The following is a 251350-nucleotide window of genomic DNA, read 5'->3' on the forward strand; positions in this document are numbered from 1 at the left end:
CCTCCAGGGTGTGAAGCTCAGCTGCCACGTCCCTTCCACCTTGAAGCTGAGCACTGGAACAAACCCAGCCCCACTCATCATGAATGCAAGATGCGTGGAGAATCCACTCCTTCGGACTCCTGGGTGTGCACATCTCTGACGACGTCTCTTGGTCTGCCAACACCAGGTCTGTGGCCCAGCAGCAACTCCACTTCCTGATGTTCCTCAGGGTGACTAACCTGGAACAGAAGTTGCCGATTTCCTTCTACAAAGACACAGTTGAAAGCATTCTGGCATACAGCATCACTGTATGGTATGCTGGGAGCACGGCAGCGGACAGGAATAACATACAGAGACTAATCAACACAGCCCAAAAGATCACAGGTTGCTCTCTGCCCAGTCTAGAAGACATTGTTGGCTTGCAATACTGGAGTAGAGGAATTAATATTTTAAAATTACAAGATAAATTAACTCTCAATAATATATTGAAAACAGTGTGTGTTGTGTGTGTGTATGGAATTTGACTTCAAACCTTTATCCAAAACGTAAACTATAAACACAAAGAGTAACGAATTAATGCACGACTAAATAATTTAATCTGGAACAAATTACATACTTGTGGCATTTGGTGGGTAACAAATCACTATTTGCAATGAAAAAACTCTTTACCCAAGAACCCTATAAAATCAGCCTATCCTGTTGGAACTCTGATATTCATCCTAGCAGCATGAGTTCCCAGTCAATCTATAGCAGGAAATTCAATCACCTCGGATACGAAAGCGAATATTTTCCGTAAACAATCTTAAACAATCACTTGTATTGTGTCCAATTTGTCACCACCGAGTGTGTGCGGAAAGCAAACCTGACCATTGTCTATTCCGGCACTAAGTAAAACTGACTGAAGCGATCCCACAAGACATAAACCGCTAAATCGACATCGGCGGGAGGAAATTGAAGTGAGACAAAGTAGAAATTCCGCAATAGAAATTCACTCCCCCGCCTTTGATTTGCTCTTGGAAGTTTTGGGTCGGGAGTCCTCTGCTTGGGCGAGTTCTGGGGAACCCGGATGATCAAAAGGAGGGGTGGGAGCATTGTCCGCATCTGGGTCGGCGTCCACTGATGCCGTGGGGCCTTGTGAGGAAGACAGATACAGAAGAGTCATATACAGGTATGGTTCAGGTGTTAAAAAAGGTGAAAGGCTTTGGAGAAAATGTGTTCCGTAGACTGTGAAACCCAACAATATGATCTGCAAGAGGCACCGCACACACAGGCACACACACACATACAAATTGAGAATTTTGCACGAAACTAAAATAATGGATTAAGTCTGGATATGTTTGTCGGTCTGTCTGAATTTAGGCTTCAGTCGGTTGCATGAAAGCAGGCTAAATTTAGCTAAGCTCAGTTACTTAGAACAGCCTGCTCCAGACCAACCCAATATCCAGGCTAAGATTATCCCCAGAGATACATCTAGCACTACTACTGTCAATCATGTGAAGAATTAATGGGCATTATAGCATATCATGTACTTTCTCAATATGTTGTTTTATTGAAGTTATCCGGCATTAAAAATGTACATATACTGACATTTCATTGAACTATTTGACTGCATAAATGCAACAGTCATTTTATAGTCATTCATGTAGTAAATCTATTGCTGTCGGGCCATGTGTTTTATTGCTATGCCTATGGGTGTTTATTCTGTTGAATATGATTATTATCCCTGTTTCTAAGATTCCAAAAAGTGGTCAAAAACTTGCAAAGTTGAATAAATCTTACGTGTCTGAGACAGGTATTTGCTTTTTTAATAGTCTGACGGCCCCTCACTCGTGAACAAGACCCTTTCATGTGTATTATGTAAGAAAAATATTTGACAAAAGACTATATTTGGGGGGTGCGCCTTTGAGTGCAGAAAGAAAATACGTTACTTGTTGGTTGTGTGACGTTCTTGTTGTAGCTGGCAGCAGACGACATGGCCTGACCCAAGGCTTGATTGGTACCAAGAGGAGCACCGGGGCTTGGCGTGGTGCTTCCTGAGCTCACTTTGGACTTGGAGCTCTTGGGTGGCTTGGTCCAAATGATGCTCTCAGTCACTTGCAGGCCTGACCCCAACTTCTGAGCCACTTCCACAAGCTGCAGCAAGGAGGCGAAGCCTTCAAGATGATGTCAATGCTTTGAGGGTGGTTATCGCTGCATCAGTGATTTGCTTACCTCGAGGTCAAAGTCAAAGCTGCCGCTGCCATCTCTCAGCAAGTTGACTTTTCTCTCCATTTCCTGGTACTGATTTAGCGCTCCCGACTTGTCAGCATGATTGTAGAGGAAGATTGCAAAGTTCAGGTTGACCAGAGGGTTAGAACTGCAAAAAAAAAAAGTCAAAAGTGATTGTATCAGATGCCAGTTGACATCTCCTTAGACTCTTTATTTTTTACTATTATTCTTCAGTTGTTCGTTATCCTGATTGCAAAAACACCTCAGACTTTGCGCTACGGTTAGTGCTGGTTTACTGCTTCATGGATTTTTACGGTGTATTATGTTCTGCATTCTAATTGGATAAACAGAAGAGGCTTTCTTTCGCCAACAAAGTTGGACCTCTCCACACGGTGAACCTCCTCAGTACCACATGCAGGTCTTTGGCGGTCCCTAGTGGATGCCTGCTGCTTTTTTAAAAATGTTTCATTTCTGTGGGTCACACCCAGAAAATAAATGCAGTTTTCCCTAAAGCCCTCATGATGCCGGCAAAGTATCATGTAAAGTGGATCGAGTCCTTCATTTATAAGGTTGAGCAATAAAACAGCAGAATTATATTTCAAAATTAGAATTTGATGTACAGAAGTTATTTGCAAAAAAACTTTATTAAGTACAGTCATTTTATTTGTTAAACAAATACTTGAGCCTGTAATTTGGATTTTTTTCTTGAGTATTAAATAAATCAATCAATTTTTAAATAATGGTTTCCACTTCACTGGTTTTGGAAAGCAACGCTCAGCGAAAAACGAGGGACTACTTTACTCGACAAATTCAAAGTCAGCAAAAGTAAATCACTGAAAGAGTGCATATTGACCAATAATAAGCACCTTCAGGAGAAAAAATGCGCCTCAGAGGGCGCCACCTCTTGATAGGTGGCGAGCCGGCTCCCGTTGTTCACTTCAGAGAACCTGTTCTTAGAGCTGCCATGTTCAAGAACGACATCATTACTTACTGGTCCAGCTTGACAGCTTGCTCGTATGCTCTGGTGGCGTTCTCCGCATCATCCAAGTTGGTCAAAGCCACTGTCATCAAATGTAAACACTTCATCAAGCAAACCTAGAAAAAAGTGAGCTGGTGCAGAAAATGTTTCCTTAGTCATGGGTGTCAGTACCTGCCAGAAGCATGTAGAGCTCGCCAAGTGGCGGGCTCAGGTTGATGGCAGCGCTGAGGAAGTGGAAAGCAGAAGCATACTGCTGCATGGTCAGGTGCACCAGACCCAGGTTGTACAAGACTTTCCAGTCAAAAGGAGACAAGTAGTGAGCTCGCTTCAGGCAACTGATGGCCTGCCAAAAGGAAAGATGGGGGAAAAAAGAGACGTCAGAGGAAACCAAATAACCCCAATAAATAGTACATACGAAATAAACTGCTCACAATATTAAATCCAAGACTACAAATATATATGTTGTATTTTGTGCGCCTTATATACCGCAAAATATGATGGATAAGATTGGAAATGTATACAGTAAAATAAAGGTCTGCATCACTACAATAATTCATATGGTATACTACCATATACAGTATGTGCAATAGTTGATCAATTGATATATATATATATATACACATCATCAGTGACCAAAATCACAAAACATAGGATTCAAACCGGGGTCATGGTGGTAAGACCGGTAACATTTTTCCACTGGATCACAACTGGTACAGATGACATACAAAAAGGCAGCAGAGTTTGTCTCATTATCACACTATTTGCACGGTGCCTGAATCACTTATTTGCTTAGTGCATTTTGTTCTGCATTATGATAGGCAGTGTCTGAAACTTGTGACAAAAAGTTAACGGACACCAGGGCAGACAACTCTGAAAGGATGCCCGCCCAGCCATAAAGATGCCTGCCCCATTTTTCACAACTTGAAACACAATAAGACGACTAATCGCAAAAAAAAAAAAAAAAAGATTGTTGCAAAGTATTAAGGGATTGATAATCAGAATATATAACAGAACAATACTTTAAAATAAAAATGATTATATATCTACTTATCACATTCATTGCCTGTTTCTGACATCGCTGTTCTCCATCTGCCATCAGTATGTACCTGTATTGACTCATCTTCATTCATGCAATGTTTGCGTTGCGTCGTCTGCTACAAGCCACGTGAACTCCTCTTTCCACGATGCTTTTAATATACGTTTACGTTTTGTAGCATCATAAATTTTGTTAGCTTCTTTTGAATCTTTCTTCTGGAGCTGAGGTTTTGGCTTGATTCCTAACCACTTATCTATTTTTCTTGTGTTCTCTGTGCGTCAACTTTGGAAAATGATATGCAAACGCGCGACCTGATAACGCTCGGGAAAGTCCGGAAGCACAAAGTTATTCGATGCAGGCTTCTGATCGGCTGCAGAGTATTCAAATTGCGAAACAAACAGAAATTCCAAAATTTCCAAACCGAAAGAAGATTTCGAAATCGGAATAAAGCAAAGGTTTGATTTGAAAAAAACATCTGCTTTTTTTTTTCCTTGAAAAAGTTGTCGGCCACCCGGGCGGAGATGTTTTGTTGTACGGCCAATGTCAAAGATGCAGACGTTATTTAAGACACTGTTATAGGTTTAACAGTCTCTCCACTTATTCAACTAGTGGAGAGCATCCTGACCAACTGCATCACTGTTTGGTACGGCAGTATCCCAGCCATGGACTGACGCCTGCAGAGAGTGGTTAAGAACGTTCAGAGGATCGCCAGGATTCCACTGCCCTCTCTGCAGCGCATATACCACCGCAGAGTTCACAGGAGGGCTGCTTCTATCATTAAGGACCCCATCCAACCACAACACGGACTGTTTACACTCCTACCCTCAGGACAGGGGTACAGGAATGTGAAATGCGGGATAATCCTTCTAAAGAATTTATTTTACCCCTCTGCTATCCGACTCTCAAACGGCTGGTGATCGAAAAATGCACCACAGACACTTTATTACACTACAGACACTTTAAATTATACCATACTTGGACTATTCTTCTATTCTACAGTCAGTTTTTATCTTATTGCCTTCACTCATCTTGAGTTAAGCTTGTATTTTTATCTTTTTAATATTCGTAATATTCTTTTATATATACATGTGTAGAGTTACTTAGTTTTATTGCGCTGGCAACTGTGCGGACAGCAAAGTAAGAACAGGGAATTGTGATTCTTTACTGTGCATATGTCAATAACCACTTTGTATCTTGAATCTAATGTTTCAACAAAATAGCTCTTTTACGTACGTATATATTTTAAACTGCAATGTAATTGACACAAAGTGGAGAAACAAAATACACTATGTGTTTCTGGCACTGTGAGTAAAAATAGAGTTAATGAGGTGGGCAGGTAGGCAGCACGGCGGCGCTGTGGTTAGCGCGTGTGCGGCACAGTTCTCAGGTCATGAGATCGAACCTCCTGTGTGGAGTTTGCATTTTCTCCTCGTGCTTGCGTGGTTTTTCCTCCGGGCACTCCGGTTTCCTCCCACATTTCGAAAACATGCATGTCAGGTTAATTGGCCGGTCCAAATTGTCCTTAGGTGTGAATGAGCGAGTGAAATCTCTGTCCCTATGTGGACTGCGACTGGCTGGCAACCAGTTCAGGGTGTCCCCTGCCCACTGCCCGAAGATGACTGGGATGGGCTCCAGCACCCCTGCGACCAGTGTTCCCTCTAAGCTGCGCGCGTGCGCAATTGCGCACTGCTCGCACATTCTCAGCGCACAAGAAAATCTAGCCAGCGCACAAAAATGAGGGCTCAAAATTACTTATTAAGAAGCGACTTAAGTCAAAGTTACAGTGCATGAAGGTAAAAATACACGGGTTCCCCTGACGTTGTGTCCTAAATGCGATTTTTTGAAGTCGAACGAAGTTGAGTAAAGTTAGTATAGTATGTCGAGAACCGGCTTCTTCGGCTCGGCTCACTAAAAGGAACCGGCTCTTTTGGGTCCTAAACGGCACTTCAGGTTGTTTTTGCTTCTTTAATCCCAACATGACCAAATATTAAGTAAAATTATGCACAAAATGACTTAAAGGAAGGGGGGAATAAAACAAAAAAGAAAGAAATAACAAAATGAAAAAGTAGTGAAAAGCTGAGAAAAAAAAGAAACAAAAGGAAGAGAAAAAAGAAGGAAAAATTTAGAAAAAAGCCAGAAAAAAAGAAAAGAAAGAAATGTACGAAAAAAGTAAATAGAGAACAAAAAGAAAAAAGTAACTGCTCGGAAAAATAAACACAATGATATTTTTTTAAAAGGAATTTAAAAAAAAAGTAGAAAAAAAAAACACAGAAAAAAGAAGAAAAAGTTTGTTGCATTGAAATAATTTCCAGTTATATCAAGTGAATCTTGTCGCCAACATTGTACTTCCACTAAAAAGTGTGATTAAGTACAGTTCTGTATCTTACAACTGACTAAATAAGCCCCCGAAAATGTTAATATTATGCGACAAGATATATCAGGAAATAAAAAGAAATGGATATCTTGTGAAAGAATTGTAAGAACAAACGACGTTTGGAGGCCGTACAACCTTTGCAATAGTACATGAGTAAATTCATTCAAAAGAGAAAAATATATTTGCATTGCCGGAAACTCAGCAAAATGTAACTTGATGTCAAGTTTTGGACATGTTTGATAATGAATTATCTTGCCACACTTGGGATTATGGTGGCTCACTGTTGTTTCAAGCTTTGCTCACCGACTTTGTGTGAACGCTCAGACCCGTGGAAAATTACAGGGAACATTGCCCGCGACCCTACTGAGGATAAGCGGTGCAAATAATGGATGGATGGAGGTGGTCAAGTATTAAGTGTTGGTGCTCCCACCGCCGCGACACGGGTTTGAATCCCGTTTCATGCAATGTTTTGCAAATATGATTGACTGATCAATTATTGAACTAATATACAAAAGTGCCAGAATTTTGAATTTGGCTTTTGGTCTTCACAAAGAAAAAAGATCAAGTAGGGTGGCATTCTGTGATTTCCACCTTGGATTGTCTTATCTTAAAAGGAATCAAAGACAGCATGACACATAAACATATTGAATAAGACATAGCGAGCATAAAATCCCTGATCTATGTGTGACGCATTACATTGATTAAAAATGACCACAGATTGAAATGGACGGATAAGAATAGCCTGATTATTTACAGTTGATTTCTCTCTGAAAAAGCTTCTCGTCCCACTTTTCACAGACCACAACATTATGCAAATAAACCCTTTGTTGTGGTTTACGAGGCGAAGAGTGTCATCCAGGTAAAACACGACTTACAGCAACGTATTTCTTTTTGCCGAAGAAGCACATGCCAATGTTGTTCCAGAGTGGCGGACTTTCAGGCACAGCGCAGGCGGCAACCCGATACTTGTTCATGGCCACATCAAAGTCCCCGTGGGTCTGCATCATACTTCCCGCCGCCAGGATGGCCTGCGAACCGAAGCCGTCATTAGCGAGCGATTAGAGGAAGATTTTTTAAAAAGGATGAACGATGGAGGGCATCAGCTGACAAGCGATGACCTTTTTTCCTTTTGTTTCGGGATGATTCCATGGGATGCCTTCGCGGAGGCTGATGAAAGCGAAGGAAAACAAAGATGATCTTGCGAAAAGCATGCCTTCTCTGTCGGGCTCCGGTGAAACCGGAGAGAGGCATTCCGCAAACCAAGGTTGGGGAGTAACGGAATACATGTAATGGTGTGATTAGGAGAAAAAAATCGGAATTGCGGAGATTATACAGGGAGTGCAGAATTATTAGGCAAATGAGTATTTTGACCACATCATCCTCTTTATGCATGTTGTCTTACTCCAAGCTGTATAGGCTCGAAAGCCTACTACCAATTAAGCATATCAGGTGATGTGCATCTCTGTAATGAGAAGGGGTGTGGTCTAATGACATCAACACCTTATATCAGGTGTGCATAATTATTAGGCAACTTCCTTTCCTTTGGCAAAATGGGTCAGAAGAGGGACTTGACAGGCTCTGAAAAGTCAAAAATAGTGAGATATCTTGCAGAGGGATGCAGCACTCTTAAAATTGCCAAGCTTCTGAAGCGTGATCATCGAACAATCAAGCGTTACATTCAAAATAGTCAACAGGGTCGCAAGAAGCGTGTAGAAAAACCAAGGCGCAAAATAACTGCCCGTGAACTGAGAAAAGTCAAGCGTACAGCTGCCAAGATGCCACTTGCCACCAGTTTTGCCATATTTCAGAGCTGCAACATCACTGGAGTGCCCAAAAGCACAAGGTGTGCAATACTCAGAGACATGGCCAAGGTAAGAAAGGCTGAAAAACGACCACCACTGAACAAGACACACAAGCTGAAACGTCAAGACTGGGCCAAGAAAAATCTCAAGACGGATTTTTCTAAGGTTTTATGGACTGATGAAATGAGAGTGAGTCTTGATGGGCCAGATGGATGGGCCCGTGGCTAGATCGGTTAAGGGCAGAGAGCTCCAGTCCGCCTCAGACGCCAGCAAGGTGGAGGTGGGGTACTGGTATGGGCTGGTATCATCAAAGATGAGCTTGTGGGGCCTTTTCGGGTTGAGGATGGACTCAAGCTCAACTCCCAGTCCTACTGCCAGTTTCTGGAAGACACCTTCTTCAAGCAGTGGTACAGGAAGAAGTCCGCATCCTTCAAGAAAAACATGATTTTCATGCAGGACAACGCTCCATCACACGCATCCAAGTACTCCACAGCGTGGCTGGCAAGAAAGGGTCTAAAAGAAGAAAAACTAATGACATGGCCTCCTTGTTCACCTGATCTGAACCCCATAGAGAACCTGTGGTCCCTCATCAAATGTGAGATTTACAAGGAGGGAAAACAGTACACCTCTCTGAACAGTGTCTGGGAGGCTGTGGTTGCTGCTGCACGCAATGTTGATCGTGAACAGATAAAAGCACTGACAGAATTCATGGATGGCAGGCTTTTGAGTGTCCTTGCAAAGAAAGGTGGCTATATTGGTCACTGATTTGTTTTTGTTTTGTTTTTGAATGTCAGAAATGTATATTTGTGAATGTTGAGCTGTTATATTGGTTTCCCTGATGAAAATAAATAATTGAAATGAGTATACATTTGTTTTTTGTTAAGTTGCCTAATAATTATGCACAGTAATAGTCACCTGCACACACAGATATCCTCCTAAAATAGCTAAAACTAAAAAAGCCCCACTCCAACTTCCAAAATATTCAGCTTTGATATTAATGAGACTTTTGGGTTCATTAAGAACATGGTTGTTGTTCAATGATAAAATTAATCCTCAAAAATACAACTTGCCTAATAATTCTGCACTCCCTGTAGTTCATGCGTTTGTTACCTCCCGTCTCAATCACTGTAATGTACTACTCTACGGGTTTCCCGAAGTCCAAAATCAAGAGTCTTCAGCTGTTACAAAATGCTGCAGCGAGGCTTTTAACTAAGAAAAGACAGTTTGATCACATGACCCAGATTTTTGCTAACCTGCATTGGCTCCCGGTTAGCTTAAGATGTGATTTTAAGGTTATGTTGGTATACAAAATCATGCATGGACTTGCTCCTTCGTATCTTTCAGATTTAATTTCCCTCTATGTTCTGGTCCGAAGCCTTCGCTCTGAAAATGCTGGTCTACTAGTGATCCCAAGAGCCAAGAAGAGAACCGCAGGTTCAAGTTTGTTCTCCATTCGGGCACCGGTGTTGTGGTATGCCCTTCTCCCTTAAATTCGATCTGCAACCTCAGTGGAACCGATTAAATCTAGGCTAAAAACACGCTTCTATTCTATAACATATGAATAACCTATATTTCCTGTTGACAATATCTGTGTACTATTTGTTACTGCAACATCCATTGCAGCCTGGCTATCCTGGAAGGATTACATTATCTGTGGTCCCTTCGCAATGTTTTTTCATTTTCCTCATGTTAAGGTTTTTGAGTTTTTCCTTGCCCTCATGTCGGTTATAGATCAGGGGATGGTGTAATAATAGTCGATGGTTTGCAATAATCTGTGGTCTGTGCAGCCCTTTGAGACTCCTTGTGATTAAGAGCTATACAAATAAACATGATTTGACTCAACTATTCTGTTACGGTGACCAAAAAAATTCATCAAAGGACAGGTATATATAGTTATAAAAGGATTACTTTGCGGGATTAAAGTTTTAGTAAAAAGTATATTTACATATGAATAATGCACCAGTAGACAGATTGTGTCTATCAGAATTTCAGAGAGAGATGAGGTTGTAAATTTGGCCAACTTACACACTGTTTTACATGAAAAAGCACTTTATTTTTTGTCCGTATTTTATTTCTCCTTCAATGTAGCACTCAATTTTTGGAATTGGATCGAGCTTGCAGTCTCGTGAGGCTGCTTTCGCGACTTTGGGCATGGCTAGTAGACGGATGGCCAGGTATGGTAGGTTTGCAGATGGATGATGCTCTCTCCATTTTGATATTATCGCTTGCACAGTGCACTGCTTCCTGCTTAAAACTTTTATATAACTTGCCGGGCATGCCTGGTGTATTCTTTGGCCTTCATAATGCTAGTTTGTGCTTCCACAAATCTCAGAGCAGGACCATCTAAACTGAGACTTAATGACACATAGGTGCACTTTGTTTGTTATTGTTAGTCATTTAGGTCGACATTGGATCTTTCAGAAGTCTTTAAGGAGTCAGTTGGCTGAGCTTAAATGTGGCAATATGATAAAAATATCTTGGTGGGTGGGCAATACTTTGCTAGTCCTTGCAGTTTACTGTAATCAAAACTGCTCTATAACAACTTTGATGCTAAGAAAACCAATTAGCCGGAACCAAACAATACTAAAAAAAACAAAATACATTTTGGAACAATACGCACACATGGAATAAACTAGAGTGCCATAACGGCAAGACAATGAAGTGTAGTATTTCAAGTTGTATGTACCTTGTAATTATTTGGGTCCAAAGTGAGGGCATTTCCAAGGTGCTCAAAAGCCTTTTGGTATTTACCAAGCTGGAAAATAAGATAACCACAAAAATTGTATTGGTATTAAAATATGGGAGCCCGTTTGAGAAGTATATCATGCTTGCTCTCACATTTAATAAAATACTCTCACACGAGCATAACTATACTCTCATACATACACAGTCATTCCTATCCACAACAACTACTCTACTCTCACACGTACTTCTTAACTCTCATACACACAACTATACTCTCGCACACATACTACTATACACTCATTTTTAAATGTTATACCTTGGTACTTTTGATAACCATGGTGATGTACACTGATCTGTGTCTTTATCACAGCTCAACGTCAAACTGGAGTTGCTTCCAGTATAATAGTATGTGACAGAGTATGGTAGTACGTATGTGATAGCCTAGTAGGGGTATATGAGAGTATAATAATATGTGTGAGAGAGTATAGTAGTGTGTAAGAGAGCATAAAGGTATAATTAAAAGTAAAAGTATAGTAGTGTGTGCATGAGAGTATAGTGGTATGTGTGAGAGATTATAGTAGTGTGTAAGAGAGCATAAAGTTATATGTAAAAGTATAGTAGTGTTTGTATGAGAGTATAGTAATATGTGTGAAAGAGTATAGTAGTGTGTAAGAGAGCATAAAGTTATATGTAAAAGTAAAAGTATAGTAGTGTTTGTATGAGAGTATAGTAATATGTGTGAGAGAGTATAGTAGTGTGTAAGAGAGCATAAAAGTATATGTGAGAGTATAGTAGTGTGTGCATGAGAGTATAGTGGTATGTGTCAGAGAGTATAATAGTGTGTGTATAAGAGTATAGTAGTATGTGTGAGAACGTATCCTAATGTGTGAATATAATAGTAGTATGTGTGAGAGAGTATAGTAGTGAGTATGAGAGTAAAGTAGTAAGAATGAGAGAGTATAATTCGTGCATGAGTATGACTGTTTCTGTATGGGGCTACATTTGTGCATTTATGATAGTATGATGCTATTCGTGAGAGAAAGTATGATTTCCTTTTCAAACGGCCTCTCGTATTAAAATACAATGTGTTCCCATTGGAGATATGTTACGGATGAAATGGTTTGACCTACTGATAGAAATAGCAGACCAAGAGTTGTCAGTAGCTCAGTATTCTCTGGCGAGAATCTAAAAGAAAAAGCCCAAAGAAAAACAAAAGAAAATTAGGTTTCACCAACTCCTGTAATTTTTTTTTTTAAACACACGACTTTCTTTTTAGCAAGCTTAGTTAATATTCGGGGATCGGGCTGATTATCTAATCCGGAACCTTTCACTGGGATAATGACATGGTAACGTGGGGGACAATCGTTCTGGTGAGTCTCCTTTAAGACACAACAGTGTTGGAGTCTTGATTAAATAATTTACAGCCACCGGGGGGGCAAACGAAATGAGCACCATGATACAGATATAGTTACCTTATTTACAACCGAGGCTGATGTTTAAATATTCAAATTCAATCCAGAAGCAAGCAAACCCAATCAATAACGAAGTGAAAACGACCCCTGGGGTGAAAATGTCACGGTGGAAACTTGATGACACAAAAAATACAAGAAAACATTTACATTAATCCCTTGCTGTATTGTTTTCGCTACTTGCGGATTTTCATCATGTCATGTATTCTGCATTTTGATTCGCTAAACAGTCGCCCGCTCCTTTTCTGCTTGTTTCTGCCTGTGCGTCAATGACGTTGCGGTCTGAGTTGTACACAGACATAAAACAGATTGACGAACCTACATTTTGCATGCGCAAATAATTTGAAGTATGTGCAAATCTTTTTTCATGTCAAAGAAGCAAAAGGCAGAGGAAGATGGTTTCTATCGCCGCCAAATTTGGACTTCGACACGCTGTATTTGCTCTGGGGCCACATGTAGGTCTTTGCTGCTCCCTAGTGGCTGCCTGCCGCTTTTTCAAAAATGTTTGATAATGGAAAAATATATGGTCTCTGTAAAAGGGAAACAATACAGGTAGGAGAGGTAAGATCTAAAGCCCGAACCGAAATTCGAGTCGGCCAAAACAACCTCTCCTCGCAAATAAAATGTGAAAAATCAGGTTTGCTTCGGGCTCGGTCCGTTTAAATCAAGTTAATTAGTCGGGCTCAGGCTGTTCAGGCTTTAATACCTGTAGGCCCGGGTCGGGCTGGATTCTTTAGGCCGAATCTTACCTCTAGTTTAACCTTATAAGTTTTACACTCACAATATGTTAACCCATTTTGTAACAATGACAATAAAGGTATATTCTATTCTATTCTATTCTATATAAGGCTTTTAATTTTTTGTAACAACAGACATGTTTTTTGGGCCAATATGTCTTAACATTTTGGGTTGCGGGCAGCACGGCGGCGCAGTGGTTAGCGCGTGTGCGGCACAGTGCTGAGGTCATGAAATCGAACCTCCTGTGTGGAGTTTGCATGTTGTCCCCGTGCTTGCATGGGTTTCCTCCGGACACTCCCACATTCCAAAAACGTGCATGTTAGGTTAATCAGCCGGTCAAAATTGTCCCTGAGTGTGAATGAGCGAGTGAGTTGGTGTCCCCTGCCCCCTGCCCAAGGATGGCTGGGATGGGCCCCACCATCCCCGTGACCCTACTGAGGATAAGCGGTGCAGATAATGGATGGATGGATTTTGGGTTGCTGACCAGAAACTAAATGCAGTTTTCCATAACGCCCCCAAAAGTATCATGTGAGGTAAAGTATCGTGTCCTCTATCAATACAGTTGTGCAATAAAGCGAAGATATTCATCTCATCTGATTACCTGCACTGCTTCTCATCAGTAGGGTCGCAGGGGTGCTGGAGCCCATCCCACCTATCTTTGAGCAGTGGGCAGGGGACACCCTGAACTGGTTGCCAGCCAATCGCAGGGGACACAGAGACAGACAACTCACTCACTCAGTCACACCTAGGGACTGGAGAGATTATTTTTCAAATAATTTGAGCGTTTTGTAAAACAGAACATCCAAACAGTTTCGTACTTTTATTTATTTAACAAACACTGAGCCTGTAGGTTTGGTTTGTTCTTTGGTTTCAATGTATTATGGAGTATTCGATAAACAGACAAATACATGAATTAAGGTTTCTTCTTCGCAGGAGATTTTGGGAACGCAACCCCCGCGAAAAATGAGAGATTACTGCAAAAGAAACCAAACTCCTTCTTGAAAAGAGAGTAATTGTCATGATTACTGATGTGAATCACCTGTGCCCGCTCCTTTGGCGCCAACTGCCTCGGACTCTGATTGGCTCCCTGCCCCTATTTAAACCCACTCCTGTCTTTTGCCTTTTGTCAGTCCGTCTGCGAACCTCAGTTTACTCTAAGCAAGCCTTTTTCGACCCTGACTCCCACCAGTTTTTTTCCCCCGTCTGTTCCCCGACTTCGACACGTTTTTTGATCCTGACCACGTCTACTCTCCTCTCCTGGCTTTTGACTAGTTTCCGACCCCGACCACGTTTTTGCTCTCCTGTCCTGGCTATTGACGCGTTTTTTCCGTTCCCGACACCGCCATCGCTTGCCACGGAAGTCCGACTTCCGCGTTTAGAGCGACCTGCTTCCCGCACCCAGCGATCACCGGATCGTGGGTGCAACCCTTTCCTTTTTTCCAATAAAACTGAGGGAAACGTAACGCAAGTCGGTCCTGTCTCCGTTCTGGTCTTGACAGTAATCAAAATCTTTAAAGTCTTTATTACATGTCTACCCTGGAGAGCCATGTCTAATCTTGCTGCATACAATGTTTGATATAAAGACAATTCGATTCTTGGAAAAACACCTAATTCAAAGTCTTTTTTTTCTTGACAACTTACTCCACTGCCCTTTTGTACACATCGATGCCTTTGTCAGTTTCCCCGGCCAGCAAGTGAACCTTCCCGAGCATCATGAAAGTCGTGTCATGCTTGTTTAACTGTAAAGCCGCATTGAGTTCTTCCTCGGCCTGACACACAAAAAAAAAAAGAGTTTCAAGTTAGGGATATTTCAAAAAAAGCTTGGTCCAGTCAGAATACTCACATGTTTGAAGTCTTTGATGAAGAAATAGCAGACTCCAAGATTGTGACTGATCTCCTGAAGGAAGGAAGCATTACATATTCACAAGAAAGTTCAAATATGTGGGCCTTATATCCACGGTTTCTGATGTGCAGTCATCTTTCACAACGACTAAGCTCGATTTCCCTAAAGTTTGGCAAGCAGTGTAAAATGTTGGGCCCCGTAGCACAAAGCACATCACATGAAGTGAAATGATGCATATATTTGTGACAGTGCAGCTACTTGAGTGGCACAACTGTTTGCAAGCCTGGATGGAATTAGTATTTTTCGCTTTATTTAAATCAATATTGTTTTTTAGATGAATGAAGTTTTTCTTTTACAACTAGGAGACACTAAAGTTAAGTCGAGTCAAGTCATGTTTATTTGTAAAGCCATTAATCACAAGGAGTCTCGAAGGGCTGCACAGACCAGATTATTGCAAACTACAGACTATTATGTCACCATCCCCTGATCTAAAACCTACATGGGGGCAATGAAAAACTCAAAACCTCAACATGAGGTAAATGAAGAAACCTTGAGAAGAGACCGCACATGAGGTAATCCGCCTTCCAGGATAACCAGGCTACAACAATTGTTGCAATAACAAATAGTACAGATATTGTCAACATGAAATATAGGTCATTCATAAACTATAGAATAGAAGTTTGTTTTAAGCCTAGATTTAAACAGTTCCACTGAGGTTGCAAATCGAATCTCAGTGGGAAAAGCATTCCACAGCACTGAGGCCCGAATGGAGAACGCTCTCGAACCTGCGGATTTCTTCTTGGCTCTTGGGATCACTAGTAGACAATGCATTATGTCCCTTTAGGCTTTCAGACTCACAAGGTGGCAGTTACTAGTATTAGCTGATTTAAAATAATTAATAAGTTGATCTTCCTTTCATTCGACATGAAGCAAGCCCCATTGGAAATATTCTTGCCCACTGGAAATATTCTTTTTTTTTAATTTTTTTTATTTCTTAATATTTGTTTGTACTGTTCTTAGCTGGTGTCTTACTGCTGAAACAAAAGAAATTTCCCCATTGTGGGACAAATAAAGGATTATCTCATCTAATCTTATTTTATAAATACCACTTTAGAATTTAAAAGGTATTTCTTTAAAAAATAATATATACATTTTTGTGTTGTTAGGGAAGATAATTTTAGTTTATAGTTTAATTAAAAGAAAATAATGTATAACATGAGCAAGATTTTATGCTAAAGTGTAAACCTTTTATTGTTTTATTTGTGCAGTGTAAGTTACAGCAACAAAGTTATTGGCTTCAAAACATAACATAACATAACATAAACACAAATATCAAAGTCAAGGCCGGCGGGCTGGAAGTGGCCCGTATTTGGTTTTTCAACATCCCCTGAGAAGATCTTGATTCACTATTGTATTATGCACCAAGAACTGTTGTGTATTTCTTTTTACTCAACGCTACTTATCCTTGAAGAAAGTTTTTGGTTAATAGATTTCTGCCCTTAACTGAATTTCAATCCAATTATATCTAAACAAATATATCAATCGGTGAATTATATTAAATTGCCTTTTTTTTCTTTGAAGGAAATCTAGACCACCTTTGCTAAAATAGGAACTAAAGGCAACTTAGAGCGCCTGGATAACACTGGCTTCATTAATTTAGTTTTCATGTTATGGGGATTTTTTTTTCTCCAAAATAAATGTATCTTTTGTGCCTGTGCGCAGAAAAAAAGGTAAAGAAGACCCACCACACATGACAGAAAAGTGGTCTCCCAGCCCCCGCTCTCGGCAATATGCAATTGAGGATTATGGATCACCGCTGCACAAGTGCAGTTCACTTTTTGGTGGACAGCAGAATAGCCGTCAGGCCCAACAAATTTATCTTCTGACTTGTTTTTTACTTACCCAGTCTTTTTCATTGAGCCTTGCAGCTTCGCGGTAAAACTCAATGGCAGCTTTGTGCTTTCCCAGTAAAAACCTACAAGAAGACAGTCACAATGCATATGAGAAATGTACTGTCTTAACATGCTCAGCAGTGATTCTATTCGGCCTACAGCACGAACAGTAGCAGTCACGCTTGGTCGTCTAATCCTTCCTTCAAGTATTAGTAATACGGAGAGTATTAGCCCAATTCCTCATGATGTCGGGCCAGGCTCAAGCTAACTCACAGCGATCTGGCTACTTGCTTCAGATTGTCAGTACTGCTGGGATTAAGGATGGCGCAGCTCTGAAACAGCTCCAGGGATTGTTGGATCTTGCCCTCCAGGCGCAAGATTAGTGCTGTGGCAAGACAAAAATGTTAAAGAAATAACCATATAAGCTCGAAACGCACATTTCAAAAAGCAGTTAGTAAAACAGCCGCAGTTGAAAAAAAGGATAATTATTCGCAAAGAACACTCCGTAATTAAAATCAGTGCTGTTATCCCGTGATCAAAATAGTAACTGTGATGATATTTCGTGTTGATGGTACTGGATCACTGTCTGCTTTTTACTTTTAAAAGGGTACACCTTTTTTCATGGCCAAGTCCATGGCCAAAAATATATCTGAGATTTAGGCTGCGTGCCATTCTTCTCACTCTTCCTCTGTATTTGTCCTAGTCACTCGGTTTTGCACGTTCACGTGAAAATGGGATGTGTCCTTACATTTTAAACTTGTGTATGCATCAGACATATTTACAGAGAGGCATTAGCTCAGGAGATAGAGCGCTCGTCTTGGGAACAAGAAGTCGCAGGTTCGATTCCTTGGGCAAGACACTAATCCCTAATGCCCCCGATAGCAGGTAGTTGCCTTGCATGGCTGGCGCTACTATCGGTTAGTTAGTGTGTAAAAGGGAAAAATGTGAAGCACATTGTAAAGCACTTTGGGAGGTCTTCATTGACTTGAAAAGCGCTATATAAATGCAGACCATTTACATTTACATTCATGATATTTAGTTATTGCGTAAATTGTGGATATATTTCTGTATCTAAACAATAAAAGTGCACATTTATAGGGACAAATGAATTGGAATGTAATATATTTGTACTTTTTATTTAAAGTTTTTTTAATAAATGAGGGGTTTTTAACACTAGGAGGTGCCAAATAGGATACACCCTCCCTTTAAAGTGTTTTAATTTTCCCGTTGGAAAAGCACATGAACAATAACAAGACAAATACTTAAAAAGTTAAAAATTATCGAAAATATATGCCAGATTATATGCAAGGTTTTTCAGTGGAAACTCAGTCGTCATCTTCGAACAAAATTAGTTAAGATATTTATGAATTAGTATTTTTACTACTACCAGGTCTTGAGCCACAGCTGCCACAACTAATGATTTCAACAATTAAGGAGAACAACTTTATATTGTTAAATTGTATCTTGACATTACAATCATAAAACAAGAATGTATTTTATATTTTGAAAATGTCTTTTTAATGGTTGTGGGCCTGAAAGTCTTTTCATTAAAAGCAGTGCTTTGGGTCAAAAACAGGAATAGAAAAACTGAACTATAGAACAGTAAGTGGTCTTTTGTAAGCACATCTGAAAAACCTTGTCCAGATTTCCATGCTCACCTTGCACATATATGGCATATTCACACATCCCCTTTGTCTCCTGCAACTGCTCCTTAATGATGACCTGTATAGACAAGATGGAGGGGTGGACGTTAGGCCTTCAGCTTTGACTAGCACCGTGGTATGATTTAATGCTATAACACAGGGGTCGAGAACCTTTTTAACTCAAAGAGCCATAAAAGCAAAATATATTAATTTTATTTTGGGAAAGAGCCACACCATATATTATGAGACAAATTTACTAAATTGCTAAACCCGCGCCCCAGACAAAAGCTTAGTCTTCAGCACATTTATTTTTGATGATTTGATAAAAATTATGAAAAGAGAATAATGCCAGAGCCCGTGTCCCAAAATCAACAAACATACCACTTTAAACTTGTCTCTTTCTTGCAATTACTCAAGATCGGTTAAACTCATTTTGACCCTCTTTTTTTTCATACATATTGGTTTCAAAACCAGATGCAAGCAGTTATTTTGTAAAACGTCACAACATTCTGCAAACAGGGAGCCTGATGTGCTTACCTTTGGCGCAGACGGCGTAGGGCGAGAGATGGGAGAGAGTGCTTGCACTTTTTGCGTGGCTCCACCCATTCCTCCCACTCACCCAATCAAATAACTTTAAGGTTTCTTTCCGGTGTTTTGGCGTATTTACAGTTTGTTCTGTGGATTCATCATAAGGTATCTGAACACTGAACACAGATTATATAGTGAGCTTTTATATAAAGGATTCTTTAGCGTTGTACAGCCAAAATGAGTTTTTTTTTGGTGTGACACCTTGACTGTAAATTGTAGTGAAAAACGTGCCCTATATTTTCTGCGAAGTACTGCTTAGGAATTCAGCTTTGGTTTGGCTTTGCGTGTATCTGAACAGGAATAACAGCTCAAGTTTTGAACGAGATGGAGAAAATTTACATGCAATCAAATTTGTCTCTGAGCCACAGGTACTCATAGAAAGAGCCATAGGTTCCCGACCTCTGCTATAACATATACCATAAAATTTGGACAATAAGCCATGACCTTTTTCCCAACCTTCAACAATGAAGCTTATGCAACGATGCACACAATTAATGCATTTTTTCTAACGGCCAGCAGGGGCGCCCGAGCACTAAAGGTAAGAGTGAAACACGTGGAATACATGTGTCGAGGATGACGCAAGTTAAATGTCACTTTGTCCTATTTATCTGTCTGCATTATTGTGTGTTTTGGAGTCAGTATTTTACACGGATGGATTCTATGGATTGTCCTTGATGTAACAAAAACATTTTCGCAGACATTCAAAGAAGTTGAAGACGGCCCAGGGGAGTTACTGGTGAGTTATCCTGGCTATAGTCTTTGTTTCAGACTGATCGTGATGTTTCTCTGATGAGTATACATTTTTAAATGGTCATCATATCTTCAAGCTTTTCCAATGATATGTAAGCATGATGTATTTTAGCGACTGGTGACATCATACAGACACGTATTTGTTTAGCAAACGTTAAGAGGTTTAAGTACCTCATATTATTAACCTGTTTTTGTGTACCGGCTTTCTTTGTAAAAATCTCATGTTTTAATGTGGGCACATGCGGCTTTTAGTCCGGTGTGGCTTATGTATGTGCAAAAAATTTTTTTCCTTTAAAAATGTACTGGGTGCGGCTTATGATCAGGTGCGCCCTATATTCCGAATTTTACGGTAAATATGTTTTCAGAAGCATTGTCTCTGAGAGCAAAACGTAAACATATTTTTTTCTTGTTATATTTTAAGAAACTAAAATGAAAGGTTTAGCGCTGCTCATTAGTTAGTATCATGCCTCGGGGAATTATTTTAGTATGATAAAACACCATTAGATGGCAAGAGTGGATTTGATCAGATCTTTGTCCACACGTCAAGGAAGCCTGTATCCGGCAAATAAGTGTATGTAGGCTGCCTCATAAGAATAGTAGGCATACTAAAGCATGTGGCGAGAGTCACGAGATATGAACTAATATTAATAAGCAGTAAACTCTTCAACAGGGCTTTTAAAAAAGATGAAGTCTCTTCGTCATCGTCTGGCACATCCGAGGGAACACGGTCGCCCGTGGGTAATCGTGTGAAAGTTCTTGCAAAGGTCATGCATCAGTTCAGGGTTCTTGCAATAAAATGTTATTTTGCAAGCAAAGTGTCCTTGTATTTATGGAAAACATTAAGATGTTGGAGGTATATAAATATACATTAAAAAGCACCAACGTGAAAGTTCTGCTTGAAATACATCCTTTCACAAAAAGCTGTCTTTCTCAGAAATCTTCTTAGAAATGAGTATTTTCAAAAAAATAGCAATGTTCAACTATTGTTTCCTAAACAATGGTAGAGGGTAGAAACATATCTTTTTTGAATGATGAGGGTTTAAACTTTGTTTTGATGTATAGCTACAGGATATTTATTTTCTGTAAACCTTCAAAAATGAGTCAAAATGACAAAAATTAGCTGACACCAGCTCTCCCAATTTGAGTGTGTTAGGTTTGTACACCAGCTTAAGCGGCATTTTAACTTGATGGTTGATCATTTTGCTACTCCTGCACCAATTTAGCAAGCAAAAAGACAATTTACCTTGCAGGTTTCATAATCTTTGTGTATGTAGTGCTGGTGGATGAGCCAGTTTCTCCTCTCAACGATTGGAAGCTCGGGAGCTGAAAGTGCAGAGAAATAAAGGGAACTGTATTCTTCATTGCAATGAATTAGCCTTTTCCATTCACATCATGTCTTTGAGGAAGGCAAAGTGATTCATTTAAAAAATCCCTTATTTCTCAGTCATTACTCCATCTCTGAGCCAAAGTCTCGCAGCCTGTTGCCAGTGGCGGCTTGTAAGCATCTCTGTACCTCTTAGAAAAGAGAGGCTTCCCTAAATTGAGCCCATTTTCAACGCATATTGTCCTAATTTGTCTGATGAATAAATTATCTGAAAGCAGACGTTCTCGATGCATACCAAAGTGCAATCGACACGCAAGTCACAGTGATAATGCTGCAAGGCTTTCAATCTTTTTAACATTTCAGCAGGTAAGGCTAGGCTGCTTGTTGCCTGGGCAACAATGTCTCTCACGAGTCATGTGCTGGCAATTGAACATTGAAAGACGTTAGAAAGTAGGAGCTGGAAAATTAGGACTGAGACCACGATGATCCAATCTTTTTTACCAGGAATGATTAATCTTGAAAGTATTCATGTTTAAAATTGTGTCAATTATAAGTGGGAATCAACTCAAAGGATTTCTTTACGATATTATGCTTTGAAAATGTATAATTTAGTAGACACTCAAAATAAGGAGATAGGACTTAGAACTTGCAAGGAGAACAGGGGAGAATCCGAACCTCATATAAGAAATTCCAACCTGTTCTAAAAACCTTTCCCTGAGCCTTTTCCTTTTCTTTTAATTCACCTAGGTCACAAAAGCAGATCCGCCCTAAAGGGTATGGCCCTAAAGGGTATGGATATCAACGAACAGCAACATAATTGGCCTATAGTAACAATGACATAAACAGTGCATAATAGTCAAAACAACGAACAACAGTGAGGTATTACAGTAATCCCTTGCTTATTGAGGTTTCGCTACTTTGTAGATTTTCATCATGCATTTTGTTCTGCATTCTGATTGGCTAAACAGAAGACGTTTTTAGCTGCAACAAAGTTGGACCTCTAGACCCACTAAAGTTGCTCTGAGCCATATATGGTAATTGGCCGCTCCCTAGTGCTTTTTCAAAAATGTTTGATAATGGAAAAATATATGGTTTCTGTAGGACAGAAGCGGAATGTAAATGGAAAACTGCATTTACCTTCCGGTTAGGTCCATGCTATGGTGGCAAAGTATCAAGTAAAGTGGATAATTTCCTTAATCCATACAGTTGTGCAATAAAACAGCAAGGTTATTTTTTAAATTAAAATTTGACAGCAAAAAATGTTTTTTGTAAAAAAACAAAAATGTGTTAGGGTCAGGCATACCTCCTACCAGGGCCCCAACTGGTGTTTTGAAATGAACAATACTTGTAAACAATAGAGTTAATATTTTTTAAGCAAATCTCTCATCAAATAGCTTTTGGGGAAAAATGAGTAATGAGTAATAGCCTGCATTTTCAGTTGCAGACATTCTTGCCGTTACAATTTACCACTGGGAAAGGCTACCTTCATTTTTTGCATAGGCCATAGCACTTGTCCTCTTGCGAGCGACACATAGCTTCATAGGACAATGCCGTACAAACTGATGCCAGCTGCCGTTAATCACAAGGGAAGAAGAAATGCACTTGCAAAGTGAGGCCACCAGAGAGCAGTGTCGGCCTTATTTTGAAGCAGGCTTGTTGAGAATCATGGTGACAGTTTCAAGCGTTTACAAGCGCTTCACACAAAATTCAAGCCATTTTGAATCCTTAAAAACACAACATATATTTCAAGCCTTTTCAAGGATTTCAAGCATCCGTGCGTACCCACAGATAACTTCGGGTTGCGGCAGTGCGGCTGTGCCTTAAATAGCAGGCAAGATATGATTGATGGTTTGCTACGCCGAAGGCAACTTTAATTTCATCTTCACTCGACAACCAATCTTAAAATCGCCGCCCCAGAGATAAATAAAAACAGCTAGACTAAGCGTCTTAATTAATATTCTAAAAAGACAATATAAATCAAAATAAAGTGTTTACAATAGCAGGGACCCATATAACATATTACAGTTGGGAGAACTTTGAGTTCCCAGCGGCTTTAACAAAAAATGGGAAATGAATTGTTGAGCTTTAAATCTGTCAATGACATTTAGAAATATCTTGAATAAACTGCCTTTGTAAGAATAGTGTGAATTACACCAAAGCCCTCTTTAGCTTTTTTGCTGTCAGCTATTCAAGCAGTGAGCCTTTGATTTGAAGCCGGCCACTTCCAAGTTGCTCTCAGAAATCCTCTCCGAGGCTGAATGGGCTTCAAACGCACTCACTGGGTCAAGATGGGGAATGGTCCTATTTGGAGTGACCTAATCCGCTTTCTTCCTGCTGAGACAGCAATCGTATGTGCTCAGCTGCTGCCCCCGAGCTCCTTGCTGTTTGCTAACTGATATCTGAGGAGCGAACCATGGAACAGAAATCGCTTGTTTTTCGCGGGGGTTGCGTTCCAAAACAGTCCCGCTATAGTAAAAACCCGCAGAGTAGTAACATTTATATGTACAGTGGAACCTCGGTCTTCGAAAGCGTCTCAGTTCGAACAAATCGGAGTCTGACCAAAAATTTCGAGAAATTCTTGCAAATCGGAGTTCGAACGCCGGTAATGCGTGAGTGCGTAAGCTAGGGTGCGTTGCTGAGCGGCGTACGGGTGTTTTAGCCCCTTATATGCCTCCGAAGAAAGTCAGTGCAAGCAGCAAAGTTGCTACAGGTGAAAAAAGAAAAGTAGTGCGTACAACTATTGCATTTAAGAAAGAAATAATTGCAAAATATGAAGGTGTGCGAGTGTCTGATCTTGTCAGGGAATACAGCATGGCTAAATCTACGATCAGTACAATACTAAAGAATAAGGAGGCGGTGAAATCTAGTGATGTGGCTATGGGAGTGAGTGCTATAAGCAAGAACGGCGGTCCACCTGCGCCTTCTGCTGACCACCACAAAGGAAAGAAATCCTATCCATAATTCTTTTCTTTATCCTTTTTTTTGTACACGTTCATGTTAGCGTAATCTTTCGTACGGAAGATTACGATAACGCGAACGTACGATTAGCCTGGGTTAGCTTTATGTGGGTGTTGGAACGGAGCCCAACTTTCAAGGTGTTGGAACGGAGCCCCCTTTCCAATGAACTGCTCACCACTTGTTGTGGAGACCCGGGTGCTAAATGACTTGTAAACGACCTGTTTTTTTTATTTTTACACGTTCATGTTAGCGTAATCTTTCGTACGGAAGATTACGATAACGCGGACGTACTATTAGCCTGGGTTAGCTTTAAGTTTACGTTAAACATTCAGTAAACATTCAGGGTGTTGGAACGGGGCCCAACATTGAGGGTGTTGGAACTGAGCCCCCTTTCCAATGAACCGCTCACCACTTGTTGTGGAGACCCGAGTGCTAAATAACTTGTAAACGACCTGATTTTTTTATTTTTACACGTTCATGTTAGCGTAATCTTTCGTACGGAAGATTACGATAACGCGGACGTACGATTAGCCTGGGTTAGCTTTATGTTTACATTAAACATTCAAGGTGTTGGAACGGATTAAAACGATTTACGTTATTTTTAATGGGAAAAATGATTTCGGTGATCGAACAAATCGGTTTTCGAACAGGGTTCTGTAACGGATTATGGTCGAGAACCGAGGTTCCACTGTATATTAGAAATCAGCAATGATCCCTATAAGCTGCGCGCTTGCGCAATTGTGCACTGCCCGGACCTGCACACAAGAAAATCTAACTAGCGCATAAAAATCAGGGCTTGAAATTGCACAATTCATTCACTAGCAAATTCGTCCAGAATTACAGTACATGCCTGCGGTGTGTTTTAAACACAATGTCTGTATCAGTACGAGATTGAGTAAACAAAAGTAGGTGTGCATGTGAACAGGAGCTCAAGCGGCAGGAGAGAGAGGGAGGGGGACTAAAGGGGAGGGTTGGGGCAATGGAGGAAATCGTCACCACGGTTGAACTGCACCTTGTATATAACTTTCAGTAAGTCTATATCTTTTCACAAAGTGTTAAACAAGTTTCTTTTCCGCTTGACCTTGCTTATGTTGTGTAGTCCGACGTCACAGGGGTCCGACGGGTTACATTTACATAATATTTTCTTTTTCTTGGGTTGTAGGTTGTAGTCATATTATTTGTATAGCCCTTAATCACGAGGAGTCTCAAAGGGCTGCACAGACCACAGATAATTGCAAACCGCAGACTAGTATTACACCATCCCCTGATCTAAACCTACATGAGGGCAAGGAAAAACTCAAAAACCTCAACATGAGGAAAATGAAGAAACCTTGAGAAGGGACCACACATGAGGTAATCCCCCTTCCAGGATGGCCAGGCTGCAATGTATAGACCCTTTCATTTGTTTATCAACATTGTGACATATCCTTAGCCCGGAGGTAAAAGAGTACTTGCACTGGTTAGAAGATAGTGGAAAAGAACACTGTCGTAGCTGCTAGTAGTCGCCATATAGTGTGTTTGTGTTCCAAAATCGGAGTAAATCGTTAGTGATTGTCAATTAAAGTTTTACAGGATCCCAGGGGACACTCCTGATTGACGAAAAGAAGAGAGTTGTGCAATAAACTGAAAACATTGGAGAGAGGCGCTCTTCAAAAATGCTCGGGTTTACAAAGCAAATCAAGCCAAAACCTCAGCCCCAGAAGAAGGTTTCAAAAGAAGCTAAATTTATGACGCTATAAAACGTAAACGTACAATAAAAACATCGTGGAAAGAGGAGTTCACGTGGCTTGTAGCAGACGACGCAACGCAAACATTGCATGAATGAAGATAAGTAAATACAGGTACAGTGGAACCTTGGTTTTCGAATGCCTCTCAGTTCGAACAAATCGGTTCTCGACCAAAAATTTCGAGAAATTCTTGCTTCGCTTTTCGTTCAAAAAATCGGAGTTCGAACGCCGGTACACTAGGGTGCGATGCTGAGCGGCGTACGGGTGTAGATTGCCCCCACCCCTCGTGAAGAACTGTTATGACGTGCACGTGCACTTCTTTTCGCTTTCGCTTTAAATATCGGTGAACCGAGTGTTTTAGCCCCTAATTATGCCTCCGAAGAAGGTCGGTGCAGGCAGCAAAGTTGCTACAGGTGAAAAAATAAGGGTAGTGCGTACAACTATTGCATTTAAGAAAGAAATAATAGCAAAATATGAAGAAGGTGTGCGAGTTTCCGATCTTGCTATACATACAGCATGGCTTCTGCTGAGCACCACAAAGGTAAGAAATCCTATTCATAATTCTTTTCTTTATCCTTTAACCGCTCACCACTTTTTGTGGAGACCCGGGTGCTAAATGACGTGTAAACGACCTGATTTTTTTAGTTGTACACGTTCATGTTAGCGTAATCTTCCATACGAAAGATTACGCTAACGCGAACGTACGATTAGCCTGGGTTAGCTTCATGTTTACGTTCATGGTAAACATTCAGGGTGTTGGAACGGATTAAAACGATTTTACATTACTTTTAATGGGAAAAACGATTTTCGGTGATCGAACAAATCGGTTTTCGAACAGGGTTCTGGAACGGATTATGGTCGAGAACCGATGTTCCACTGTACATACTGATGGCAGATGGAAAACAACAATGTCATATCCATGCAATGAATGTTGTAAGTAGATTTAAAATAAACTTAATCTTAAAGTGTTGTTCTGTTATATATTCTGATCATCAATCCTTAATACTTTGCAACAATGGATTTTTTCGCGATTAGTCATCTTATTGTGTTTCAAGTTGTGAAAAATGGGGCAGGCAACTTTATGGTCCGGTAACTTTTTGTTATGATTTTCAGACACTGCTTTACCACAAAACCCTGCAATTCACCGAGCACCCTGTGTTGATTAGCATTTGTTTGCGCTCTTTTGACTTTCTTCAGAGTCTATTTTTTTTGGTGAATTTATTTTCAAAATAGCGAGCTGCTTAAACACGCGCCCGCCCCTGCTTTTTGACTGACAGCATACACCAGCCTATCCACGGTCACGCCCACCCCACACAGACACACCCCTCAACCTCAAGATAGCATTTGCTGTGTGTTATCTTCTGCGGAACATATCCCACACTGAAAATCCGCAAAAGGTAAACCGGAATACAGCGTGGGATTATTGCATACATATTTCACATGATTTCCTTCAAGCCTTGTTTGAATAACAATCATAAAAGTTGCCAGGAAAGAGGGCACAGCATGGCGCCTCCTAAAAATAGTTTTGTTGGAAAACTTCAACCCACACATGGTGGCGTTCGACTTGACTAATAGGGAGGAAGAGCAGGCGAGACACATGCTGAGATCAAAAGACACCCTGGGAAAGAAAATGTTGGAAAAGTGAAAAAAGTTTCACCCTGGAAAAATGTTAGCATATGCCATTTTTTGTATTTAAGTCTTCATTTATAATTAAGTAATCTTCGGCTCAAATATAATTACATAGCCATAATTTAAATTGTACGTCATTGGTTACGCCTTATACGCAGCTAGTTGAGCTATAAAATAAAGCAGGGGTGGGCAAACTGACAATATAAATAATAGTACGTAAAGTACTACTAATAAAAAAATGATTTATTTCAGTGCCAACTTTGTCCCCAATGTCACTTTGTGTACGTAACGCAAAATAGAACAGAAATACTACAAAATTATGACAAAACTAAATATCAAATTTAGTGCGTAAAAACATGGACCTAACAAATTATTTTAATTCCATTCAGAAAAATACTATAGAAATACCACAACAATAATATTACAGTAATACTGTAATACAAAAATACTACGAAAGAAATGCTATAAAAATACTATCAAGGAAATACAAAAAAATACCACAGAAATACTACAAATATACTAGAATGGGAATACTTCAAAACTACTTCAAAAAAATAAAGTACTACAAAAATACCACTACATTGCTACAATACAAAAACACTACTACAGAAAAATCCCAACAGAAATACAACAACAACATTATTACAGTAATATTACAAAAAATACTAAGAAACACTGCAAAAATATCACTAAGGAAATATTACAAAAATACTAGAGAAATACTACAAAATAATAGAAAGGAAATACTTCAAAAACATTTTTAAAGAAATACTACAAAAGTACTACTACTGTAATACTACAAAAATATTACAGCTGTACTACAAACATTTTACTATGGAAATACTACAAAAATATCACTAAGGAAATACTACAAAAATACAAGAGAAATACTACAAAATACTAGAATGGAAATATTTCAAAAACATTTTTAAAAAGAAATACTACAAAAGTACTACTACGGTAATACTAAAAAAATACTACATCTGTACCGCAAACATTCTACTATGGAAATACTACAAAAAATACGACACGATTACTAAAAACAAATCAGACTATAATAATACAACTAAAGTAAGACTACAAAACTAAATATTGATTTCAGTGCTTAAAACATGGACTTATTATATTATTTTGCAATCATTGTGAGTTTCAGAACTAATTTGATGAAACTAATCTGTTTCAAATCAAATATGAACAAATACCGTATCACATGTACATTCCTGCATGTATATTTATTCATAAATTTAAGAAAATGTATAAATTCTCTAAAATCGGCCTGTTGGCTAAATTTTTTAAACGAATGCACCCTCTAAATAGCTGCACACCCCTGCAATAAAGTATTTCAACCCTCCTGACTTAATAAACTAACTGATATTTTCACTCCATCTGCGTTTTGGAGATCAGTACGACTTTTTTTTTAATTAATTGCGGATTAGAAACTTTCCCGTGGTCTCTAAGGACATCGAAAAGTGTGGTCTTGCTAAGATTAATGAGTATTTTTTTACACAAAGGGAAAAAAAATAAAAGCTTTAGTGGAAAAGTATGTAAAGGGTGACCCCTGCTGGAGAGTTTCAAATCGCACAAAAAAAAGAATAATGTAAACAGAAATGTGAATTTAAAATCATTAATTTTGACGTGTGCATCATGTGGAGTGAATTTACCTTTAGGTGCTCGACGTTTTTTCACTTCTGGCACCACTACGGGCTGAAAAAGAGAAATGATTCAGAATTAAATACAATACTGTATTCAAGTCAAGTCATGTTTATTTGTGACGCCCTTAATCAAAAAGAGTCTCAAAGGGCTGCACAGACCACAGATAATTGCAAACCACAGACTACTGTTACACCACCCCCTGATCTAAAACCTACATGAGGGCAAGGAAAAACTCAAAAACCTCAACTTGAGGAAAATGAAGAAACCTTGACACGGGACTGCACAGGAGGTTATTCCCCCTTCCAGGAGGACGAGGTTGTTGCAATAGCAAATAATACACAGATATTGTCAAAATAAAATATAAGTCATTGATAAGCCATAGAATAGTAGTGTGTTTTAAGCTTAGATTTAAACATTTCCACTGAGGTTGCGAATCGAATCTCAGCATTCCACAGCACCGGGGCCCGAATGGAGAATGCTCTCGAACCTGCGGATCTCTTCTTGGCTCTTGGGATGACTAGTAGACTCAACATTGTTCTTTCAAACGCCCTTTTTTTTTTTGTTTCATTCACAATATTAAGATCAAGAGGAGTATAAATATATTTCTTGAAAAGAGTAACGATAATATTTTACTGATCTTCTAGAAAGACAACCATGATTTATTGATCCAAACGTATTTTACATTTTTTTTTTTTTAAGTATTATTATTTTAATTGAAAGACGTGTCCATAAGTAATCACAAAAACATTTACATTGTGAAAAGTTGCTGTTGGGAGATATCCTTTCAATATTAGAACAATGCCAATAATGTTCCAGAAATTAGCATAGAGGGTTTTAACAATATATATGATTCAATAAAAGGTGTATTAGAATAGAATAGAATATACCTTTATTGTCATTGTTACAAAATGGGTTAACATATTGTGACAACGAAATTATTACCACTTACAGTGAAGAAAATAAGTATTTGAAAACCCTGCTATTTTGCTATTTCTCCCACCTAGAAATCATGGAGGCATCTGAAATTTTCATCAAAGGTGCATATCCACAGTGAGAGAGATAAACTAAAAAGAAAAATACAGAAATCACAATGCATCCTTTTTAACAATTTATTCGTGTGATACAGCTGCAAATAAGTATTTGAACACTTGAGAAAATGAATGTTAATATTTGGTACAGTAGCCTTTTTTGCTATTATAGTTGTCAATTGTTCCCTGTAGTCCAAATAAAGTCACTTTTAAGTCCAGGCAAAAAAAAATAAATAGAAACCTGAATGTATACAAATATTTAAAACCGAAAAAAAGTTAAAGGAACCTATCCATCTAGTTTGGATGTGTACTAAAGTAAACATATACAGTATCGTCACTTGCTAAATTATGGGTTGAAACTATAAAACGGTTATATACTGCCTGAAAGAGGACCGTTTTACAGTACAGCCTTATTTTGAAAAACATTGAAACAATGTAACCCACCAAGAGGTACTGGAGCAACTGACGCTCTCAAGAAGATTAAATGAAAAAAAAATAGAGGCAAAAACATTTTACCTATGAAAGGTTATCAAATCAAATTTATTTGTAAAGTAATTTTCAGGCAAAAAATGCCACTCAAAGTGCTGTACAAAAACATAGCACACAATAAGACTGTAAAATCCCAACTGAGTGGGCAATCTCTTTTTTTTATGTTTTCGCTCCGTCCAAATGAATTGGGAGATCTAAGCTTAGAACACACTTCTATTCTATAGCAGACCTATATTTTATGTTGACAATATCTGTGTATTGTTATTGCAACATCCATTGCAGCCTGGTCATCCTGGAAGGGGGATTACCTCATGTGCGGTCCCTTCTCGAGGTTTTTTCATTTTCCACATGTTAAGGTTTTTGAGTTTTTCCTCGCCCTCATGTAGGTTTTAGATCAGGGGATGGTGTAATAATAGTCTGTAGTTTGCAATAGTCTGTGCAGCTCTTTGAGACTCTTTGTCATTAAGGGCATCACAAATAAACATGACTTGACTTGTCTAAATCCTGATAGTTTGACCCGACTAGCTTAGGCACACAGTAAGCACGCTGCTCAAAGGGGCGTGTCCTATCTAGTGTTCTGTACATATATGAATGTGGGCGCAAACCAACATGGCGAATGTAAACAAGGTTACAAGGAAGCTAAAGCCAATACTCCATAGTTTCAGGATGAGAGTCGAGTTTATAATTGTGATAAATATAATAAAATACCGCTTGCAAGATTAGATTTGCATACTTTTGGCATCTTACGTGATAATTATTATTTTACCTGCAGGTATTGCCAAAAAGGAGAAAGAACAGTTTTGCTACAACCAACGCACACCAGGCTTTATCATTGTCCCCGAAAGTGTTCAACATAATTATACTTTCAAATTAAAAGAAATCCATGCTAAGTAATCCTTGTTTTACAAGAAATTAACATGTCATTGGAGTACGTCTTTTTTTCTGTAATTGTAACGGGATACAATTACATTTTTTGTATCCTAACCACGTAACGCCGTTACATATAGTCCGCTAGTGACAGTTTATAACTTACTTTATAGTCGTCTTTTGATATTAATAGAAACACGAGATTTTGGGGGGTCAATAAAACGGCATCGAACACCTTAAAGCGACTCTCAGTGTCAAAAAAATATTTGAACTCACACAGAGCTGTTATTTTTCATTAACAGTGGACCAGAGATTAAAACCAAGTGCTAGCAGTACCTTAATTAACTTAGCCCCAACTCGGAGGAGTTAGTGTCACATTAAAATCCGTTCGAGTTTATCACCCCGGAATAATCGTCCGTGTGTCCTAACAAACAGCACATTTCCAAGTTCTGCGGATTCTATTGACTCATACGACAACATGCTATGCGACTTGGGGACGTACCGTTGCAGTTTGCTCCTCTTCCGCCATCTTGGAGACTTAAAGCCAGCAGCTGTTGCCATGGATACCAGTGCCAAAGCGTTGAAGTGGCGCCCCCTGAAGGTTTTCAGGAATTATTAGTTTACATTCTTATTGTTATTATTTTATTGTAGTGGCGCACGATATATCAAATTAAATTTATTTGTAAATCACTTCGTAGTCAATAAATTACCACTCAAAGTCCTATATATAACATTTAGTGTACGATACGATCATAAGATCCCCTCCTTTATTCCGACCAAAAAAACAAAAGCGCAACACAATACACGGACACACACGCACACAATATTTAAAATAAAATAAAAACTAAAAAAATAATAGTACACATAAAATATGATTTAAGGCAATGCACAGACTAACCATGTGAGGAACATGACCCGAGGGAGGCACATTGATAAATATCGCGGCATATGGCCTCAAGATTTTCAGCCATTGAACGACACCCTACCAGTGGAATAAACGCAGATCAGACAGATAGGATGGCCCAAGACAATAAAGACGTTTAAAAGTCAGCAAAAGCAACCTAAAATTGATCCTGAAGTTTTGGGGAATTTTGTCAGCGAATTTGTTTTTTGAGCTGAATCTTTAATAATAAGCATTCCCATCGTTCAAGTGATATATATGATATACTTGATAATATCCCCCTTGTTTCAAAATAAACATCTCATTATCTCATCTCATTAGCTGCACCGCTTATCCTCAGTAGGGTCGCGGGTGTGCTGGAGCCCATCCCAGCAATCATCGGGCAGTGGGACGGGACACCCTGAACTGGTTGCCAGCCAATCACAGGGCACACAGGGACAGACAACTTGCTCGCTCATTCATTCACACCTAGGGACAATTTGGACAGGCCAATCCACCTGAAATGCATGTCTTTGGAATGTGGGAGAAAACCGGAGTGCCCGGAGGAAACCCACGCAAGCACGGGGAGAACATACAAACTCCGCACAGGAAGTCCGGTAGCTGGATTTGAACCCATACAGGAGGTTCCCAAGACCTTAGAACTGTGCCTGCACACACGCTAACCACTGCGCCGCCATGCTGCCCACCAAAAAAAACATGTCATAATATTTTTTCTTGTTACTTTATTTTACTTATGTCAAGTCAAAAATTTGTCAGCCTGGAGAGGGATGGGCACCAATTGGCTGTACTTGCCTAAGACACACCACAGTCTGCAGCGCCCCATCTCCACCAATGTACATAGTGTTGATGGTCCACCGCTGTCCCACCTTAAGACACTGGATGGAATTTCCTCGAAGCCATTCACAAGTCGTCTTCCGTGGCCTCGCCAAACTCCTTCAAATTTGAAATTCAACAAAAAATCTTGACTCAAGACCTGGATTTCACACCTGTCAATGTAAGCCAATTGCCCCCCTTATTGTTTATAGCATTCCTTCATAAAGCAATTGTAAACCGCACCAACACAATGTGGCACCTATTTACTCAGAAGCAAGGCAGACTGTGTAAAATAAAAGCTACGGCAATTTGAGAAGACCAATATATTTTATTCAAAAGACGACCCACACTCAAATTCTTTCAGCATCTTAATCCGCAGTAAATTCGGTGTTGCTAATTTTATGTAGTAGGGTTTAAAAAAAATCCCATACAAATATTGTTATTCAGCGTACAGGGTCACTAAACTATGGCCCGTGGGCCGTAATAGGCTCGCCAATAGATTCAGTCAGGCCCGCGAGGCAATAATAATAATAATAATAATAATTTCCTTGTATTGTCATTCTGTGTAACAATGTACACAGAACGAAATGTCGATTGCACCTGACCCGTTGTAGCGAGCCGATGCAGCCGCAGCCAATGCCGAATACCGTAAAAAAAGGAGCCTATTCCAGTGAAAAAAAAAAAATAACCCGACGTTTTAGTAAACGGGGAAAAAAAGGATTCTTTTATGTTATCCAATTTCCTCTTGTATCCCCTAAGTATCGAATCGAAAATTAATGGCATTAAAAAAAAAAAAGTTAAATGCTTAGGCTATTTTGTCTTCTCCAGTCTGACCCCTGTGCAAGTTATTTCAAACCAATGCGGCCCGCAACTCCAAAAGTTTGGAAACCCCTGGCGTACACAATTTGAAATGATCAAAAAACGTGTAAAATACAGGGAATATGTACAAGTTGACAAGTATGGTAGTCTAGTCTACGCTTGCTCAACGATCGCATACCATTTCTGTTTTTAATGATTTTAACATTCTGGAGATGGATTGTGTTTCGCAAGTAAAATTACAGTGCGTGAAAAAAAATCTATCGCTTTTTAAAATTGAAAGACTGGCATGTAAGAAGCAAGTGACAGATTCCTCAAGCGAAGTTAAAGTGCTGTCCAGAACGTGAAATTTTAATCTTCAGTGCAGCCTGTCAAGCTACTTGTGTGGCACCTGCAAGTACGGTACTTGTTTTTTAGACGTACTCAAACTCTTTTTAATCTTTGGGGGGATTTGGCTTGCTGTGTGGACTGTATTTTAAACTGTCCTCTTCTTACTTTCACTATTTTCAGAAAGCTGCAGGTACGAGCATGAAATCTATACACCTCTTTTCCTTAAGTGATGATTCCCGAACAACTCTGATTAAAAGACAAAAGCAAATAGGGGATGGGAGAAACACATTTATAAAGGCTCTTTGAACTCAGTTGAGAATTGTTAACACATGCTTAAACGAAAATTTTACTTGCAACCTTTTAATGACACATCAAAAGACCCATATCTCCTTTAAATTACAAATATCCATCTGGTAACCAGCTCATGTACATAACAATTACTCCTAAAATGTACTTGAATAAAGATTGCCACAACCACGTTAACATGAAAGAGGGATTTATTAAATCATCTGTCCCATCAGTAGCCCTAAAATCAAATACAAAATAAGTTTAATGTTTTACTTATATGTACAACATACTTTTAAGAACATACATTTTCTTGGACTGAAAAAGAATGAAAAACCACAACTGATTTTCACAAAGTATTCAAACAGGTAGATTACACCGGTTGACGCACAAAATCTCTTTGCATTGACAGGACCTTGAGATGATTGAGGTCACCTCAAAACATATTCAGCAGCCCTTACTGCTAAATTCATGCTCTCAGTTTTCTACCCAAAACGTAAAATGTTTTGCATATCCTTCATGTTTCTCGACTTCTACCTACAAAAAAAAAAAGAGAGAAAACTGAAACGTAGTTAGAGCATCACCTCCTAATTAAAGCTTATACATTTGAAAAGCTAACTTCAAACCGGAAATTAAATAGAAGAATGTCAGGTCCAAGTACTGACTTAACTATTCAATCCAAGCTAACTGACAGTCTGGAGTGACCCAACGTCAATTGAGTCCCAATTAAAGCCTCAATATCTGAAAAGTCGACTTCAAAACACAAGATTAAATAGAATGTCAGGTCCAAGAACTGACTTAACTATTCAATCCAAGCGAACTGACAGTTTGGAGTGACCCAACGTCGATTGAGTTCCCCAATTAAAGTCTCAATATCTGAAAAGTCGACTTCAAAACACAAGATTAAATAGAAGAATGTCAGGTCAAACAACTGACTCAACTATTCAATGCAAGAAAACAGACAGTCTGGAGTGACTCAATGTTGATTGAGATTCCCGAAGGTGCCATTCATAATTCAATTTAAAAAAATCTAAAATTCTAGGAAATTAAATAGAAGCATGTAAAGTCAAACAACTGACTTAACTATTCAATGCAAGCAAAATAAGTCTGAAGTGACCCAATGTTGATTGAGTTTAACCGAGATGCCAACAATAATTAAATTACAAAATAGTCTAGTAGATAAACAGTGTTCCTTTGCTCGTGACGTTAAGTTCTTGCTTATGGTCTATATCTCCCAGCAACACCAAATAGATAAAACACATATGTCCTTCAGAGCTGCCAAGAACCATCCTTTGCAATTATTTTAAAAAGGTGTAAAAAAGTTGCTTAAGCCCCAACATAACATGAGCTTGTGAAAAGTAACTTTCCTCCCTTCATTTCAACCAGAAACTCCTTTACACCCTAGCCTACAAAATTAATCACATACACAAGAAAAGATGCAAAAGCAGGCCACAGGAATATGTCACCTTCACCTAGATACAAAGTATTATTGACTCACATTCACACGTCATGTTCAGTGACCGCTGACATGAACAGAAATTAAAGTTTTACACCATACCTTTTTCATCACTACTCTCCCAAAACATCTTCCTTCATCATATATCAAAATATTAATAATAAACATGACATACTGCTTTCCTTGACTGATCTTACAAAAGTGACTCAAAATAGCACTTTGACACTAATGTATCTCACATCCGAGTGCTATTTTTGAGCGGCTGGTGATGTCATCCCCTTAAAGCATCCAATTCAGCCTCATGTTGCAGTCTACAGAGATAATGCACTTGGCAGGAAGTGCCCTTCAAAAGTTGAGAAGTCAAGACATGGCAGCATGAAAGTAAAGGGTAGGGTTATACAGTTTAGTTGACGCTAAATGCTCCCTGAGCAGCAGTCGTAGCAGCAGACTGGAACGTTCTGTTTGTCAGGACGCCGCTGGAGAACTCCTGTTGAGCTTTGCTGAAGCTGGCTCCTGTGCGTCTGTATTTGGAGTGCACCTTGAGGGAACAAAATTCCATTTTAAAAGCAGTTTCACGGTGAATGACTGATATAGACAGTAGGATACTAGCACTCGCTCCAAACAAACAATAATAAACACACTTTGGGTAGATTTAAGTGATCTATTCAACCAGAAATGTCAAAGTCAAGGCCTGTAGGCCGGATTTGGCCCATGAGAACATTTTCTATAGCCCCCGAGATGATCTTGATTCATTAGGTATACAGTAATCCTTCACTTTATCGTGGTTTACTTTTTCGCTGTGGTATCTGTGCATTGTGTTCCGCAGCAGTCGGCACACATCAAATGCCATCATGGGATAGGTTGAGGAGGGCTTTGCGTTAGTGTGTTGGTGGGCGTGGCGGTTTGTGTGGACAACTGTGATAGGCTGGCGTATGCCGTCAGTCAAACAGCGGGGCGGGCACACAAGTCAATGTGTTCATCAAAACAAATTGAGAAAAACGGCGACAGCTAGCATTTTAACTGCTCGTTGCATTGAAAAGAAAGTCATAAATGAAATCAAACTCCGAGGAGAGTCAGAAGAGTGCAAATAAATGCTTAGCATCAGCTGGTGCCCTGTGGATAGTAGTTATTAAGTTCGGGAAGAGACTGAGGCAGCGTTGGGAGAGAAAGCAGTAGCGAGGCTGCAGGTTGTTCGGAATGCAACCTGCGGAAAACAAGGGATTACTATCGTTAGGTATTCTTTTTCCCCCAGAGTATGTTCTCCTTGAGAGGCTGTAATTGCCCAAGACACACCACAGCAAATGGTGCCCCTACAACCCTAGTGGTTAGGGGGTCCAACCAAGAAACAGACCTACCATTTTCTACTTAAAGAAAGTTTTGTTTATAGTTAACTATTCTTACACTTTAATGCAGTTAAATGAGAGTTTCCTTAAAAAAATATTTCAATTGAGTGAAAACTGCCATTCTTCTTCTTTGAAACTAATGCGCACACTGACTTGTTAAAACAATGACTTATTTCATGTAATTTTCATGTTACAAGGAATTGTATCCAAAATAAATGTATATTTTGTGCTTGTTGAAAATCAAAGACGGAACCGTAAAAAAATATTGCTTTATGTATTATATTTGAATACGGAAGATTGAATTAAGTTTACTCTACTGTACGGGTAATTTTGAAAACTTGACATCTGATTAGCCTGGCACTCGGTCTACTTGACTTTGACATCTCTGTACCAATTAATCTTCTGAAAAGTTGAAAAAAAAAAATAGAAATACCATTTTTAGCAGCATGACTGCCATAACAGCGTTGACTGTGAAGAAGCCGGCCACCACCATCATTACTACAGCCACGGCCAAGTTAGAGTTGATCATGCTGATGGACGAAATCCAGCCACTGTCAACAATTCACTGATGTAAATACATTTATAATACAAACAAGAAAGACTATTCACAATGGGAATAATAGATATACTACGAGTGAGCTAGACCTTCACCAGTGATTACGATTGGAAAAGGGTCTTATTCAGGAGTCTCCAGAGGAAATGCAAAGAGAGCCACACACTTACAAAGTAGAGAAGCCCTGAAAGAAGATGGCTGTAATCTGTTAAAGAGATGCAGAAGAAAAGCTGGAGTAGAGGCCACCGTACCACAAACACACACAAGAAAACAAGACTACATTAATGTTGCGAATGCCCGCAGCCGCATGACGCACGACAGCTCATCTCACACGTCTACAACTAACCTGTTCCCCCACCTGGGGATACCGACACTCTGGATGATGTACACGGCCACTTGAAAGAAAAAGACAAAGAAGAAGAAAAAAAAGCTGAAGGAACTGTCAGACCTAGAGAGGGAGACACAAACACACACAAGGAAGGAATTCAGACATCAATGGTTCCAACTGTGATACCTTAGGTTAGTGTTTCCTCACCCTGTTGGAGCTACGGAAACCCCACCGGTTTCATAAGCATATTTATCGAACTCTAATGTAATACATTATATGTTTTTCTTTTCTCAAATTCAAGACCAATGTTCCCTCCAAGCTGCGTGAATGTGCAAAGGTGTTGCATCTCTACGCACGAGAAAATCTCTGCACGACATACTTTTTTCTTTTAACCCCTTACCGTTCCTGTTTTTAATTCTCCTAAAATCCCAATCCAAGACGCACCCAGAGTGAATTGAATGCTTTTCTTGAACCATTTAGTGGATATAGAGAATATGGTCTCTTTGAAGACTCTCAAGTTTTGTTTCAAACTGAAAAACTCAATGCAAGTATTAGAACACACAGAAAAAGAAAGTTTTTATTCTCCCCTGAACTTCTGATTGCAACTAAATGCCCGCAAATGAGCGTAGCATGGGCATATAGCTAGAAAACAGGTGAGACTTGAAGCCTGACCTGTTAGCTTGTCAAATTTGGTCACAATCTGAAAAATTAAACATTGTATATTACAAATGTTTCCAATGATAGGTCTAAGGGTTTCCAAAAGTGGCAATTTGGAGATTACTAGCACTAAAAACTGTGCAACTGTATTTGATGTTGGCCATTTTTTTTTTTTTTTACATTTTGAGTTGTACATTTTTGACCCCTCTTTTCAGAAGTCAATCAATGATTGTGCACACTTGCTCATAATAATGATGCTTAAAAATGGATCACAAATTGCTTTGTGTATGTTAAATTTCAGCACTGATTTGAATACAATGGGGGCATCTTCGCATCGATTTATTCAGAATTTCATTGGCTAACTAATGTGTCAATCGTCATTTAATTTGGTCACTATTGGCTAAAGTTATTTGGAGGTAAAGGCGGTGGGTCCTTTTTTAGCCATACAGGCCCCATATAAGCTAATGCTGGTTGTATACCGCAAAACAAAGCCTGCAATTGGCTGAAAAATATGTCAACTGAAATATCACAGGCTAACGGACTCTAAAAAATCCACTAGTCTGTTCATTTGTAAACGGGAATTAAGGGGCCAAAGAGACACCTAGCAACATAGAACGTCCATAGTTTACAAGGTTGGATTCACTAGACTCTCGCGATGGTTGCGTACCATCATTGAATATTATGATGGCAAGAAATGTGATTAGTGAGTTACCCATGCAACGGATAATCTGGAGCTACATTTTGTAGGAAACTGCTACATTCATTTATATTTTAATCATCAAGGGAACCTGGATCAATTCTGTGTTGCTAGCTTGCAGCAAGCCGGTCGCTTTCACCTATTGCACTGAGAGGAAGGAGAAGGCCTCCGATGTCTTTGTATTTTTTTCCATTCATTCACAATTCGGTGTTTTAGTTTTATTCGTAGATATAGGTTCGTATTTTGAAGCAGTCTTATAAATTGTCTGTAAATTATATTTAATAAATAATTTCAACCTTGCAGGATTTAATTATGATGGGACTTTTTTTGAAACGTACCTCTGCAAAAAACTAAGGATTATTGTAAAATAGTTTGGGGAGTAATGGGGTTGCCTGATGTTTTAAAAAAAGAAACAAAAACAAAAAATCAAAAAAAGAAACAAGGTAATTCTATTTACATCAACCCCAAAATGCTGGTGGCGGAATCATTTGGCACATCCCTGAACCACGCACCTGAATGCTCTGTATACGGGTCGGTACCAGCACACAAAGGAGACAGGGGTGAAGAGGAGGAACCAGAGGATGGACAGACCAAAGTCCACGCCGTACAGAGAGTCAACCGTGAAGTAAGCCAGGCAGGCTAGCACGTTGAGGAACAGCGTGACACTGTGAACTGCAGACAGACACACAGACCCACAATACGAGTGAAATGCACATAGACACAATTTTTGCAGATTAGTTTTTTTCAGGATCCCCAATTTATCAGCCAATTTTTTTAATAACAATGTTAAGAACATAAAAGGGCAGAATATTTGTTTTGTTTCATCCTCCACTCCAAATGTGAGTCCTTCAACGGGTTGAAAGTAGCTTATCGAAAACAGAACATTTTAAGCTAATTGTTAGCGCTACACAAGCGATGAGGTACATACAAAATATTTTCTGAAGATTGGTAAATCTGCTCTTCAAAGTTCAAGAAATTTAAAATAGGTGATTCAATTGCTTTTGACTGGTCACAAGCAACTGACCAATTATACTAGACGATTAATAGATTTTGCAATAATTTTCTTAAAATATTGTCGGATAGATTATTTTCCACATAAAATCTGCAAAAATGTGAATCACCATACTTCGTAGATAGGGTGTCCAAAATTGGGACATAGGATTTTCATATAGTATCTTAAAAGACCAGCGTAGGCTAAATTGCACGTTTAATGGTCATCATCTATCTACTATCTACCCTGGTCATATCCCTCGAGAGGGGTGACTGACAGCAAGACAAACACATACAAAAAATAAAATAAAAAAAGGGAAATAATAGCAAAAGAAAAAAAACAAAACAAAACATTTTTTGGCCATGGCCAACCAGAATGCCCAAACACCCAAACAAGTTAGGCACCTCGGCACCCAAGTTGGTCATGCTTTCGTCCCTCCAGATGAAACGGGACACAAGCAAGTGGCCATGTCACACACAACACACTCTTCTGTTCAACAGCAGGGCCCGACAGCTTTCGCTGGTTTATCCCTGCTGCATCATACAGGTGCCCTGCCCATCCCTTAGAACGCGTCCAAACATCCCACTATCCTTTCACAACACCTCTTCACTTATTCCTATCACCAACAAGAGCTCTAGCTTCCACTAGATTTAGACCTCTTTTCCTATTGGTCATCATAGTCCTTAGAAATATAATATCTGATTAATATTGAGAATTATTAAATATTCGCCATAACTAATAGATTTTCCACATAATTTGGTGACAATCTCAGGCAATGTCTCCTTTTGTATTGATCTACAACTAAAGGAAGCCAATTAAAACCACCTGAACACATAGAGGGGGAACATTTGCATAGGCCATAGTTTTCCAGAAAACTGAAGCAAGTGAAAAAGAATTACTCTCAATCATTGAAACATATATTTGTGTAGCTTGACTTCATGGCAAGAAACCGGCTTAAATATGTCTTCCCATTTATCAGCACTTACAATTAAACTGTATTCAATCAAAAAGTTCTGCAAGTGATCCAGCCAAAACTTGAAATAAAGGTTTTTACGGGTCAACTAAAAACACCAAATTTACTTATCAGTTATAAACACATTGACAGAATGCTATGACGAGAATTTCACTTGGGCTTTATTAAATGTACCAGTGAAAGGTGATTTTACTTTCCATGAAAGTCAACATAAATGACTCAAAAATAATTTAAGGGCAGCGAATGAGCAATGTAAAACTGATGGACATAAACAAGAGATTAAAGATACGTACACATCCACAGGTAGTACATTTGTTTGCAAATCCGCTGGTATTGTTCTGGGATGTCCGTCTCAAAGTCTTGGTAAAAGCATGGTTTGACGGGAAAAAACTTGGGCAAGGGTGGCCAGTTGTTCTCTGTGGTTGCTGGAAAAAAAAATCGAAGTCATGTTGCCTCAAAAATTAGAGGAAAAATACCATATATATTTAAAAGACTTCATTGACTTGCCCCCCGGGTTCTGGGTTGTCCTGTTCTGCAGCTCCCGCTCTTTCCTGTCCAACTCTGCCGCTTTCTTCTCCAGCTCTTCTTGCTGCTTGGCCAGATTAGCTTGACCTGCAGCTGCTGCAGAAGAAGCCTGTTGGGCAACATTGTTTGATTATAGAAAGTTTGGTATAAAACCAAAAAGAGCCGATACTATTTCCGAGTAGTGATGGCAAAATGAAACCCCATAAAGCAGTCAAGCCCTGCAGGGAAATACTTATCATTGGTGTCACCAATGTTCCCTCTGAGCTGCGTGTCGTGCAAAAGACCAAATAAGCCCCCAAAAATGTTAGTATTATGCGACAAAAGATACCAGGAAAAAAAATGGAAATCTTGTGAAAGAATAGTTGTGAAAACAAATGACGTTTGTAGGCCGGACAACCTTTGCAATATTACTTTAGTCAATTAATTCAAAAGTGAAGTTTTTTTGCATTGCCGGAAAATCAGCAAAATGTAACTTGATGTCAAGTTTTGGACATGTTAGATAATGGATTAGTTGCCACCCTTGGGATTGCTGTTGCACACTGTTGTTTCAAGCGTTGCTCAGCGACTTTGTGTGAACGCTCAGACCCGTGGAAAATTACAGGGAACATTAGGTGTCACACTGATATTTAGTGACTAGTAGCATTATAATGTTAATAGATGGGTACTACGATGATTAGTGTATAAAATATGTGACTATTGTTATTATTATAATTATTGATATCTGACCTATGCAATACATATATCCGTGAGTTTTTGTTATATTTAGACACAAAAGAGGAGCTATCTGTGAAATGTAATTAATAAGAAAGATGAAGGAGTAGGGAAAATAAGCGTCTGCTTCTTACTAACCCTTTTCGAACATGTTATGTTAACATTATTTTTGTTGTTGAGTCATTGTTTTTGTCCCGTTTATATTTTTTAATGTTCGAAATTAAGTTTTCATTCATATATATTTATTTATTTATTTATTTGTTTCAGGACCGTTTTAACACTAATAGTTATGTAACTTTATTTATGTTTGTGTGTCTGCAACAAGTAAAAATGTGAAATAACCTAAAACTAAGTGCCTATTCAATTCTATTTAAACAATATTTTGTCCAAAGTGTTTGGACTCAAGCGTTTGCTTTCTTTTTTTGCTGAGAATTTCACCTACTTTTGAAAAAACACTTCACTCATTTGGGACTGATAAAGCAGGGGTGCATAGATATGAGATGGCAAGTCAGTATTAAATTGGAAGCATATGTGTATTTTATTCCAACAGTGAAGGAGAATTAATAACATTTCTTTGCAGCTTTTATTTTGAACGACACAACTACTGTATCAGACATATGGTACACCCAAATCAAATATTTTCCTAAAGCACTTTTCAGGAAAGAAATTGCCACTCAAATTGCTTTATAAAAACATTCAGCATACAGCAACACGGTAAGCCGCCGAAGTTCCAAATACTTCCAATTATTAAAATGAGCGTCACGCATTCGCTAATTACAACAATCGCCATCTGCTTGTTAAAGAGAATCACTACTGTTTTGGTTCCCACTGTCATCCGGTGACGTCACAGCTCTAGGGGATGTGAGGTCAAACTGTCTACTTTGAAAAGTAATTTCTCGAGATCCATTACGCGTGGAATGCTTTGGAGCAGATCTGCATGAATGTGGGAATAAAGACTAAACGTTTTGTACTGAATTGGAGAATAAAAAAAGACCTTTTGTAATCTCTTTTAGCTCACATATGATCCTTTTAAGGACTACGCTTGAATGAGTTCTATTTTTCATAGTTGGGACTATTTATATCAAAAAGGTTCCCGATCCACGAAACAATTGTCTCACTTGTGAACTTTGCTCCACCGAGGCTTGCAGAATCGCGGGCTGAGATGAAACAGCTGAGATGGGGATGGTCGTTTCGCTGCGTTCTGTCTGTGGAAAATCATGGAATAAGTCCTGAACTTCCACGGATAAGAATGAAGGATGCGATAACTGCAATGCTTGTCGAGACACGTGGCTCACCAATTCAGTTGAAGAGAATGGATTATATTCCTGAATATCATTGTAGGCTCCTCGGGTGGCTCTAGTCACAGATGCATCCTAAAAAATTTTTTTTAAAAAAAGCACGATATCTATTGATATTTGCACAAGACTTTGTAATTAATGAAGAGTGGATCAATAATCGATTTCATCATGAGTAATATTTCATGTTTAGAGTAGTTATTGCAGGTCACCTTTTCCTTAGCCATTAAGCCAAGGATGTCTTTTTTTGGTTTGAACAATTTTATTGACACTATTAATAGCAAATAAACAATGTAGGGTTTTAACAATTTTTCTCGACAATCTTATCAGCAATTAAGCATATTCACAATTTTGTTATAGCTGACACTATGACGTTTTAACATTTTTTTCCCGACATTTTTAACAGCAATTAAACACACAATTTCATTATATCATATCCCAACAATATGAGTTTTTATCGACACTTTTAACAGCAATTAAATACATTCACAATTTCATTATATCATATTCTAGCAATATGAGGTTCCAACTATTTTTATTTATATATTCTGATTATCAATCCTTAATACTTTGCAACAATGGTTTTTTTTTGCGATTAGTCTTATAGCGTTTCAAGTTGTGAAAAATGGGGTAGGCAACATTACGGCTGGGCAGGCAAGAGTTGTCTGCCCTGGTGTCCGGTAACTTTTTGTCAAGAGTTTCAGACAATGGTAATAAAATAAAGTTTTGTACTCCGTGGGTTTTGCGAGATTGGCTGTTTTTGGAACGCAACCCGTGCGAAAAACGAGGGATTACTTTACTGGTGTGTAGAGGCGCAAGAGCAGTCTCCTTGCAGGGTTGGGATTTGAAAGGCATTACGGGAAATGTAGTTTTTGTTCAAACCACTCATTTGACCCATCTATTTTTAGACACTCAGACATTTTAAGCTCTCGCTGGCCACATATAACAAAACATTTGGCCCTCGTGTCACGAGTTTGACAATATAAATTTATGTGTCAGTAATAGTAATCAACCCTGAAAAGGCAAAACATCATTTGACAGAAAATTATATTTTTCGACAATTAATTTAAAATGGTTCATTAGAGCGTTGTGTGGCCATACTATTGCCTGAAATGAGAGCAGGCACCTGTTGAGACTATAAAAGGTTCCACGAGTAAGTCATAACTTCAAACTTTAGTTTAGTAGCATTTTATCGTCAGCAGCCATTATTTATACAAAATTTAGTATTAAGAATTTACTCAAAAATGATTGTTTGTTCGGGAAGGAAATGTAGAGGCCAAACCCAGCAACCGACCAAACAGGTTTCGTTATCGTTTGAAAACTAAAAACAAACCTAATTTCATGACAAACAAGACAAATTAAAGACTTACTTGGAAGGGATTTACGTCCACGGGATCGACGAAAGGGTTATTGTCGAAGGCCGACATTGTTGTGTTGCTTCCCTTGCTTTATAAACAAAAAAATTGTCGTGGCCTGGCTGCAGCTGCTCCTGATGGCGCCGCGGCGGTGTTCCGCGCATGCGTCGTTCGACAGGTAGAAACGTCACAGCGGGGAGGATGCGTCACTTCTCGATGGGAAACAGGCTCGGTGAGTAACGGGAAACGTGCAACGGCGTTACGTAATTAGGATACTTTTTAATTGTATCCCGTTAGTTAAAGAAAATGGATTGAATCTCATTAGATTTGTTCTGTTACTATCCCTAAGAATCATCGGTGTCAATAGTGTAAAACTTCCCAGTCAGTTTGTAATAAAATGGGTGTGCAAACCCGAAATAAGATTGTTAGGAAATACAATTTGGAAAGGGGGGAAAGAAATCAGTTTGCCTTTGACGGTAGGTTTATTCCCGGACAGAATGATAAATACATGGACTTGCTCCCTCATATCTTTCAGATCTGATTTCCCCCTATGTTCTGGTCTGAAGCTTTCGATCTGAAAGCGCCGGTCTACTGGTGATCCCAAGAGCCAAGAGGTGTTCCGCAGGCTCGAGAGCGTTCTCCATCCGGGCGCCGGTGCTGTGGAATGCTCTTCCCCCTGAAATCCGATCTGCAACCTCAGTGGAAATGTTTAAATCTAAGCTTAAAACACACTTCTACTCTATAGCATATGAATAACCTATACTTTTTGTGGACAATATCTCTATTATTTGTAATAGCAACCTCCTTTGCCTGGTAATCCTGAAAGGGGGATACCACATGTGGGGTCCCTTCTCAAGGTTTCTTCATTTTCCTCATGCTGAGGTTTTTGAGTTTTTCCTCATGTTGTTTCCAGATCAGGGGATCGTGTAATAATAGTCTGAAATAATAGTCTGTGCAATAACCTGTGCAGCCCTTTGAGACTCTTTGTGATTAAGGGCTATACAAATAAAAATGACTTGACTTAAAGGTCGATGGGCGTACAAAGGCATAACAGTCATATGTAAGATAGTTTAAAACCGCAAGTTTGGAAGAATAAACGAGAAATTTGGATTACAGAAAAGACTATTTTCGTTACCTTCAGTTGAAGGACTACTTTGATAAAGAGATACAACTGGTGATTGGACATTACAATTAATGAAAGGTCCTATGGAGGGAAACTGTTTAAAGCAATTTCGGAGACAGGGTGGAAAAATTATTTGGTCTTGAGAGGGATGGGCGTCACCAGGCTGTACTTGCTCAAGACACACCACAGAAAATGGTACCCCTACAATCCTAGTGGTTAAAGGATCGATCCAACCAACCAACCAAAAATGTTCAATGGCATGTAGTGTGCATTCCATCCATCCATCCATTATCTGCACCGCTTATCCTCAAGTAGGGGGTGCCTGAGCCCATCCCAGCTGTCCTAGGGCAGTGGGCAGGGGACACCCTGAACTGGTTGCCAGCTGGTCGCAGGGCACACAGAGACCACCAATCACTCGCTCATTCACACGGACAATTTGGACCGGCCAATTAACCTGACATGCATGTTTTCGGAATGTGTGAGGAAACCGGAGTGCCTGGAGGAAACCCACGCAGACACAATGAGAACATGCAAACTCAAAACAGGTAGGCTGCGGTAGCTGGACCGTGGGGCTACGCGCTAACCACCCAGCCGCCATGGTGAGCATTCTCTATATTAAAGGGCAATGGGAAAAGAAGTTTCAAAATAACAGAAGGCAAGTGGTGGAAAATTTGTAAATTGCAGTGCACATCCACTAGTTCCAGGATTTGGAGAGAATCCAATTGGAAAAACGTGGTCAGATTCTTTAGGACCCCCAAAATAAGGAAAACATTTTAGAGATATTCAGCAACCATGCTGAAGAGCATGCAGAGAGGTCAACATCGACCACATGCATATATTTCGGCTTTGTCATAGAATACAAGACTCATTGTAACCCCATTAAAAGACAGTTGGAAATAAATTAAAATATTATTTGACTATTGTTTTTAAACATTTAATGGAAAATGCATTGTATTCAATATCTGCTATTTAACTAAATTATCTCATGAACTAAATTATGAAAGAAAAAACTCAAATAAACATCCTCCGCTGCAAGAAGATACGAACGAGAGAAGCTATGACAAGGTGTGCAAACAAGTCCACGCGGGTCACAATAGATGGAATTTATGTTCACTACACTGTACATATGGACTGTACTGTACATTACAATTGCTCCACGGCTGTTAAATAGTTAATGCAAGGCTTATATACACATCTGACATTGGTTGCAGTGTGCAAGGATTACAGAGCAGCGTACTTGGTCCCTTCAATGGTGACATCTCCCTTGCAGTGTGAAAAAGTAGCATTTTATTATAGTCTCTCGGCACATGAACGCACACATATGGATATCCCGTTGCTCAATTCTGTAAATTCTGACAGAAAAACAAAAAAATTAAAGATAAATATTTATTAACTACCCAGCATAAGCTGGTGTTCCGGCTTTGTACAATATTTATATTTGTAAAAGCTAATACAAATTTTGTGTGAGACGTAAAATTCATTAAATACAAGGGAAAATACATGTCATAATCAAGCAACCTCTTTATAGATTGATTGGTACAAACTGTAAACTCATAGAGCAGCTATTAATAATAGATGGTCAAAATAACATAAACTATACCAGAGGTTATGTCTTCTTTTTGTATGCCTTAGTGCGTAGCGGAAAGTATTGCCCCCTCCAAGAATTTTTTCTCTGATTGATACATTTCAGGCTTCAGACTGAAAGCTAAAAAACTATTCTAAAATAACAACAACATCTGAGACACAATCATGAATGGGACCAAATTGTTTCAACATTTTACAATAATAAAACAAAAAAAAAGGTGTAACAAAGACATGGGCCCCCTGTTCTCTCAGCTCAGCCAACTGTCCCCAGAAAGTCCCTGATGACTTCCGAATGGTCCAACGTTGACCTAAATGACTAAACGATGACAGAGTGTACCTGTGTATTATTAAGCCTCAGTTTCAATGCACCTGCTCCTGAAGGGCTCAGAAGTCTCTGAAAGGAGACACTTGAGATCACACCCCATTATGAAGACCAAAAGAACATTCCAAGCAGGTCCGAGAGAAAGTTGTGGAAAAGTTTAAAGTTCAAAGGGATTTAAGAAGATTTATACATCTATCGAGCACTGTGCGAACAATTGTCAGATTAGAGACAGCATAAACACACTGCAAATCTACCTGGCCGTGCCACCAAACCAGCGGTCGGAACTTTTGGACCGCGAGCAAGATATGTCTCTTTTCAGGATTACATATGGCTCGGACTTAAAATTATGGTCTTGCAAATTTCTTCTAGAGTGTTCCAAATCTGATAGGCACAAGTCACACCTAATACATGAATGGCCAACAGAGCACCAAATACTGGAAGTCTTGGTCCAGTATTAAAGACCTTACTCCCCACTACAGTTTACAATTAAGTTGATACACCAACAGACGCCATTTTGGCAGTACGTCGCTAAGGAATCCTTTATATGGAAGCTCATTAATCAATTTAGATTCACTGTTGAGACACTTTACGGTTTTGCTGAAATATGTCCTAAAATATATGGTATGTCTCCCTCTCTCCCCCTCAAAAATAATAATAATAAAAAAAAAATCATATTTTGCCAATATGGCTATTTAAACCAAAAATATTCCTGACCTCTGCTCTAAACCTTTAGCACAAAAAAGGAAATAACTAATCAGAAAAGCAACCAAGAGGCCTATGTTGCAGGCATACACAGCTGAGGTGGGACAATCCGTGCATTCTAGCAAAAAATCTGTTGGAGTCTGCAAGAGACCTGAGAATGGGACACAGGTTCCCCTTCCAAAATCTACAATGGAATGGTTAAATCCAATAGACAATTTTTTGAAAGATCTGGAAAAAATACTGAGCTCAAACAATCACCATCAGACCTTGAGCTGTTTTGTAAGAAAGAAAGAAGATAAACAAACAAAACCTATAGAAACATACCCCAAAAGACGTGTGACTGTTATCACGGAAAAAGGAGGCTGTACAAAGCATTACGGGTAAATCAAAGCGGGACGTTTTTTTTTTTTTTTTTTTTTTTGCAAAACCTACTTTTCAATTTCATATTTGTTAGCAAAAAATATATATTGTTGAATAATTCGGATCCTTTTCACAATTCTGTCTCATAAGTTTTTGATTCTTAGAAACAGGTTTGGGTAGGGTTACTTTAACTGGATTACTTTCAATTACTTTTGGATTACTCCAGTACCAAATATGCTAATAAAAGACAAAAGAAACTAAATATGAATAAAATTACTAAATTTTGTGCAGGCTTGGGGAGTCAGGGAATACATGGAACGGCAAAAATGATGTTGGCAAGCTGTTTGGATTTATTTTCATTTTCCTTCTGTCGCATTTTATGTTAGTTTTGCCAGAGATCAAAGAGATCATAGCCAGGAGAGAAAGCTTACCACGTGTTGTGAGTCATAATTTTATTCATATTTAGTTTCTTTTATTAGCATATTTGGTATTGGAGTAATCCAAAAGTAATTGAAAGTAATCATGTTAAAGTAACCCTACCCAACCCTGCTTAGAAAATATTTTATTAGTTTTTAATCTATAAGTTTGAAGCCTTAAAATGGCAATATGTCCCCCAAAAATCTGGGGGTGGGCATAGGGTATGAGCGGGGGGCAATACTTTTGCAAAACACTGTATTCTAATATTCCCTTTGCTCTGTCTTGAGAGAGTCCGCTTGGTGCCGAGCATGGAGCTGCCAAGGCACTTAAAGAGCTTGGGCGCTTGCTTTGCCCACTCAAGTGGAGCTCTTTCTGTTGATCCCGGCACTTGGGTACATTTCTTTGACAAGTTTAAAGGCTAAGTAAGGTTTTTTTCCAGGGTGCGTGCTTACCCTTATACCATGAATTCATTACTGCCGTACAACACCCGCTGTTGCTGTAAATCTGGGGGGTCCCTGCCGTGACCACCCTTGTCTCGAGTGTGCCTCTGGGCTTTGGCCCCTCGAAGTTTCTGTTTTCCTTCCTCTGGATTGTAGGTGCCGCGGCTGGTGAACTGCGGTCCATTGTCAAACACGTTCTCCAGCTCAGCTGTAGGACTGCAGTCCAAGCTGTCAAAGCGGAATGCTTGGGAAGTGCTCATGGCCTGCGATGTTCCTGAGCTCGAAGAAGAAGGCTTAGAAGTAGAGTGGAAGCGAAAGCCGCGGCTGGTGTTCGAGACGGGAGAAGTTGACGGCTGGAAGTGTGACGAAGAGGAGTAGGGTGAAGCGCTGGAGGAAGAATCGACTGAATCCAGAGAGTCGGGTTGTCGCCTAAGGGTGCGACGTCGGGGGCTCTTTCCGTCTGATCTCCGAAACCAAGGCGAAGTCAGTGAGCTTCTCTCTGTAACAGATGTTAACAATAAAGGTTAATTTAGAGCTAGTTTTTTACAACATGTTTGTCCACCTTTCTAAGGACAAATTCAAGCTCTTTTAAAGGACTTTGAACGACAATTTTGGAATTTTCCCAGTACCATAAAAAAAGGAAATCCAGTGTATTTTGCAGATCCACAAATGAGGGTTTGAACACGCATTTCAAGGCCAGATTCAATCACTTTCAAAGCCAATAGTGCAAGTTCTCTGGTTCCATTAAAAGAAGAAATCCCATCTGAATCACATAATTTGCAGAGCCACAACTATATCTGCAGATTACATATATGATAATCTTTGGTGTGCAATTATCGAGACATGATTTTTAGATCTTGAGAAATCCACAAATAAATTGTTTTTTGAGACAAATATCTCCTCAAATAGGCGTTGAGTAAAAACAACAGAAATATGTCGCTCACATTTTCAGTTGCATTAAGTTCGTTCCATTACAATTTACCACTGGGAAACGCCACCTTCTTTTTTTGCATAGCCTATGCTAAATGTCTATAACTGATAGGTAATCCTTGCGCTAAAACACATTTCATAGAGCCCTGTTTAGGAGCAGCATGCAACTGTCCTCTTGGACGTGACCAATAGGAGGCGATGACACTTCATAGGACAATGCCATACAAGCTAATGCCGGCTGCATTTTATCACAAGGAAAGAAAAATGCAATGGCAGTAGCTCAGGAGGTAGAGCGCTCGTCTTGGGATCCCAGTTCGAATCCCGGCTCCTCCGTGTTACATATCGAAGTGTCCTTGGGTAAGACACTGAACCCCTAATACCCTCAATAAGAGGTTAGCGCCTTACATGGCTGCAAGGCCGCCATTGGGGAAATGTGGAGCACATTGTAAAGCGCTTTGGGAAGTCATCGACTTGAAAAGCGCTATATAAATGCAAGGCCACCAGAGAGCAGTGATGGCGTTATTAAGTATACTTGTTGAGAAACATGGCAACAATTCAAGCATTTGCAATCACTTCACAAGGGCTGCAACTAATGATTATTTTAATAGTCGATGAATCCGATTAAAAAAAAAACATTTTTAATTTCCCATTTTTTGGACAGAAAAAAAAGCGCACAAAACAAAAGAAAATCAAACAAAACAAAATCTAAGTGTTTGTCAAATAGCTTAACAAACGGTGGGACATGCCCGGAGCACCTCCCGAGGAAGGCGTCCAGGAGGCATCTCTATCAGATGCCCGAGCCACCTCAATTGCCTCCTCTCTATGCGGAGGAGCAGTGGCTCTACACAGAGTCACTCCCGGATGACTGAGCTTCTCACCTTATCTCTAAGGGAGAGCCCAGACACCCTGCGGAGGGAACTCATCTCAGCCACTTGTATCCGGGATCGTCTTCATTCGGTCATAACCCACAGTTCATGACCATAGATGAGGGTAGGAACGTAGATCGACCGGTAGATCGAGAGCTTTGCCTTTCGGCTCAGCTCCCTCTTCACCACGACGGACCGGTACAGGGTCTGAAGGACGGCAGACGGTGCACTGACCCGTCTGTCGAGCTCCCGTTCCATCCTACCCTCACTCGTGAACAGGACCCCAAGATACTTGAACTCCTCCACTTAGGGCAAGATCTCATCCCCAACCCGGAGGGAGCATGCCACCCTTTTTCGGCTGAGTACCATGGTCTCTGACTTAGAGGTGCTGATCCTCATCGCGGCCGCTTCACACTCGGCTGCGAATCGCCCCAGCGAGAGCTGAAGATCACGGCCTGTGGAAGCCAACAGCACCACGTCATCTGCAAAAAGCAGTGACGCAATGCTGAGGCTCCCATACCGGACTCCATCCCCACCAAGGCTGCACCTAGAAATTCTGTCCATAAAAGTTATGAACAGAATCAGTGACAAAGGGCAGCCCTGGCGGAGTCCAAACCTCACCGGGAACGAATCCGACTTACTGCCGGCAATGCGGACCAGGCTCTGGCACCGGGCATACAGGGGCCGCCGTGCGATGTTTTTTTATGAACAATTTTAATAATTTCTTTCGGTTCGTTGGAACTCTACACTTGACCCAAATTTCAAGCACTTGAAAATTTCAATCCTTGAAAACAAAATCTTAAAATTTCAGCATTCTCAAGGATTTCAATTACCCGTACAAACCCTGTAAACTGTACCGCCAATTAGTAATGTTTAAAAGAAAGTAATCAGTAGAGTACATTACGGCAACTGTGGCATCACTCTACAGGAATACAGTGGCATACCAGTAAAGTCTGAGATGACTTCAGAGTCCATGTTGAGGTTTTCAGAGCTGTCAGCTGTCCCGATCGAGGCTTCAGACTCCAGAGTTTCATCATCCGACGCCCGTGGCTCCAGAGTCAGCATCTCGAAAGTCAGCTCCTCTCTAAGGAGGGAGTATTCACACACGTATGAGTCGGGCAAGCATCATTAAGTACTCGGCGATTGTGTGCAGTAAAAGCATTTACTTCTCTTTTTGCAGGTTCTCAATTTGCTCAGTCAGCACCCTCTCTTCATGCTCCATGGCTGCATGCTGATGCTGGGAGATTTCCGTCAAAGAGTCGCTTCCTTCGTCTCCCACACTCTCCTCTTTTACCGTGTCCGTCAATGACTTCAATCGCGGGCTCACAGGAGGCGAAGGCGAATGGAAGCTGAGACGCCGAAGACGACCCTTACCCTTGGAATAAATTTAATAGGATGAGAGCAGGGTTGGCGTTATGTGGGAGACTATGGCTGTGTTCCAAGGAAGTGCACCCAGCTTCTAATAAAGGGTGTTACAAAAGTATTGGGCACATGTTCACAATATTTTAAGAAAACACATCTGGTAAATTCAGAAAGCTTGTAATCTCAGTTTTTGAATGGAATGTTCAAGATCTTTAACATGAGCACCTTTGGTCACATGAGAAGGAAATTGAATGTTTTTTAGATTAAGTGTTTGAGGAGTGTGTTGGGAGTGACAAGATTGGATGGATTGAGAAATGAAATTGTGAGAGACAGAACTGGAGTAGTAGTGGAACTGAGCAAGCATGTGGATAAGAGAGTACTCTGATGGTTTGGGCACATGGAGAGGATGGATGAGGAGCGAATAATGAAGAGGATCTACAGAGCAGAAGTCAATGGAAGGAGATCAAGAGGAAGGCCGCGATTGACGTGGATGGATAGTGTTATGAGTGCACTGCAGGAAAGAGGTCTAAATATAGTGGAAGCTAGAGGTCTTGTTGGTGATAGGAATGAGTGGAGAGGTGTGAAAGGATAGTGGGATGTTTGGACGGGCAGGACACCCGTATGATGCGGCAGGGGTAAACCAGTAAAAGCTTTCGGCCCTGCTGTTGAACAGAAGAGTGTGTTGTGTCACCCATACACGAGTGACATGGCGGCTTTCTTGTGTCTTGTTCATCAAGAGGGACGAAAGCATGACCAACTTGGGTACCGAGGTGCTTAACTTGTTTGGGTGTTTTGGCATTTGGGTTGGCGATGGTTCAAACTGTTTGTGTGTGCTTTTTGCTACTTTTTCCCTTTTTTTATCTTCCTTATTTTTGTATGTGTTTGTCTTGCTGTCGGTCACCCCTCTCGAGGGATATGACTAGGGTAGATAGACAGATAGTGTCTACAAATGTAAATAATAAATACTGTAAATGTAGTGTGAGCGAGCTGCCCGGTATTATATCAGTATAATTTTTGCTTGAATGTGGAGAGACCTCAATAAAGTGCATGGGAAAAACAACCCCTCAATGGAGAGGTCTCCAGGAAAAAAAAATCAGATCCTTTTTACATACAGAAAGATAAGGACATTGCTGCAACAAAAAACCCAGTCAGTTCCTTAAGAATGGAATATACAGCACAAAAACAACACGACCAAGCACCTTTTTACCTGAAATTTAGACATTTTCAGTTGCGCGCTGTTATTTAGAGGCTTTACGGTATCGCCCTTCCTCCTCTGCTTCGTGTGTGACTACATGGCGCCAAGGAGAGGTCCTTGTTTTAACCCAGCCACAGAAACAAGGGGGCGTGATAAATGAACGAATCATGACAGCTCCTCCAGCGAGAAAATCTTGTTCTTTCCAGCTAGCGTGGACAGATGACAGGGGCTTTGTGCAAAAAAATGACCGTGCTGTTTGTACATTATGCCTTGAGAGCGTTGTACCTCACACATCAAGTGTTAGACGTCATTACAAGACAAAGCATGACCATGAATTCAAGGATGAGTCAGACATGGCGGAGACATTAAAACGCGCTGTGTCTAGGTACGGCAAACAAACACAGACACTGAAGACTTTTGTCACTGCTAAAAACGCCACCACTGAAGCAAGCTATCACATTGCTCACTGCATAGCAACGCACCGGAAAGCCATTTACTGATGGCGAATATTTGAAAAAAGTGTGTGTGTGTGTGTGTGTGTGTTTGTCTGCTTTGCTGCTGTTATTTCAAGTTTTGATATTTTCTGCAACAAGATATCATTGATGAATGGTATGGTAGCTGTCCATATCACTTGTTTTTTGATTGTAGTTTATAGTTGATGAAGAATGATTGATTCTGGTTAATTCTTGTGGTAAAAAGTTGAAGTCATGAATGGCTACAGGCCTTTCCACATGTTGTTCACATTCATTTTTTTATTTAATAGATGAACAAGAATAGTGGAAGATAAATTGGTCAGTTTTACGATTTAAATGTATATCCATGTTGTATATTTGGACTGGTGTAAAATTACAGCTCTGTTGGATATAAAAGAAATGTTGTGCGAGTCATTAATCTTGGTGTGGGACACTGACTTACAAGGAAATTTGAAAGTGGCACTCCACACCAAAAAGGTTGCTGACCCCTGGTATACAGTGTATCACTAATGACAAAGATGCATGTTGTATTAAAACCTTGCAATATTAGACTCCTATTACAAATGCAAAGTAATGGACTGTTTTTGAGGCTCTGAAAAGGACGCACAGAACACGATTAACATAAAACGCATTCACAGTTTGATCTTACCATTGATCTTCGGATGAAAGTCAGTCTGCATTTAGCCTTATTTTCAGCAAACTCCAGAGTGTTGATGTCCTTCAAGCGCACTTTGTACTTTGTCATTTGTTCACAAATGATGAGTTCCACACACCTATAGAGGAATAAAAAAGACATGTCAGTACAGTCTAGAAACATGTCATGACCAAGAAGAGTGCACAGTACAAACACTGTATTTTACTATAAGGCGCACCTGATTATAAAGCACACCTTTAGTGATATTTTTTTTTTCATATATAAAGCGCCCTGGACTATAGAATTATGGAATTAAAGCTACAATTAGGGCAAGGGCTGCACTAGAATAAAAAAAGTACCATATTTGTGCATTGAATGATCAGCCAGAATCACTGATCACAGTTGCATAACATTGAATGCATAGGAAACTGGTTCGTAGGACAGAAAAAGTTGGGCACCACAGAAATACAAAATTGTATCGCCGAATCGCAATGTCTTTACTCAGCGCGCAAGATTCGAAACTAAATGAATGGAAAGGCAATGTGGGAAGTAATTCGGTCGTTCTGAACAGAATGAAGAGAAAGGCATTGTGGGAAGTAATTCAGACATCCAAAAATATATAAATACAGGGCTGCTCATATTCAAAATGTTTGTTGGTTCCAATGCTTAGTTTGAGCTAAAAAAAGAAGGGGAAAAATCTATGCAGATTTTTAATCACTTTCTGTTTTCTAATTTCTCCAACATATCTGGTACCGTGACTAGAAACTGTGTAATAATGAGAGAAGACCCAATGTCTTTGTATTTAATCTGTATCCATAGTGGGTGAATAGGATCTCGCTCTCGACCTGCCACAATCTGGATTCAATTCCCGTTAGGGGCGGGCGATACTAAAAATTTTGGTATCATTCAGATATGTGTAAATACCAGGTAGTACAAATCAGGAACTTGTACGTTTTGCTTAGAAATGTCATGATTATTGAATAATTCAACCCTTCCCCTCCTGAGTTAGTTTATATTTTTCATACACATAGCACAACATTTTTGGGTACCAACAAAGTATTTTTTATTAAAGAACTATAATGCAAATATAGACAAAAAAAAGTATGAAAAAAAATATATATAATTATTTTTATTACTACGCAGATAATCTGCAACACTAAGAATATTACTGGAACAGCTTTTTTCCATTCTCGCAACATTGCTAAAATTCGCCCTATGCAGTCTCAGTCAGATGCGGGGATTGTAATTCATGCGTTTGTTACCTACCTTCTCGATTACTGTAATGCACTACTCTCCGGTCTCCCAAAGTCCAAAATCAAGAGCCTTCAGCTGGTAGAAAATGATGCAGCAAGCCTTTGGTCACATTACCCTGATTTTAGCTAACCTGCATTGGCTCCATGTAAGCTTAAGATGTGATTTTAAGGTTCTGTTGGTAGTATACAAAATCCAGCGTGGACTTGCTCCCTCATATCTTTCAGTTATAATTTCCCCCTATGTTCCGGTCAGGAGCCTTCGCTCTGAAATGCTGGTCTACTAGTGACCCCAAGAGCCAAGAAGAGAACCGCAGGTTCGAGAGTGTTCTCCATTCGGGCCCCGGTGCTGTGGAATATGCTTCCCCCTGAGATTACTCGCCAAATCTTATTCAATTTGACTATTTTCGGCTATTTTGACCCGGCTATTTTCGGCAGGGTACCGAATTCCGTGTCTATTTTTGGGTCAAACTCAGATTCGGTTGAGCAATGAGGCGGTTGAGGACCGGGGTACCACTGTACTTGCTTTGTATCAACAATATCGATATTCAAATTTCTGGCCAAATCGGGGTTTTGGTTGTGCCTTATAGTCCGAAAATACATTATATAAATTGCTTACGCTGTGGTCTTGCTGATGTCCTGGACACTCTGAAGCGGATCAATGGTGTCTGGACAGCGCAGAATGCAGGGAGCAAAAACTATTGCCAAGGCATTAGGTGACATGCGGTTTGTCTCTTCTTGCAACGCAATCCTGAAAGTTTAAATTCGGCATCTCAATATTACAACAGAGTCATTTTGAAATTCTCGAATCTCCTGAAATTACCTAATGAGATGAAATATGAGTCTCTCCAGTGTGTTCAGGTGAGTTCTGCTTAGCTGGTCAATAACTGAATACACTCCTCTTATCATTTCTTTTTTATCTTGCAGACCTAAGAAAGGACAAACAATTTTAACTTTTGGACACCCATAGAACGTGCAGCAGGACTTACCCATTGTGCGTATAAACTCCTCATATAACTCAAATGTCATCAGAGGGCTTGGCAGGTCTCGCAACCACTGTTTGAAAACGCTAGCAATCACATGGATGTTGTAGTCATCCAGATTCATGTTCTCCACATCTGTACAAAACACGAAAGCAGCACAGAAGGAAAATGTCAAGCGATGCTACTGCCTTCAAATCTTTGGCTTCAACATCAGTTTCTCTGGTTGTAGAAAAAAAGTACCCGTGTCAAGTCCCTGCTTCAGTTCCCTAATTTTATTGGTGGAACCTGGTTTTCGATAGATCCCTTCGGTATAAAGGCCGTGCATCTCGATGTAGTTGATAAGCTTCTCCACCACGAGGGGCACAGTTCGCTCATTGTTTGTAAGGCGCGACACCTCCACACCAAATTGTCTTGGGGAAAGCTCAAGGTCAAACTGGAGAGACAAAAATAGTGCTCAACCACTTGTAAGAAAATCAGCAGATACAACAGTAATATATTTGAAAAAACATTAAAAACTCTTGATAAAAAGGCAAGACAAGGCATAGAACCCCTAATGCCTCCAATAAGCAGGTAGGCGCCTTGCATGGCTGACTCCCTATTGGTGTGTGAGTGAATGGGTAAGTGTGAAGCACATTGTAAAGCGCTTTGGGAGGTCTCCATTGACATGAAAAGCGCTATATAAATGCAGACCTTTTACCGTTTATTTAATTTAAAAATTAGGCACAGAACGTGTAGTGTTCCTCTCCACAGCCATGCAGATATTTTGAAAAATATTCCATGCCCTGGGGGACTCGAGAAATGTATTCTCAAACTTGACGCAACTGGCTCTTTCCCCAAGAGCTGTGACGTTATAGAAGGAACAGACATGGCGTATCCTGTTAACCCACCATGTGAGGCAGCTCCGAAATAGACTGCGATTGTAGTGAACAGCGATTGTATACATCTCATTTCTGCTTGGAGAAATTAAAACTTTGCTTACCCTGTCGCTGGGGGCTTGTAACTGTTTTTTGGGAGTTTCATGATTCAACCTCCAAAAGCTGCATTAAGAAAGTTTGCCTGCCGCTGTTACAGCGTGGTTTTTTTTTGCCTTTGACTTCTTTTAGGTTTGTGATTATGGGAATTTGTTAGTGTTTTTCCCCGCGTGTGTTGCGGGTGGCTGCCTGACTCTTCCAGCTTTGGTTGCTTCCCGTTAGCTGAACGCAGTGTTGTTATAGTCTGACTAGCCAGTGTTCTTAAATTCCTACCCACCTATCAAGACGCCCTTCCAATACCTAGTGTGCATGCGCCCAAGGCTGATGGCGATTTCCCGGATATGTGCAAGTTTTCGTCATACTTATCATATGTGCTTTTCAGAGCAGTGATACATTCAGTAATTTTTTTGTTTCATCTGTGAGTGTTTTTTTTTTTTGCCATTTAGCCCTTTTTGGCTGGTAGCCTTTGGTTGTACCAATATTGCATTGACATGTGACGAGCAGGCGTTCTAACCAAAAATGACCAAAACTTCTCTTAAACTCTTGTATACTCCTTGACAGAGTAATCCGTAAACTGATATGGTGAGTGGTTTGCTCGGGAGCCAGTGTTCTTCACATGACCTCACAGCCCGGGAAGTCAAAGATCAGACAGCCTGTCTTCAGAATGCATTCTCTTGGAAAATTTTTGGAACAAACTGACGAAATACATAGATGATATGCAAAGCCATGTACTATTTTCTCACAGTTTCCATGTTTTAGAATTTGGCAGTACCTTTAAAGATGGGATTTCTCATACAGTATTAATGAATGGCTAACTGCAATAACACAATACAGTCCTGGACTAACCTTCTTGCTGCATTTGGTGGTCGTCTTTTGGCAGCACTTTCTGTGGCAGGCGTAACGGCACACTGGGTAAACAGAGCCCAAAACATCAATCCTGTTATTCTTATGATCCACAAAAAGGCAGCACCTTCTCATCGTTCAAGTCCAGTCAGACCAAACGATTAGATGCAAATGGCAGCACAGCTTTAACAGGAATGAGGCAAACATACTGAGCGAATAAAGGAGAAATTGTGAGTAGAAAATTCAGGAGTCAAAGAGCCGCAGACCTCATGAGTCTTGTTGAAGACAATCTGATTAGGACAGAAAAGGCAGTAGGGGGATGGGATGTGACTTTCCAAGGTTAGAGTCACTCAAACACTCCACATTTGTTTATCGTGCAGGGTAATGCAAGATCATGAGGAAGTCTTTATGAAGCATATTACAGTGCTATAATGGTAGCTGCATAAATTAGCTTATTGGCATGTTACCTTGGACTAGTAGTAACTATCAATTCTTATTTTAGGTTGGAAGTGTCACATAAGCTGTCAAACCAATGTTAAAAATGATGTGTTTTGACTTTACTAGTGAAATGAAAATTATTTTTTAATTTAATCGCAAACACTAATTGCTGCTAAAATAGGTTTTCAGTGACAAACGAGAACAACCCCCCCCCACAAAACACAAGACACAAAGGTCCATACAAACCTTTTTGCCTTATTTTTTGTCTTAACTACAGGTATGGGTTCAAACCCCTTTTTGATAACCAATTTTAAGCACTTTTAAGCACTTTCAAAGCCAATTTTCCAATTTCTCCAGTACCATTTAAAGAAGAAATCATGTATTTTGCAGATCCTGGATATATTTCCTATTTACATTAGGACGTTTAATATTTCCTGTGCATTTATCAAAATATCCAATGTCCATAATTGCTACGTATTCCACCCAAAATCTAAGCACATTTCCATCCTTGAAACAACATTGTTAAGGATTTCAAACACCCATACGAACCCTGTTAAATGCAAACGCGCACAACTGCTACACTATTTTCAATAACAAACCAGAAACAACACCCACAAAACACAGGAAAATGATAAAAGGACCATCACAGCATTTGTGCCTTGTTTTTTGTGCTTATATAACCTTAGGTAGTTTAAAAAGAGACACAAATTCAACTGGATGCATCAATGACTTAAAAACGCATACTCACGTTTGCAAACACAAGCGCGTTCCATCATCCAGATGAGCGATGAGCAATATTCACAGTATGTGGGGATACTATATTGTGTGGATTTGAAGATGTGACCATTATGCTCCTCCACCTAAAAATGAAAGAGAAACACACACACACTTAAGATACTTTTAACTACACTATGTCATCCATTCATTCATTTTCTGCGCTGACTATAGTTGCGGGGGGTGCTGGAGCCCATCCCAGCTATCTTCTGGCAGTGGGCAGGGGACACTCTGAACTGGTTGCCAGCCAGTTGCAGGGCACACAGAGATAGACAACTCATTCAAACCGAAGGACAATTTGGACTGGCCAATTAACATGCATGTTTTTGAACCTAAGCAGGCACGGGGAGAACATGCAAACTCCGGGCAATGAGACCACAGCAGCTGGAATTGAACCCTGGACCTCCAAACCGTGGGGCTGCGCGCTAGGCACCCAGGTCCCGTACTGCCAGACTATGTCATATGGAATAGAATCCATAAAAACAAAAGCAATTTTAAAAAAGGTATCTGTCAACTTTGGGCATGTGAAGCCCTTTGAGACTTTTTGCGATGTATGGCTATACAGATAAAGGTGAATTGATTTGCATTGTGACTCGGGCTGCAACTACCGATTAGTTTCATAATAATATAATCATAACTCTGGTTTCCTCCCACATTCAAAAAACATGCATTTCAGGTTAATTGGCCGGTTCAAATTGTCTTTAAGTGTGAATGAGCGAGTGAGTTGTCTTTCTCTGTGTGCCCTGGCTGGCAACCAGTTCAGGGTGTCCCCTGCCCACTGCCCGAAGATAGCTGGGATGGGCTCCAGCACCCCCAAGACCCCACTTATTACTAATTCTTAATAGTATTTTTTATTACTCTGTGAATAAAATGTAAAAATCACAATTAATTAATGGTGGAATGTTCATCTGGAAGTTAAATTAGAGTGAAATTCTTGTTTTAAACAAAGTAAAAGCAAGTGATCCTTCTTTAAATAAAAAACAATAAGCTAACCCAACAAACTCACTATGTCCGCATCTTTCTTTCTCCTCTTCTTGCGTTCAGGTTTCGGTTGCTGTAAAACAAAGAGACAGGTCAGAAACCTAAGTATCACTCCAAATACTCAGGTGTACGGTTCAAATGAGACCATGGCGCCATTTTCAACTACCTTAGTTTGTGTGCTCTCCAGAGGTTTGTACTCAGTCATGAACTCATCCAGAAAAACTTTAAACGTGTTCACCCAAACTTTGACAGGTGACTCTCTCCAGTCCCTCTGCTCTTGCCGCATGGTCTTTTCTAGGATTTGCTCAAAGAGAGCATACAGGTCTTTGTAACGGATGCCCTTGCCATCATCCATCTGGAAAGATGAAGACACCGTAACTATTTCTCAAGTTGCTGTGGACAAATGGTCCGTAATCCCTGTAAGACTCCTTACCGCGAGGGCCGTAGAATACGAGTTGAAGATGTTTAAACGGAATTCCTTTAATGCTTTCTTGAACACCACGTCCACCATGGTGTCTTTGCTGCCTTCTATTTCCAAGTCAGTAATCTGCAACCACATTTTAAAGGTAAAAAAACATCCAAACGTCTGACACTAGAATATCTATTTTGATACTGTAATATACTTTAAAATGTGCATCAAAATTTTTAAATCAAAGTATTAACATGTGACCCATATTAAATAGTAAATGGTCTGCATTTATATAGTTGCGTAGTTTACCCGAAACGCACAGCTTAGCGCTGAAATATGTGTGCACGGAATAGAGCTTTGTGTTTACTTTGGTGGCTAATTAAAGCTTTGGGTTTATTTTGGGCTCATTTATCAAATCAAGTGAATCTGTCAGGTTTGGGTTTATATACCAGCGATTCTGGTCGGGAGTCATTAAGGATTTGAATATATTATACTATTTCTGGTTTTAATTGCGTTTATTTAGATACATTTGTAGTCAGGGTGGGATTGTGGGTTCTCAAGTCAGACCAGTTGAGAACCACAGCTTTAATTAATGGCCATAAGACAGATCTATTTTTGTACAGTCCTCGAAATTAATTCGACTTAGAGGACCAAAATTAAAACAAGAAATGTAAAAAAGTCCATGAAGCCTGACAACTGTAGCTGAGAGACAGGCACTGAAAAAGCTGCGGTCAATCATGGACAAGTCACATCCACTACACAGCATCATCTCCAAACAGAAGAGCAACTTCAGCAACAGACTGCTGTCACAGTCTTGTTCCACAGACAGTCTGAGGAGATCATTTTTCCCTCATGCCATGAGGCTATTAAACTCCACCCGGGGGAGTAAAAGCCTACATTAAACCCCAGCCCCACATTTGCAAATTACCCTATTTTTATTACAGTTTGTATTTTATGTAGCACTTTTTAAATACTCTATATCAACACGTTATATTGGGTATTTCTGTATTCTATTTCTTTTATCTTATTATTTTATTTTTCAACACAAGGATACTGCTGGAAGTGTGAATTTTCCTGCGGGGATGAATAAAGTATCCATCTATCAGATATTTTTATATTTAGATAGTATCTAAAGGTCGTTTACAAAATCTCCGAGTGTGTAGGGGTCTTACTTTCTTCATGAGAAAATCGTTCATGGTTGTGTAGTCGTTTGTGCAGGTGAGGATCTGAAGACTGTCACTTGGCCACTGAATTGGTTCTGTGGCTACATTGCTGATCTTCACACTGCGTCTTCGCTTCACCTTAGGAGAAGGTTCCTTATTCTCTTTCAAGTCTCTCAAACCTCGATCCCAAGTTGAGTCAGGATTGTAGTGAGGCGAAAGATTTTCTTCCCCTGCTAAACAAACCACAAGTTTTGTCTGATAATTTGCAATCAAGTAGTGTGTTTAGGTTTCATTCTGTCCACACTAAACACCATCTGATTCCACTACAAAATAAAACATGAAACTGATCTCAAATACCTTCTCTTAACAAGGCCCCGGAGTCTCCATAGTCTCCGTCCTGGGTATCAGCCCCGCTAATCAGCTTCTCTCTGGAGGTCTTCTTATCATTCTGTTTGGTCTTGCCCCAGAAACGCATCTTTCCACGAACTCTGCCCGAAAAAACGGCAAAATTGTGTTTCAAATGTAAACGATTCAATTAGAGTAGTAAATTACATTTGTTATTTATATTAAAAAACGACCCAACAAACCTTCCATCCTGTGAGATTTTGCGTAAAGATTCAACTTTTCTCAGATCGCCCGATGACTGAACTTTGTGTAGATCCTTTTGTACCTCTGAGCCTGAAGCCTGTAGTAACAGTGTGTGTAAGGCAAAATCTGCCTGATTAAATAGTTCACCAGGAGATTACAGCATTAAGTTATTACAGTCTTGCATCTAGATTCTGTTTGTATAGACAATGTTAAAAACATGCTCATTTTAAAGTTTTACAAAACTGAAAAACACCTGTCAGAGAAAGAAAGTTATGTTAGTAATCCCAGGTCAAGTTTAGCAGAAGGTATGAGAAAACACATAAAATAAGTTGCCCTCTTTCCATTGCTTCACTGTTTTTAAATATAGTACTCACTTGCTGTATCGCGGTTTCGCTAATTCGGGTATTTTCATTGTGAATTTGTTTTGCATTCTGATTGGCCGAGCCCCAACCCTTTTCTGCCTTTGTTTAACTGAGCCTCAATAACTTTGCGGCCTAAATTACATACGCGCACATCTCTCAGTTTGAATTTTCACAAAAGGCAGAGAAAGATGCTTTCATTCGCCAACAAAGTGGGACTTCTTGACAAGGTTAAGGAAGGTAAAAGCGACACTGTGTAGGCGTCAGATGCAATACATTTTAGATAAGGATACAAAAAGGGTTGCAATTATCCGCAACACCATACTAGGGTTTAGTCTGCATTCGCGCTGTGGATTAATGATTTCACGAAAAAAACGTCATCAGCATGAGAGCAAAACTACTTTATGAAAACTTTGCTGGAAGCGACAGGGAAGAGGAAGAGGATGGCGGCCCATCAACAAATACGTTCACAATGTCCTAAGGGAATTTAGCACTAGAAGGCTGCCTTGAAAACTAAGCACATGGGACTTGGGACGAAGAGATGTTTCTCTGAACGGAGAGGTCACCTCTGCAAATACAGCTGACAAAGAAGCGTTCACAAACAATAAATTGAAAGCCACCATTAAGGAAGGGGGACTTTAAGGTTCTCTTATTAATATATAAATGTTTGCATGAGCTTGCACCCTCTTATCTCTCTGATTTGATTTCCCCCTAAGTTCCTGCACGGAGTCCGCGCTCGGAAAATGCCGGTCTACTTGTGATTCCGAGAGCCAAGAAGTCTGCAGGCTCGAGAGCGTTCTCCATCCGGGCCCCGGTGTTATGGAATGCCCTGCCTCCGGAGATAAGATCTGCAACCTCAATGGAAGTTTTTAAATCGAGGCTTAAGACACACTTCTATTCCAAAGCTTATGATTGATGCCCACCTCATATTCTATATTGTCCTGTCTTTTTCCGACTGCCTGCCTGCCTGATACGAAGGAGAAGGACGATTTGAGATGAGTCAGCGGACCAGCGTCTGACCTGAAGCATGTCAACGCCTGCATTTACCAGCTGGCAGAGACGGGAAGCTGCGTCGTGGTTGTCATAGACTTTCTCGACTAGTTTACAGGCTGGGGGCGTCGTTGCTGTCCTGCACTTTCCAGACATTTGCAACATCTCACCTAGTGTTTACTATTCTGTGTACAGTAATGCTAATTGTGATTCACCCTGGTCAATCCTGGAAGGGGGATTACCACATGTGAGGTCCTTTCTCAAGGTTTCTCTTTTTTCCTCACACTGAAGTTTTTGAGTTGTTCCTTGCCCGCATGCTGGTTTAAGATCAAGTAATTGTGCAATTGTGTAATTGTAATCCTGTGCAGTCCTTTGAGACATTTTTGTGATTAAGGGCTATATAAATAAATGTGACTTGACTTGACTTGACGTCAGAGAAGGATAACGCTGCAGAGCGTAGTCAGGATCCATCAGCTCAGTAATGATGCAATAAAATAAACTTGAGTTTCTATCTGTTCAATTGTGCTTTATATTTGGTTCATAATCATTCTTCACCTTCTCCCGCCCAATCCAATTACTCACAGATTAAATGTATAGTTCAACAGGACAGAAGTTATTTTATTAACAATGTTTAATAAGTAGGCTACTTTTGTTCTTTCATATTTTTGTTTTCCCAATAACGGCCACATGACGGCAGTAAAGTATCACTTGAAGCAATGTAGAGCATGACCTGGATTTACAAAGTACAGCACTGTACCGTAGAAGATGTTATTTTTTAATTTGGCACTTCCCAGGCTTCTGTTTAGCCAGTTCTCTGAAGCTGGTGAAAATTTAAGGACATATAAGTTCGTTAGAAGTTATTTGTAATGAAAATGGTTATAAAATACAGTAATTTTGCTTCACCCTGTGGGGTTTGTTCTTTTGCTTCAATGTATAATATATTTAACGTATATAGGACGACAACAAAAAAAACCTTTTTTGCCACTGAACCCACGCTAAAAACGAGGGATTACTGTATTGTCAAATATTTTTATTTCTTCCTCCCGACCGCCAAGTGCAGTGCTTGGAGCACCGCCTCTTGCGGTCGTTTGTGTCTCATTCGACCATAGTAGCATACAAAACTTTCATTTTATTGGATATCTTGATTCACCAAGTAAACACGTTTGAAAAACATATCTTTTTTTCCCAATGAGAGCTTGTTTTCTAAATACTTTGGGCATTAGGAATTGGAAAAATAAAATAAAAAAAGAACTCGTGTGGAAGCTCAGGTTAAAAAAGTCATGAGTCTCTATGCTGTGGGGTTAGAAGTAAAGAAGCAGAAGTAAAGGAAGCCAAGGCCAGGATGGCATGGATGGGGCCCGTTACCATGTCAGAGTCACTAAAACAGGAGCCTCCGAGGCCTTCCTCTGTGAAGCTCTGCTTGGAGAGGGGTGGAGGGGACTGTTGGAGGCTCTTGGCATCATAGTCATCCTCCTCCGATTCACCCTCAACAGAAAGGGCGCGGGTGAGGAAGTCTGAGCGAGTCCGGGACATTCGGGCTTTCTTTTTGTGCCCCGCTTTGCCCACCTGGAGTTCACCGAAAGTGATGGCAGCATGTTGAAATAGCAAGTGGATAGAAAGAGCCCAATGGCTGGCATAACCTTGGTCCTCTGGTTGTGATTTACCACAACACAGAAACAGGCCACCCAAAATACACTTCAGTCATTCAATCATGCATTCTCGCCAGCAATATGTGCATTCAAAATTACGTAAAAAATAAATGATGACATAAAAAAGGATGAATTACAAATATCAAGACATAAAATCGATACATAAAATTATTAATGTTTCTTACATCTCGTGCTTTGGTTCCTTTTGGTATTCTAGAAGCAAATGCAGCAACTTCTGCGGGAACAGCTTGAGATTTCCCTTTGGTCACGTTGATCCTGTCAAATCTGATGTGAAAAAGTGGAATTAAAAAAAGATGTTAAAGCAATACAAAGAAACCGCCAGCTCTCTACACAATTTTAATGAAAAATCTGAGTTTAGCTTGTATCTATAGAGTAATTACCGTGATTGCGTCTTATCAAAGTATTTTTGAAAGATCTTTTAAATCAGGTGTCGGCAACTTATGACACGAGGGGTTAACCAGTGGCACGCGAGTGCACGGCAAAATAATGATTATATTTTAAAAATGTGCATTTTTATCTGAAATTTAGACATTTTCATATTGGTCAGTTATACCATTGTTTTACAACCAGTGTGCCGGGGCACACTAGTGTGCCGTGAGACCTTGTCTAGTGTGTCGCTGGTATTTGCCCAATTTTATCTTTCAAAAAAATCAGGCCATTATTCAGTATTTTTGCACTGTACTGTCATCCATATCAGTAGGTGGCAGTAGATTTTTATATACCAATTATATGCTCTTGAGGTAGCACAGTACTTTTAATAACTTAATTTATTCAACAAACCGGTTTAAGATTGCACTGTAAAAAATAAAAACATAAAGCACATCATTCTTCTTTATTTTAAGTATTTTTTTCTTCTTTTTATATACTAATTATCTGCTTATGAGGTAGTACAGTGAAATATTTATTTTCAAACATTTTCGACGGACGGTGTGCCTCGGAACTTTTTTTTTTATAAATAAAAGTGTACCTTGGTTCAAAAAGAGTTGAAAAACACTGAGTTATACGATTAAAATGCATATCCATGTTGTATATTTGGACTGGTGTAAAATGACAGCTCTGTTGGATATTAAAAAAATGTTGTGCGGGTCATTAATCTTGGTGTGGCACACTGATTTACAAGGAAATTTGAAAGTGGCAAATGCATTGATTTTGGTCAAAATATTTTACATTTCAAGAAGATGGAATGCCATGTCACACTTTGCATGGTGAGCTTATTCAGTATTTGAGGAGTTTTGGAGTACAGTGGGACCTCGCTACTTCGCGGTTCCACGTTTGCGGGTTCAGAGCTTTGCGGGTCTAAAAAAAAATAATAATAAAATAAAATAATAATAATTTTAAAAATGTTTAAAGCATTTTTGAAGGGGCGCCGCTACTTCGCAGATTTTCACTTTTTGCAGATGGTTTTGGTCCCCATTAACCGCGATAACCGAGGGATTACTGTAATCTATATCCTTTTGGAGTTGGTCGAATTTGAAAAATCGTTTATGTCTCATTAAAAACGATTGTTCCATCATCCTGAAACAGGTAATCATTGTGTCAGAATATAAGGAGCGCACCCAATATATTATAATGACTATAAGAAATAAAACTTCACTAGGGTCATGCATATACTGAAACAAACCAACGATTAGTAATGCTGATTCTGAGATGACATGTTGACTGTAAGAGTTAAGACATTTCTGAGCAGTGAATACCACTTTACTTACTTAGCAAAAGTGACTTTATCTTTAGGAGAGAAGAAGATGCTTCCAGGCTTAGCTGTGGAGGTAACAGGGGAGGTCTGACTATGTTGCACCTTCTTGGCGTTTGCTCTCACTCTGTTTTCTCCATCTTTGGACTGCAAAGTGAGTTTCGGTGCCCAGCCCTCAGTGGCAGGCTTTTTTTCATGACATTTCTCATTGGGAGATGAAACGGGTAAGTGGGAAATAATCCCGCCTTGTGGGGAGTACACTGAAGAGTCAGATGATTCAGACTGGGATCTACTATGAGGAATTACTTCTGATGTTCTCTCAATGAGCAGCGATCTTGGTCTCGGTGGTTTGATAGAGATAGCAGGCCCACCAGAATCATGCTCACTCTGCAAACTCTGCTGTATCTTCCGCAGGGCCTCTCCTCTCTGCTTGTCGAACATGTCACTCTCGTATTGAGCGAACAACAGGCGCTGACTCTCCAACGTTTCTTTCTGTTGTCGTATCTGCTCCATCATCTCTTTCTCATTGTGTTGTTTCAGAGCACGCTGCTTCTCCTCTTTCTCCTCGTTCAGCCGCATTAGCTTTTCCAAGACGCTCGGATCAACCTGGGGGACAACAGTGAAAACTGCGTGAGACACTGGTGCCAGAAAAAAGCCTTCACATCTTTTTCTGAGTGTCCGGGATACAAACCTCAGCAGAGGGATGGGCCAGCTCACTTAGCTCTTCACTCAGGGGGGCGTCCTTCTGCATGCTAATGACTACCACCACCGGCCTACGTGTTGAGTCTTGCCGTTCTTTTAAAGGCTGATTTATGGGCATAGTCGAGGTGGCAATCTTGTGTTGCATAGGATCCATATTTGGACGACTAGTAATGCTTTTACGACCGGGGACGTAAAATGTTGGGAGGTAGTTTTCGAGTTTGGACGGATGTGTGGGGGAGATAGTTGTCTCTTTCTGTTGCTGAAATTGACTCTGAAAGTCTGAAGTGGGCAGCCTGTTGGCTTGCTCCATCTTTGAGCTAAAGGTAAAAGCCTCTTTGCTCATATCTGGCAGGGCTTCATGTGAGCCAACCGGTGAGCAGAGGTCCTCACTGTCAGTCACCTCTTCTGTTGCTTTGGGCGCATCGTCAATACTCAAGAGCTCAAAGCTGTCTTTGGAGCTCTGACTATCAGGTGTGCCCTGTGGCGAACACAGAGGAGTGTCGGAGGGCACCAGTTCCACTGACCAGCGCCTCTCCTCAGACGTAGGTGAGTTTCCACCACAAGTGGAACGGACCTTGAGAAGCTCCAGGCTGAATTCGGCTTGCTCCAACTCTCTCATCCGCCGGCTCTCCCTCTTGGCCCGGGTGGCTTTCTGGCTGAGCTCATCAGCTGCCCTGAGCTTCTCTCGCACCACCACTGAGGATGGAGTGACCAAGGGGGATGCCTCGGATTGCCATGTAGGTGAGATGGCATATTCTTCCCTAGTTCCTTCTTTATACCCCGAGTTGCGTTTCCTTGCCTGTTCTTCATAGGAGCGGTTGTCCCACGTGTTAAAGTCCAAGCCCATAATTCTCGCCTGAGGCTCATTTTCTGGTGAAAGATTAACCTGTCCATTTGGTAGTAGAGCCTTCCACTTCTTCTGTTTAGCCAGTTCTCTGAAGCTGGTGAAATGTAAGGGCATATGAAGTCATTAGACTCATTTAAAATCTATACACTTTCTTGAGAAAAAATCTCAGGGTAGGGTACTTTTTGCATTTGAAACAAAACTTTATCAACAAGGAAAACAAATGACAGAGATGATGGAATAAAAATGAAGCCAAAACATCGACAAAATACGTTTACTCTGGGGAAATAAATATACTTGTGTTATTTTGAACCAATTAGTTTTATTCAACCACTCTTTGAACTAAAATTTTATAAAAATGCAAGCCAGAAAAGAACAAAGGAAATAATTGGAGAAAATGATTGTATCCGGCACAGAATTCCGCAGTCCGACGCACCAGAAGTAGCCCATAAACTCAACCAAAGCAAACTCGCAGATGTGTGGCTTCTCATTTGTAACAAAATTTCAAAACTTCAAAAAAATGGCTTGGCGGCGGACATGCCTCGGTGGCTTTCAAGCCTGGAAATGTAGCCAGCCGTGAGTGATGACATTGTTACTCTACTTTGCGTACAAGTTTGGCATGGGAAAGTGCCAACTCCTCCACTTGCACAGACACAGCTTGGAAGAAGCTTAAAAACTGAAACAAGGTATCATTTGATTTCACATGAATCGGTGCTGTAAAGTATCAATACCAATCAGTGAACCACCACTTAAACTGAGTTTGCGGTAAGCCCTATCCCAACATTGTTGTCCAAGTATTTCAAAGTAACTTCACATAATGTATTTTTTTTTCTTTTAGCTGATCATCTGATTGCAGATGATTTGGGGCCCGTCTTCTTCATATCCCCTCCCCCTTAGGCCAAATCTTCCATAAATGTAACATCTCATTTCCACAGCTTCAAGAAAGACACCCAATTTTACCTTTCCTACCAACTCAACTCCACACTACCCCCCTTCTCTTACCTCCCGCCTTTCTGAAAGAAAATCATGGTTCCCCCGTAACAGTTTAAAATTAAACACCAATAAAAGTAAATTTATTCTTTGTGGCACCAAATCCACCAGGTCTAAAGGTGACCCCATGACTGTATCCATTGACTGCTCCCTAGTCTTTCCCTCCAATCAAAAGAGCAAGGATGACAGCCTCTTGACTTAACATACAAATGCTGCTAACCTTTCCCTTCGCTCCATTAACAGCGGTCGCCCCGCCATCACCCCAACACGACCCGTATTCTCGCCCATAACCTTGTCAACTCCGACCTAGATTAGGGTAATTCCCTTATATATAGTGTCGCTCATAAGTCCCTGCATAAACTTCAGTTGGTCCAGAACTCCGCTACCCGTATCATCACCAAAAAACCCTCTTGTCACACATAATTTCTGTACTTCAACAACTACATTGTATCCAAATCAACCAAAGAATCTTTCTGTAAACCTTTAAGGCCATCAATAATCTTCACCCCCCCTACCTTTTCGATCTACTTCACATTGCTACCCCATTTTCCTCCTCAACTTCATCTCATCGTACCCGCTGCCTGTCTCAGCTCCTTTCAGTTCCTCTGCTCCCAAACTCTGGAACACTCTGTAATCCTGCCACCCTGCCCATCTTCAAATCCAGACTCAAAAACCACCTTTTCAGCCTTGTCTGCCACAGATTGCCCCCTTGTTTTACTGTACTTTATTTCATTTTTGTATCTATTGTCTCCTTTCTTTCTGTTTTTATCGATATCACTGTGGGTATTCTGTATACAGCGACCTTGGGTGTTCTGAAAGACCCGTTGCATATTCCTATTATTAAATATTATTTTCTAAATTTTCAGCTTTGACAAACTGGAAAATCAGTGATGGTGTTCGAGCTGCAAAAATTAAATGTAGCTTACCGTGCCCTGGCAAGATGGCCTCGAATTAAAGCCTGGAGGTGCACTGCAGCTGCGTAGAGACGCAAGTAGGCTTCTCTTGCTGTATAGCAGCGCCAGGCTGTCTGGATGACCAGAGCTGCTGTGCAGCGCCGGCTCAGCCACAAGCGCCAGGCCCTCTGAAGCACCAGTGCGGCCTCTTTCCACAATATGAATCTTTGACGCTCCCGATAACCCCGCCAATGTGTCTGCAGGCACAACGCCGCACCCTCAACATCATTCTGATCCAGGTTTTCTTCACCTTCTGTGGGACGGTACAAACGCCACCATTTCTGTAGGGTCAGGGGTAGGGAAATGTTAATGTCATTTAAAATTAAATTTCATTTTCTAAACTACACTCTTGTGAATTACAGGGACCAAAATCCAGTTTTGTATGTATTTCTTAAACTCAAGAATTTGGAAAAGGATACAATGTTGTCATAGGACTTTGTCAAAGGGATTGCCCAATGTGTTGAAAAACGTAATTGAAAAGTAACAACATAGGATTGTGCCCAAATACTTAATTATCCAAATTATATGTTTAGAATTCTTAGTCTTTGATTTTGACCAAACAAAATGAGGATGAAAAGGTCGGCAAACAACATCTTTATAAATTATAATCAGCAAATCATAAATAAAAGCATATTTATTGCGTGTCACTGTAGAGTTTCATAGCCAAATTTAATCACTTTTGAAGGACTTTCAATGCCAATTTGCCATTTTCTTCAGTACCATTAAAACAAAATGAGAATCATGCATTTCACAGAGCCACATGTATATTTTCGGTTTACATATGCGATTTTTAATCTTGCTTGTGTATTTATCAAAATATATGCTTTTTAGATCTTTGAGTAAATTGTGAATATATTTGTTTTTTAGATGAATCTCTCCTTATATTAGTGTTGGGTAAAATAGAAATATGTAACTTAAATTTTCAGTTGTGGGGAGATCTCCTAATTACAATTAGCCACTGGGAAACACTACCTTAATTTTTGCATGGCCTATACTAAATGTCCATAATTGATACGTAATCTTTGCACTAATACACAATTTATAGAGCTCAGTTTAGGTGTCGAATGCACCTGTCCTCTTAGGTGCGACCCGTAGTGGGTAATGGTAATTCAAATGAAAACAACATACAAACTAATGCCAGCTGCCATTAATCATGAGGATAAAAAGAAATGCCATAGCAAATATAAGCCACCAGAGAGCAATGTCTGCGTCATTTAAGCAGACTTGTGAGAAACATGGCAAATTTCAAGCATTAACAAGCACTTCACCCAAAATATAACACATTTTTCAACCCTTGAAAAAAGGACATTAAAATTGGAGCATTTTCAAGGATTTCAAGCATTTGTGACTGCCTAGTTGTCAATGGAGGGATAAGGTAAGACTATGATTTCATATTGGTAACAGCATATCATGATTCCAAATTAAAATCTGAATAAATAGCAAGTAAAACCTTAACTATAGAGTATTCTATTGAAAACATTTAGAAATAATCACAATTCATGTAAGATACATTTCTCATAATAATAATCAGAGAAAGCATAGTATCATTTAATACCATCGGCTTCAAAATATAACGCAACAATGCCTTTTCATGCGTAGTCACTTGACTACCCAAATCACAAATTAGGCCCAAAAAAGTTTAAAAACACATTAATGCAGAAAAAAAAACGTACTTGGATGCAGATGGCCGCTGCTCTCATCCTTAAAAACTGCTTCCTCTCTAGCCAGGCTCTGAAGCTTCGCTGCAGCATGACGATTAGCCTGAGAACCTCAGCGTGGAGTTGGGCCTGCAGCTGCTGACGTTCTGCCTCCCGCAGAAACACCTTTAACATAGGTGCATCATGAGGTCAGTGAAGGGTAACACCATTTTAATAAAGGCACGATTGGAGACTCCTCCTTAGTACTGCAGACAATGGCGACTGGAGTGAAATCACTCACACACGAACATTGCATATCTATGACACATGACCACAAAAATCTCAGGTATGAATATGTAATTATATAGACAGCATCTTCAAGTCAGGGACCCTCAACCTCGTACAACCAAATTTGGCTTACTACTTCCGTTTCATAGTTTCATATACTTATATTAGGGGTGGGCAATACTTGGAATTTTGGTATCAATCCAAGTATTTACATGGTGGAATCAATCGACCCTGATCTGATTTGATACTTTTTGCTAAGAAATGTCATGATCATAGACTCAATGAACCCTTTCCTCCCTTGAGTTAGCTTGTATTTTCACTTAACACGGCATACATATTTTAGGCCCTAAAAGTGTTTCATTTTTCAAACATATTACTACGGTGCAAACTTAAAAATATACAAAAATAACTAGATATATTTCAATTAAAACTGTTTCAGAACAGAAGCCGAGAGTGTAAAATAAAAAAGCACCAGATTAACAAAAATACAAATACTGTAATAACAATGTCAAGAAGACAACTAGAGTACCGTATTTTCACGACTAAGGCGCACCTAAAAGCGATTATTTTTTTCAAAAGCTGACCAAGCCCCTTATAATACAGTGTGCCTTAAATATGGGTAAAAATTGAGTCGCAAGGTTTCGCAACACAGTTGTCAGCGAAAAAGAAAATGGAAATCAAGAAATGGTTGGCATTTCTTGAATCCTAACAGTTTAACCTTCCTAATGATATGTAGAATGACGCATTTGAGTGATTGGTGACATCGTATAGACACGTATGTGCTTCTTCGCGAGCCGTCGGAATGTTAAGGCGTTAACAAGTTTGACTGAACTATCTCACTGTTTTGTTGACGTTCCCACTGTATTGCCTTATAGTCTGGTGCGCCTTATGTATGGAAAATATATGCCTGGAAGGCAGGAGAAGTGCTAAAAGTGTGCCTGTCAATCCCAAACTAAGTCATAAACTTAGTGAGTGGCCGAGAGGGCTGGGTGAGAGAGAAAGGCTGTACTATACATATAAAGAAGCGGTGCTTTAAAGAAATGTGTAGAGGAGCCAAGTAGCGATCCCAAAACCATAGTATTGATCCTATCCAAGTACTTTCTTATTATGGAAAATATTGATATTTGGATTGATCTCTCCCCCCTAATTATATAAATCATCTTTTGATCAATTTTATGGAAGAATGTCAACTTGATGTCGCCAAAGCTAGGCACCACTACCAAAATAAAAGTATCTGTATTTGTTTCTCTCTTTTGCTTTCTTTCTCTTTTTTGGTCACTCCGAGTTTGTATATTTCCCTTATCTTTTTCTCTCACCCTTTATTTTTTTCTTTCTCGCTCACTCTTATTTGGTCTTTTTCTGACTCTCTCGCTTTCTCTTTTTCTCTCAGTATGCCTCTTCTTCTGTTCCCCCTTCTCTGTGTGGCGTTTTCTTACAATCTCCCTTTCTCTTTGTTTTTCTCTTCTCTCGTCCTCTCTCTCTCGCTCAATCTTTCTCATGTTTGTTTATGTTTTTTTGCATTTGGATAGCCCTTAATCACAAAGAGTCTCAAAGGGCTGCACAGATCAAAAACTATTGCAAACTATTACAGACTATTATGACACCATCCCCTCATCTAAAACCTACATGAGAGCAAATAATACACATATTATCAACATAAAATATAGGTTATTCATATTCTATAGAGTAGAAGTGTGTTTTAAGCTTAGATTTAAACATTTCCACTGAGGTTGCAGATCGAATCTCAGGGGGAAGAGCATTCCACAGCACCAGGGCCCGGATGGAGAACGCTCTCGAACCTGCGGATCTCTTCTTGGCTCTTGGGATCACAAGTAGACCAGCATTTTGAATATAATATTGTAACAATGACAATAAATGTACAATCTATTCTACTTTCTCATTATTTCTTCCAGTCTCTCTTTCTCTCCGTCTCTTTCGCCATGTCTAGGGGTGGGCTTTTTCATTTGGCCACCAAACAAATTATATATATATATATATATAAATATATATATATATATATATATATATATATATTACTACTAATGAAAATATTTTTGGCCTGCCAACCGTGTCCCTATTTGCGCTCTGTATGTCTACAACAAAAATACTTCAACAATAATACTAAAAAATAAAATATCCAATAAAGTGCTAAATCCATCTCATTCTTTCACTATAATCAAATAGTCTGGCCTCTTTGATAGTCCTACCATGTTTCCCCCTTGCTCAAATAAGTTTAACACTACTGTTGTAGAGCATAGCATTAAAAAAAACTAGTGTTCATGTGATTGTTCTATTTTTGGATTGAAAAAAAATAATGTTATTTTTTTCTAATTGAGTATTTTTACACCACTAGAGGGCTCTATATAATATACACTGGGGCCTTTAGAAACCCTTGAAAACAACCTTAAAATATTTTGATATACTGTTAATATTAGCATGTAAAAGCTCGCGATTGTTATGCAGAAGGTTAGGGACAAAATACCATGGTCTTGCCGACTTGATACCCATCTGGTTCCAGGTCCAGTTGATCCAACCAGTGCTGGATGGCCTCTCTGGTGGTACTGATGCGCCCTGAGAGCAGCACAGAGAAGTGATGGACAAAATCCTGTAAAGAAACGAGAAACAACCACTTTATTGCAGGCATGAAAATGGGTAGGGAAGCTATACCGTATTTATACCACATATAGCACACACCTAGTTTTTGATAAAAAATCTGAATCAAATTTAGTTTCACTTCTTCTCAGCTAAAACTGAGCATTGTAACTGACGAATCTTAAATACGTGCTTCAATGATTAAGATCATCTATGGACAACGTAACTATGAACGCAATACCAACATAAATCAAGTCGAGTCAAGTCATGTTTATTTGTAAAGCCCTTTATCACAGGGAGTCTCAAAGGCCTGCACAGACCAGAATATTGCAAACTAGAGACTATCATTACACCATCCCCTGATCTAAAACTTACACGAGGGGAAGGGAAAAACTCAAAACCTCAACATGAGGCAAATGAAGAAACTTTGAGAAGGGACCACACATGAAGTAATCCCCCTTCCAGGATGACCAGGCTGCAACAGATGTTGTGATAACAAATAATACACAGATATTATCAACGTGAAATATAGGTCATTCATAAACTGTAGAAAAGAAGTGTGTTTTAAGCCTAGGTTTAAATATTTCCACTGAGGTTGCAGACTGAATCTCAGGGGGAAGAGCATCCCACAGCACCGGGGCCTGAATGGAGAACGCTCTCGAACCTGCGGATCTCTTCTTGGCTCTTGGGATCACAAGGTGGCTGTTACTAGTATCAGCTGATTCAAAAGAATTAATAAATTGATCTTCCTTTCATTCTACATATTCTTGCCCACTGGAAATATTCTGTTTTTTTACTTTATAAATTTACTTAGTACTTGTTTGTAACAAAAGAAATGTCCCCATTGTGGGACGAATAAAGGATTAGCTCATCTTATCTCATCTTATAAATACCACTTTAGGATTTAAAAGGTATTTCTTTAAAAAATAATATTCATTTTGTGTTTTTATGTATAACATGAGCAAGATTTTTTTTGAAATCTATCGATATAATGTAATTTAAAGTCCGATTCATCATCAGATATACACAAGAGTCATTTCCCTCGTTGTACGTTTTCTGTTTATTTATATCATACACGTCAACTTTTATGTTATCCCTGTATTTTATATGTTTGTTGATTATTTAAAATGTGGGAAATCTCACGATGACCCCCTCCCCTTAACATTTTCTCCTCGGATCTACAAAATTCAAGGAGGTTAGCCTTTTTGACTTCAAAACGGGTAATACAACAACTTATACTTTAGTCCTAAAATTACTTAAAGTAAACTAGTCATCTGGCATAGTTAGTTGCTATAATACATGACAGAAACTGCGTGCATGTGATAAAGCATCACTTGAGTAAAAGCCGAGACTGAATAAAAGCTTCAAGAGAGAACAAGTAATTTTAGGTGAAAGCCTCCGTTGTTTCTTTTTTTTTTCTTGGTTTCAGAAATCCGGGTATGAAAATGCGGAAGCCCCCTCTTCAAACTGAGGCCCATTGTGTGGCTCCAATACTGCATCATGAACTGTTGGGGGTGGTTTGGGAATCTGATGCTGTGTTTATACAATTACAAGCAGGGTGAGTTTTGCAAAACGGTGAGGACAACGGACGAGCTCTGTTCGAAGGAGTCGGGCCACAGTCAAATAAGTGAAAATGATATTGTGCCGAGGATATTTGTCATTAGCCCTGACCGCAGACCTAAGTAAGTTTGGAAGAATGTCTGGCAACCGATGACAAGTGACGCTCAAGTTATCAAGGTAACCTCATCATTTAGGGTCCTTTCGTGAGTCACACTCACCTCACCCAAATGACTTAAGTTTAATATGTATGATGATTTCACGGACCACAAAATTGGTCCAATCACTGCATCACATCTAATAAAGTTCCCTATGCTTAGCTCTGATTTAACAGTCATATAATTGTTGCTGTTTATAATTGGCTTCAAATTACATCCCACTGGAATGTGTTTCGTCAATAAGTTAAGTTGACAACTTAAAACACATCTTTATACACTCAACCCGGTTGCCAAACTGACTTGTGCTTATTGCTGTATTAGCTTAGGTTGTCAGGACCAGAACGGAGACAGGACCCACTTGCGTTGCATTTCTCACAAGTTTTATTGGAAGAAAGAGAAAGGGTTGCACACCCACGACACGGAAAGTAAGTTGCTTTGCTACTCGGACTGTGCTACGAACGCGTAAGTGGATCTTCCGTGACGAGCGATGGCGGTGTCGGGGACGGAAAAGCGTGTCGGTTGCTGGGACAGGAGAGCAAAAACATGGTCTGGATCGGAAGCAAGTCGGAAGCCAGAATAGGAGAGAAGACGTAGTCGGGGACAAAAAGAGGTCGAAAGCCGGGACGGAAGAGCAGACGTTCTCAGGATCAAAAACGTGTCGAAGCCGGGGACAGACGGGAGCAAAAAAACACGAAAGGTGGGAGTCAGAGTCGAAAAAGGCTTGCCTAGTGTTAACTGAGGTTCACAGACGGACTGACAAAAGGGGACAGACAGGACTAGGTACAAATACTGATCGGGAGCCAATCAGAAGCCGCGGCAGTTGGCGCCAAAGGAGCGGGCACAGCTGAGTCACATCAGTAATCATAACATAAGTTGTCTCTTTCTCGCTGGATAAATTGATATGGTCTTATTTTCGGTCGGCCTTGATTATTCCATCCCCCCAAAAAAATAAAAAAAATAATATAAAGACAAGGTCAATCACACCCAGCTGATTTTTAAAATATATCTGTGGAACTATGATTGTTCTTACTTCTGATGTGATGGTGATAGAAATTAGAGGCAATTTGGGAGGTGTTCAATGAAAGTACGGTCGAGAATGAAATTCTACATCTACAATGTTAGTTAGTACTTTCTATTACACCCCCAAAATCTTCTGACAAGCCAGTAGACTGCAAGCACTTGAAAATGTTTACAATACATTATCCATCCATCCATTATGTGCACCACTTATACTCAGTAGGGTCGCGGGGGTGCTGGAGCCCATCCCAGCTATCTTCGGGCAGTGGGCAGGGCACACCCTGAACTGGTTGCCAGCCAATCGCAGGGCACATAGAGACAGACAACTCACTTGCTCATTCACACCTAAGGACAATTTGGATCGGCCAATTCACCTTAAATGCATGTCTTTGGAATGTGGGAGGAAACCGGAGTGCCCGGAAAAAACCCACGCAAGCACGGGGAGAACATACAAACTCCACACAGGAGGTTCGATCTCATGACCACAGAACTGTGCCGCACACGCGCTAACCACTGCTCCGCCGTGCTGCCCCTACAATACATTATCTAGAGCAGTATTTTAAACCAGTCTGCCGTGGCACACTTATGTCATGAAAGCTTAACTCGTATGCCGCAGGAAATTGTCCAATTTCATCCAATTTGTGACGAGAAATCAATAAAAATTCGCGCTAAAGGTGGAGTGCACTGTTTGAAGTGTCATTAAAAAGTTGCAAGTATTTTGTGTTAACAATGCTCAACTGAATTCGAAGAGCCCTTACGCATTATTTTCCACCGCATCCATCTGCTTTTATCTTACTTTTAGCAGGGCTGCTTAGGGCGGAGGACATTAGTTTCGATGAATGGGCCCTGCGGGAAGTGCAGAAGAGTGAGGTCATGCTCATCTCTGCAGGGTTATTTTGTTTTTATTGGTAGGTGTAGGCAGCACGGCAGCTGAGTGGTTAGCGCATCCACGGCAACGTTATGAGGTCATACGATCGGAGTGGGGAGTTTGCATGTTCTCCCCGTGCTTGCGTGGGTTTCCTCAGGGCACTCTGGTTTCCTCCCACATTCCAAACACATGCATTTTAGGTTAATAGGCCGGGTCAAATTGTCCTTAGGTGTGAATGAGCGAGTGAATTGTCTGTCTGTGTGCCCTACGACTGACTGGCAACCAGTTCAAGGTGTCCCCTGCCCGCTGCCCGAGGACAGCTGAGATGGGCTCCAGCACCCCCGTGACCCTACTGAAGCTAAGCGGTGCAGATAATGGGTGGATGGATGGTAGGTGTAGCATGAAAACGGTAAAAGTAACAAGAGGCATTCTTCAAGTAGAGTCCTAACGCCAACCTGAACTCCAAGAAATATATAAATTAAAAATTATTCAATTATTTAAGTGACTGAGAAATGCACGTACTTGCACATTATGAATGAGCTATGGCTGCAATCATGAGGTAAAGCAAGTAGATGGCGGTAGAGGGTAACAAGGTTCCAAATTACATACAGCTCTTTTAAGTGGGCCTTTGTCGAGTATCTCTGCTATTAAAACAATTTTGGTAACTCATTTTTGGTATGGGCAACCTAGGCAAGCTAGCTCCTGAGCCACTGCTGCTCCAAGTAATAGTTTCCATATAAGACAGTATGATGAGAATATATTTCCATTGTTAATTTAGGGGTTTTCTTGACAATTCAAACACTGAAAATGCAGATGTAGCCTGAAATAAACGTTATTTCCCCCCCCCCCCAGATTAAAAAAAAAAAAGCTGACCAAGACTGAAAGAAGATTTATATAGAAAATATGTTTTAGCTTACATCTGAATAGAAGATTTATTGTATACCCCAGGGGTGCTCACATATGTTCAGCATGCATGCTAGGAGAGAGTGAAAACGATTTACCCACCACAAAAATGCAATTAACTAAATATTGTCAAATGCATTGAAGATTGTAAGGTTTCTAATGACACCAAAAATGACTTCAAAAAAAACAAGATTTAAGGGTACCTCTCTCTCCATTAAAGACAGAAAAATAATTTGCATTATTTCAAAATACTTCTCAATGCACGGTGAATTAATCAATTAAGTTTAATTAAAAGTGTGAAATACAATAGTCATATAGTTAGAACTGTTTCCATTGCTAATGTTTTTGTTCACAGATGCTATTGTAATCAATAATAAGTAACACTGTACTATCCATACATGCTTAATAATTTAAATATGAGTAGTAATTCAGTTACTTTCTTTTCAATGGTAAGGAATGTTGATAAGCTTTGTCATACATTTTACGATATATATATGAAAATTTATATACTGAATTAAATTTCATTAGAACTTTTAATGATAAAGTACTCCATCCATCCATTATCTGCGCCGCTTATCCTCAGTAGCGTCGCGGGGGTGCTGGAGCCCATCCCAAACATCTTCTGGCAGTGGGCAGGGGACACCCTGAACTGGTTGCCAGCCAATCGCAGGGCACACAGACAGACAACTCACTCGCTCATTCACACCTGACATGCATGTTTTTGGAATGAGGGAGGAAACCGGAGTTCATTCAATGGAAATTCTGTGTTTTTATTTAAAGAGCTATAGTTGTTATTTTGTCATATATTCTCAGTCGGTAAGAAAATTGTCTCGAAGGTAAATATGATCTTTTGGGGAATTTATGAAAGGCATAACTACTTGGCAGATTTTCACTTTTCGTGGGGGTTTCTTGTCCCCATTGACCGCGATAACCAAGGGATTACAGCATTTCCAGATGGACAAAAGAGGATTAATCTTCAAACACCCAATTTTGACTTTGTTCTACTGACTGTTCTTTTCCTCAAATTTTGGGGGCCATGACAGCCTGGGCACTGACTCATATCCAAAACCACAACATTGCAGCAGATGAATAATTGCCAATAAGCCACCAAAATGCTGGATTGACATCAACCTATCGCATTTAAACGGCAAACGCTAATTTGTTTTTCAGCAAAATCAGCAGACAAATACTTTGAGGATTCACCACCCTTGACGTGGAAAACTGTGTGTGAAATATCCTTCAAGCTTTGGGGATTTTAAACGGGGAGATTGATGACACATCTGAGATCTGGCCAACACATGCACAGAGGCCAACACTGAGGGGAGAAAAATGTTAATATGTTACACAGATGCACGACATTTACTGACTAAACTTTATGGCCCGTTGAGGGTTTTCTACTTCTGGAATTGGGGAGACCCGAAGACTTTCTTAAGATCAGGGGTCAGCAACTATTTAGAGTTGCGGGTCGCATTGGGTTAAACCATTTGGGTGAAAAGAGGTAAAAAAAAAGGAGCAACGATTCTATAATGCACGATCTCAGATCAGACCGAGCTCCAGGAAAAGGAAAAAAATTGCCAAGGGATTTTTTTCATTCATGCAGACATCATGTTATAATTTCTTTATATTTGTATTATCGAATTGGTTTTGATGCCCTGCGACTGGCTGGCAACCAGTTCAGGGTGTCCGCTGCCCACTGCCTGAAGAAAGCTGGGATGGGCTCCAGCACCCCCGCGACCCTACTGAGGATAAGAGGTGCGGATAATGGATGGATGGATGGAAAATTGGTTTTGAAACACTCACAGTTAAAGCAAAATAATATATAAGGTCCCCTTTTTAAGCACAAAATTATGTATTTAGGTTTGTGTTTTGTAGTTGTATTTTATTTTAGTAATCATGTAGTATTTCTGCATTTGATTTGTGTGGTATTTTTGTCGTATTACTGCATTTTATTTTTGTCGTATTTCTGCAGTATTATATCTGTAGTATTATCATAGTATTCTTTTGTAAAATGTCTGTAGTATTTCCATAGTAGATTTTTTTCAGTATGTCTAGTGTTTTTGTAGTATTACTGTAGATGTATTTATGTATAATTTCTGTCGTAATATTTATTTTGTGGTATTTTTGTATTATAGTATTACTGTAGTGTTTTTGTAAGTATTTCGGTATTTTTGGAGCAGTATGTATTCATTATTTCTATTCTACTTTCATACTAGCATTTTTTAGTAGCAGTTGGATTTTCTTAGTATTTATGTTGTAATATTTATGGCTAGAGTCATAAAATTCTGACTCACAACACGTGGTAAGCTTTCTCTCCTGGCTTTGATCTCTTTGATCTCCGGCAAAACTAAGATAAAATGCGACAGAAAAAAAATGAAAATAAATCCAAACAGCTTGCCAACATCATTTTTGCCGTTCCATGTATTCTGTTACTCCCCAAGCCTGCACAAAATTTAGTCATTTTATTCATATTTAGTTTCTTTTGTCTTTTATTAGCATATTTGGTATTGGAGTATTCCAAAAGTAATTGAAAGTAATCAAGTTAAAGTAACCCTACCCATCCCTGGGCAAGGCACAGTGACATTATTTTGTTGTTGATTCATTGTTTTTGTCCTGTTTTTATTTTAATGTTCGAAATAAAGTTTTCATTCATTCACACAACAGTCTAAAAGAGGCGGTTGTACGGGCGGTTAGAATCCTTGAAATGCTGGAATTTTTTTGTGGTGCAAAGTGCTTGTAAATGCTTGAAATTGTTGCCATGTTTCACATCAAGTCTGCTTAAATATGACCCCGACACTGCTCTCTGGTGGCTTTCCTGTATCATTAAATTGCTTCTTCTCTTGTGATTAATAGCAGCTGGCATTAGTTGGCATATTTATTTGTATTAATTATTTTATTTGAATGGCAACATTTGTATCTTCATTACGATTTTTGAGAAGGGACTGCACAATACACAAAGAGGTAAGTATTAGTTTCAGGAGCGAGCAGCAGCAAGTCAACTGCAGGAGAGAGAGTGGGAAAGGTGAGAGGAGAGAGAGTGGGAAAGGTGAGATGGCACAACATTCATTTGGACAGGTAACTTAAAATTAGTTTTACCTGGTTATATCAGTATCAGAAATTATTTTCCCCCCATTTTATTAACACTCCACTTATTGAAACATGAATATTTTGTTTGTTTGTTTGTTTGTACATGATTCAATTGTTTGTTTGTTTGTACATGATTCAAATTGAATCTTTTCTTCCGGCGCCGTCACGAATGGCAGCCACTCCAGCAGCTCCCGTGTTATTTTCGATTGTTCTCGATTGTTCTCAGCTCAGGGATGCTGCTGGAAATGTGAATTTCCCTTCGGGGATGAACAAAGTATCTATCTATCTATCTATGTGGCCCATAGGCCATTGTTTGCCCACCCCTGTTGAAAATGTACTGTTTTATAAAACCTTGACGATACAAATTTCTCTATTCAGTGATGTGAACTATTGTATCCAAATACATAACTGATCACACTTCCATCCAGAGAATTGCTTTTAGTTTAAAACACAGCATGTCGTCTTGAAATAGGACTGCTACACAGCAAGACAAAAGAACAGAAAAATACTTTTTCATGTTGATTGTGTCACATTGTTCTTAAAGTTCAATGGCAGGTCACACCACTATGACGTCACACTGTTCAAATAACAAAAAAATCCAACCTTTTAGCATACCCTGCAAACCAGATTAGACCTTACTAGTGGCGGTTCAAGTGTGAGGCATAGGTCAGGTACAGAAAACAAAACAATTGGTAAATTGTATATTGGTTAAACTGACATGTCTGTTATAATACAACACAAGCAAAATGGGACGGGTGTTGCTAGGTCGGTAAGAGATTGGATTCAGCTGCTTGGAGTGGTCAGTGGTCCAGAGCTGCAGTACCCAATTTTGCCGCAAGAGGGCGGTATACAGCTCACAAAAACAAACCACACGAAAGTAGATGTTTATCAATTTTGGGGTTCTTATTGGGGATGCCTTGATGCACAACCTAGCTAGACAAGACAAGGCATGAAAAGGGTCAGGGATTAAAAAGGTGGAGGAAATATGGTGTTTATTGGTGTATAATAACGCACACCCCAAATATGTAATCAAGAATAGGTATAAAATTGTGTGCGACTTTCTCAGCTCAAACCAAGCATTGAAAGTGACAAACTTTGAATACATGCGGCCGTGATTCAATGAACTTATTGACAACTATGAACACAATATCAACAAGCTTTCAATACATTTATTTTATATCCTTCAAAGACCGAATCTTCATCAGATACACTAAAGCAACTGTGTCCCTCGTTGTGCTTTTGTTTGCGTTCATTTATATTTTTCAGACCAACTTTCTGTTTTCTCTATCATCTAACATTCACCTCTGGTACCTTGAATAAAAATAGTGAGATAATGCAATAACATCTAATGCATGTTACGCCTAAATACAGTACTCCTGCCCTTGCGGACTACACTGATTTTAATTCAAACGCACCACCTTAAAACGTCCGATTCTCTCTTGGGAAATCTCACAATACTCCCCTAACCACCTCAAAACATTTTCTCCTTGGATCTACACAATTCACGTAGGTCACCCCTTTTTTTTACTTGAAAATGATGAATTTCTGCCAGAGGTAAGAGATTTTCATGCCTACAAGACACTCATGGAGGGCTAAAGTAAAACTGTAAATTTCCAGGAAAATTGGCTGTTTCGGGGCCTATGAGTAACATACAAACACACATAAATACAGTTTGGATTAAATAGACAGGTAAACATTTTAGGAAAATATAACAAACAATGCAATCAAATGAAAAAGAAGAGTTTTAGTACTACAATTTAGAATTTAATTTCTTTTTCTCCCCCCATTTACACATACCCTGAGCGAGACACTCTTAGAAATACCAAGTGGCCCTCGAGGACAATCATTATTTTCCAGAAATTGGTCATTTTCACAAAGCCACAGTGTTGGCTGGTCCTACTTGAAACACTAATTAGAGAAGTGCACATTGAGTTCACATGTTGAAGCTGCAGTGACATTACCTTAAAGCTGTACTTGATGTTGTAGCCCGATTGCCGGATGCGCACAGTCTCCAGCATGCCCGTGTAACGCAACTGCCTCAGCACCAGGTTGTCATTAAACCGCAGGGGCAGCTGACAAGACAACATAGAAGTTAGAATAAAGGAAACATGTGGAGAATGACACAAGAGCGAACAACAGGCGGCAGCGGAGGGTGAAATAGAGAAGAACAGGAAATTATCTACAGCTCAAGAACACTTGGAGAGAAATAAGAGAAAAAGGTTTTAAGAAAGTGAAAAAAATCGAAGTGCGGTAGTACAAGTTGCTCTTGCCTTACCTTTTCAGCATTGGAACGGATGCACTTGACAAAATAAGGCTCGGACTGACTCAAGGTCTCCATTAGCTTATTGAGAGAGGCCTGCAGACACAAGACAATACATTAAACAGACTAAAAAAAGTATCAATTTGGTGGTTTCTTAGTAGAAGTTGACCAGTGGGTTTAATTGGTGGACAATCACAACTTTATCCTAGGTAACAAAATTGTCCAAAAATGGCAGACCCTTTTCCACCAAGAAGCCCAGCAACATTGAGTTCTTGGTAATAGAAATTAGTCTGCAAAATTCCACATATAACAATAACATTTTCATGTACTCTCGGTCTTGTCAAATCAGTTGTATGACATTAGAGGTAAAAAAAAGTGCACTACCCCTACAGTCCAGCAAGTGGCACTACGAACAATGACAAGTGAGGACGATGACATCGAGGAAGAGCAAGGAATAAGCCCGCCTCATGCATGTGACAGGTTTTGCCACAACGTGGGAAAACTGCAGCTTTAATTTCTGATCAAATACTTTTCAAAGAAATGACAAATCAGCCTGAAGTCAAAAGGACTTTTACATATACTCACAGCAGCGTTTGCAAATGAGGTGGATCTCTGAATAGAGACGGACAATAAAGAGACACCATGTTGCGCTAAAATAAGTTACTAAGTTTAAGATGTGATACAAAGCGAAAAATGAAACTAAGAAGCGTTCTTCAGAAACATTTTGTGTTTTTTGGGGGCTTTAAGTTGAAAAGTGTAGCAAAATAATACTTTTCTGCATTACTTCTAGTTCTACCAACTGAACATAAATAAAGACAATGGCTGAAAGTACTGTTGCATGTCCAACCATGTTAAAGGATTAACTAGGCAATGCCCTAAATTTCTAAAAGTATTGTATGATGTATAAACAACTACATCTTGTAATAGTTCAGACAGATGTTAAGTTTATGTACTTTATTTTGTCAAAGTTATTGGCACATGGTCCCCATGCATTGTATTTTACTGTTGCAGTTTTCATCATCCAGAGAAGAAGGTTAAAGCTTCAATAACACGTCCTTTTTGGTACTGGTGTTGTATCAATAAATGGTAAATTAGGATCGACCTGTCCAAGTTTTATCTTTTTTTTTTTTTTTTTTTAAATGTTCCGTTATATATTCTGATTATCAATCCTTAATACTTTGCAACAACGGGTTTCCTTGCGATTAGTCGTGTTTTTGTGTTTCAAGTTGTGAGAAATGGGGCAGGCAACTTTTTAAAATCTTTTATCTTGTAATACGCATCTCCTGTTTCAATCTATCCATCCATTCATTTACCGCACCCTTAATCTCACAAGGGTCGCGGGCGGTGCTGTAGCCCATCCAAGCTAGATTCGGGCAGTGGGCAGGGGACACCCTGAACCCTAAATGAATAACCATTCACACGCTGATTCGTACCTAGAGACAGTTTGGACCTGCCGATTGACGTGCCATTCTTTGGAATGTGGGAGGAAACCAGAGTTCCCAGTGGAAACCAACGCAGACACGGGGAAAACATGCAAACTCCGCACAGGGAGGCCGGTAGCTGGGACCTCTGAACTGTGAGGCAGACGTGTTAACCACTCATCCCCCATGCTGTTTTTTAAATCTTGCCAAAAATTATTACGTGGTATATGATCGTCCGTGTCAGCTGCAGGACGAAATCATTCTCTGCCTCCTCCATGGGAGATTAAAGCAATCAGGGCAACACAGGATGTGGGAAATGAAGTCATCCACACATAAGGGCAGCAGCTCTCATTGCAGCGCCACCAACAACCATATTGCACGCAAAGAAAACAGACCATCTGCAAATGTTAGTGCTTGCTTTCCTGCACTGTCCAATGAAAACTATTAAGTCGGGATCCCCTGAGGTTTTACGAATGCGCTTTTGACAAAACAATTCCAGTAAGGTGAACGTCAGGCTTAAAAGCCCGGAACGGTCATTGAGAAATGAATCTGCCATGCAGTAAAACGTCAAAACACGGGTGAGGGATTTGTTATATTTTATGCTGCAATGCGGTCGTGGGCACTTAGTGACACTAATATCCAATTCCACTGCTCCTTTGTGGTAAGGTCAAGTGATTTCTGTCAAGATGTAGTAAAGCCACAAAGTTGATGTGATTCATCTGAGTCTTTAGAGGGACAGTGTGTGTTATTTGACCACTAGAGTCTGCTGTATTTCGTAGTGCAAATAAAAACGATTGCTGAGAACAGTGTTTGTACACCTTTTTCACGGGCGAATTCAAGAAGTAAATGGAAGGAGACCACGAGGAAGGTCGCGGTTGACGTGGATGGATGAGCGCACTGCAGGAAAGAGGTCTAAATCTAGTGGAAGCTAGAGCTGTTGTTGGTGATAGGAATGAGTGGAGAAATGTCGTAAAAGGATAGTGGGATGTTTGGACACATTCCAAGGGATGGGCAGGGCACCCGTATGATGCGGCAGGGGTAAACCAGTGAAAGCTGTCGGGCCCTGCTGTTGAACAGAAGAGTGTGTTGCGTCACCCTGACCCGAGTGACATGGCCGCTTTCTTGTGTCCCGTTTCATCCGGAGGGACGAAAGAATGACCAACTTGGGTGCCGAAATGCATTTGGCATTTGGGTTGGCCATGGTCCAAAATTTTTTGTGTGTGTTTTTTTTTTTACTATTTTTTTCCCTTTTTATTTTCTTTGTTATTGTATGTGTTTGTCTTGCTGTCAGTCACCCCATCTTGAGGGATATGACCAAGGCAGATAGAGATAGAAACAGAGAGAGAGAGAGAGAGAGAGACAGAGAGACAGAGAGAGAGAGAGAGTGAGTGATAGACAGATAGATGTCTAGATAGATAGATACTTTATTCATCCCCGTAGGGAAATTCACTCTATGTGAAATTTATGTGAAATGAATGCACATTTTTAGACCTACAAAAAAATACACATTTCCATGATAGTTTATTCATTTTTATTTATTATTCAAATCATTTTTTTAAAAATAAATTAAGTTGTTTTATTTACCTCTATGAGGTGCTAAATAATACACACTGACCCTTTCATGTAAGCATGTGTCAAAGGCATAGCAGACAGTCACACTCTTTTTTTTAACATGCATCTCTGGAGTTTTCATATTCATTGTGAGCGGAATGAGACAGGGCAGTGTCGTAAAACTGCACTTAAATGCTGCTGTGTGAAGGTGTTTGTGCATGTGTCTGACCTGGAATTGTGCACTGATACTGGGTGGTTTCTTCTTCTTGTGGAGGTGAAGCAGTGACTTTGTAATGCGGTCATGAAGCGTCAGGTTGCTGAGGTACTTCAGAGACTTGACATTCAATAAGTGCTAAAGGGTAAAGAGTGGAAATCAATGGAAAACTCATGATCATTCATTTAGCATTTTAAAAAAGAGTTTATTTTGGTTACCTTTGGAAGAACTGGCTTTTCTTTGTAGTTTTTGTTCCTCCTGTTTGTAAGATAAAGGATAAAAAGGGAGATGTATTTATATTAATTCCCTTTTCATGCAAATTAAATCCACTTCATACACTACTTTGATTATTGGGGAAGCAAGTGAGCTCCATCCTGTTAATTTGGAGGAGAATGGGCATCATGGATTTATCATTGACCAACTGCAAAGCACGCATAGATGAACAACTTCTGACTTCAAAATCAGGGCTGCAACTAACGATTATTTCAATAATCAATGAATAATTCAATTATTTTTTCCGATTAATCAATGAATCTTTTGAATTTCCCTCACTTTATTCAAAAATTGCAGTTTTGCACAGAAAAAAAGTGCTGAAAACAATAGCTAAGAGCTGCTTTTTGTTACCATTTAAGGCAAAGGACACAAAGTTTGATATGCATTTCTAAAATAACAACTTAGTCTTGTTCCACGGACAGACTGAGGAGATCATTTCTTCCTCATTCCATGAGGCTCTTTAACTCCGCCCGGGGGAGTAAAAGCCCACATTAAACCCCACCCCCATATTTGCATATTACCCTATTTTTATTACAGTGTGTATATCTAAATACTCTATAGAAAAACGTTATATTGGATATTTTTGTATTCTATATCTTTATTTTATTATTTAATTTTTCAACACAAGGATACTGCTGGAAGTGTAAATTATAAAGTATATATCAATCTATCTATCTCTATCATTTTGTTACTCTGTTATTACCAGGTTAAGTATTCAAAGTAAGGTTAAATAGTCTCAGTCAAAAGCAAAAAAAAAAAAGAAAAAGGCATATAAAATCACAATGACCCAGCACTGGTAAGCTATTTCCAGATTGGGTGAGCGAGCACTTCAGCTGTCCTTAAGGGGCACCCACGTTCTCACAAGTACCACGTTGGAGGCCCTCATTTTATAACATAAAAAAACAAGAAGTATTTGTCAAATAGCGTAACAATAAACAAAAATACATAGAAATTTATGCTACACGCCAGCTAAAATGGAAGATACTTTTGTTTATAAAGTGCCAAAAAAGGGGTATCATCAAAGGAGACAGCAAGCGCTTTGTCAGATCCAGAGGGCCTCATGCATTTTTTTATCCTTTTCAAATGTTTATCTTTTAAATTTGTTTTCCTTGCACTGACAGAAGAAGCCCTCCAATTTCTTCACACTTATATAAACACCATAAAGGCCATCCATTCATGTATACATCAAATAAGTTCTTCGCCCGACCCAAAGTAGGTCACACAACAAAATGTGGTCTCGAGTCGCCCTCTACAAAATCAAAGTGCTACTACAAGCATCCACTTAATATCACAACGAAATTAAATGCACTCATATATGCATTGATTTAACGTCCTGAGTGACGCATAAATTGTGTGACCCAATAAATGGAAATAAAAATGGTCTGCATTTATATAGCGCTTTTCCAGTCAATGAAGACCTCCCAAAGCGCTTTACAATGTGCTTCACACTTTTCCCTTTTACACACTAACTAACCGATAGCAGCAACAGCCATGCAAGGCAACTACCTGCTATCGGGGGCATTAGGGATTCAGTGTCTTGCCCAAGGACACTTCGACATATAACACGGAGGAGCCGGGAATCGAACCTGCGACCTCTTGATCCCAAACGAGCGCTCTTCCTGTCACAATATGTTCAACCCTTTTAGTAACAATGATAATAAAGGTATATTCTATTCAATTCAATTCTATTCTACCTCCTGACCTAATGCCGCCCCAATCGATATGATTTGTTGGCAACACTTTTAAAAAGCTATCGTAATTAATTTTATCGGTTCATTGTTACAGCCCCATTCAATATTCACTCCTTATTACACTTCTCTCCTCAATATAGCTACAATGCTTAAACAAAATGAATACATTGACACAGACGGTTTAGGATTGAGAGCCCTGAACCTCAAAACTTGTGAGGCGAGTTCTAGTCTACAATCCTGGACGATAAGGCAAAAGCAGTCATAAAATAAAATGATTGAAAATAAATTCTCCAAAAAATAGGGTGCTCTCACATGAGAATGTCATGGGCTCGCTCCAAAAGTTTACTGCTGGCAGGGTTGACAAAGATACCATCGTCTTCTGTAGTGGAGCTGTTGGATGATGAGCGGCGTTGTCGACCCACACGCCTGTTCCAACCGAGGCTTGGGGAACTGCTTTGGTAAATCACACATGACAGAATCAGAATAACTAACATATTCGTTCCTCATTTGATCAGTGCCTTGGTGTATTTTTCAGGTACTTTTGTGATTTAACTTCGGAAACAAAGTTATCATGGTGATGCAGGGTCTCAGTCAGTGTCTGAAACTCATGACAAAAAGTTACCGTGCACCAGGGTAGGCAACTTTTCAGAGTTGTCTGCCCCAGCCATAAAGTTGCCTGCCCCATTTTTCACAACTTGAAACACAAGACGACTAATCGCAAGGAAACCCGTTGTTGCAAAGTATTAAGGATTGATAATCAAAATATATAACAGAACATTTTAAAATTATGTTTATTATTAATCTACTTGTGCCCTGCGACTGGCTGGTAACCAGCTCAGGGTGTCCCCTGCCCACTCCCCGAAGATAGACGGGATGGGCTCCAGCACCCCCGTGACCCTACTGCGGATAAGCGGTGCAGATAATGGATGGATGGATAAATCTACTTATAAAATTCATTGCATGTATATGACATCACTGTTTTCCATCTGCCATCCGTATGTACCTGTATTTACTCATCTTCATTCATGCAATGTTTGCGTTGCGTCGTCTGCTACAAGCCACGTGAACTCCTCTTTCCGCGATGCTTTTACTGTACGTTTACGTTTTGGAGCGTCATACATTTTGTTAGCTTCTTTTGAATATTTCTTCTGGGGCTGAGGTTTTGGCTTGATTCCTAACCACTTATCCATTTTTTCTTGTGTTCTCTGTGCGTCTACTTTGGAAAATGATAAGCAAATGCACGACCTTATAAGGCTCGGGAAAGCCCAGAAGCACGAAGTTATTTGGTGCAGGCTTCTGATTGGCTGCCGAGTATGCAAATTGCCAAGCAAACCGAAATTCTGAAATTTCCAAAACGAAAGAAGATTTCAAAATCAGGATAAAGCAAACGTTTGATTTTTAAAAAAAAATCTTGTTTTTTATTTTCTTGAAAATGTTGTCGGCCACCCGGGCGGAGATGTTTTGTAAGTTGTACGCCCGACGTAAAAGATGCACGCCCCAGGCATCCGGGCAGACGTTATTTCAGACACTGGTCTCAGTCTGAGTCATCTTCAGCCTCTTACCGTGGACATCGTTCATTGATGGTGTTGCTCCCTTGATGATCAGACAGAGGTAAACGAGGATTTTTCCTGCTCACACCTGTATATCAACAGAGATCAGTGTGTAAGAGGCACGTGGCTTCCATTCGAAATCTAAACTCAAAATCATTCGTCAAAATAACAGTACTCCAGTGTTATTGCAGTGTGTTATAGGCCTCTTTAGTGTGAGGTCATTATAGATAAAAATAAAGGTTTGTGAAGGTTAAAATGTGTTACTTTTGTTAGTGTCAAATTAGAAGGAGGGCATTTAGTCACAATGCTTTGGATTTTCTGTTTCACGTTCTTCCTCGTACAACATTGTGCTTTCGTGTGGTAATATTGATTCCTTTGTTAGCGTAAAGCAATAATTAACTTGTCATATCTAAAGGAAGTTATGCATTTTATATGGCAATAGAAATGATGGGAATATCAGGAGCTAGCTAAGAGATTGTTTTAATAAATGTCTTATGACAGTACTGTATACCGTTTTCAGTCTCATCGATTTGTAAAGTTTCACTCTCATCGGGAGCTGCAGGACAGCACAAAACAAAGGACAATTATACATTTGAGCATCATGAGAAAATACCCTTGAAAGTGGTCATCGAAACCTTACAGGTTGAGGTGCAAAGCATTGAATGTAAGAAAAACATGAGAAAGAAGAATAATACACACATACAATTACCAAATAAACTGTTATAACGGGAAATGTATTACAAGAGCTGTATCAAATATGACTTAAAAGAAGATATCCCTGATCAGTCCGACAAAAATTGTCAGAAATGTATGCTTTTGTCCGTTGTGTCTAAAACAGTGTACTGCACAATGAATCAAGTAAAAGATGTATTTAAATAACAAAATAAAAACGATAAACAATGGATATAGCTTTTATCATCTATTACAATTGTTAAATATTTTGCAGAAAGTCTGAACCAAACCCCAATTACTTAAGGCTCTGTGTCCTACTACACCAAATATACAATAGTATGATTCCAATTGAAAAACAGAGTTTCCTTTGTATGACAATGTATTTCAGAGGTTGGGAACCTATGGCTCGTGAGCCATTTATGACTCTTTTCATAAGTACAGACGCCCCCTCTACTTCCGACCATTCGACTTACGTAAAACGGTAGATACGAACATTTTTTCCGGGCTGTTGAAAAATATCCGGACATTGCTGTAAGTTAGATTTTGTATTGTGTGCACCTTTTTCCAGGTACAGGACATTACTGTAGTGCTTTTTTCCACTGCTACCGACGTGTGGTGGCGCTGTGAGAGATCACCCAGCATCCACCCCGAAGAAAAAAAATCTGGCTTCTACTTCCTAGTTTGTGTGTAAACATATAGTACTACGTGTACTGTATCTTGAGCGGGCTAAGAACGTTGACATTTTTATTAATATCTCGTGCATCCATTCAATATGGTTGGTGTTAAGTGTAAAGAAGAGTCGAGCAGTTTCTTTTGAAATGAAAGTGGAATAAGAAAGCTTGATGCGGTTGACAAAATAATAATAATAATAATAATAATAATAATAATTTCCTTGTATTGTCATTCTGTGTAACAATGTACACAGAACGAAATGTCGATTGCACCTGACCCGTTGTAGCGAGCCGATGCAGCCGCAGCCAACAGAGGGCGCCGCCGACCACTTTTTAAGTCTTAGGAATGACTCGGCCGGGGCGCGAACCACCGACCTCCCAGTCTCAAAGCGGGCGCCTTACCATCTAGGCTACTGAGCTGGAACGCTTTTTTTCGGCCACTTTATCCACAGAATAGGACCTCTTGAAGCGCATCTTCCAAAAGGAAGTTAAACTTTATTTATCTTTATAGAGCATATTATTCTATGAAATGTTTATTTTTTAGAACAAAACGGTTTTTACTGCAGTTTTTACTTCGGTTTACTGTCGAGGTGTCACACCAACAGACCCTATTTTGGTTGTACATCGCTTAAGATTTCTTTCTAAGGAGGCTTATTAAACAATGTATGTTCACTGTTGATACACTTTATGATGAAAACCCACAGAGCAAACTGTAAACACTCAAACACTCTATAGGCGAAGCTATACACATGGTGCCTGAACTGCTCCTTCCCCTCGCCCTGAGCAGCCTGCAGCGGATGTAAATACATTGGTATCCTTGTTTGCAGTATTTTGATACATTTTTACAAAATAACTTGGACCTTGTTTTGAAACCATTATTTAGGAAAAAAAACGAACGTCAAAATTAGCCTTAACTCTCTTGAGTAACTGTGGGAGGGAGACACATTTTAAGTGGTATCTTTATATTGATATGGGTCAAAGGCTCTGGCATTATCATTATTTCAAAGACGTAATAAAATAATCAAATGTTACACAATGAAAGAATTCGCTTTTGACTGGAGAGTTGGTATGGTGTTGTTTTTTCCATTTTGTCTAAAAATATATGGTGTGGCTCTCTCAAAAATTAGAAAGGGAAAATAAAATTATAATCATATTTTTGCTTTTATGGCTCTTTGGGTCAAAAAGGTTCCCAACCCCTGATGTATGACATTGTGCAGCTACAAATTTCCTACAGAATATTTGATGCGGCTCTTGTACTGGACGTTGTCATGATGTCTGCGATGCAACCCACCAGTCCTCAACCACCATCACCAGCATGAGTGATTCTGCAACATGAGAGCATTTATTTGCGCCGTGGTGGGGAGGCAATTTGCCCACGAGGACAAATGAGGTCAAACGTGGACACGGAGGTAGTTATAGTTACCCAACTGTGTCCATGTGTTTTAACAAAGCTAAGCAACATGCATCTTTTTGCTCTGCGACTCACATTTGAGAAAAATGACATGCCTGTGAACATCATGCAAAGGGAAGTTTCACATGAGAACAGACTAAATAAATATTCAGCTACAGTACGTAGTGCAAGAGGAAATACAGGGAGAGAGGGGAACGGGAGACCAACAAGCATCTAGTAAACAGAATTAGTGTCTAATACGTCTAACAACAGAAAGCCATGGTTGCAGACAATAGTCACAAAGTTTGTAAATTGTGGTCTTAAAATTTGGGTCTTGTTGTTCTGATTTTCTCAAGCTGCAGTACAAGTGCAGTTATGTTGATGTTGGTTGGCCTCATCCCTTATCCTTCCTGGTGGGCTTTGGGTGGACAGATAGTGTAGGAGGAGGTTCTTTTATATGGCAGCCTTACTGTGCTTCTCCTCTTTGCATCTCTGCAGGATCTCTAAGCTTCTCTGATGCACAGGGTGCTGCAGAAAACTAAAACTATCCACACTTTTCAAAACTGCACAGGGAGCAGCGTCATCATGCCCTTGGAGAAGCAAAACAAGATGAGAAGTAAGGAAATGGACAAACACATGGACGCACAACACGTAGAAAAGATGGAAAGACGAAAGATTAGATGGTCAAGAAAAAGATGCAGTTGTCTACAGGAAGAGGACGTTTTAATATTGGAAATCGCATCTTAGTTGAATGCTAAATTGCCATTCCACAAGACATTCTATAGAAAAAGAGCCACAACGTGCCGTTTTCAGTTTTAGTATCAACAATTTAAAAGGATACAACAAAACTGTACCCCTTTTTAAAGTTATCACTGAATTTCACATAAATATAGTATGTTTGTACGCACATGCTGGATTGCAAACGCATTGTATATACAATATATCAGGGGTGTCAAACTAAATTTGGGTCTTTGAGACTTTGTTCTGAAGCGGGACGTATGAGTTAAGAAAAAATTTAAACTCAAATTCTTTAGCATCTTTTTTCAGTAGTATGTTTTATCATCCAGCTTACATTTGTAACCTACTCCACATGTTATGATCACGGATGACAACGGATATTTTCTAAACACAACACAGTTAATAAAAAACAATGGGGGGGAAAAGGCTTTTACGCTTGACATTTATTATTTTAACAGTGGACTCAATGCAGTTTTACACCTGAACCAAACTCACCGCACCATATTAACCCAACACTGTCCTATGCCAGAGAGAGCGTTTGGTTTGCATTTGTTTAAAAAAAATCATAACATTTGATAGAAAGGACCTAGAGACTCGCTCCTTTTTTGACCTACTCAAAAATGTAAGGCGGGCTAAATTAAATGACCAAACAGGCCATATCTGGTCGGTGGGCCGTATGTTTGACATCCCTGAAGTGTATCATCTCATTAAACCCTGCTTGAATGCCAATACAAGTATTCATCGGAAGAAAAAACTTAGTCAAATAGAAATGTCAATATTTGATTGCTTGACCAGATCTTTAAGGAATTACAAGGATCAGAAAGCATTTGGCAGCAAACACAAATGGTAATAGATGTTCGTCCAACAGCACTGGAAACATCTGCCTTCAACTTTACAATTAACAACATGTTCCTATTTTATATCAAACAAAGTTTCGATGAAGAAAATCAGCAATCATTTTGACAGGAAGTTTTGAGAAAGAACAGCTGGAGTAAATACATGGCAGCCATATGACTACAAAAAAGTGCACAAACTCCAAGAAACAGCAGTTAGGAAAGCCTCATACATGTCATAATGTGACTCATGTCACTGGAAATAAACATTACATACACTTCCGTTCAAAAGTTTGGGCTTGCTTTGACATTTCCTCGTGTTCTAAGGAAAAGCGCCAATTTTTATATGAAATGAAATTATCTGCATTTATATAGCGCTTTTCAAGTCAAGACTTCCCAAAGCGCTTTACAGTGTGCTTCACATTTCCCAATAGCGGCTGTGCAGCCATGTAAGGCGCTAACCTGCTTATTGGGGGTATTAGGGGTTCTCAAAGACACTTCGACATGTAACACGGAGGAGCCGGGAATCGAACCTGCGATCTCTTGATCCCAAGACGAGCTCTCTACCTCCTGAGCCACTGCCGCCTAATACAAAAATAACATGAAACTAATCCGAAACACCCCTTAATACGTTAACATAGTAAATGACTATTTTAACTGCAAAAGTGTGGTTCTCAATGCAATATCTACATAGCTGTATCGAAGCAATAAGTACTCCAGTGTTCTAATAGTACATTGTATTGATAATTGCGTTAATAGGCTAATGGATGATTAGAAACACTATGTGCAAAGATGTAAGCACAGCTGAAAAGAGTTTAGCTGGTTAGAGAAGCTATAAAACTGACGTTTCCTTTAAGCTCGTTCAGTATCCCGAGCATCACATTTGTGGGTGTCATTAAATGTTCAGAATGGCCAGAATAGAAATGTTCGTGTGAAACTTGACAGTATTCTAGTTCTAAAAAATAAAGGCTGTTCTATACGAGAAATCGCCAATAAACTGAAGATCTCCTACAACGCTGAGTACTACTCCCATCTGAGAACAGCATAAACAGACTAGCTAGAGTAAAAAGAGAAGTATAAGGCACAACTAAGCAAGACAACAAGTACATTAGAGTCTTTAGTTTTAGAAATATATGCCATGAAGTTTTTCAATTAGCTGAGTGGCAAAAAAAAAGCAATATCTGAGCCTGGCCAACAAAGGAAGAAATTACGGTAATATGGGCAAAAGAAACGCATCCATTGGACAACTCTTGATAATTGAAAGTGTGAATTTTTCAATGAAAGCACAAAATTGTCCGGTTGACCCCAAACATTTGAACGGTAGTGTAATTACATGAACAATAAGTAGCATTTGTTGCTTTAAATAAGTATATTAAGCGTGGTGGTTTGCTTCCTAAAGATACTATCAATTGCAGACAAAAAAAACCCAATTAGAAACATAGTTCTAGAGGCATCCAAATAGTATAATAGTAGATTTTTCCCTGTATTTAAAAATGATGGTACTTTTGCTATCTGTTTGTTTTCATGCAAAACATTTGCTTCATTTTGTCTTTGAATATCCATCTGGGATAAGAATTCTGTTTGACTCACCAGCCCTCCTGGGCGTGTGCCTCTCCCCAGCTTGCCTGAAAGCTACCAAGGCCCTGAAATAAGCCCTCAATACTGCCCAGCGGAAGGTGGCTGATGGATCGATGCCGATCAGACTGCAAATGAAGGCATTCTTGCTGCTCTTCAGCAGCGCCACGATGTCTGGTCGCATATGGTCAGTGTTCTTCTCCCTGAAATCCTTTGTCAAAAAGAGAGGGGGACAAATGCTTTGTACGAATCAAGGTACGGTATCTTGTCACCAATTGTCAAATCCATGGCTTAATTGTTTTGCAGGATTTGTATTAAAGGAATACTGTTCGGAGCTCAAATAGATGAGTAAAATAGGTACCAGCAATTAATGCATATTTTGCACCACAATGAATAGTATGGTTTTGAGCTAACACTGAATGGTTAGTTTATATAACATCTTTCAAGTACAATCTCAATCGTATTGCAGAGCTCATACTAATTTTCATGGCCAAATTCAAGCACTATTGAAGGACTTTCAAAGATAATTTTCCATTTTCTCCAGTACCGTCAAAAGAGGAAATGAATAGTGCATTTTGTAGATCTACAAATGTGCGTTTGATTTACATGTGCGTTTTTTTATCTTGCGTGTTCATTTATCAAGACATATGACTTTTAGATCTTGAGTAAAACATTCGCGAACATGATAGTGGATCTGAACACTGAGCGAGTTAATATTTTCTAAACAAATTTCTCCCAATATAGGTGTTGGGTAAGCACGACCATACTATGTAGCTTGTATTTTCAGTTGCAGGAGATACAATTTACCACTGGGAGAGACTACCTTAATTTTTGCATGGCCCGTAAATAAATGTCCATGATTGATATGTAATCCTTGCTATACAGTAAGACCTCGGTTATCGCGGTTAATGGGGACCAAAACCACCCGCAATAAGTGAAAATCCGCGAAGTAGCGGCGCACCTTCAAAAAAAAAAAAAAAAATAAATAAAATAAAATCTCATCTCATCTCATTATCTGCACCGCTTATCCTTATTAGGGTCGCAAGCGAGCCCCTAACCCGCGGCGCGGGTACTTTCGGGCGCGATATTTTTTAGACCCAGTTAATGGGGAGCAAAACCACCCGCAAAAAGTGAAAATCTGCGAACTAGCGACGCCCCTTCAAAAAAAAACAAAAACAAAAAAAATCTCATCTCATCTCATTATCTGTACCGCTCATCCTTATTAGGGTCGCGAGCGAGCCCCTAACCCGCGGCGCGGGTACTTTCGGGTGCGATACGCACGACACCGCGACAAGCCAAGCGGGTCGGGCGCTCGGCGCGGAGGCCGGCCTGTCGGAAGCGCAGCAGAATGCGCGTTCACGCGAGGGGGGAAGGATTTTGTACGGGAGTCGGATTTGGGCACAACACCGGCGCCCGGCGTCTCCCGCTCGGGCCGCGATGGCTCTACATGGCGCTACACGGCCCTCGATGGCTCCGGCCGACGGACGGGCGGCCGCGGGGGAAAGGGGTAGGGGGGACCTGTGGGGTTAGGGGGGGCGGTGAAGCGGAAGCCGCACCAAAACCGCGCGCCGGGAAACGAGAACGGCGCGCCGTGCTAGAGTCGTCGGCCGAGGGGGATTCCCGCAAAAAGTGAAAATCTGCAAAGTAGCGACGCCCGTTCAAAAAAAAAAAATTAAAATAAAAAATAATACCATTACAGACCGCGAAGCTCTGAATCCGCAAACGTCGAACCGCGAAGTAGCGAGGTCCCACTGTAATACACACTTCACAGTGCCATGTTTGGGTGTAGCATGTATCTGTCCGCTTGATTAAGACCCATAGTGTGCAATGACGCTTTATAGGATAATTCCATACAAACGAATGCCGGCTGCCGTTAATCACAAGGAGGAAAAATATGCAAGGCCAAGCCCTCGGAGATCAGTATCGGTATCATTTTTAAGCAGACTTGTTGAGAAACATGGCACCAATTTCAAACATGTTCAAGCACTTCACACAAAATTCATGCACTTTTCAATCCAAGCATTTACAAGGATTTCAAGCACCCATAAAAACCCTGTTATTGATTTCGCTAATCAACAAAAAAATGGTGGTGACTGGTTTTCACAGGTTAAGTTTTGCTTAATTGATAATACAAAACTTGTATTTATAAAAGGGATTGGGTAACATTGTTACAAATGACACATAAGCTTTTAAATGTGGAAGGTTTACTTGAAAATGATGCCATTAAGTTACTCATTATTATTCATATTTATGTCCACAAGTTTGATTAGCACATTCACACTGACCTTGACACCATACTTGACCTTGCCAGCATAGTGTCGGATAATGAAGGCGGGCTCCATGACAGCAGGGAACTCAATGTACCGATTTCCTTCATGCTGTCGCTTGAATTTATCCAACAGCGTCTGGTTGGTGGCTTGTGGAAAGCTGAAACCCCCAAAAAGTTTTTAACATGCAACGCACTTGTCAAATGGTAAAATGGATTTTAACATTTGCAGTAAGAATGATATCCTCTTAAGAAAGGAGCTCTAAAAAAAAAAGGTTTAAAGCCACGTTGCAAACCCACACTATGAAAAAACACCCTAGCAACAGTAAACTCACTCCTAATATATGCATCCAATTTTTAAACGACGGACAATAAAATAAAATGTAAAAATCTATACTGTGTAATGACACACTAAGGCTGCCAGCTACTATTATTCAGATGAGTTAAAACGATTTGATCTTTAACCAGTTGGACATTTTATCATCTGACACTGCAGCCATTTCAAGTCAATTGATGCTTCCTTTCTTATGGAGAGCCAGAACTGCTGCGGAAAATCAACAGATTACAGGAAGAGTGGAGGGATGAGACACCAGGGGTTTTGAAATCAGAGCTCAATCAAAACAACACAGACACGCACTGCAGCTTTTCATGCTGGAGGAACTTCAGAGTCCAAATGGTAGGTCATTAAGTCCAACAGTTAAAACATAAGATGAAACTATAAAATGACGGCGTCACTGCCCTCATAAGAATGCATGCGACGGAACATTTATGTTGTAATTTACAGAGATGTTTACTCCTCAATTAAACATAATTATTTTTTAATATGCACAAACTGATAAACGACACCCTTAGACTTCACACAGACTTGGACACATTCAGTTTTCCACCTTTTGATTGATCTGGATTGTTATTCTCTCCAGATGATATTTTCCATATAACTCACTCACTTGCACTCTTCATCCAAGAGGTGGAATAAAGCTGTTGGCTTCTTGCTGATAAGATTGATACAGCCTGTATTGTCAATGTAGTCGATAGTTCTCCAGCTGATGCCCTCTGCCCTGTACTCTTCCTACAGGGTACACAGTACACAAAATTGAAGGCAACATGTGCAATTTTGCTTTCAAATATGTATTCCCTATGTAAGTTATGTTCCCTGTGTCCCTGGGAAAGAGCTTGAGTGAATAAAACCAATCTAAGGAATGGTTAAGGACAGTCCTTGCAGTCTGTTACTCTAATGTTTCATGTACTTATGAGATACCCCTTTTTACAGTATAATAATTATTTCCTGTTGGAGGACAAATAAAGGGTTCTTACAGCTTAAGGCAAGTAAAATTCAAGACTTTTTAAGATATTTTAATGCCTTTTGAAATCAAAATTAAGACCATGTTGACAAAAAAAAAAAACAATTGAAACATACAAAACCAATAAAACCACGTTTCTTGTACACAATACATCGCGCCTCGTACACATCATATCGCAAAACTTTTAGCTGTGGCGAAAAACGTACATCAGACAGCCACTACTCATTAAATTCACACTTACTATAGTCCAAAGTAAATGTCTCTGTCCGAAGTTGCTATGTGTATTATGGGTAGACCTAAGACATACGTCTGATCTGATAGGCCCGACTGAAACCACATCACCGTTTTGATAGTTCTGTTATTGTAGTCACAGGATGTTGCCACAAAAGCAAATCTGTGAATAATTAAAACAAGGACAATTTATAAATGTTACCAAATCTTTTGAGTTAAATCAAAACAAATCTTAATCATGTGTTCACATTTTTAAGACTTAAAGAATGCAATGCCTTTTAGTAGTTACTCCTAAAAGTTAGTTGGGATCTGTCAATAAATGAATAAAAAACATTATTGCAGGGGATGCTTAGAACATTTAGATTATAGGGGGTGGTTTGAACAATTTATGCAAATGCAATATTTTTTTCCTCAATGTTGTGTGTTTACATATGGGGACAAAATGGGGTGGTGAATGACACCAGGTTGCCAAAGTTTAGAACTAAAAGCCTTTTGTATAGAAGGTTTTCACCACATATAAAGGGAGAATCATAGGTAAAATACCGTACGAACTAATGGTATCTGCCGTTAATCACAAGGGGAGGAAAAATGCAATGGCAAAACTAAGCTCCCAGAGTGCAATGTCGGCGTCATTTTTAAGCAGATTTGTTGAGAGACATGGCAACAATTTAAAGCATTTACAAGCACTACATCCAAACTTCAAGCACTTTTCAATCCTTGACGACACAAGAATAAATTCAAACTTTTGCAAGGACTTCAAGCACCCATACAAACTTTGTGAATTTATGTTTAATCAAAACCTTTGTCCGGCGGGGCTGGGAAATATCTGACATTAAACTCATCTGGAGTACAGACATTTTGGATGCCCCTGCTTTAAGAGATCATGTTTGACGATATTTGAGAAGATATTTCATTTGAAATAGCTTTTGTCTTCATGGTTTGCTTACCTGTTCCAGTTTGAAGGTGTGTTGATTGAAGTAGTGCTGGAGACGCTCATTTGCAAAGTTGATGCAGAACTGTTCAAAACTGTTGTTTTCAAAGTCCTCAAATCCGAAAATATCCAAAACACCAATGGACAAGATCTGTGGGACCATAAAATTGGATTTTGATTAATTTAGCAATAATTTCCTTAACTAGGATTATTTCTCCTCTCTGTCTGTTTTCTACTGTAAAGCCTTGAGTATGTTGCGGCTGGCTGTGGGCAAAAGATAAGGTATACCCTTTTTTGCCGGACAACCTGGTAATGCTGTTTGGAATGCTTCTAGTTCTCTACCTTGGTAGGTTCCTCCAGGTCCTTAATGTTCAGCAAAGCATGGTTGATTCTGAAGACAATCCAGTCAAACAGGGCACTGTACAGTGACTTGGCCATGGAGTCTCTTACTGTACCTGCCTAAAAACACATACACACTTGCACAGTAAGATAAAGTTTTTATGGTATAAGGTTTTATAAGAGGTCATGTCAGTCATTGAAATTCAGTGTCAAATTATTCATAAAAATCAATGAGACAAAAAACAGAGGGTAGCTTAGGGTTTAAAGCACATACATTTATTAAGACCATTGTGAAAGCGGTTGTGAGAATTTATAACCCATTGTGCTTAAACAATGGGAATGAAATCATATTTGCTTTGGCAGTCTGTCCATTTAGTCCAAGTAAAAACTATTTTGATCACACGAGCAAGACATTCCAATCCTGATGTAAGATGGTGTTTGTAAACCATGAACTGGATGTGTTTATTCACACCAGGTAGCTATGAAAGTTGTTTTAACATGTTTTCATTATGAAAGCAGTTTCCCAACCTTTATTCAGCCAATGCAACCATTTCATGTAATCAAAGTCTCATGGCACAATACCAACTTAAAATATTGAAACGCTGATGTTGCTATCTCAATTTGCAAAAACAAATTACATTGTTGGAAGTTTATTAGTCCAATAAAGAGATGAAACATATATACTGTACTTGTTATGCACAAATCCCTAATTATCCACGAAGTATCCCCATATAGCCAAATCCCAACTTATTTTGTTGTATGAAGCCTTTCCCTAAACAAATAAAAGAAATTACCATGAGTTCAAAGCAGACATGTCCAAAGTACGGCCCGTGAGCACATTTTCACTGGCCCGTGGCCTCTATCATAAAATAAAAAATAAGTAGCCAGCCAGTAAAAAATAAATTTGTACCCCAAAAAAAAAGAATCAACATTTCACCAGATGATGGTAGTGGCCCTTTGGTCACATTGCCCTTGGCTTTCTGTGAGAATTTTAGCCCACCCCATTTCTGACATGGTGACTGTAAATAAAAAAAGTTGACTGTGAGGGCGGCCGCTTCCAGGATAAGGGGAAATCAAGAGTATCTTTTCACTGGAATCCGAAACAACTGCGTCTGCCGAAATTGATTTCAAAAAATCATATTTTACGAACCACCGCTAGATGAAACATGCTAAATACAAAAAGCTAACTGGAAACGAAGGCTGTTTAAAGATGAAGCAACTGGAAGATGTTTTAACGGCACAGCACCAACCTTTCACGAGACCCCGTGAGTTAAATGAAAATGCTAGAAAAAACGAACTACGAGGTCGCAAAGCCTATTGTCAAGAACTTCAATCCTTTAATGGAGGATGGATTTATAAATGACAGTTCAGAAAAGGCCAGGCTGAATGGTCAGCCCTCACACATTTTCAGTTGACCAAATCCGGCCAAAACTAAAGAGATCATTTTTGACTTCAGGAAAAACCAGCCCAACCATGCCCCACTTTTCATCAACAACAAGGCTGTGGAGGTTGTCAGCAGCATCAAGTTCCTAGGGGTGCACATCACAAACAAACTCACCTGGTCCGTGAACACTGCATCACTGGTGAAGAGGGCACAGCAGCGCCTGTACTTCCTGCGGAGGATGAGGAGAGCCCACCTGCCCCCACCCTCCCTCATCACATTCTACAGGGGCACCATAGAGAGTATCCTGACCAGCTGTATCTCTGTGTGGTGTGGAGGCTGCAGCGCTTCCGACTGGGGTAGTGTGAGGAGGGTGACGAGGACAGCAGAGAAAATCATCGGGACTTCTCTCCCCTCCATTCAGGACATTGGCCAGAAGCGCTGCCTATCCCAAGCTAAGAACATTATCAGGGACCCCTCTCACCCCCATCATGGACTGTTGACTCTGCTAGCCTCTGGGAAGAGGTACTGCAGTGTGCGGTGCAGGACCACCAGGTTCCACAATAGTCTTGTCCCCCTGGCCATTAGACTGTTAAATGGTCAATCAAACACATAGTAAATCTAAACTGCTGCTAATCTGTACATCTGTTGGTTTTGTTTGACTTTTTGCACTACTGGCAGTTCTTTATAGCTAGCCACTCCTTGCACATCTGTTTCTCTGCACTATTGTACTTACAGCGTTATTGTTACAGTGTTATTGTTACTGTTTACCTGACTTGTTTGCCTGACTGCCCATTTTGCACATCTGGTTAGCTGCTCCTCTTGCACTATTTGCGCTACTGTAAAATACTATACATAGCCATAATTACTTAGTATATTATTAGTACTCAATACTCCAACTCAATACAACATTTTATTTATATCTGTACATTCAAGGAAACTGTGCGGGTCAGATGTATCGACATTTCGTTCTGTATACACGTGTACTAGAATGACAATAAAGTAGATCTGAATCTGAATCTCTTTGTGAAAAGTTTGGACACCTCTGGTCTAAACTCTCCACCCGGCGGAGTAAAGGCCCACATTAAACCACACCCCCTACATTGCATATTACCGTACTTTTATTGCAGTGTGTATTTTATGTAGCACTATTTAAATACTCTATACAACACGCTACAGTGGGTATTAGCACGTCACATTGGGTATTTGTATATTGTATTCCTTTTGCTTTATTATTGTATTGGTCTCAGCGAAGGGATGCTCTTTGCTAAAGCTAAAAAGCCCCCTGTAACGTTTCCAGATCAAGAGGGACTAATAAAGAATGAAAAATCATTTTGTTCACGACTATGGGTGTACATTTAAGACAGCTCTTTTATAAGCTCTTTTACAAAAGTATTGGGTTGAAATGTAATTCATTTGTTAAGCCATGTATGTCTATGTTGTTTTTTGCCTCATGCGGAATGCTCTCATCTGCAGACCATGACTTTTGTTTGTTTTCTAAATACGCTTTCTAATGAAAACAGTCCGGAGACTTGAAATGCCTTTCGTCTCAAAACACACTAACAGATGGTGTTAGTATGAATATATGGGTCCGAGTCTCCATTACAACAGTAAAACAAGTGTGTGTCTGAGCCTGCATGTATGACTTGCAGTAAAGTAGTAAGATTGCAAGAGGAGATCCGGTATGGGTTCAAGCTGTCCTGTAAACATGGCCAGGTCAGGCTGAAGAGCAGCAGCCATTATTGGGCAGGCAACACACTTCCAGACAAACTAGACACCAAAACACTCATCTTGAGCATATGGACATGCCTGACCACAATCTGATTAAAGTCATCCGTACATTCTGTTCACATAGCAGACTATAGAATTCCCGTGCAAGTTTAGCATAGTCAGTAAAGTCCTTACTTCTGCCAGTTTGTAAGGGACGATCAGTTTTTCTCCCACTGTGATTGTCTTCCGTGTTGTCAGAGCTTCAATCAGCATCTCTTCTTTGACCTGACCAAGACATGACAAAGCACAAAGATTAAATCTGCTTCCAGTCACAATATAAAAAAAATACATGATTGATCAGAAGACATTTAAATTAAATTCATTGATTGAAATAAATGGCACTATTTATCCAAGCATATCTGGATGGATTGTAACTGGATATATGAAACCACAATGACAATCTCTTGTACAAATAATTATTGAAACAGATGTCCAAGATGACATATAAATGCTTATGTGGCAACAATGTGTATTAATATACTGTTTAACACCTAAAATACTGTAATTCTGGATAATTATTTTGCATTTTCTTTAAACTGTGAATGATTGACTGGGTGCTCCAATTGAAGTTCCGTTGTTCTTTGACAATGGCAATAAATATTCTGAACCTGATAAATTAGAGGTCGGCAATTCCTATATTTGATGTTGACAAATATCTGTGTATTATTTGTTATTGCAACATACAGTGCAGCCCGGTCATCCTGGAAGGGGGATTATCTCATGTGCGGTATCTTCATTTTCCTCATGTTGAGGTTTTTGAGTTTTTCCCTTGCCCTCATGTAGGTTTTAGATCAGGGGATGGTGTCATAATAGTCTGTGGTTTGCAATAATCTGTGGTCAGTGCAGCCCTTTGAGACTCTTTGTGATTAAGGGCTATACAAATAAACATGACTTTACTTGACAACCCAAAATCCATTTAATTACAATAATTACTGAATTACAGTATGTCTTTGCTTTGAGAAATCTAAATACATGCAACAAAGAAATCCAATTTTCAATGTCTTTTTTATTTTGATAATTCGAAAAAAATCAAACACAAAATGGAACGAGCATAACATGTCCCTTAGCTGGGCAACAAAATAAGTGTGATAAAACACATCCATTTATAAAAAATAAATTAGCAGCCAATATGTTGCGATATGATTTAGTGTCTTCCCGTAAAAAATTTAGCCCACCCCATTTCTGACGTGGTGACTGTCTTTGCTACGTTTTCCTTATTTATTTTCTTTGTTTTTGTATATGTGTTTGTCTTGCTGTCTTTCACCCCTCTCAAGGGATATGACCAAGTTAGATAGATAGATACATGATTTAGTGTGACAATAAATTATTTTCCAAGAACCCAGATTAAAACCAATCCATAAAGTGAAAAGTTTAAGATTTTTAAGATTGTTACACATTTGAATCTGAGGAGTAGTAGTTTGATTTCTCCACTAAAATATTTTTCCTAAGACTATCTATTATTTTATTTATTATCGATTATTTTTTAGTAATAAAAAAAGAATGTTTGTTGTCAGAAATCTTCTAGTGGAAAACCCGATGTGGCCTGACCTCACCCAGACCCTAGCTGCAAAGGCCCTGAATTAAACTGTGTTTGCCCACAATTTATTTTTTATATTTTTTTTAATTGAGAAAGCCCAACCATAAGATGTTAACTCCACATTGTTATTAAACACATTTTAAAAATTGAGCATACAGAGAAAAGGTCTAAGAGCTCATGAGAGTCTGTATGGCATGATCCAGTAGTACCTGAAGGAGTTCTGAAACCACAGGCAAAATCTCTGGGTTACAGATGTCTATAGAGTCATCCCTGTAGGTTTTCCTCTTGTAGCGAATGTTTCCAAGGTGAAGGATGGCTGACAGCAAGGAGAAGATCCTAAGAAAATATAGGGTTTACCATATTTTCAAAAAAATAACGCGCAATCTTAGTTTCGTGTGCCATTGCTGTATATTCAACACACGCATGAGGCGCACCTGATAATATAACGTGTACTTGATATTCAATCCGATACACACTTCACCCTTCAACATAGTAATAGTTTCCGCTACTAAGTCCACCTTAAAACAACGTATTTAAAATTGAGCACGAGCAAAACTGAGTTAGGTTGTGATTTGTTTAAGTATCGATGACAAAGTGTTAACATTGTCTTGAATCATCAATAGTTGTGGTCTAGGTAAAACACAGACAAAACAAGCTCCAAATAGGAGGGAAGAAAACTTTTTTTTTTTACCGGTAATTGATTATTATTCAAACCCATCAAAGTACCGTATTTTCCGCACTATAAGGCACACCGGGTTTCAGGGCGCACCCTGAAAAAATAGTTTTTGGTCCTATTTTTGACATACATAAGACGCACCGGATTATAAGGCGCTATAATGGGAACGTGGACAAAACAGTCAGATAGTTCAGTCCAATTTCTTATCCCCCTAATATTCCCAAAGCTTGCAAAGACGCAAATACGTGTCGAGAACACGTGCGGATGCGGTGTCCGTACGATGTCACTCAAATGCATCGTTCCATCATTCGGAAGGTTAAAGTCTTGGGATTCAAGAAATGACAACCATTCCTTAGTTTCTATTTTCTTTTACGCTCGCAACTTTACAGTGCATGACAATAAACACTACATTATCTGCACCGCTTATCACAGAAACATCGAGTTCAGTCTGAAACAAGATATATAGCCGGAGTAGCTCACCGAAGTCGTTGTGTTCATAATAATGTGCAGCCAATGTCCTCTTATATCCGTGAGTGTAGTAAATCCAGGAGAATAAAATATTTACAAATACAGTATAGTAAAAAATGCTTTCTGTATGCCGTCAAACCACGTGCTATACACATTCATCTTTTTCGGCCAATTGCAGGCTTTGTTTTGCTGTTTAAGCCAATGCCAGCCTGTAAATGATAAAAAGGATCCGCCTCTTGACCTCCGAATACCTTTAGCCAATAGTGATCGATTGAAATGATGATTGACACATTCGTTAGCCAATGAAACGCCGGTAAATAAATCCCAGCATACACCGCGGACTACTTGGCGTTCGGGGGAAAATCTAGTTGCCGGCTGCAAGTTAGTTGCAAGACTTTGCGAATTAATATTGATCCATAAATAAGGCGCACTGTATTATAAGGCGCATGGTCAGCTTTTGAAAAAAATAAAGGCTTTTAGGAGCACCTTATAGTGCGGAAAATACGGTACTTATCCAATGTATTTGATCTGAATGTGTTTGGTTAAAATGTCTATTGAACATCCAAGGTTCACTTTCAGAGTTCAGTTTCGGTGCCTTGGCCAAAATAATGGTCCCAGCAGACACGTTAGCCTGAGCCAGTGTTTTTCATCCTTTTCGAGTCAAGGCACACTTTTTTTCATTAAAAAAATCTTATGGCGCACAGTCCTTGTTTAAAAATTAATCCGGAAACTAATTTCATGTTATTGTTGTTTTTGTTTTTTTAGTTGAAAAAATTATATTGCCTAAAATGACTGTATAGATTTTTTATCTTCTGATGTTATTGTGGCTCAGGAGGTAATACAGGTTATTACTCATTTGGGTGTATATTTTGCTATCATTTTGAAATTTAAAAACACAACAAAAAAAACTAGATTTTTTTTACTACCATATTTCTTCGTTTTATAAAATAATAATAAAAAATCAATTCGCAAAATCACGTTTGCAAGTGTTTTACATTACTTGATGTATTATTGATCGCATCTGTGCAAAACTAAAACAAATAAAAAGAAAGGGCTATGCAGCCTTTTAGAGCAGGTTGACTTCCTTATTTGATGGCTTCATTTCCTTCAAGTTCAAAACCCAGTGACCTCAGCTCCCCATTTTGAGTGTCTACTAAAGTTTCAACTATTTTTATTTAAAATTAGACGTTATCAAATATATTTCCCTGCACTACCCCATGAGCATATTATCAGTATATAAAAGGAATGAAAAAAATGGCAATCTACTGCCATCTATTGATATGGATGTATGTTAGTTACTCGGCTGATGACCTGACGAAAGCAAAGATACTGAACAGCGGGATGCTTTTTTCGCAAAGATAAAATTGGTCAGTTCCTTGCGGCACACTAGACAAGGTCTCACGGCACGCTAGTGTGCCCTGCCACACTGGTTGAAAAACACTGGCCTAAGCATCTACATGGAATTATAGCAAGCTCAGAATTTTTTTATTTTTTTTTAATTCAGATCAGCTTTGAATCCATGCAAAAATGTGACGCCATTGGGAGACACCATTGGCATTTGGTACAATTTGTAGGGCTCACTGTCCACCGCACACGGAGGTCATTTTGAGAGATCGGTTTTATAGGGTATTTTCGCGATCTAACAGTTTTATGTCGACATGTATGTGAGGAAAATAATGCATGCCAAAAGAAGACAGGATGCGACGCGAAAGAAATAGTGGAAAAGTACTGCCGTGATTGCAACACTGGCGCTTAGGAATGTATTCCAAGCCGCCAAAAGCAAAATACCGATCACTAGTGCCGATGCTAGCAGATTGCGTGGTGTGCCTGGGGCTTGAGATGGGCATACAACAAGGCACAGTTTGATGGTGAAGCAATGATGTCCTGATGACAATCTGCAAAATGCACATTCACACATGCTCGTTCTATCATATACAATTAACACTTCGCCCTTTAACGTTCTCATGGTATCCTTTACGTCCACGTTTTACATCCACACACAAACACCATTACGATGAAATTAAATACTTTTATGTGCTCCCTACAGTCGTGAGAATACGGTAGATGATGTCAAACATGCACTGTGCAATGCAAAAGTGTTATTTCAGACTACTTTATCAAACGTATTCATTTGTCTATAGTTTGAAGCCATGTGTTGGCATCCCATCTTGTTTTTCCAACATGACAAGGGTTTACATGGAACTTTGTAATAAATAGAACAATTCAAAGCAGTAGCGCTATTGATTGGGTTCCATTTTGGGGAGCAAACCCAAACGTTAATGTCATTACTGATAAAAGTATGTCTAAAATACTGTGCTTGCGTGTGTGTCAAAGTGAATGTGTGTGTCCATTCATGGGTGGCTGTATTCTATCACTCACTGTTTCCGTGTGCAAGGAAGAAAGCCCACCATCTCCATTCCCAGCTGAAGCCGCTCAAAGTCGTGCTTCAAATCCTCTCCTTCAACTGTGAAACAGTCCTGCAAGATGTGGAAAACCAGGAGTCATCACTCTCACTGACACAATGTCTAAGAGCAGCTTGCTATAAAGTGGGGAAGCACTTACTGATACTGTAGAAATAAATAGTGCATGGATATTTTTGTGTTAACAGTCCCTTGATAAGATGTTTAAAAGCGGAGTTTTTGTTTAGACTGGCGAGTTGAGGTGAAAAACTGTGGCCGAAAGCATAATCAGAAGGCAAAAACGAATAAGACCTCAAATTGTGGAACAGCAAGCAGAGAGAATGCTCCTTCAGTGCAAATATTGTCAGTTTAACTTGGAGCGTGCCAACAGGAAACAGGAGAGCAGCTAAGAGGAATGTTCACAACCCGTGACATTAGGAAGACAATTTCATATGTTTTGCATAGCGCAGATGTCACCCAGTACATTATAATAGTAACCTGTAGCTTGTTTATTTCAAAGGAACTGACTTTTTTATATGTATTATATGAAATGTTTTTTTTTAGACTCAAACATGTAGCAAACACATCAGGATTTTATACATACAGCAAAGTATATTAACTGCAAATTAAGGGCAAATTGCGCACCAGCTCTTGCATCGCATCCAATTCGAGTGTTAACTTTCTAACCTGCGAGTAAATGAGTCAACAATACAAGTAAATCCACGAAGCAGAGGCATTCAAACCATTTTCTTTGCTTTCTCGGTCCTTCCACAATATAATTATGACATTCCGAGGCATCTACAGCCAGGACAAGAGACTGTATTAGAAACAGACCTTTTCCCTCTTTTACCATTTTCAGGCTACACTAACAAAAAAACAGGGACGAGCATGAAATCACTCTGCACCCCCTTCCCCTACTTCCTAATGTGTTGTGAGTCCCTGAACAACGGTGCTAAAAGTAAGATAAGAGCACATGGGGGGGAAAATTATAAAGGCTCTTTGAACTCAGTTGGGCATAGTTAACAAATACTGCATAGAGAAAATATTATAATTAAACTTTTTAAGGACCTCAACCCATGCATCCCACATTCAAGGGTTTGAATAATGGGCTAAGAATTTTTTATTTTTATCTCGATAATTTCTTGATCCGATTCTCTATGTTTTGAACTTTGAATCCTTATTAGTGTTATTAGGGAGCTGTGGCCTAACTCTACTAACTTACGAATCGAGGCAGGATACACTTGCTGACATTATTGATTCATTATTCATCCTTTTTACTTTTGATGAGCAGCTTTGATTTTTAATCAGATTGAGCGAGACGAGGTGTGTCTCAAAACAAATCTCTCATCCCCCTCGTGTAAACATTCCATAGTTCACCTGCTCACCTGAGAGTGAACACCTTACACAAACACAAGGGAGTGTGTTATGCTACTTTTCTACACTTTGTTTCTACATTGGATATTTGAGAATAGCTGTGATCTTAAGTCAATACACCCTTTTTAAATGCTTGAGGTAGAGATTCACATCTTAGACAAAATACAGGAGTTTACTTGGCTTCAACATAGCAGGTCTTGAGGCTTGATAGTATCATACCAAACGTCGCTCATGACAGACTTGAGACTAAATAGAATTCTCTGACTTTATCCCCTGACTGTGAAGTTACACAATACTTACAGGAGTCTATGATGGCATCACAATTTATTTATTATTTAATGTTGTTTTATGTCCCAGGCAGTGAGGTTACCTTATCCTGGTCTTCTCACAAAGCCTTATGCATTCTAGCAGTTCCTTGGAAAGAAGACACTCAGTCTACAGGTCATCACTTCAATGGGGGGAAAAATGAAATGTTTTGCATTTGTATCCTTTGTCACACCTGCCCTGGACTTTTTGTGGCACAAAAATATTCCACAATCAAAGAGGTGTGACATTGGAAAATGTTGGGTTGCACCAAACAAATGGCTTCCTCCTAGTGTGATTCAATGTGTTTATGGGTCTTTTTTGTGCAAAAATGTACTACTAACATAGGAAAACACTTTATTACTGCGTCCTCGTCCTCCCATACAGAAACTGAACAAGAAAATCAGACAACAGATCTACTGTGGTCAGGATATGACTGGACATACCAACGTTTTTTCAACGAATAAAAAAAACAGATCAAACCATAGCCCATTGCAAAACCAGAAAATGTGTAAAAAGGGAAAAAAGGAAAGCAATGTGCAGTGACCTTTAAAATACAAATGTCTGGATCTGACACTCAGATACTGACCGCTTCACTCTCACAGTAACTGTCCCGGTGCAGCCGCGAGGTTCTCTTTGTCATCTGGAAATGTTAAGAGTTTACAGGGCATGAGGTTAGAATTAGTCAGCAGCATTCCACAATGACATAATACGACATAGACACGTATAACACAAATGTTACTAACAATATCAACATGCAGTTAAAAAAATAGACAATTGGACGCAACATACACACAAGAATTTGACAGGAAGTAAACATTTTTTAAAAAGTTGTTGAACACTGAATTGAGCGATTTCCCAGAACCAACTATGAGTTTATATGATGTATGACATTTGATTGAAGTAGTTCTATTGTCTATTGCTTATATGATTGAAGATAAAGCCTTGAAACTTGCTATGTTTTGACCATGAAGAGAAAAGATTTAAATCAGAATATCCTCCCAAAACTCAATAAATAAAACTAAGTATTAATTTACACTGCTAATTAGGTCTGGTAATAGATATGTTTTATCCCTTGAACATTAACTTCAATTAAAGTTAATTTTAAGGTTTATAATAGTTGTGTCTGCTACTTGCAGCTACTAAGTGACAACAATTTTACCTCAAAATCTTTGAAGATTTATGAACAGTTGCCGATATTCCAAATTATCATTCTATTAGATATTCTATATAACACGCTACAGTGGGCATTTGCACGTCACATTGGGTATTTGTATATTGTATTATTTTTGCTTTATTATTGTATTGTTTCTCAGCTCAGGGATGCTGCTGGAAATGTGAATTTCCCTGCGGGGATGAATAAAGTATCTATCTATCTATCTATAATTTCCTGACTCTGAATAGCCAATTGAAAAATATGACATAGTACACTTTATATAATCTTTACCTTTTGTTATTGGTCAACGACTAATTACATCGTATTTTTAAATTATCTTACGTTTGCTATGAATTGATGTCAGATGTCATCACTTCATGTAAAAAAATGACTTAAAAACCTGGTGTTGTCTTTTGTCACATTATTCTAGTTCAGTTGAGTGGTTAGCGTGTACTGTAATTTACATTTTTAAGACTCCAAAGTAGACCTTGTTTTTTATTGGTAATTTTCCGACTCATTGAAATACTCTTCGAATAAAATAAAAAAACACCCCCATATATTGTGCGGGTACACGGTTAACAGTCTCGAGAAATAAGAGTAATGCATTAGAAGCAAGATGCAATACAGCCATTTTATGAGCCTGACAATGATAGGATCCATTGAATGCAGACAAATGAGCGCCAGTCCCCACGAGGTTTATGTCGACTGAACACAAGTTGCCCCAACTTTGCAGCAATAAAAGGGTTTTGAAATTAGCAATCTGTTCAAGAGTGTGCATTGACCTTTCACACAAAAGACAAAAAGGGAACAAGCAGCATCCAAAAGACTGGAAGCAAATTTTGAAAACAGTGCAAAAATGTGGGAGAACTTATGTAGGCATGTGTGTTTGAGCGTGCATTTCAGGGGTAAGGAGGAATGAACGGAATTCTTTGCTCCTCTGCGTAGGCGGTAAGATTTCATAGGAGAGGAAGTCGCCAATAGTCTTGGAGTTGCTGTCAAAGCTGAGGTAGCGACATGTTTTAAACACCATCAACATTCCCGATGTGTTCGGAGTATGTGATAAAGCCTTTCCGTCAGGCTCAAAGTAGGTGAAACCTGTTTCGTGGATCAACCAGAGCACAATTACCTTTTGTTGGTGTGTATTTGTCATTTGATGGATTGAGTATAAGGGTGTGCGCGCATGCATGTCTAAGACACAGTTAAATGTACTGCATGTCACTATCCACATAAAACCGCAACAATGACACACAGGTAAAACAAAATCTAGAATGTTAATTGATAGAAACAGGTGAGGTCATTATCAGGGTTTGAATAGCTTTTTCACGGGCAAATTCATGCACTCTTTAAGGAGGATATTCCAATTTCTACGGTACCATCAAAGAAATAAATCCGGTGCCGCAAATATATATTCTGGTGCTCAAAAGGAACTGTGCAGAACAAAACCAAGATAGTGAACTGACTCACACTAAATTATAGAACTGCAAATCAAGTGTGATCTCCGCTGTTCCCTTTGATGGAGCAGATCACATATGCGTGGCTTCACATTGGCAAGCGCTACTCTCATGTCCTTTTTACAGCAAAGTCTTTTCTTTTTCATTGTTTTTATCTTCAGTGTCCTCAAGAAGGATTGTGAGCAAAGATATGTTGTGCTAAATGGTATCAAAAACTAGCGCTTTCTCTGTAACAATTTGATACATTTCCATTTGTTGACACCAAAACGTTGGGAACACTGTTTTCTGAAAAGATACTTTTGAGACTGGTTCTGCTGAATTTCAGAAATGTTGTCAGGGTATTCCTCATTGGCTTTTGCTAAACGTGAATGGCTGTCTCAACCATGCCGGATATAAGGCCCGTGCAAGGAAGTATTCATTGAAAGCCTTTATCTAAGTGCGTGGCAATGGCTCAGTTCTTGGGATACAAACATGTCTACAATTCTAGACACATCTTCTGTCTTACTTACACAGTTGTAAAGAAGGAGAAAGTTTGCGAATTTATATTGAATTTATTTATGCGACCGCTTTCGCAGCAGAGACTCAACGAACCCCTGACACCGACTCACCCAATCCTAATGGTTTGATCAAACCCAGGTTAAGATCCACTGGACTAGATTCTCCTGCTAGCCGATAGTTAGATGCTCGGGCTAACTCAAGCTCACCAAGCTGCTAACTTACTTGCTCAGTCAGTTGCTTGAGACACATGGTCTACCAGAGCCATCCCTAGGGTGAGTGTGTGCCTCAATATGTTCTTAGTTCACCACAAATTATTACTTGTTGTTAGGACTGTATCTTTCTTCACCTTACCCCCAAAAAAGTATAGCAAATGCAGCACAACAAGATAAAAATCGGTAAACAGATAAAATAAAACGACCATCAGATTTAGGTATTAACTTTTTCGTCAAAAAATGGAATAAAATTATATATATATATATATATATATATATATATATATATATATACATACACATATACACGTACTTTCTCTGAAAAGTAAGACATTTTCATGCCTGCATAATACTTATAAGGCAAGGACAACATTTGAGCCTCCACTGTAAAAAATAAAATATTTTTTTAAGAGTAACAGTGAATCCAACCTGACTGAGGTAATGGTATTCTTCAGGTTTCATGAGGTGGCAGGCAGTCCTTTCTTCTTCACTCGCTCCTGCCAGCAGGTAGTAAAACACATGGTAGTTTCTAGAGGACACAAAAAGGTAACCTTATAAATGTTATCTCCTAAAAAACAACAACAAAAAACAGGTGGACACAAAAGGGCCTTTTTTGTTCCCTTTTGAGACGCTTGTTAATGATCAAAACCCCCCAAAAAAACAATTCATTTTGCTAAGAGCAAACAAAGTAAGTATTAAAATCCTCTAAAACGGATTTTCTTTTAAATCAGAACAAGGAAATCTCAAAAGGTAAACTAAAAGATGGGAAATATGGAAATTAGTCTATGCTGTCCAATTTAACTTTGGGTGTAAGATTATGAAAGACATTTTTGTTTTAAACCATTAGTTCTTGGCAATTTTTGATATTTGTAAACAAGACAAATGCCATTTTCTTTTCATACTATAGGGTGCATCTAAAAGCCCTAAATTAGCCAGAAATATGAAGGCGCGCCTTATATTCCGGTGAGCCTTATTTACCGGAAAATGCAAAGGATAGAATTGAATAGTTGGATAGTTACAATTAAATGCTACTGCATATGGTGACTTATCTGCCTTTGAGAAACATACAGAGTGGTATAAGTGTGCCCTTTTTAGTTAGCAGTTAGTTGTTGCTAAAAGGAAACAAATGAAAAGCGCAGAACTTCAATGGTAGCTCAGACGCCAACTTTTGAATGCTAAATGAAAACACGCTTTCGAAGTTGTTTTGGATATTAATTGTCTGTATTATTACTTGAATGAAGACTTTTGTCTGGTTTAACGTTTCGTAAAAAACAAAAACAAAACCCTACTTTTGTTTGAATTGTTGTCAATGATACTGCATATGATAACTGTTTTGCCTTTGAGGAACATATAGCGTGGTCTTCAGGTGCCCTCGGGTTTCTTGTGACAAAAAGCAGATAGGCGTGGTCGAAAATAACGTTTTTAAAGTGTTTTTTGAACCTGTTGGGCATTGATAATACATACTTAATAGAGAACATATTCTACTTTCAAGTTTTAAAGGACACCTCAAAATACGCATCCCACTTTAGAAGGAAATGAAGCGTGCAGTAAAAACATAACTATGTGAGCTGTCTATTTACAGTATTAGTTAGGAATCACTATTTTTTAATTAATAATAATAATTTTATTTCTCAAAATAGCCAGTGTGGTGAATCAAATGATCCCTTGTCATAAAAAATGCTATAAAACAGCTTTTTTTTTTCAATTCAGACGTCTATTTAGTCCAACTGCAGAGTTGGGAAACGTGCAATCTTCATTTGACATCATTGCGGCGCATCACAAACTTTAAAGGTCATCAAATGCGAGCAAACAAAACCGAGGTCCTCCTTGGAAAAACACGCATCCATTTTATAGGTCTGTAGTCAGCAATCCATCTCGTTAGACGACAGCCAACATGGGGCCCAACAATGAGCCCCTATGGTGAGGTTAACCCTCACTAAAACTTCCAGTCAGCAGGCCGTCACATTAGTGTCAAGGTTTACTTTGAACTAAATTAGCTCAATGAATCAGCAAACAACAATTTTTCTTATTCAAATATTTAGACATGTAGGCCTTTTGTGAAATTGAAGGCCAATATTTTGAACAAAGACAATCGGAAAGTGATTATTTTATGGACGATACGTTTCTGTGTCGTAGAAGGTGTCATGGAACATGGGTACAACCAAAATGATAAATAGAGTGTTAAGTACTGGAAATGTCGTCATTTGGTTTTGAGGTGGACCACACACCAAGCAGGCACACAAAAAAAACAAATAAAATATTTAGACCACAGAGAAGGAACTTGAAGACCCTGTGTCAGTTCATCAACGGTTTCACCACCAAATTACAACTATATCTCACTCCATTAAATTTCAGTTACGTGCTTGCCTATTTGCATGCATGAGAAAATATATCGACATGCATCTTTTAATGTCGTAAACTGGAGAGCAGGCATGTCAAAGTCAGTTTGGTTCAGGGGCCATCTCCAGACTATGTGCTCAGGTGGGTCGAAAGAGTAAAAAAAAAAAAAAAACAAAAAAAAAAAAAAACCACCAATATTTAGCTTTGTTTTCTGGTACTGCTACAGTAATAAGAAAAAATGAAAAAAGACGTTCATATTTGGCATTGAATAAGTTAACAATTGAATAAATGCAGCCTGACATCTGAACCAACTTACCACAAACATCAAAAAACCAAACAAGTGGGAGCTATCAAAAAAAATATGCTTACCTCATGTCATACAGATTTTAAATACAAAATAAATACAACATAAGAGTTTTACCAGTGAACGGGCAATAATTTCAAATTAAACTATTAGGCTAAACCCAACTAAAGCTGAGAAAATACTGCAGAATATTGTGTTTAACGTGAAACTAGACTGGACGTCACACCTGTTTTAAACCTTTACTGCCTTCCAGCCATGGGTAAGAGCATATGGTTTGTATTAAAAAAAAAATAAAAAAAAATAAAAATAACTTTTGATAAAAATGAGCAAGAACAGGGGTCTCCAGCTAAGGTGCCCACGGACCTGTTCTGAAAATAGCTAACCAGCGCTGGGTCATCATGATTTTCTAGTCAAATTATTTCTTTTTTTTGTTGACTGAATCTATTTAACCCTACTTCAACAATTAACCTGATAATAATATAACAAGAACATAGCAGAGACTGAAGTAACGTCCGTCCGGGGCGTGCATCTTTTACGTCGGGCATACAACTTACAAAACGTCTCTGCCCGGGTGGCCGACAACTTTAAAAAAATAAAATAAAAAAATAAAAAACTTTCGTTTTAAAAAAAAAACGTTTTATTCCGATTTCGAAATAGTCGTTCGTTTTGGAAATTTCGGAATTTCTGTTTGTTTGCCAACTTGCATACTTGGCAGCCGATCAGAAGCCTGCATCGAATAACTTCGTGCTTCCGGACTTTCCCGAGCGTTATAAAGTCATACATTTGCATATCATATTCCAAAGTAGACGCACAGAGAACACAAGAAAAATGGAAAAGTGGTTAGAAATTGTTGAGATTTGGCAATTTAATAGCGCTCTTACTCGTGGAATTGCGGTAAGACGTTTTCCATTGTGTCATTACGCACGCACTATTTTTCGTTTTGCTAATTGTTGATTGCCATGTTGTATTGAATGGAGCCGTGTTCCTGTTTGCTTGCTGTTGAAGAATAAATATGCTTAAAGGCTGAACCACAATGTCCTGCTTATCTTCTCACGCATGAGGAAACTGCACACTCTGACGTACTCTAAACAGGAATCAAGCCAAAACATCAGCCCCAGAACAAACATTCAAAAGAAGCTAACAAAATTGATGACGCTACAAAACGTAAACATACATTAAAAGCATCGTGGAAAGAGGAGTTCACGTGGCTTGTAGCAGAAGACGCAACGCAAACATTGCATCAATGAAGATGAGTAAATACAAGTACAGTGGAACCTAGGTTTTCAAACGCCTCTCAGTTCGAACAAATCGGTTCTCGACCAAAAATTTCAAGAAATTCTTGCTTCACTTTTCGTTCAAAAAATCGGAGTTCTCATGCCGGTACGCTAGGGGCGATGCTGAGCGGCATACGGGTGTAGATTGCCCCCACCCCTCGTGATGAACTGTTGTCACGTGACCGCGCACTTCTTTTTGCTTTTGCTTTACATATCGGTGAACGGAGTGTTTTAGCCCCTAATTATGCCTCGGAAAAAGGTCAGTGCAAGCAGCAAAGTTGCTACAGGTGAAAAAAGAAGAGTAGTGTGTACAACTATTGCATTTAAGAAAGAAATAATAGCAAAATATAAAGAAGATGTGCGAGTTTCCCTTCTTTCGAGGGAATAGAGCATGGCTTCTGCAGACCACCACAAAGGTAAGAAATCCTATTCATAAATCTTTTCTTTATCCTTTAACCGCTCACCACTTGTTGTGGAGACCCCGGTGCTAAATGACGTGTAAACGACATGATTTTTTATTTTTACACGTTCATATTAGCGTAATCTTTCGTACGGAAGATTACGCTAACGCGAACGTGCGATTAGCCTGGGTTAGCTTCATTTTTACAATCATGGTAAGCCTTCAAGGATTTGGAACGGATTAAAATGATTTTACATTACTTTTAATGGAAAAAAACGATTTTCGGTGATCGACCAAATCGGTTTTCGAACAGGGTTCTGGAACGGATTATGGTCGAGAACAGAGGTTCCACTGTACATACAGATGGCAGATGGAAAACAGCGATGTCATATGCATACAATGATTATTATCAGTAGATTTATAATAAACTTAATTTTAAAGTGTTGTTCTGTTAAATATTCTGATTATCCATCCTTAATACTTTGCAACAATGTTTTTTTTTTTTTGCAATGAGTCGTCTTATTGTGTTTCAAGTTGTGAAAAATGGGGCAGGCAACTTCATGGCTGGGGAGGCAACTTTTCAGACTTGTCTGCCCTTGTGTCCGGTAACATTTTGTCATGAGTTTCAGACACTGCAAAATAGTCATAAAATTACACGTTGTCGTTTTAGAAATCCATATAAAGGGCTGCCCTTTGCTCTGATTAGAAAAATGTTGGAGATCCCGGAGCTAATGGCTTTTTTGACATACTCAGAAATTTATGGCAGGCCTGATCACTGTGCGTTTGACATGCCTGCTGTAGAGCCTAGAGCCTATTGAAAAGTACATGGGGTGAAAGCGTTGCATTGCTCTTGTGGTGGTGTTACATTTTTACAAAAATACATTGGCAGTCTGCCTTTAAAGAGCATACCGTTCATTGTGCTCCTGATAAACCAGCCTTGACTTCTCCAAAAGGTACTTCTCCACGTAAGCTCTACAAAAAAGAAGGATAAAAGAATACATTACAAAAAACAGTAGTACAGTATTACCATTATTATTTTCTGGCTCCTTACCCTCTAACTTTTCCATTCTCCTGGTAGTTGACCTGGATGAATTTTCCAAAGCGACTTGAGTTGTTATTGTGGGCCGTCTTTGCATTGCCAAATGCCTGAAGAAAAGAAAAGAGAGGGAGACATGGACACACATGAGGGGCAGTTACAGGGCAAAGAGGAAAAAGACACCTCGTATAATCAGATGTATTGAATTTATTGAAATAAGACAAAGAAACATTTCTGATGAGTTTTAAAACAGACTCGTCATATCACAGTGTTTTGCTAGGGTTTAATTGTTTATGGCGCGGGCCCATTATCGGCACGGATATTTGGGAAATTGACTAAAATCAATATCATCTTTTTCACTTATTTGACGTGCCGATTATTAAGCACACCACTGAGCAACTGCCGGGCCCAGACATTCTCTCATTCTCCTGCCTTCTGTATCTGGCGCTACCCATCCTGTGTGCCTTCTGATTGGATAAGCGAATTAATATCGTCTCGAAATATTGGTATTCGGCCTCCTCGTAATACTAATAATTGTATCGGTATTGGCCCTGAAAAACCTATACCGGTCGATCCTTAAGATGAAGGGTACCTTGTGCACCAAAATCCCAAAACAACAGTACCAAACAACAGTCCTTCAGTTTTTGCAAATTTAAGCACACAAAATACCTTTTCTGGTTGAGTGAACGCCATAAATGGGTCTGAATAGAAATTTAAAAATCAATAACCTCGCAAAGAACTTCAAGTGAGTAGCTTTAAAATGGCACAGCTTTCATATTACTACTATTATAGTTATGATATGGGTACTTCCAATGTGCCCAAGACTTCTGGAACACCTTGTACGCAGTGTACGGTCTCTAGGCGCCCTCAGCTGGACCAAAGTGCTACTAAACGTTCTGCGCTGGAACAATGACTTCTACCTTGTTGAGATACAGCAATTGTTAGCGGTGCCACATAATCTCATTTTGAAGGTGAGGCCCACTCTCTTTCAAGTGAGGAAGCCCTTGCAACACACGAGCCTTCTATTTTCAGCATGAATTCATGACCGAGCATCCGCATTACGCTTAATTGTCAATTAAGCATGCAGGTCACAAAAAAAATATCCCCGAGCACAAATACCGGCTGACAGATGTCACATCCAAAGATTTTGAGCACAGTATTCAAGTCAATTATACCTGTAAAATCTTTTTCTAGCATGACTGGTTTGAACCCATGACCTTAAAACTGTGTTGCGGATGCGCTAAACACTAACCTACCATGCCGCCCTCTCATTAGCCATATAGTGTATGGCTTTTTTCATGCGTACATCTGGCTCAACGAAAATATGAGAACAATGTTGATCTCTTCTATAACATTGCATTTTTAATGTACACGATGCTACAGCCGCAAATTTGCTGTTTATGCAGTCCAAAATCTACAGTACTGTATAGAACTACAGTTTACACTCCCAGTGTTACAATAATAGACCACGTTTGGGCTGTACGCTTCTAAGTAATCCCTTTTATGAAAGTTCATTAAACAAACTATGTTCCTTATTGAGACACTTTATGATGAAAACCCAAAGAACCAACTAAAGAGCTCATCCTGGGATCAAGAGGTCGCAGGTTCAATTCTCGGCTCCTCCGTGTTATATGTCGAAGTGTCCTTGGGCAGTACACCGAATCCCTAATGCCCCAATAGGGTAATTGCCTTGCATAGCTGACTCTGCCATCCGTGTGTGAATCGGGAAGTGTGAAGCACATTGTAAAGCACTTCATTGACTTGAAAAGCGCTATATAAATGCAGACCATTTACATTTAACTGCCTATGCCCATATGAGTACTTAAAACAGAGTATACTGCTCCAGTCGGCATGTATTTTCCCTGCATTTTAAAGCGACAGGTAAAGAAGTGACAACTTCTGTGTTATTAGCATTTTACCACCAGTTTTGATTTAGTTAACAGTTTTTAGGAGACAACTAATTTGATGTCAATAGCAAGGAAAATAACCAAATAGTAGTGCTATTTTGAGTACAATTTAGACATCCAAAAAGAGCAACAGGGATTTGAAAAACATTCTGTCAGTGCCACATAGAAGGATTATCCATCCTGTCCAGTGTCCACACATTATTTCCAAGTTGATAAAAAAAACAAAAACCATCAATGCTATAAATTGTTCAACTGTCATGAGACGTTGGTCTGAAATTAGTAATAGCCCTGCAGTCAGTCATGTGACCCACAACAGAAAACTGCTTTCTCCTGACTGACTCACCATTCTATGCATGATAGAAAGTCATGATGTGACTCAGTGACACTTAAGTCACTGCAAGACGATTGTGTGGGCGGTGAGGTTGCCTACCCCTCAAATACACGTCCTGTCCTTGCACTTGTGAGTATGATGATCACATGACCAACAATAAATAAGGTTTAAATATGGAGAAACAGAAAACAGGGTTTGTACACCTTTTTCATGGCCAAATTCAAGCACTTTTTAACTATCGAAGCCAATTTTCCAATTTATCCACTACCGTTAAAAGAAGAAATCCTATGTCAATCATGTATTTTGCAGAGCCACAACTATATCCGCGATTTACAAACGTGTCTGCATCCTCACTTGTGTTTATCAGGGCAACAAATATATCCATGATTTACATATTGGTACAAAATGCTGCAGCGGGGCTTTTAAGTAAGAAAAGAAAGTTTGATCACATTACCCCGATTTTAGCTAACCTGCATTGGCTCCCTGTTAGCTTAAGATGTGATTTTAAGGTTCTGTTGGTAGTATACAAATCATGGATGGACTTGCTCCCTCATATCTTTCAGATTCAATTTCGCCCTATGTTCCGGTCCTGAGCCTTCGCTCTGAAAATGCTGGTCTACTAGTGATCCCAAGAGTCAAAAAGAGATACGCAGGTTCGAGAGCGTTCTCCGTTCGAGCCCCAGTGCTGTGGAATGCTCTTCACCCTGAGATTAGATCTGCAACCTCAGTAGAAATATTTAAATCTAGGCTTAAAACACACTTCTATTCTATAGCACAGGGGTCGGGAACCTTTTTGACTCAAAGAGCCATAAAAGCAAAATATATTAATTTTATTTTGGGAAAGAGACATATATTATGAGACAAATTTACTATAATGCTAAACACGCGCCCCAGACAAAAACATTTATTTTTGATGATTTGATAAAAATTATGAAAAGAGAATAATGCCAGAGCCCGTGTCCCAAAATCAACAAACATACCAATTTAAACTTGTGTCTTTCTTGCAATTACTCAAGATCGGTTAAACTCACTTTGACCCTTTTTTTCATACATATTGGTTTCAAAACCAGATGTAAGCAGTTATTTTGTAAAAACGTCACAACATTCTGCAAAAAGGGAGCCTGATGTGCTTATCTATGGTGCAGACGGCGTAGGGCGAGAAATGGGAGGGAGTGCTTGCACTTTTTGCATAGCTCCACCCATCCCTCCCACTCACCCAATCAAAAAACTTTAAATTCTCTTCCGGTGTTTTGGCGTATTTACAGTGTGTTCTGTGGATTCATCATAAGGTATCTGAACACTGAAGACAGATAATATAGTGAGGTTTTATATAACGGATTCTTTAGCGATGTACAGCCAGAACGAGTTTTTTTTTTTTTTTTTCGTGTGACACCTTGACTGTAAATTGTAGTGAAAAACGTGCCCTATATATTCTGCCAAGCACTATTCCGAAATCAGCTTTGGTGTGGCTTTGTGTGTACCTGAACAGGATTAGTAGCTTACGTTTTGGACGAGATGGAGAAAATTAGCATGCAATCAAATTTGTCTCCGAGCCACAGGTACTCATAGAAAGAGCCATAGGTTCCCGACCCCTGCTATAGCATATGAATAACCTACATTTTATGTTGACAATATCTGTGTATTATTTGTTATTGCAACATCCGTTGCAGCCTGGTCATCCTGGAAGGGGGATTATCTCATGTGCGGTCCCCTTCTCAAGGTTTCTTCATTTTCCTCATGTTGAGGTTTTTAAGTTTTTCCTTGCCCTCATGTAGGTTTTAGATCAGGGGATGGTGTCATATTAGTCTGTGGTTTGCAATAATCTGTGGTATGTGCAGCCCTTTGAGACTCTTTTTGATTAGGGGCGTCACAAATAAACATGACTTGACAGATCCCATTTTTAATCCGTCCAATTATCAAAACATGATTTTTGAATCTCGAGTAAATCGCAAATATATTTGTGGACCTGATATGAATGATATATGTAAAAATACATTTTTAGAAAAATCTCCATATAGGTGTTGAGTAAAAATGATGGTATTTGTGGCAAGTTCTTCTCAATTTACAAATGTACAACACTGCCATTATTTTGTGCGTTACCCAAAATATATGCCCATTATTGAAACGTAATCCTCACAATAATTCACTTTACACAGTGGCCTGGTTAGGTGTAGCATGTAGCAAACGGTTGGCAAAAAAAAAATAAAAAATAAAAAAATATATATATACATATAATGAAGCGACGACTGACCATGTAGTACAGCTTAACTAATTTCACACAATGTGACCAAGTGTCATTTCTATTACATTCGCTACGAACTACTTTGTTCTTTTGCCCACACGCCTCATCCATGTTGCAACAATAAAGGAAGAAATAAACTCTACTTAACTCTAGATCTTATATTACATAAAACACTGTGGTTCCTCAAGTGAAAGAGCAGATTAGATGAGACTGAAGCTGAGATTGATAAAGCTAATTTACCCGAACCTGCAGAAGTTCAAAGCACCATAAACGAACAAGAGCTTGGAATCAGACAAGATCAAGCAAATAGGGATCTAGTTTCAGAGTCTGCTTTACTCAGATATTCGGGGCTAAACAATGGTGCAGTGTTATACTGTTACGGTATGAGGTGAGCTCGGCCGGACAAGAAAATAAATGTTGCCCCGAGAAATTGCTTCTGTAAACTTGTGACAACGATAGCCGGTTCCTTTACAATCCTTGTATGTGGGAAATTGTAGAAACAAATGACACCAATCAACATTTTAGATACTATTTAAAGGTAATTCATCATTAATGTCCTTTGGAGAATGTGTATGCTTTTCATTGAAAATTGTAATGTCTTAATATACATTTAAACCTGAAATAATCACGGCTGACCATAAACATGACACTGTCAAACAGAAGAAACCATTTTCAATTGTTTAAACCAGGGAAGGGCAAAATTTCTGAGCCACGGGCAGCATTGGTATGAAAATATTTCCATAGGGGCCGGGTTGGAGGGAAAATAAATGGTTGATTGATGCATTTAATTTTTGGTTTATAACAATAAAACATCTTAAACACAACACTTGGACATACTTTGTGGAATGGATTCGTATTGATTGACTAAACTTTGATTTTTATTTCCGCACAGGTCATATTAAAAGGTAATCAATGAAGTGATAAATCATTTAGCACATAATTTGTCTTTTTGTATCAATACCTACACACTCGTATTTACAGGGTTAATGTTTTAAGAAACTTGAGAATAGTTGTTGTTTTTTGATCATCAGGAAATGCCGCCATTCCTTCCACTCAGCCTACAACTTTGGCCCAGTGTGGAATCACTTGACTGACACAAAAACAAAAGCTGTTTGTTGACTTAAATATCTCACTGGACAATGTGCCTACTTCAAAGAAACATAAAAAAAAAAAAAAAATCAATGGAATTTTATTTTACATGTAAAACTGTTAAACCCATAACCCTAATTCTCCGTTCCAGGAAAAAGTTGTAAAACTAAAACAAAGACTACTGTATGCACTAAAAATAATACATAGACATGAACACAAGTGAAAGGAACACCCAGGCTGAGATGCCTTATTTTTCAAACAAACCTTTTTTATGAATTTATGAATTTAAATTAGTTTGAGAAATCCTAAATGGCTTAGAAATCAACAGTAAAGTCAGAGCATAGAACTAAACCTACATCTAACCATTGGCATTTTTTGTTTTTTGGAATCTATGCTAGGTATTTGAACGATCATGCTTGCAGAAGTATTTGAAAATCACTAGGTAAATATGCTCAGTCTTTAAAAAAACAGGCCTATCTTAAAGAGCAAACACTAAACTGACCGCTACTGTTTGGAGTGGATGCTGGTATGCATCTCAGTTGCATTAATCCCTCACTGTATCGGGGTTTACTTTTCACGGTGTCGGTACTTCACAGATTTTTATTATGCACTGCTTTCTGCAGCAAACACACAGCAAATGCTATCACTGGGCAAACAAATGACCTGGAGCTTTAACTTTTAGTAAACCACTACATTCGTGACTCGTGTTTTAATCATCACCGAGACCTTGCTCATCCGAAGATCGCCTATTCTATAATCCATCAAGCAGGCCACTCGCTACATGGTTTACTTACACTTGAAAGGACAAGCCGTACAATTATGTTGTAGTGTTGTATAATGAAAATAAGGACCATTCATTCAACTGCAGTTCTGTGTTGTTATTGTACATCTATAGTTGTTATTTTGTTACAGTCGTATAAAGTATATGTCACTGATATCTAATAAATAAATAAATGTTTCTATTTCACGGATTTGACTATCGGGGGACAATTCCAGAACACAACCCTTGTGAAAAGCAAGGGATTACTGTATGGTAGGTATCGGCTGCAGGGTATCTGTTGCCTCCAATCCATGTGACAACAGCTACTACTTCAATGTACTTCAAACAGCAAATACATTTGCACATTAAATCCATCTTTGAAATCTAGTTGTATTTACCAACCAAATGAGTTATTCAGATTCATAGATTCAGATTCAGATATACTTTATTGTCATTCCTGTAAACGTGTATACAGAACGAAATGTCGATACATCTGACCCGCAGTTTTCTTGAATGTACAGATATAAATAAAATGTTGTATTGAGTTGGAGTATTGAAGTACTAATAATATACTAAATAATTTTAGCTATGTATAGTATTATACAGTAGTGCAAAGAGTGCAAGAGGAGCAGCTAACCAGATGTGCAAAATGGGCAGTCAGGTAAACAAGTCACTATACAATAGCAATAACACTGGAGTATGATAGTGCAGAGGAGAACAGATGTGCAAAAGAGGGGCTAGGTATAGAGAACTGCCAGTAGTGCAAAAGGAACCTCTACTACAGAACATTCTTAGTCAAAACACCAAAAGTGTGAGAGCTTTACAATTGTTTATACGGATAGGTAGCTAAATTTTTCCAAGATCCTTAGTAAACACACATCATCTATGAGCACCCAGCATATGTACAAATCAAATATAACTATGAAAAACAAGACAAAGCAGGACGTGATTTTCTGAAAAGCATAACCGGTTCTGCTGATGCTTTATGAGATTCAGAAGAACAAGTACTATGTGAACCCAGTAAACAAACAGTCTATTGAATGTGTCAAAAACACTAGGCACTGTGTGTTATAAACAATTTGAAAAGCATCAATCTTTTTATTTGAAACAAGACTTAATACTAACCTACTACCACAAAATCTGGAACCTTCTTTTTATTATTGGGGCAGTCCCAAAAATGAAAGGAAGGCCCAAATACATGCTCTGGGTGTGAGGTCAGTAATTTAATGGGTGCAAGATTGTGTAAAAGAGGTGGATATGAATGGTGACCAATAGTTAAGAATGACTAATATTGACGCATATGATGCAGATGGGGTAAACCAGTGTATGATGTCGGTCCTCTCTTCTGATGAAGTGTTGCATGGCAGAGCAAATCACCCCTTGTTGTGATGTGGGCTTGATGTTTGGTGTGAGGTTGGAAAGAGGGAAGAGGAATGAATATTTGGTGAATGTGAGTGTGTTCTTGACTCCCACTATGGGGATATGACTATGCTATAAAGATAGATTTAATAATAAAAAATATGGAACAATACAACATAGACGAGAATATAAAAATATTTTAAAAATTGTCCATTTGAGTGGCAATGCAAAAAGTAACAACGAAACAAATACATTTAAAAAAAAGCACTGTACAAAGTGTTTTGTACAAAGTATTTTTCACAGTGCTGCATAAACCTGTAAAGTATGTTTGTGTTGGTTATGCATAACGTTTTATTTTAAAAAAAATTTTGTATATATTATCTATTACATTTGTATTGTATTTAAACAATGTGACTCTGTTAATAAACGGTTTTATTGTTTATAGATAAATAAAAACATAAACCACGGTTATTTAAATGGTATGTTACAGAGTTTGAAGTAGTAAGTATTACTCAAAATTTACATTGTTATCAGCTAGCCTTGTTTAGTCTTTTGTTTTGTTTTTCATAGACAACATACATTGGTGATACACTTATCACTTACAATCAACTAAAATACGGGTAAAATCTGAAAACATTGCCAGATTTTTTTTTTTTTCTATAAAACCAGGATAGCTTGTCGAACACACATACACACACATTCACCTAGATGCAAAGTTGCATTCTAATCGGGTGTTCTTAAAACCAAGTCCATATATAGGCCACATGTCAAGCATTAGCTGTGCATTTGTGCTGGGGAGAGCTACTGAAGCCAGGGCTGTGATGTAGCACATACACTATGCTACAGCTAAGCCCAATGGTCAAAGACGGAAAGAAGGTCAATCCAATTAGATAGCCCAAGAGCCACAAACATAGGGCCTCTGTTCATTCCTATGACATCTAAGAATACCCTGGCCATTCTTCAAGCATCAATATGCAGTGTTTGCCATACCATAGGAAAATTCGAGCAGGCCGCCAGTGTATAATTGGTCCCGCCAGGGTCTCATAATTTACTATTATAAACAAATATAATGACATTTTTAAACATATATAAAACTCTGAAGTTAATCGAAATAAAATGTGATTACAGATAGCATAAAAAGGCAGATGTCCCATTTTAAGTTAGGTCTGATAATTAAGAGGCCATACTGAAAATAATTCAATGACAGTCAGCGTTGTAAAGAAATGGACCAGCCCCCAATACTATCAGCTCCCCTAGATTGTCCACCCACCAGGGTCTCGGAAAATTATATGAGAAACACCAAATACGCCAACATGTTTGCTTACATAGGGAACCAAACTCTTGACTATTCATAAGATATAACATCAGTACTTTAAAATTACACAACATAGTACGCAAAAAGTAAAACACATAATTTAAATAATGTTATATAAAGGCTTCTGTTTAGTGTTTTAGCATTGAGCAATGTATTTGCATGTTAGCATTCTTGTATCTTAAACTTATTTCATAAAATTTATTTGGCCTCGTTTTCTGCCGGGCAGGCAGGAAGCAGCAGCAGGCCAGGTAGGGGCAAGTTGCCATAAGGTGTGCCTGTCAGTCAACAAACAGGCATACACTCATTGAGTTGATGTGAGCACTGGGTGAGAGAGAAAAAGGCTGTGTGATCCAAATATATAAATGGGCAATTGGGAATTACAAAGCACAAATACACTATGGGGTATGCGATCATTTTTAAATAAGAAATCTACAAGGTACTTATATCAACTCTGCAAAAGTATTACACTTTTTAATATTACAATTTTATGAGACTCTGGTAGGACCAATAAAATCCTGGCGGCCCGCCGGAATCTTCCTCTATCTTTTTCATGTGTTCTGCTGGATCTCTGTGAGTGCCAGTGCAACCTCTTGATAAAAGGCCATTGACTGTCTTACAATTAGACAGGCTGACTTTGTAACAATAAGCCACATCACAGAAGAGTCTTGACTTTACCATGCATGAGTCGAGGAACTTGACAGGGCACACGAGCCGTGACACTGTCATTGTGTGGTAAGAGGATTCCAAGTTGCTTAGTGATTAAAGTATGAGGTCAGTGTTCCAGAGTATATGCAATAACCTTAAAAAGCAAGTTGCTGCAAAATTCTCAATGAGAGGCGCACAGGCACTCCTACAAAATGAAAGGATATTTAGAGTAAAGCCAGTTATTGATAGTGGAGGGTAGAAAGGAAGTGAGAGAATGAGAGATTGCGAGCAAAAGAATGAGAGAACCATATGTTCAGCACTATGAGGTGCACAGTATAACATAGCGCACCCATCAAAATTGTCCTTTGTCATACTATGGGGCAAATTAAATTGAGACTACAGTAAGAGCTTTTGTGTATATGAGTACATATCAGTGCATTAGTGCCATGCATTAAAATGTGCCACTCACCAAAATAGAAAAACATTGAATGCAATGGGAATCGAACAAGAGCAGTGTAGGCGAGAGTGCCTTTACATTACCATTAGACACCATCAGTGGTACAGATGACCTGAAATGGATTAGGTTCCTTCGGTTAGGTTGAACAGTTTCTCCACTTTTCACCTGTGCGTCAATACTCTAGATTTGATATGTATGCGTATGTAAAAGAGCTTGTATCGCATTTTGTTGAAAGACGTTTTTTTCCATTCTCTAACATTTGTTTTGGTGAAGAAGTGGAGGGACTGTTTAACCTATGGGAATGCTCTATGGCATTTCCATTGTCTATGCAAATCAGTGTTCCTGGCACCGTGAATAAAAATAGTCTAATGCCTTGTCACATGTCATTTGTACCACAAGTGGTCTAGTTTCTGCACTCTCACTGCTCCTAATCAGATTCGATCCTCTTGCATGGAATGTTTTGCAAGTTAGTGCAGCGATGTTTAACAATTTGGTCAATCATTGCTCAAATACAGTATGACCGTAAATCTTATATAGTAACACAACTATGATTACAGTGTGTATTCCAATATAATTCCCCGTATTCTGTGGTATGTAAGGCGCACTGGATTGGTTATAAGGCAGGATTTCAAATTTCTGGCCCAATAGGGGTTTTTAGTTCACCTTAAAGTGCAGAAAATACGCTATATTTTATATTTTGGGTCGGAATTATTGGAAGTGTTCTCATGCAAAGTATGAGTACTAGCTATGAATGACGAGTTGAGAAATGTAACCTTTATGTTGTGATAGGGTCTCCGGTGACCCATCTCAAGGTTAAAAAATGTAATAATTGATGTGTCTAAGGGGGCATAAAATCGAATTAAAATCGGAATATACGTTATGGATACACATAATGTTTGTTAGTATATTGTATTTACTATAGAGAGTGATACCTCTTCCTTTTTTTCCTTTTCCTTCTTTGGGTAAAAATAAGAACCCATGGTACAATGGATACAAATCACTGGAATAATATTTCATAAATACTTTCCAGTCAGATTGATGGAGTACAACTAAGTGCTAATGTGCAAAAAATTCAAATTATGGGTGGATTTAGTAACCACGCCATAGAACCAAGCCAACTTTTGTCCATCCTGATTTTGTGACGCATTGCTACAGGTGCAGATGGTCAGGGTACAGACTTGATTGAGATTCATGCAAGAGTGCGTGTGCATGCACCTGCAATCTTTAGTGTGCCAGAGCATAAATACAGTACTGTAAGTGCACACAAACAGCCACATTGTCAAGTTACTTGGCTGCAGCAGTGGAAAGAGGCGTGAGTTAGAAGAGCGAGCTATGCTTCAATCCTTCAAAATAATAACACAACTGTGTCCTGATACAAGTTTGGCTTTTTTGTAGTAATTGAGTTTTTCAACACACGGTTTCTACACAAGTACAAATTAAGTGAGACATCAAATAAATGTGTGTTTTATACAGTCATCCAGCTATGCTTTTGTCAACAGACACCTAGCACATTATACTGAGGAAGGATGGAGATGGAGTCCTTTTGCTGAGCACATTACCAAAGAATTTGCGTGGTTTAGACACTGTACAATAGCGCCAGGTTGAAAAAACATGTTTTTACGTAATGCTACATACCGGTATATGGTATCCTCCTATGTAATGCAATGGACACTGTTGTATTCTGAGTCAAATGTTATATCCCGCAAGAAGTTGATCTACCTCTCGGGTTCAAACCCACGTAGATTCCAATGCTATCAGTTTTAATACAGTGAAATAGATCTGAGGTCGCCGCAACTACATGTCAAATGCTGGTTATAAATAAAACAGCTGCAAAATATTGTTTGTGCAATATAGTTCAAATAAAGCATTTTTGGGGAAAAATTGGTACAGATGCTCCCCTACTTATGACCATTCGACTTACGAAAAACGGTAAGAACATTTTTTTCGGACGTCGTAAAATATACGGATATTTCTGGAAGTTAGATTTAGTATTGTGTGCATCTTTTTCTGAGTACAGGACAGTACTGTAGTACTTCTTTCCCCCGCTACCGGCGTGTGGCGTAGTTAACACCGAAAGATGATAAAATAATTTTGCATAGCGGATATGACGTCACAAAAGCTGATTCAACATCTATTTTAAAAATCGCCAAAAATAGAATAATGATATCAACATGACCTTTTTTTGCCCAAACCCTACAAAGCAGGGATAAGCTCTTGTACAAATCCATGGTGTGGGAATCTTTGAATTTCTGATGTGAGCGAATTTTAAATGGATTTACAAATATCCACATTTCAATTATTAAAATATCAAAAAACCCCAAAAAAACAAACGGTTTAAGTTTGAAAAATATGTCAAAGCAGTTTTAGAAAGTCAACCTGAATTTTGTTCTGAATCCAACTATTCCCCGCATGCAAACATAACCACCAATAAATGTCATTCCACTCCATGCAGAAGCACTAGGCAGATATGCAATCCAACTGTGCAAACAATTTAAGTCAACTCTTCTGCACTACAATCTCCTCAATCGTGTTGCTGTGTACGCAGCATAATTGTACATTAACTCGAGAGAAACACAGGTGAATGGCGTATTGTGAAGTGTTTGCCCAATTGAGGACAATGAAACGGTCCAGCTACCTGTTCAAAAAAGTACCTTTGAACTTGCCATCCAGGCTGCCACTTTTAATTTGCCGTGGTCTAGATTTACATACAGCAGTGTTGACAGAAAAAAATTATAAACTAGCAACTGGCATGTGAATGTCTAGCAACCAGTTCAGGGTCTACCCTGCTTGCTGCCAGGTCAGCTCTGCTTATCAAGTCCTAGCTCGAAGTTATTCATCTAAGTCAGTTTAAATCTGCAAATGGCAATTAAAATAAAAATATTTTTGCCCGACAGTGGGACACGTTTCCATCTCTGGTTATCAGATTGTAAACCCTAATGCAGTATTGTTTTTTTCGGATCCTTGCCTCATTATTGAGTTGGGTTAAGTGTAGCCTACATAGTTGATGTCAATATCAAATTAAATTCAGAAACACTCGTGACAATCCACAAAAGAAAATTCTTTGTGCATGCTACTAGATGTAGTGTTACAGAGCAATAGTCCGACATTAAATACTATGGTGTGTGTTTAAGTGACAAGAAGAAAAAGGGGTATGAGCGGTAAGTTTTTTTAAGAAATTTAAAAAGTTTAGTTTTAGTTTACAACCCTTAGCTAGGCCTGTAGCACGGCTAACCTGAAACAGCCGTCATCTGTCCTGTAATCATAAAAGCAATAATCTACTAAACACTGACATCAACTGGTTGCCCACAGACAGCTTCTGTGTGCACTGCAAAATCCCCACACAGCTGGACTCTAGTACAATAAACCTCAGTATGGGGTTCACACAATTCAATGCCAAGTGAACAAGAAGGCAGGTGGGGATAAGGGCAATTGTATAGCCCTGTTTAAAATACACTTGAAGCCTGATTCATAGAAAAGCCAATTGAATACAAAATAAGATGTCCAGTCGCGGTTTATTTTCATAGTTTGGCCAGGGATGCGACCTATACTCCGTGAGACATGTATGTGTAGTTATTTGCACATTATTAGATCATTGAGTTTCATTTTTTTATTTACGGTTTATCATTTCACATGTTATTTGCACACTAAACCACTAGAGGGCGCTCTACGTTGCTTTCAACCTTGATCGCAACGTAGAAGTGAAAGTACGAAGCACCTCATAGTCTCCTTCCCAAGTTGGAGGAGTTGTTTACTGTTAAATGACACAGAGGATAAAGATTTCATTGGATTTAGTGATTTGGGGTGAAGCTAATAGTTTGGTAAGCATGCTTTTTATGCTTGCGTAGTCTGAATAACTCTTAATATGTTACGTCGTTACAGTCGTTACCAGGCGTGTAAATCAAGTGTTTGTATACAGTCCATTTTATTTTTATTTTAAATTCCCTTTCAAGGTGACAGGTTTTTGGTGTTGGATTTTATCAAATAAATTTCCCCCAAGAATGCAACGTATCCTCAAGGTGCGGCTTATATACGTTTTTTTCCTACTTAACTATGCATATTTTGGCTGGTGTGACTTGTACTGCGGAGTAAATTATAGTCTGAAAATACAGTACTAGTTGAGGCCAAACTGAAAATAATTCAATAACCGTCAGCATAATAAAGAAATGTTTCTTTTTTTCTCCACTTACCTCTAATACTGGACCTGCCCCCAAGATTATCTGCTCCACTCCACTGGCAAAACCTTTCTGGCTGAGAGCAGTCAGATGATGGATGAGAAAGTTTGTACTTTGTGTCTTGCCAGAGCCACTTTCCCCAGATATAACAATGCACTGATTCCGTTGCCTTTGCAGCATTGCATGGTAAGCAACATCAGCAACGGCATAGATGTGAGGCTCCAAATCTCCCAATGAGTGATTGTCATACATCTTCACATATTTGGGATTGTATATGGGCAGGAACTTGAAGGGGTTAATGACAATCAGAATACTCCCGACATAAGTGTAAATTCTTTCCTGGAGAAAGCGTGAGCGCAGGTTGTCCAGCAGCGAGCGCTCGTTGAGCTCCGGCAGACGACATAAGTCGGCATGGTCACCTTGAGATTCTGGCTGTGGCAGTAGTCCACGTTCCACCATGCGCCTGCGCTCCTCTGTGACCTGCAGCCACATCTGGAGACTTCCTCCATAGTGAATTGAACCATCCAAATTCTTTAACCGCAGAAGGAAGCGGTAATCTTCGCCTCCAGATGAAGGTCGATGTTCGAGTGCCACCCGTGGCCAAAGCATCATTCTTTGCACAGGGCAATCGCTGGGGTTGAGGATCCATTCTTCTCCACCAAACTCTTTCACCTCTGCCAAAACGTAACAGTTGGTACGGTCCAGGTGAAGTTTGTTAATGACACGCTCAATGGTCTCCGCAGCTGATGTAGTCTTTAGTGCACTGATTGGGCAGTAGATGGTGCCTTCGGCCAGGGTGCCTGGGTAGACGCGGACGGTGAACTCAGAGTTTTCAGAGCGCTGCCGTCGTCCCAGACTGCCCATGCTGCCGACGCCATCGCAAGCACTCATGGCGGAGGAGGAGTTCCCATTAGCAGCTGTCAGGCGCGTCCTTCACTGGGCGGTAGAGGCCACAGACTTCAAGTCATTATCACTGCAAGGAGAAGACCAACAAGAGAGAACATTACATACTTAATTTATAATTTGCCACTGGACAATTTCACAAACGCATTGAATTTGCCAATTCCTATGCAGACGCTCCCCTACTTACGACCATAAGAGTCACAAAAAACGGAGGATAAGAACTTTTTTTTCGGATCGCCGAGAAATACTTGGACATTGCTGCAAGTTAGATTTTGTATTGTGCACCTTTTCTGACTACAGGGCAGTACTGTAGTGCTTCTTTCTGCCATTACCGGCATGTGGCGCTATGAGAGTTCAGCCAACATCGACCCCGAAGGGGAAATCCGGCTTCCTCTTCCTAGTTTGTGTGTAAACATACAATACTTTATCTCTACTGCGCTAAGAACTCTGACGTTTTTATTGTTTAACATCTCGTGCATCAATTCAATATGGTTGGTGTAAAGTGTAAAGAAGAGGTGAATCGATAAAAACGGTTGGATCGCTTTCTATTTGACCACTTTCTACCATGGAGAAGGAAAGCGCCCAACTCTTGAAGCTAATCTTCCAAAAGTAAGTTAAACTTAGCTTTATTAATCTTTATAGAGCATATTTTATGAAATGTTTATTTTGTCTGCGATTGGCTGGCAACCAGTTCAGGGTGTCCCCTGCCCACTGCCCGATGATTGCTGGGATGGGCTCCAGCACCCCCGCGACCCTACTGAGGATAAGCGCTGCAGCTAATGAGATGAGATGTTTATTTTGTAGTACAAAACAATACAAGATACTTATACAAGCCTTAAACATACATATATAAACCTTAAACATACATTCCATGCAAAATATAGCAGCGAATCAACTTACAAATCAACTCAACTTACAAACCGGAACAGATCTCGTTCGTAAGTAGGGCAGTGTCTGTATTCAACAAAGGCAGTCACCAATCAACAAATTATCCGCCGATATCAATACTTCAACCATCAAAAATTCTGAAGAGGTTATTTGTTACACGTTTGAAAGTTTCATTAACAAGTATAATTCACTAAATGACAGTCAGTATGGCTTTAGAAAAACTGATTTTCCCGAAGATAGAACCCACAAAATTAACAAGCTATATTCCGACAGCATCTTTATAGATTAAAGGAAAGCTTTCACCACAATAAATCACAGTCTAATACTTCAAAAACTACAGCAATACAGAAAAAGAGGAATTGCTCAGAGTAAAATTCATTAAATATATCAAAAACAAGGGTTATGATATTTGTGAAATCAAAAATACATTGAAATACAAATAATAGTTTCTCTGAGAGATTATGCATCCATCCGAAATCCCGCAGAGCTTATCCTCACTAGGTTCGCGGGGGCGCTAGAGTTCATCCTAGCTTTTTGGGGCAGTGGGCAGGGGACACAGAGACACACAACCATTCATACGCGCACAGATACTAAGGGACAATTTGGACCTGCCGATCAACCTGTCATGCATGTTTTTGGAATGAACCTGTGTGCCCGAAGGAAACGCACGCAGGCACCAGCAGAACATGCAAACTCTGCACGGGGGAGCCAGTAGATGGAACTGAACCCTGGACCAAAGGGCTGACACACGAACCACTCAGCAGCCGTGCTGCTCGGAGTGATTGTTAGCCATTACATTAGCTGGAGACCTAAATTAAAAAGGATAAAATTAAATATTGGAAAAAAATATTGCTCTTATGAGAAGATATATAATTGGCAAAGAAACTTATATAATGTACAGTTCATTTATTTTGCCTTATTTAAGTTAGATAGAGATTTGGGGAAATACATACAAGAGCAATATAGACTCGCTAATTTGATTACAGAAGAAAGCTATAAAGATTGGGCATGAAGAACATGAAGATACAAAATCAAGCATGTTCAAGTTTGAAGATAAAGTAAACTTAAATCCCAATTATTAGCATAGAAAACCAGGTAAACAAACTCCCAACAAATATTCAACATTTGTTTCTCTAAAACCGTAAAAACATTTATTTGTACAATTTCAAACAATGTTTGACAATGATTATATCAAAAACAATAAAGACAATTCAAATTCTATCTACACAGCAGAGACTCCTTATATGAGGGCAATCCAATTTAGAGGTCCAATATTCTTGCCCAACATTGAAAAGCTATTGTGTCACCCAAAAAGGTATTCATTTATGGAGCTTTTAAGACAATGACTTTGAAAATCCCCCTAATTTACACCAATTGAAAAAAAATAAGATACATATTTTAGATAAATATACTATAGAATATTAACATATTCCGTTTTTTGGGTATTTTATGTTATAAGAGTCACTAGTGATACTATTATAAGTTTGAAATGTCAATTCTTTGTCTTCTAATTTTCCTTTGTGGGGTGTGGTGCGGTTTTCTTGTTTTCATTTTTAATGTCTTGCCTGCGAAGGAAAAGTTGAATAAGAGTATGCACTTAGAAGCTCCAGCTTTAGCCCACTCCCTTTGAGCACATGTTTATTACGTATTGTATAATTGCACTGTTCAGCTGTTTTGTGTGCAAATAGTTTGTTTCCTTTTGTTATTTAATTAATGTTGTTTTTCCTTGTGGTGTACTTAAATACAAAGCCACAAAAAGCAAGAAAAACATCAAATTTCACAATATTTTGACATCATTTTCAAGATGTGTCGACAAGCCAGCATTTACAAAGATTAAAACAGTGACGGCAAGAAAGAAACAGTGAAGCCGATTCAATCTGAAATTTGACAGATTATGACAACAGCTTTGCACATGCTGTTATGTAATGTAGCCCAAACGTTTTGCAGCTAAGGGATTATCATTTACACACATCCCTACTCCCAAGCGCACACGTAAGCTCCCCAGCAAACACCAAGAGCAGCTGCCATCATCCTCTCTAATGGTCATACAATCACGCCATTCACAAGTTTCTCTGTCATTTGTAGCAGAGGGGACTTTTGTTTGCCTACAGACAATCTGGTGATCAACTGCTTTATAATGGGATAAGGCTCACCAGTCACTGGTGCTTCGAATGAGGACAGTGCAGAAAATGAGTGATTATTCCATTAACTGCATTTATCTTAATCTTAAACTTTAAAACGTGGTGCCTTAAAAAAAACATATACTAAAATTAATGCAGCCAAATAAAATTAATATAACTCAGTTCTTCTAACACACATGCGTCAAACTACCGGCCCGCAAGACCATTTTACATTATTGTTATTAATGGCCCGTCAATATGAACAACGCCGTCTCATCCCTGGACATCATATTCTGACGTTTAAGTCAGGGTATTTATTCTTTTATATATGACGTATAGTATACTATATACCAGGGGTCGGGAACCTATGGCTCGCGAGCCATATATGGCTCTTTCAATGAGTACCTATGGCTCGGAGACAAAATTAATTGCATGCAAATTTTCTCCATCACGTTCAAAACTTGAGCCATTGATCCTGATCAGATACACGCAAAGCCAAACCGAAGCTGAATTGCAAAGCAGTACTTTTCAGAATATATAGGGCACGTTTTCACTACGATTTATAGTCAAGGTGCCACACGAAAAACACACTGTATGCTAAAGAATCCTTTATATAACAGCTCACTATATAATCTGTGTTCAGTGTTCAGATACTTTTTGATGAATCCACGGAACAAATTGTAAATATGCCAAAACACCGGAAGAGAACTTAAAGTTATTTGATTGGTGAGTGGGAGAGATGGGTGGAGCTATGCAAAAAGTGCAAGCACTCCCTCCCATCTCTCGCCCTACTCCGTCTGCACCAAAGTAAGCACATCAGGCTCCCTGTTCTCAGAATGTTGTGACGTTTTTACAAAATAATTTGTGTAGCATTTTCATATTTCTACTTTTGACAGGAGATATATTAAGGAGAGCAAAATATTTTGGGATATTTAAGTTTTTTTTAATATATACATTGACATAGGAGCAAAGAAATTTGAATGTTATTTTAATGTTAAGTTGTTTAAGTTAAGTTTCTAAGTTGTATAATTTAACAAGATATTTTATTTACAGCAAAATAATAAATACTGTATAAGTGATTTAAGGTTTAAATTTAATATTCTTGTCTGTTTTCATTCATATTTATGTTCCAAAAACATTCAGTTTAAGTGTGTTCAATAAATGTTTATCTTGGTTGGCCCGCGACCTTAAGTGTGTTTTGAATTTTGGCCCCTTGTGCAATTGAGTTTGACATCCCTGTTCTAACACATTTTTACACACACATCATTTAAAAATCTCAGCACGGGGGAAAAATGAAAACAGGAAATGCATCAGGGTCAGACTAAGTACAGTTAATGTGGCCAATAAAAGGATGCACCCATCTTGGTTCCTTTCCTGCTGTCCTGTACATGACCTCCTGCATGTCACTTCTCTAACGTTAAAATTGTCCGAGTCCTACACAACCCACCTGAACATCATCCTCCCTGACCTCCCGGACATGAGGCATTCAATCCATCCACGACTGCAAGGCTGAATGCATTCAAATATGACCCGAAGGGCATGTGTTGTCAACGTGTTTGCCTATGTGAGCATGCATGTACATGCCTGAAACAGATGGTCAGCCTACTTCTCAAAAGATGGGGGGATTTAGGTGTGCGATTGCGCTGTCGGCCACTGTTTTAACCACCACGAGAGACCGATGATCTATTGGAATTTTTTAGGACACCGACAAAACCTTGAGGGTCTGCAAATAACTACTATTGCAAGCAGGCTTGGGAAGTAACGGAATACATGTAACGGCATTACGCAATAAGGATATCAAATAATTAATTGTATTTTGTTACAGTTACAGACCAAAAGACAATCAAATTACAGATATATTTAGGTTTAAAAGAAGGATAACTTTCCAGGTTTATAATTGTATTTAAAAGTATATACTTTACTGTTTACATGTTTGTGTGTTGCTTGCTAGTGATATGTATATGGACATTTGGTCATTTTGATAGTCTTTTTTTGTATTTCGCAGTTAATGTTTAAAAGCCACTATACAATCAGTGTATTGCTGTGATCTTAAGGTTAATTAACACAGAGCATACCTTGTCTGCCATGTGAAAGATAATGTTTTGTTTTGCTTAATAAATTATACGACTTGGTTAAATTCTGAGCACTTTTTGTGGGACTACAAGCAATTAGCATACCTTAGTTTACTCTAATTCTTTTTCAAGGCTACAATGTTCATTTAGCTTAAATAACATGTACAGATTTTATATAATATGTTTATGTGGTCTTTATTGGAATATTTGGTATTGGAGTAATGCATGAGTAATTGAAAAATAACAAGGTTACATGACTGCAATATTATGGTAAATAGATTATGTTACAGGGCAGCACGGCGGCGCAGTGGTTAGCGCATGTGCGGCACAGTTCTTGTCTTGGGAACCTCCTGCGTGGGTTCAAATCCAGCTCCAGACTTCCTGTGCGGAGTTTGTATGTCCTCCCCGTGCTTGCGTGGGTTTCCTCCGGGCACTCCGGTTTCCTCCCACATTACAAAAACATGCATTTCAGGTGAATTGGCCGGTCCAAATTGTCCCTAGGTGTGAATGAGCGAGTGAGTTGTCTGTCCCCGTGTGCCCTGCGATTGGCTGGCAACCAGTTCAGGGTGTCCCCTGCCCACTGCCCGATGATTGCTGGGATGGGCTCCAGCACCCCCGCGACCCTACTGAGGATAAGCGGTTGCAGCTAATGAGATAATAATGAGATGAGATTATGTTACAAAGTACATTTTTTTAACAGGTAACCAGTAACTGTAAAAAAATACAATTTTTAAGTAACCCTCCCAATCCTAAACGCAAGTAAGGTAGATAACACTCATAAAAGTTACGGTAACAATCATCAGTCAAATGAATCATTACCTGTTATCTAATCATAAACACATCTTGTAGGAATTAGGTATATGGTCAACATCAAATAAGTTATCTGCTCCCATGTGTTAATCGTCAATGTATCAATCTAGTGTACAGTAATAGTATTCTATACAATACTTGCTATGGACAAATATGGGTGGGCGGAGGGTTGTATGGGAACATGGAAATGTAAAAAAGAAACATTAAATCATAATTCAGGCAAGAATGAATCTTGTAATATTGCTTGTTGTTGTTGTTGTGTCTCAAAGAACGGAGAATTCAATATGTGTGACGGACATATTGAGAGTGCATTAGTCATGTGGAGGCAAGTGGGTTGCCTCAAGCAATATTATTCTCAAGTGGATGGATGTTAGATAGCTTATTATGAGCTTGCTGCCATCCAGAAGTATGCGATAAGGCAAAAACAACAATATAATTGTCAGTCACACACATTTTTTCATCAAAATGTCCTGTTTTGAAAATGTTATTGGGGATGAATTTACAATTTGTGAAGAGTCATTGCCCAAAATATGTTTTGCATGTTCAAACAGTTCTTTGATGAGATTAAATGTTTTAACAATGATTATTCGATTTCAGTTTACTCAATAGTTAATTGTATATGCCAAAATGTTTTTCAAAATTCTTTTATTTTATTTATAGTCATATCTCATTATTTTATCAAATTTCTAAAGACGATGTTTTAATAGAAATAAAAATTTTAAAAAAGAATTAGATTCAAACCACAAGTCACCTAACAGTCCCTCGACAGTTAATTCAAATAATTCAATAAAGGGTCGCTATAGAAAAAATAATAATCCATACAAAACAAATGTATATAAAATGAAGGTAACTTACACTATTCTAGTATTAAGTTAGCAAAACCTCTTGCCAACCCACCAAGCAAAAAACACGATGTTGTTCACTGTTGAATGCCCTTACCTGCCAAAACACTTGACACTGACCAATACATGCACACTTACATATTCTTCCCAGTCTGGTTTACCAACTTTTCTGCGTAGATGCTGCCTTTGTGCTATTGAGCAATGGTTTCAAAGTCATACATCTAATGATCATCTTTGTTTTAGGATTAGCATTTAAGATTATAGTTCCAAGTTTAAGTTGTCTTCAGATTCCATCAATCAACAATGTAAAGCATGTCATTATCGGTTCAAGGGGAAGCCATCTATTATGTTAACCACTAACTATAGGTTTAATAACATATACACTATACTTGATAAAACAACCATTGCAGGCAGAGTGACAGAAAGGAGAACAGAAACATCAGGCACTTAATTAAATCACCAAGGTATGTAACCTGAGCAAGTGATAATGCAGGATATGCTTTGATGAAGAACTGCTTAGGTGGGCTCCTGTTAATTCCTTTCCTCACCTCCTCCGAAGACTACTAGTATGTTGCAATGAATGAGCATGAAATCATTGGGGTTTAACTCAAGCTAGACGACTTAATATCTGTTTTGAAGAAATATTTTCCAAGACATACCCAAGCACGCTTTCCTGTGGCATGGACAACACCCCTTCGAGAGAAGCCATGATGTCACGTATGTCAAATAGAGAACATTTTTGCTTTGAACCAATGTGAACTTAGTCAGGTTTGAAGCTGTCGGAGGAATTATTCTCCCATTGGGAGAAGGAAACCCTTCATGAGAGAAGCATAATATTCAGAGAGTCCTCAAGGTACAAGGTAGTCTGACATTTTGTTCCCAGCGTCCATTCAAGCTGCACTATTTGTTGTACACGCGTGTTTACAAAATCAAAATATAAAAAAAAAAACTTTATCTCAGGAAGTGTACAGTCATTAAAAATCCAAATACCGATTGATTTTTAACCAATTATTTTGACATTAATTTGGACATTAGCTGTAAAATTAGATTTTCACTATATCTTTTTCGCTATAAAGTTATTTATGAAAAAAAAAATTACTAATGATATCATAGAAGAGTTGCTTTTTTACCACTTTCAGAAATTGTTAAAAACCCGACGGAGTCTGTTTTAACCCTATGAAGATGTTTTTACAAATTTTGTCTTTTTAATGGTTTTCATCACAGAAAATGCATTGGGGGAAAAATTACCCTTTACAAAGGGTATTAAAAAAAGCATAGTTTATACGCATAGCTAAGGTTCTCCTGAACATTTTGTGGGGTTGAAAGTTTACAAAAAAATTGGAAAGGACAAAGTGATAATACCACAAGATTTTGGCCATTCTATGGTCGAAATATCTCTAGTGTAGATACAGTTATTTCTAACCCCACGGGTTAAAAGTAGTCAAAGGAGCTTTCAGGTATTTCTACACATATAGCAGCGAACAACCCTAACACTTATCTGAAATGCTCTTATCCCGTGTTTTACGTTTAGATACTTTTGGATGTCCTTAACTTTGGTGGCATCCACTGACACCCATGTACCAAGTTGGTAATTATGGCCAGACATTAAAGCAAAGATCAGAAGCAGAAGGCTCAAAGATGGTCACAATTCTACGTAGCACACACTCGACATGCAACTCCATTTAGTAATAAAAAACACGCACACACACCCAACTGTCTGACTGCAAAAGCAGAGGAAATTGTACTTCAGATACATAACATACAATCAAACATGTCATGAAAACAACCATAAACTCACAAGCTGTGGCTTTAAAAAGAACACGCGTTGACTTAAAATACGGTAGATGTGATGACTAAAATACATTTCGGCAAGTACTGTGTAGAACTAGGTGGTAATGTGAAGCATAAGGTCGTATGTTAGCAGCAAGAGTTGCCACAAATCATCAAAAATTTGTATTTGAAGTTTTACAATGTAACCACAAGCAGAATAGTGCAAAGTGTAGGGGCAAGGAGAAAGTGACCAGGGACACCCACTTGGGTGCAGGGAAGTCAACTGCATCCAAATATGATAATAAAAACTACTGGATCCCTTCTAAGAGTGTGGTTTACCTAGCTAACGAGATGGCTCAAACTAGTGGTTCTCAACTGGTCTGACGTCAGGACCAATGTTCCCTCTAATTTTCCACAAGTCTGAGCGTTCACACAAAGTTGGTGAGCAGCGCTTGAAACAACAGTGAGCAACCATAATCCCAAGTGTGGCAAGATAATTAATTATCAAACATGTCCAAAACTTGACATCAAGTTACATTTTGCTGAGTTTCCGGCAATACAAAAATTATTTTTCTCTGAATGAATTGACTCATGTACTATTGCTAAGGTTGTACGGCCTACAAACGTTGTTTGTTTTTACAATTCTTTCACAAGATATACATTTCTTTTTATTTCCTGATATATTTTGTCGCATAATATTAACATTTTGGGGGGCTTATTTAGTCGGTTGTAAGATACAGAACTGTACTTAATCACATTTTTTGTGGAAGTACAATGTTGGCAACAAGATTCACTTGATATAATTGGAAATTATTTGAATGCAACACAAACTTTTCTTTTTCCGTGTTTTTTTTCTACTTTTTAAAAAAAAAATCTCATTGTGTTTATTTTTTCTGAGCTGTTACTTTTCTCTTTTTGTTCTCTATTTAATTGTTTCCTACATTTCTTTCTTTTCTTTGTTTCTGGCTTTTTGTCTAAAATGTTCCTTTTTTTTCTCTTTCTTTTGTTTCTTTTTTTCTCAGCTTTTCACTACTTTTACAATTTGGTATTTGTTTCTTTTTTGTTCTATTCCCCCCTTGCTTTAAGTCATTGTGTGCATCATTTTACATAATATTTGGTCATGTTGGGATTAAAGAAGCAAAAACAACCCAAAGAGCTGTTTAGGACCCGAAAGAGCCGGTTCCTTTTAGCGAGCCAAGCCGAAGAAGCCGGTTACCCGACAAACTCTACTAACTTTACTTAACTTTGTTCTCCTTCAACTCGACTTCAAAATACCGCATTTAGGACACAACGTCAGGGGAACCCGTGAATTTTTACCTTCATGCACTAACTTTGACTTAAGTTGCTTCTTAATCAGTAATTTTGAGCCCTCATTTTTGTGCGCTGGCTAGATGTTCTTGTGCGCTGAGAATGTGCGAGCAGTGCGCAATTGCGCACGCGCGCAGTTTAGAGGGAACACTGGTCAGGACCCATCATTCCACCCTAATAACAAGCAGCAACCCAAACAAGAAAAAATGTTCCACTACTCAAATGTATCCAATCAAAGGATTGTGAAGTTTAAAGTATAGATAGTATAATATATTCACCATTTTTTCCCAAAGAACAAAATGACAGGCAAAAACAAAATGACTTTAAGTACTTTATATGCTCACATTTAAGTCTACATCTCATACAAGTACCCTCTAAAACTGCTTCAAAATAACCACATTAAATACTAAAGAAATTCAAAATAGTAATAAAGCTTGTGAATAGACATCAATGACTAATTACTGTACGTAGTTAATAAATATTAGTATACTGGTAAAAAGCTAACTGCCCGATGATTGCTGGGATGGGCTCCAGCACCCCCGCGACCCTACTGAGGATAAGCGGTGCAGCTAATGAGATGAGATGAGACAACATTCTCTAACTATTTACATTACCGTGTAGCAGCGCTTCAATGGCAAACACTCGAACGCCATTTTCGTATTTCGCAATCGGTTCCTTCTTGGACTTGATCGTTGATGTCACTGTTTACCACTTTTCCTTCGCTTATCACTAACTTCCTTGGGACCCATTATTATCGGCAGAAAAGGGAAATAAAATAAAAATAAAAATCATAATAAAATGAGATGTGGTCTCTCTAAAACTCTCCGATTGACTGAACAGGTAGAAGTGACCAGGCAGTCCATTTTTGCCATCTACTGATAAGGAGTGTAATCAACCCTCCATTTTTTTCCTCTTCTTTGCATCATTTTGCCAGGGAAATGGCCATTAAAAACGGGTCTGCGACCCACCAGTTGAGAAACATTGGCTATGACGCAATTGTAAAGTGAATTAAATCCCTGCGATACTCGAGATCTGTGTGTGCTCAACTGTTTCAAAGCGAGAGGCATGTTACATTTCAATAAAGATATCCTAAAAGAAAGTGACGTGCAGTGAGGATTTTATTGATTGGGGCTGTGGTGTGTTCTAAATCAGAATCCTTGCTTTACCTATTGCCCTCTGCCATGACACAAGAGAAGGGGGTGCCTCACTCTGCATCTGCAGACGCTCAGCACAGTAATACGTGACATAATAAATGTTTTAATAAGATTCATAATTTAAAGTGAAAATAAAGCCATTTTGAAAAAGAAAATCCAAACATTGTGAAGTGAAATACACGATTTGTGCATCTTTTTCATGGCCAAATTCAAGCACTCCTATGGACTTTCAAAGCCACAAGTGAACAGTCTTAAGCATACTTTTTGAAATAAATGGCAACAATTTCAAGGATTTACAAGCACTTCACCAAAAAATGTAAACACTTTTCCAACCTTGAAAACACAAAATTTCAATTAATGCATTTTCAATGATTTCAAGCACTCATACGAACCCTGCAAATAAAAACGAACTTTTACACGGAAACCAATTAGTACAGGAAATTCAGGATTCAGGACTTTGTCCAATGGAGCGACCACCTGCACCTGAACACCACCAAGACCAGGGAGATGGTGGTGGACTTCAGGAGAACTAAAACTCACCCGGTTCCTGTAACCATCAAAGGAGAAGGTGTAGAACTTGTCCAGACCTACAAATACCTGGGTGTGCAGCTGGACAACAAACTGGACTGGACTGCCAACACAGAAGCTCTATGCAGGAAAGGTCAAAGCCGACTTTACTTCCTCAGAAGGCTGGCGTCCTTCAACATCTGCAAAAAGCTCCTGAAAATATTCTACGAGACAGTTGTGGCAAGCGCCCTCTTCTATGCGGCAGCGTGTTGGGGAGGCAGCGTCATGAAGAAGGATGCCTCTCGTCTCAATAAATTGGCGAGCAAAGCGAGCTCTGTTGTGGGCACAGAGCTCGACAGCCTGAACAGTAGCCGAGAGACGGGCACTGAAAAAGCTGCGGTCAATCATGGACAATTCATCACATCCACTACACAGCATTATATCCAGACAGAAGAGCAGCTTCAGCGACAGACTTCTGTCACTGTCTTGTACCACGGACAGACTGAAGAGATCTTTTCTCCCTTATGCCATGAGGCTCTTTAACTCCACCCGGCGGAGTAAAGGCCCACATCAAACCCCCCCCTACATTGCATATTACTGTACTTTTATTGCAGTGTGTATTTTATGTAGCACTGTTTAAATACTGTATACAACACGCTACAGTGGGTATTAGCACGTCACATTGGGTATTTGTATATTGTATTCCTTTATTATTGTATTGTTCTCAGCGAAGGGATGCTGCTGGAAATGTGAATTTTCCTGCGGGGATGAATAAAGTATCTATCTATCTATCTATCTATCTAATAAAACAGTTAATAGGCTGAAACCCAAAAACAAAGTCTGACTCATGAGATAAGGATGTGCTCAAGCTAATTGAACAAATGCACACGCACACCCCCACAGACAAAGTATACCACTGTAATGTAATCCTAGAGTCTCAGAGAAATATTCACCCTCGGCCTGAAGGCAATACTGTAGTTTTCTGACAGAGAATGTGACCTTGCCAACCGAGTGACAACTTCAACTTGTTCCGCCTTAGAAGTCTTTTTTTACAGAAACAAAAAAGTCAAGTAATTTCAAAATCAAAACAGACCCAATATAAAAAGCTACAGACTATATGCTATACTAGATTCAATCAAGGGGGATGAGCTGTTTGCTGAACCAAAGGAATCAACTTGCTGTGTTGCTTTAAATGTGTAAGGTAAGTGGATCTCTTGGGAATTCTCAAAATCAATCGTCAGTAAAAGGATACTCCGTTTTGGTTTTCAATCATTTGTTTCCCACATCGCATGTTTAACTGAGTGTATTATGAGGAAACGGGTGGGAAGAAACTGTTCTCTGTATATAACGTTCTGTAAGTTGACATTTTGGAATTTCCTTGAGTTAACGAAAAGCTAGCAGGGCCAAAAAGCTAGTAATGAAGTAACTGTCCAACTTTATTTTGGGTTTCTGCTATGCTTAGTTAGATTTAAATCTATTTCATAAACATCCGTTATCTAAATCAGTGTTTTTCAAGCAGTGTGCCGGGTCACACTAGTGTACCGTGAGACCTTGTATATTGTGTCTCAGGAATTTGCCCAACCTTATCTACAAAAAGCTTGCCATTTCTCAATATTGTTGCTTTTTCCAGCCATCAGCTGAGTAACAACTGTAAGTAGGGGGCACCGTTTTTTTTGTTTTTTTTTTCCCTGTACAAATTTTCTGCTCATGAGGTAGCACAGTATGTTTAATAACCGATTAAGTTCAATAAAGCCTTTTTTAGAATGCACCTCAAGCAATAATGAAAATATATCTCAGTAAAAATAAAGTAGATATCTTGCACATAATTCTGCTGACTTTAATTATAATTTTTACTCAAAACATTTTTTTAAGTTTTCAAAAAAAATTTAAGTGACAGAATTTCCAATCATTTAAAGTTTTTTTTTTTTAGAGCAAATACTATATATAGTATAACTTGAAAAGCCTGCTAAAATAGAGTAAAATTCCAAGTTACAGAAAAACAATAAAATAAAATAAGGATAAGAATAAACTCATTTCACCACCTGAGCTACAGTGACCACAAATTGTTTAAAAACGTTATACTGTCAATTTTGCTGACTTTATTATTTTTACTAAAAACATTTTTCAAAGTTTTTAAATAAAGTTTAAGTCACGAAATTTTTGCTCATTTAAAGTTTTTTTGTTTTTTTTTAAAACAGGCAAATAAAAAAGTATAACTTGAAAAACGTGCTAAAATATAGTAAAATTCCAAGTTACAGAAAAACAATCAAATAAAATAAGAACAAGAATGAACTCTGCAGCACAGCAGCGCAGTGGTTAGCGAGTATGCTGCACAGTTTTGAGGTCATGAGATCGAACCTCCTGTGTGGAGTTTGCATGTTCTCCCCGTGTTTGCATGGGTTAATTGGCCAGTCCAAATTGTCCCTAGGTGTAAATGAGCGAGCGAATTGTCTGTCCCAGTGTGCCCTGCGACTGTCTGGCAACCAGCTCAGGGTGTCCCCTGCCCACTGCCCGAAGATGGCTGGGATGGGCTCCAGCACCCCCCGCGACCCTACTGAGGATAAGCGGTGCAGATAATGGATGGATTAAAGAATGAACTCATTACACCACTTGAGCTACAGTGACCACATTTTGTTTAAAAACTGTATACTGTACTGTCAATTTAGGCAACGTAACCATTTAATTTTGTTTTAAAAACATGAAAGTGGTGTTGGAAATACATTTATTTTTAAAAATGTTTAATAATGGTGTGCTTTAAGATGTGTTTCAATTTAAAAAAAAGTTTGCCTTTGCTCCAAAAAGGTTGGGAAACACTGGTGTAAGTATCGCTAGGTAATTGGACTAGATGAGAGCTATAGTCCTATGCTTGCATGGCTGGGTCGAAACACAACACAGGAATACAAATCTGCAGAAGGAAGCATAGAAAAACGAGACTGTGTTGAAAAAAACCCACAATAGTGTGGAATATGAAAAAGGACCTGACAGTGTGAGCTAGGTTACAATTGTTAGAATCTAGTTCAGCTAGATTTTCCACTTTGATGAAGCAATACAGAAGAATGAGTGTGGATGAACTCAAGGGAGTGGAGGTCAAGCTTATTTCCTCTGCCATTACAGCAAAGTTGTGTTGTGTAGCATATATTTTCTCCTTTGTACATTCATTCAGTCGCATTTTTGCTATAGTGTCTGCTATTAATTCGAAGTGACTGGCTATTGACAGTGGCACAGCAAGCATAGCAGAAAGACTGCATAAACTAACCGATAAGATTTTTTTTTTTTTTTTTATAAAATGATAAATTTAGTGACAGTCAGAGCAAAAAAAAAAAAAAGTGCCTTTCCCACCAGGTACCTCACTCAAGGACAGGTCTAATTATTATTTTAGTACAGATAGAGGTACCCACTAATTCACTAACGTGATAGAAAATAATTGAGAAGCACTGACATAAGTTCAGGTAGTAACTTTATGCAAGATTTCCACAAACCATTCAGTCACAATGACACATGAAGGGGCCGATAGATGGATTCTTGGAAATTGTCATGACCAAAGTTTTTTTACTAGTATTTAATGTGGCCTCACACTGATAAATCCCAAAACAAAGCCCGTCAGAATGAAGATTTCCCCTTGTAACGATTCACAGCATAGCACCACCTTTGTCTTGGTGCACTGTTGGGAACTCCTCCTGTTCGTCTTTAGTCTTCGTGCAACTATGAATCTGAGCTTTTTTGTGTTTACGACTCTCACCAGTTCCTAGTAATCTGTATTAATGCTGAGGTTATTCAGTTATAAAAGTACAAGTTGATTTGGAAACCACATTCTGGCAGTTCCACAAGCATAGCAACAACTGCCAACTAAATGAACCAAGTCATCAAGTCAAGTCATGTTTATTTGTATAGCCCTTAATCACAAAGAGTCTTAAAGGTCTGCAAAGACCACAGATTATTGCAAATCACAGACTATTATTACACCATCCCCTGATCTAAACCCTACATGAGGGTAAGGAAAAACCTCAACATGAGGAAAATGAAGAAACCTTGAGAAGGGACCGCACATGAGCTAATCCCTCTTCCAAGATGACCAGGCTGCAATGGATGTTGCAATAACCAATAGTAAACCGATACTGTCAACATAAAATATAGGTTATTCATATGCTATAGAATAGAAGTGTATTTTAAGCCTAGATTTAAACAGTTCCACTGAGGTTGCAGATCGAATCTCAGGGGGAAGAGCATTCCACAGCACCGGGGCCCGAATGGAGAATGCTCTCGAACCTGCGGATCTCCTCTTGGCTCCTGGGATCACTAGTAGAACAGCATTTTCAGAGCGAAGGCTCCGGACCAGAACATAGGGGGAAATTAAATCTGAAAGATATGAGGGAGCAAGTCCATGCATGATTTTGTATACTACCAACAGAACCTTAAAATCATATCTTAAGCTAACAGGGAGCCAATGCAGGTTAGCTAAAATCGGGTTAAGGTGATCAAACTTTCTTGTCTTAGTCGCTGCAGAATTTTGTACCAGCAGAAGGCTCTTGATTTTGGACTTTGGGAGACCAGATAGTGCATTACAGTAATCGAGACGGGAGGTAACAAACGCATGAATTATAATCTCCGCATCCGACTGAGACAGTATTTGGCAAATTTTAGCAGTGTTGCGAAGATGGAAAGATTTCAACTCACTAAACACGCAGGAACAGCTAACACATGGCTAGTTACCTACACGTTTTGGCAACATTCACAGTAACATATATTATGTCATTAAAGTGTTTACGATTGATGTTGAATAACTTCGGCAGTGGCTCAGGAGGTAGAGCACTCGTCTTGGGATTAAGAGATCGCAGTTCGAATCCCGGCTCCTCCGTGTTACATGTCGAAGTGTCCTTGGGTAAGACACTGAACCCCTAATACCCCCAATAAGCAGGTTAGCGCCTTACATGGCTGCACGGCCGCTATTGGGAAATGTGAAGCACAATGTAAAGCGCTTTGGGAAGTCTTGACTTGAAAAGCGCTATAGAAATGCAGATGATTTCATTTCATTCTTCACTTTGTTTGCATTTGTAGTTAGCCTAACACTGGAAGAAGACTAGTCTCAAAATCATTCAAACACCTCTTTTAAAAAGTGGATTTCATTGCATGTGAGTGCAAAATTTAAAAGCATTGATGTAACGTCTATAACAAGACTTGCTCTTGGACAACCCACACATTTACTTTTATCGTTTGTGAGTTGGGATAATGTTTTCCATTCAGACTCTTTCAGTTCTGGAAATATCAATATGACGCTGCAGCAATTGGCCAGTGAGGCTGGAAAAGTACTCCACCCCACAATAAAAACGCGTTGGCGGATGGAAGTACCTTCATCAACAAAGTTTTGAGCATTAAAGCCTCATCTCTAATGACGTTTTCATTCTGCAGAAAGTGCACCACTATATTAATATACCTGATATCAATATACTTTTTTGTATGGCCAAAGACAATATCCAAACAGAAGTGTAGACGTGAGTGTATTTGTGGCATGGAACAAATTTGGTAACAATATCATCACCCACATGTTGCAGCTTGAAAAAGAATCACACACAAATGCTAAGTAAAGCGACTGCATGCCACATATATGTTAAGGGCATGACTGACATTTGATGACTGTGGTATGAACGTTCACTGCCATGCTAAAAATCAAGGTGATGGTAAACAGCCGTACTACTGTGATACAATTTTTAAAATTATCAGTGGAGGTTCCCATCGTTCTAAAGCAGTGATTTTCAACCACTGTGCCGTGAGAGATTGTCAGGTGTGCCGTGAGAAATTATCCAATGTCACTTTTTCAAATGTAAAATTTTATAAAACATTTATGAATCATTTTCTACACATATTATGTCATTGTCAAGTGACTGTGTTGTAAAAACTGGGGGTATTGTAAATTATATTGTAATTAAACATACTGTTCAGTATCATTTTATAACATTTTTGGTTAGTGGTGCGCCGCAAAACTTTTCCAATGTAAAAAACATGCCCTGGCTCAAAAAAGGTTGAAAAACACTGTTCTAAAGAATACTGTACAAGTCATTCGAATTGCCCCACTAATGTTTTTTATCCCATAAAATACTGTTCAAGCTTCGCAAAATGAGACAGTAAATTTGAAAAAATAAAAAAATAAAACCATGGGTGGAAAGTTATCTTAAACCTTGGGCTTTGAGAATGCGTGAAAAAGCACAAACCTTAAATAGCACAGTGAGTGGACTGATGTAAGAAAAATGCACAAAAAAAGTATACTTTTACCTAAAAGTTTTTGATCTGTTGGAATTATGCGATTTTGGCAAGGTAATATATTTTCCTAATTTATGATTTAACAAATGGAGGAACAAATGTTGATTATCCATATTAGAATATCAATATAGTCATACACCTAGTTAGTAAATGCATGGTCTTCCGGTATAATATCGATCAACCTCTACCATTTGAACCATTTCGTATTTAAAGTCAGCCTAACACAACCTGTAAAACGGTCGAAAATGTAGCATAGTGAAAAATCTATTCAAGTTGTGAAATATATATATCCATTCAATACTTGTCCAAAACTGCTGGTGGAATGTAACCATTGCCTGAGGTGAAACAGGGAAACAAGGTCATGGCATCCCATGACATCTAATACAACCAGTCTCGAGCTAACCTGAACAAGTTTCATTGTGATGGAAGGTCGTCAGTATCGACAATGTTGAATGTGGAGTTTGAATAGTCAGCATAATTTGGAGCACATCTGTTTGGAGGATTAGAAGAAGTGAAAAGAGTTTGACCTCTAATTACAGGGAAACGTTACTGAGCTTCTCACAGTTTCTTCTGAGGAAGGGGCCCAAAGGTTGTCTATTTGCCTGCAGCAGACTGCAGTCTTTTTGAAATCCGAGCTCCATCCTGAAGCTGCAGTCGACAAACGGCAAGAGCTGCTGTTTGATGTCAAAGTGAAGCGGGACTTTAAGATCATTGCGGAAACACTACAGAGATATTCTACATATTTATAACTCCCAGAGATTTCAGGTAATGAAATCACCATAATATCACACAGACACACACACACACAAGGTTATCTAAAATCCTAATGATTGCTTTTGGCTTAATTTAAATATTTTTTTACCTAAAGGAAAAAATAAAAACCTATAAGACCCCATTATGAAAAGTAAATACAAGATTTAAAAAAAAAAATACGGAATTTCCCTTGTAAAATCACAAGGTAACTGTGACTCACATTTTCCAAAATGCATCTCGATGATCCTCAAGGCTTTTTAGAGTAACATTCAATGGACTGATGAGACCGAATTTGAACATTTTATACATTTTAGAGCCAATCCCAGCAGTGGGCAGAAGACACCATGAACTCATTGGGAGCCAGTTGCAGGGCACACAGAGACAGACTCACTGGTACCTTGGGACCACTTTGAGTCACTGATCAACTTGCATGGCAAGTTTTGGAATGTGGGAGGAAACCGGGGGAGCAACTTCATGCAGGCACAGGAAGAACATGCAAACTACGCTAGAGGTAAGATTGGCCTAAAAAAAATAGATAAATAAAAAAATCAAACCGACCCGGCCCGAGTCGCAGTTGTATAAACCCGAACCAGACATATAACCTTGATTTGATACACGAGCCCGAAATAAACCCGAAGCTTTAATTTGCCGCCAAAGTTTCAGCTAAGCTACGCAACTTGGGGTTTACTTGGGGCCGAGTCACTCAAATCAAGTGTGCACTACGAGTGCAGCGACTAAATGAACAATTAGGCGCCGAAGTGCACATCTCGGCGACTTGCAACAAACAAAAGTGAAACTGAACAAAATGGCACCGAAAAGCAAATCAAATTCTGAAGATTACAAGCTGCAAATAGTGAAGGATTTGGACGAAAATCAGAAAGTTTGTAAAGCGTGTAAGCTATTGGCAAGAAGCGGAAATTACGTCTGATGTGAGGGAGGTGTAAGCCGCCCGTCTTTTACTCCAACACAGGGTCGGGCCGGGTTGGGGCCTAAAGTCTTACCTCTAAACTACGCACAGGAAGGTCGGTAGCTGGACGTTAATTTGAAAAAAAAATTGGAGGAAACCAAGGTCAGATAGTTGCTGTAGTCCTACAAAAATGTGCTCAAAGTTTAACCTCATAGTACAGTTTATCAAGCAAAAACAAAACTTTCTCTTTCACATGGCAGACAAAATATGATCACATTCTCAGAATGATCCTATCGTATCTTTTGAACAACAATTAACTACAAAATACTAAAGGACAAGAATCAATCAAATTTACTAAATGTCCCTGAACGCATCACTAGCACACCAATACGCACACACGTAAACAGCCTCACAAAACTGCAGGCTCATGCCAATTCAACAAAATGAGTACTACCGTGAGGAGAAATAAAATAAAGTCCAAAAAAATGCTTTTACCGGCAACACAGTGTGACAATCTGTACGATCCACGCAAAGGATGCGGACGTTACTGCAATCTACGCGCACGGCTCAGCTGGACTTTCAAATCTCAAAACACTACTAAAGTTATGTCCTTCAGAGTGAATTTTGGACATACTAGATTAATCGGCAGCTTGTCTGGTTATTAGACCTAAGATTTATGGCCCGAGCCCGAGCCCGAACCCGAGGCAATTTCGGGCCGGGTCGGGCCTGAAATGTCAGTCATACGGTCGGGTCGGGTCGGGTTCGGTCCTGCTTTTTTTTTTTTTTTTTTTAATTAATTAATAATTATAAATATATGTTCATTAAAAATATATACTTAAACTATGTATGGATACTAGACCAAGGAATATAGTAAATCAAATAAATATTATTTGTGTACAATTAGTTGTGATTGCGGAAATCATAGCGTACAGTGACGTTGGTGACTTTTCCATCCGCATTAACAAACGCATTTTGTAAAATACGATCGCGCTTTATTGTTTAAATAAACGCGTTATATAGACTAGAATCTCCCAATTATTATAATTAGCTCGCTTTATTTTGTTTTAAAGCGTATTATATAGAATACGATCGCTTTTGTCGGAAGCGTACATTGACGTTGGTGACATTTTCATCCGCGTTAAAAAACGCAATTTGTAGAATACGATCGCGCTTTATTGTTTAAATAAACGCGTTATATAGACTAGGATCTCCCAATTGTTATAATTAGCTCGCTTTATTGTTTTAATAAGCGTTTTATATAGAATACGATCGCTTTTGTCGTAAGCGTACAGTGACGTTGGTGACTTTTCCATCCGCATTAATAATAATAATAATAATAATAATAATTTCCTTGTATTGTCATTCTGTGTAACAATGTACACAGAACGAAATGTCGATTGCATCTGACCCGATGCAGCCGCAGCCAAGAGAGGGCGCCGCCGACCACGCATTTTGTAAAATACGATCGCGCTTTATTGTTTAAATAAACGCGTTATATAGATTAGGATCTCCCAATTATTATAATTAGCTCGCTTTATTGTTTTAATAAGCGTTTTATATAGAATACGATCAGGTGGGGGGGGGGGGGGGGGGGTTGGGGGGGGAATTTGCATAGGAGTCGGAAAAGGGCACAACACGTCAACACCCCCTGAATGAAAGTGCTGCGCTAAAATCTTAAGGACGTACTACTACTGCTGCTGTGAAATATGGCCCAATGATCAAGTCGTCAAAATGACGGACGCCCTTAAATGTTTTCGCTACCTCAAAAAAAAAAAAACGTCAATGACAGATTGTCGCTTAATGTAACATCTGCAGTGCAGACACAGAAATATAAAAGATGTAAATGTTTATACAGTTTTATTTAACTTAGGCCTAGATGTTGTAACAAAAGGCAGAGTTTAATTTGTTATCATAAATCACCCCTCCTTATAAATAAAATATGTAATTTCGGGCCCCCTCGGGCCGGGCCAGCAAATCCAGTTAATTAGTCGGGCTCGGTCCGGGTCGGGTTTAATACCCCTCGGGCCTGCGTCGGGCTCGGGTGCTTTTTTTTGGCCCGATCTTACCTCTACTGGTTATATTGTCTTCAGTCAGGGTTGGGTAGGGTTACTTTAACTGGATTACTTTCAATTACTTTTGGATACTCAAAAAACAAATATGCTAATAAAAGACAAAATAAACTAAATATGAATAAAAGTACAAAATTTTGTGCAGGCTTGGGGAGTAACGGAGTACATGGAACGGCAAAAATGATGTTGGCAAGCCGTTTGGTTTTATTTTCATTTTGTTTCTGTCGCATTTTATGTTAGTTTTGCCAGAGATCAAAGCCAGGAGAGAAAGCTTACCACATGTTGTGAGTCATAATTTTATTCATATTTAGTTTCTTTTGTATTTTATTAGCATATTTGGTATTGGAGTAATCCAAAGTAATTGAAAGTAATCCAGTTAAAGTAACCCTGACCAACCCTGTGTCTTCTGTTAAAGACCCAAAAGCATAGTCAGGATGAGAGTCAGTGAGCCACAATGCATTTGACTTTGGGTTATAATAATGGATATTTTTCATTTTCAGTGTGAGATTTGAGATATAAATGTTTAAATTACAAATTGTGGGAAAATTATATTTTCAAGATAGTTGCCTTAAGCGAAAAAAATAAAATCAAAGTCTAAAACAATGGTGTTCAGACAATGGACCGAGGGCAACTTGTGGCCCGACAAATATTTCTCTGCGGTCATTGAAAAGGATATCTGCTCCTAAAAAAATGTGTTTTATACAATGTCCAGGGGTTTTAAATATCCAATGTTGTATATGAACTGTTTATGAATGTTATCTATTTTTTATTTTGCAGTATTAACTTTTTGCCATAAAATCCATAATTTTTGTAAATTTCTAAAACAACATAGCGATTGGTTTTCTGTTTGGAAACCAAACAAAACAATACCAATATGCTTCTCGTATTTTTCATTTAGTTTCTTGGTTCTTGGTGTTAAAAGTTTGAAATCCCTTTTGAACATTTTTTGTCTAACATGCAAACTCATTTGAGTTATTGGTCAAATTTAAGAATAATCTTTGGGAAGCCTCTATAATCCAGGCATTTACTACAGAGATAATGGTTGATTAGGCAAAAAGACAAGAATTCCAGCAACTCGAGGCCTCCATTGGCAGCATGCGAAATCACCCTTATCACAGACTGCTTGTTGTCAGCTACAACTATCTCTGGTTTTCCTCCCCTCTTGCCTCCTTCTGACAGTGTACAGACTACTGTAAACTGGCAGAGCTACTCACTGAGATAAGAGGTGCAGCAGATACTAAACACGTTCCTTGGATTACCTTAAGCTGTAAAACCACTGTAAGGTGTTGGGTGCATTTTTTTAAATCAAGACAGTCACATTTTTAGCCTGGAGTGATGTGGTTTTAGAGCAGAGTTGCACTTGGGCTCCTGTAGATAGACCATATTGTGTAGCATTACACAAGCACACATGCCTGAGGATTAGTAATAGGCCCGGTCCCGTCTGTAGCATAACACCACAGGGGCCACTAGCTATTGTTAAAGCTGTGTCACAAAACAGTCACAAAAATTCAGCAAATGTAAAACTTTTGAGTGGTCCAGCATCTATGGACAGTCGAGCTCTTTGAGAAAGTGGATTTAAAAATAATTATCTGGAAAAGACAAAGCAGAGACAACTCCTAAAGGAGTGTTTATAGATACTGATTCTTGTTCAGAAAATGTTTAAAAACGATATTACAGAAAAGGTTTGGTTATGATAAGATCCTATTTATTTGTAAAACGCAAAATCAATTGTTATATGGTATTATTTTTTCAATTAAATGATAAGAAATTGCATCTTGCCAGTTTAGGAAGTGAGCAGGTACTTTTACTTTAAGTGTGAATTGCCTGCACCGAGATAACATGTTATAGCAGGGTTAGCACAGATTTTCTATGGCCAAATTCAAGCACCTTTTAAGGACTTTCAAATCCAATTTCCCTATTTCTCTGGTAGTAATAAAAGAAAAAATCTGGTGTAAATCATGTATTTTGCAGAGCCATATCTTTCTGCGATTTACATATGTGGTTTTTATTCGTGTGTGCATTTATTAAGACATTGGATTTCTATACCTTGATTAAATCTTGAATATATTTGCTTTTTAGACAAATCTCTCCCCATAAAAGGTGTAAAAATGACAGTATTATATAAAATATGTTGCTTACATTTTCAGTTGCAGGGAAGTTCTTTCCATAACAATTTACCACCGGGAAACACTACCTTCATTGTTTTTGAATGGCCCATAATAAATGTTCATAATTGATGCGTTATCCTCACACTAATACAGACGCTCTCCTACTTACAATCATTCGAGTTACAATGGTAGATACGAAAGAAAATTGGGATGTCGAAAAATACTTGGACATTGCTGTAATTTAGATTTTGTATTGTGCCACTTTTTCCGAGTACGGGACTGTACTGTAGTGCTTACCGGCGTGTGGCGCAGTGAGACCTCACCCAGCATCCACCCTGAAGAAGAAATCCAGCCACCTCTTCCTAGTTTGTGCGTAGATATACTATACTGTAGCTCCAGTGCGCTAAGAACTTTGACATTTTTATTGCTTAATATCTCGCACATTCATTCAAAATGGTTGGTGTGAAGTGTAAAGAAGAGGCGAGCCGTTTCTTTTGAAATGAAAGTGGAATAAGAAAGCTTGATGTGGTTGAGAAAATGGGTTAGATCGCTTTTCTCGGCCACTTTCTACCACGTGGGAGGAAGTCACCTAATTTTTGAGGATCATCTTCCAAAAGTAAGTTGAACTTAACTTTATTTATCTTTATAGAGCATATCATTTTATTAAATGTTCATTTTTTAGTACAAAACAATAAAGGTTACTTATGTAAACCATAAACATACATTCCATACAAAATATAGCACTGAAGCAACTTACAAACAAATTCAACTTACGAACGATCATCCGGAACATATCTTGTTCGTAAGTAGGGCAGCGTCTGTACACATTTCGTAGTGCCTTGTTTAGGTGTAGCATGCATTTCTCTCTGTTGTGACCTGTAGGGTTTGCGACGCTACATCCGACAATGCTGTACAAACTAATGCCAGCTGCAGTTAATCATGAGAGAAGAAAAAAATGCAATGGCAAAGCGAAGACCAGAGAGCAGTGTCAGCGTCATTTTAAGCAGACATGGCAACAATATCAAGCATTTTACCTAAAAATCAAGCACTTTACAATCCTCAAAACACACAACATTAAAATTCACTCGCACAAACCCTGTATAAACAAAGGGATTGATATAGTGTCAAACATAGGATATATTAATATAAATGATGCCGAGTTAATTGTGAATTAATTTAAATCACTGTATATGTCTCATTTGAACTTACATCAGAGATCCACAGAGGCAGGGAACTAAACAAAGTACTTTTCAATCCATCCACTGTTAGCACCAAAGAGTTAATGATGGGAAATGATAAATTCTGGGAAGTTGTTCTGCTGAGGCCATAGCCTCGCTCATATAATGACCCACTGAAGAAAAGGGGGCATTGTTTGCTGCAACAAGCAGGTTTCTCTTATGACTTCATGTGCATGCCAGTGTCTTTCGCTTAAAGATTCTGTAAGATGTCCTCTGCTCTTTTTTGAGGACCCTCATAAGAACAAGCAATACTGTATTTTCATTGATGTTGAAGCTTAACAGTGAGGGCGTTAAAAATTGAATTAAAAAAATGTCACTTATTTTGGGATTATCCACACAACTTCTGCAACCTTAGTGGAAATGTTTAAATCTAAGCTTAAAACACACTTCTTTTCTATAGCATATGAATAACCTATATTTTATGTTGATAATATCTGTGTCGTGCATTTGCATATCATTTTCCAAAGTAGACGCACAGAGAACACAAGAAAAATGGGTAAGTGGTTAGGAATCAAGCCAAAACCTCAGCCCCAGAAGAAATATTCAAAGGAAGCTAACAAAATTTATGACGCTACAAAACATAAACGTACATTAAAAGCATCATGGAAAAAGAAGTTCACGTGGCTTGTAGCAGACGACCCAACGCAAACATTGCATGAATGAAGATGAGTAAATACAGGTACACACTCATGGCAGAAGGAGAACAGCGATGTCATATACATGCAATGAATGCTATAAGTAGATTTATTATAAAACTTAGTTAAAAAGTGTTGTTATGTTATATATTCTGATTATCAATCCTTAATACTTTGCAACAATGTTTTTTCTTTTCTGCAATTAGTCGTCTTATTGTGTTTCAAGTTATGAAAAATGGGACAGGCAACTTTATAGCTGGGCAGGCAACTTTTGAGAGTTGTCTGCCCTGTTGTCCGCTAACTTTTTATCATGAGTTTCAGACATTGCAAATCGCGAATATATTGGTTATGGAGATTTATCTCTCCCCATATAGGCATTGGGTAAGTAATACATAGCTTACATTTTCAGTCACAAGATGTTTTTCCTATTACAATTCATCACGCTATCTTAATCTTTTGCGTGGCCCATAATAAATACCCATTATTGGTTCAATATCCTTGGACTTAAACACATTTCATAGTGCCCTGTTTAGGTGTAGCATGCACCTGTCCTATTGAACGCAACCCAAAGGGGGTGATGACGTTTCACAGGACAATGCTATACAAAACTAATACCAGCTGCCGTTAATCACGAGGGAAGAAGAAATGCAATGTCAAAGCGGAGCCACCAAAGAGCAGTGTGGGGGACATTTTTAAGTAGACTGGTTAGTAGACATGGCAATAATTTCAAGCATGTACAAGCGCTTCACACAAAATTAAACCGTTTTCAAGGATTCCAAGGACAAACCCTGTATTTAAACATCAAAACTGAATTTTGAAGCACAGTGAATAGAGTGCTAATACTACTGTTATCACTCAACAGACACAAACTCACTGGACAAACTTCAGCCTGGTTTTTACAAATAGCAGACATTCAGGGTGTCGGATGTCGACAGGGACCAGTTGCTGGCGTGTCCGCCGAGGTTGCCTCTCGCACTACAGCAGCTGTGTCTTCTCAGACCTCACATTCCCTCTAGACAGTCCCACTTCACTCTCATCACCTGTGTATAGCCCATGCCTTGACATGCTGCTATGACTTGAATCAAAGCTCCTCTTCAACAATTGCCAATAGATGCTTATCCGAAAACAGGAATGTATTTCCAGTAACAAAACATGAACCAAGTGCATATGAACAGATCAACTGATGACATTTTTAACATTGATTCCTGTGCCAGACAGTTGTAAGCATGTCTGACTCACAGCTTTGAGGTTCATGGTTTGACTCTTAACCTGTGCTTCCTCTCTTGGTGTTCCCTTCATGCAATTCTTTCCACATTCTAAACACATTCTTGGTTGGCCAATGTTAGGTTAACCCGATGTTTCTCAAATCGTGGGATACGAGACTTAATCAGGGGTGGGCGCATCCGACCTCGGGTAACTTTTTTTAACCGTTCTAGACTCCATTAGGGGGCAGTTGCGCTCCCATTCTTAGAGTGTGCATTCCGAGGTGAAAAAGTTGTTTGCAATGAGCATAGCACAGCGTGTGAAGTGTAGCAGATCCTCAAGTTACACAACTAAAAATACAAGATATTTAACAGGGATGAAAAGACAGGTGGAGTGAGATGGAAATAGAGACAAACAAAAGTCTTCCTGGAAGCCAAAACGAAGAAATGTGACAAAACATTACTACGGACAAGATAAAGCCCAGTGTGCTTATTGTGTCTAAAAATGTTGGCAGCGGAGAGCATGGAGCCAAATAAATTAAGCTGTCACTTAAAATGGGGGGGTTGTTCCCAGGGTTGGGTAGGGTTACTTTAACTTGATTACTTTCAATTACTTTTGGATTACTCCAATACCAAATATGCTAATAAAAGACTAAATAAACTAAGTATGAATAAAATGATGACTCACAACACGTGGTAAGCTTTCTCTCCTGGCTTTAATCTCTTTGATCTCCGGCAAAACTAACATAAAATGCGACAGAAACAAAATGAAAATAAATCCAAACAGCTTGCCAACATCATTTTTGCCGTTTCATGTATTCCGTTACTCCCAAAGCCTGCACAAAATTTAGTCATTTTTTTCATATTTAGTTTGTTTTGTCTTTTATTAGCATATTTGGTATTTGAGTAATCCAAAAGTAATTGAAAGTAATCCAGTTAAAGTAACCCTACCCAACCCTGGTTGTTCCTAGGGGGGTTTGACAGAAAATAATTCAGATGCATTGGGTTTTTTCATGTATACACGTCAATGAGTGGGTAACACCTTGAAGTACTCCTTGTCAAATATTTTCTTTTGTTTGGAGGTTTTGAACAATTCATATATATATCTCATCTCATTAACTGCACCGCTTATCCTCAGTAGGGTCGCGGGGGTGCTGGAGCCCATCCCAGCAATCATCAGGCAGTGGGCAGGGGAAACCCTGAACTGGTTGCCAGCCAATCGCAGTATATATATATATATATATATATATATATATATATATATATACTCACACATACATCCAGACGCTCCCCTACTTACGAACATTCGAGTTACGAAAAACGGTAGATGCTGTAAGTTAGATTTTGTATTGTGCAACTTTTTCCAAGAACAGGAGATTACTGTAGTGATTTTTTCCGCCGCTACCAGCGTGTGGGGCTGTGAGAGCTCACCCAGCTTCCACCCCAAAGAAGAAATCTGGCTTCCTCTTCCTAGTTTGTGTGTAAACATACAATACTGTATCTCCAGCGCGCTAAGAACGTTGACATCTTTATTGTTTAATATATCGTGCATCCATTCAATAAAGCTGGTATAAAGTGTAAAGAAAAGAGCCAAGCCGTTTCTTTTGAAACGAAAGTGGAATAAAAAAGCTTGATGCGGTTGAGAAAATGGTCGGAAGGCTCTTTTTGGCCACTTTTTACCATGGATGACCTTTCGAAACATATCTTCCAAAAGTAAGTTCCACTTAACTTTATGTTTATAGAGCACATTATCTTATGAAATGTTCATTTTTTAGGACAAAACAGTACAGGTTACTTATACAAACCTTAAACATACATTACATACAAAATATTGCACTGAAGCAACTTACGAACAAGTTCAACTTAAGAAAAATCGTCCGGAACATATATCATTCGTAAGTAGGACAGCGTCTGTATATGACTAATATATAAATATATTCATTCTAACTTATTTTGTATATTGTATGGTTATCTTTCTTTGAATTGTTGGGGAAATAAATATGATAAATCACTCCCCAAAAATAAATTTACCTACATTGCAACAAAAAAAATGTTGAGCCAAAACCAAAACTAAGGAACGTTAGGTTGAAATCCCGAAAACTGAAAATAAGAAACGTTTGGCCAAAATACCATGACAGCAGCAAAGAAAGAAATTGTGCGTTTTCCTTCTGGTGTGCAAAACGTAAAATATATAAAAATTACGTTCTTTTACATTTGACTGGAAAACATTTTGATTAATTTAAATGAGTACTTCAAATAAGCAAAAACGTATGCCATCCTCTTCTATCTTGCGTAATTTTCCTAATTTTCAGTATTTTATACTTTTTAAACTTGCCAAAAAGTAAAGTTCCAAATACAATAGCTAAAATGTAGGTAAGCTTTTCTGACAATATTTTTTATTTTAAGCCATCACAATGAAATGTTTTTGACATTTTTCTTGAAAAACTTTTGTAAAAGTTATCCTTGAAAAAACAGTTAAAAATATGGGGAAATCCTAAATTACAGCATAATTAGATATCATAATGAATAACCTCAATTATCTACTGAGCCACAACAATTCCAAATGATAAAAAACAACTTTACATTATCAAATTAGAAAACATGACGGTTAAGCTTAAAAAACAAACAACTAAAAAAATTAAATGATGTAATGTTTATGACGGATGGTGTGCCTCGAGAATTGTTTCATGAAAAAGGGTGTGCCTTGGCTCAAAAAGGATATGAAACAGTTTCCCATTTAAGAACTATTGCAGTCGGAAACTATTGAACAGGGGTTGGAACCATTTTGACTCAGAGTGAAGAAAGCAAAAATTATATATTTTATATATATATATATATATATATATAAATATATAGATATAATATATATAAATATATAGATATAATATATATATATAGTTTTTTTTTTTAAAGCCCCACCGTTTATTTTAAGACAAAATTCAAGCACACTAACAATCCCACTCCCAACAAAAACTAAATTCTTCACCATATTTTATTTCACGGTGTGATATATGATTTTAATAAAATCGATGAAATGATCAAAATGCCAGAGCCTGTGTCCTATATCAACAAAAAAATACCACTTAAAATGTTCCCGCAGTTAATTAAGATTGTTGAGGCTTATTTTGACTGTCATTTGTACTGTATATAATGGTTCCAATGTGCGAGCAGAGTTCTTTTGCAAAAATGTCTCAAAATCCAGCAAACGAAAAGGATACGGATGTATTTGGGGGTGTGCGCTATGTGTGCAGAGATCCACCCAACCCTACTGCTCACCCAATCCAATTGCTCTGGGTGCATAAAGTGTCTCAACAGTAAAAGTAGATTGTTTACGTGCTTCCATATAAAGGATTCCATGAAGACTTACAGCCAAAAACAAGGTCTGTTGGTGCAACACTGTGAGTGTAAACTGCAGTTAAAACTTTGTCCTAAAGATTTTGGACTCAACAAATGGACTATGTTGCTTCAGCTTCACATACACTGATATTGGAAAGTCACAGAGAAGTAGGGGGTGGGTGGATCGTTTTAAATAACGATATTATTGATACTAAGCAAATACTTTGATAGGAACGACAGTATTGATTTGGGGTCGATACTTTGCGCTTCCACCAATTTCTCTAAGAGGATAGTGCAGCCCTTTCTTTCTTACCCAGCACCTTTGGCTACTCTCTAAGTGTATGACAGAGTGTGTGACTGACAGGTACACTTTTAGCAGCTCTCTCTACCTGGCCTGCTGCAGCATCCTGCCAGGAAGAAGAAAAGGGGCAAAACTATGCGCCCACCCCTACCAGAAACTTAAAACGACAGAGGCAAATAGGAAGCTCTGTGAATTTGGACTTATTTTCAACTACAAAAAAAGCACAATGCCAGGTATAATTCATGTGGTAAAGTAGTCTGATATTCTGTCAAAAACACAAATTGACTTGATCACATCAGAAAAACAGCAACGAGCTGCAACCAAATATGTATTTAGATATTACTTTCTGTTCCTGAACAAACCATCTTGGTGGCTTAGGGGTAGGGTACCAGTATGAGCCTCAGCCGAGTCATACCCAAGACTTACAACATTGTCTTCCTGCTTGGCACTCGGCATTAGTCTGGAATTGGGAAGCTTGCTCACCAAATGGCTCCAACGTCTGGTGTTGCAACACATCAGTTGGGTATTACTTTTACATAATTTACAGTGCAGAAGTAAGAATGCATATGAGAGCCAACCTCTTATTAATTGGGGATAAGACTAGAAAAAAGAAAACTGTTCCTGAACAAAAAACTGCAAATCCATCATCACTGTCGCAACAAACCCAATGAGAAACTGTTGATACCTTATTTGCATTCTGACTTTATTATCAAATTACACTACAATAGAATGTACATTAGCTGTCTTGTTGACATTGTTAGTCAGTATTTTTTTTTTGTTACATTGATACTTTTTTGGTTTGATAGTTGACTTTTGTTCTGAAAGTTAGAATAGAAATATTTCTATTTAAATCGTTGTGTTCATTTATACCTCCAAAGTTTGGAATGTAGTTATTTGAAAGAAAATACATTTATTAGTGGCAGCACGGCGGTGCAGTGGTTAGCGCGTGTGCGGCACAGTTCTAAGGTCTTGGGAACCTCCTGTGTGGGTTCAAATCCAGCTACCGGACTTCCTGTGCGGAGTTTGTATGTTCTCCCCGTGCTTGCGTGGGTTTCCTCCGGGCACTCCGGTTTCCTCCCACATTCCAAAGACATGCATTTCAGGTGGATTGGCCGCTCCAAATTGTCCCTAGGTGTGAATGAGCGAGCGAATTGTCTGTCCTTGTGTGCCCTGTGAATGGCTGGCAACCAGTTCAGGGTGTCCCCTGCCCACTGCCTGATGATTGCTGGGATGGGCTCCAGCACCCCCGCGACCCTACTGAGGATAAGCGGTGCAGCTAATGAGATGAGATGAGACATTTATTAGTGTCTAAAATCATTGTGAAAATAGAAACATATTTACTTTGTGCTGTTTTTATCTAAATTATAAACTGAATCAGAGTGAGTTCAATTATTCAATGATCATGACATTTCCAGGCAAAAAGGATCGGTACCCTCTATGTACTGGTTTCTTCATTTTCCCCCATGCTGTTTTTGAGTTTTTCCTTGGCCTCTTGTAGGTTTTAGATCAGGGGATGGTGTAATAATAGTCTGTAGTTTGCAATATTCTGTGGTCGGCCCTTTGAGACTCCTTATGATAAAGGGTTATACAAATAAACATGACTTGACTTGATATAATATACAAAACTTCTCAGGATCACCCACCCCTACATAGATTACTATGGCCCCTTATATACCCCCAAGACAGATGAACTCATGAAAAGTGTCATATCTGGCTCGCAAACTAAAATCCCGGCTAAGAAAATAATTGGCGGACGTATCTACTTCTTCTCTTCTGTAAACCATCCAAGTGAAAACATCTCACAGCTATGTGGCAGGGACGTTTTCGCACGTCACAGAGATTTGTCTAAAATGAGAAACATGAATCGGCTGCTTCAATTCCAATCCAGATTACTTAGCACCCAGTTGTCTTCACAGGCCACCAAATAAGTAAGACGTGGAACCGCTCAACAGCCCAAATACCAGATTTCGCACGCTGGTTCAGACGCGTCACTCGAATTTGCGATATTTGAAGATAAACTCAAGCCAATATTTTAGAACTTTTAAATGCAAAAAAACGTCATTGGAACGTTCGCATGATAAGAGCTCACACATCGTACAATGCAGGGCGCAGAGAGGAGAGTACTTCCCGAATAATAAACGTCTTGGGGAAGTTTAAGAACGCTTACCTTGTAAACGGGGACGGGAAAAATCAATAGTAGCAGCTGAAGTTCGAATCTGGAGCTTCCCTCCTCCGTCACCGCCGCTCAACACTTATTTCATTCCCTGCATTTTCACGCCATCCCAAAGTTTTTTTCACCCCAAAATCTCCTCCACCGTTCACAACTAAATAACTCCCCGCGGGTCAACTCTCTTCCGCGGGAATAGACATTATTTATCCGAGCACTTCAGTTGTTTTGCGAGGGTTGAAGAACGCTCGTGACTGACTTCTTTTTTCTTTTCTTTTTTTACTGCTGTGCTGAGCCTCCCAACTCTTTGCTGGCCAGCTAATCAGCGCGGTCCCGTGCACTGGCGCGCTCACGCGGCGGAGCGACATAACAGGAAGCCAATGCAAGTCGGCGATGATTTTTCAGACGATATATTTTTCAAAGAATATTAGCTAAAGAATAACACATACAAAATATATTAACAAAAAAAACTTATTTTACAAAACTATTTTGGACAAGTATTACATTTATTTTAATTTTGGCCCCTCCCACTGTCGCGAAAGAAGAATGTTTACTACAGACAGTTTACGGCACCTGGTGTGAGGAGGCATGAGGTTAAATCTGCGTATTCCTGTTTGAATCAAATGCCAATTGTCTCAGGTACTGAAAAGGAATTAACGTCATTGTTACAGTACAGTGAAATTATATGTATCAAACTTTAGAATATACGTTCAAATAGATGGGTAATAATGCCATTTTGACGTTATAAATTGTGATTAGCAAGCGCATGCTAACATAACAGAGAGTGACATAGTATACTGCTTCTTTCTGTCACTCATTTGATAAAAGTTTATTTTTAAATATCGACATTTGAAAGGTGTGTTCAGGTGTACTGCACTTTTAGGCGAAATAAAATTGACAGACTATAACCGAGTTGTACTTTAATGCAGTGGTCGTCACCCATTTCTGTTCCACGGTCCCGTTTAATATCTGACATTATTCTCGCGACTTGGCCCAATGATAGCATTAGTAAGAATAAGAATTAAAACAAACAAAAATCAAGGTGTTATCACTAGACCACTTTGTACCTAGACGACATGAGAAAAGTCAATATTTTTTAAATCTCATCACATTATTATTCATGTTACGATGTTGTGTTCCATGTGTTATCTTTAAGGCACATCCGATTGGTAGAAGCTTTTATTTGCAGAATATTCTGTAGACAAATGAATTACAGACAATGGGTGTTACAAAACTAGTGCAGAGTGGCAGAGAGCTGACAATAAATCGTATACCCTACTATCAAAAGGGTGGTACCAAAGCTGAAATGAAACCGAAACTGTTGGTATACCCAACTTTGTTTTAGCTGGCAATGACATTATATTCTAATGGAGCATTATTGGAAATAGTTCTCCCCAAACAGTGTTGCTAAAAATGGCACGGTGAATAAGAATAGTGGGAAGAGATGAAGCCTAATGCCTTTGGCTGAAACCGAATGCCTTTGCTTTGACATCTATAATCCTGGTGAGCTTGTGACTTACCATTGTGATCCTGGTTTGATTTCAGATTCTGATTCGAACTTCGCTGCATTTATTTATTCATTCGTTCATACATTCATTATCCTCAGTCCGGTCGCGGAGGTACTGGAGCCCATCCTAGTCATCTTCGGGCAGTGGGCGGGGGACAGCATGACCTGGTTGCCAGCCAGTCGCAGGCCACACAGAGACAGACAACTCACCTGCTACATTCATACCTAAGGACAATTTGGACTGTTCAATTAACCTGACATGCATGTTTTTGGGAACGTGGGAGGAAATCCACACAGGCATGGGCAAAACATGCAAACTCCATATGGGGAGGCTGCGGTAGCTGGACTTGAACCCTGAACCTCTGCACCATGGAGCTGAGCGCTAACCACCTGTTCGCCGTGCCGCTTTCAGTGATATTTTACTACTGATCAATCAATTCTAAAGTACTGTGATACCAGGATGTTAGGTACACCCAAATAATGATTTTATTATAGGCTATTATTATTTTATTTACGGCTGTATTAAAAATGTGTGTATACACAAATCAATTGGGTATAAGTGATAATTTTGTTTTCTTTCTGTGTGGCCTGGTACAAAACGACCCACAGCCCTGTCTGTGGCCTGGTGGTTGACGATCACTGCTTGAATGGATTATTTGAATGTCAATTTGTGCGTGTGTCTTGAAGGATGGATCCTGTCGTGTTGAGCTATCAAGACAGCCTGCTTCGACGCTCTGACGTGTCCCTCTTGGAAGGTCCCCACTGGCTGAATGACCAAATCATTGGATTTGCCTTTGAGTATTTTGCCAATGAGCGCTTTCGAGTCTTGGGTGAGAGCTTCTCCTTTGTCAGCCCAGAGGTCACCCAGTTTATCAAGTGTGCTTCCTGTTCAGAGGAACTGGCTATGTTTCTTGATCCTCTGAATCTGGCCTCACGTCGTTGCATCTTCTTGGCTGTTAATGACAACAACAATCAAAGCGCTGGCGGATCTCACTGGAGCCTTCTGGTGTACCATCATAAATCCAACCACTTTTCACACTATGACTCACAAAATGGAAGCAACTCCCAGCATGCCAAGCGCATCGTAAACAATCTAGAACCCTTGCTGGGTGTTGGGAGAAAGGCTTCATATGTAGAGGAGCCCACTCCTGCACAAGAAAATAGCTACGACTGTGGTATGTATGTCATATGTATAGCCGAAGCATTGTGTGAGAATCCACATCTGGCTTTGCAACGTCTCACCCCAGCCTTCATTAAACAGAAGAGAGACGAATGGTGCAGAATAATCCAATCGCTTAGCGTAAACCTGGATGCTCACTGATTTTACTTTTGTACTACGATCCCAATGGACATGGAAAATGGACATAAATAAATTATATTGTTTCTCTCAATTTTTAAGTGTTATCATTTGCTATTGTGTGAGTTTTTAATCGGGTTGCAATAAATTTTCCACATACTGATTGCATTCTTTGTCATAGCCGTTTTCTAAAGTGCTATTTATAAATTGAGTAATTGAAATGACAGTCAGTTTGCAATGGAAGAAAGCGAGGACAATATTTGGACTCCTTTATGATTCATTAAACTTGCGCTGTCATGTTTATAGCTAATGTAAGCACTGTGACACGTGATTTCAAACCCAGGAACACCAGCATGCCTATAAAAGGCATGTCGTCCTATGTCTTAAGAACGAAAGAATCATTATCTGTCCTTTTGTTCATTGGAGAGAAAGATAGGGTTATTTTCCGGTGGACTAGAATCTGAAAGAATGTGATATTTACTAAATTGTTTGGGGTTTTTTCAACACTTGTTGGGCTGAATAACCTTTGTTGAGATAAATCAGTTTTTATCCCTAATTATTTACCTTTCCTTTTGCTAAACTTTCCTATTACGCCAAAGGAGGACTGTCAAGGTGACATTTCATGATCACAAAATCCTTGTCTTAATTGTCCATTCTTGATCGTTTTGTATCCCCAAAGTTCAAGAGAGAAATAAATTTACATATTATGTTCAAATGATTAAAAAAATAAGGCAACAATTGCTCAACACAGTGGACCATAATATCTTGCTAGAACGGTTGGAAAAATGGATTGGTCTCTCAGGAAACGTCCTATTATGGTTCAGATCATACCTCTCAGATAGGACACACTGCGTTAAATATGGCAAATTGACATCTGAGCCATTTAGTGTTACTTGTGGTGTTCCGCAGGGTTCAGTGCTTGGCCCCCTTCTCTTCAGCATTTATATGCTTCCACTAGGTGATATTATTCGCAAGTATAATATCAGTTTCCATTGCTACGCAGATGACACTCAACTCTATCTCCCGATGGAGGAATCTGCCACACTAAACTGTGGAAATTTGGAGGCCTGCCTCACTGAGATAAAAGAGTGGATGTCACTCAATTTCCTGCGTCTTAACTCTGAAAAGACTGAAATGTTAGTTATTGGTCCATCTAAGTCCCGTGACTTATTCTCTAAAACCGCTGTGAACATAGACAATTGCCACATCACACAGAGCGACTCACTTCAAAATGTAGGTGTCATTTTCGACCCCGATCTGTCCTTTCAAACACATGTGAAGAAAATTACTAGAACCGCTTTCTTCCATCTCCGTAACATTGCTAAAATTCGTCCTATACTTTTTCAGTCGGATGCGGAAATCATAATTCACGCTTTGTTACCTCCCGTCTCGACTACTGTAATGCACTACTTTCCGGTCTTCAGATGACCAGACTCAAGAGTCTTCAGCTGGTACAAAATGCGGCTTTTAACAAGGACAAAAAAGTACGATCACATCACCCCAATTTTGTCTAACCTGCATTGGCTCCCTGTCAGCCTAAGATGCGATTTTAAGGTTCTCCTACTACTATACAAAATCATACATGGACTTTCCCCCTCATATCTTTCAGATCTGATCTCCCCCTATGTCCCGGCCCGAAGCCTTCGTTCCGAGAGCGCCGGTCTCCTGGTGATCCCAAGAGCCAAGAAGTGTTCCGCTGGTTCGAGAGCGTTTTCCATCCGGGCACCGGTGTTGTGGAATGCTCTTCCCCCTGAGATCCGATCTGCAACCTCGGTGGAAATGTTTAAATCTAGGCTTAAAACTCACTTCTACTCTATAGCATACGAATAACCTAAACTTCTTATATGTAATAACTTGTGAAGCCCTTAGAGACTAATTGTGATTAAGGGCTATACAAATAAAAACAGGGATGTGATTTTTCCGCTAATTCGCGGAATTCCGCTTTCGCTCCAAAAATAAAATTTTAAAATTTCCGATTCTTTTAAATGGTAAAAAAAACGATTTCGTCTCGACAGCGTTCCATTTTAGTGTTTCCGTAACTGAAATGAAACGTACTTGCGATTGGTTGAAGTCTCCGTGTTGACCAATAAACGCGCTCCTTATAAAGGCGTAGGAGTATGCCATTGTTCATTTCTCACACGTTTTTGCCGAGTGTTTAAAGAAAGATGTCCGAGATCGAACGCAAAGATGCTCCGCGAGTTAAAGAAATTGCTAAGATCGTAAAAAAACAAGTTTCGATCGGACTGGTTAGAGAAGGAATTATCTACAAATGTTGGTGACCCCGACGTGATCCAATGTAGCGAGCAGAGACGGGAGTCGTAAGCGGAGTGTCAAACAAAGGTGCCAACGAAAGCTGCTTTAATGACATTTAAACTGGCGATAACAAAACAAACACGAGAGTGGCTAGAACCGGCCGAATTAAGAGTCCCCCTAGGAACTCGCTAACTAAACAATGGTTCCGTGGGTGAATTATGTACAACCCACTACAGTACTTTCATTTATAGATAACATCTTCTTCTATAACAAAGACATTTATGGTATGTTCTAATATGAGTTACTTTTCATTTGGTCATGATACAATTATTTGTTCATGAAATTTGAACTCTTCAACATGATTTATGTGTTAACTTAGTAATCACATGAGTTAGATATGATGATATTCTCAGTGATAGTTTTTAATAGCAAAGGCAGTCCAATGTTTTTTAATGTTACTGATTTTGAGTTGACTTAAACTGTAATTTTATATGGGATAGTTCAAAATACATTGAAAATGTATGCTGTTGTTTTGTCTATTTCTTTGTCATCTGAGTGCATTGAAAGTACTTAAAAACACGGAAAACCCATGACCTCCGGGGGGCTTCGCCCCACTTCTCCCCCCACCAGGGCACTGCCCTGGACCTAGCTGGGTGCCCGCGGCCCCCAGACCCCCGCCTAATTTTCAGATAATTTCACTTTGGTCAAATCACATCCCTGTAAAAATGACTTGACTCAATACTCTTAACCTGGCTTTCAACCAAGTATCTGCATTGGTAATGGGATGCTTGGATATAAATTGATGTCAAGTTAAAAGGCACATCCCCCAAAAAGGTTTGCTTTGTCCTCTGAGAAGATCTTGATCTATTATTGTACCATAAAACAATAACCGTCTATTTGTTTTCACTGTATGTTACTTCTCCTTGCACTCTATTTTATTGTATTTAATTGAGGGATAGAAAAATGCTATTATGTTTTTCTTTTTAGTGATTTAGTATGGATGTTAAGAGGGGACTGTATGAGAGTGTGATTGTGCCGACTGTGTTGTTTGGTGCTGAGACTTGGAGCCTGAACGCAGATTTGAAAAGGAAATTCAATGTTTTTGAGATGAAGTGTTTGAGGAGTATGTTAGGAGTCACAAGATTGGCTAGATTAAGAACTGAAATTGTGAGAGACAGAACTGGAGGAGCAGTGGAACTGAGCAAGCATGTGGATAAGAGAGTACTCATTTTGTTTGGATACATGGAGAGGATGGATGAGGAGAGAATTGTTGAAGAGGATCTACAGACCAGAAGTAAATGGAAGGCGATGAAGAGGAAGGCCGCGATTGACGTGGATGGATGGTGTTATGAGTTCACTGCAGGAAAGAGGTCTAAATATACTGGAAACTGAAGCTCTTGTTGGTGATAGAAATGAGTGGAGAAGTGTTGTGAAAGGATAGTGGGATGTTTGGACACGTTTTAAGGGATGGGCAGGGCACCCGTATGATGCGGCAGGGGTAAACCAGTGAATGCTGTCGGGCCCTGCTGTTGAAAAGAAGAGTGTGTTTTGTCACCTTGACCCGAGTGACCTTCCATTGCACAATAGTTTGATAATAAAGTCAGCAATGCAAATAGTGTAAACACAATTGATCCAATTTTAAAGTTATAACGTACGTATAACTTTAGAATTTAATTAGAGGATTATCATTATGCTAGTTAAAGTGGTAAAACAGTATGACACCCAGAACAATATTATTGATCTGATCCAAGTATTCATTCAGTATTAGAGGTAAGATCTTTGGGCCAGGCCCAGCTTCTCTCTCTCTGCAATCTAGGTATTCACTGGGGAGCTAAGGGGGGAGCCCATCCCAGTCATCTTCAGGCAGTGGGCAGGGGACACCCTGACTGGTTGCCAGCCAGTCGGAGAGCATACAGTCACATACAACTCATTCTCCCAATCATACCTAGGGACAATTTAGACCGGCCAATTAACCTGACATGCAGTTTTTGGTAAGTGGGAGAAAACTGGAGTGCCTGGAGGAAACCCACGCAGGCATGGGGAGAATATGCTAACTCGATACAGGGAGGCTGCGGTAGCTGAACTTAAACCCTGAACCTCAGCACCGTGGGGCTGCGCGCTAGCCACCCAGCTGCCGTGCCGCCCACATAAGAACAATTACCACAATATCTGTATGGTTGCGATATGATCGTGTGGGCGGCCTTTTCTCACTCAATGGAACATAGAAAACTGTCCAGGTTGAAAAACGAGCAGGCTAGAAATGTGGAAAAGTGTGCACGTAGTACACAGGCAGATAGATACATACAGACAGATGTGATAGCTAGGTAGGTAGAGGTAGCTAGATTTAAGAAAATAAAATAGTGGTTAGCTCGTCCGCAGCACAGTTCTGAGGTCCATCCATCCATTATCTGCACCGCTTATCCTCAGTAGGGTCGCGGGGGTGCTGGAGCCCATCCCAGCAATCATCGGGCAGTGGGCAGGAGACACCCTGAACTGGTTGCCAGCCAGTCGCAGGGCACACAGGGACAGACAATTTGCTCGCCCATTCACACCTAGGGACAATTTGGACCGGCCAATCAACCTGACATGCATGTCTTTGGAAAGTGGGAGGAAACCGGAGTGCCCGGAGGAAACCCACGCAAGCACGGGGAGAACATGCAAACTCCGCACAGGAAGGTTGGTAGCTGGATTTGAACCCATGACCTCAGAACTGTGCCGCACACGCGCTAACCACCGCGCCGCCGTGCTGCCCAGTTCTGATGTCATGAGATCAAATCCTCCTGTGCAGAGTTTGGATGTTCTCTCAGGTTTCCTCCCACATTTCAAAAACAAGCATGTCAGGTTATTTGGCCGGTTTATAATTGTCCCTAGGTGTGAGTGAGTTGTCTTTCTCTGTGTGCCCTGCGACTGGCTGGCAACCAGTTCAGCCCACTGCCCGAAGATAGCTGAATGGGCTCCAGCACCCTCGCGACCCTACTGGGGATAAGCGGTGCAGATGATGGACGAATAGTATTTATTTGTGTGTAAATCGTAATTTTTGGATGAAAAATCAGTTACAATTCTTTTTGACTTTTTCTCATGTGAAACTAAGCATTGAAAGTAACAAATGTTTTTGCATAATTGTGGCCATTATTCAAATCTTTTTTTTTGAATTATGAACACAATTGTTTGTATCTCTTAACCACTCGGGTCATTGGGGTACCACTTCCTGTGGTGTGTCTTGGGCAAGTACAGCCTGGTGGTACCCATCCCTCTCCAGGCCACCAACATAAAACTTACAATGTATTTATTTCATGTCCGATTCATCATCAGATACCCCGAAGACTTGTTTCCCTCCTTGTGCTTTTTTTTTGTGTTAATTTATATCTTTCAGGATTCTCTAACATTTGTCTCTGGTACCTTGAACAAAATAGGGAGATGAGATAAAAGCGAATGTGCATTACACTCAAATAAATGCAGTTCTCCTGCCCATGTGAACTACACTGATTGCATACCTGTCAACCTGTACGTTTTTGCCGTACAAAGTACGTTTATTATGCCGTAGGGAAAAACGCAAATTTGTCAATTAAGGGTACTATCCGGTATACTCCTACTATCACGAAACCGCAAATCAATTAAGTCAAACGAGTTCGCAGCGGGCAGCACGGCGGCGCAGTGGTTAGCGCTTGTGCGGCACAGTTCATGTCATGGGAACCTGTCGTGGGTTCAAATCCAGCTCCAGACTTCCTGTGCGGAGTTTGTATGTTCTCCCCGTGCTTGCGTGGGTTTCCTCCGGGCACTCCGGTTTCCTCCCACAATCCAAAAACATGCATTTCAGGTGGATTGGCCGGTCTAAATTGTCCCTAGGTGTGAATGAGCGAGCGAGTGAGTTGTCTGTCCCCGTGTGCCCTGCGATTGGCTGGCAACCAGTTCAGGGTGTCCCCTGCCCACTGCCTGGAGATGGCTGGGATGGGCTCCAGCCCCCCCGCGACCCTAATGAGGATAAGCGATACGGCTAATGAGATGATATTAGTTCGCAGCGGTAGCCTCTATCTCGGTATGTTTTTTTTCCGTTGCAAACGAAGCGAGCAGTTTGATGCTACTGTGCGTATGCATCTGCCGCATGGGGATTTACCATCATGCATCATTCCGTGGTAGTTGTGTAGTGAAAGGAAGTCCGTCTCTTTTTAGAGAACCGGCTTTTTCGGCTCAACTCATTTAAGAGAGCTGGCTCTCAAACGGCTCACTTGCTTTGATGCATTATATTACGAATTATTATGTTGTGTAATGAAGTTAAGAAAAAAAGGAAGTATAAAAGGAGAAAATGATAAAGACAGGTTTGTGGTTAGTCCTTTAATCAGCATATTACCAACAATAATTTAATGCAGAAAATGAATTACGGTAATAATTTGATTAAGAAAATTCCACCTAATTATATTTGCATGTATTTTTTCCTTCTACAGTAAATGTCCAATTTTTGAACTTTTTTTATAATGAACCTCATTCATGTCGAGCAACTCAGTATCTCACAACAAAATGTTAATTAACAATATATATGATATAACGAAACACATGTACAATATAACATGTTAAACTACATAAATAAACGCGTTTGAAAAAAAATATGGTGTAAGATTTTTTTGTATTTTGTAAGGGAAAATACGACAGTTTTTAAGGGCATGGAGCCCTGGAGGTTGACAGGTATGTGATTGTGATTCAAACTCAAACACCTGATTGAACTGGGAAATCTCAAAATACCCCTCTCCCCACCTTAAACCATTTTCTCCTCGGGTCCAGGGTTGGGTATGCTTACTTTAACTTGATAGATTACTTTCAATTACTTTTGGATTACTCCAATACCAAATATGCTAATAAAAGACAAAATAAACTAAATATGAATACAATTATGACCCACAACACGTGGTAAGCTTTCTCTCTTGGCTTTGATATCGGGCAAAACGAACATAAAATGTGACAGAAACAAAATGAAAATAAATCCAAACAGCTTGCCAACATCATTTTTGCCGTTCCATGTATTCTGTTACTCCCCAAGCCTGCACAAAATTTAGTCATTTTTTTCATATTTAGTTTCTTTTGTCTTTTATTAGCATATTTGGTATTGGAGTAATCCAAAAGTAATTGAAAGTAATCAAGTTAAAGTAACCCTACCCAACCCTGCTCGGGTCTATACAATTCACACGGGTCAACCTTTTTTTTTTTACTTCAAAAGGTGAATTTCTCCTAAAAGGTGAGAGATTGTCATACCTGGGTGACCGCAAAACAAACTGGCTTTGTTTCCAGGTGAGTACATTTCAGAAAGGCTGCTTTCGTTTAAGCAACACACTGTACTGAATGAAACAAGGAAACTAAGATATGAATCCATTTTTTTTGTGTGTTCACAAGCCACCACTGAAATGTTGAAGGACCAGCCGGGCTTGTCCATCTTACTTGCCTTGAGCTGTTATGTAGGTCAGTTAGAGCGTGAAATCTGAAGCTGCTTAACCTAATCGTAGAAAATGTTCATTAGCGTGAACTCAAAGTCTGCTCTGATTAGACACCCAAGAACAATTCAATGCTGGAATTATTCGTGTTTTTGAGAGGGAAATCGTTTCTTCTCTTTTTCTCTCTTCGCTGAAATCATTCCACAGCCAAGGAGACACGCTCAGGTAAAATGTTAAAACTTCCCTACTGTGTGAAATTGTAAATTTACATTACGCCACCTAGCGTTGAAATAAGAGAATGAGAATTGTGCTTATGTCGTTGATAACGTCGTGAACATTGTTTATTTACAACCGGGGTGTCACACCCATTTTAACTCACGGGCCACACGATAGACAAAACATTCTCTCGGGGGCCTAACTAGTAGATCAGAGAGAAAGAAAAAAATAACAAAGAAATAGGAGAGGGAAAGAAAAAAAGTGTGGGACAGGGAAAGTGATAAATGGAGAAAGAGGGAGAGAATAGAGAGAAACAAGAGATAAAAAGAGAAATAGTGAGAGAGGGTAAAGAAAGAGAGAGAAAGAAAGAAATGCAAAGAGATATAGAAAGAGAGAGGGAAGGGGAGAAAGACAGAAGGGTAAGCAAAAGAGAGGAAAGGAAAAAGAGAGAGCAAAACAAGGTAAAAAGACACAGAGAGAAAAAAAGACAAAGAGGAACAATGACACAGAGAGAGAAGAGACAAAGAGGAACAAAGACACACAGAGAAAGAGAGAGATAAATACAAGTAGTGTCTTTGTAAGAGGCACCTGGCTTTGGCAACATCGACTGGACATATTTCGACCTGCAGCTAATTTTTCTCTTGCGCTTCTCTCAGCGTTGTCTCACGGGCCGGATTCAATCACTTAGCGGGCCTGATCCGGCCCGCGGGCCGCCTGTTTGACACGCCTGATTTACAACATGATAATAATACGTGACCAAAATATTTACAAGGTACTGCTTGGAGACTGGCTTAAGTTAATAGTGCATCATAACTAGCAACATATAGAGAACAGTGGCTGTGTTTTTTGTGGCTTTTTATGTTGCCCTGAAGAGCAATGGGCGCCACTCGGCTGTACTTGCCCAAGACACACCACATTGATTACAATAATTAAAAAAAATAAATACAATTTACTTTATTGTTGCCCAACAATCCCTGTCAAGATTGTACATACCTGCCAATATTGTGTTATTAAAATTAGGGATATTAATTCATTCTAATTGACACATACAAGGGATGTCAGAAAACTCAGGAGAAATGTGAACATTAATCAAGTTTGAATTATTGTTTAAGACTAGAAGAGTCTTTGAACTTTTGTTATGGTGTGAATCCAATTGCACAAGAACAAAATTTTACCAGAGAATGGCAGTAGCCTTTTGGCCACCGTCCCCACCGACTGTCAATAAAAAAGGAAAGTTGAGTGTGAGGGCTGTCGTTTCCAGGACAAGTGGAAATTGGAGTATTTCTTTTACCGAAATCCAAAATAACGGGAGAGCACACGTGATTGTGCTTTGGAGCTAGAGTCAAAAGAACTTAAAACGTTAGTATGAGGTAAGCAAAGTGAAACACCACCAGTAAAGTCCTCCTTTTCTTGCTCCAGTTTGACTGTTGTTATTATTTCTGTGAGCACGCGTTAGTTTTTGTTACTTTAAGCAACATAACATCGCTGTCTTAGTTCAGTTTTGCGTTTTTCAAATGTATATACTCGGCACGGTCACATGACTGCACTTCTGCAGTGAAGTGATTTATGGGTATTGTAGTTGTTCTGTTCTAACATTTGTGGAGACTTAGGCTAGGGAATGTTGCTCTGAAATATATATAATTCAACTGTTTTATTGTTTATTTTGTACTTGAAATGTAAGTAAAGTAAATTATGTATATTGCTGTGTAGGATTATAACATACCTGACTACCTGAATGGTGTTCAATCCAATCAAATAAATCAAACCTAGAGAAAAAGTTGGAACACTGATTTAGTTCCCGTGGCACCCGTTTTGGTGGGAAGCAATAAAAAAAACGAACACCGCGAGTCTAATGAAAATTCTACAAAGGCGAGCTATGAGGTCAAGACACAGATTGCCAAGCACGGCAAAGCTTTCTCAGAGGGTTCCCCTGCTTAAACAGCACATGTCAAGGCCCGTCTAAGTTTGCGTACCATTTGGATGATACAGAGGAGTCATGGGAGAAGGTTTTGTGGTCAGATGAGACCAAAATAGAACTTTTTGGTCATAATTCCACTAAGTGTGTTTGGAGGAAGAAGAATAAGGAGTACAATCTGAAGAACAACATCTCTACTGTGAAGCAAGGGGGTGGTAGTATCATGCTTTGGGGGTGTTTTTTCTGCACATGGGACAAGACGGGTGCACTGCATTAAATAGAATGACTAGGGACGTGTATTGTGACATTTGGGGGAACAACCTCCTACCCGCAGTCAGAGCATTGAAGATGGGTCGTGGCTGGGTCTTCCAACACGACAACAACCCGAAGCACACAGCCAGGAAAACCATGGAGTGGCTCTGTAAGAAGCATATCAAGGTTCTAGTATGGCCCAGCCAGTCTCCGGACCTGAACCCAATCAAAAATCTTTGGGGGGAGCTCAAACTCAGTGTTTCTCAGCAACAGCCCAGAAACCTGGCTGATCTAGATAAGATCTGTGTGGAGGAGTGGGCGTTTGACATCTGTAATAGCAACAAAGGCTACTGTACCAAATATTAACATTCATTTTTTTCATGTGTTCAAATACTTATTTGCAGCTATATCACACAAAAAAATGTAAAAAAAAATCATGCATTGTGATTTCTGGATTTTTCTTTTTAGTTTATCTCTCCCACAGTGGATATGCACCTAACAATGGCAATTTCAGACCCCTCCATGATTGCTAAGTGGGAGTAATAGCAGAATAGCAGGGTGTTAAAATACTTATTTCCTTCACTGTATATATCCCAGAAACTTAACAGATGTTTCAGTGTTCCAAAGTCAGAGGTAGAAATGACCAACAACCATTCTTGTTTTGCTGTTGCCATTTTAATCAACTTGTTAATGACTAAACTAGAATGCCAATTTTTAGCAAAAACTAACCACACATTCTTCAACAAAATTTAGTTTTGCTTGTCATAAGTACTCAGAAGAAAACTTCATTTGAAATGCAGAAAATAAACCACTCTTTGACGACAGATTAATACATCTATAAATATACATGACATAGTTCTCTAGTTATTACATTCACATTGTAATTATTGCCCTAGTACCGTATTTTCCTCACTATAAGGCGCACGTAAAAGCCTTTATTTTTTTCAAAAGCTGACCGTGCGCCTTATTTATGGATCAATTTTAAGTCGCAAAGTCTTGCAACTAATGCAGCAGCCGACTAGATTTTCCCCCCAACGCCAAGTAGTCCGCGGTGTATGCTGGGATTTATTTACCGGCGTTTCATTGGCTAACCATTGTGTCAATCATAATTTGAATAGATCACCATTGGCTAAAGTTATTCAGAGGTAAAGTGGACGGATCCTTTTTATCATTTACAGGCTGGCATAGGCTAAAGCGGCAAAACAAAGCCTGCAATTGGCCGAAAAAGATGAATGTGAATCACACGTTGGGTTGACGGCATAGAGAAAGCATTTTTTACTATTCTGTATTTGTAAATATCTTATTGTCCTGGATTTACTGCACTCACGGATATAAGAGGACCATGGTTGCACATTATTATTGAACACAACTTCGGTTAGCTACTCTGGCTATATATTTTCCCTGTATCTTGTTTCAGACTGAACTCGATGTTTCAGTGATAAGCGGTGCAGATAATGGATGGAATGGAGTGTCTATTTTTAAATTAAACTCAATTCCAAGTGTTTATTGTCATATGCACAGTAAAGTTGCGAGCGAAAAGGAAAATAGACACTAAGGAATGGTTGGCATTTCTTGAATCCCAAGACTTTAACCTTCCGAATGATATTTGGAACGATGCATTTGAGTGACATCGTACGGACACCGCATCCGCACGTGTTCTCGACACAGATTTGCTTCTTTGCAAGCTTTCGGAATGTTAAAGGAGTAATAAGTTTGACTGAACTATCTGACTGTTTTGTCGACTTTCCCATTGTAGCGCCTTATAATCCGGTGCGTCTTATGTATGGAAAATATAGGACCAAAAACTATTTTTTTGGGGTGCGCCCTATAACCCGGTGCTTCTTTGCAAGCTTTCGGAATGTTAAGGGAGTAATAAGTTTGACTGAACTATCTGACTGTTTTGTCGACTTTCCCATTGTAGCGCCTTATAATCCGGTGCGTCTTATGTATGGAAAATATAGGACCAAAAACTATTTTTTTGGGGTGCGCCCTATAACCCGGTGCGCCTTATAGTGCGGAAAATACGGTATATTTTAGTTAAATCATCTTTACAGTCAGTCAAGTGTTTTAAATGTGTCTACTTTGATGAATGAAGTGACAATTGTGTACCTCTTTTTAAAAATCATCCATCCATCCATCCATTCCTTACCCTGGACTGGTTGCCTGAAACTCACCTCGAAAATTTAGACAGTTAAGTCATCATTCACACTGACACTTATGGACAATTTAGAGTCGCCAAATAAACCCAATATGCATGTTTCGGAATGCGGGATAAAGCCCGAGTACCTGGAGAAAACCCAACCAAGCACAGGGAGAACATGCAAATGTCAGCGCTGAGATTCAAACCCGTGCAGTGCGAGGCACATGTTTGAACCACTATCTTTTGTGCAATACTTACATTGAGAAATGCGTTGCAAATAAGGTGGTCGTTTTTCATACGTTTTTTTAAAAAAGTGCAGAAGTCAAGACCGCTCCGTCAGCTCAGCCGAACTTCAATTTTCTCGACTTTCGGTCTTTTCAAGTAATTATTGAATTGAATAAGTGTCCGCCTGTCTTAAAGGTGTTCCTAAATTCTAAAAGATGCAAAATGTGAGGAAATAGTACATGTTTTTTTGCATAAAATCTATATATACTTTATCGGTATACAGACGCTGCCCGACCTAAGACGAACGTTCGTAAGTTGAATTTGTTTGTAAGTTGCTCTAGTGCTATATTTTGTATGTTTAAAGTTTATATAAGTATGTTTAAGGCTTGTATAAGAAACCTGTATTGTTTTGTACTAAAAAATAAACAGTTCATAAAATAATATGCTCTATAAAGATAAATAAAGTGAAGTTGAACTCACTTTTGGAAGAGTTAGGCAACTTCCTTCTCTATGGTAAAAAATGGCTGAAAAAAAGGCGTTCTGACCATTTTCTCAACCGCATCAAGCTTTCTTATTCCACTTTCGTTTCAAAAGAAACGGATCGCCTTTTCTTTACATTTTACACCAACCTTATTGAATGGATGCATGACATAATAAACTAAAACGTCAAAGTTCTTAGCGCGCTAGCTATACAGTACACGTTATGATTACACACAAACCAGGAAGTAGAAGCCAGATTTCTTCTTCGGAGTGGATGCTGGGTGACCTCTCACAGCGCCACTCGGCGGAAAGAAGCACCACAGTAATGTCCTGTACTCGGAAAAAGGTGCACACAATACAAAATCTAACTTACAGCAATGTCCGGATATTTTTCGACATCCCGAAAAAAATGATCGTATCTACCGTTTTTCATAAGTCGAATGGTCCTAAGTAGGGGAGCGTCTGTATTTCATTTATTTTCCAGGATGATGCCTTTTAAAGACAGCCTGTCTCGTCTTTGACCGCCTGACCTATGATGTAATGTATGAACACCGGCACCAAGGCAAGCCAATCACCATATTGGTTTAGGTGTAAATCGATCGAAAAGGTTACAATTGATAGCCAGGTTTTGGTAGTTTTTGTGGAGAATGCCATGGTGTCCTGTCACAGGTCGAAGCAATCTTGTTACAACAACGTGTGAGCATCCAATAAAGGGCTTACTGGCAAAAAAAACTCACACGGAGAGCCGCCCGCGGGGGCTAACCAGGGCTTATCAATGAAACGCGGCTGCAGCCTTGCCGGAAAAACACGAGGCTGGCCAACCAAAAACACGTAGTGAGCAGCCATACTAAAACGCGAACCATACCAGGAATAAACCGATAAACTGACCAAACAACACTGTAGCTAACGGGGCTGTAACTGGTAGAAAACAAAATGGGAAGTCTTCGGCAGCCCTGACGTTAATGGAGAGATAGCTGGACATTATTAGCACAATACACGTGGCGGAAACCACAAACAGAAAAGGAGAGCACACTGTCATGGCGGCACATTTACCCTACGAAGCTTTTGGAGGCCAAAGAATGTGACTGGGAGAAAACAGTGACAAGGCCCCCAGCGGCAGGGTAAGCAAAGTTCTGATTCCTCCAAGCAGAAATGAGCTGATTGCAATCACTTTTCACCACAATCACCAACTGTTTCGGAGCTGCCTCACATGTTGTGTTAACGGGGTTCACCATGTTACAAGCGATGTGTCCCTTCAATGACGTCACAGCATTGGAGTATTTTGCGACATATCTCCATAATTCTAGGGAGGCACATTACAAATTATGTGCCCAATTGAAAAAAAACCTATCTTTGTGAATACCGTTAAGAGTTAATACAGGACACAAAAAGATTTTTTTTGCATAGTCTCAAAGTGATCTCCAAATTCCACAGCAGGGCCAGTCTTTATGGTGTCAGGGACAGGTCCGCGTTGCCTCCCTAGTACAAGATGTACGGTCGGAGATGAATGAGTGGCATCCAAACTGAAGGCCCATCGAGACAAAACCAAGGTTACCTGGACAACGGCAAAACGAGACAAACGCATGAAAGAGTTACACTGTCTCTCCTCCTCGATTGTGTACTTGGGAGTATGTTAGTAGTCTGATAGACAATTGTAACCTTTCCCTGAGGGGCAAATGTGGATTGCTGAGGAAGGAGAGCTGCTGCTCCAGACTGCAGACACGGAATGCCAGGTAGCAAGAAGACAGGATCAGGAGAATGATCCTGGCAAGAGAAGAACGCACACTCATTGAGACATTGACTTAGTACTGTTGGCTTTTTGTGCGGAGGCCAAGTATTTTTTTGAACAAATAGAAAACTTTTTTTTAAAGGGAAGGACGGATGCAACATAAAATTTTACGTACAGTTGCTCTTTGCAGCCATGTTGAACAGTAATCCCTTGTTTTTCGCAGGGTTACGTTCCAAAAAGGTCCCGCAAAAGTCAAAACCCGCAAATTAGAAACCCTTTTTCAAGTACAGTGGAACCTCGGTTTTCGAACGCCTCTCAGTTCGAACAAATCGGAGTTCGCCCAAAAATTTCGAGAAAATCTTGCTTCGCTGTTCGGTCAAAAATTCGGAGTTCGAACGCCGGTAATGCCTGAGTGCGTACGCTAGAGTGCTATGCTGAGCGGCGTATGGGTGTAGATCGTGTGGATCCCTCCCCCCCCACTCGTGACCAACTGTTATCACGTGCGCACTTCCCTTTTTTTGCATTCGCTTTTAATATCGGTGAACGGAGTGTTTTAGCCCCTAACTATGCCTCAGAAGAAGGTCGGTGCAAGCAGGACAGGTGAAAAAAGAAAAGTTGTTCGTACAACTATTGCCTTTAAGTAAGACATAATAGCTTAATATGAAAGAGTTTCCGATCCTGCTAGGGAATACAGCATGCGCCTTCTGCTGACCACCACAAAGGTAAGAAATCCTATTCATAATTCTTTTCTTTATCTTTTTTTTCGGAAGATTACGCTAACGCGAACGTACGATTAGCCTGGGTTAGCTTTATGATTCGAGGTAAACATTCAGGGTGTTGGAACTGAGCCCAAAATTCAGGGTGTTGGAACGGAGCCCCCTTTCCAATGAAGCGCTAGCCACTTGTGGTGCTAAATGACGTATAAACGACCTGATTTTTTTATTTTTACACGTTCATGTTAGCGTAATCTTTCGTATGGAAGATTACGCTAACGCGAACGTACGATTAGCCTGGGTTAGCTTCATGTTTACGTTAAACATTCATGGTAAACATTCAGGGTGTTGGAAGGGATTAAAACGATTTACATTATTTTTAATGGGAAAATCGATTTCGGTGATTGAACAAATCGGTTCTCGAACAGGGTTCTGGAACGGATTATGGTCGAGAACCGAGGTTCCACTGTATTTATTAAATACTTTACAATTTACATTGAAAACCCAATTGACAGGCTCAAGCATTTGATTAAAGCACTGTATTGAATGAGCCTTTTGTTTTTTAAACAAATATCTTCTGTAACCTGAAATTATAATTTTTAAAATAATCGTTTGATCTCAGGACAATAATTTTTTACTTCAAAAGATACTTTGATGGGGGGAAAAAATGCTTTCCTTAGGGAGGGGTCGCAACCTAAAATGTTGCTTGAGTCATATTGGAGTAAAAAATTCCAAGTAAAAAAAAAGTCTGCAGCTGTAAAAAACTAAAAGCCTTATATAGGCCTTATATGAAAGTAAACACATAGGTGACTATCTATATTCATAAGAATATGTTATGTTTGTGTTCACAAATAAATGTAATATGTAAACTGAACACTAGAGGACAACAGTGGACCGGTTTGAACGGAGGTTATTTTTTAAGAACCTGAGAATTTAAAAAGCAGTGGGTTTACATGTTTTCACTTAGTGGGGTTACTCTAAAATATAATCTGATACAGTTACTAATTATCTGTTGAAAAATATAATCCAAATACCACAATATTTCAGTAATGTTATTTGTTTACTTTGAATTACTTTTGGATTACTCCAATACTAAACATGCTAATGAAATAATACAAATAAATAAACGTAATATAAATAAAATTAGTTGATTTTGTTTAAGATAAATGAGCTATGTAACCTTGAAAACTAATATAAGGAGACCAAGGTCAGGTAGTTACTTGTAGTCCTACAAACAAAATCTCTTATATTAACCACGTAGCACGAAGCGAAAATAAAGAGGACATTAAGAACCCAGTGTTCACTCTCTAAATTTCCAACAAACTCTGGAGTCTATTCTGTCCAAGTTCTAGTTTTACTCGTTCAAAGTGGGGATACCAAACCTCTTGGCAATATTCAGATTTTAGAGGCTGTCCTTTCCTTTCAGATTAAAGACATTATCTACTAGGGTCATTCCCCTAATAGTATATTCATTTAGTGATGATGATTACAGGGCAAGGGCAGCACGGCAGCGCAGTGGTTAGCGCGTGTGCGGCACAGTTCTGAGGTCATGTGTGGAGTCTGCATGTTCTCCCCGTGCTTGCGTGGGTTTCCTCCGGGCACTCCGGTTTCCTCCCACATTCCAAAAATTTTATGTTAATTGGCCTGTCCAAATTGTACCTAGGTGTGAATGAGCAAGTGACCTGTCTGTCTCTGTGTGCCCTGAGACTGGCTGACCACCAATGTTCCCTGTAATTTTCCACGGGTCTGAGCGTTCACACAAAGTCGGTGAGCAACAATTGAAACAACAGTGAGCAACCTTAATCCCAAGTGTGGCAAGATAATTAATTATCAAACATGTCCAAAACTTAACATCAAGTTACATTTTGCTGAGTTTCCGGCAATGCAAAAAAAAATCACTTTTGAATGAATTGACTAATATATTATTGCAAAGATTTTACAGCATACAAACGTCGTTTGTTTTTACAACAATTCTTTCACAAGATTTCCATTTCTTTGTTTTCCTTGTATCTTTTGTCGCATACTACTAACATTTTTGGGGGCTTATTTAGTCAGTTGCACGATACACAACTGTATTTAACCACATTTTTATAGTGGAAGTACAATGTTGGCAACAAGATTGACTTGGTATAATTGGAAATTATTTGAATGCAACCCAAACGTTTTCTTCTTTTTCCCTGTTTTTTCCCATTTTTTAAATCACTTTAAAAAAAATTCATTGGGTTTATTTTTTCCTAGCTGTTACTTTTTTATTTTTGTTCTCTATTTGCTTTTTTCCTTTGTTTCTTTCTTTTCTTTTTTTTCTGAAATTTTCCTTCTTTTTTCTCTTCATTTTGTTTTTTTTATCAGCTTTACACTACTTTTTCATTTTGGTATTTTTTTCTTTTTTGTTCTATTCCCCCTTCCTTTAAGTCATTTTGTGCATAATGTTACATAATATTCGGTCAAATAGGGATGAAAGAAGCAAAAACAACCTGAAGAGCCTTTTAGTGAGCCGCGCCGAAGAAGCCTGTTCTAAAAAAACTTTAAAAACTCACACACGCATCTTAGAGGGAACATTGCGCTGGCTAGATTTTCTTGTGCGCTGAGAATGTGCGGGCAGTGCATGATTGCGCACCCGCGTAGCTGCTGACCACCAGTTCAGGGTGTCCCCTGCCCACTGACCGAAGATAGCTGGGATGGGCCCCAGCACCCCCGCGACTCTACTGAGTATAAGCTGTGCAGATAATGGATGGATGGATGGTAACAGGGCGATTGTTTGACTCATTTTTTTGACAACATATAATAGAGAATATTTCCATGTAATGTTCAATTATTTCAAATATTTCCTATTTTACTCACCTTTTTGATGCATAGCAATTTTAAGGCATCACTAACGGACTGAGGCGTTTTATTATGACAATGTAAGTTTGTCACACATATTTATCCATCCAGCCATTATCTGCACCGCTTATCCTCAGTAGGGTCACGAGGGTGCTGGAGCCCATCCCAGCTATCTTAGAGCCTGACATGCACGTTTTTGGAATGTGGGAGAAAACCGGAGTGCCTGGAGGAAACCCATGCAAGCACGAGGAGAACATGCAAACTCCACACAGGAAAGTTCGATCTCATGACCTCAGAACTGTGCCGCGCTAACCACTGCGCTGCCGTGCTGCCCAGCATCAACTATCACCCCCTAAAGTGTTTGTGTTTTTTACCTGCAATGAATGCCACAAAACCTGACCACCTCTCAGACTTAACGTTAGTGAGTGTAAACGTGTTGCACACTCACAGCAGGGTGAAGAATTTTAGCAGCTGGTATTCCATCTGGCCCAACTCCGCCACTGGTTCTGATAAGAGGCCTCGGTCTGTCTGCAGGGATCGCTCTGTAACACATCCAATGCATTGTAAACGATTCAATCAGCAGGCATGTATTGGTAGAGGCACATTGAAAGATATCGTAGTGTTAAGCAACCTTAACGAACATGGCACACAAAAAACAACCTTGAAAAAAAAATTGTTAAAAATGTCGAGAGTACATACATAAACACATAGAAACACAAAATACACTAAAATAATGTTTTTCCACTGGTGGGTTACAGGGTCCCCAAAGCTTAAGTACAGTTAAATTCAACTTCTTGCGCCTTAACTCTGAAAAGACCGAAATGTTAGTTATTGGTCCATCTAAATGCCGTGACTTGTTCTCAAAAACTGCTCTGAACATTGACATATGTAATATTACCCAGAGTGACGTAGTAAAAAATTTAGTTGTCATATTTGACCCCAATCTGTCCTTTCAAACACACGTTAAGAATATGACTAGAACAGCGTTTTTCCATCTTCGCAACATTGCTAAAATTCGCCCTATGCTGTCTCAGTCGGATGCAGAGATTATAATTCATGCGTTTGTTACCTCCCGTCTCGATTACTGTAATGCACTACTCTCCGGTCTCCCGAAGTCCGAAATCAAGAGCCTTCAGCTGGTACAAAATGCTGCAGCGAGGCTTTTAACTAGGACAAGAAAGTTTAATCACATTACCCCGATTTTAGCTAACCTGCATTTGCTCCCTGTTAGCTTAAGATGTGATTTTAAGGTTCTGTTGGTAGTATACAAAATCATGCATGGACTTGCTCCCTCATATCTTTCAGATTTAATTTCCCACTATGTTCCGGTCCGGAGCCATTCTCCTTTCAGGCCCCAATGCTGTGGAATGCTCTTTCCCCTGAGATTCGATCTGCAACTTCAGTGGAACTGTTGGGCTTAAAACACACTTCTATTCAATAGCATATGAATAACCTTTATTTTATGGTGACAATATCTGTGTATTATTCGTTATTGCAACATCCATTGTAGCCTGGTCATCCTGGAAGGGGGATTACCTCATGTGCGGTCCCTTCTCAAGGTTTCTTCATTTTCCTCATGTTGAGGTTTTTGAGTTTTTCCTTGCCCTCATGTAGGTATTAGATCAGGGGATGGTGTATTAATAGTCTGTGGTTTGCGATCATCTGTGGTCTGTGCAACCCTTTGAGACTCTTTGTGATTAAGGGTGTCACAAAAACACATGACTTAAATTCAAGACTTTTTAAGACTTTTTTAACGCCTTTTCAAATCAAACTTAAGAACAAATCGACAAAAAAAACACAGGCTAAGCAAACAAAAACACCATACATCATGACTCGCACACATTACCTGCCACAGCTTTGAGCCATGGCAAAAAACAATCATAAGACAGCTACTTGTCATTAAATTTGCACTTTTCGAGCATGGTCCAAAGTAAACGTCGCCGTCCAATTTGCTATGTGTATTGTGGGTAGACTGCTAAGTCTGCTCTGAAAGGCACGACTGAAACCACATCACCGTTTTGATATTTCCATTATAGTGGTCATTTTGCCACTTCAGTAAATCGGTGAATTATTCAAAAAGGCAATTGATAAATAATACAAAATTGTTTTGGTTCAAACAAATATAAATCTGATTCATGTGTTCATATTTTTGTAAACGTCATAATAACGACTTCGTATCTAACTTTTGGGGGGATTGGAACGGTAAACTTTGGAGCATTTGCAGCTAGCATACCTAGTAGAAATCACCTATGAGCAAGTTGAAAGTATTGTTTAGTAACATTTGCGCGAGGGGGGACATTTCATGACAGGGGGGACAATTTTTGTGACAACACCGTACCTTCTAGAGGCTGTTCAGACTTGAAGGCTGTATTAGTGGTGCTGAGAGTGTTGCTGGAGTTCCCCAGCAGGTCAGGAAGGGAGGAGGACACTGAAACCACTGAAGGCTTCCGTCTCCACTTTAACACTGACGGGAATTCATCCACCACCGGAAACTCGTCAGGCGTTGGGAATTCATCCTGGAGTGCGACAAAAACAAACATCAATAACTGGATCGACTGTGCATGTAATGAAATACGTTGAATTTAACTGCAGTCGACAAGAAGACCTTTTATGCAGTGGTGGGCCGTCAGGGCCTGCAAGGACGTCTATGCTGGCCTAAAATATATCTGAATCATATGATGTTATTATATTTTGTCCATGAATATGTATCAATCTTCTCAGTCTCCTCTCATTGCTTTCCACCTGGTTGCGCTGCTTACAGATGTGTCCCTTCGTATTCAAGCATTTAACCAATCACATTTCAGCCATTAGTTTTTGTTAGGCTCAGAAATCTACCCGGAGATCTCTGAGACATATAACATCAGTGTTTGAGAAAACTGTCGGTTTAGCCAATCAGAATTAGAGTTGGCGACACCGCGGCTTTCTAGCAGCAGTAATAAAACTTCAGCTAGGGGGCGGTAATGCACCAAAGTCTAGAATACATCATTCTACAATATTAAAATAGCATTTATTTTTTGACAGTTAACTTTTAACACACTTAAACGTGTAACTTTTTTATACGAAACAACTTTAATGTTAGGCAATTCTGAATCTCTAAAAAGCACACAATAAAATATGAATTAAAATATTGACTTTCAGTGCAACAACAAATGTGCAGAGTGCTCTCACCTGCCCATAGCTCAATTTGTTTCCACTAAAAACAAACCATTGTGTGTGGTGGGCCTGCAAGGCCTTTTCTGCAGGCCTTGAAAATATCTGAATCAAGTGATACAATTATATTATGTATAATATGTATAATAATTACATACTACACTAAATAATTAAAAATAGTTTGTCAGCTTCATTTTGTTGCTCTCCCCCCTGGTTATGTTGCTTCCAAATGTCGACCTTTATACTTAAGCATTCAACCAATCACATTTCAGATATTATTTGTTGGTAGGCTCATAAATCTGCCCAAAGGCCTTCACAAGCAGATCTGCAGGCCCTCCTGAGGCATAACATAGTCATGATAAAACTGTTGATATTGCAAATCAGATTTTGAGGTAACGATACCAAGTAAACCTTCCAGTCATAAAGACACATAAGCTGGTGAGGGTGGTTGATGCATTAATTCTTTTCACTCTACTATGAACTTTAAACTTATTAAACTTAAAAAGTTTTTAATACGAACAGCTTTAAGGTCATGCAACTCAAAATCTCTGACAAACACAACCAAAAGTTACCGGTAATTAAAAATATCTATTTTAAAATAAACTTTACATTTGTTATGTAAAATGCATTATCCCTGAAAAACACAGGAAATGTAAATTAAAGTATTTATAGATGTACAAAAAAAGACAAAGAACAAAACAATTTAACGCTCTTATACGCATTAGCACAAAATAGAATCCCTAAAAAACAAGGATATTGACCAACCACAAAAGATAAAAAATACGTCTCGAAGGGAACCGGCTATTCATTGGTGAGCATCCGGCTTCTGTTGGTTACTTCCAAGAACCTGTTCATTTGTGAAGGACACACCACTAAAGGCCATCACTGAAGGCTTGGGTTTGGGATGCACAGCCCGCCACTGCTTTTTTGATATGGTGAGCTTTAACGTATAGATGTGTTCTAAGCTTCAATCACTAACCAGCAACAAAGTAGGCTCCTCCATGTACTGCTTTAAACTCAGACTCTTCCCGTTGACCTGCAGAGGAAGAAGGAACATTCAGGGTTTGTACACCGTTTTCAAGGCCAAATTCAAGCACTTTCTAAGGACTGACAAAGCTAATTTTCCAATTTGTCCAGCACCATCAAAAGAAAACATCCGTGGTGAATCATGTACAAATATATCAACTATTTACATGTGCGATTTTTAATCTTGCTGGTGCATTTATCAAGACATGTGAATTTTAGATATTGAGTCGATTGTTGAGTGACATAGCAACAATTTCAAGCATTCACAAGCACTTCACCCAAAATTTGAGCCCTTTTTAATCCTTGAAAACACAGTATTTCATTTCAAGCATTTTTAAGGATTTCAAGCACTCGTACGAACCCCAATCATTGCTCTGAACTTTGTTGTGTATGCACCACACACAACTGTACCTGTAGGTGTGTGCAGATTCGCCGAAGGACATCATACACGCTGTCTCTTGACAGAAGTGACACAAATACATACTGAGGAAATAAAAACAGAAGGTAGGCATAAAAAAGTGTATCTGGAGTTGTGACGATGAGCAAAACACATCTTACTGTCAATGCTTTACATCGTTTCTTTGTTGTCCCAGTAAGAGAAAGGATTAAAAAAACATTTTGGTGCAGGGGCAAAATTCTTTTGATTAAAACTAAAACAAGGCACAAAGAGGATTTTCTGTTTTTAATCCCAACTCTATTTTTAGTAACAATCAACCGTAAGTAGTCATGGAAAGGATTAGAGAAGGACCTCTCTCAACTTTTTCCACTAATACAGTTTTAATTTAGTAATGGCAATAAGACACTTTTAGTCCATCCGGGCCAGTGTTCCATATCCCAGGCAGGCCAAGCATAAATCGGCTGTAAATTCATGAGTATGTCAAAAAATAGAAAGTATCTAGCTAATTTCTGTCTTCTCGTCACTACTCCCTTATATCTTTCAGATTTAATTTCCCCTTATGTCTACTAGTGATCCCGAGAGCTAAGAAGAGAACCGCAGGTTCGAGAGTGTTATTGTTGTTGTGAAATGTTCTGCCCTCTGAGATTCGATCTGCAACCTCAGTTTAAATCTACGCTTAAAACATACTTATGTTCTATAGCATATGAATAACCTATATTTTATCTTGACAATATCTGTGTATTATTTGTTATTGCATCATCCATTTTAGCCTGGTCATCCTGGAAGGGGGGTTACCTCATGTGCAGTCCATTCTTAAGGTTCTTTTATTTTCCTCATGTTGAGGTTTTTGAGTTTTTCCTTGCCCTCATGTAGGTTTTAGATCAGGGGATGGTGTAATAATAGTCTGTGTGTAGTTTGCAATAATCTGTGGTCCGTGCAGCCCTTTGAGATTCCTTGTGATTAAGAGCTATACAAATAAACATGACTTGACTACAAAGGTTCTATCCTTGTGTGGGACTATTTAAAGAGAAAGAGAATGAGAGAAAGAAGGCAAGAGAGAGAACAAGATAGAGTAAGAGACAGAGAAAGAGAGAGACAGACAGACAGAAAGTGAGAGAGGCTAAGAAGTTGAGAGAGGGAAAGAGGCTGAGAAAGGGTAAGAGAGAGACAGAGAGAGATAGAGACAGAGAGAGCAACAGAGAGAGCAAGAAAGAGAGGGTATAAGAGAGAGAGAGAGATAAAGGGAGAAAGAGAGATCGAGAGAGAGAGTGAGTGAGACAGACAGACAGAGATAGAGAGAGATGGTGTGAGAGATATAGAGAGCAAGAGAGAGAACAAAAGACAGAGCAAGAGAGAGAAAACAAGAGAGAGGGTATGAGACAGACAGGGTATGAGAGAGACAGGGAGAAAGAGATTGAGAGAGAGTGAGAGAGAGAGAGAGACAGACAGACAGAGAGATAGAGAGCGAGAGAGAGAGGGTGAAAGAGGGAATAAGAGGGAGAGAGAGAGTATGAGAGAGAGAGAGATGGAGCAAGAGAGATCAAGAGAGAGAGAGAGAGAGAGAGAGAGAGAGAGAGAGAGAGAGAGAGAGAGAGAGAGAGAGAGAGAGAGAGAGAGAGAGAGAGAGAGGAGATACAGCGTGGAATCGAAAAAACAACAGTGATTCCTTAATAAAAAATCTGTTTTAAAATAATGTGACGGAAAGCAGAGAGAGAGAGACAAAGAGAGAGACAAAGAGAGAGACAAAGAGAGAGAGAGAGAGAGACCCTTATGCTTGTGAGCTTTGATAACCTCTAATCCACAATGCTGGCCCAAGTCTACATGTTACTAAGTGGCGGTTGACGTTATGTAGGTTCAAGTGTGTTCTCAGTACACTGCAGCAGCTTTATTCTTTTGCTAACTTGCTAATCAGTCCCGTAAAATTTATTTGTACAGCCCAGTAACTCGAGGAAGTGCATATATATTTTCACGCTGTGGTGTCAAAGCTAAAATATAACACAAGCCCCCCCATTCTCCCCTTGCCAAGCCTTTGCTATCTTTAGCTCTGCGCTTCCCGTCACACTTCATTTGGAAAAACGCTCAAATCAGCAGCACCTTTTGAACTCAGGCGATGGGATGGAGCGTTTACCTTCTGGCCGGTGTCTGTGGTGATGGCCAAGCCGTTGGGCACCAGGCCCGCTGTTTTGTGCTTCTTCACCAAGCGCACGGAAACGACAGGAATGGCCACCTACGATTGGAACCAGCATATCAAAACGACGCATTACTTCTTTATTCTGTATCAGTGGTGGGCCTTGCATTTCACACCTGGGCCTACAGCGATGGCCTTTGCTGATGTGTCATTCTTGAACAAGCCAGCTCTATGAAGTGAACAACAAGAGCCGACACCCCACCAATCAAGAGCCGGTTGCCTTCGAGACGCTTTTTATCTCTTGTGATTGGTCGATATGCGCATTTTTCAGGGGATACATGTTGTTGACTTTAAATTTGTAAAGTATCTTTTTTTTGTACATCTGAATATCTAAATCTATGTTCCTTGTGTTTTTGAGGGATTAAGTATATTATATAATAAATGTAAAGTTTATTTTTGTATTTCATAGTTTATATGTTTTTGCTCTGAAAATTAATTATTTGTAATTACCTGTAACATTTTTTTTGTGTTTTTCATAGATTCGAGGTTACGGTAGAGTGCAAAACCATGAATGGATTACATCCCCCAACCCCCCGTCCACCCCAACCCCTCCGCCCCACCCCCAGCGGACGCTTCCTTAGGCCTCCGAGAAGGACTTGGCATCACTAACTCGATTTCTGATTGGCTAGTTCAACAGTTTTATCATCACTATGTTATGCCTCAGGGGGGCCAGCAGATCTGCTTGGCAACATATAATAGCTAAAATGTGATTGGTTAAATGCTTAAATATAAAGGCCCATATTTCGAAGCAATGTAACCAGGAGGGAAGCTACAAAAGGAAGCTGACAAATTTAAATGTCACAAAACTCAGAATCTCTGAAAAAGTTATTATTTAGTATAGTACAGTGGAACCTCGGTTTTCGAACGCCTCTCAGTTCAAACAAATCCGAGTCCGACCAAAAGTTTTGAGAAATTCTTGCATCGCTGTTCGGTCAAAAAATCGTAGTTCGAACGCCGGTAATGCCTGAGTGCGTACGCTAAGGTGCGATGCTGAGCGGCGTACGGGTGTAGATGGCTCTTTTCCTGACCAACTGTTATCGCGTGCCGACATGCTTCGTTTTGCTTTCGCTTTTAATATAGCTGTACGAAGTGTTTTAGCCCCTTATTATGCCTCCGAAGAAAGTCAGTGCAAGCAGCAGAGTTGCTACAGGTGAAAAAAGAAAAGTAGTGCGTACAACTATTGCATTTAAGAAAGAAATAATAGCAAAATATGAAGGAGGTGTGCGAGTGTCTGATCTTGCTAGTGAATACAGCATGGCTAAATCTACGATCAGTACGATACTAAAGAATAGGGAGGCTGTGAAATCGAGTGATGTGGCTAAGGGAGTGAGTGCTATAAGCAAGCAACGGCCGCAAGTTTTGGAAGAGGTTGAAAAACTTTTGATGATTTTCCTCTCCTCACCGTTCACCTGCGCCTTCTGTTGACCACCACAAAGGTAAGAAATCCTATTCATAATTCTTTTCTTTATCCTTTTTTTTTAAATTTTTACACGTTCATGTTAGCGTAATCTTTCGTACGGAAGATTACGATAAAGCGAACGTACGATTAGCCTGGGTTAGCTTTACGTCAAACATTCAAGGTAAACATTCAGGTTGTTGGAACGGATTAAAACGATTTACTTTATTTTTAATGGGAAAAATGATTTCTGTGATCGAACAAATCGGTTTTCGAACAGGGTTCTGGAACGGATTATGGTCGAGAACCGAGGTTCCATTGTATGTATAGTATGTAATTATATCATGTTATATTATGTATAATGTATAATATGTATAGGGCCAAATCTACACTGGAACTCTTATCAGAAGCAAATTATGACAGTGGCAAATAGGAAGTGCAGTGGGGTGTGGACATTATACATATTATACATTATACATAATATAATTACATCACTTGATTCAGATATTTTTAAGGCCAGTTGAACCACTGTTATGTACAAAACCCAATGGTGTGTTTTCAGTGTACAGAAATGTAGTTACAGGCAGGTGAGAGCATGTAGCACTGTTTTTTAAACCGAGTATGTCAAGAATGCGGGCTGAATAAGAAGCTTTATGTAACTAAAATGTCAGTAAAGGTCAAGTTTCAAGGAAATGAGAAGAGAGGAACAATACATATCGACCCCTTCCCGTGTTTGTAGAAGTGTTACGTAGCCAAGCTGTGCCTACATTGTTGAGGCGGAACAGCAGAATTCATGTCAGTTTATACTAGCCGATTGACAGAAAAAGATCATGGATCGTAGATAGTAAAATCTCAAAAAAGAGGAGGATTGGTGGATCGACCCAAATATCAATATTAACGATACTAAACGAGTACTTGGATTGGATCAGTACTATTGTCCTGGGATTGATACTTCACCTCTCCACCAATTTCCTCGAAGCGCTACTACTATATGTATTCTACATGTATTTGAGGTAAGATCTTGAATCCAACTCGAACCCGTCAAGAATTTTGGGCTTAAAATGTCAATCATTAAGTCCGGCCAGTCGGGCTTCTCTATCGCCGTTTTTTTATCCTTTGTGGAGGATCCACACAGAATGCACTTCCTTTTACTCAAGTAAATATTTAGATAAAGAAAATGATTACCACATAATCAGTTTAACTCAAAATCCAAATACATTTTCCTCCACGGTGTTGAGATAAAAGACGCGCGGCTTCCTCCCTCTGCCTCCCTCACGTCAAATGTCATTTCAGCTTCTTGCCAATAGCTTACAAGCTTTACAAACTTTCTCTCTGCATTTTGCCCAAATCTTTCACTATTTGCAGCCTGTAATCTGCAAAATTTGTTTTTCTTTTCAGTGTCATTTTGTTCAGTTTCACTTTCGTTCGCTCCACGCCGCTGAGATGCAAACCGTTCAATTAGGCGCTGAACTTGCAGTACAGTAGACATTAATAACAGCCATTTAACATTTCCTCAACACTTATCCTACTTACACTTACAGCATTCGACATCCAATAAGTCTAAACCAGGTTGCCACGATTACATACCAGATATGAAATGGGCAGGGCAAACTGGGACATTCCAAATGATGTCTTCGGACCAGTTAGTTGTTCTAATGGCTTTTGAAAACTGCTGCGACCATTTCAGGGTGTCCCCTGCCCACTGCCGGAAGATAACTGGGATGGGCTCCAGCACCCCCGCCACCCTACTTAGGATAAGCGGTGCATATAATGGATGGATGAATGAAAATGCCTGTTTACTATGGAAATCGGAAAAAAAATTGTGTTCCTTTAAATGGCAAGGCTCTGATGCTAGGTCCTTACCTTGGCCTAAGGCTTTGATGCTAGGTCCTTAGCTTGGCCTTAAGTGTAGTAGCAAGGCTTTGATGCTAGGTCCTTAGCTTGGCCTTGATGCCAAGTCCTTAGCTTGGCCTTTTAGCTTGGCCTTTTAGCTTGGCCTTTGCCATGATCTTTGATTTTTGCATTCCGGAGATGGAATAAGAGCTTGCTCTGTCCATTCCACGCATCGGCCCGGTATTGCAGTACCTCCGGGAACGGTGCATTCGCAATGATCGCAGCAAGGCTTTAGGGCTAGGACCTTAGCTTGGCCTTTTGGCTGAGAGTAAGTGTCCCGGCTCCTAGGCTTTGTAGCGTATTATGAACTGACCGATAACGGATAATGGATAATGAATAACGAAGATAGAACAATAACCCTTAAAAACCCCAAAACCCTTAAATGGCGATTTTTGTGCAAACATACCCACAACAGTTGGGTGTGTTGTTCTTCTGAATTGCAGTTGGGTAGGGTTACTTTAACTGGATTACTTTCAATTACTTTTGGATTACTCCAATACCAAATATGCTAATAAAAGACAAAAGAAACTAAATATGAATAAAATGACTAAATTTTGTGCAGGCTTGGGGAGTAACGGAATACATGGAACAGCAAAAATGATGTTGGCAAGCTGTTTGGATTTATTTTCATTTTGTTTCTGTCGCAAAACTAAAGAGATCATTGTCGACTTTAGGAAAAACCAGCCCAACCATGCCCCACTTTGCATCAACAACAAGGCTGTGGAGGTTGTCAGCAGTATCAAGTTCCTAGGGGTGCACATTACAAACAAACTCACCTGGTCCGTGAACACTGCATCACTGGTTAAGAGGGCACAGCAGCGCCTGTACTTCCTGCGGAGGATGAGGAGAGCCCACCTGCCCCCACCCTCCCTCATCACATTCTACAGGGGCACCATAGAGAGTATCCTGACCAGCTGTATCTCTGTGTGGTGTGGAGGCTGCAGCGCTACCGACTGGGGTAGTGTGAGGAGGGTAACGAGGACAGCAGAGAAAATAATCGGGACTACACTTCCCTCCATTCAGGACATTGGCCAGAAGCGCTGCCTATCCCATGCTAAGAACATTACCGGGGACCCCTCTCACCCCCATCATGGACTGTTCACTCTGCTAGCCTCTGGGAAGAGGTTCTGCAGTGTGCGGTGCAGGACCACCAGGCTCCGCAATAGTCTAGTCCCCCTGGCCATTAGACTGTTAAATGGTCAATCTAACATATAGTTAACTTAAATCTAAACGGCTGCTAATCTGACTTTTTGCACTACTGGCAGTTTTTTATAGCTTGCCACTCATTGCACATTGCTCTCTGCACTATGGTAATTACAGCGTTATTGTTACAGTGTTAATGTTACTGTGTACCTGACTTGTTAACCTGACTGCCCATTTTGCACATCTGGTTAGCTACTCTTCTTGCACTATCGGCACTATGGTAAAATACTATACGTAGCCAATTACAATACAACTTTATTTATATCTGTACATTCAAGGAAACTGTGGGGGTCAGATGCATCGACATTTCGTTCTGTATACACGTGTACTAGAATGACAATAAAGTAGATCTGAATCTGAATCTGAATCTGAGTTTTGCCGGAGATCAAAGAGATCAAATCCAGGAGAGAAAGCTTACCACGTGTTGTGAGTCATAATTTTATTCATATTTAGTTTCAAAATGAAAATAAATCCAAACAGCTTGCCGTTCCATGTATTCCGTTACTCCCCAAGCCTGCACAAAATCTAGTAATTGTATTCATATTTAGTTTCTTTTGTCTTTTATTAGCATATTTGGTATTGGAGTAATCCAAAAGTAATTGAAAGTAATCCAGTTAAAGTAACCCTAACCAACCCTGGTCAACAATGCTCGCGCATGCTGTGGTGGAAAGGGGGTCTATTAGTTAAGAGTCGACCAGAAATCAAGTCGCTAGTACGGCTATTGTGTGAAAGCCCTTCGACGGAGATCATAGGAATAAAAGAGTAATCCAAGCAGTACCTTGATGTCCTTGCCGAAGAGATTGGCATAGAAACATAACCAGTTCCGAGAGATGTAAAGCCTGCCTTGCAAGAGGATGTCTCTGAGAAGAGCACAAGAGTACACTGAGGAAACAAAGACAAGCACACAATTCGTTAGAGCTCCAAACTCTTATAGTACAGCCAAGATGTATCATCTCATCTCATCTCATTATCTGCACCGCTTATCCTCAGTAGGGTCGCGGGGGTGCTGGAGCCCATCCCAGCAATCATCGGGCAGTGGGCAGGGGACACCCTGAACTGGTTGCCAGCCAATCGCAGGGCACACGGGGACAGACAACTCACTCGCTCAGTCACACCTAGGGACAATTTGGACCGGCCAATCCACCTGAAATGCATGTCTTTGGAATGTGGGAGGAAACCGGAGTGCCCGGAGGAAACCCACGCAAGCACGGGGAGAACATACAAACTCCGCACAGTAAGGCCGGGAGCTGGATTTGAACCCACGCAGGAGGTTCCCATGACCTCAGAACTGTGCCGCACACGCGCTAACCACTGCGCCGCCGTGCTTCAAGATGTATCAATGAAGTAAAAAATAAAAAGTCAAATGAGGACCGAAGAACTTCTTAAAGTTTGCAAAAATCTACACAGCTGTAAACAAGGACTTCATGTTCACTGAGACAGTGTTAAAGGTTTACTCAATTGACACTGGTTATTTTAAGTGTACAGACGCTCCCCTACTTGCGAAGATTTAAGTTACGTAAACGGGAGATACGAACCTTTTTTTCGGGATGTCGAATAATATCCAGACATTGCTCTATTTAGATTTTGATTTGGGCACCTTTTTCCGAGTAGAGAACATTACTGTAGTGCTTCTTTCAGCCACTATTAGACTATGTGGCGCTATGAGAGCTCACCCAGCGTCCACCCCGAAGAAGAAATCTGCTTCCTCTTCCTAGTTCGTTGTCAAACATTCTACTTTGACATTTTTTTTTAATAATATCTCGTGCATCCATTCAATATGGTTGATGTAAAGTATAAAGAAGAGGCAAACCGTTTCTTTTGAAATGAAAGTGGAATAAGAAAGCTTGATGCGGTTGAGAAAATGGTCGGAAGGCTTTTTTTTGGCCACTTTTTACCACGGAGGATGACCTTTCGAAGCACATCTTACAAAAGTAAGTTACACTTAACTTTATTTATGTTTATGGAGCACATTAATTTTTGAAATGTTTATTTTTTTAGGACAAAACAGTACAGGTTACTTATACAAACCTTAGACATACATTACATACAAAATATAGCACTGAAGCAACTTACGAGTAATCGTCCGGAACATATCTCATTCGTAAGTAGGACAGCGTCTGTATATGTCTAATTTTATTATTAATATTTATTTTTTATATATATATATATATATATATATATATATATATATATATATATATATATATATATATACATTTATATATATATATATATATATATATATATAAAGATTCTAAGAAATAACTAACTTAATTACTTATTTTGTAAATTGTATGATTATCTTTTCTTTGAATTGTTGGGGAAATTTTTTTATGGTTAAATATCTCATGTATCCAATCACCACGGATGGTGTAAAGAAGAGACAAGCCGTTTCATTTGAAGTGAAAGTGAAATAAGGAAGCTTGATGCGGTTGAGAAAATGGTTCGGCCACTTTTTACCACGTAGGAGGAAGTCGCCTAACTCTTGAAGCCCTTCTTCCAAAAGAAAGTTAAACTTAACCTTATTAATCTTTATAGAGCATATCTTTTTTTATGAAATGTTTATTTTTCAGTACAAAACAATACAGGTTACTTATACAAACCTGTTGAAACACTTTGTGATGAAAACCCAAATAACAAAGTGTAAACACCTGAAAACAGCAGCCAAGCTCCCAGAGCAACAATATTGGGTGGGGGGGAGAAGTGGGTGGATCTCTGCAGTTAAATACATCCGTGTCCTGCTCATTTGCAGAACTTGCAGACATTTTTACAAAGGAACTCTGCTTGCATCTTGTTTTGAATCTTTCCTTATGACAAAAATGATGGCAAAAATGAGCCTCAACAATCTTGTTTTTGTTGATCTAGCTCTAGCTTCATTATGATTTCATAGATTTGATCAGATTATCACACGTCACAAAGTGAAATAAAATTTGCTGAAAAATTAGGTTGTCTGGAGGGCGGGTTTGATAGTTTTGTTGAATTTTGTCTTGAAATATAAACATTTTGCTTTCATAAATCCAAGAGTCATATAGGTTCCCGACACTCGCCATTGTGATTGTGTCAATATAAAAATGCTCTTAATTTTAGGGAAGATAAGTTTATTGAGGTGGAGTTATAAATTATAAATATGACTGTCATAACTGTCAGGTTCTGGTACGCCAACTTCCTCCAGGGGGCACCAACAGGGTGAGAAGCAATACACACCCCGACTCTTTATAACTGGGGTGCCTCCATAGACAGATGAGGTGCCCTGATCCGACCTGCTCTGAAATGAACTCATGGGTCATGGGAATTTTCTAGTAAAATGTTTTTTTTTGTGGTTGACTGAATACATTGAACCCTATTTTCAACAATCAACCTGGTAATAACATAGTAATAACATGATAAGTTGTTATATTACAAATAAATATCAAACTGGGTGCCTATTGTAGTAACTATTTACAAAAGTAGTTCTCAGCTTGAAAAAGGTTGGAGACCCTTGCTTCCCTAGGAAATGGTTAGACAGCATTCTGGGTTAAGTAAATATCACTATCACCCTGTTGTCCAATTCAATCCCAGTTTTAACTACTGCATTAGGTTTGTTTTTTGTTTCTAGTTCGGACATCTTTGTCGTCTTTTTGACCTTTTGTTTGTTTCTTACTTTGTTCCTGTGTTTTATTACTAGACATACATGGGCGGCATCAGGTCAGGTGGAAGAGTGTTGGAATCAAGTGGTCGCAGGTTCGATTCCCGGCTCCTCCGTGTTATATGTCGAAGTGTCCTTGGGCAAGACACTGAATCCCTAATGCCCCCAATAAGCAGGTAGGCGCTTTGCATGGCTGACTCCCTATTGGCGTGTGAGTGTGTGTGTGAATGGGTAAGTGTCACATTGTAAAGCGCTTTGGGAGGTCTTCATTGACTTGAAAAGTGCTAAATAAATGCAGATCATTTGCCATTTCTCTCTCTCTCTGCATTTTTTTTATATAGCGCTTTTCAAGTCAATGACTTCCCAAAGCGCTTTACATTGTGCTCAACATTTTCCCAATAGCGGCCTTGCAGCCATGTAAGGCGCTAACCTGCTTATTGGGGGTATTAGGGGTTCAGTGTCTTACCCAAGGACACTTCTACATGTAACACGGACGAGCCGGGATTCGAACAGGGATCCCTTGATCTCAAGACGAGCGCTCTACCTCCTGAGCTATGACTTCCCAAAAGGGCTTTACATTGTGCTTCACATTTTCCCAATAGCGGCCTTGCAGCCATGTAAGGCGCTAACCTGCTTATTGGGGGTATTAGGGGTTCAGTGTCTTACCCAAGGACACTTTGACATGTAACACGGACGAGCCGGGATTCGAACAGGGATCCCTTGATCCCAAGACGAGCGCTCTACCTCCTGAGCTACTGCCGCCCCATTTAAAGATCATGCTTTTTTCGCGCAACCCAGTTTCTACTCATGCTTCCCTAAATTCACATGCTTCACATGCCTTCATTTCAAAAATCAAAAGACAAAAAAAGTCAAATGGACATGCAAAGCATCATTATTGATTGTGTTACCTTTCATGAGGAGCTCATCCTTGGCCACACACTGGAAGAGTTTATGGTACTGCGAGTTGTATTTGCTGACAGTCTGTGCAGAGGGACAGGGCAGAGTCATCATGAGCAGCTTCTTGGCTGCCTGGACGGCACCGGAACCCCCTCACCAGCCACTCCGACCCGACTCGCCGCCCACCAGTGTTGGAGATAACGCGTTACAAAGGAACGCGTTCCTGGAACGCAATTACTTTTCTCGGTAACGAGTACTGTAACGCGTTATTGATTGTTTTTTGTAACTCTACAGTCATTACAACATGGTGTGTTACTCCGCTACTTTTTGAAAGAATACCATGAATCACAATATGTCACGGTTGCCCTGGCGCCCAATTGGCCCCACCCGTGTGTCCCGGTTGCCATGGCGCCCAACTGGCCTTTGTCCGTGTGGCACCAGCTGTAGCTTGCTCCCTGTCAGTATTTAAACTCTGTCCTGTCAGTCCCCTTTTGTCGGTCTGTCTGCTAATTTCTGTTTTTACACAGTAAGCCCTTTTCGCCTGTCCCGTTTTTTGCTCCTGTTTGTCTACCGCTACAATATGTTTTGATCTCGACCACGTCTGTTCTCCCGTCCCGAATTACGACCTGTTTTGATCTCGACCACGTCTGCTCTCCCATCCCGATTAACGATCCGTTTTTTTATCTTGACCACGTCTATTCACCACTCCGGGCTTTCGACTCGTTGCTGATCTCAACTACATTTTTTGCTCTCCTGTCCCGGCTACTGACCTGTTTTTTCCACTCCCAACACGGCCATCGCTCGCCACAAAAGTTCCACTTCCGCGTTCAGACCCGCCTGCTCCCCGCGACCAGCGATCACCGGATCGTGTGTGCACTCCTTTCCCTTCTTCCCAATAAAACTGTGAGAAACGTTACGCGAGTGGGTCCTGTCTCCGTTCTGGTCCTGACACAATATCTACTGCAAAGTGGTGGTTTTTCCAGTTTCTCCATGGAGAAACATGAAACGTTCTTTTCCCCAGCAACACAACACTGCATACAACAATTGGGGCAAGTCTGGAATGTTTATATCTGTCTACAAAATACAACTGAATACAGCAGGGTTTGGGGACACATGGCTGGCGAGCCATATACGGCTCTTTTTGTGAGTACATATGGAGATAAAATTTGACTGCAGCACATCTCTCAGTGACGATCAGCAAACTGGATATCGAACTTGGTACATGTGAAGCCAAAGCAATAGTAATGGCACAATGGTTCAGTCCAATATTTGTCAGGCACTTCTTCAACTACAGTTTACAGTCAGGGTGTCAACCCCATTTTGGCAGTAGGTTTCCAAGACATCCTTTAAATAGAAACTCATTAAACTATGTTTCATCTCATCTCATTAGCTGCACCACTTATCCTCAGTAGGGTCGCGGGGGTGCTGGAGCCCCGCAGGGCACACAGGGACAGACAACTCGCTCGCTCATTCACAGCTAGGGACTATTTGGACCGGCCAATCCACCTGAAATGCATGTCTTTTGGAATGTGGGAGGAAACCGGAGTGCCCGGAGGAAACCCACGCAAGCACAGGGAGAACATGCAAACTCCACACAGGTAGCTGGATTTGAACCCACAGAGGAGGTTCCCAAGACCTTAGAACTGTGCCGCACACACGCTAACCACTGCGCCGCCGTGCTGCCCATTAAACTATGTATGTTCACTATTTAGATTCTTTATGATGAAAACCGACAAACGAACTGTAAACAGGTGAAAACGCCAGCAAACCACTCAATTTGTGTCATGATTACTGATGTGACTCAGTTGTGCCCGCTCCTTTGGCGCCAACTGCCTCGGACTCTGATTGGCTCCGTGTCCCAACTTAAACCCACTCCTATCTGTCCCCTTGTGTCAGTCCGTCCGCGAACCTCAGTTAACACTTGGCAAGCCTTTTTTTACCCTGACTCCCATCTGTTTATTGCTCCCGTCTGTCCCCAAGCTTCGACTCGTTTTTGATCTTGACCACGTCTGCTCTCCCGTCCCGGCTTACAACCCGTTTCTGACCCCGATCACGTTTTTGCTCTCCTATCCCGGCTATCGACCTGTTTCTGTCCTCGACACCGCCATCGCTCGCTACAGAAGATCCAATACCGCGTTCGGATCACAAACTGAGTACGAGACCGACTTGCTTCCCGCGCCTAGTGAACGCCAGATCGTGGCCGCAGCCCTTCCTCTTCCCTTTAATAAAACTTTTGAGAAACGTCACGCCATTGGGTCCTGTTTCCGTTCTGGTCGTGACAGTGTCATAAAATAAAACTCCATTAAATGTCATATCGGGCATTGTAAAATTATAAAAACACTATTACTTAGAAGCTCTTATCTTAGAAATTTCACTCCATGTTTGAATCTAATTTCCAAGTGTTGACAGGTCAACAAACACACATCACAACCAAAATGACACAAACAGCAACGACACTCACCGAGCCACGGTAACATTTTTTGACGTCCTCATAGGACAGCTCTTCAATCAGATGAAACCTGAAAAACAGAATCGTGATTGAAAAACAAGACCCTTCCCAAAGAAAGCAGTTTCTACTTCTGAGTCTGGATACATTATTATAATTTCCCCACAGGCAAGCTAAAACACTTGTTCATGTGGCTATTAATGGATTGTGGTGTTATTTACTAGGGATGGGTGATACTTGGAATTTTGGTATTGATCCAGTCCAAGTAAATACCGTATCTATTGATGCTGATACATTTTTGAAATGTCCGTTGACCCCTGAATATGTTTATACTCATGTTAAACACAGAACAAAGATTAGGCACAAAAATGTGTTAATTTACGATAGGATCTTAAACAGTATAAAAAAAAATTACAACTGTCAGAACCCGAACAGACGGAGGACCCAGACGGGAATGTGGCAGTTTTGCGCGGGAACACAAACGCCAGAGGCAGACGAGAAGGAACCGGGCAGGACAGACGGGATCGATACACGAGCAGATACCGGACAGGATGGGATCGATACCGGATACAACAGCAAGATACCGGACAGGACAGCCGACATCTATACCGTATACTGGAGACCGGAGCAAGATACCGGACAGGACGAGACAGGCAGGATCGATTCCGGATACTGGAGACTGGAGCAAGATACTAGACAGGACGGGAATGATTCTGGATACTAGAGCAAGATACCGGACAGGACGAGATCGGCGGGATCGATACCGGATACGAGAGGCTGGAGCAAGATACCGGACAGGACGGGACCGATACTGGATACTGGAGCAAGATACCGGACAGGACGAGACAGAGGAATCAATACGGGATACTGGAGACTGGAGCAAGATACTGGACAGCACGGGACCGATACCAAATACCGGAGCAAGATATCGGACAGGACGAGACAGGTGGGATCGATACCGGGTACTGGAGCAAGATACCAAACAGGGCAAGACGGACAGGGTCAATACCGGATACTGGGGAATGGAGCAAGATACTGGACAGAGTCAAAATACAAGTCTTGCAAGTGCAGAGGTTTGTTGACAGACTGACAAGGAGTAAATGAGAGCAAATAGGAGGGAAGCCAATTAGGCAACGAGCAGCGGATGGCGCCAAACAGGCAGGCCCAAGTGAGGGCAATGGGCAACCGTGACAACAACTGATTGAAAACAAAAGTAAAGAAAGGCAAACTAAAAATGCAGCAACACAAAGAAAATACAAATACTGAAGAGGAATCAAAATTAAAACTAAAATATAATCTATTGCAAAAATATTTTAAAAATAGTAGAAAAAATAAAGTGTCATTTGGCTGTCATTTCCGGGCTTAGACGCTCTGCTCTAAAGAAGAAGCCCTTTGGGCTCTATTGCCACAGTGACAACAGATTAACAGGTTTGTGTTCAGGAACAGTAACATGGTTACCGTTTTGGATGCAGCGTTTTGCTCAATGTTGACTGATCATTTTTTCATGTGTTAATGTAAATTTGTAGTGTTGCCACAGTAGTGGATCACTGTGACAGTCCACACTGTGCTGCACTTCTTGTGTTTTTCTACAATTTTCAGGTTCTGGTAGGAGTGGGCGGATCGATCTAGCTAGCTTTTCACCCTCCCATTGCCCTCTCTCCTGCCTGGTAGCTAGGATGCTGTAGGCCAGCCAGTGGCCAGGTAGGAGGAAGGGGCTAAAATTGTGCCTGTCAGTCACTCACTCAGAGATTAGCAATTAATGTTGGCAGGGAAGTGTCACTTTGAGGAAATTGGTGGAGAAGTATCGATTCTAGACAATCGTATTGATCCGATCCAAATACCGTATTTTCCGCACTATAAGGCGCACCTAAAAGCCTTTATTTTTTTCAAAAGCTGACCATGCGCCTTATAATACAGTGCGCCTTATATATGGATCAATATTAAGTCGCAAAGTCTTGCAACTAAGGCAAGCAGCCCGACTAGATTTTCCCCCGAAGGCAAAGTCGTCCGCGGTGTATGCTGGGATTTATATACGGGCTTTTCATTTCCTAACCAATGTGTCAATCATCATTTGAATCAGTCACTATTGGCTAAAGTTATTCGGAGGTAAAGGGGGGCGGATCCTTTTTATCATTTACAGGCTCGCATAGGCTAAAGGGGCGAAACAAAGCCTGCAATTGGCCGAAAAAGATGAATGTGAATCACACGTTGGGTTGCACTACGACATAGAGAAAACATTTTTTACTATTCTGTATTTGTAAATATTTTACTCTCCTGGATTTACTACACTCACGGTTGTAAGAAGACCATGGTTACGTATCATTATTGAACGTGATGGCTGCAAGAGAACTTAGGTGAGCTGTGCGGCTTTATATTTTCCCGGTCTTGTTTTAGAACGATCTTGATGTTTCTGTGATGATTCTGTTTTTAAACTAAATTAAATTCAGTGTTTATTGTCATATGCACAGTAAAGAACCCTGTTTCCCTGCACAATAAAATTCTTACTCTGCTGTCCACACAGTTGCCAGCACAAAAAAAAAGGAAACTTAGAAATGTTTGGCATTTCTTGAATCCCAAGACTTTAACCTTCTGAATGATATTTGGAACGATGCATTTGAGTGATTGGTGACATCGTACAGCCACTGTTTCCGTACATGTCTGAGGCACGTATTTGCTTCTTTGCAAGCTTTGGGAATGTTAAGGGGGTAATACGTTTGACTGAACTATCTGACTGTTTTGTCGACGTTCCCATTGTAGCGCCTTATAATCCGGTGCGCCTTATGTATGGAAAATATAGGACCAAAAACTATTTTTTGGGGGTGCGCCCTATATCCCGGTGCGCCTTATAGTGCGGAAAATACGGTACTTGTTTAATATCGATAATATCAATGTTTGTATCGATCCACCCACACCTATTATTTACACCCATGAAGGTATTGTTGGCAGCCTGACAATGGGTGTTCTCTCGTGTTTAGATCTAAGTACGCATCACTGCAGAATGCAGGTGTACGCTGTCGCATCCTGCACAATCAAAGAGGACTATTACGTGGTTTCTACACAAAGAGCGACAATGCCCCGGGGACAATCAGTGAGTTTCTGTTTTGTTTATTGTCAGAACAAAGACACACACCACCGAATCCCTTTTGCCTGGGGAGGCTTGACAAATATGGGACTCACTTTCACCTTGAATGTGCTTTCAAAGAATACACATTCAAGGTGAAAGTAAAATCTCACAAGTAAAAACGTCCTTTTTTTATAAACAAGTTGTCAGTGAGGTGATTAACAGTTTAAAATAAAAACCTTAAAAAAACATTTAAACATCACTACTTTTAGGATGAAAGAAGTTGAATGTTCATTATTACAGTATTCCCTTGCCATTTCGTGGTTTGACTTTCGTGTCCGCTTTGCGTCGTAGATTTGATGATTATTTTTTTGCGCCAAATGTATAATTGCACAAACCCTTATGATACCAAACTGTATTACGATACCAAATTGTATGTAACATCCTACATGCCGACATTTCTTGTTAAATATTGTGTAAATTATAACTATAACCTTATCCTCCTTGTTTTATAACCTTATCTTCTCTGTTCCTTTATCTTCTTGGTTTTTTACCTCACTGTGAATGTGTGAAACTGGAGTGTCATGCCCAATTTTGTTGTCACAATATGTTAACCCATTTTTTAACAATGACAATAAAGGTATATTCTATTCTATTCTATTCTCCATTAATTGGTTCAACGGATAAATGCCTACTTTGCATAATTACGGCGGCACTCCTATTCAAGCTCAGTGCTATCACTCACCCCTTGTCAGTCAACGAACCTCTGCACCCGCAAGCCGTGTGTTTTTGTCCGGTATCCTGCTTGTGTATCCTGTCCGGTTTCGATCCGGTCTTGTCCGACCCCAGTCTCCCGTATTGGGTATCGATCCCATCTGTCTCGTCCTGTCTGATATCTGACTCCAGTCTCGAGTATCGGGTATCGATCCCATCTATCTCGTCCTGTTTGATATCTGACTCCGGTCTCCAGTGTCTGGTTTTGATCCCATCTGTATCGTCCTGTCTGATATCTGACTCCAGTCTCCAGTATCCGGCATTGATCCCGTCTGTCTTGTCCTGTCTGATAGCTGACTCCTGTCTCCAGTATCGATCATGTCTGTCCCGTCCTGTCCGGTATCAATCTCGTCTGTCCGGTATCTGCTCGTGTTTGTGGTATTGATCCTGTCTGTCCCGTCCTGTCCGGTATTGACCCCGTCTGTCCAGTATCTGTCCATGTATCTGGTATCGATCTTGTCCGTCCCGTCCTGTCCGGTATCGACCCCGTCTGTCCAGTATCTGCTTGTGTATTTGGGATCGATCTTGTCAGTCTCTGGCTTCGTGTTTTTCCACGCCGGACTTACTGTCTTACTTCTTCCGCCCAGCGGTTGCTGAATCACTGGCTTTTGTGTTCACGCGCATGACTGCCCCATTCCCGTAAAATAAAGTTTGTGTGAAAACGTTACGCATCTGGGTCCATCTCCTGTTCTGGTTCTGACAGTGCTTGTTTTCTCCTCGCCTACAAAGTTGCTGCCTACAAGTTGTGCTTGTACAGATGCTCCCCTACTTACGACAATTCGACTTACGAAAAACGGTAGATACGAATTACGATACGAATGCGATTTTTTTGGGCATGTCGAAAAATATCCAGACATTGCTATAAGTTAGAATTTGTATTGTATGCACCTTTTTCAGAGTACAGGACATTACTTTCATGCTTCTTTCCTCTGCTACTGGTGTGTGGCGCTGTGAGAGGTCACCCAGCATCCACCCCGAAGAAGAAATCCACTTCCTCTTCCTAGTTCGTGTTTAACATTCTATACTGTATCTCCAGCGCGCTACTAACTTTGACATTTTTATTGTTTAATATCTCGTGCATTCATTCGATATGGCTGGTGTAAAGTGTAAAGATGAAATGAAAGTGGAATAAGAAAGCTTTATGCGGTTGAGAAAATGGTTGGATCTCTTTTTTCGTCCACTCTCTACCATGGAGGAGGAAGTCGCCGAACTGTTGAAGATCATCTTCCAAAAGTAAGTTAAACTTAACTTTATTTATCTCTATAGAGTTTCTAGTAAAATACAAAACGGGTTACTTAGACATGCCTTAAACATACTTATATAAACCTTAAACATAAAAAATCTAGCACTAAAAGCAACTTACAAACAAATTCAACTGACCAACGATCGTTCATGGGTCGGGCAGCGTCTGTATGTGGTTTGCCAGAAGCATGGATTTACACTTAATATGGAAGGATAAAACTGTGGCATCCAGTATATATGGATGGATACAACAGTGGCATTTAATAAAATTTAAAAAAAAATGTCCCAGAGGAATCGACCAACTCATATAAGGCTTTTTTAGAGAGTGAGCCAGGATTTGCGTGTAACATTCTTTTCTCGACTAATCATCAAAATATCACAGGTGGTGAGGGGAAACTGCGTATGTGCTATGGTGGAAAATCACTTAACTTGATCTGTTATTGAAAGGATTAACTACAAAAATTAAAGGGGTACTATATCCATTATATTATTATCCTGACACTCAAACTAACAGATAAGTAGAGCCTATCCCCGCTGACTTTGGGTAAGAGATCTCCCCTCTGGACTGGACGCTAGCCAATTGTGTAAACGGATCTCATGAATCAGCAGCACATTGTTATTCTGCCTAGGCAATGCTACACAAGTCACCTTCTCTGGGTGCATTGTTTCACTATGCTGGAATAGTACAAAGAGAAGTTGAATATCAAGATTAGAACATGTGAAAACAGGAAAAAAATAAACAAAGCTAATTGCGAATGAATGAATACTAAGTAGACAAGAAATGAATAATAAGGCACACATAAGAGTATTCCATTATCTTCCGAATATCCTGCTTTCTATAGTGCAGTGCACCCTATGTCTGTTTTTGTTGTTCAAAGGCAGGCGTAGTAGAGCAGTGATCTGCAACCAAAGGGTTGTGGAGCAGTAGCAGGATGTGGGTCGTTTGGTACCGGGCCGCTCATAAAGACAAAAAAATTACACATCTTTATACTTATACCACATTTTTTGTGAATACACGCATCTGGTATGCATTATATTTACGGTAATATATTACTATAATTGAGCAATGATTTATCGGTTGACAAATATCTCTGACCTCATTAGCTCAGCATTGGATGCAACTGGTATTGAACCCGGATAGCGGCGGTGAGAGCACCGATTCTAAGCATTAGGCCACCAGGATTGTGAATCACTAAGGAAAAGGCATTCAATTTTATCTCAACATCACACAATTTTAATGACTCTCATGTTGCACAATGTTGTAATGGAGCATTATGGGAAAGACTTTAGCCAAAACAACCGTGTACAATGTGGTACTGTGAGTAAAAACAGTGTGATGATGAGGTACAATCTAATACCATTTCTTATGTCATCTAGATCCTTAGTGGTCTAGTGTTTGCTCAGTGGATTTGAGCTTGTATTGGTATCAATAACATTATCATTTTCATTATTGTTACTATTACTAATGGTTTTATTGATTTCGGGCCGAGAGAATATACAGACGCTGCCCTACTTACGAACGTTCCGGACAATCGTTCGTGAATTGAATTTGTTCGTAAGTTGCTTCAGTGCTGTATTTTGTATAAATAGTATGTTTAAGGCTTGTATAAGTGACCTCTATTGTTTTGTAATTAAAAAAAAGACATTTCATAAAATAATATTTCTCCATAGAGATAAATAAAGTTAAGTTTAACTTACTTTTGGAAGATGAGCTTCAACAGTTAGGCGACTTTCTCCTCAGCGGTAGAGAGTGGACGAAAAAAAAGCGATCCAACTATTTTCTCAACCGCATCAAGCTTTCTCATTCCACTTTCATTTCAAATGAGTTTATTTATCGCGGTCTTCTTTACACTTTACACCAAACATATTGAATGGATGCACGATATATTAAACAATAAATGTCTAAGTTCCTAGCGCGCTGGAGATACAGCATAGAATGTTAACACGGGAACTAGTAAGAGGAAGCTGATTCTTCTTTGGGGTGGATGCTGGGTGACCTCTCACAGCGCCACACGCCGGTAGCGGCGGAAATAAGCACTACAGTACTGTCCTGTACTAAGAAAAAGGTGCGCACAATACAAAATCTAACTTACAGCAATGTCCGGATATTTTTCGACATCCGGAAAAAAATGTTTGGATCTGCTGTTTTCCATAAGACGAATGGCTGTAAGTAGGAGAGCATCTGTATTCTGGAATTAAAATGATCTATGGTTCAAAACAGGTTGCTTAACGCTGGAGTAAAGGACACCATGAACACGTAAAGGGCATGGGTGTGTGTATTATGCATAACATCGTGGTCCATTCCAGCCATCACCATTGCTGTTGAGTGGTGCTTCTATGCATGGCCAGCTCAACCCCCAAACACTCCATACGTCAGCATCGCCAATAATGATTGGTATATTGCTTAGGGCTGCTGGTGCCGCATTCCTTAGCGCTGGTGTTGCAATTCGGACAGTACTTTTATACTGCATCTTTCACATCAGCATGCTGTTTTCTCTTAGCCTGCAATGCTTCTGACCTACATATCCGCGGAAAATGACACGCTGAGGTCACAAAAATACACTACTTCACCAATATCTTGAATGGTCACGTGATCCTAAACACGTGATGAAGACAACTTGAAGTATCTTTGATAACGGCGCCTGGTTTACAGGGGACAGCACCATCCTACAATGGCTCAGATCGCTCACAACATCTCACTATGTCATGTCCGGCTCGATTGTCATGGCGCCCAGCTGGCCCCGCCCCTTGACACCGGCTGACCTGCATTTCCTGGGTACTCTGTATGGTTACTTAAACGCGCCTTTTGGAACTGCCCTTTGCCAGATCGTTGTTTACCCTTGTTGAAAACCTGTTCATGCCTGTTTGATACCTGTTTATTCTTGTTGTGCTTGTTGGACTTTGTTGCACTTCGGTGTAACATTCTGAGAGATTCCTGCAAGTTCTGTTTAATCCCGTTAAATGCCTAGTCTGTAGTTTTGCCTGCATTCGAGCCTGCTTTGTTTTGTTTTTGGTCTGTTTATGTGTTGGACAACTTTTCTTTCACAATTAAAGAGACAGATGGTCTACGCAAATGAGTTCCAACTTCCTGCTTCCCGACCCGCTTTGTGACACACTAATAGTGAGGAAAGAAAACAATAATGAAAAGGACAAGACACAACATTGCGAAAACCTTTGTTCTTGCAAATAATGTTAATAAATGTGTCAAGATCTTTTCAAGCACTTCCTTTTTGCAGAGTTAATCTATGCAACTCATGGTGCAGTCATATCAAGTAAGAGTCTCATCTGTTAGCGTGACAAATGGACAGCTGTGCACAGTAAAAGGCCAAACTCAAATGTGGAAATGTAACGGATGTTCAACGGATGTTCAAGTTTTGTGAGACCGAGATACTTCCGCCAGACCCGTAACGTCACCTAAGAACCTTTTTAAAGGAGACACTTCCTCTAAGATACAAGGAAGTATTGCACTGTATATACTAAACAAGTCAGTCCGGCAGTCACTGAGCCATTTCCTGTGCAGGAAATTAATAACCATGGAAAAAAAAAAAACCTGCAATCCATTGAAATGTTTAGAGCAACATGTTGCCAGAATATTTGTATGCGTGCAAGAGTGTTTTGGTGCAAGCTTGTTGTTTACAGCAGGACAGTCCAGCTGTGGCCACAGTGCCTGCTGGGCCGGATGTGCTCCACATGACTCCGGCGTTAATCCCATATTTGACATGTCATCAAACAAAGGAGACACTCACTAAATCCATTTGGATCAAGAGTCATTCGAAGTAGACGGAACACAAACAAATGTTTGTTAAACATTTTACCCCTAATAGTGTTTGTCTACTCAAGACACGATTTTACTTGTGGCCCAAATTGGGACAAGGTTGTGCAGGGGCAGTGTTCTCGTTTGCCCGTGTCCCGGCATCCTAGACGCGTTATTTTTGCCGGGGACGCATCGTGTCAAATCATTGTGCGTCCCCGGGACGCAAATTTTTTGACACGAAATTGTCATTATCATTTTTTAACAAAGATTTACCGCACACCAAACTTTTCGTGACGCAGATCCGCCATTGTTGTTTTGGTCTCGCGGTTCGAGTTTTCGTCTGCACGCCGATCTCGAGTTCGAGTTGTGTAGTGAAAGTCCGTCTCTTTTTAGAGAACCGGCTTTTTCAGCTCAACTCATTAAAGAGAGCCAGCTCTCAAACGGCTCACTTGCTTTGATGCATTATATTACGAATAATTATGTTGTATAAAGAAGTTAAGAAAAAAAGGAAGTATAAAAGGAGAAAATGAAAAAAGACAGGTTTGTGGTGATCCCTTTTAATCAGTATATTACCAACAATAATTTAATGCAGAAAATGAATTAATAATTTGAATAAGAAAATTATATTTGCATGGATTTTTTTCCTTCTACAGTGAACGTCCAAGCGACTTCATTTTTGAACTTTTTTTCATAATCATTCATGTCGAGCAACTCAGTGTCTCACAACAAAATGGTCATTAACAATATATATGATATAAGGAAACACATGTACAATATAACATGTTAAACTACATAAATAAACATGTTTGAAAAAAAAATGATTTTTTTGCATTTTGTAAGGGAAAATATGACAGTTTGTAAGGGCATGGAGCACACTAAATTTTGGGGACCCATAGATCTCTGTTGGGACCCATAGAATTTTGAGCATGCGAGTCCTCGGGACCCATCACTTTTCAGAGGTAAAATGAACACTGCAGGGGTCCTCAATGTTACATGTTTTAATGAGTTTGGGAGCTATGAGGAGATTACAGCAATTTCACAACTCCAGCAATCCCTTGCTGAATCGCAGTTTATTTATCGCGGTTTTGCTACTTCCCAGATTTTTTTCATGTATTGAGTTCTGCATTCTGATTGGCTAAATAGCCAGCCTTTTCTGCTTGTCTGCCTGCGCATCATTGACGTTGCGGTCTGTGTTGTAGACATACGTTAAACAGCGTGACAAACCACATTATGACAAGTTTCTTTACAAGCCATTATGTCAACAAAACGCTCTACATGGACTGAAAAGCTGAAAAACAGCTAAAGGTAGATGAAAATGCTTTGTATCACCAAAAAAGTTGGACTTCTCCACCCGCTAAACTTGCTCTTGAGTCACATGCTTTGGCGCGCCTACAGTATGTCACAAAAGTGAGTACAGTAAACCCCTCACATTTCTGCAGAGATTATAGTGTTTAGAAGATCAACACTGAAGAAACATCACTTTGACACAATGAAAGGTAGTCTGTGTAAAGCTACTGTAGCCGTCAATAACTAAACCCCTTTGAATCAAAAGTGAGTATACCCTAAAATGAAAGTTCCTGAAGTGTATGGTCTGAGTACTTCCAGACTCCACACCTCTTAATCTCTGTGGCAATGGTGTCAGCACCATTGTCCCTATCTTTTTAGATAGAATTTGTGAGTGCATCCTGATTTTTTTAAAACACTGGAGGATCTTGAACACTGTACTGCAGCTCAACTACAGGGTGTTGGCAATCATTTTGTAGCTCTGAACCGCCTTATGTAGTGCCATGATTACTTTTTTTAAGGTCTCCAGAGAGTTCCTTGCCATGGTGTGCCATATTGGGAGTTTCAGTGACCAGAATGAGTGTAATTCAAATTGAACACACCTGCTCCCTAATTATACCTGAGACCTATTAAGAGTAACAAGTCACGTGATATTTTGGAGAGAAAATGACAACTAGTGCTTTGTTTGGACATAGGTGTGTAGTGCCTTTGGGGTGTACACACTTTTCTTGCCAGAGGAGGAGTTAATGATGGCTATATTTTGATTTTTTTTTACCCTGCCAGATATGCTTTTCACAGACTTCTTCTTGTGTCAAAGTGATATTTCATCAGTTCTATTAAACATTATAATGAAATCTCTGCGGAAATATGAGGTGTGTACTCACTTTTGTGACATACTGTATTTCCTGTTAATAAAAAATATAAACAGTATTAGGATTTGATCTACTCTAGTACATGCTTCTAAACATTATTATTTACCACTGACCCTTTCCCTACTATGCTATCCTTGAGAATTATTCAGTACAGAGTAGCAAATCTCACAAAAGGCTTTTAGTGGCTTATGCTTGTTTTATAATTGTGTTTAAAGCTTGCATGCAACTCTGCCCGCCTATAAATAGTTGTCGCCGTGTGCTCCCAGGCGGGGATGAGTGAGTGATAATCAAAAAATACAAGCGGCAGCCCAGCAGAGACCTGCTGTGTGTCTCTTCACGCTCACCTTCCATCTGCTTCCCTCTTGCTCATAAAGCGAGTTTTCATTTTTAATGACGCCGGCACATTTCTTCACGATGCTCTCTGTTTCGACTAGACCAAACTCACACGGATCTCATACACAGCAGCTAAAATACTCGGCCGACCTACACTCCACCTCTCAGACTTAAATAACAGGTCCATCATCCGACTGACAAACACAAAAGTCCAGACTATCACTCAAATACTACACTAATTCTCCTCAGGGCACAGATACAGAACAATAACATTAAGGAGGGCCTGATTAGGGAAAAGCCTGATCCCCTCTGCCAATACGTTTCCAAACAACAGGCCCAGCTGATTCATCGAATCAGTCTGCCCTCATTGTCCCGCTGTCATGTATGTGTGTCTTTCTGCTATTTTTTCGTGATATGTAACGTCATGTATGCAGGGTTGGGTAGGGTTACTTTAACTGCTTTACTTTCAATTACTTTTGGATTACTCCAATACCAAATATGCTAATAAAAGACAAAAGAAACCAAATATGAATAAAATGACTAAATTTTATGCAGGCTTGGGGAGTAACGGAATACATGGAACGGCAAAAATGATGTTGGCAAGCTGTTTGGATTGATTTTCATTTTGTTTCTGTCGCATTTTATGTTAATTTTGCCGGAGATCAAAGAGATCAAAGCCAGGAGAGAAAGCTTACCACGTGTTGTGAGTCATCATTTTATTCATATTTAGTTTCTTTTGTCTTTTATTAGCATATTTGGTATTGGAGTAATCCAAAAGTAATTGAAAGTAATCAAGTTAAAGTAACCTTACCCAACCCTGCATGTACGTTGTTTTCCCGGGTACAGTCGGTGGATGTAAATTTTCCAAAGGGGACCGAAATTAAATCTTATCGGATCTCATTGAGACACTTAAGGTCTGCAGGGAGCTGATCTATCATATTCTCAACGTCAAATGTAATTAATCTTTTACAGGTTCACTAATGGATGCCGGTCCCTTTACTTTTCGACACAACAGTGTAGCGGCTAACGCGAATGAATGCCTGCCCAAGGACAATTCTGAATTAATTTTCAGATGCTGGACGCTTCGGATGTTTGCGCCTTCATTGAAGCACTCTGGTCTGCACACTAAGAGATGCTAAGAGAAGATAGACTGAACTAATTACCAACTCCCAGGCCTACAAATTTAATTTTAAATTAGAAAGGGAACACCTCCCACCGGCGGCAGGTGTCATAACTATTGCTGGGACCAATGCGTTACAAAGTCACCTGTTCCTGGAACGCAATTACTTTCCCGGTATCGAGTACTCATAACACATTATTAGGAAATGTTAGTAACTCTACTGTTGTTACTGTGTGATGCCTTACAGCATTATTTAAGCTACTTATTTTATGCAGATCCTGCATTGCAGAGACTTCTCATCCTGGAAGTCAAGTCACATTTGTTTGTATAGCCCTTAATTACAAAATGTCTCAAAGGACTGCACAGGTTACAATGACACCATCCCCTGATCTTAAACCAAAATGCGGGCAGCGAAAAACTCAAAAACCTCAGCATGAGTAAAATATGAAACCTTGAGAAGGGGGCTCACAAGTGTTAATCCCCCTTCCAGGATGACCAGAGTACTGCAGTGTGCGGTGCAGGACCACCAGGTTCTGCAACAGCTTTGCCCCCCTGGCCATTAGACTGTTAAATGGTCAATCACACACATAGCAAGCCTACCCAGCTGCTAATCTGTACATCTGTTTGTTTGGTTTTTTTGTCATTGCACTGCTGGCAGTTCCCTTGTACCTAGCCACTCCTTTGCACATCTGTTCTCCTCTGCACTACCGTACTCCATTGTTATTGTTATTGTATAGTGACTTGTTTATCTGACTGCCCATTTTGCACATCTGTTCAACTGCTCCTCTTGCACTCTTTGCACTACTGTATAGTACTCATAGCTATAATTATTTAGTATATTATTTAGTATTTCAATACTCCAACTCAATACTACATATTTATATCTGTACATTCAAGGAAACTGCGGTTCAGATGTATCGACATTTTGTTCTGTATACATGTGTACAAGAATGACAATAAAGTATATCTGAATCTGAATCCAAGATTCAGCATTGAGTAACAATACACAAAACAAAGTGAACATGAATTAAAAAAAAAAACATAAGTAATATGTAAAAATTTGTCCAGAGATTACATGACAGCAACGATATCTCAAGCCTGTAAAATTCTCCTGCATCACTCACATTGTCACATACAACCACCGATCCACCAGTTACCTGCGTTGTGGGCTGCGATTGTCTACGTTTAACGACAAATTACAACCGAAACTGTTATGGCGGGGCTGGGTTAAGTACAAAGTACAAGCACACTGAAATTCACCTCATAGAGATATACTCACTACCGTATATTCCCGCATATAAGTCGGCTTTACAAGTACAAAATACTGAATTCAGGGTGTCGGTGTCATGATAGCCAAAATGAAGACACCTGGGGCAATCGTTTGGCACGCATGAGCGCGCACTCTGATTGGCTGGCATTCTCCTCTTAAGCTGTCAGCGCCCAGAGGAGAGTGTCAGACCGTACTTGTGTCTCTCTGTGTGTTTTGCCAGATTCCAGTACCAAAGACCTCTCCTGTTTGATTCCTGCCTGCCTTCTGTTTCGACCTGTTTCTGTCCCACGTTTACGACCTGTTATCCTGCCCTGGCCATCGACCTGCCCGCGAAGCCTTATTGATTCTGCCCACCTGTCACGGAACTGCCATTCCGTCCAACGCTGCTAGCAACCGACAACCATCGGCTTCCAAAGCAAGCTCTGTCAGCTCAATCCAATAAAGATTCCTTTAAAACGAACGCAATTGGGTCCGAGATTCCATTCTGGTTCCTGACAGCTGGGCTTATTGAATTGTCTTTATTATTGTGTGCAACTAGATTAAAAATGGCACTCCAGGGTTAACATGTAATCAAGACTTTAAAGAGAAAGTAAAGATAAAAGACTGCCAGGATAAATAGGCAAAAAGAGACTGGCTTAAGTTAGAATAGTAGTGCAATGAGAGAATAGGGCATTCAAAAAGTAGTGGAACCAAAGTTTTGCATTAACATTTAGCAACAACAAAAAAACATCCTAAATAAGTTGCTTATACAGACCCTCCCCTACTTATTACCATTCGAGTTACGAAAAACGGTAGATACGAATATTCTTTTCGGGATATCGAAAAATACTTATATTTTGTATTGTGAGCACCTTTTTCCGAGGACAGGACAGTACTGTAGTGCTTCTTTCGGCCACTACTGGCTTGTGGCGCTGTGAGAGGTCACCCAGCACTTATGAACGAGATACGTCCCAGGCGATCGTTAGTGAGTTGAATTTGTTCATAAGTTGCTTCGGTGCTATATTTTGTATGGAATGTATGTTTAAGGTTTATATAAGTATGTTTAAGGCTTGTATGAGTAACCTGTATTGTGTTGTACTAAAAAATAAACGTTTAATAAAATATGATGCTCTGTAAAGATAAAGTGAAGTTTAACTTACTCTTAGAAGATGGGCTTCAAGAGTTAGGCCTCTTCCTCCGCTGTGGTAAAAAGTGACCGATAAAAAAAGGGATCCAACCATTTTCTCAACCGCATCAAGCTTCCTTATTCCACTTTAATTTCAAATGAAACGGATCGCCTCTTCTTTACACTTTACACCAACCATATGAAATGGATGCACGAGATATTAAACCATGAAAATGTCACGATACAGTACAATATGTTTACACCCGAACTGGGACCGTGACAAGAAGAGGAAGCTGGTGGATGCTGGGTGAGCTCTCACAGCGCTTCATGCCTGTAGTGGCGGAGAGAAGCACTACAGTACTGTCTTGTATTGGCAAAAAGGTGCACAATACAAATTCTAACTTACAGCAATGTCCAAATATTTTTCGACATCCTGAAAACAATGTTCGGATGTACCGTTGTTCGTAACTTAAAAGTTCGTAAGTAGGGGAGCTATAATGACAATAAAACCCTTCATCCATTTTATTTGTTAATCTACAGTTGTTATTTTGTTACAGCTGTATACTCTCAGTTGGTAATGGCGTCATATTGAGGTAAGTTCGCCCCTTGGGGGGTTTATGAAGGTGTGTCGCTACTTTTGCGGATTTTCACTTTTCGTGGGTGGTTCCGTCTCCATTCACAGTGAAAACCGAGGGGTCTCTGTAAAACTAGCTAGTGTGTTGGGGGCAGGTAAACGGGAAGTGTTGCAGTTCCTCCCTCCCATTTGAGCCAGACACTGGACAAGCTTTTGTACTCCCAGAGTAGTTTGCCTGGGATTACATGGCTCCTGCCTGCAATCCTCTTTATATAACATGGCACGGCAAGACTCTGTAGACACACACATACATCAACGCACGAGCTTTCTGGCCATTTCACTGGCAAAGCAGCACACACAGTATTTACATTACACAACCACACATTTAGCAGAAATTTGTTTAAATTGCTACTGACACCTAATACCGAGATCTAAAATCTAGAAACGTGGTTTGGCTCACACAGATATTTAATGTAGTGATGATCAGGGTAAATCATTTTCATGGCCAAATTCAAGTCATTTGTGAGGACTTTCAAAGCCAAATTACTGAATTCTCCAGTACCTTTAAAAGAAAGAAATGTATTTTGAATTATATATTTAGGAAAACCACAAATATATCAATGATTTACATATGCGAGTTTAATTATTGTATGTGCATGTCACGTCCTGAACAAAGGGTAGACCCAATCGCGTAACGTTTCTCACAAGTTAGTTGAGATAGAGAGAGGAAGGGCAGCGCCCGCGAATCGGTGCTCACTAGACGCGGGAAGCAAGTCGCTCTCGCAATCGGATCGTGATCCGAATAAGTGGATCTTTCGAAGCGGGAGATGGCGGTGTCAGGGACGGAAAAGCAGGTTGATACCTGGGATAGGAGACCAAAACGTGGTTGGGATCAAAAAACGGGTCGTAGCTGGAGACAAACGGGGAGATCAGGAATGGACAGGTGGAAAAACGGGAGCAAAAACAGGACAGGCGGGAGTCAGGGTAAAAAATGCTTGCCTTGTATCAACAGAGGTTCGCAGACGGACTGACAACCGGAGAGTGACAGGACTGGGTTAAAAAAGGGACAGGGAGCCGAATGAGCGGGCACAGGTGATTCCAATCAGTAATCAAAACGTGTGATTTTTAAATATTGAGTAAATCACAAAATTTGTTTTTGTGACAAATCTCTCCCTATTTGGGTGCTGGGTAAATTGACAGTAATCTGGAGCTAATTTCAGTTGCAGGAAGTTCTTCCCATTAGAATTTTCAACTGGGAAACGTTGCCTTAAATTTTTGCATGGCCTTTAATAAATATCCATTATTGTCCAAAGTTAAATTGTTGCACTAATGCACATTTCATTGTGCCTTATTCAGGTATAGAATACACCTGTTTCTTCTGGTTCTGTCCTATGAAAACAATGTATTTTTCCATTATCAAACATTTTTAAAAAATGGCAAGGAGCCACAAAACAGCGCAAAAGACCAGAGCAAGTATCAGGCTATTACTTTTCACGTGACAATGCCATACAAAATAATGTCAGCTGCCGTTTACCACAAGAAGAAGAAAGACAATGGCAAAGTAAAGCAACCAGAGTGCAGTGTTGGCGTCATTTTTAAGCGAACTACTTGAGAAACATGTCAACAAATTCAAGCATTTACAAGCAAACAAATAACAAAGATAAATATTTGGCGTTGACATTTTTTACTAAGTCAGCCCATAATAAGAACATAAAGTATGGATGCAGTGCCTGAGCCAAACTGAGTTTGACATGCCTGCCTTATGCTTTATTTATAATTGTGCCTATCTGCTTTCATCTTTCCTTGAGATCTGTTCGGGGGGGCACATTAGGTTCAAAGAAAGGGCTGGAGGGAATGCTGGAGAGTTACGTAATGCTTGTCCAGGCAGGTTTGTTTTTGTCAGTGTAGCGTGAAAATGGTGAAAGTAAGAAACGGCCTGCTTCAAGTGAAGACCAAAAGCCAACCTAAACCCCAAGAAGGATGGAAAAAAGGAGAGCGTGTCTAAAAATGCACGTTTTTGCACGCGCAGAATAAAAAAGCTAAGTAAGGCTGCAAACATGACTTTAAGCCAGGAGATGGCGGCAGAGGGTAACAAAGTTTCAAATTCCGGACAGCATAGACAAACACAGAAGCCTCAAAGAAGGCAGGAGATATGGATTTTATTATCAGAATCAAAGCATTTTGAACATCAATAAAAAGGCTGCTAATTAAGCGTTTAAGGCAGTGGGTCTCAGACTTGCAGCCCGGTGGCCAATTCTGGCCCCCGCCTTAATTTGAAAGTTAAAGGGACAGTGTGTACTATTTCAAAAAAGCTCTAAATTCTGTACAGCTCCTTTAATTCTATCTATCTATCTACCCTGATCATATCCCTCGAGAGGGGTGACCGACAGCAAGACAAACACATACAAAAACAAAGAAGATTAAAAAAGGGAAAAAGTAGCAAAAACACACACGAAATTGTTTTGGGGACCATGGCCAACCGAAATGCCCAAACACCCAAACAAGTTAAGCACCTAGGCTCCCAAGTTGGTCATGCTTTCGTCCCTCCAGATGAAACGGGACACAAGAAAGCGGCCATTTCACTCGGGTCAGGGTGACACAACACTGAGTGACATTATTGCCCGACAGCTTTCACTGGTTTACCCCTGCCGCATCATACAGGTGCCCTGCCCATCCCTTAGAACACGTCCAACATCCCACTATCCTTTCACAACACCTCTCCACTCATTCCTATCACCAACAAGAGCTCTAGCTACCACTATATTTGGACCTCTTTCCTGCAGTGCACTCATAACACCATCCATCCACGTCAATCGCGGCCTTCCTCTTGGTCTCCTTCCATTTACTTGTGCTCTGTAGATCTTCTTCAACATTCGCTCCTCATCCATCCTCTCCATGTGTCCAAACCAACCGAGGACTCTCTTATCCACACTCAGTTCCACTACTATTCCAGTTCTGTCTCTCACAATTTATTTTCTCAATCTATCAAATCTTGTCACTCCTAGCATACTCCTTAGCTCCTTTCAAAGTGTTTTTATTTATTGTCGAAATTCTGTTCTGTGCAGAATCCAGCAGGGTTATTCGATTGTGACTTTCTGGAAGACGATTTTTTTTTTTACATTGAGGCAGTCCTACAGTCGTCACACTTTTTCTGTTACAATACGACCCCAGCCCCTCATCAGAGACAGGCAAAAGTCTCTGGTTTAGGTTATGAAGAAAATTACCTGAGGTGTGCATGCGCATCTTCCTCCTTGGGGGCGTCCAGGTCCTGTGTGGACAGCAGACCAGTTTCTTCAGCGTGCTCCTGCTGCTCAGTCATGACCCTGGCCCTGAAAATCCACATTACATATGAGAACACATTGGCAACCCGTCACTCTGCTCTCAGCCGCACTGTTTGTTCTCTGTCTGCAGGTACTTTTTTCCAGTCGTAAACAGAAGGTTTTTTGAGGCACACGAGTGGACTCTGTCTATAAAATCAACATGGCTGTGATGCAAGAGTTAAGGTCTTTTGGGCACAATCAAATCCTCCTCTCAGGGGAAAACGGTAAGTGTGTGGAGTTCTCAGTACATCCATCCATCCATTATCTGCACCGCTTATCCTCAGTAGGGTCGCTGGGGGTGCTGGAGCCCATCTCAGCTGTCTTCGGGCAGTGGGCAGGGGACACCCTGAACTGGTTGCCAGCCAGTCGCAGGGAACACAGGGACTGACAATTTACTCGCTTATTCAAACCTAGGGACAATCTGGACCAACCAATTAACCTGAAATGCATGTCTTTGGAATGTGGGAGGAAACCGGAGTGCCCGGAGGAAAACCACGCAAACACTGGGAGAACATGCAAACTCCACACAGGAGGTTCTATCTCATGACCTCAGAACTGTGCCGCACACGCTAACCACTGCGCCGCCGTGCTGCCCGTTCACAGTATATCAATGACTTGACAATAAGTCGACAAAAATCGCTGTATGAAATTGCCGACAATACATTTCAAACATTGCCGTAAGATACATTTTTTAATAGAAACAATAATACACACTGTGCCTTGAAATAAATCTGTCACTCTAGCATATTTGAACAGGCCTTTAGGTTCAATGTGTTTTATTGACCACTAGATGTAGCTGTATTGCATCTTGCACCCAAAAACGAGTGCTAAAAAGCCCATTGAAGAATACAGAATATGGAAACTCTAAGTGACCACAAAGTACTATTTTCCTCTCTTTCTTTTTGCCAGCCGTGCGCAAGGTTTTTGGGGTACCCGTAGCAGCAAAATGGAAGACAATTATGTAAGCTCCCTTTAGCTGAATCTCATGTAAAAAAATGCTAATTTCTCCACATACTATTTTTTTTTTAAATTGCACATTTATATGATTTTTAAATCACTATTATTATCTTTTAATTGATCAAGTTTTTTAACCACTAGGAGGCACTAGATATTACACACTGTCCCTTCTGTTAGTAATTCATGAAAATTCAGTTCCTGTTTATCCGAGTGAAATGAGTAAGTTTTGGGGCTAAATACTTAGCCATCTATGCTATTAAGATGTACAGTAATCCCTCGTTGTATAGCAATTTACTTATCGCGCTTTCGCTACTTTGCTAATTTTAACCATGCATTGTGTCTGCATTATGATTGGATAAACAGGAAGATGCTTTCTATAGCCAACAAAGTGGACTTCTCAACACGTGATACTAGCTCTGGAACGACATGCGGGTCTTTTGGGCTCCTTGGCACTTTTTAAAAATGTTTGATAATGCCGCTACCGGCGTGTGGTGGCGCTTTGTGAGGTCACCCAGCATCCACCCCGAAAAAGAAATCAGTTTCCTCTTCCTAGTTCGTGTGTTTACATTCTATACTGTATCTCCAGCACGCTAAGAAATTTGACATTTATATTGTTTAATATCTTGTGCATCCATTCAATATGTTTGGTGTAAAGTGTAAAGAAGAGGCGAGCTGTTTCTTTTGAAATAAAAGTGGAATAAGAAAGCTTGGTGTGGTTGAGAAAATGTTTTTTTTTTTTTCCTGCCACTTTCTACCACTGAGGAGGAAGTCGCTTAACTCTTGAAGCTTATCTTCCAAAAGTAAGTTACCGGTAACTTTAAAGTTATTTATCTATATAGAGCATATTATTTTATAAAAGGTTTATTTTTTTAGTAAAAAAACATACAGGTTAGTTATACAATTCTTAAACATACTTTTATACACCTTAAACATACAAAGTATAGCACTGAAGAGACTTGGGAACAAATTAAACTTATGAACGATCATCTCTTTTGTAAGTAGGGCACGGTCTGTATAATATCAAGAGGCACTGCCAGATGAAATATGTTGACTACAAAAAGCTCACTAGAAAAACACGCTGTGAAAAGGTGAAGCGACTAGAAGCTGTTTTGATGGCAAATAAGGGCTTTTTCACGAAACACTGTGAGAAAATGCAACAAAAGCGCTGACCGCCAAGCATAGGGTGAATTTATTTAAGACTGTCAAGCTAAATAGTCAGCCTTCACACATATTCAGCTTGCCATTATCGATCTTTCTTAAAAGTTTGCACACCCCTGGTATAGTATTGAGACCAGCAGTACCTTCGTGTAAATTTCATGTTCCTGTAATCAACCAGTATCTATGCGTCTTTTGACCCTCATTGTACACAACCGCACTGCGCCATAGCGTCCCGTGGGAGTGTGACGGCTTTTACCACCTGCCTTGAATAATTACAGGCGTTGACGGAAAAAGCCTCATGCATGTACTTTCCAATGGATTATCTCTAATTGGCCAGAAGCTTCACGTCAGTCGCTGCCTTGTTCAAACAACTCGACTTCCTGCACCCGACTGCCTGTGCGCCACCACAAAATGGGTTCCAGGGTTGGGTAGGGTTACTTTAACTGGATTACTTTCAATTACTTATGGATTACTCCAATACCAAATATGCTAATATAAGACAAAAGAAACTAAATATGAATAAAAGGATGACTCACAACACGTGGTAAGCTTTCTCTCCTGGCTTTGATCTCTTTGATCTCCGGCAAAACTAACATAAAATGCGACAGAAACAAAATGAAAATAAATCCAAACAGCTTGCCAACATCATTTTTGCCGTTTTATGTATTCCGTTACTCCCCAAGCCTGCACAAAATTTAGTCATTTTATTCATATTTAGTTTCTTGTCTTTTATTTGCATATTTGGTATTGGAGTAATCCAAAAGTAATTGAAAGTAATCCAGTTAAAGTAACCCTACCCAACCCTGATGGGTTCACAGGTGAAGGGACTGCTGGAAATAGATAAGGCAAGGCAAGTCTATTTGTATAGCACAATTCATACACAAGGCAATTCAAAGTGCTTTACAGAAATGGCAGACAAGTTAAAAACACACAATAAAAGACATTGAAAATTTTAAATGTGGTTTTTAAAATGCATTAAAACCACAGATAAAACATAATAAAATCTCTCATCTCATTAGCTGCACCGCTTATCCTCAGTAGGGTCGCGGGGGTGCTGGAGCCCATCCCAGCAATCATTGGGCAGTGGGAAGGGGACACCCTGAACTGGTTGCCAGCCAATCGCAGGGCACACAGGGACAGACAACTCGCTCGCTTATTCACACCTAGGGACAATTTGGACCGGCCAATCCACCTGAAAATGCATGTCTTTGGAATGTGGGAGGAGCCGGAGAGCCCGGAGGAAACCCACGCAAGCACGGGGAGAACATACAAACTCGGCACAGGAAGTCCGGTAGCTGGATTTGAATTTTTATTACCCGGCAGGCTTTTTAAATGGAAATGGTCAAAGAATGATGACAATATTATATATACTTTAATTGTCAGGACCAGAACGGAAACCGGACCCAATTGCGTAACGTTTACCACAAGTTTTATTGAAAGAAAGAGGAAGGGCTGCGCCCACAATCCGGTGTTCACTGGAGGCGGGAAGCAAGTCGCTCTCGCACTCGGACTGTGATCCGAACACGGAAGTGGCTCTTACGTAGCGAGCGATGGCGGTGTCAGGGACGCAAAAACTGGTCAGTAGCCGGGACTGGGGTCGAAAACGAGTCGTAAGCCAGGACGGGAGAGCAGACGTGGTCGGGATCAAAACAGGTCAAACGGGAACAAAAACGGGACAGGCGGGGAGTCAGGGTCGAAAAAGGCTTGCCTTGTATAAACAGAGGTTCGCAGACGGACTGACCACAGGGAATTGACAGGATGAGGTTTAAGTAGGGACAGGGAGCCAATCAGAGCCCGCGCCAAATGAGCGGGCACAGGACATTAATATATATATATATATATAATGAGTAGATAAAGTGATACTATTAAAAACATGTAATGGGGTTTTTTTGAGCCAGCGTTGTCCCAATTGTTCCTCTGTGTGTCTACTACAAAATACTACTACGCAAATAGTTCAAAAATGGTCCACAATTACGACAAAACTAAACATCAAATTTAGTGCTTAAAAACAGGCACCTAATATATTCTTCTTCTTTCATTCTGAATAGGAAATATACGACAGAAATACTACAAAGATACTATTATTGCAATATTACATTACAGAAATACTACTACAGAAATACTAAAAACATTCTACTACTGTAAGACTACATTACAGAAGTAGTACTACATAAATACTACTACAGAAATATTGCCAAAACACTGCATCAGAAAAACTCCTAAGGTATAAGTACAAAAATACTACAAAAATACTACTATAGTAATACTACAAAAATACGACTACAATAATACAACTTATTGACTAAAAACTAACTATCAAATTTAGTGCTTAAAAACAAGGACCGAATACATTGTTTTTTCGTTCTAATTAGAAAACATACTACAGAAATGCTACAAAAATATGACTTCAGTAATACTACGGTACAGAGATAAAACTAGACAAATACTACTACAAAAAGATAATAAAAACACTACTACAGATATACTAAAAAATATTAAGGAAATTCTACAAAAATACCACTACAGAAATACCACAAAAATACTACAAAACTATAAATGTAATTTGCTGCAGCAACCCTACAAAAATACTACACTATTACTACAAAAATACTACTACGGAAATACGATAAAAACACTACAAAAATACAACTTAGTAATGCTACAAAACTAAATGTAAAATTTTGTCCTTGAAAATAGCAAACTTATACATTAGTTTTCTTTCATTCTGACGAATAAAAACCTAAATACTGACAACAAATATTCTACGACATTAATAAAACAAATGTAATATAAATCAAAATATTACTCCAGCAGTACTACTACAGCTATATTAAAAATACCGCTAAATAAAAACTACAAACATACCACATACTACAATAACACTACAAAACTACAACTACAGTAATAATGGTTGGTTAAATGGTTGGTTGGATCCCTTAACCACGAGGGTTGTAGGGCCACCACTTCCTGTGGTGTGTCTTGGGCAAGTACAGCCTGGTGGCGCCCAGCCCTCTCCAGGCCAAGTCAGTAATACAAACTAAATCCAAAATTTGGTGCTTGAAACAGGAACCTAATATATATTCCATCCATTATCTGCAACGCTTATCCTCAGTAGGGTTGCAGGGGTGCTGGAGCCCATTCCAGCTATCTTCGGGCAGTGGGCAGGGGACACCCTGAACTGGTTGCCAGCCAGTCGCAGGGCACGTAGAGACAGACATCTCACTCACTCATTCACACCTCGGGACAATTCGGACCAGCCAATTAACCTGACAAGCATGTTTTGTGGAAAGAAACCGGAGTGCCCGGAGGAAACCTAAGCAAGCACGGGGAGAACATGCAAACTTCACACAGGAAGATATGATCCTGTGACCTCAGAACTGTGTCGCGGATGCGCTAACCACTCAGCTGCTGTGCTGCCTTCATGAAACTACTCTCATTAACAGCAAATATAAAAAGAAAAATAACATGTAGATGTTGTCACAGTTGCCATGGCGCCCAATTGGCCCCGCCCATGTGGCGCCGGCTGCGGCTCGTTGAGAGATTGGCTTCCCTTCTATTTAAACCCAGTCCTGTCACTCCCTGCCCCACAAGACGTGGTTTTCAACTCGGTCCTGTTCCTGTTGGTACTTCCTGTCCGGTATTGTTCCCATTTATTTTGTCCTGTTTAATTTCGGTTTCCAGTTTTGCTATCGTCTATTTTTGTCCTGTTTGTCATTTTCTCCAGTTTTTGTTCCCGACTAGTTTGTCCTGTTTTTTTTCGATATTCTGATTCAAGCTTCCTGGCTTTCCATGCCAGACCGCTGCTTAACGTGAATGACTCCCCATTTCTCGTAAAATAAAAGGCTTGCGTGAGAATGTCACACGTTTGGGTCCTGATCCGGTTCTTGTTCCTGGCAAATGTCTGCATGTAGCTTCTTTCATACATGAGAAAAATGGGATTAGTCTCCAGGACAGGCCCTTTGGTCATTTGTTTTAACCCAACACGCGCCTCATAAGGTTTACCCACCCGAGCATTAGTTGCGCAAACATTTGCTCAATGACTTCACCGTCTTTTCCCAAACCATGGTCCGTCTTGTCCACTGATGCATTTAAGGACAAACCCACGTCAGAACCAGCAAGTCTGGTTGCTGGTGTGGTGAATAAGCACACTGGAGGGCACTCAGGATGACAAGTGAGGGCTGATGTTTTGCTCAGGCTTACATAAGCGCACACTCGTGCAAACAGAGGGTTGGTCTTTTCCCCAGCCATCAATCAGCCAGCGCATCCATATTTTTCCTTGACATTTTCGATCTGCCTTAATAAAATCTTCTTGGATTATTATCACCTGCCAGTAAAGCGAGGGTGGTGATACTGTTTTATACATAGAGACCCCTCGCTACTTAGCACTTTGGTTATCGCTAGCTCACTCCTTTGCGGATTTTTAACTCAATTCAATTGTCTTTATTGACATTGATATCAATGCCTTGGGCATTGTGTTTCTAATAAACAGGAGACAGCGGGGACAGATTGGGGAGGGCGCTTTGTGTTGGATAGGTGTGCGCAACAGTGATTGGCTGGTGTATGCTGTAAGTCAATCAGCCGGGGGTGGGCATGCGCAGTCAAAACAAAGTGAGAAGGATAGCTTTTAGCGGCTTGTTAAATTTAAAAGAAATTCATGAATTAAATCGGACTCTAAGGAAAGTCGGAAGAGCACGTAAATGCTATCACCAGCAGGTGCTTCGTGGATTGTTATCGCATTCGACAGGCGGAGTCGGAAGGGAAACAAATAGCCTGGCTGCAGTTCCGGCCTATTGCTCGGCTAAGCTAAAAACTCTTGAGCAAACACTGCCGAACCTGACTAGTCACTGACTGATCCATTACCTACAGAATGGATGACCTAGAGCTACATCTTTTGGGAACTGCTACAATCTGGTCAGATGTATTTTAATCATCCAGAGACTCAATTCGTGGACACCGGATTCTAGCGCGCAACTAGCCTGCTGCTCGGTGCCGTTTACCCTCTGGGGGTTTTAATGAAGGTGTGACGCTACTTCACGGATTTTCACTTTTCGCAGGTGGTTCTGGGCCTCATTTACACTAAAACCTGAGGGATCTTTGTATATCCGAGTATTGGTCTGTTTGTATGTCTGTCCACCCAAGGAATGGAGGAATGAGTTTAGATACGAACACCATCTTTATCAGACAGTCAGGTAGGAAACCCTAGATGTGAAAAAGACCAAAAAGGCATGTTTTTTTCCAGAAAGACATTCCACTATCAAAGACCACAAAAACATTAAATGGCAACACCATCTTTCACAGGCAATTAGCTAGGTTACATTTGATGTGAAAAATACCAAAAGAGCTGAACTCAACACTTTTGGTTTCGTTGACTCAGTATTTTTTCCTAGAAAAACATTCCACTCTCTCAGACTTAAACGGCATTAAACACCAACACCTTCTTTTACAGCCAGTCAGGTAGGTTACACTAGATGTGAATAAGTTACATATATTCTCTCATTTCAAGATGTGAAAAACCCTCATGTCCAATTTTTGTAGTCTTCCAAAAAGCAAATTGATGAAGGTTATCTCATCTCATCTCATCTCATTAGCCGTACCGCTTATCCTCAGTAGGGTCGCGGGGGTGCAGGAGCCCATCCCAGCCATCTCCGGGCAGTGGGCAGGGGACACCCTGAACCAGTTGCCAGCCAATTGCAGGGCACACGGGGACAGACAACTCACTCGCTCATTCACACCTAGGGACAATTTGGAACGGCCAATTCACCTGAAATGCATGTTTTTGGAATGTGGGAGGAAACCGGAGTGCCCGGAGGAAACCCACGCAAGCACGGGGAGAACATACAAACTCCGCACAGGAAGTCTGGAGCTGGATTTGAACCCACGCAGGAGGTTCCCATGACATGAACTGTGCCGCACAAGCGCTAACCACTGCGCCGCCGTGCTGCCCTGATGAAGGTTATGTTGAGTTAAATTATTTGTTTTTAATCTGAAAAAGGAAAGATTACAGTGTCAGTGTGTGACCACTATATGTCACTGCATTGTATCTGGTAAAGTAATACAAGTGCCACATGACAAAAGGAAGAAAACAAACTATAAACACCAGAAATGACAAAACTCACAATTTTTCTTCTATTTTTGCCAAGCCTTTGCATGCTTTGTTTTTTTCGGTCACCCATACTGGCAGACAATTTGGTCAGCCCCCTCCAGGTGAGGCTCATGTTAGGCAAAATAAAAGCAAATTTTTCGACAAACGAGTGTTTAAAAAATGCGGGCTTACTACTGTCATAGTTCATGTATTTCTGATTATTATTTACATCAATATTGTCTTTTCAAATAATGTTTTTTCTACTCGGCACTAAATCATAAACATTGTCCTTTAAAAAAAAATCCAAGTGGTATGTAGAATCAGAATGTATCTATGAGTACAGTCAACTTGAAACAATGTCTTGGTTTTGAGAAAAAAAAAGGAAATGTCACAATTGCAGTTGGACCCAAACGCAGGGAAGCCAGAAAAGTGTGAGGTGTGCTCAAAAAGAGGGATGTTATTTACCGTATTTTCCGCACTATAAGGCGCACCGGGTTATAGGGCGCACCCCGAAAAAATAGTTTTTGGTCCTATTTTTGACATATATAAGACGCACCGGATTATAAGGCGCTACAATGGGAACGTGGACAAAACAGTCAGATAGTTCAGTCCAACTTATTACCCCCTTAACATTCCCAAAGCTTGCAAAGACGCAAATACGTGTCGAGAACACGTGCGAATGCGGTGTCCGTAAGATGTCACTCAAATGCATCGTTCCATCATTCGGAAGGTTAAAGTCTTGGGATTCAAGAAATGATAACCATTCCTTCGTATCTATTTTCTTTTTCGCTCGCAACTTTACTGTGCATATGACAATAAACACTTGGAATTGAGTTTAATTTAAAAATAGACACTTTATTCCATCCATTATCTGCACCGCTTATCACAGAAACATCGAGTTCAGTCTGAAACAAGATACAGGGACAATATAAAACCCGGAATAGCTCACCGAAGTCGTTGTGTTCATAATAATGTGCAGGCAATGTCCTCTTATATCCGTGAGGGTAGTAAATCCAGGAGAATACAATATTTACAAATACAGAATAGAAAAAAATGCTTTCTCTATGCCATCGGCCACATGCTATACGCATTCATCTTTTTCGGCCAATTGCAGGCTTTGTTTCGCTGTTTAAGCCAATGGCAGCCTGTACATTATAAAAAGGATCCGCCTCTTGACCTCCGAATAACTTTAGCCAATAGTGATCGATTCAACTGATGATTGACACATCTTTTTCGGCCAATTGCAGGCTTTGTTTGCCGTTTGAGCCAATGGCAGTCTGTAAATGATAAGAAGGATCCGCCTCTTGACCTCCGAATAACTTTAGCCAATAGTGATCGATTCAACTGATGATTGACACATTGGTTAGCCAATGAAACGCCGGTAAATAAATCCCACCATCCACCGCGTACTACTTGGCGTTCGGGGGAAAATCGAGTCGGCGGCTGCAAGTTAGTTGGAAAACTTAATGTTGGTCCATAAATAAGGTGCGTTGTATTATAAGGCGCATGGTCAGCTTTTGAAAAAAATAAAGGCTTTTAGGTGCGCCTTATAGTGCGGAAAATACGGTAGTTAAAAACAGAAGGTACTGCTGTCACAGTCTTGTACCACGGACAGACTCTCAGATCTTTTCTTCCTCATGCCATGAGGCTCTTTAACTCCACCCGGCGGAGTAAAGGCCCACATTAAACCACACTCCCCACATTGCATATTACCGTATTTTTATTGCAGTGTGTATTCTGTGTAGCACTAACTAGATACTCTATATAACACGCTACATTGGGTATCAACACGTCACATTGGCTATTTGTGTATTGTATTCTTTTTGCTTTAGTATTGTTTTGTTCTCCAGCGCAGGGATGCTGCTGGAAGTGTGAATTTCCCTGCGGGGATGAATAAGTATCTATCTATCTATCTACGAAGTAATAACCACACAAGTGGTCACAAAACAACAAAATCTTCAAACAAAACCTGGCATGATAGTGGAAGACAGCAGAGATGACATGGCTATGGCAACCACGATGACAATGGCCATGACCCGACGCGGTGGGCTGTCTGAGCAGTCAATATAATGTTGGGATAATTAGTAAAAAGGGTGGAAAGATTGGGCACATTAGTGTCCAGTTCCACGCCTGGTTGGCGGCCTCTGGGAGAAGGTGGTTTGTCAGATCCCAAAAGGAAATGTATTTTAAAATGTAATTAAGGTGTAAATGAGCTAACTATTTGATACCACGTTCTAGTGTAAGTCCATGCTTCTGGCAAGGAAAGTACGAGCACAACTTGGAAACACATGAGCAGCAATGGGGGTCTCTTTGAGAACAAGAAACAGACTTACCCCTCTTCCCTGGCATTCAACACATAGTAACACATTCGTTACAACTGTTGGTTAAATTTTGCTTCACGAATACAGTAATTCCTTGCTGTATCACTGTTTTGCTACTTCGCGGACCTTCATCGTGAATTGCGATCTGCATTCTTATTGGCTAATTGCCGATATTTTTGGATTGTCTGTCATTGTGTTCTGAGTTGTAGAAATACATAAGACAGCTTGACGAACCTACATTATGTATGCCCAAATCGTTTTTATTTTCAAGTTTCTCTAAAAGTCCTAATTTCAACAAAATGTTCTACATGGATCCACAAAAGCAGCAAAAGGCAGCGAAGATGCTTTCTATCGCCAACAAATTTGGACTTCCACACCCGCTAAACTTGCTCTGGAGCCACAATTTAAGAAATATTTGATAATGGAAAAATATATGGTTTCTGTATGACAGAACCTGAAGCTAACTGCAGTTTTCCATAACATCCAGTGATGACGGCAAAGTATCATGACATGTAAAGTGGATCGGGTTTTAAATCTATACAAATCTGCAATAAAACGGCAAGGTTGATTGACAGTACAAAAGTAATATTAAAAAACACTTTATAGAGTACAATACTTTTACTTCTTAAACAACTTCTGTCATGGTTGCCATGGCGCCCAACTGGCCCCGCCCGTGTGTGTCACGCTTGCCATGGTGCCTAATTGGCCAGCTGTGGCTCGTTGAGAGATTGGAATACTGTCTATATAAAATTCAGCGCTCTTTTGCTTCGGTTGTCAGCCCGTTAAACAAAGTTCTGCCCCACAAGACGTGGGTTCTGACTCGGTCCTGGTTTCCCGTTGATATCTTCAGTACCGTATTGTTCCCGTTTATTGTTCTCCTGTTTAATTTCGGGTTCCAGATTTGTTTCCTTCTGTTTTTGTCCTGTTTGTTAGTTTCTCCAGTTTTTGTTCCCGTCGAGTATCTCCTGTTTATTTTTATTATCCTGATTCGTTATCGATCTCGTCGGTCTCTAGCTTCCCGTCTTTCCACGCCAGACCGCCTTCCTAAGGTGCATGACTCCCTATTTCCCATAATATAAAAGGCTGATGTGAGAACGTCACGCGATTGGGTCCTGTTTCTATTCTAGTTTCTGACAACCTCAGCCTATAAATTGAGTTTGTTGGAAAAAATAAAAATAAAAAAAAAGGTTTCTACTTCGCAGGTTTTGACTATCGCGAGACATTTAGGAACACAGCAAACATGACAAAAACACTACTAAAGTTTTCAAAAGCTGTAAAAATGCGTGGGATAATTAACTAAGGGTGTAACTATGACACAACAGGAAAGATCAGCTGGTAAGAGTTGACGGGTGGGAAGTGACCGGCTTGACTGAAAATTTCTGACAGGTATTGGGTTGTAAAAATCAGAAAAGTCTTATACAGTGGAACCTCGGTTTTCGAATGCCTCAGTTCAACCAAAAATTTTGAGAAATTCTTGCTTCGCTGTTTGGTCAAAAAATCTGGTCCTGACAGCGTGTTCCTTTCGTTGATTTTTTTTCGAATCCCGAAAATAAAAATGACATTAAAAATCCGATTTCTTTCCTGCATTCCTATAATGTTATCAAAGCAATGAAACATACTGTAATTCATTGATGTTATAAAAAAGTTGAAGTTGAGGCAGGATCCTACAACAGAGCAATCATGTAGTCATTTTGATAGCAGGCTAATATAGACACATAAGGCATGTGTTGTATACATTATAAGGCTAGATACCGGACAGGACGAGACCGACGAGATCGGTACTGGACACTGGAGCAAGATACCGGACGGGAGGAGAAAGACGGGATCGATACCGGATACTGGAAACTGGAGCAAGATACCGGACAGGACGAGACCGACGGGATCGATACCAGACACTGGAGCAAGATAGCGGACGGGAGGGGAAAGACGGGATCGATACCGGATACTGGAAGCTGGAGCAAGATACCGGACAGAACGAGACAGGCAGGATCGATATCGGATACTTTATTATAAGGTTTTTATAAGGCTTTTCATTTTTTGCAGTTCCTGACAAATTTAGTTTTTTTTATGATCCAATATGGCTCTTTCAACATTTTGGGTTGCAGACCGCTACCCTAGTGAAGGCTGCATTGTGGAGTTTTCACATTTTCTGTCAAGACCAGGACAGGAAACAGAAGCAGAACCCACTCGCGTAACGTTACTCACAGTTTATTACGTTACTCACAGTTTATTGGGGAGAAGAGGAATGAGCGCACACTCGATCCGGGGATCGTTGGTCGCGGAAGTAGATAGATCGGAACGAGGAAGTGGTCAGAATCAAACAGATCGGGGCGAGAACGAAACAGGAGCAAAACACAGGCAAAAACGGTGATTCACTCAGCTTGGCAAAACAAGAGCAAAAAACACAGGCAAGAACGGGGATTTACAGGCTTGGCAAAACAAGAGCAAAAACACACGCAAAAACGGGGATTCACAGGGCTTGAAGTATCACAACAGAGTTTACCAGGAGTTTCGCAGATGCTCCGACACCAGGCGACATACAAGACAGCATTTAAGTAGTCAGGGAGCAATCTGTCAACGCGTTTCAGCTGGTTGCCATGGGCGGGGCCAATTGGGCGCAGTGGTAACTGTGACAGAACCTGGCGCCACACGGCGGGGACCAATTGGGCACCATGGCAACCGTGACAATTTTCACCAACTTCTGCTATCCCATGCTTAAAAACAAAACTGCCTCTTTTATCAATGTAAAAATCACTGAAGACTTCCTAAAGCGCTTTACAATGTGCTTCACACTTACCCATCCACACACACACACACATACACTGATAGCAGCGTCAGCCATGTAAGGTAACTAGATGCTTATCGGGGGCATTAGGGATTTAGTGTCTTGCCCAAGAACACTTTCTTTCCAAGATGGGGACAAACAGGGGTTGGGGACTATGCGCTAAAATAACAGCCGAATCATTGACACAAACATGCAGACTAGAGTTTCTAGCATTATCGTGTAGACCCTTCTATCTATCGAGAGAGCTAACTGTGGTCATTGTGCTTGCTGTTTATGTTCCACCGGATGCTAACGTTAGCATAGCGCTAAATCTCCTGCCCGCTGCTATCAATAAATAGCAGCTTGCACACCCCGACAGAGTTTTTATCGTCGCCGGCGACTTTAATCTTGCATGTTTAAGGACTGTACTTCCCAAATCCATTCAACACGTGGACTGAGCAATAAGGGAAAAAACACTGGACCGTGTGTACAGTAAGATCAAACATCTAGTTGGATCCGCCCATCTCTGTCTGTCCCTCACCCCCTCATACACCCCCCCCCTCCGGAGGAAACAAAGCCTATACAACAAAGACAGTTAAAACATCTTCTTTGTTCCTTATCCTCACTGTAAAATGTGGACCTGGAGTTGTCCAATTTCGTTGTCACAATATATCCCATGTTGTAACAATGGCAGTAAAGGTATATTCTAATTCTATATAGCACGGAGAAGCTGGGAATCAAACCTGTGACCTCTTGATTCCAAATGCTTTACCCCTTGAGCTACTGCCTAGCAAAGCCTCCCTGACCCAAGAAACTGAGAAGAGTCTGACGACCCGAAATGTAAGAAACAAAAAGTTAAAGTCAGTCGCTAGATGACACGAGCAGAATATCGGGACAACAGTCCGTCTAAGATTCCGGTTTTGTCCAGGTATCCACGTCCTAGATAGACGCCCGAATGCCGTTCTGCACAACCGAACATGTGACGCTAACGTGGGAAGATAGGTTCCCACCTCTCCCTATTGTCTGCAGAGACAAACGCTTTGTGCTGTCACAGGACATCTTTCAATCCGGTTAGCAGGAATCTCGTTAGCGTTGCTGCCAAGCTCGCCCGAAAAGCAGGAACAATCTCTGGATTCTTTCCTGGGCTCTCAGAAACGCTTGTTAACTTATACAATGCTAGATGTTTTTCTCAAAGTGGGGGAGTCGATGCCGACTCATGTTTTGCTTTTTTGACTCGTTTTTGAAGGCCTACAGAAAATTGAGTTCTGTAGATTTATGGGTATAGGACATATCAAAAGAAAACTTGAACCCAGGTCTGTCTTTAGAAAAAAATAGGTTTTCCAGCTTTTACCACTATGTACTCAGTGTTCATTTTACCTCTGAAAAGTGATGGGTCCCGGGGACTTGCATGCTCAAAAATCTGAGACACTGAGTTGCTCGACGTGAATGAGGTTTATTATAAAAAAAAGTTCAAAAATGAAGTCGCTTGGACGTTCACTGTCGAAGGAAAAAATACATGCAAATATAATTAAGTTGAATAATACATTTTCTTATTCAAATTATGAATTCATTTTCTGCATTAAATTATTGTTGGTAATATACTGATTAAAAGGGATCACCACAAACCTGTCTTTTTTCATTTTCTCCTTTCATACTTCCTTTAATTCTTAACTTCTTTATACAACATAATCATTCAAAATATAATGCATCAAAGCCAGTGAGCCGTTTGAGAGCCGGCTCTTTAATGAGTTGAGCCGAAAAAGCCGGTTCTCTAAAAAGAGACGGACTTTCACTACACAACTCGAACTCGAGATCGGCGTGCAGACGAAAACTCGAACCGCGAGACCAAAACAACAATGTCGGATATGCCTGACAAAAAGTTTGGAGTGCGGTAAATCTTTGTTAAAAAATGATAATGACAATTTCGTGTCAAAAAAGTTGCGTCCCGGGGAGACGATGATTTCACACAATGCGTCCCCAGCAAAAATAATGCGTCTAGGACGCAGGCAAACGAGAACACTGTGTACTTGACAACACAACCAGTACAGGGTGTCCCTTGCCCACTGCCCGAAGATAGCTGAGATGGGCTCCAGCACCCCCGCGACCCTACTGAGGATAAGCAGTGCAGATAATGGGTGGATGGATAGTAGACAACAATTGAACATTGCTAGGTTTCTTGAAAATACTTGTTACCAACAAAACTTTTGAGGGAAAACAGGATGCAATTCAAGGAGAACTTTCACTTCCTTGAATTTTAAAAGAATGCTGTCCATAAACACACAAGCATTTTGCTGGCAAAATAACATTTTATTGCAAGGATGCATGAGCGATGCATCAACTTTGCAAGAACTTTCACATGATTTTGGTCACCATAGCAATCGCGTCCCCTCGGGTAACTGCGTTACTGCGGACATGCACGAAACGTCATTCCTCCCTGACCCAACGTTGATGATGGGACTTGGTCATCTTTTTTTGAAAGGTATACGCTCTCTTGGAGAGTTAACTGCCCATTACTATTTGTCCGTATGTTGTGACTTTCAAGACACTGCTTCACTACACATACTCGCCAAACGGCGCCATCTACACACAGTCATTCGCGGGATACGGGAAGCAGCACTAGGAAGTTGGGCTTTCAGAATGTGTGGTCAAAGCTGTGATCAAATGCAGATCTCTGGCCATCTAATAGTGATTTGTCATACTGAAATCATTCTTAGAGGCTTGTTACTTACTGATCAGCAGTGCCGAGCCCTTTTAAATACCGTAAATCCCAGACTATAAGCCGTTACTTTTTTCCCAAACGTTCAACCCTGCGGCTTATTCAGTGATGCGGCCAAATTTATGTAATTTTTCTAACAGCCACCAGCGGCGCTCGAGTACCAAAGGTAAGATTTAGACCGGTGGAATATATGCCCCGAGGAAGACTGCAACTTCTTAGCTTGTGCACAATTTAAATTAGCGTAGACATATCCTCACCATGTAAATTGCAATATGAAAGGCACATGACGCAGCTTTCAAGCTAAAAGCAATCGAGCGGTCCGATAAAAAAGGAAACAGAGCTACTGCACGTAAACTTTACTTTGCTAGCGTGTTTTTTAATTAAGGAGCGTAGGACGACGTCTATATGAAAAAATCTCTTTCCCAATACAGGGAAGACGACTTTGATGACGTCAGTTATAAGGAGGAAGATGAGGATGGTTTACCGTGATTTCTACAAGTACCGTATATTTTTTTTACAGAGCCGTTTACTGTGTTGCGAGCGTGTTCCTAGTAGCGTTTTGCTACCCTTCACAGGCACTATTATTAAAGCTTTGAAAACTCTCTCAGTGTACCGTCTTTCTTCATAAATATGTGTAACCATGTATAATGTGTATTTGCAACTGTATGTTTTTCTAATGTATTTATTTTAGAGATTTATTCTGATATGTTTTACACGGGTGAATCAAAAAGAAGGGGCGAAAACAACGGGGGCTGATGGGAAGTGGAGTAAAGGTGAGACATGTTTGTGGACGCAGCGGACAATAGTGGATATATATTTTTCCCACCCTTACCTTTGGAAATATCCATTTTTTTCCTTGGATTATTTTCAACGGGACCCGGACTCTGCAGGTCTGCATCAAACCTTAAGTACCGGTATCATTTCCGTTCAATTTGCCGGCTGTAATTTATGGACTGTGTACTCTATATTCAGTTACAATCGCGGGACTCAAAGTCGGGTTTGGGTTAATTTTGTGATTGTGTTACATGTTTTAAAGTGGGCGCATGCGGCTTATGTACAGGTGCGGCTTGTGTAAGTACAAAAGCGGTTATCCTCTTAAAATGTGGTGGGTGCGGCTTATAATCAGGTTCGCTCTATAGTATGGAATTTACCGTAGTGATTTATTAGATAAAACAAGAAAAACATGTTTTTACATTTTGGCAATTAGGAACAATGCTTCTAAACATTTATTTCTATGTTATGGCATTGAACGAGTTAACAGTCGGCGCAAGTCGGTTTGTGTTGGCCGTGGACACGAATTTTTGCACTGCCTGGCCAAATAAACTCCTCATGAGATATTCAGTAAACATTAACAGTCTGCATTTCAAATGTAGAATTTTGTGAGCAGTTGTTTGCGTTGGGCGTGTGTGCGCGCACCACAGCAAAGTTTTACTTGTCGGAAAAGCTTAAGGCAGAATGTGTGGATGCATTTCTAAAAGTGGTTGAAATTTCAGTTAGGAATATAATTGCACAGTCACGTTTTTTTTTCTTAAAGGGACAGTATGCAATTTTTTTCTCTACTTAGAAAAAAATTATATTTATTTCAGTTATTAGCAAAACACATGAAATAACACATGAAGGTGCTTTTTGTATAATTCTTAGAGATGGAAAAATTTGTATGTAGGCTCACTAAGACACATGATTGTCAGCTACCTTTCTGCTAAGGGTACCAAAATTTCAGCATTTTCTTCTTCTAATTTTTTTTCTTGCCTTTTTCCTTTTCTCTCTGTCTATCTTCCCCCTTTTTTCATTGCCTTTTTTTCTCATCTTTTTCTTCTTTCATTACTTTTTCCGTGTTTTTTTTCATATTTATTCTTGCTTTTTTCCCCTAATGTTTTGTTTTTCTTTTCTTTTGTCTTTCCTTTTTATCATATTTTCTTTTTTCCATTATTTTTCTCATTACCCTTTTTTCTTTCCTTTTTTATGTATTTCTTCCTGTCTTTTTACTTCCCTCTTTTATTCTTCTAATAGTTGTACTTCCCTTTTTTCTTTTCATTACTTTATATTTATCTTACTTTCCCGCTTTTTTATCTTTCTTTGCGAAAGGCTAACCCCCCAAAAAATGAGAAGAAAAATGTTCCAGTTTGATCATTTTGGTCTCTGTAGTTGGAATTATTTGTGCTTTTTAGCACTTAATTTCAGTTTCATGACACCAGGGGTCCCCAATATGGTGCCCGCAGGCACCTCTGTTGTCCTTAGCTGGCACCCTGGTATGTTTGAGACGCCTGGTGTAATGAAACAAAAAATGTGTGTTCTTAAAATAGCTCACCAGTGCTGGGTCATTGTTATTTTCTAATAAAATGTGCTGTTTTTTGTGGTTTACAGAGTCAATTTAACCCTAATCCCAATGATTAACCTGGTAACAACACAGTAACAACATGATAAGTTGTTATTAAAGAAATGCAAGAAAAAGTAGATCTCGGCATGAAAACGGTCAGAGACCCCTGCATTTCACAACACCATGACATAAAAGTGCTTTAGGAAGGTCTTCAGTGACTTTAAAAAAAAAACGCTATATACTCCCTCATATCTTTCAGATTTCATTTGTTCTGGTCCGTAGCCTTCACTCTGAAAATGCTGCTCTACGAGTGATCCCAAGAGCCAAGAAGAAATCCGCAGGTTCGAGAGCGTTCTCCATTCGGGCCCCGGTGCTGTGGAATGCTTTTCCCCCTGAGATTCGACATGCAACCTCAGTGGAACCGTTTAAATCTAGGCTTAAAACACACTTCTCATCTATAGTTTATGAATGACCTATATTTCATGTTGACAATATCTGTTTATTATTTGTTATTGCAACATCCATTGCAGCCTGGTCACCCTGGAAGGGGGATTACCTCATGTGCCTTCTCAAGGTTACTTATGTTCTTAAGGTTTTTGAGTTTTTCCCTGCCCTTGTGTATGTTTTAGATCAGGGGATGGTGTAATAATAGTAATAATTTGTGGTCTGTGGAGCCTTTTGCGACTCCTTGTGATTAAGGGTGTCACGAATAAACGTGACTTGACTGTATAAATGCAGGCCCTTTACCAACTAGTGGTCAAATATTACACACTGTCCCTTTAAGCGAGCATAGTTTACTTTGTGGCAGTGTGGGTCGACAAAGCAATCTATTATTCTTCATTTCGCAGATGAGACGAGCATTTTTTCGGCCTTTGGACCGCGAGATACGTGCGCGGCTTGAGACCTCCTGAAATAATCTCCCCATTGTGCAAGCACCTCAAAACGAACTTTGTAAACACGTGCGGCTTATGTGATGTTTTCAAATGTTTCATAAAAGGTCGCCTGTGAGCGAATGACGGTAGATAAGCATTTCATCACAAATTGCTTCGGGGAATAAAATAAGAGTCTCTTGTTGGTGTGTTTACAAAACAAAGCATAGTGAAATCCCGTGTACACAGCGAACTAGGTTCACTGACCTGGCGTTTTGTTTCCCCGACACATTTCGAGATCATCTCGCTTCACCTAGCGAAAAAACGTCAAGTTTTATGACCGCAAATACAGAATAAACACTTGTCCTTCTTGTTAGCGGTACATTTCCATGGCAAGTCGGAGTTATTCAGTAAATCGTAGCGATGTTGAGTTCAAAATAAAAGTGAGGCGCATATTACAAAAAGAATGCCATAGTAAAGGAAAGGACAAGCGCACCCAGCACCCCTTTGGAGTTGCCCAAAATACCTACAAAATGTAAATTAACTCCTGAAGTGATCAATACTTTTAAAAATAAAGCGCATATGACCTTTTATTTTGGTAACAAACCGGAAACGGCATAATATCTACAGTAATTTAGCAGCCAGTGAGGTTTCCTACCTGTGGCTTCCAAACTACCCGCAACGTCTTTGGCTGTCGAGCCGTAATGTCGACCTTCTTCGGTTCCTTCAGGCGCGTTTCGCATTTCTCCGCGGGGACATGATCTCGTCTTGGGGGGCGAGCGAGCGTGACGATCCCCGGCGACTGCCGCTCAATCCGCTCAGCTAAGGCTAGCGAGAGCAGGACGAGCGCCGTGTGCGCGCATTGTGCGCTCCCCGGCTCCGCTCAAGTTCGTGCGTCTGCTTTAGTTGAGGAACTGAATTTGGGTTGAGCTTACCTCGGCGAGGAGATTACAAGCGCTTGGTTCTTTTTCCATGCCATAGCAATTGTATATATATACACACACACACCTATATATCTATACATTATATACATATATATGTATATATATATATATACATACATACATATGTATACATATATACATATATATATATCTCATCTCATTAGCTACACCGCTTATGCTCAGTAGGGTCGCGGGGGTGCTGGAGCCCATCCCAGCTATCTTCGCGCAGTGGGCAGGGGACACCCTGAACTGGTTGCCAGCCAATCGCAGGGCACACAGGGACAGACAACTCACTCGCTCATTCACACCTAGGGACAATTTGGACCGGCCAATCCACCTGAAATGCATGTCTTTGGAATGCGGGAGACGCACAGGCAGACATAGGCAGAAAAGGAGCAGGGCAACAATTCAGTGATGAAAATCTGGAAAGTAGCAAAACCGTAATACAGCGAGGGATTACTGTATTAAAAAAAAAAAAAAAAAACATAAATTTATCAATTTGTAACTCAGCCGATTTCATTCATAAATCAGCATTTTTTCCAATTCAACACAAAAACCCTTCTTTCGTGGAACATAAAATTGCAGAACATGTACTATTAATGAACTGAAACTATGAGTATGTGGGGGAATTGGTGTCAAAACAATGGTTTCAAAAACTGTAAATTATACATTTTGTATTAGACGATTAATCAACATAGACTTATTCCACTATGAATTAAATATTTGAATCTTTCAATCAAAATAAATCATTTCATCCTTTCATAGTAAACTTTGTAGAGACTATCCATCCATCCATTATCTGCACCGCTTATCCACAGTAGGGTCGCGGGAGTGCTGGAGCCCGTCCCAGTCATCTTCGGACAGTGGGCAGGGGACACCCTGAACTGGTTGCCATCCAGTTGCAGGGCTTTTACGGACTATGCAATTTGTGGACATTATTACTGTTATATGGACCTGATTTTTGTTGGACCTAATTTATTGAACAACCTACCTACATTGGTCAAGGCAGACTATTTATTGTACACTGCTTAAGTTTGGGTCCCACCAAAACCAGATATCTCATTATCATCAAACATTTTTTAAAAAAGCCCCAGGGAGCGTCAAAGACCCGCATGTGATACCAGCTCAGTAGCCTAGATGGTAAGGCGCCCGCTTTGAGACTGGGAGGTCGGTGGTTCGCGCCCCGGCCGAGTCATTCCTAAGACTTAAAAAGTGGTCGGCGGCGCCCTCTGTTGGCTGCGGCTGCATCGGCTCGCTACAACGGGTCAGGTGCAATCGACATTTCGTTCTGTGTACATTGTTACACAGAATGACAATACAAGGAAATTATTATTATTATTATTATTATGTGGCTCCTGAGCAGGTTTAGTGGTCCACATTTGTTGGCGATAGCAAGCTCCTTCCTCTATTTAGCCAATCAGGATGCAGAAACCCGTTAAATAGTAAAACTGTAATAATTAAACTGTTCGCGGCAGTCGTAGTTTTCGGAACAGGCGAGGCGGACAGCTCAGGGAGGCATTTTTACAATGACACATAAGAGGTGGCACGTGAACTTCCCAAAAATAAAACCAATAATAAATGTGTTCCTTAAAGCTGTTTTGTATCATCTAACGACAACATAACAACAAATGTATGTGTGCAGAGAGACTGACAGGCTGACATATAAGAGACGAGGAAAAGCATAGGGGAGCTGGGGAGAGGTGGCGCATGGGACAGTTCCAACCCATTTTCTCAACCGCATCAAGCTTTCTTATTCCACTTTCGTTACGAAAGAAACGGCTCGCTTCTTCTTTAAACTTCACACCAACCGTATTGAATGGATGCACAAGATATGAACAATAAAAATGTCAAAGTTCTTAGCGCGCTGGAGATACAGTTTTGTATGTTTTTACACAAACTAGGAAGTAGAAGCCGCATTTCTTCTTCAGGGTGGATACTGGGTGACCTCTCACAGCGGCGGAAAAAAGCACTACAAAGTAATGTCCTGTACACGGAAAAAGGTGCACACAACACAAAATCTAATTTACAGCAATGTCCAGATATTTTTCCACATCCCGAAAAAAATGTTCCTCCATCCATTATCTGCACCGCTTATCCTCAGTAGGGTCGCGGGGGTGCTGGAGCCCATTCCAGCTATCTTCGCACAGTGGGCAGGGGACACCCTTAACTGGTCTTAACTGGTTACCAGCCAGTTGCAAGTTCCTATCTACCGTTTTACAGAAGTTGAATGGTGGTAATTAGGGCAGTATCTATCTCATCTCATCTCATCAGCTGCACCGCTTATCCTCAGTAGGGTCACGGGGATGCTGGAGCCCATCCCAGCAATCATCGGGCAGTGGGCAGGGGAAACCCTGGACTGGTTGCTAGCCAATCACAGGGCACACGGGGACAGACAACTCACTCGCTCAGTCACA

The 251350-nt window shown here is 39.8% G+C and overlaps 5 protein-coding genes and 1 pseudogene across 9 annotated transcripts in view; 2 read left to right on the forward strand and 4 right to left on the reverse strand.

Annotated features, from left to right (window-relative positions):
- Positions 1–593: 593 nt before the first annotated feature.
- On the reverse strand, positions 594–32193 carry bbs4 (Bardet-Biedl syndrome 4). 2 transcript variants are annotated; one of them, XM_088333609.1, is made up of 17 exons: positions 32164–32187; positions 29286–29328; positions 21230–21309; positions 19186–19352; positions 18664–18727; positions 17279–17390; positions 17016–17088; positions 15114–15167; positions 14912–15039; positions 12194–12248; positions 11065–11133; positions 7452–7604; positions 3338–3509; positions 3179–3248; positions 2191–2335; positions 1908–2112; positions 594–1110 (listed from the first exon to the last, which is right to left on the reverse strand). In XM_088333609.1, exons 4-17 carry the CDS (start codon positions 19252–19254, stop codon positions 968–970), a joined length of 1512 nt encoding a protein of 503 aa, XP_088189735.1. In that variant the 5' UTR covers positions 19255–19352; positions 21230–21309; positions 29286–29328; positions 32164–32187; the 3' UTR covers positions 594–967. The 2 variants fall into 2 exon arrangements, with proteins under 2 accessions (XP_088189735.1, XP_088189734.1); XM_088333608.1 differs by lacking the exon at positions 19186–19352 and having other exon boundaries at positions 32164–32193.
- A 2807-nt stretch (positions 32194–35000) lies between these two features.
- On the reverse strand, positions 35001–45881 carry LOC148366800 (secretory carrier-associated membrane protein 2-like). Of its 2 annotated transcripts, XR_015850243.1 has the most exons (10): positions 45706–45881; positions 44336–44413; positions 44159–44245; positions 42312–42438; positions 42098–42229; positions 40353–40512; positions 38505–38606; positions 38329–38363; positions 38039–38156; positions 35001–36800 (listed from the first exon to the last, which is right to left on the reverse strand). XR_015850243.1 is itself a non-coding variant. In XM_088333610.1 (9 exons), the coding sequence occupies exons 1-9, from the start codon at positions 45760–45762 to the stop codon at positions 36666–36668; spliced, it is 996 nt and encodes a 331-aa protein (XP_088189736.1). In that variant the 5' UTR covers positions 45763–45878; the 3' UTR covers positions 35001–36665. The 2 variants fall into 2 exon arrangements, 1 of the variants encoding a protein (XP_088189736.1); XM_088333610.1 differs by lacking the exon at positions 38329–38363 and having other exon boundaries at positions 45706–45878.
- A 1852-nt stretch (positions 45882–47733) lies between these two features.
- On the reverse strand, positions 47734–171220 carry myo9aa (myosin IXAa). Its single transcript, XM_088333611.1, has 45 exons — positions 170909–171220; positions 137579–138536; positions 123302–123396; positions 123160–123222; positions 118362–118461; positions 115205–115258; positions 112919–113016; positions 109605–109731; positions 107994–108083; positions 104711–104827; positions 104385–104519; positions 102853–102974; positions 101925–102066; positions 99655–99850; positions 96964–97083; positions 94272–94316; positions 93773–93848; positions 92523–92663; positions 90465–90504; positions 90262–90384; positions 87076–87156; positions 86762–86872; positions 77104–77226; positions 74370–74519; positions 72670–72977; positions 69899–70850; positions 69224–69813; positions 67682–67781; positions 67213–67413; positions 64498–64595; positions 64268–64398; positions 63920–64140; positions 62772–62885; positions 62505–62693; positions 62364–62411; positions 61332–61443; positions 60149–60210; positions 58572–58764; positions 58338–58466; positions 58172–58277; positions 57968–58099; positions 56114–56237; positions 53601–53809; positions 53379–53518; positions 47734–51137 (listed from the first exon to the last, which is right to left on the reverse strand). The coding sequence occupies exons 2-45, from the start codon at positions 138452–138454 to the stop codon at positions 50653–50655; spliced, it is 7869 nt and encodes a 2622-aa protein (XP_088189737.1). The 5' UTR covers positions 138455–138536; positions 170909–171220; the 3' UTR covers positions 47734–50652.
- A 192-nt stretch (positions 171221–171412) lies between these two features.
- senp8 (SUMO peptidase family member, NEDD8 specific) lies at positions 171413–173806 on the forward strand. The gene is made up of 2 exons (XM_088333151.1): positions 171413–171547; positions 173103–173806. The coding sequence occupies exon 2, from the start codon at positions 173104–173106 to the stop codon at positions 173734–173736; it is 633 nt and encodes a 210-aa protein (XP_088189277.1). The 5' UTR covers positions 171413–171547; position 173103; the 3' UTR covers positions 173737–173806.
- Positions 173807–185610: 11804 nt separating this feature from the next.
- gramd2aa (GRAM domain containing 2Aa) overlaps positions 185611–251350 on the reverse strand; it is a 68752-nt gene continuing 3012 nt past the window's right edge. Inside the window, exons 1-12 of one of the 3 annotated variants that reach the window (XM_088333612.1) lie at positions 248651–248910; positions 228713–228817; positions 210115–210172; positions 207665–207737; positions 203910–204013; positions 198580–198678; positions 196466–196537; positions 196008–196064; positions 194217–194394; positions 192327–192420; positions 188273–188377; positions 185611–188168 (exon numbers count right to left, since the gene is read on the reverse strand). In XM_088333612.1, coding sequence (XP_088189738.1) covers positions 188165–188168; positions 188273–188377; positions 192327–192420; positions 194217–194394; positions 196008–196064; positions 196466–196537; positions 198580–198678; positions 203910–204013; positions 207665–207737; positions 210115–210172; positions 228713–228807 — 939 coding nt within the window. In that variant the 5' untranslated portion in view covers positions 228808–228817; positions 248651–248910 and the 3' untranslated portion in view covers positions 185611–188164. Of the gene's footprint in view, positions 188169–188272; positions 188378–192326; positions 192421–194216; positions 194395–196007; positions 196065–196465; positions 196538–198579; positions 198679–203909; positions 204014–207664; positions 207738–210114; positions 210173–228712; positions 228818–248259; positions 248383–248650; positions 248911–251350 lie in introns of those variants that run through there. The other 2 variants (XM_088333613.1, XM_088333614.1) reach the window with 2 other exon arrangements.
- Positions 202007–202142, forward strand: LOC148366804 (U2 spliceosomal RNA; annotated as a pseudogene).

This window comes from Urocampus carinirostris, chromosome 4, assembly GCF_059441175.1.
Source record: "Urocampus carinirostris isolate Australia breed hairy pipefish chromosome 4, RoL_Ucar_1.0, whole genome shotgun sequence".
NCBI lineage: Eukaryota > Metazoa > Chordata > Actinopteri > Syngnathiformes > Syngnathidae > Urocampus > Urocampus carinirostris.

What these genes read in the sequence shown, in the direction of transcription:
- bbs4 (XM_088333608.1), bottom strand. Translation starts at nt 32,190, where the DNA reads ATGGCGGAAGAGGAGCAAACTGCAACG. An exon ending in GCTTTGACTTTGACCTCGAG is followed by an intron (nt 2,113 to 2,190) that starts GTAAGCAAATCA and finishes TCCTTGCTGCAG; the next exon opens with CTTGTGGAAGTGGCTCAGAA. An exon ending in GAACGTCACACAACCAACAA is followed by an intron (nt 1,111 to 1,907) that starts GTAACGTATTTT and finishes CTTCCTCACAAG; the next exon opens with GCCCCACGGCATCAGTGGAC.
- LOC148366800 (XM_088333610.1), bottom strand. Translation starts at nt 45,762, where the DNA reads ATGTCGGCCTTCGACAATAACCCTTTCGTCGATCCCGTGGACGTAAAT. An exon ending in CATTCTCTTCAACTGAATTG is followed by an intron (nt 44,246 to 44,335) that starts GTGAGCCACGTG and finishes GATTTTCCACAG; the next exon opens with ACAGAACGCAGCGAAACGAC. An exon ending in ATCCCCAGGTGGGGGAACAG is followed by an intron (nt 38,157 to 38,504) that starts GTTAGTTGTAGA and finishes AATTGTTGACAG; the next exon opens with TGGCTGGATTTCGTCCATCA.
- myo9aa (XM_088333611.1), bottom strand. Translation starts at nt 138,454, where the DNA reads ATGAGTGCTTGCGATGGCGTCGGCAGCATGGGCAGTCTGGGACGACGG. An exon ending in CGGGGCCTTGTTAAGAGAAG is followed by an intron (nt 64,141 to 64,267) that starts GTATTTGAGATC and finishes TTTGTTTAGCAG; the next exon opens with GGGAAGAAAATCTTTCGCCT. An exon ending in TGGAGAGCACACAAACTAAG is followed by an intron (nt 62,412 to 62,504) that starts GTAGTTGAAAAT and finishes TTTGTTTTACAG; the next exon opens with CAACCGAAACCTGAACGCAA.
- senp8 (XM_088333151.1), top strand. Translation starts at nt 173,104, where the DNA reads ATGGATCCTGTCGTGTTGAGCTATCAAGACAGCCTGCTTCGACGCTCT.